This window comes from Alosa alosa, chromosome 10 (assembly GCF_017589495.1).
Source record: "Alosa alosa isolate M-15738 ecotype Scorff River chromosome 10, AALO_Geno_1.1, whole genome shotgun sequence".
In the NCBI taxonomy this organism is placed as follows: Eukaryota; Metazoa; Chordata; class Actinopteri; order Clupeiformes; family Clupeidae; genus Alosa; species Alosa alosa.
The window spans coordinates 1,189,406-1,477,763 of record NC_063198.1 but is presented as its reverse complement, the minus strand read 5'-3'; the positions used below and the strand labels follow the sequence as shown (position 1 = coordinate 1,477,763).

The 288,358-nt window shown below is 40.2% G+C and overlaps 4 protein-coding genes across 10 annotated transcripts; 2 read left to right on the top strand and 2 right to left on the bottom strand.

Moving 5' to 3' along the window:
- Positions 1-14,812: 14,812 nt before the first annotated feature.
- dag1 (dystroglycan 1) lies at positions 14,813-54,513 on the top strand. 3 transcript variants are annotated; one of them, XM_048254667.1, is made up of 4 exons: positions 14,904-14,920; positions 15,021-15,123; positions 28,331-28,905; positions 50,180-54,513. In XM_048254667.1, exons 3-4 carry the CDS (start codon positions 28,597-28,599, stop codon positions 52,451-52,453), a joined length of 2,583 nt encoding a protein of 860 aa, XP_048110624.1. In that variant the 5' UTR covers positions 14,904-14,920; positions 15,021-15,123; positions 28,331-28,596; the 3' UTR covers positions 52,454-54,513. The 3 variants fall into 3 exon arrangements, with proteins under 3 accessions (XP_048110623.1, XP_048110624.1, XP_048110622.1); XM_048254666.1 differs by having other exon boundaries at positions 14,813-15,123; XM_048254665.1 differs by lacking the exons at positions 14,904-14,920; positions 15,021-15,123 and adding an exon at positions 15,169-15,539.
- Positions 54,514-61,816: 7,303 nt separating this feature from the next.
- Positions 61,817-68,508, bottom strand: LOC125302185. Of its 2 annotated transcripts, XM_048255249.1 has the most exons (5): positions 68,422-68,508; positions 67,684-67,755; positions 67,380-67,598; positions 65,976-66,122; positions 61,817-62,075 (listed from the first exon to the last, which is right to left on the bottom strand). In XM_048255249.1, the coding sequence occupies exons 3-5, from the start codon at positions 67,434-67,436 to the stop codon at positions 61,824-61,826; spliced, it is 456 nt and encodes a 151-aa protein (XP_048111206.1). In that variant the 5' UTR covers positions 67,437-67,598; positions 67,684-67,755; positions 68,422-68,508; the 3' UTR covers positions 61,817-61,823. The 2 variants fall into 2 exon arrangements, with proteins under 2 accessions (XP_048111206.1, XP_048111205.1); XM_048255248.1 differs by lacking the exon at positions 61,817-62,075 and having other exon boundaries at positions 63,186-66,122.
- Positions 68,509-117,946: 49,438 nt separating this feature from the next.
- pcbp4 (poly(rC) binding protein 4) lies at positions 117,947-248,202 on the top strand. 4 transcript variants are annotated; one of them, XM_048254536.1, is made up of 15 exons: positions 117,947-118,173; positions 118,292-118,391; positions 150,234-150,408; positions 163,774-163,797; positions 174,600-174,632; positions 181,471-181,587; positions 192,081-192,212; positions 192,480-192,608; positions 212,934-213,023; positions 215,085-215,156; positions 225,480-225,521; positions 238,393-238,468; positions 240,811-240,863; positions 244,384-244,553; positions 245,930-248,202. In XM_048254536.1, the coding sequence occupies exons 3-15, from the start codon at positions 150,301-150,303 to the stop codon at positions 246,267-246,269; spliced, it is 1,386 nt and encodes a 461-aa protein (XP_048110493.1). In that variant the 5' UTR covers positions 117,947-118,173; positions 118,292-118,391; positions 150,234-150,300; the 3' UTR covers positions 246,270-248,202. The 4 variants fall into 4 exon arrangements, with proteins under 4 accessions (XP_048110493.1, XP_048110494.1, XP_048110492.1 ...); XM_048254537.1 differs by having other exon boundaries at positions 117,947-118,391; positions 212,934-213,005; XM_048254535.1 differs by having other exon boundaries at positions 117,947-118,391.
- A 15,735-nt stretch (positions 248,203-263,937) lies between these two features.
- On the bottom strand, positions 263,938-268,175 carry rbm15b (RNA binding motif protein 15B). The gene has a single exon (XM_048255881.1). It carries the CDS (start codon positions 267,659-267,661, stop codon positions 265,178-265,180), a length of 2,484 nt encoding a protein of 827 aa, XP_048111838.1. The 5' UTR covers positions 267,662-268,175; the 3' UTR covers positions 263,938-265,177.
- Between the last annotated feature and the right edge of the window lie 20,183 nt (positions 268,176-288,358).

Genomic DNA, 288,358 nt, shown 5'->3' with positions numbered 1-288,358 from the left:
GGACCTTTAAGCATACAAACTGGCTCTATTAAGACTACACACCCTGTTCAACTGCTTCCTCTGCCAAAAACTGTTTCAAAATAAAAGTCCTCACTACAATATTTCACTGTTAAACAATTTAACCCTTTAAACTACTGAACTTTTTAACTGTTCAGCCATTGTAACTGTTACTTATCATCAACTATGACTCCTACCCACTGTAGCTAGTTAGCATGGTTAGCATTGCTAACATTGTTAGCATTTTTAGCAAAACTGCTAAAAATGATTAGCTAAGTTAGCTAAGTAACATGGTTAACATTGTTAGCATGTTAGTTAGCATAACTACTAAAAATGATTAGCTAAGTTAGCTAAGTAACATGGTTAGCATAGTTAGCATGTTAGTTAGCATAGTTAAAATGATAACTAAGTAACATGGTTAACATTGTTAAAAGCATAACTACTAAAAATGATTAGCTAGGTTAAATATGGTTAGCATAGTTAGCATGTTAGTTAGCATAGTTAGCATAACTGCTAAAAATGATTAGCTAGGTTAGCTAAGTCACATGGTTAACATATTTAACATGTTAGTTAGCATAACTACTAAAAATGAAAACATTAGCTAAGTTAACTAAGTTAAGTAACTTGGTTAACATTATTATCTTTGATAACATAGTTAGCATAACTGCTAGCAAACATTAGAGCCATTCCAACTGTCAGTTATCGTCAATTATCTACCTAAATAATTTAACCATTTAAATTATCAACCTATTTAACTGTTCAGTCATTCCAACTATATTAAACATTATCTACCAAGCAAATAATTTAACCAAATAAACTCATCATATTTTAGCATTTTCATGCACTGTATTTCCTTCAGGAAATGCTTTTCTAGTTATACTTTTTCTTCTAACGTGTTTAATGCAGCTTCAACCGTTAAACGTAGAAACTTTATTCAAACTTTGTTACGTAGGTCTTACTTGTGACATAGGGGCTATGTATTTTTTATCTTTGTAACTTTTATACTTTTTAAAGTATTAATTAATAACTTTTAAAAAAATCCCCATTGACTTAACATTGCCCTTTATGACATCATAGCAATTAGAATCTTCTGCCAGGTGGCCAGTCAGTCAGTTTCTCGGGCTTTAAGCATACAGTCTCATTCTATTAAGACTACACATCATGTTCAACTGTTTCCTCTGTCCACAACTGTTTCAAAATAAAAGTCCTCACTACAATAATTTCCTATTAAATAACCATTTAAATTATCCACCTATTTAACTGTTCAGTCAATTCAACTATATTAAACCTCATCTACCTAGCAGATAATTTAACCATTTAAATTATCCACCTATTTAACTGTTCAGTCATTCCAACTATATTAAACCTCATCTACCTTTCAAATAATTTAACCATTTAAACTATCCACCTATTTAACTGTTCAGGCATTCCAACTACATTAAACCTCATCTACCTCGCAAATAATTTAACCATTTAAACCAGTGTTTTTCAACCTTTTCACTTTTGACACTTAAAATGTCCCACGGCACACTAACATCCTGTGTGAAGAAAAAAATAAACATACCATAGCCTAAAATTTCAAACAATACAGATACGGGCTTATTATGGCTTCTATGCAAGACCTGCTCAATAAAACAAGCGCCCTCTGTTTCATTTGTAGGTGACTATATCTATAATTTAATTGTTATGAACTGGATATGTGATGATTCTGTGAATACTGGATATGGGGGCCCCGTTGTACAATGCATGCATACCACAAATAGTGCAATCATACAATCAATGAGAGCATGTGGTTATAAATTCTTTGTTGCAACAGTTGCTTTTCTGGACCAGTGAGTGACATTTGGGTAATTTTGGGCAATTTTCTGCGGCACACCTGATGATCTCTCACGGCACACTAGTGTGCCCCGGCACAGTGGTTGAAAAACACTGATTTAAACTAGCCACCTATTTAACTGTTTAGTCATTCCAACTATTAAACCTCATCTACCTAGCAACCAATATAGCAACCATGTCAAATACCCTAGTAACAGCCTAGCAACCACTTCCACAGTTACAACCTAGCAACCAACAATGTTGGTCAAGTTACTTGGAAAAAGTAATTAGTTACTGATTACTTATCCAAGAAAGTAATCTAGTTACTTTACTGATTACTTATTTTCAAAAGTAATTAGTTACTTTACTAATTACTTTACTTAGTTACTTTACAAAATCACACTAGCTATACACAACCTGAATACGCTTTTTTAAAACTTGGTTTTATTAGTTTCAATCTTAACTTTTTGGTATAGATGTAAATAAAATACAGCAAAAAATATTAAAACCAAAGTCTCTATTAACATTTACATCTTTTAACAGTTGCAGTGCAGAGAGGAGTAATGCATTTACCAAAACAGAAAATGCTGTTGCATGCCACATTTAGGCTGTTCTAATGTCAAGAAGAGTATGTGTTTGAACTGTGTGTGTGCAGTGCCGCTGCTGGCTATTTTGGTGCCCAAAGCAGAACTGTAAAATATTTCTTAAGAAATACTACTAATTTGATGCAGTTTAACTCATTTATAAATGGTGCGCTGTCACTTTAAGAGCATCTACACAACTCTCATAATGATCAGCTCCATTCAAATATAAGCATGGCTAGTCCACAAACTCCACATTTGGCACTATATTAGCAATAGTCATGATATTAAGTTGGTATAAACAGCTAGCTAGACATTTTCTGTTTGCAATTAAAAGTGATAGCCTATATGAGCCTGGTAGCACCTACCTGAGTGGAATGTGTTTCAATCGGCATAGGCTACTGTGCTTCATGTAAATGCTTAGTTTAAGGCAGTGGTTCTCAAACTTTTTCTTTCATTCCCCAATTTGATCAAGGGGGCCTTTTCGAGCCCCACCTGCCCCTCATCACTCTAAGAAAGAGGTAGGTCAAGCTTAAAATTGTCAAATGTATTGAAATAATGGCAAGTTCTAAATATATCCTCTTCAGCAGAGTTAAAATCAGCTGGTGCTGCAGATATAATAATAAATAAATACATAATGTGCCATTGTAAATTAAACACATATATTTCTGTTTTCCAGCAACATATTAGGTAGCATAGGCCAATATTTTACAGCATTGTACAATATATTCAATGAAATACCAACATGTTTCAGCGTTTCAGCGATTTCACTCAGATTCTCAAAGGCATACTGTTGCGATCGAGGCGCCTGTCCCATACCTCAGGTTTTTTGGTGAATGCAGTAATCTTATCTGCTAGGTGAGGTAGGTGCTTGTCTTTGCCTTGTAACTGGAGATTTAACTCATTAGGGCAGCCGTGGCCCACTGGTTAGCACTCTGGACTTGTAACCGGAGGGTTGCCGGTTCGAGCCCCGACCAGTGGGCCTCGGCTGAAGTGCCCTTGAGCAAGGCACCTAACCCCTCACTGCTCCCTCGAAATACCCGTTGAAGCAGGCAGCTCACTGCGCCGGATTAGTGTGTGCTTCACCTCACTGTGTGTTCACTGTGTGCTGTTTGTGTTTCACTAATTCACCGATTGGGTTAAATGCAGAGACCAAATTTCCCTCACGGGATCAAAAAAGTATATATACTTACTTACTTGAGCTTTCCAAATATATCGCAAAGATAGGCCAGCTTCAAGAAATGTTCATTAGAACTTGCTTGCAGATTCAAACATGCGCTCACGCTGCCTTGACACGAGCGCTTCCCCTATGAATAACACAGTCCCATTGCGCATCGGTGCTACCTGGGAATAGGCTACAGATAAAACAATAAATAAAAAAACTCCTGTTTTTCGCGCCTACCTGGCATGTCTCCGCACTCCAGTAGAGAAACGCTGGTTTAAGGGAAACGAATTATTGAAGACTTCAACACTCACCAGCCCCATTACAAAAAAGGCAAAGACCACATTATATTTTTGCCCATTTTCCAAATCACAGTGAATGCAGCCAGAATATTATAATGCCCTGGCTCCTGTTATAACGGGCCAGTAGTCTACAGGGAACCCGCCCTGACGCCCTCTATTTTTTCACCTGTTGCTGCAGCTGTCATGTCGGGATCTGGGGGTGTCTCAATGAGTTTCACATTCCTGTGCTGGCTTGCTAGGGTGCTTGCTCAGATTTGAGGTGGAATTTTTCGCTGTAGACAACATTTTTCTTCCCAGAAGAGTGTACAGTGTTAATGTTTTTTCTTAATGTCTGAACTGCAATGAATTAAATGCTCCATGTTCAAGGCCTCTCCTGCACTCCATGTCTTGCACACGCAGGTCTGTTGTTTACATCTATATCGCGCAGCTATAGCCTACATCATTGTCAGGGGAGTTAGTCTCACAAAATCCATATGGCAAAATCCCAAATTCTTTTACTGTTTATGGCAAAAATCACGCTTTTAGTAAGCAGTAACGAGGCTGCTTGCAGGAAAGTAAAAGTAATCTAATTACTGTTTTGCAATTGTAATCCCCTTACTTGAAAAAAGTAATTGGATTACAGTAACGAAGTTACTTCTAACGCTGCTACTGCCCATCACTTGCAACCAATGAGTTTAACCTAGCAACCAGCATAGCAACCATCACAACTAATCTAGCAACAGCCTAGAAACCACCTCAAGCAATTCCTAGCAAAAGACTAGCAACCATGTAAAAATACCCCTAGCAACAGCCTAGCAACCACTTATACAGTCACAACCTAGCAACCAACATAGCAACGAATGAGTTTAACCTAGCAACCAGCATAGCAACCACCACCTAACCTAGCAACAGCCTAGCAACCACCTCATGTACCCTAGCAACAACATAGCAACCATGTCAAATACCTAGCAACAGCCTAGCAACCACTTCTACAGTTACAACCTAGCAACCAATATAACAACCATGTCAAATACCTAGTAACAGCATAGCAACCACTTCACAGTTACAACCTAGCAACCAACAATGTTGGTCAAGTTATTGGAAAAAGTAATTAGTTACTGATTACTTATCCAAGAAAGTAATCTAGTTACTTTACTGATTACTTATTTTCAAAAGTAATTAGTTACTTTACTAATTACTTTACTTAGTTACTTTACAAAATCACACTAGCTATACACAACCTGAATACGCTTTTTTAAAACTTGGTTTTATTAGTTTCAATCTTAACTTTTTGGTATAGATGTAAATAAAATACAGCAAAAAATATTAAAACCAAAGTCTCTATTAACATTTACATCTTTTAACAGTTGCAGTGCAGAGAGGAGTAATGCATTTACCAAAACAGAAAATGCTGTTGCATGCCACATTTAGGCTGTTCTAATGTCAAGAAGAGTATGTGTTTGAACTGTGTGTGTGCAGTGCCGCTGCTGGCTATTTTGGTGCCCAAAGCAGAACTGTAAAATATTTCTTAAGAAATACTACTAATTTGATGCAGTTTAACTCATTTATAAATGGTGCGCTTGTCACTTTAAGAGCATCTACACAACTCTCATAATGATCAGCTCCATTCAAATATAAGCATGGCTAGTCCACAAACTCCACATTTGGCACTATATTAGCAATAGTCATGATATTAAGTTGGTATAAACAGCTAGCTAGACATTTTCTGTTTGCAATTAAAAGTGATAGCCTATATGAGCCTGGTAGCACCTACCTGAGTGGAATGTGTTTCAATCGCATAGGCTACTGTGCTTCATGTAAATGCTTAGTTTAAGGCAGTGGTTCTCAAACTTTTTTTTCATTCCCAATTTGATCAAGGGGGCCTTTTCGAGCCCCACCTGCCCCCTCATCACTCTAAGAAAGAGGTAGGTCAAGCTTAAAATTGTCAAATGTATTGAAATAATGGCAAGTTCTAAATATATCCTCTTCAGCAGAGTTAAAATCAGCTGGTGCTGCAGATATAATAATAAATAAATACATAATGTGCCATTGTAAATTAAACACATATATTTCTGTTTTCCAGCAACATATTAGGTAGCATAGGCCAATATTTTACAGCATTGTACAATATATTCAATGAAATACCAACATGTTTCAGCCATGTTTCAGCGATTTCACTCAGATTCTCAAAGGCATACTGTTGCGTCGAGGCTGTCCCATACCTCAGGTTTTTGGTGAATGCAGTAATCTTATCTGCTAGGGTGAGGTAGGTGCTTGTCTTTGCCTTGTAACTGGAGATTTAACTCATTAGGGCAGCCGTGGCCCACTGGTTAGCACTCTGGACTTGTAACCGGAGGGTTGCCGGTTCGAGCCCCGACCAGTGGGCCTCGGCTGAAGTGCCATTTGAGCAAGGCACCTAACCCCTCACTGCTCCCCCGAGCCGGCCGCCGTTGAAGCAGGCAGCTCACTGCGCCCGGATTAGTGTGTGCTTCACCTCACTGTGTGTTCACTGTGTGCTGTTTGTGTTTCACTAATTCACCGATTGGGTTAAATGCAGAGACCAAATTTCCCTCACGGGATCAAAAAGTATATATACTTACTTACTTGAGCTTTCCAAATATATCGCAAAGATAGGCCAGCTTCAAGAAATGTTCATTAGAACTTGCTTGCAGATTCAAACATGCGCCACGCTGCCTTGACACGAGCGCTTCCCTATGAATAACACAGTCGTCCATTGGCGCATCGGTGCTACCTGGGAATAGGCTACAGATAAAACAATAAATAAAAAAACTCCTGTTTTTCGCCCTTCTACCTGGCATGTCTCCGCAACCCAGTAGAGAAACGCTGGTTTAAGGGAAACGAATTATTGAAGACTTCAACACTCACCAGCCCCATTACAAAAAGGCAAAGACCACATTATATTTTTGCCCATTTTCCAAATCACAGTGAATGCAGCCAGAATATTATAATGCCCTGGCTCCTGTTATAACGGGCCAGTAGTCTACAGGGAACCCGCGACGTCCTCTATTTTCACCTGTTGCTGCAGCTGTCATGTCGGGATCTGGGGGTGTCTCAATGAGTTTCACATTCCTGTGCTGGCTTGCTAGGTGCTTGCTCAGATTTGAGGTGGAATTTTTCGCTGTAGACAACATTTTTCTTCCCAGAAGAGTGTACAGTGTTAATGTTTTTTTCTTAATGTCTGAACTGCAATGAATTAAATGCTCCATGTTCGCGCTCTCTCCTGCACTCCATGTCTTGCACACGTGTGTCTGTTGTTTACATCTATATCGCGCAGCTATAGCCTACATCATTGTCAGGAGTTAGTCTCACAAAATCCATATGGCAAAATCCCAAATTCTTTTACTGTTTATGGCAAAATCACGCTTTAGTAAGCAGTAACGCAGGCTGCTTGCAGGAAAGTAAAAGTAATCTAATTACTGTTTTTGCAATTGTAATCCCTTACTTGAAAAAAGTAATTGGATTACAGTAACGAGTTACTTCTAACGCGTTACTGCCCATCACTTGCAACCAATGAGTTTAACCTAGCAACCAGCATAGCAACCATCACAACTAATCTAGCAACAGCCTAGAAACCACCTCAAGTACCCTAGCAAAAGACTAGCAACCATGTAAAATACCCTAGCAACAGCCTAGCAACCACTTATACAGTCACAACCTAGCAACCAACATAGCAACGAATGAGTTTAACCTAGCAACCAGCATAGCAACCACCACAACTAACCTAGCAACAGCCTAGCAACCACCTCATGTACCCTAGCAACAACATAGCAACCATGTCAAATACCCTAGCAACAGCCTAGCAACCACTTCTACAGTTACAACCTAGCAACCAATATAACAACCAATGGGTTTAACCTAGCAACCAGCATAGCAACCACCACAGCAACCACCACAACCAACCTAGCAACAGCCTAGCAACCACCTCAATTACCATAGCAACAGCCTAGCAACCATGTCAAATACCCTAGCAACAGCCTAGCAACCATCATAGCAACCAACAGGATTACCTAAACAACCAGCATAGCAACCACTGAATTTGGCATAACAACCAACATATGTACCATAGCAACACTATTGCAACTATATCTGCATTATTTGTTTTTACTCTGTATGATATTTTACATTTTCATGCACTGTATTTCCTTCAGGAAATGCTTTTCTAGTTATAGTTTGCTATTTTTTCTTTTAGAATGGCACGGTGAACTTATAGCTTAGTTTTCCTATACATGTTCTCTCAGCTTTCCTACAGGATCTTTTTAGGTCATGGATATTTTCGTTCATCCAAGGCGTCAGTTTGCTACAGGGCCTTTTTTAGTCTTTAAAGGAGCCACTCTGTCGAGCAGGACAACTATCACTATTGAAAGCTTCTACCATTTGGTCAATAGAATGATTGAACATTTCTGAAATTATGGAGTCTGCTAGAGCTATGAACTCCTGCTCTGCTCTAGTGCAGGAAACATGATTTAATTGAAGTTTCGGGATGAATTCTGAAGGCATTTTAGTATGACATTAAAAGATACACAATAATGATCAGACATATTGATATCATTTACCGATAATCAGTTACCTCTATCCCTCTAGAGATGACTAGATCAAGGGTGTTGCGAAGGTTGTGGGTGGACCCTGTAACATGCTGCTTTAGCTCTAAACTATCCAAAGTATTAAGGAACCTACTGGCTTTAGCATCAGTCGTTTTATTGACATGGATATTGATGATGAGTGACATAAGTGAAATGAGTGACATAACTGAAAACTGGTCGAGGAAGCCAGTCCATAGTTTAGGAGGGCAGTATAAGGTCAATAGAAGTACAGCTGGGTCAGCCTTCAGAGTGAGGGTGATATACTCGAAGGAGCCAAAATTGACTCTAGAGCAACTATAGAGAAAATGGTGGCAATCCCCCCTTTACCCTGCCTAATTGAGTGGAAGAAATTATGAAGTTGTAATGTCTGTGTGTGGAACTCAAGCAGCATTCATTCATTCATTTTGTTCTGTGTTATTTACAAGTATGGATCAAAGAGGCCAAAGGCACATTTAGAAAAAGTACGGTGTCATCTATTTGCTGAAGAAGGCCCTACAAAGTCCAGATGCTAGGTCTATTTCAATGAAAATTGACCAGTGGTAGTTCAATGTCAGCTCTCGTTAGGCCAGTTAATCTAGCCCATAAAGACAAAAATATTTTTTACAGAAATGTCTCATAGTTTTTATTGGTCCTAATACACTCCTGAATCATATACTAAAAGTCTACCGCCAAAGATGGAGTGGAACATATATTATTTCGAGATTAAAGGCCAAAGTTGTGCCCAACACTCAAGTAAATTGAGTAGAATAGGGGAACATTTGTTAAATGTGTGCTAATTGTTTTGAAGGTGTGAGGTCAGAATTGACAGAAGCTGAATTAAGCATTAGTTTGTGCTGGATAATATTATTAACACAGTGCATGGTGTGTGTCATATATATTACATCCCATTGTGTTGAAATACTAATCTGGTTGTCCATTCCCCTGACTTTACCTAGTACTTTAATCTCACCCACATTCCTACAGCTCCATCCCCCCGTCTCTGTGTTATTGATGAGATAAACAAAACTATCTACAATGTGTACTGTAAGCTGAAATGCTGTCCCACTTATGTCAGATGCATGCTCTTTGGCCCCTTTGAATGACTCTTCAAGTATGTTGGAATGTCTCTCTCCAAGGCAGGATAGCCAGCAACTGCTGCCTAAAATGAGGTATAGGAGTGCAGCACATCAACAGCACAAAGGAACAATGACATGTCTTTACATGTGCCCCTTGAGCATGACTTTAGAGACCCACCTGGACGCCCTTAGGGAAAGAATATTGTAAAGACAGCGTTGGGGCCTAACTTTCTTGTAGCCTTAGGTGAGAGGTAAAACAGTGTCTCGCATTTCTGACATGTGTTGTCATCTGTGTTTGGAATTCACAAAGGGTCTGTAGGAGGGGTCCCCACTGTCAGGAGTTCATTGTATTATCTGTTCACCTTTGACCAGTATCAGTGCCAAGATCCAGTTGTTGCCCTCAGCTATAAAGTCTTTGGAAAACTCCAACAGCCAGTTTGGAGTTTTGCATATCTGTGGCTATACACAAAGGTCCTAGCAACTTGATCAATTTACCCTGGCCATGCTTCCAATTCGCACAACGTTTCTCAAGAACTCTTCTGTGAATATCATATTTCTCTCAGTATTCAGAGACAGCTAATTGGGTGACTTCTCACAACAGTGTCTGCACTGCAAGTTTTAAAGGTCCTATATTATACTTCTTTTTCAACAAGTCAAAATAGACATATGGGTTGCACAAAACATGTCCCTGAAGCTGTTTGCACAAAATTCCCCTCATTACACATTATCAGCAGCTCCATTCTTGGCAGTTTCAGTCTCATTTAGAATAGACTGTTTCTGGGGCCTGTTGCCTTAAATGTAAATGAGCTGTTGTTGGCCACACCCCACTCCAGAACTGATTCCATGTTTACGCCGCCGGACGCGTATCGGACAGCATGGTCGAAAGCCAGGGAATACGAGTCGGTTGGTGACACAACCAGAGAGCATAAGATGCAATTTGTTATGCAGGAATAATAAAGAATGTGTGACTAGTCAATCTATTGTAGTTTAGCCGAAATGTCTGCTAAATAATAACAATAACCATAGCAGAATCAATTCAAACACCTGCATGTATGACGTAACATAGCCTATCAATGTTGAATGATAATGGGTAAAACTTTATTTGGATCGGTATTTAAGCCCAGTAGAGGTGATGTACTATTCCATTTGTGAAATTGGTTGCCAGGTGACCTGGGTCGCTTCCAGCATAGGCTAGGTTACGTTATATGGCCTTCGGCCTCGTACCTCGAGACGTGTCCTGGGGAGTTTCTGTTTGTATACTTAAAATATGGGTGTGTAAAAGCTGACCACTAAACCCTAAAAAAAAAGCCACTCAACTCTTTCACCAGCCACTATAGATACAGCATAAATGTTGGACAGAATTCATAATTGGCCTGTCCTCCATGCACAGTAGCAACAAAACTAAAGGTCAATATAACAGCATTCATATGCCATAGTGTCAATAGTGGCTAGCTAGCACCGTTTAAAACCTGAGAAAAGGCTCTTTCATGTGACACATGTGTGATAAGTAGCCTAAAGTAGGCTACTCATCACACATGTGTCACATGAAAGAGCCTTTTCTCAGGTTTTAAATAGAGAAGAATGGGTGAATTTGGACGCACTTCATAGTGTGCTGTGCCATGCTGCGCAGGATATTGCGGCTCACTGGTAGTAATTATAGGTAACTTCAAATCAGCGTGATTTGAAGCCCCCCCATTCAACCTGAATATTGGTCGGGACATTTCAGTCGTAATTTGACATTGGTGTAGACACGTCCTTCGGTATATTTAATATTAAAATTTATCCTATTGTAACCAATGATACTATTACAAGTTTTTAAATAGTATCATTGGTTAGGTAAGAGGCACAATCAAAAAATCTTCTGACGAGATCAATTTTTTTGGCTTTTTTTAGGGATTCATTTTTTGATTAGAAGACACTTTTCTGTTTCCTGGCAGGACTTTGGCTGAAGGACTTCATAAAATATTTAATTTGCATAGTCTCCTATTACTCCTGTTGTTTCATGTGCTATATAAAGTGACTTGACTTGACAATTAGTTTACATTTTAGGAACTTAAACAGAGGGTTTAAACGTAGGCTACACTTTGCTGAATTTTCACCTTTATGAGGCCAATTTGATGATAAACAAACTTGTAATGTTTGAAACGTTCACCTAGTATAGCTATACAGCAGAGACATAGCAAGTCGCTATTGAGAAAACCATCATTCACCTCCAAAACTAGAGCATTTTCATTATGTACAGGGTGGATAAGTCACAAGTTTGCTATTTACAACAGCAGAGTAAAATATAAATATATTGCTACTCTAGAGGGAGTTCTACCAAGGCCGTAGTCATGATGTCCACATTGGGTCAACATTTCCTACCATGCAAAAATATTATCACAAACAAGTCGGTAGTTAAGTCAGTCAATTAGGGTATTCCAAACTTTTGACGGACATAGGCATGGCATAGATTAAGCAATAAGCCCCGAGAGGCCGTATATTTACGCTGATTCTGCAACAGCTAAGGGGCATTGTTAAGAAGGACGTGCTAGCGGAGTGCATAACGGTACCGATCCACTTGCACGACACTTCATTTTATCGTGTCACATTCCACTCTAGTCCTATGGGTGACGCCGTTTACTTTAACGCACCTGCAAAGCATTCCAGGAAGGCAGCTGCATTTGAAAATATGTCGCTAAGGAAAAAAAGCTGGGCGAAGCCCATCTTTATGCAAATAAATCCGTTGAACGCGAGGCGACTCTCTAATGAAAGGACGAGGTTGTAGGTCCTTGTTCTACCACAACGGTGCCTGTGAAACTTTGGTTCCGCTTACAAGACAAATAATGTTTTAACGATCTCTTCAACGACCACCTAGTAGTCCATAAAACAAACGAAACTAGGATTTGGATGGATATATTGATTGTTGGTGTTTCTGGTAAGGATTTGAGATTGCATTTAGTAGTTTAAATAAAACAAGATTTCCAAATGGCTTGCATAGTTTGTTTAGGCTATTAATGTGTTGTATACTGTTAAGTACATGCCTAAAATTGTGGTCCATTTGTGGAAAAACACTTAAGATACGTTAAAACAAACTGAGTATGAGCTGGTAACTGATATTTTAAACAAAACGCCCACACACGACTGAACGTTGGGAGGCAGCGCGACATCTATGCGACACAACAAAATGAAGTGTTGTGCAAATGGATCGGTACCGTAAAACTCGTAAACCCTTAGCTGTTGTAGAATCAGCGTAACTACGGACTCAAGTGGCTTATTGCTTTTCTAAGGCCTAGTCCACACATACCAAACCGATCTTTTTTTCCTCCGTCTTCCCTGGAACCGTATCAAGAATATTTGCGTCCAAACGGATCCATCTCAACACGACTCAACACGTTACTTCATACCCCAGGCCTATAGGTGCCACTGTTTCTTTACAGAAATTGACCAAAACTTGGCGCTTTACAAACAGACAGTATAGGCTACTTAATTTAAATGGCTAGTGCAAGGAAACCAGAATTGTTTGTGTGGACTGATGGTGAACTGTCAACTGTAGTCAACTGTAAAACTAATTACCTTTATTTTTACGGTTTGTGAAGGGTGCAGTCCCGTCCTTTATTTGGCTAACGAGGTAGGCCTACTAATCACCTTTTACTTTCTTTGGTTGTAGGATAGTCCGTGATTCACATTAGTTTTGGCTATCACCGCAATTAGGCTACTAAACGCAAGGCTTACCCAAGTTCTAGGCTATTCTGTCGCCACATTTATAATATTGCTATAAAACCTTCGTTAGTAACAGTCAATACTTTTGCCTGCATCAAATCGTGCATTCGCATTAAGTGTGCTACCATCGGCTTAACGTGAGTTCTAAGCGTCTTTGTAGGCCTATGCTTATATCTGATTTCAGTCGACTGTGAATGCATGTATGTTGTAAGACATGTAAAATAAATGAATGACACTGGCACTACGCACAAATTAATGTAGCCTAAACTTACACCGCACTTTCCTAATAAGTTCTCTCGCGTCACTGACAGTGGCTAGAATGCATAAAAAAACACTGGGAAAAACAGTGTTCACAGTCCACCAAGTCATAAGCTATCGGTAGCTATCCGACAGATATTTATCTTCACGGAGGTAATCGTGAGGTAACGTCATGTATGAAAACTAGTATTGTTAGGCAATACTATAAGTGCAAGTCCAGGGCAGCTGAGGTGTGGCGATGACATCATCGATACACGAGCAGGATGTGCGGTTTCGCTGTCTAAACGAATTCAAATGGGCTACGGTTTCAGATTTTTCCACTCTGGGACCAGGTTTCAGAAAAGTGCGGTTTCGGGCAGTGCGTTTACAGGATTCGTTTGGACGCTCGGCCAAGACGAAGCAAAACCTCTGCGTTTAACCTAAAAAGCGTCTCCGTGTGGACAGTCCCTAAAACTGTTACTGTAAATACCTGGCAACGTTTCATAAAGTAAAGGTACAGCAACTAGAAATATAATTGACGCAGTTGCATAGGCCTATTTTCATTCAATGGAAGTCATGAAATGTGGTCACGGTATTTGCTTGCTGGGTGTCAAATAAACTGATGTTACCCACTACGAAACAAAACCCCTTAATTTCCCCCCTTTATAAATGCCTTACTTATGACCTTAAAACCCTTCTATAATTAAATAGTTTTTTTAAGTAGAAATATGTGCATAAATTAAGGTTGATTAAGGAGAAAAACCTACTGAATGTATCCCTTACTTTTTTGATTTGCTGGGTGTCAAATAAACTGATGTTGCCCACTACGAAACAAAACCCCTTAATTTCCCCCCTTTATAAATGCCTTACTTATGACCTTAAAACCCTTCTATAATTAAATAGTTTTTTTAAGTAGAAATATGTGCATAAATTAAGGTCGATTAAGGAGAAAAACCTACTGAATGTATCCCTTACTTTTTCGATTTCCCCTTAATTGCCCCCCCCCCCTCCCTTAATGAAAGAATTCCTGAATTGACACCTTGAAATAAAATTAAGATATAGGCTAGCCTACTGTCCTTTATTAACCCTTAACAAATAAAGGGATCCCCTAACTTGACACCTTAAATGTAGTTTAAGGGGTCACCTTATGGCATTTTAAGGTAAAAAAAAAAGGGCTGTGAAATCAAGGACCACTATAGCCTAAATGAAGTGGTTTTGATATGTTTTCAGGGGTAATTTAGGGTACATTTGAGTAGATCAGGTTTCGTAGGGAAGGTACGAAGGGGGTGGAGTAGTTCTTGGGCAGATAGCTGGTTAACAACCTCTCCTTCTTTGGAAAGGCTCTAAGGGGAACATTCCATGGGAGCATTCCTCATCCGCTACCTAGCAATCTCATTCGCCTACCGAATGGAGACAAAACAGATTGTCAGCCAAATGAATATCGGGCATAATGACTTCATAAACATCTCCTAGCGGTTTATTGTTATGAGTGAGCAACGCAACGCCATATGATTGTCTGTATGTCCAGGGTTGAACAGCCTAGTTCTTGTTTTATATTTAGTTTGTTTATCCCCCCTCCTTGTTTCCAGATCATAAACAAAACAGGACTTGTAATCGAACCTCGTATTCGTGGCGCATACGACCTTTGATGGATTCAAACACATCAAAGCAAGAGCTGCGGGCAAAAATCAAGTAACTACTACACGTTTTCTTTTTCTGTATTCTTGTTTGGGCTGTGTGTGTATGTGTCTGTTTGCGTGCAACATAACGGTTACCTGTGAAAACGAGAATCCTCAAAAATGATGTAGCCTAATGCCCCTGGTGCCTTCAGTAGAGACGAATCTAGTGGATGTTAATTAAATTTAGTCATGACTGGATGTATTACAGTAAAATAGCCAATGTCTTAGTGAGTTATTTGAAGAGATTTGAAAGTAGCGTTTCGGCGATCGACTAATCGAGTCTGCTGCTATTTGTGGATGGGGAGAAAATTCAAGGAGAGGGCGAGAGTCTTCGCCTCCTCTTGATGGATACAAATCTGTCTGAAAACAATACACCATTGACGTCTGAGATGAAAATACTGGCTTTGTGAAAGCGGTGTTTTGAAAAAGGTAAGACTAACAGCGTTGGTTGTTGATCGTATAGCGCGTTGCATTTTTGTATGTGCCGACGTTAAAGTGGATTTGATTAACGATAGACGCCTCTTGCTAAGTCTGCTTGCTAGCTTACTCGATAGCAAGATGACGCCAGCTACAACTATCATTTTCTTCCCTCCAAACAGGTGCACTTCAAGACTTTTTGGACGTATAGTTGGTTTGTGGCGACTAGAGGCGGTTGAGGGTTATGTCTGAAATGTTGGTGGTGTGAAAAAATAAACCCCTTCAGCTTGCGGATGGAATAATACCGACAATGCTAGCTAGAGTTCGGTAGGATTGTATTCCACATTCATCTATGTTCGCTACATGTAACGTTAACGATGTAGAATCCGTTGCGCCCTGACGATGCTGACATCGCCTACGTTGATAATAATAAGCTGCTTTGACCTATCCTAATTAATCCTTAACTTCAGTGATATGAGATTGGTGTTGCAAATTATCTTTATTTTATAATGTTAGACGCAGTCGTTGAACAAATAAGCCAAGGCCTAAACCAGGTAGCCTAGGCCTGGAAGTTAGCTATCTAGTTAGCCGAGTTAAACATGAAGTGGGCTCCGATTGAGTGTTATCGGTGTCTAATGGAAAGCTTCAGGAAGAATGTTATGACGTTAACCATTAAAGATGTTAACCATAAGTTCGCAGATCATGTGTAACTTAGTTTCACAGGGTTACCACTCTTAAGCCAGATGTAAAATTCCATGACTTTCCCCTGACGAAAAATCTGAATATCCATGAGCTACTATAGAATGAATCGTACAATACCGACCAAAGATTTCAGAGTAGCCGCATAGCGTTCAAGAATCTTTTACCTTTTTTTTTAGAGTGGGAGAGGAATAAATGGGCCTTGGATAAACAAAGTTGGGCTAACCACTCAAGCAAGCAGTAAAGCTAATTACCAGATATACACCAATTCTGCGTGGACACATGTATTTGCATTGATGTATTTTGGCGAGTATTTTAAACTGCTATAACAAAATTCCCTGATATTCCATGACATTCCCCACAAATGATAGAATTTCCTGACTTTCCATGTCTGAAATAGACTTTATCAAATTTCCATGATAATCCATGACCCGTGGGAATCCTGGTATCAGTGCTCGCAAAACCATGTGAAAACAACAGCGAAACGTGGGCTAACTTACGTTAACATTACATCGACTAATTAATGTGATGTTAGAATTAATGCGATAGCAAGACTAGACATATACCTAGTTATTTTAAAGTCCGGTTGTATGTAAACCTTATTGTCAACATTACTGTAATGTTAACGTGTAATGAGTTCTTGTTGTGTGGTAGCGTTTCATGATTCACCAGCATTTTAGCCTAATGTAACGTAACCTAGCCCGGTTTCCCAGGCTAAACGTAAACAGCATTTTCGCCTAATGTAACGTACCACGTTTCTGTTCCACCTGTTAAACTAGAGGTACATGGTGAAGGTCTGATTTGTTTTGTCAGGTGTTGAGACTGTGTGTTTACATGATTGATTGAATTAGGTCGATATTGGACTTGTGGCATGATCGAACGTTGTAGTCATTAAACGTCACACTAATAATATATACCGTGAAAAAGTAAAAGTTATTTTAGGGTAACAACTAATATTATTACTTGTTACCGTGAAACAACGTTTACGTTTATCTTCTGTGTTACCAGTAAATGTAAATGATATTGGATGACACTGTTATGTCTGGTTAGAAATCTAAATAATGTGTCACAGTTGGAACGTCATCCAGGCAGTGGGTCCCTCAAACTTTGTGTCTGATCTGGTTACATTGTTGTTAGAATGTTCAAAACTCCCCCTTTGAAGGGGCTAACATGAAGCGGGTTTACCTAAATCCTGTATTGCTATATTGGATGTTCAAGAAGTAGGTTACATACTTTGTGAAGACTTATGCTGTAGATTAAAGGTTATGGTGTGTGTGTGTGTGTGGTTAAACTTCCAAAGCTGTGACATTGGAGGGCTAGGGAATCCTATAAAGCTTAGTTAGTATGGTTTGCCACGTTATAGGCTACTTCTAGCCTTAACATAGCTTATTTTGTGAATACAGGCCCAGATGATTAGATGCAAGGAATAATGGCACAATGGATCAATTAATTTAATCAGTTCATATAGCCTAGTTATGAGAGGAAGTAAAATATGACCTGGTTAATGAATGAGTATGCAAACATGTACAAATTGAAAGCTAAGGTTTCAGACCTTGAAAAACATTTATTGTAAGTTTTAGTGTGGTGTCCTGTCTGAATGCTACCTACTCAGAAAGTGAGTCTCTCTTCCACTTTAGTAATATCTACTTAGATCATGGCGAAATGGTCTACAAACACCATTTTTTCAGAGTTGGCTTTGAATGAGGCAACTACAGCGCTACACTCTGTGGGCATGTACATGGAGGCTCACAGACATGCCCCCAGAGTGTAGCACTGTAGTTGCCTGGTTGCGTTGGCTGCTGGCTGTAGCAACTCGAGCTAGCTAGAACCGATTGTTTTTATGTTTTTTCGTACTGACAGTACTCAGTAACCTCGAGAAACGGAGATCTATGTGAAAAGCTGTCGGATTTCTCCTTTAACTAACTACATGTATTTTATATAGTGAATTGCTATTTGGTGATGTTGTAAGGGTCTTAACATGATGAAAGCAATCAAATGTTTCAAGTAAGGTGAAATGTCAGTTTTGATAGTAACCAATGGTGCTGAATTAGTACTCATGGTCCACATGTAGGTCACAACTCTGCTGTCAAAATTTCAACGTAATGGCTTGATTGCTTCAATTATTATTATTTTGGTTTTCAAAAATGCAAAGATCAAACTGAAATAGTAGGTTATGCTAGATATGTTCCCTTTCAATAGAAACAAAACCATCTCGTTCCCCTGAAGTAAGAACTTAGATCTAGAGGTAAATAGTCCTGAAGGCCTATGCCACATTCCTGTACATCATGATGAGACATGCAAGCTCATGACTTGATTGGATTGAAGATAAGCCCTAACATGAGGTGGGCAGGCAAGCAAGAAAACTCCCATCCCTTACATTCCAGCACAAGCTAAGACTTCTTTGTCTGTATCTGTCTATCATTATTTTCCTCTCATTCTTTTCCTCATAGATTGAGAAGAAAAACAGAGAATTGAGATCTTGTACTTGAGCTCAGACAAGAGGAGGGGTATTTGTCAGCTGGCAAATAGTCTAGCCCTCCTCTTGTCTAAGTCCATTTTAAGCGTTGGTGTGACACTTTTGTCCAAAATAACTTACAGAAAATGAACATTACAATAATAATAACAAAATGGGTAAATCTATGTTAAACAAAATAGTATTAATGACAATGATATCAATAACAAAATCAAGTATCAATAATGAAAATAAACAAAACCATAAATATGCAAACGATAACTCTGAGAATGAAGTAATGAAATGTAAGCTTCAAGGTTTAGCATCCCTGTGTCATAGTAAGCTTGGAACCCTAACATGCTGTCTTAACCAAGAGTGGATGAGCATAATATTTTGCTAATTTAGTTCTCAATTTGTCAGTGCAAGGTGGTGGTGTACCTATAACCTTATACCTGCTAAGAAGCATTGTTCCATTCCATCGGGTATGTTTCATCCACTGAGCCACCTGAGCTCTCCACCACTGAGAAGGAATTTTGTGTTTTTCTGAGGGGGGGGAGATTCTTGTAGAACACTTAAGTGGGGGTTGTACTAGTGAGGGTGTAGGCCTAAACAGACTCCAGTGCTCTGTTTGGTGCAAGCAAATGTTGTTAATCTTCCACCACATGCACTGAAGCCCCTGATGTGGTAAATTTACATAAACATCATAAAATGGAAAGCAGAGGAACAGGGTTGTGCCATTTCTCACAGTCAAACATTACAAACGTAGAGTCTCTTTGGTTAAATTGACAATGTTGTACTTGATGTCTTGAGTCCTAAACAGATTTGTCCACTGATCTGCTCTATAATTTCACACGCACACACAAACCATTCAGTATATTCCACATGTTTTCAGCTTTGAATCCCACAAACATTATTCTGAATCAACTTTTCCAATCACAGAGCATGGGCTACTTAATGGTGAGCTGCTCACTCACCCTCTACTGCTTGGCTTGTGCTACGCCTGAGCATGGAGTGAATTTGAAATATTGCTTAGCTTGTGAAAATATGTGTGCTGATTGATCCTGAAGTTGTAGCAGAGGTGGTTTTATTTTGATATATTTGAGGGGGTGGGTAAGTGGGTGGATTGGTTGTGCTTAAGCCTTGGTTGCTAGATCTGACCACGGTGTACTACACCTGGGAACAGAGCTCACCAAATGACACTGTTAAGAAAAACTGCACAATCTAGGAATAGGACTAATTCTCTAACTTTCCACAGACCAGTAGGCCTAGAATGGAACACAGGCAAAAGAATAGGGCTACAGCTATGTGGGGACATGCAGTCTGATTACCAGCATTCTGGGTCCCTGTTTCTTGTGGGTTTCACATGGAGAAACAGCTTCATGCCTTAAAACTGACATTTTAGAATTTCTCATGTTTGTGTTTTGGGATAGTTGAAGTTGCAATCCACCATTTATCACCAACCAAAGTGTTGACACGGTCTGAAAAACTGTCTGCTGAAGAGTCTTGGGTTAAAGGGACACCAGGCCTCTCATCTTTACGAAACTCCCCCTCCCTCGGTCTGAAGCTCTTTTCCTTTTCTTTGCATCTTCCGTCAAGGGTTTTTCACTGCTTCTTCGCTGGCTCTGCCATTATACACACGTTTGCAACAATCGCTAGCGTTTTTTCATTTAACCATATACCGACTTACGAAGATGATTAATTAACACAAAAACGTTGCCTGGTGTCCCTTTAAAGCTATGTGTTGAGCCATCCTGTCTGTCAGCTTAGTGCAGTTTCAGTAGGTATTTTGTATAAAAATTGTATAAAAGTGACACAAAATGAAGGTGACCCTGTTTATCTGTATTACGCTGCCGTATTTTACCAAAGGTGTTGAGGGGGTGAGAATGATAATGAATTGTATATTTCTTTGTAGGTGTAGCTGTGCCTTGCTGTTGGAAAGTTTAAGTTTCCAGTTGAGAGTAGCCGTTTGGGCAGTCAGCCATGACCTCGCTCTTCAGCTAGGCTACCTCCTACTTCCCCCTCCCTCTTACTCTCACTGTAGATTCATTCACATTGAAGGTCTACACTCACAATCAGTTTGGTGTCTGAGCCTAGCTTTTGTTTGCTCAGGGACTCCTTGAGAATTTCTTTGGCTTGCACTTCCACACACACACACACACACACACACACACACACACACATTGACAGTGTTGAATGCATTTTCATCCCCTTGTCCTAATGAACTGTTGCATTTCTGTTTTTCACAGTGCCTCTGTAAGGTAGTCCTCTTTTTGTGTTATATATTTATTTATTTATTTATTTATTTATGTTCCTCAACAATATTTCACTGTTTCCCACAGAATTGGATTGAATTTGTGGCGGTAGCTGACTTGGACAACGGGGTGTATTACCTGTCACTTTAAGACGTTCAACACAGTTAAAAGGCTGCTGATGTGTGGATGCAATTCATAACGTTTTCTACATAGTTAAAATAAAGGTTCGTACTTCTCTTTGGGACAAGCACTTTTGAATTTTGGAAAACACTTTTCCATTTGCTTTGGGATTTTGCAAATATTCAGTGTCAGAGTCGATAAAATGAGCCCTTCAACGAAATTGACAAGCAGCTGTAAGTAGGCTAAGCATGCTGAATTCGACATCCAAACAGTATTCTAACGTTAGCTTTGAGATACTGCTTGATTGCACAACTTAGTTTAGTCTCTTCAATGTAGCCTACAATGTTGTGATAAGACCTTAGCAGAGTTAACTTCAATGCAGCAGTTTTGAACAAATTTGCGCAGCATGGTCACGATGCTAAGCGGATTTAATAGCAATTTAGCCAGACGTCTTCTATGCCATGGGTTCCCAAAGTGGGGGTCGCAGGACGCCGAGGGGTGGGTCGCGAAATGATTTCCATAAATCAAATAAATTTGGGAAAAATAAAAGAGCTGTCACTTGACCACACTTTAAAGACAGATTTTAATTCCAAGACGCTTGCTGAGTTCTGGATTTCAGTCGAGAGGGAATATCCACAGATATTCAAGGTCGCGATGGACGTACTGACGCCGTTTGGCTCCACATACCTATGCGAAAAGAGTTTCTCTGCACTGACATATATTAAAAACAAATACAGATCGCGTCTAAATGTGGAGGATGATCTCCATGTGGCCGTCTCCACAATTAAACCAAGAATGGACTTGCTGTGTTCTGCGAGAGCGCGCATCCATCTCATTAGATGAGATTAACGCTGAAACATAGTTGGCAAAATGTAAATTTGCGCAGCAACAATGCATATGTTTACAATAGTTTGTGGATATTACCCTGACTGAGATTCTTCTGTTAAAATGGAAATTAAAGTAATGTTTCAAAGTTAAGTTTGCACAACAGCAATAATGTGCACTCATTTTACATTGATATTATTTTTTGACTAAGGTATTCTGCTTTTATCATATAGTAAATATCTATATGTAAAATCATAACAGGCTGCTCTGTTCTTTTGTGTTGTCGATAAGCCCGTGTTTGGAGAGACAGAGAGACAGTCATCTAAACATAATAAAATAATATCAGAGCAGTATGTCTTTAGTGTCAATTTTATTTTCACTAATGAATCATAATCATAATCAAAATGTCTTTTTGGCTTTGACCTCTGAGGAAGTGAGACTATTTCTATCTAGTTATGTCCAGGGGTAGGGAGTACTTATGGAGGAGAGAGGATAGGCTAGTTATTAATAGAGCAGCTAGAGATGAGGAACGTAAGAGGAGAATGAAGTAACAGTAGCCTGCAAAATGTGTTTCTGTCTGCTCTGTCTGTCTGTCTCACTCTCCATATATTGTTTGTTTTTGAATGTCAATGGAGTGGGAAATGATTGAAATGGTTTTATTGTGTATGACCAAAACATTCTGTTGATTTTTTTTTTTTTTTTTTTTTTTTTTTTTTTTTTTTTTTTTTTTTAAGTGTTATGGAGTAAATCCATGGTTGTCAGATGGACTCTGGATCATGATGCCTTGAGAAGTGTGGTTGAGCAGTGCTGTAATGATGGTCTCAGGCAAAGAGGATATGAGGTTGCTGTCTGGGTGTGGTTATGTCTGTTGAGTTTTTGTTTGGTTGTGAGCGCCTGCAGTTGTCATTCACATCATCTCCCAACTGCTCCCAGCTGTCAACCTGACCAAACATGGAGGACTTTGCTGGTGGTCTGCTTCAGAGACTAGATCTGCCATGTGATGTCAGGCTTACAAGAATAGCTGAGCTCGGCAGGGGACTATTTTTTTCTGGTTCCCTTTGGAGAAAAGGGATCAGATGCCCAATAATGGGGCACACTAGTTCTTTTTAATGCATTTTGTCAACCAATGTGTGGTATTGTTGTGGAAAGAGATGGGGTGGGAAGCCAACATACTCTGTGTACTCAGGTTAGTGATTCCCCCACCCTACTTTGGAGAGACATCATTTTACATTGACTCAGAAGAAGGCTATGCAACAAGGTTTGTTGTTGTCATGTTCTGAGTTATAATCAGGGAAGGAAGTGCTGTGCTATGTTGTAGGCCTAATGATGCCCCTTTAAGAAATACCAAGAACAGACTTGTCACAGAGATGGCATAAATCATTTTTATTTTAGTCTGACTGTGATCATGCCAGCTACCTAATTCTTGGTGGATGAAAACATTTCCAATGTTTTACCTTCCTCTGCAGTGGATCTATGGAATTTGTAAAGATATAGGCCTCTTGTGGAAGAGTGCAACAATAACGTATAACTAATTAGCAATACTGGAAAAAGACATTTGAACCCAACAGCTAAACAAATACACCCCTCTCTTCAGTACACTTGACAATGCAATAGTTTTACCCTCCCTCACCCCTTCCCACTGCTCTGTGCACCAGCATTAACTGTTGTTTGCCTGGGATTTGGTGCTTTTTTCCAATGTAGGTATCCAGGACTTTGAACACCCTTTTTTCAGCAGACGCACAAAACTGACACCTAGTGGATTGTAAGAATATATTTGCTAAATGTGACAAAAAGTGTTGGTTATTGGTTTAGAATCATTAAATCCTCCTTAAGCTTTTACAACTCCTCATGCTTAGCTGTGAGGTCAGTCTGAGCATTTAGCTGTCTCATCAATGTTTATGCTTAAGGTCTGGTTTTAAATCAGCTGATTGATTTTGCCAAGTTATTCAATCAGCTAAACCTTAAACTTAAGGCTTTGCACTCTGCCCATCGTTCAAAATGGGGTACTTTGTATCAAAACCAAACTTGGCACATGGACTCGGGAGTCGGACCCCAAGTTTCCAGGTCACAGAAAATTGCTTGCCCCCTTCATCGCTAAACTGTATTTTCATCCTACATATCCATTTATCAAACATTCATAGTATCACTCACTGCTTATGAGGTTCCAATGTAGAGGCTGTTGAAATGCTTCTCCCAAGACACACAAATAACTAAACAATTGTATAATATTCCAGCAGCAAATACCCTGTCTGCTGAATAACTGAAGCTAAGCAGGTGTGGGCTTGGTTAGTACTTGGATGGGAAAAACCGAAGTTTTCAACTGCTGCTTGAAGTGCAGTGTTTCCCATACATTGACTAATCTGTGGTGGGGCGCCACAAAATAAAAATCGGCCGCCACAGATGAATATTCTATGTTTAATTTAATTTAAATTAAATATAAGTTCAAATCCTTGCATTGGCATTGAGTTGCGCTTTTTACGCACACAGCCTTTCCTTGCCCCGCCCCGCTCTCTCTCGTAGCCCGCTTCACGATTGTTGTTGCCACATAGAAGCATTGCATAGAAGACGACTGGCTAAATTGCTATTAAATCCTCTTAGCATCGTGACCATGCTGCGCAAATTTGTTCAAAACTGCTGCATTGAAGTGAACTCTGCTAAGGTCTTATCACAACATAGTAGGCTACATTGAAGAGACTAAACTAAGTGAAGTTATAAAATCAAGCAGTATCTCAAAGCTAACGTTACAATACTGTTTGGATGTCGAATTTACGCATGCTTAGCCTACTTACAGCTGCTTGTCAATTTCGTTGAAGGGCTCATTTTATTGACTCTGATACTGAATGTTTGGAAAATCCCGATGTAAATGGAAAAGTGTTTTCCAAAATTCAAAAGTGCTTAAGTCCCAAGGAGAAGTACGAACCTTTATTTTAACTATGTAGAAAATGTTATGAATTGCATCCACACATCAGCAGCCTTTCAGCTGTGTTACAATTGCAAGGGTTCCCTCAAACGTCTTAAAGCCCCGTTGTCAAAGTCAGCTACCGCCACAAATTGAATCCAATTCTGTGCGAAACACTGAAGTGGTATTGATGGGTGGCTTGTAGATGGCACCCCTCTAGGGCTGCACGATTATGGCCAAAATGATAATCACGATTATTTTGATCAATTTTGCGATCACGATTAGTTATCACGATTATTAATTAATTTTAGTGAGAAAAATATTTTTTCCCTAAACATATTGGACTTGCTATCTGGCTCACCCAAATTCTTCCCCTCACATTTACTCAAATATTACTTCAAATATACATTACTTCAAATATAGATTTGACTGCGACTTCCAAACTTCCAAACAACTTCCAAACAAATGTTTTGTGCGTGCTACTTTGTTAATATTTGGGAAAACGTTAACAGCCCACCGGGAATCCTCCCAACGCTCCCCATTAGCCACTTAAGCTCTGCTTCTTGTTCATGAGTTTACTGTAATCGTTTAGTCCAGGGCTGTCCAAACTTTTTGACTGAAGGGCCACATTGGGTTTTGAAAATTGGCCAGCGGGCCACACACAAATAATAATAATAATAATAATAATAATGTTTTGTATTATTTAAATGACAAAATAATTTTGTTGTAGAAAAATTATTTCTTAAGAAATACTGTTAATTTGATGCTGTTTAATTCATTTATAAATGGTGCACTGTCACTTTAAGACTCTTTGCCAGCTCTACTTGCACGTGAATCAGAACAAACTAGATTGGCTGCTGTGTAGCCTAAACAGTTAAGAAGTTTTAATAGTCAGCTGTAGGGTTGGGCACCGAAACACGGTTCTAATATGGCACCGGTGCCGACACAAACGGTAGTAACTACATCGAATAACAACGTGGATTTCGGTGCCTCATTTCGGTGCTTAAATAGTTTTTTTAATTTATTTTTTTTATACGAGGCATCACTGCATGTCATGTGCCATCTCTAACGTCTTGCTCTGATAGTAACACATCCAGATACAGTTAGCTAACATATGATAAACACTGGATGTATAAACCAGAGGGGTGCACCACATAGGCGAGTGGAAAGTGTTTGACAGCTTCCGTGAGCCCAAGTATCGCGAGCTCCTGTCAAAATCTAGCAGTGGGCCTAACTACACACAAGCAAAAGGCTATGAAACAACATCAACAGTAGGCTAGCCTATACGTTACACAATATCCTTGCTAATGCGCTAACTGACATTTATTTGAAATGTTATCAGCAAAGTTGTAAGGTGAAAACTTTATTTCACGGTGTGTTAAACAACATAATGGCATGATATTAATATTTCATGTTCATGAGGCCCATAGCATCACAATGAATATGAAGATCATGTTAACTCATTGAGTGCCAAAAACGTAATATTACGTTTTTAGCTTTTTTTTTTTTTAATTACGAAACTAGACACTCTAACACACCTTATATGTGATTTTGGGAACTCTTGATGAATGGAAATTAAATATATGACGATCGAAAACTCATGAAAACGCACAATCTGGACATTTTATCTGGACATTTTATCCTTTCATTCTCCTTTGCATGAAGTTGAGGATTTGTAAACTCTGTTTTCGCTTGCCTCAGTAAATTTGCCTTTCATCCCCGTACAAGCTGAATGAAGGTAGTGTACTTGAAGGTAGGAGCATTTTTGGTTATGTTGTGGTCACGGTGTGAATCTTTCCATTTATTGGAAAAACATGATGATTTACAGCTCCTTCTTGATGGACAATTTTGCTGGTTGAATTGGCTTAGTCTGCCAAGCACTTTGCACATGTCCTGACATACACTGGACATGACGGTGAATAATTCCAATGTAATTCTATTTTAACACACCAAATCTCAGAATACCTTAGTGTGTTGTGTGATATGTACATCCGCTGTACAGTTGCAGACGAAGTTAGTAACACTTAGCATTTGGAGGTGTCATCTTGCTTTCTGTCCTGCCTATACTTAGGCACACCTGAAATATGTTCACTCCATATTCCATAGGATTTTTAGCTGGCTGTGGCCATTTGCAATATCAGAGAATAGCCAAGAGGTGTGTATGTTTAAAGTAGGTTTAATGGTTTAGGGTCTATTTGGCTTATTTTCTTGGATTGGGAAGTTTAATATTGAATTGTTGTCTTCCCTTGATCCTTGTCGCTTTCTATTCCTAAGGCTGTTTAATGTAGCCTATTTGATGATGTATTTTCTTTGTCTCAAGAAATAAATCTGCTTTTGTTGAGGGAAGTCTCCATTGTTTCTCTTAAACCCCCCTTTGGAGAAATAAGAAGAGATAATAATAGATTGTGAAACAGTTTAGGCATCATTTAGAATTTTGCTTTCCTATGCAGCAGTGGTCCCAACTCACTGCAAAAGATCATTGAAACTTTTGCTACTAGATGGCATAGTATTTAAACATCTGTCTGTTATGGGGTCAGTGCGAAATAATCTGTTCAAGTTCTTCTCCTATTGTAAAATGTGTTATGTTTGAATTGATCAGGAGTTCACTGTACTATTTCATCAGTTGTTGCTGAATGAATTTTCAGGTTGTTTTCTGGGCCATTAGCACCATTTTACAAATGTGTTCTAATCTGTTTTGCACCCTTCTTTTGAGAATGGTTTTGTCTTTCTTTTAGGGCTTTTAAGGGAAAGTAAGAGCATAGTATTAAGCCAACCTTCTTTTTTTGAACATACATCCCTCCTACACCTACACCCTAGTCTGTATAACAATCCACATCCAGTTCAACTTGCCAACCCACCCCCACCCCTGACAATAGAAAGGCATGTAGGCTACTCATTCCCTGCCTTCTAGAAGATGCCAGTCAGCAAGGACTGGTTGTCTGTTCAGACATATTTTAGCTGCAATACTGCATCATCTGCTGTCTTTCTAAACTTAAATGTAGAGCACAACATTGCCTATAATATTTTTTTCTCAGTTTAATTTGGGGGGAAATGAATGCATGGGCTTTGATAAAAACACCAAGTTACTTTTACTAAGTAAAAGGTAGAATTCCTACAGGTACAAGGCTGACATCAAGCTTTGTGCATGAGCTTTCATGACGTATGCCGAAAAGTAGCCTAGATGATATGAAGTCGGCTACCCACAGAGTATGCTCGCATAGGTTTCATATCTTATATTATATACAAATTCATTGTGCCCTAATTTAAATGCTGTGTAAAGTCAAACTAAAGCTTAATAACTGTGCAAAATGTAATACCATGAATAAGCACAAATATCGGTGGGTCAGCTAAAAGCGGTCTCACGCCACATAATGTCTTTAGTTCATGCACGAGAACTTTGCTCATAGACTGACTTTGCACTTTGCTCAGCATTCAAATTAGAGCCCATTGGCTTATGATGGAGACACAATTTTTCAAAAAATCCTAGACATTTCACCTTGTCCTCTTTTGTTCAGCTTAGCCTTTTAACTAATGAATTGTTTTGTTTTTTACTCAGGTCTCAGATCCAGTCTTGACAATGGAAATTAAGAGTTGCTGAAGACATTTGACAACAAAAGACGGGGGAGGTTGAAAAAAACAGAAGAAGGAAAGAGAAGTAAAAGGTTGGAAAACAAAAGAAGAGAATTGTAAAGGAGATTGAGCTTTCAAAAGAGGATCCCCTCACCCTCCTTCTTTTCTTTGTTGGGGACTTTGCCAGTGTGCATGCTGTCTTTCTTCACTGGACATCATTTCCCCATCTGAGTGAAAGAAACAAAGGGAAGAATGCGCAATAAACAGAGAAAGCTGGGGCAGGGGGTCTGCCCCTTGCTGTGCACTGGCAGGACTACTTTGGTGGTGGTGGTGGGGCTGCTGCTGCTGGGAGGTGTGCAGGCCAGCTGGCCTCAGGGACAGGTGGAGTTACATGGCCAGCTCGAGGCCTCCATGCACTCCGCTGTCATCTCCGAGCTCCAGGAAGCTGAGGCAATGGCTATATCCACACAAGCTGCTAGCTTCCCAGACTCGTCTGCAGTGGTGGGAAGGGTATTCCAGATGCATGTGCCAATTAAGATGGATGCAGGCTCCACAGTAAAGGTGAGCAGAGATATTAGCCCTGCAAGTTCCAAAGAATTACTTCATTGCCAGTCTTTGCAAATAGGACCCATTTTGTAACACTTTGGTATCACACATTGGCTCTCATTTCAATTTGTTAAAGCATTTAAAAATGTGAATATTTACAACACAATTTGCCATGAAGGTGTCCACAGTCCACTAGAGTATGGTATAACACAAAATGGATCCACACTTATTCCCTTACTGGTTTAAGTATAATGTTAAGCCTTTTTATGACATAGATAGAATAGATAGATATAACATAGATATAATAGAATCTTCCAAAAAATGTGCTACTTTCAAAACATTGTGAACATGACTTGAGGGAAAAAGGTGTTAACATAAGCAGTAGCCTTCAGAGACAATAGGGGAAGATCATGCGGTAATGAACCAAAAATAAGATTAAGAACAATATGTCAGTTTATATCTGCCTACATGTACTTAAATAGTAGTACAAAATGGTCTTGTGAAATTAAATCTTCATATGATTTTAAAGCCAGAAAGTGCTTGGTAACGTAGTTAGAGAAAATTAACATAACTTTCTTACCATAAAAGTCAACATCATCAAACATGCGGTTCTCAAAATATAACATTAAAAAAACTCCTATAGAAGTGTTTCTAAACTTTTTTCCTATAATATGACCAAAGGTTTTGTGACTGACTAGTTTTCATGTACTTCTAAGACATAAGCTTATATGTTTCATAAGTCATGGTAACAGAGTTACAAATTGTTAAAACAAGATTTAATTGTGTAAATTGTTCCCAAAATTATCATGTATTCATTAGTTCTAGTATGATTTATCATAATGAAAGGGGGAAAAGAACGCAAAGTAGATGTACGGTCGTACAAAATACGACCGGCGCTCAGTCCAGCACATTCTCTCCTTAGAAATAGATCACACCTGTCAATTTGTCTCTATCCTCTACTTTTGCAACTCGTACTATGTCAGTGTTTCTCAAACTTTTTCAGATGAAGGACCACATAACCAATAAAAAAAAAAACGCACGGACCACCTAGCTTAAAAAAAAAAAAAATAGACCTATTCAACAGTATATTAGCCTACCCAATAGGCCTACTCACTGAACCATCTTGCTTATTGTCTTTGCACTTTGCTTATTGTGTCAGAGGATTCATATGATTTAAATTGGCATATCTTACACAGTGTTGCAGAACTGTTTGGATGTACACAAGTTGGTTCAATATTGCAAACAACTCATCTATATTATATTTTACCACGTCTGCTCCCTGGACCACACTTTGAGAAACACTGTACTATGTGTATGTAAGTGTGTGTCTGTGTGTGTGTGTGTGGGGGGGGTTATGAGGTGTGTTTGGGGTAATTTGTGTGCTAGTTTATGAATTGGGGTGTTTGTGTGGGAGGTATGGTGCAACCAAATTATGACATGTGGTAACCACTTCCTCACTCTGCAACCACAACATTTCCCCACATATTTTCCTGTAGTCTGATTATTTTTTTCTTTTTTGATTTAATCGATACTTTTAAGAATGACCGCGTTCTTTTGAAGTAACATGCGTGTGCGCAAGGCATGCTTCTAGAGCCTCCCCCAGCCTGTGGCTGTGCGTCTTTTCTCCTTACACTCACATGCGCACTTGCGCAGCTGTCGTGCCATAAACAGCGAGACATGGCTGCTAGTTTAAGTGATGCTATTGTAGCACATAATAATAGGCTAATATCAAGTTGATTTGCTCACTTGCATCACTCAAGTTTGTGTTGCTAACCTACCTAAGCTATAGGATTTAGGTAATTTAGGCCTACTAGGTTTAACATTATTTAGAAATAGGCTACGCAACCGTGGCAAACTTTTACATCTGGAGAGAGCTCCTTGTTAACGATCCCGCTAGCTCAGGTAGTCTTTCATTTGTGTAGTGGTCACTAAAATCATTAATGATATTGCAAGACACTTATCTCTGATCCCAGAAAGATTTTCTCAGACTTGTTAGTTTAGAACATTTATTTTATCTAATGACATAGAAAACATAATGAATTGCATCCACATATCCTTACGCACTATGCACTACTATTATTCACTAGCCTCAAACCGTGAGACTGAAGGTTTACTCTCACATATTTCTTAAAGTGACAGGCACTCAATTACGCCTACACACAACCAATGTGCACTCAATTAGCCGTACACACCACATTAAACATAAATATATACTATCAGTATCTATGACATTAAAGATATGCCTAAGTGTAATAGTTTAAAAATCAATATGAAGTATTGAAATTAGTACATATGTTTAGCTACTAGTAATTAGCTGGCAACCACTTTTAAAAGCTAATGTTGAGCCCTGGTGGGGGGGTGTAATGGTGTGTGTGTGTGTATGGGGGGGTATAGAGCATCACAGTTCCGCCCCTCCTCCGAGAGAGCTTAGTTTCCGGAAGTAAATTTCCCATTCATTTCTCCCATTGACGTTTTGGAAAAATCTGTATCTAAAGAGTTTTAGAGCATGTCTTAGGCTAATCAGCTACGGAGTAACTCGTAAGCATACAACATATCATTTCGAGTGAAAAAACTAAGAGAAAGTCCAAAAAAAGTCAAAGGTACAAGACTGTGTACATATTTTAATTTCCGAGCGAAGGAACTACTCATCCCATAAACCACCGCGCCTCACTGAATAATATATAAGCAGTGCACGAACCAGTGCGAAATCATTTCCAACCGGCGACAGCACGCGAACCCTTTCCTCCAAACAGTGATTTTTATATAGTGAATGTGCAGTTAATAGCAGTTATTTCAGGAGTAATCGTGCAAATAATCGTGTTTTGGTATTGAATGTTACATTTACCATTGTGTTTTATATTGTGTGTGTGTGTGTGTGTGTGTGTGTGAAAGCGGTTAACGTTAGCAACATTGTGCAGTGCTTCGTATCTGACTGCCATCCTGATGCATGGACCGGTGCATGGTCTGCTCTTGGACCACCATGTTCAGTTTGCTGTGAATTATTACGCAAAATGTTCATTAAATGTACGAAGAAGTACTTCTAGGTTAATGATTGATATGACTCGTACAGTATGAAGGCTACAGTAGCCTAGCTAATGTTAACTAGTATTACCAACCTCCCTGCAAAACTCGCCACACAACTTTGTAGGTCTTCCCTCATACTGGCCCTTACAAAACCCACAAGCTAACCCTCGGACACACAACAGTCAATAATGTGACCCGATTTAAAGTGGTTTTCACCCCTTTGGACACTCTTGATTTCGTCCTTGAAACAGTGAAATATTCACGGGAGCATGGACGGTTTGCTAACCATTTTACTGCAGTGACTCGAGCTGCTAGCCGGTGGTAGCATCCAGCTTGCATGTGCTATCAGCCAGCTAGCTAGTTCAAAAGTTGAAGTACTTAATGAGATACAGGGCTTTTTATGCCTCGACTAAGTTGATGTTTCCTATAAACAACAATTAATGTTCATAGAAACAACAAGGTCACTAAAACATTATATTAATGTTAGCAGCATTATGACATTCTAATGTCTGAAGGGCTAATTAGCCTACCTGAAAAGTTAAGTGTTTAAACTAGCATTTACAGTGTTCTATTTGATGGTGTATTGGTCCTGACTAAGTTCGTGTGATATATAAACCACAATCCTTGTTGATACAAGTACCAATGTTTGTCTAGAAAGTTTTTATTCACATTAAGATTTTCGCCATAGGCAGTAAAAGACTCCGCCATCTTTGTCAATAATTTTCGCTGATAAAGTTTAAAACTATGATCATAACGGCCTTTCCACCAATCAGAGGCGTCACTGTGGGATTGTGGGATTGTTCAGGATTGTGGGTAATGAAGTACTTATCCAAGACATCGCGATTAAAAGACATTTATTTCAAAACAAGGTTAGTGCCCCTATATGACCATATACAATCGCTTAGTACAGCCGTAGCTGGTTTTGAGTCTACCATGTGCAGTTAAGTTTTTATGGCTTATACCCGAATTGTCAATGGAGAAATTGCATTGAATTCTTACTTCCGGAAACTCCTGTGGGCGGGACTGTGATGCTCTATAATGGTGTTTGGGGGGGGGGGCCCTATGGTGTAATGCAGTGGTTCTCAAACGTTTTCTGTCATTCCCCATTTTGGAGGTGGGGAATTTACAAACTCCACATGACCCCATCAACCAGGCAAAATGCTAACTTAAAATATTTTTTTTTTCGCATTTTGGCTCCATGTTATATTTCCGGTCTCGTTCCGCTGGTTCAAAATGTTATTTTAATTCATATGTTGGTCTGTTTATGACTCCTATGTGTGTGTGTGTGTGTGTGTGTGTGATTATTTTTGGTTTTGAATCGATGATCTTCCTTGTCAAAAAAAAAAAGGCCTTTGTAACGATGGGCACAAACAAAAAAAAAAAATCCTCCTTCATCGCACCCCACCTGCCATGTCTCTGTTCCCCACTAGTGGGGCCCGCCCCGCACTTTGAGAACCACTGGTGTAATGGGTGTGTGTGTGTGGGGTAGGGGTCGACCAATTATCGGCCGGGCCGATATTTAGCATTTTTATAATAATCAGTATCGGTCATTTTTTCCACCGATAAGCTGATATTGAAATGGATCAAGAATGAAATGCGCTACTTTGTCTGTGAAGCGTCTCTCACTCCCTGCATTTGCTACTCTGTGGTCGAGAGCATTGTCCCGCCCACTACACCGTCTGATTTGTTAGTTAGCACGAATGCAGCCAATCAGGATCGAAGACTGAACACAGAGAAAGTTTAGGATTCTCACTGAGGCAGATTGTAAACTGGGCTTCAGCTTTACAGAGCTATTTTTCGAAGGTAAGGAAGGTACCTTACATTGCTGAAGTTGCAATGAATCACAGTCATCTACACTGAAGTTACAAACACCACTTTGTAAGCTTTTGTCTCTTTGATCCGGATCAATAAGTAAAGCGCCCACTTCCTGTCTCTAATAGCAGTTGCAATAGAGTCATTAAACCAAGGATTATCTCTGCCCCTCACTCTATATCTTCTATCATGTTTGTCAACTATGGCTAAAAAGTTCTTTTTAAAATAAGACCAGGCCAGCTCAACATCATCCATAACACAAACTAAGTGTAAATCACTCCGATAGATTTCATGAAGAAAAGCTTGTTCATTAAAACGTTATGTCCATTCGTTTTGAATTGAGGCTTGTAGGTGACTGTACTCGTCAGATGTAGCGGATCACATAGGTCTCTTAACGCTGATGAAGTTGATAGCCAGTCCCAGTTCAGGTCTCCTAGGACAATATACTCGTTGGGCAGATTATGCAAAAAGTAAGACCGCAGGGCAGTTGCTCCAGCTGCAGCCGAAGGTGGGCGGTAGCATCCGACCACAGTCAGGGAAGCGCCATTGGGGAGATTTAATTTGATGGCACATAATTCGAGGAATTTTGGCTTTGTTGTTTTTTCGACGGAGCAACAGTCCAACGACGCCTTATATGGATACTCCCCCTGCTTTACTCACACGATCAGTCCTAAAGAGATTGTACCCTTCGAATCATATTGTTTGTGATTGATGGTTTGAGCCATGTCTCTGACAATACGATTATGTCACTTTAGCGTCAGTTTTATTAATCAGGCTGTGCACGTTGACATGAATAAAACGCAAGCCACTGCTATTTTTTAATTCGCCAGGGTTCAAAAGCTCAATCAGTTCTGGGGTGGGATGGATGTTACCTGATAGGAACAAGAGTAGAGTAATCCAAAGGCCTGCTGATCTTGTCAGGCGGGTATTGCCGACTCCATAGTCACGCCTGTAGGAGATGGATTGAAACTGCCGTATTTCTCCCCAACCGAGAAGTTCGTACTTGTGCAAGGTCTCAGTAGAACAGTCAGGGAAGACCGATGAAGCCATGAGGGTTGACGTAAAGCCGTCGGTATCAGAGAGCAGCATAGTTGACGAGTGTGAGAGAATAATCCGGGAAGATTCAAATGATCCATCACCAGATCCCAGAGCGTCCACAGCCGGTGAGCTCAGCACATAAGCTAGCAGCAGGTAAACAGGTAGAGCCTGTAGAGCGGTGTATCCCCTCCCCCTTCACCCCTGACTCGAGGTTGCCAAACCGGATGCCGAAACACTACTGACTTTGTGATTAGTAGATAGGTGGAGGGTGGCGCATCAGGCCAAAACACAACACAACATGACATGACAAAACACAACATCAACTCAGTTGAGGGCTGAAACTTCACTTTTTAAATGACAATATCCTGGCCGGACTATTGTCGTCAGTGATATAAGTATTTGAAATGAACATGACTTCTTAATGTCTAGTGACATATCATGGCCATTTTATGATTAATTGAAATACATTTCTTACATACGGTTCCTTTAAATGCTTTTGAATGAAATTTATGCAGCATATCGCCTTTACTATCTTCCCCCCCTTTTTGACAACTGACATATCGGTTTTGCCTATCGGTTATCGGCCTCCTGTTTTGGTAATAATTGATATCGGTATCGGTAAACATATTTTAACAGTCCAATTCAAATAATTTTTATTTAATATGCTTTAATATTATTTGACACACTTTTGTAGGCTATCTTGTCATAGCCAGAATAAGCATTAAGTGGCAAAGGATTGAAAAGCAGTCACTTCCAATCCATTGCCAGCTGATTCTTCTGCTTTGCATTGCTAGAAGTCTGGTTATAACTTCACCATACAGACAATGTACAGTGGGTCCCAGTTAAGTTTGGACGGGTTCCTTCAGGAATCACGCACCCCATTTTCTCAGCAGAAATGGCACAAACTGCAGTTGACACAAGCAACCACAAGGTGTCACTTTGGAGTTCTGCCACTACTATTTTTGATGCGATCTAACTTACTGCTTCTATGATGCAGTTTCCAAGTCAGTAGAACAATCAGAGAAAGCTGAGCCATTACCAAACATATATGATAATACAATAAGCGTGAGTTTATATATCTTATACCCTATTTGTCCGCGGTTACTTGATTTGATAGTGTAACGATAAAGCATGAGACTTTCAGCGGGGGCACGGGAACTTAAATTGATCCGCGGTAGTTTAAGCTTACACTTGACAAAACATTCTAATATGAAAATGTAGATGCAATTGTTGTAAAATGGTGCAGCTTAAAAGAAGCACCGTCTCTTGGGGATGGAGAGAGAGAAGAGGGATATGTGTGTTAGAACTTAGATGCGTGTGGAAAAAGTAGCTGTGCTGTTGAGACTGGAGCGAGTCATATTCAAAATAATGCAAAAAATAAATCCGCAGATAAAACCAATTATCCTCATTCATTGCAACCGCAGCATGCCTGCTTGCCAACGTTCAAACGAATAAGATATCAAAGCTCCTTTTGCGTTTGAATGTAGCATGATTTTTTTTTTAAACAGCTAGACAAATGATTTAGCTAATTGATTATAGCCTGTACCAGCAATTGTTGAACATTTACCTGTACAAGTACATTGACAGTAGCCCAGCCTAACAAGCATGTTGCATGTTGTAGGCCTACTGTAGAAATTTCACTTAAATTGCAACCGCAACATGCCTGCTTGCCGACGTTCAAACGACAACGAAAAAAATATCAAAGCAACAAGTGTTTTTTCTTTTCTTTTTGAGCACGTCCGAATCCCAGGACATAACGCACTGGACCTTATAATAGGCTCTAGATATAATTCCAAAGGGGGCAGATAGGGGCCTACTGCACTTAACACTTAAAAAGATGACTGAAAAACGAAGCTTTCCCGAAATTTGAAATTGCGATCAGTGACTGGCATCGGGTGAACGAAGCTTTTCGAAGTTGAACAGGCTATTAAAAACTTTTTGCGCACCTCAATGTCACACGAAAGACTGGGCTCTCCCTTCTATGAATTGAAAAAGACGTTATGCTACCTGCAAACTGGCCAAAAGGAAGGAGTCGTAGCATGCAAGCTCCCTAATTGACCCAGTAGCCTACAGAAGGCATCAATAGCCTAAATTGTTGGGACTGGGGAGGGTCATGCGTTTTTTCTCAATCACTTTGGAGGGTCATAGAAAAATTTCTTGCTGGTGAGGGAGGGTCACGTCTTTTTTGACTAACGCTCCCAAAACTCCTCCGGTAGCCCCTTAAATAAATAATGAACAGTCCCTAATTGGTTATAGCCTGTAGGCCTACACCAGCAATTGTTGAACATTTACCTGTACAGGACAGTAGCCCAGCCTAACAAGCAGATGTTGCAAAAGACATCAAAAGACGCAATTAATCAGAAATAAATAATGTAATCTGCATCTCTTTATTGAACAAACTGCAAGCAACAAGAGGGTTGAGTTCGCTGTGAGGCCAAACCCAAGAGCAGAGCCTACCTGTTAAGGCACTCGATAGGCTATAAAGAGCTGTGTGCGCCTGGAAAGACAATAGAAGATGCTTTCTGAATAGCACAGCGAAGACGGCTCTGGTCATCCCATACCCTCCCCCCACTTCCTGTAGCCTACCATTATGACTTTTGGGACAGTAAGCTTTTTCAGGTTAAGCCCCCCTCCCCCACCCCTTCTTTCACAAGCAGTGGGGAGCGCGGGGCACAAAGTAACACTTTTTGGTAGACAAAGGAGGGTTCTCCGCGCTTCTGTCGTTTGGCCACAATCCGTTGCAACCAGCCAGGACAGATATTTTAGAGCAGGGGTGTCAAAATCATTTTCATAGAGGGCCACATCATTGAATTTATAGGTTACTGAGGGCCACATAATCGGCGAACATGTGCATGGTGCAACCATGAAATCGGTATTGCAGTATGGCTTATTCAAAATTGCTGTGAAATAATGGTCCTAACCACTTTAACTTCTATGCCTACAGTATTAGTTAACAACTGATCAATATGCATTCATGGACTGACATTGATGAGAATAAACTGCAGTCAATAATGTGCATAACAATGTCCATAACACATCACCACTAAAATTAACTGTGGCTAAGAAAGGTACTGTGTGTGTGTGTGTGTGAGAGAGAGAGAGAGCTATGGTACGTACACCCACCCACCCCCACCCCCGCAAAAACAAATTCACGCGTGTAGGCCCTACAATATTTGTCCGTTTCCCGGTTTTAGGTCCGTGCATTGCAAAAAAAGTAGCCTACATAGCATAACAATATCCACATGCAATAATACAACAACAACGTCTACGATGACCTATTCATTTGGACAAATTGATACAGCCCTATAGCTAAAGTTACCTTTAGTTTTGTTCTAGCGTACGGTGACGTCTGGCTTTAAACAGCTGTAATCTAACGTTCTGACAAGCACACCAATTGCCTACTCTTGTCCATCTGGAATAACTCCTCTAGCTTTGCTGCCTCCATCCTTTCTGTTTTCGTTGTTTAAACTTGTGATATCCATAACTAGTGAATTAGCCCAACATTGTGTGCTGATAACCATATATAGATAGCCGAGTAAAAGAAAACAACAAGTAGCCTAGTTGTGCCTGCGTGCGTATTCTGTCTCCTGCTCAAACAAAACGTGTGCGCGTTAATTTTGATAACTTTACTAATAGAAAATTGTAAATAGCCTGATGGCATGCAGCTAATGGGATACTGTGCATAGTTGGGAAGGTATGGTGAGCCAATTTGGTGTGATACACATTACACACACACAAGGGAAGTTTTCTCTCGTTGTTGAGGGACTGCTGTGCGGGCCGTATGTTTGACATCCCTGTTTTAGAGAGGAGAGACGCCGGTGCAGCTCAGATGTCTTAATTTTCTTTATTCTTCAGTAAAAGGTGCAGAACATTATTAAACTTTGACTAACGTTTCAATGTGTCGATGTTTTTGACTAACGAACATCGAAACGTTAGTCAAAGTTTAATAATGTTCTGCACCTTTTACTAAAGAGCTGCACCGGCGTCTCTCCTTCTCTCTAACATTTTTTGGCTTTTGGCTAAAATCATTTGAGTTTCACTAGTCACATGTTTTAACAAGCAATACTTGTTATTGAACTAATAACAGACGTTTGTCGAAAATTGACTTTATTTTCCATACGGAGAAATAACAAATAATATGCAGAGTCTAACCAAGGTCAATCTTGCCAAAAAAGCCCTCAAACCTGAAAACACATGAGGCAAAAGTGCAAAACATCACAAAACTAACTAAACTAACACGCGCATATTTTTGTATTGCAATCATTGTAGCCTACAGTTGTAACAGCGCGTAACAGTCGTTTTACTCCCCGTATGCGATCATTATCAATAAGGTTTAACGTGTCCCAAAAACAGCTATCAATTAATCACCAAACGTCTTATAAACAAGTATTGCCAGAAGCAACACCTTGCAAAAAATGATAACAATAGGCCTAGGCCTTTATATGGCTCTGCTCCTGCCTAGATTCGAACTCAGAACTGCCTGAAAGTTGCAGACCTGTTCTGGAAATACGTGCATTAACCCACTCGACCGTCAGACAACGCTATCTGCTTCGAGTAGGCCTATTGGGTAGGACTGTAGCCTACACTGGTTGCTGTGGCACAGTCTTGAGTGACCGAATTCGTTTTTCTTTGTCATATGAATGCTGTCATTTTGTTAACATTACTGTTAAGGAGATGCTGTAGGCAAAGTCTATATTTCAACCTCGTTAGTGTAGTAAAAAAAATCAGAACTATTCACAAGGTTTCTGGGCAGCATATTTATGTTCTGTTAGAAAGTGAACTTCTCATGACTACAAAGTAGCCTACTGCCAGCTGACGAAGCTCTCATTTTAAAACTTTACTGAGAGACAGGCACTGTACAATCAAGAAATCTTGCCACTGAATCCAAAACTATGTTTAACATTATGTACAAAGCTTAGGCTACAGTGGACTAGCATGTTGCAGGGGCTGCTAAAAACACAGAGAAACGCACTGAAAACTCGGCCAATCACAGCCCTTGCTGTCGAATGCGCCGTCTGGTTCGACCGTGGAACGCCACAGCGGACTATGCTGCCCCCAAGCGGCTGCAGTTGTACTTACATTTCACCCAGCTGCGTGAATCACCATGATCGTGAATGAAGTGTCAATTTTTAACTGGGACCCACTGTAACCTAAAAAAATGGCTATATTATGGGTATATACAGCCTAGGCATATCCACTCAGACAGAGCGACAGAGCAGGTCTGTTTTCACAGCCGACCGTCTCATGTCATGTCTTGCAACATTGAGGCTACATAAACGAATGCTAGGTTTTTTTCTAACTTGTGTGCTCGATTTCCAGTGTATTTGCTTTGCTTGTAAATTAAGTTGTCTTTCCTTGTCCAATGTGATTGTTGAACGATGCTGGCCAGAAATTAATATAGGCGAAAGTTTCCGTGTCATGTCATACATCTCGTCTCGTTGCTACTCTGGCAGTCTCACCAAAAGATGCAGCAGCTGGCAGGACGTCATTGCGGTAACTGAGCTGTTAGATAGAACATCTACTTGCGTGTAGTAGGCTACATAGGCCAGTCATTACTTTTATAATAGGGTTGTGCACCAAGGGAGAGGTGCACTTTTCTCCCTCAAGATATTTTCTCCTCCAATAACAAACTTGTACTCTGTAACGAAAGGCAATTGAAAATGTAGCGGAGTAAAGAGTAGATTACTGGCTCAAAAATGTACTTGAGTAAGAGTAGAAGTACCGTTTTGTGCTTTACTTGTAACGCGTTACTACCCACCCCTGGTCACCATCACCTACCAGCAACCCTTCACTCAACACCACTATCTACAAGCTGATGGGTGGACAGTCACTAGATGTGCATGTACAAATTAATTTATTTCATGGACCCCCGTGGACAGAATTTCAAGAAACTTGGCATGCCCCCAGAGGGTTTTAGCGTGACCATACACATCATAGATAGATAAAAATATAGAAAGACATAGAAAGAATTCTGTGACTTTGCTGTAGCTCCGTTACCATATCATATATTAAGAGTTACACATTTAAACCTGAGAATATTTCCTATACTTGCATGAAACATTTCAAATTAAATATTCTAAATCAAGTGTCCTACCATGGCATTTTTGGGATTAATGCCATTGAGGGAGGGGGAAAAACAGCATTTTATGTTAACAGAGTTACGGTAACAGAGTTATTTTAAAAGTCTCCTAAAACCCCTTTAGATATATTGTTTCTTCATTTTTATGTCAACTATATCAAGGGAAATGTGTGCAACATAAAACAAGAATAGGATAAGAAAACAGTTGGCAATTACTTTCAGATAAATGTTTTCAAGAGCACAAATCTATACTGCCTGACACTCTACTTATCCTTATGTTCAGAATGCTGTAACCTTTGATCTAGGGCACATAGAAACACACTTTAACCTGCTTTGAATGAACACATTATCCAAAGTTACAAAGTAGCCCGTAATTGATTCTGGTGGAGAAACGTAGTAATTTTGTTTATTTTTTATTAACCCCTATTTAAATAATATAAATCAAGTGCTTACCCCACGTGCTTAATTATTATCAAATTGGTGTTTTGTCTCTCCAAATTTAGCATTGGTGTACAATAGCACAGATTGATGTTTTTCATGAAGTTGTATAAAATTAACAAAAAGTGTGAAAGCAAGATATGCTTGACCACCCCCTCCCCCCACCATCACCCCACTCCCGATTACAAAGCTTTCCCATTCCATCATTGTGTTCTCCTGGCCCATGTCAATTACATGCTTCTCTCTCAGCCGCATGAGGTAATCCGATATTCACTGCATCCCTTCTGCTCTGTCAAGAGCATTTTTGAAGTTGAAACCAGAGGCCCTTTGTGCATACTTCTGACAGCTGTAGCAGAATACGAACACCCAGCACTTTTATGAGGTCATAGTGATATCACCCCACTCCAAACTGATCACCCCTACTCTCCACAATTAATTTAAAAACAGAATTTTGTTCCAAGATGTTTACAAACCAAACAAACTAGTCACACGTCTGTCCTGTAATTGTGGTAACTTTTGGAATTTGTGGTAACAAATTCTGTATGTTCTTTCGTATTTCTGTTGTTGGATGGTTAAGGAGGAATAGGGTATAACAATTGAATAGTGACCACTCTACAACACTGACCCGATGTTGTAGTAATGACTACAGTGTTAAAGCTGCAGTTGGCAAGTCTGACAGATTGAGGGGAATTTTGAATGTTTACAACTCTCATGCCCCTCCCCCACTACCACCGAACACCCTCTCATCGAGTTTGTGCTCGGGAGCTGTGGATTTTTGCAAAACAAATAACAGGCTCTAGGTGGAGGTTGACATGCGTGTGTTTTTCTAAAACCGGCTGATTTATGTTGTTCTGTCGGAGCTTAGTATTTGTTTCAGTGAATATGATCAAAAAAATCTTGCCAACTGCAGCTTTAAGCTGAATTTGACTTTATTGTTATTTCTTTGAAAAAGAGGAAGATGACTTCCATAACCTCCTAATTCCAAAACAAACTTGTCCAAATCAGTCACAATAAGATGAGGGAATCAGGCTAGGCCCAGTAAAAGACAAAACGAAGTTGACTGTTAAATGTATGTCTACCTTTTTTTTTTTTTTTTTACCAGTTTGTGTTTTGGACAATCTCCAGGTAATTCTTACAATGATTCATTTGATTGTTGAATGTTCATAGTTGAATAACGGCAGCTCGGTGGGTAAAATGGACATACAGAGAACTTCAAAATCACATTGTCACCTCCTTCATATGCAAATCTCACAACTTGATACTGCCGCCGTAAAACGGGCGAATCTCAATGCAGCTCTGAACTGATTCTGGTGGTGTCTCTAATTTAACTCTGATCTGTACCTTTTTGTAAAGTCCTGAAATGTACATACACACCAGCCCATTTCCAGCTTCATGCAGACTTTACTTCACCGGAAGTATGGTGCCCAAACTTTACAGATGTTACAAGACGGTTGTATTTGAAGATAATTAATCTTTTAATGCTTGGATTTTGTGAAAGTTAGTGAGAGACAGTATTTTATGACACACCTTGCTCAGTCTGCTGTTTCCTCTTTCCCTGTTCCTCCGACAACGGTTTAAACTTTGTCAGACTACTTTTAAAATGATATTCAGGGCTATATACATTTTAAACATTCGGGGCTGAAGACCCGACAAAGCCTTGCGTTAATTCTTCAGGTGGGAAGTGCGATACGAGAGACGCTCTCATTGGTGGTTAGTATATGAAGTAGGGAATTGACAGCAACATATCCAATCACATTATGAGAGATGCTGAATTTAACATAAACTGCTATGTTTGATTTTAAATGAATGTAAATTTAGCCGGGACTGTAAGCTGGCACACGTGGGTGCTCAATGTTTTCAGTGGGTGCCTGAGAGACGGAGCACCCATGGTATCGGCGCCTATGACAAGTGTATCTCGTGGTTGCATCCATTACAAACAAACAAACATGCAATGTGAACGTCTGGGATTGGGGAGAGCACTAAATGCTCTTCTGAATAAGCACGAAGTCAAGCCTTTAAATCAAAAACACTCTTTAATAATCAAAAAAATAAACGCTAATGAAGTAAACTTGTGACCATCAAAAATCGTTTATCGCCTGTAACTCTGTGATAACAGGACGTAACAGGAAGGCATTTGGCTGAGCAACGGAGGTTAATATGCTCTATATTTTGTCCAAATGATGTCTGTTTATCATCATTGCACTCGGAGAAAACCAGAATGTTTAATACCAAATATTTCTTTATTAGGGCAGGGCAGGCATATTTCTGGCTATTAAATTATTTCTAAACCAGTCTGCTAAAGTCTGTAGTGAAGTCTGTGTAGGGTTTTCCAGCTCCATTTCTTTTTACGAGACACCCTGCTCACTTGAGACCTCTGCCGGTTGTTGCAGCGTCACTGGAAAAATACAAATTTACAAATTAAAGTCGCGTGATCCCGCGCACGGACCGCGAGGGAAGCTGGCCAAGTCGAAGCACTGCCCACTGTATCAGTCAACTTGAATGCAAGAGTTTTAAACAAATATGTGCAGTATGCTAATTATGCTAAGCGGATGTAATAGTAATTTAGCTAGTTGTCTATGCGTCATTGCTTTCACGATTTGTATTTTTGAATTGTGTTGAGGGAGAGGGAGAGAGAGAGAGAGAGAGAGAGAGAGATTACTTCTATACTGTTTGGTAAAGTTGAACACACAGTCTACAATGAAAGCAAGGAGAGAGGTATGAAATTACTATTATTTATTTATTTTTGGACAACGTAGGCTACCGGTAGGCCTAAGTAAAGCGGGAGATGTGTGTTGCTTATGCGGTGGCGTAAGCTGCAAAGCACTGCATGAAACACTAGAAAGGGTGTGTCGCGGTTCTGCCTTTTCACACCGCTACACAGGTTCGTGGATATGAGTGTCGCGATCGTATCGAATCGCATATCGTTACAGCCCTAGTTTTTACCATTTCTTTGGTCTTTACCATTTCTTTGGTATTTACCATGTGTTCTGGTAACATTACATCAATAAATGGTATCTAGTGAAGAGTGCATGTTGATTTGGTAATTTGATTGACAACTTTATGCCAAACAATTTAAGTAGGCCTGACCATTTGATCATGTTTGTTTGGATCACAGGCATATGATGACCTGTATAAACTCATGTTCATTCATGGCCCGAGCGGTGTGAAATAACTCAAAAGTAGAACTGCATGAGTGTAAAAAGCGGAGACCTCCCAAATAGCAAGAAGCTCATCTGAGGGCAGATCTGGCATTCTGCCCATCCTCCATTTCTGACAATTTTGATCAAAACATATTTTGAAAACAATCAATGTTATTATCTTAATATTCTGGCAAGTTTAAAATATTATGATGGTCGACAGTGGGTCAGAAGTGGTAGTCCGATATCTGGAAGCTGGATTTCACTATCTGGGATTTTGCTCACAATTTGGTCCCCCTCTTGAAAATGTCTCCTGCGCCCCTGTTTGTACACATTGTAGCTATACACGTTACAAGATGTAAATAGGAAAATGCTGATTCTTTTGTCATTTTTGGGATCTATAGACTAGTTGGCTCCAACTCAATGAGCTATGCTAAGCTAGGCTAAGCTAAGCTAGGTTACTGCACACACAGAGAAAGTTATGCATCATCTTATGTAACAACAGCACAAAGAAAATAAGACACCTTAAGGCGAGACACTACAGGTGAATAGGGTATTTTTTTTAACAAGCAGATATCACTATGAAACTTCCCCAGTTGATTACTTACATTAATATGAGAAAAAAATGTATTACAAGTTTGCTGTAATTTAATGTTTACATATGCAAATTAGGCATTATCTAATTAAATATGCGCTAATTTGCGCATTAAGGCACGAATTTTAAGGCACGAAACCTGAGCATTGGATACAGCCAGGTTCAAAATTATGTTTTCATTGTGTTCAGAAATTAGATTGGGAAACATTTACAGAGGGATTTATGAATATCTACTTTTGTCACTAGCCCTAAAAAATCGATTTTTTCCATGTTTTTAGGCATAAAATGCCATGTAAGTCAGGCTAGGAATAATATATCAACAAACCCCTCTGTAGAAATCTTCGACATATAGTTAGGTATCCTGGGTGCCATTCCAAACTTAGTCCCGCCCCACTGGAAGTTCGGTCTGGCATTGCTCCATTGTAGTGGAAGTATGCTCGCCCTAAATCTGGCGGACCAATCAAATCAGGCTTTACAATGATGGACAGGTGAGCAACAGCGCCTGGTCCATCACGTCATCTGAGCACGCTTAGATTAGGCTTATGTTTGAAACAAAAACGCTGTGTCTAGAACGATATGGCTTTTAAGACCCCAGATGGAAAATTCATATTATTTAATGAGGTTGTATCACTGAAAATTATTATTCCTAAAAAATTTGGCCAAAGTTGAGATGTGGGAAAACTGGTGGTTTCACGTTCATCAAGGGAAAACAGCGCTGTTGCATTGCGACCCTCGTTCGTTTGAAATCTCTGATTGACCACCTGTTCGAGGGATTTGCGACAGCCTTTCCCAGCTGTTTAACATGTTTGTAGCATATGTTCAACAGAATTATTTTTAAAAACGGAGGGGATATAGGAGCAGAAGGATGGTTTGTGTGTTTTCTTCCTACACCTCACGGTAAGCTATTTTGTTGCCCTGATTGGTTAGGTCTATCCAATTGAGTGCAGAGGCATTCCCCCTGTATCGGTTGAAACACGGCCCATAATTACGTCCCAATGGAGCAGTATCAGACTCATATTCTGACTAGAATTTGAGTATGACAACGTCAGGCTAATAGTTAGGCATAAGTCTAGAAAGTTTGGTGTATGTACGTGCTTTTGAAGTGGAGTTTTTGAGCTCAGAGTGTGAGAGGAAACTCATTTTGAGAAAACAGCCTTGAAAGACAGCCAATGAGATTCCGTTCTCAGCCTAGACTCGCCTTTGAACTTTCGCGATTGGTTGCTGATACAAAGGAAGTGTTCATATATGGATCACATAGCGTGATACAGGAAAAACAGAGCTTTCCAACGGTAGTACACATGATATGTTTTGGACCACGGTCGCGGGAGTGCATGCAAGGTTAGAATGCTAACTTTTGCTGAATTTAGGAGAAATATACAGGCGCGAGTAGACACAATATAATGAAATAAACACCTAAATGTGTAAATCGGACTTTTTTGTTGTAGTAGTGTGATGGAATACATGCTACGGTCACATACTAGCTCAAAATCTTGAAAATTGACCAGTGCATGAAAAAAACGATGTTTTCACCTGCCGTGTCTCGCCTTAAGGAGACAACAACACAAGACAAGACATCAACCACGTAGGCAAAAACACACACAAAGAAGCAAACAAACAAAAAGAGGACATTCATACATCCCCTACAAATACAACATTAAACCAAAACATCAAGCGTCAATAGACACTCGGGCAACGGGCAGAAGACATATCAGTAAAGTTGTGAGACACTGAAGTGGCACCGAAATCCGTCTTGTTATTCAGTTATCCATTATCCTCATCCAAGTTCAACCTGTTGCTAGGCTAACCTGTACATACACTTTGCTTATCTATTTTGATGTAATCACAGAGTTTTGGCACTGAGCCAGACTGGGATGGGTGGGCCCTAATAAGAGTTTGTTATTGGTTGATCGTTGGGTCTTTTTTTATTTATTTGTTTGTTTTTTTATTTATTTAAAGGGACACCAGGCAAGCCTGATGCTTTTTCTCTACGAAGCTCCCCCTACCGTCTTTACGTGTCGATACGTATGCGAGCCCTCGCTCGGTCTGAAGCTCTTTTCCTTTTCTTTGCATCTTCCGTCAAGGATTTTCGCTGCTTCTTCGCCGGCTCTGCCATTATACACACGTTTGCAACAATTGCTAGCGTTTCGTAGCCTGCCTCTGTGCTGGGGATGCTGGATGTAAACTGATCCTGCTTCTCGCGATGTCTTTGTGAGACTGAAGGTCGGCTGGTCGGATACACTGAACATGCCAGCGGGATATTCTTCCTAGTAGGTGCAGACGAGAGTCTTCATTCGCTCTGTAGTAAGTCATTTAACCATATACTGACTTACGAAGATGATTAATTAACACAAAAACGTTGCCTGGTGTCCCTTTTAAAATTGAATTGATACAAATTAATTAAATTGCATTGAATTCCATTAGCCCACAGGGAAAATACCCAATATGCCAGATGGCCTGTCCAGCCCTGATTGTGGTCCATTTGGGACTTTTGGACTTATATTTTTACCCTTCTTTACATAGATTTGGAGCATCTTAGCTTACCATATCACAGCAAAGAAAGTTTCAAAACTTCTGTTTGGCTTACCAAAAAGACCTTCCCATCCTCCACTTATCTAGTAGAACTGATCCTTAACTTTGAGTTTATCCCTCCCCATCTCCTTGCCTTCATATTTGTCCTCACATTAGACATGCCTGAACATATTCCGTCAAATCTATGAATCTTATCTTTCCAGCTGTCCTCTCAACGCAACAATGGGCTCTTTCTTCTCTTGTACCCTCATCAAGTTCACTATAACAATGCACTTCTTTATAGGCTAGCCTATGTCCTCGACTGTAGGTTTGGTGAAATTCTTTTGTGTCAAAGGAACATTCCTCTCCCCCCTTCTGTCTGTCTTTGGCTGATGGCGGCTTGTGCTCTCTCACAGCCTCTCATAACATTTTTACCTGTGGTTTGTGTAACGGATAGAGTGAATCATGACTACGAAAAGTAGGTTTGTTTTGGATATGCCAGTTGGGAGGATTTTGTCAGTGGTTTTATTGATGTACTGGTTTACTGAGCTGTTGTAGGAAAGCCTTTGTCTTCCTGTACTTTGTAGAATTGCTTATATCTGACGACTAATCATGTAGTTTTTGCAGCACTGTTCTTGCATCAGTGATCAAGCTATACCAGTGATTTGAGGGTGTAGGGCCAGCTCACAGGGCTGTACAGTGCGACATATTATGCTACAAAAAAATCCATCTGTGCAATGGATGATTTACCATTGTAGCACTGGTGTGGTACAGTTTTACGTATGATACAATGCAAGACTGACAGGGAGCCTAGCTTCCACTGTGATCAGTGCACCTGGCTACACCAGATGTGATAACGGTGCATACATTGGGGAAAAAAAAATAGACCAGTCTTGTACTATTTCTGCGCGTCGCGAACAGAGCGCTTCAGGTACGGTGTACCCTTCCTGTAAAACGCTTGGGGCCGCAAACGCAGGCCACATTTGGCCTGTGGGCTGTAGTTTGGACACCCCTGCCATATAGGATATTGGACTTGACAGAATGCATTAAGATACTGTATAGTTCAGTATAATATAGTTTTCTATATTACTTCATATGGTTATGGTTTCATCCAAAATACAAGTAGTAAGATATTAATTATTTTTACTTAACGCTCTGTTACTCTAGGCCTACTTCTCCCTTTCATTCCAAACCATGACCAACGCCAGTATCCCTTCTCTGCAGAACGCATAAAAAATAATAACAAGCAACGTGCCATGAATTGGACGTTTTTACAATATTATAGCCGGGTTTTATTATTTACTTAGGCTGCACAAAGCACAGGGCTTTGTTTGGGGCAGGCTTGTAATCGAGACAGGCCTTTATTTCTGCGTTTTATTGTGAGGCATCCGTTTCATTTGGAGCGGCATACCGCCGGCAGGCTATCAAAAGCATACGATTTTCAGTTTGGTTTGGGATTTATTTTACTTTTGGACTGTTTGATTTATATTGCTAAATGTTGGGACTGATGGGCACTGAAATCTGGTTTGATGGTTCATTATTAAGTTTCATGTAGTTGAAAGAGGGTCGGGATTTCCACCCGCTGTGTTTATTGTGAGACAGGCAGTCGCTGATAAATGTGCGCTGCTGTAATGGAAACCTTATTGCATAGCCAAGTAGGCCTACGGTAGCCTAAATTGAGTTATTTATTAATTATGCATGATTTACTTACTTTGTTTATTAAATTCGGAATTCCTCGCGCAACAATTGTGTTTAAATGTAGTAGCCCAAGCGACTGGTAGCTTGAGAGCGACGTGTTGAGACCCATTAGGGCAATGACTTTTCATTGGCAACAGTAGGCTATTAAACCAACCAACAATATGAACTATTAAGAAGAGCTCTTTAATTTCATTTAGTTAAATCGAAACAATGTTTTTTAGTGCTCATGGACTGATAGTCATAGGCTACTTGTAGGCAATTATTATTTAGGCCATAATTTGAGGATTTACGGGTAGGCCTATATAATCGTGTGATGTGTCCAATCAGCGGCATCTGATCGCGCTATCTATCATCGTTCACCAAACATTCTGATTCAAAATTGTAAATTTTACACAAAAGTATAAAATAATCTAAACTTCATTCACTCTCTGTGTATAGATCAAGACTTGCAGAACAGGCTGCAGTGCAAAAGTCTGACAGCCTGTATGAAGGCATAAATGATCTGCACTTGTTAAAGAGTGCAATTATCAAAGGGCCTTTGAATTGTTCACACATTAATTCACTGTTCTTATTTGTAAATATTTGTATAGTGTTATGTATAGTTTGTATGGTGGAGTTCCCCCCTCCCCCCCCCCGCAAACCCCACCCTACCACCTTGACTAACCAATTTTCTGTGGGAAACCCTGCATACCTAGTGGGAGGTCTGACCCTGGTGAGTGGCACAGATTCTGGGTTGCAACCTTTTGGCATGTGGCAGTGTCATTTTCAGTCAGAACAAAAATATTGATAAAGAGAAAATAACATTAAATAAAGAGAAAAAAACATTAAATCAATATTTGCCTGGGATATAAATAATGTTGTTCTTAACTGTATATTCTATTTTAATATGCAATACGCCTTTGTTAACACTGGTTCAGATGCAATTGCCTAACTCCTATTCCCTTCCTTTTTCCCCCTAAGATTGTTGAGGCTGGCAAGGATGACTTACCTGCGTGGTTACACTGGGATGTCAAGAGCAGCACCCTTCATGGCCTTCCTCTAGAGGCAGACAAAGGTGTCCATTACATATCTCTTCTCATCTCTAATGGAAGCCAGGTTTCACCCCATCCTGATGTTTTCTCCATTGAAGTGCATCCAGAGGAGCATGCAGACAGTGACCCTATTCAACTGGCAATTCAAGCAGCAAGCAACAATGTGCAGTCCTTTGTCTGTGTTAATGAGGAGCCTGTAACAGTGCTTACAGTTATCCTTGATGCTGACCTTACAAAGATGACTTCAAGGCAGAGAGTGGAATTGCTTGCCAAGATGAAGAAATTTTCAGGAGTTGGGCTCCAGCACATGAAGATCTTGCCTGTGGTGAACAACCGCTTGTTTGACATGTCTGCTTTTATGGCAGGGCCTGGAAATGCCAAAAAGGTGGTAGAAAATGGTGCTCTTTTATCTTGGAAACTAGGCTGTGCTCTGGACCAAGGTTCTGTACCCAACATCAGCAGTGTCCAGGTACCAGCGAAGGAAGGAACCATGTCGGCACAATTAGGATACCCTGTTGTTGGATGGCACATTGCTAACAAAAAACCTCATGTTCCTAAGCGAGTACGTAGGCATATCAACAACACCCCTACTCCTGTACCTTCATTACTTCCTCCAACCACCTACTCTGAACCTCCAACCCGTATTATTCCCACTCCCACATCCCCTTCTATTGCCCCCACAACAGACACCTCCTCCTTCCCTGTGAGGGGACCTGTGCCCTTGCCTGTGAAGCCTACAATCCACACAAGAGATCCAATAGCCCATACACCAACAATTGGTCCAGTTCTGCCAACAACAATTATGGAGACAACCAGCACTATTGCAATCCAGCCCACCATGACCCGACCCATGCCTGTTGGGCCTTCTGTTACTCCACCAACACCAACGACGAGAAAACCAACCAAGAAACCCAGGAGACCCAAGACCACTCCTATGTCTAAAATGACCCCAACCAAACCACCCAGGCGCACTACTCCCTCTCCTGTCTTTCCTGGCATGGATAATCAGAAGCCGGAACTTCACAATCCTATTGACCAAGTAAATGCATGGGTAGGCACATATTTTGAAGTGAAAATACAAGGAGACACTTTCTTTGACAAAGAGGATGGCACTACTGATCAGTTGAAATTGACTCTGAGAAAGAACCACAATGAGGTGGTAGGAGAGGACTCATGGATCCAGTTCAACAGCACAAGCCAACTTCTGTATGGATTGCCAGACTGGCAGCATATTGGTAAACATGAGTACTTCATGCAGGCAACTGACAAGGGCAGTCTATATGCAATAGATGCCTTTGAGGTTCATGTAAATCGCTGGGCTACTAGTGACAAGCCACCTGTTCTGTTTGCTGCTCGTTTCGAAGGGGAACCACATAGTGTAACCAGCAACATCCAGAAGAAAATTCTTCTTGTCAAAAAGCTGGCCATCTCATTCGGAGATCGTAATAGCAGCACCGTAACTTTGAAGAACATCACCAAGGGCTCCATTGTGGTGGAGTGGACCAACAACAGCCTTCAGCAGAACCCTTGTCCTAAGGAACAAATTCAGGCTATGAGCAGCAAGATTTCTAATATCAAAGGCGTACCATCCAAACAATTTGCTATGATAATGGGTCCTGAATTTAAACCCTTAAACATCACCATCACGGGTACTGGAAGCTGCCGTAACTACATGTTTGTTCCTCCTGGTGAAATCCCTGTACCTATTCCCCCTACTGTCACACCACCATTAGGCGGGAGTCGCCAGAGCACTGATGATGTTTACCTGCACACTGTCATTCCAGCAGTAGTGGTGGCAGCCATCTTGTTAATTGCAGGCATTATAGCTATGATCTGCTATCGTAAGAAACGTAAGGGCAAACTTACTATTGAGGATCAGGCAACATTTATCAAGAAGGGAGTGCCAATCATATTTGCTGATGAACTGGATGACTCTAAGCCACCTCCATCATCTAGCATGCCCCTCATTCTGCAGGAAGAGAAGCCACCTCTTCCCCCACCAGAGTACCCCAACATGGCCAGTCCAGAGACCACTCCTCTTAATCAGGACCTACTTGGAGAGTATACTGCTTTGCGGGATGAGGATCCTAATGCCCCTCCCTACCAGCCGCCTCCTCCCTTCACGGCACCCATGGAAGGCAAGGGGTCCCGCCCAAAGAACATGACCCCCTACAGATCACCACCACCCTATGTCCCCCCCTAATATTTGACAATGGCATCACATAAAGCCAAGAGGGGACTTTCTGCAGTTCCATGCCAGTGTTTTCTGTTTGGAATTAAAAGGGGGAAACAGAGGCTCACTACAATGTGGGATTTTGGGCTGGGGTGGGCTGGGGTGGGCAGGGCATGGGCTGATTTGTCAAAAAATGGAGAGAAGGAATGGTCTAGGACGTAGCCTGCAAGAGTTGCCAACAACCACTTGCTCAAGTGAGTTCACTCGAGCTACTGCTGAACCGCAAGTTGGGACACATGCCCTTCTGTCCCAATGCTTTTTTCCCCCACTATGGGCTTGTAAAATCTCTTTTCCATGTTGGGTTTGTTTGTTTTTTTTAATCATTATTTTAGTTTGGTTTTCCTTTTGGGTGATTTGAAACTATTTGCCTAACAGCACTCTTTTTAACTTCTGAACATTTACTTTTAAATAATACAAGAATGAAATAGGTACTGAGTAAAGGGGCAAGGATTTCATAGAGAAACTACAAATCAAGAAGAATGGTAATCATGGAGAATTCTGACAGCCCGACAGGCAACGTCTGGTTGGGTTTCATTTCATATGGTTTGCCTTGACACTAATTGTATTGTTTCATACATATTCTTGTAATGAGCATAACAAGAGGTAGCCAAAAAGTCTAAAACTAGAGATTTTCTTTTCTGTTTAATCCAATGTATATTTGAAAGATGTCTTGATAGACTAAAATAGTGTTTATTTTTTATTATTATTATTTTTATTTCAAGGGTTGGGAGCACATGACTGAAATAACCTAGTTATATATACACATATATGCATTCATACATACATGCATGCATGCATAACGCGTGTGCGTGTGTCTGTGTGTGTGTGTGTGTGTGTGTGTGTGTGCCTAGCAGTAGTATTAGTAGTAGTAATAGTAGTAGTAGCAGCAGCAGTAGTGGTAGGTTTTTTGTTTGTTTTGTTTTTATTTCATTTTGACACCCAATTCAGAAATAAAAGATGGTACTGTATGCTGAAATAATGGACTGTATCTGTTTCATGTTCCTATTATTAAAGGCCTCTTGTAGTCATCTCCTAGGATTTAGTAGCTTTTTATACCTATGATAGATGTTATAGATGGAACATGCTTGAAATTCATTCAAAACGACAACTAATAATAATAATGATGATGATGATAATAATAGTAATAATAACAATAATAATACATTCAGGTGAAATGTGGTCAAGAAACAAGAAATTGATTATATTTGGGACAAAGGATAATTGATTATGCAGTGATGCTCCCTTTGACACTTTAATGGACAAACGTATTCAGTGATATGAAAATTCTAGTTGGAAATCCTCAATTGCATGAATACAGCTGGCTAAAAGTCCAGGATAAAGTGAAACGTTCATCAGTCATCTCAAATCTTTTAAAGGAATATGTGAATTCTCAGTCTATTTTTTTACAGAGTTTTTGATACAAGAAATATAATGTAGGTGTAATTGCAATTTCTAAATGTAATTTTAAATGGTCAAATTCACATAGGTAATGGATCAGTTTCAATGTTGTTGTTGTTATTATTATTATTATTATTATTATTATTATTATCATTATTATTATTGCTGGAGGTGGTGATGGTCATTTTTATTTTGCCATATTAACAGTTACCCCAGAACATCAGCATTCTCCAGAGAAATGAGCCCTTGCAATAATGGGAGGTATACTGATATGATGGCTATAACCATTCTGTAACGAGATCATGGTGCTGAGCTGTTTTTTTTTTTTTTTTTTATCTTCTTAAATTACCCTCCCTGTGCCCACATACTACAGATGCTATACTTTGTGGACCAATGCACAGTATAAGCCAATAGATTCACTGTACTTTAAATTTTATCAATAAATGAGTAAAATGCTCCTCCATAAATATAATTGGATCATTTTCAGACCTCAGAAAGTTCTGATTCTGTGTCTGGGATATCATATGTGCAGTTAATTTATATTTCACATCAGGTTTTGTGTGAGTCAGTTTTAATTTGAATAAGGCGCTGAAAAGAGAAAACAACAAAATAAAGTATTCATGACATTTTGATACAATTGTAGTGTTTGACATACTCCTCAGCTCTCTTTCCCTGATGTTGAGTGTCTTTAAAGTTGAGAATGGAGACAGTACTTCAATTTAATTGTGATAAGTCTGCTAGATTAATGCAGTGAATATTTTTGTGGCCTTTTATTATATGTTTAGAATTTTCATCTATTTGTATCATTGACCATGAAGTTCATATCACAAAGCAATGAATTTAGATGTTATCAACACTCCACAATCATAGTCTCAAGCAAGTCACATGTTGGGTGGAAAACCAAAGATGCAAAGTGTTAATCACGTAGAATATGGCTCAGTTTTTTGGATGTAAGTTAGACAAACAGTATATGATATGTCTTTAAAGTACTAATTCAAGTGATTATCATAACATCATATAAATATATATATATATATATATATATATATATATATATATATATATATATATATATATATATATATATATATTTTTTTGCATTTTTTTTTTTTTTTGTTTTTTTAAAAGTGGGAAATAGCACAACACACAAAATGTGTTAAGGCACTTCACTCTACTTCATGTGTGACTACTGTGGCGCATATTGTATAACAAAGGCAGTTTTTCTTTACTAAAGCAATTCTTTGAGATTTAAAGTTAACCAGAACCTTGGAACAGATACAGATCGATATCCCTGTCAGTTTTCATCTCAAATCTCTTAATGTTGTACCTTTTGTTGCCTTTTTGAAATATATAGTTTGTCATTGGTGTGTTAAATCCCATGGGCCTTACGCATGACATTAGTGCCCAAGCTTCAACCAAGATATATATATTTTTTGTGTGTGAGTGTGCGTGTGTTTCTGGTCGAACAAATGAATCATTACAACTGGAAAATTAAGGCTGACAATAACTTTCTGCTAAGTTTTAATGACTGGAATCACTTTTTCTGTTGTTTTCACACATATATATTCCTTGTGCTGCAACTGTTATCAAGCGGCAGCAGACAGCCATTTCAGTGGGCAAGACCTATCCTGCGCTAAACCACATTAGCAGCCAGCTGAAATGTGAGGGCTTCACAATGCAGAGACTGTTAGAAACGGTTAGAGGAGAAAGGAAAGAAGTAACTGGACATATGATTGAATGAAAGGGAGCCTCATGAATCTTTTGAAGCCTGACCTATTCTGTTTCCACGTTGAATAAAATCAGTGATGAAGAGAATGCATAGAAGAATCTATTATTTTGTCTGTGTTTTACATTATTTGATTTCTGCCACTAGACACTGTATGTTCAAATCTTGTATTAAAAAAGTGTTTTCACCAAGATGTTAGAGTTGTATTTGCGGTCTTTTCAGTACATCATTGTCATCTCTACATTGTATTAATACTTCCTTTTACACTTCGGTTGTTACACAATATTTCTCCACCTTTAGCAAATTTCTGTACGAGATATTGGACTATTTCCCATCATAAATATGCATAATTGAACTGAATCTCAGCATAGGATTGATGATGGATGACTGATGATGTGGTCTATGATTACTAATATGATTTTACTAAAGGTTTGGTCATATTAACTGTAAACTTGATCTACTAATGGTGCACATGTAGTATTGCTTCTCTGAAATGTGCTTTTAGTATGTTTGCCTTAATGACAATGCAATTATGCCATTTATACCTGAAATAGGTTTATTTAGCACACACATTGCCATTTACCAAGTCCAAAAGTCATTTCAGGTTATTGTAAATGTATCTGTGTTTAATTTGTTAATTTTTTTGAAAGGGAGGTGCTAAGCGTTACACATAGTTGGCTACTGTTATTGTTGTGAGAAGGAAGCTGAACACAGAATGTCTTTTTTTCCACTGTTATTTCACAACAAAAGACACAATTCAGACATATTGCCTCCAGCAAAGCCATTTTGGAGCTGTTAAATGAACTAACGTCTGATTTGGAGCCAGTTACAAGAGTCACGCAATACTGGTCATACCTTCACTTTTCTTCTGTTAATAAAACACTAAGTTATTTAATTTAATGTTACTGTTATCATGGTATTGTTGATGGTTGTATGGAGAGGTACACAGAGAAAGGGAGACTTTGAGGTGGCGCAGGGGTCCAAATACAGGTGCAAGCCATCTTGATTGGCCACCTATGATGTCACTATGCTCATGCTGGTTGCCAGGCTAGTCATGTTTGGTTGCTAATAGTTGCTACGATACATCTTCTGTGGTAGTGTTACTGCCAAATCTAGCTGTGGTAGCGTCACTGAGTTAAAGTCAAGTCACATTTATTTATATAGCACACTTAAACGCAATGCAAAAGACCCAAGGTGCTCTCAGAAATGAAATAAAATGAAACCGGTAATAAAACAAAATACAAATGACAAAAAATAAATAAAAATACAAAAAATAATAGAAATGATATTGCTAAAACTGAATAAGATTGTAGATAAAAGAAGATATGGTTCACTGATTCTTGAGATAAGGGACAAAAGTACTTTTGAAAAGTGACAAACAAAAAATCAATACTACATTAATTTGAATTGGATATCATCATAAACATAGATCTCATATATCATGCCTGAAAAGGAACAGGTTTTTTATTAACCACTTTTTATAAAAATTGACATTTACTGACGTAACTTGTCACTGACAAAATTGACATTTACTGACGTCATTTGTCAACTCCGTCAGACACATGAAAATATGTTTTTTTGTCTGTTTGATCAATTCAACAACACTCTAAAGTCTTTAAGTGTGTAGAAATGGTGTGCCTTAGCAATAAATTGCATTATACACTTTTAATATAATTTTACATTGCTTTGAAATAAGCCATTTTAAATTACCTTAATTTAGTTTACTATTTTTTTATTTTTAATATTTAGTGGTTTTGTGCACACAAGACACTGATGCATGTAGATAAGTTGGTGTTTTAATGTATGAACACACTCAATTGAACAAAATAAATATATTTATAATATATTTTATAAAAACGAAAAACCTCCATCTTACAGTGTTGACACACAACTGACGGTGTTGACAAACTAATCGAGAATCAAATTGATTAAAGATATTTGACTAGTTTTGACATGGCAGTATCAAGGGAAAGAGTATCAAACTTCAAAGAGTTTCTACAGGACCTCAGGCAAGTAAGTTCTATGATTTGCTCCAATTTCTCAAGTACATATAGTGTTTTATCTGTCATTACTGCCTTCGGCGTAGAGCCAAGTATTAGATATTTATATATAATAGTTTGTCTAACCTGCGGGACTTGGACATTGGACAAGAGATGTTGAACAGGGAACAAGCTGTCCCTCCCTGCTGAAAAAACCAGCTAGAAACCAGCTTATGCTGGTAGCTGGTTTTAGCTGGTTTTAGCTAGTCTTTGCTGGTTTTCTTCCAGCTCTTGCTGGTCTTTGCTGGTGTAGCTGGTTGGGCCGCTGGTGGACATGCTGGCGTAACCATCTGAGGAAGCTGGTCATGCTGGTGTGACCAGCCTGTCATGTGGGATACAGCTGGTGTAAGATGGTCATGCTGGTGACCAGCATGCCAAGCTTGATATTGGTGGTGTAAGATGGTCATGCTGGTTTGACCTGCCCATCTGATCATGCTGGTGTGACCAGCATGTCGTGTGGAATACAGCTGGTGTAAGATGGTCATGCTGGTTTGACCTGCCCATCTGGGCATTGCTGGTGGGGCCAGCTTGCCAAGCTGGCCAGGTCTTTGTTTGCTTATGGAGAGAGGTTGAAATTATATTATCTGCCCCCAAAATTATTTTACGCATGCCTTTTTTCCAGGCCAGTTGGCCAGTGCAGTCCACATGTCCATATGGTTTCATACATGACAAAACAATACCAAATAGATACAACAGATCCTGACATTCACACAATGTCCACCCCAGTCCAGTCCACATGTCCATATGGTTTCTTTTTTCCAGTTACAATGAGTCTCTCTCTCATTCCGTTCAAGTTATTGGTCTTTTCTATATATTTTGTACTCATTGCCCCCCCATCCCCCTTTCCAACTTTATCATTGGGCTTCTTATCAGCTTTTTAACAGCTTTTTTCAGTCAATGGACAGTCTTTGAGGGGCAGCCGTGGCCTACTGGTTAGTGCTTCGGACTTGTAACCGGAGGGTTGCCGGTTCGAACCCCGACCAATAGGCACAGCTGAAGTGCCCTTGAGCAGTGCCGAGCGCCACTGTTGTTGCAGGCAGGTCACTGCGCCGGGATTAGTGTGTGCTTCACCTCATTGTGTGCTGAGTGTGTTTCATTAATTCACAAATTGGGATAAATGCAGAGACCAAATTTCCCTCACGGGATCAAAAGAGTATATATACTTAGTCAGGCTCACTATGCATTTTTGTGGGAATTTGTTGGGGATTTGCTAAACTATATATATTATATACTATATATATATTTTTGTAAAGGTTATTGTATAAGGAGTCAGATAATCAATGTTTGCATTTGCCCAGATGTCTATGTGGTGGCCATATTGGATTTTTTCAAAATTTTAATTTGTAATATCTCGGCTTCTGAATAAGCTGGAATGTTGATTGTAACTGATAAACCCACATTTTCAGTGTCAGGGAATCCAATGGTGCTATTTACAAAGCTACAAGACTTTACCACATTAACCCATAGATGCATAAGTGGGTCAAAAATGACCCGGTGTGGTTGTTTTCTTGTAATATCATTGTAATGAAAAGTTGTTCGCATTTAAAATCCCATGTCCCTAAAAAAACATGTTTTTTATCATCCGATTGAAATACACCCACAATATGGGTTAAAAAACTTCACACCAAACATACTAGAAGGTCCACAAAGTTAATTTGGTATGGGTGATTCTGGCATGTTTCCATACTACTGATGGCGAAATAAAATAAAATAAAATAAAAAGATTTTCCAGTCATTTGTCAAGATTGCATGTGCACAATAGCTGTCTGCCAAGCTTTAACACTTCAACTTTCAGAGCTATGTATCATGCATAAAATAACCTTCAAATATGCATGCATTGTCAAGGTGACAAGTTTTTCATAACAGTTGTCGACTAGTCATAATGGACCAGTACAGTGCTGATGATCACTGATAGTGCTAGCTGTTGGCAGCGAATATTTCATTTCTTTAGATGGTTATCGACAGCATACGTGTTCTTGTTATACTTAAGTACAGCTGCACACAACTTACATGCCACTGTGGAACAGATCGAATTTTTCCATACATAGGAATGGTATCACCAGACTCACTCACTTCGTGACAAGAGTCTGGGTACTCTCAATGGACCTTTCTGGTCTGTCAATTATGTATAGACTAAAAAACAATCAGATTGTCAGAAGTTTCACCTTTTGTCCCACAAACAAGTAGTGGCTCTGGTGGTGTGTACATAGATATCAGTTGCAGGTGGACAGTAATTATAGCTAACAACCTACAGCAGAATAAGTTAAGAAAAGGATTAATGGAAACTGAAGTGGCCGTTTTCTTAGGTAATGTTATAACCCCAAAATAGCTACTACAGAAGATGAAGTATTGTGGGCAAAGTGGAGCAGTGTTAATGACACTGCCTGAGAATCAATCAGCCTGCTGGAAGCCCATGTTGCTTTGAATAAAAGCATCTGCAAAATACCATTCAACTTAACTTATATGTGTCCTCACCATAGTATATGATATATAATTGTGGTATGATGCAATGATGAATACATTGCAAGACATACCGGAATATTTTGAGTAAAGACAAAACATAGAAAGTATATTGAAGCACATGCACACACAGACACACCCTAAATCAATGTTTTTTTTTTTTTAAATTAAGAGACCACTGCACATTTTTCTGATGTCATCCTACAGTTGCTGAGGGACATTGGAATGAGTTGACGGCCGTATTCAAAAGTGCAGTGGTCTCTTCTTTGTTTCCAGAGCTTCCCCTATTCCAAAGAGCAGCAACCGCCACTGGTGTGTGAATAAATACATATTCAAAAATGGTCAATTATTAAATTAATATTATTAAGGTGCTATATTGTTCTTTAAGGGCAAAAGTTATCCCAAAACCCACATTAGACCAAACATTATAGAGTTCTGAGACATGGCAACTGGCTTGGCTAAATTCAACCAGTTCACTTTGGGGGTAGTTTAATAGGCTATTTGGTAGCCTACTAGAGTTATTTCTATGTGACTATTCTCTACGTACTATTCTGTACGTTCATCTGGCTTGCTGTTTTATTTTGAATCTCCCCTGGTAGGGAAGACTATCAAATGGCTTTTAAAATTCAAGTAAACATTGCCAGGCTACTTTGTGTGTGGCTCACTCTCAGCACCCTTTCTAGTAGGTTTGCAATGTGCATGTCTTTGTAATCATTCCCACAATAAATATTAAGTATTTTGATGAGTGATATAAAAAATCTTAATTTTTTGAAGAACAGCTGGAATATGAAATGATAACTTTTCATGACAAAGATATTGCAAGAAAACAACCACACAGGGTCATTTTTTACCAACTCATGCATCGAAGGGTTAATATGGTGAAGTGTAACAGTATAGGGGTAGAAGTAAAAATCAACATTCCAGTTTACTCAGAAATCAAGACATTACAATTTAAAATTTTACGGCGGCCATTTTTTAAACATCAATATGGCTGCCATATAGACAAACATTGATTTTCTGACTCCCTATACAAAAACCTTTCCAAAAATGTATAGTTTAGCAAATCCCCCAAAAATTCCCACAAAAGTTAAAATCTGAATATAATGAACCTGACTAGTGATAGTAATCTACTGATAATGGAATTCATGCCAAAATATTTGTCATTCCAACATGGACAAACACACACACACACACACAAACCACATACTCAAACTTGTAATGCTGATTGTCTTTATTACAAATTGTTGTGCTTTGCTCCAACAGTAATATTCAGCAAGAACTATAGTGATGCATTTTTTCCAGATCAAGACAACTCTTACAATATAACGTCTTAACAGAGTGGACATATCTCAATAGAGATTAACAGATGAAGAAAAGTGATTGAAACATTTAGCTGAATCTGTACTCACAGATGTATGCATCCAAAAGCAATACAAACAGAAATGTCAAATTACATATATATAATTTTTAAAAACATTACAAAGTAATTTATTCAATTGTGTATTTTAGGTAATATCAATGAAATTGCAGCTGCCTTGTTTTGATTGAGTACAGATAAATCATCTAAAAATACCCAATTACAGTTCTACTGAAATTACTACTACTTTTTATAAAATGTAAAAAAATATTTTAATGAAAATTGGTTAAAAAGGAGGATATAGTATTTTAGACTCTCCGTGTCAGGGACAGAAGACGACCCAAGAGCGCAAGTTCAAATTCAGAGTCTTTTTATTGAAGGGTTCAGGGGGGAAGAGGAGTGAGAGAAACGTGAGGTCTTGGAGGTTCCGGTTCCAGGGGTGCTAGGAGTGCCAGGGGTGTCAGGGGTTCCAGGGGTTCCAGGGGTTCTCGGGTTTTCCAAGTCTCCGGGGGGGTTCCAGTCCAAGGAGTGTGTGTGTCCCCCAGTGATCGAGCGGCGTCTCGGGCTGAGGGTGGTGACGCGTCGGGGCTCGCTCGTCTGGTGGTCGGAGACCTGGGGAATCACACACACAACAGCAAGGTGAACAGCAGGCAGTAGTACAGACCAGGGCTAGGCACTAAACGTGGTGAGAGACAGAAGGCAGATTCGAATTACCGGGGGGGCTGAAGATCGGAGAGTAATCGAGAAGGTCCGGAAGGCGGGTCGGGATAACCGGGGCAGTAGAACAGGGAGGCAGTCAAGAAAGGATCCGAATCACAGGTAGGAGTCAGAGGGCGGGCGGGCGGGCAGGCGGGCGGGCGGGCGGGCGGGCGGGCAGGCGGGCGGGCGGGCGGGCGGGCGGGCAGGCAGGCAGGTTACTGGTCCAGGTTTGAAGACGATCTGACAGGGCTTGGCTGAAAAACAGGGCTTTATATACTGGGAGAGGTTAGTGGAGAAATGCAGTGCAGCTGGCAGAGTAATTAGAGCAGAGTGGGGCAAGGTGAGGATGGTGAGTGGGAAATGCAGCGCAGCTGGCCAGGTAACAAGAGCAGAGCAGGGCGGAGCCAGGTGGAGCTCGTTAGGCAGAGTAGAGAGAGAGTGAGCAGAGTGGCAGAGAATTGAATCAATTAAGGTTGTTACCAGGGAGAGAGAATGCTCATGACACTCTGTGTATACCGGTATGTGTATGTATGTGTGTATATAGGCAGACATTTTACCCTTCAACAGCCTCCCGGACAATTGCACTACCCTGTCAGCCCCATAGTGTTCTAGTTATATTTATAAATACACATACTGTAATTACACTTATACATAGTCATATTCTACTGCTTTTACACTGTTCATACTGCACATACACTTTTTTTACTACTGTTTTAATGTTACTGTTACTATACTGCACATATCTGTACATACTGTATATCTGTCCATACTCAAATACACTGCATACATTTATACATTTTTGTTTACTACTCTTGTAATGTTACTGCTACTACTCTGCACATATCTGTATATCTGTTCATACTGCATATTCCGTATCTATTCTGCTCTTATAATGTTACTGCTACTACACTGCATATATCTGTGCATATTGTTCATACATTGTTGTACTTCTGGTTAGACACAAACTGCATTTCGTTGTCCCTGTACTTGTACTCTGCACAAGAACAATAAAGTTGAATCTTATCTAATCTAATCTGATACAACCAACAAACTATTTATAAATGTACACTATATACATGCCAATCAGGACAAAGCCCCGCAAGACGCAAAGACCAAGCCTGAAAGGCAGAAGGGCTGCCCAGGCTGGTCTGCCAGGCGCAAGATCCAACCATGAAGCACAAGCCAGGCCCCGCCAGACGCAAAGGCAGATACTATGTAGCCAGGCAGTCCAGGTCAGTCCGTAATTCGCATGGCCAACTAAGAGGGGCTCTGAATTTGGCTAAACTGATGCAAACATTTCCCTCATAATCGTGAGTCCATATGACGTTCCTTTAAGAATCACCACTTTACACCTGTTTTCTCTCATACCCTCCTTTGATGCAACCAACAAACTATTTACAAATGTACACTATATACTTGCCAATCAGGACAAAGCCCCGCAAGACGCAAAGACCAAGCTTGAAAGGCAGAAGGGCTGCCCAGGCTGGTCTGCCAGGCGCTAGCAAGACTAGGCAGTCCAGGTCAGCCCACAATTTGCATGGCCAACTAAGAGGGGCATGAGACAACTGGTAACATGGTAACCTCAACTTTGGGTCACAGAATTCGCTTTCAGTCTCTTTCATGAGTGTTTGGAAAGGAACACATGTATTGGTTGTCACTCACTGAAAAGCACATGCGTTTACCTTTGAGGTGTTCCACTGGCACAAGTGTGGAAGGCTCAAAATGATCAACCAGTTTGATATGTGGAACAAAGCCATATGGATGCAACAATGGGAAAGCATGGACCACATAAAATGGCTTAAAAATCAGCACCACATCATCATTGGGTAGATATATAATCTTTTCAATTTCTCCACACCTACCACTGGTTAGTTCGACGTAACATTCCTTCCGTCTTCGAGACAGTGTATATTCCTTACTTGTGAATATCAAGCCATGTCTTAGCATCCTTTTATGAACAACAACTTCATTCAGAGGACACAACCCGTAGCCAGCTAACAAAATCTGCTCTTCTGGACTAAGTATGTGGACCATGCCATTATCAAGAAGTACACAGTCATCACATCTGACAGCTTTCTTAACGGTTGGAAAATTGTTCATTTTTGCACAGAACTCAGACACTTGATCTTTTATTGAGTACTTCAAAGCAAAGCTTGGAATTGAGCTGTATGCCAGGTACTTATTGGCTATCTGCTGGGCAACTGCTTTTGTTCCTGAGACTAATTTCAGCAGAGAGCCATTTGCACTCTCAAAAGGAAAGGCTGAATGAGCCCACAACGGACCCCACAATCTCACAGACTTTCCGAGATGACTGAGCAAATGAACATTGAATGTCATTTCTGACTCACCATACAACATTTGAAACCTGTATGTAAATTCCAGGAGTAAAGTTTCGGCTTTGCCGATGTCATCTGAAGAAATCTCATCTTGCAAAAGAAGAAAGAGAGCAGACACTAACAGACACAAGTTTCCCAAGTACTGTTTTGGCAAAAACCCACTCAAACATGGAACACAATAAAACAAGAGCCAATTCCGCCATTCTGTCGCTTTCCAGTGAATTCGGTCAGACAATTTCCTAGGAAGTCTAGTGATCAAATGCGGTGGTTTGATTGACACAATTCTGGCATCAATCACCCTCAACTTGGCAGGACTACCGACATAGTACGGTTCTCGGCAGGACGTACTGTCAACTAAAAGTTTTGTAATTTGCCTTGAAACTCCCAGTAATGTGGCATGCATATAGTCAGGTACAAAGCCCCAAACAACATCAAAGTAAGGCAAATTTATCAGTGGTGTTGGACCTTTAACACCTCTGACAGTTCTGCCAGTTCTGCCAGCCAACTCCATGTCCTGTAGCATCATCTCATTTGTGCAGTCTTCGTAAGAATCAGCAGAGACCGGGTACTTGATGACTCTCCCCACTATTTCTCCCGGGTGCAAACAAAAGCTGCAGCCATAGTAGCCATTGAACTGGGTCGTATTCAGCATCTGTGGCCTTGCTTTGGAATCGACACTACAACAAAGGCCAACTAATTTGCTTTTGACAAGCTCACCTTGATTTCTCCAAGTTACACCAACATTTGCCAGTTTCTTTGCTTGTTCTACGAAAGGCTTGAGAAAAATTTCCATCAACGGCTCACGGGGTCCACACCACAGGCCTGCTAAAATCAAGTGTTTTGACCTCATTGCAGGCGGAAGTTCATTGATCATAATATGAATTGGCCACATAGAAAATTTGGCAGACTTAAACAAAGGTGATCCATCTGAATTAAATGTATAGGACAAGTTATTTGGGTTAGAGAGGATTTCACCCGGCCCTGCAAGTGCCTTGTATTTCACACCATCATATATGTCGCTGATTGCATTATGATTACTCTTTGTTCTAATGAAACGATAATTCAAATGACTGGACACATCACTGTTTTCAAGAAAGGCCTGGATCTGCGAGTCTAAAGGTAAGCTGAGGAAGAAGCTACCACCGTTCAGTCTATCTGTTTCAAAGGCAGTCCCACAAGTTACACAATGTTTTCTGTTAGTGATTTCATGACTTGTGCCAATGAGATGTTTACATTGTTGACAATATATCTGGAAAGAGATGTCTTTGGATTGTTCATTGAAAACTTTGTTGAAGAGATACTTAGACCTAGGCAGGACCTCATGACCAAATAATTGGTTGATCAGTGAGAGGAGATCAGTGAGCTGGACACCTGTGATGTTATGCTTTGCAATGTAACTCATTAGCATGAGGAGAGCTTCAGCTTTCGAGACATTACTACGGGCAGTCAACAAGGCATCCAAGCCCCCGTTTGTCACCTGTTCAGTTTCATCATGGGGAGGGGCTGCTGGAGAGCCGAGAGGAGAGTCAAAAAGAGAGCTGAGAGAAGAGCCGTCAAAGCTGAAAGTAGAGCCGAGAGATCCGTCATCAGCGAGTACACGAGGAGAGTCCCTGCCTCGGGGGACCTGAAAAAGAGAATGGAGAGAGTGGGCACATACAGCTGCTTGCACACCACCAGTGTAACTCAAAAAAAGGAATATATTACACATTACTCGCTTCTGGAAAAAATGTAACCCCTTACATTACTTCTTTACTCTCTAACGTGTTACATTACTTTTTACATTACTGCGTTGAATTGTTTCTATGTATGCCGTTATTGATATTGCCCCCTTCTATTTATTATTTAATTAATGACGTTGTATGAAACATTAGGTAGCATAATCTAGTATATTACACTACTCCAATCCAGGTTGCGCTGTAGGCCTACCAGGCATTTCTTACAGATAGCTGATTGCTTTGTCTTACTGAAAGCTGCCTTCAAGTACAAATACGGTACCTCAGTGCTGCTTTTAAAAATTGTGCAAATTCGAATTGCTTTATGGAGGCGCTGCTGCCCTGCTTGCGCACCCTCCCTCACAATGTTGATTGGTGACACGCACACAACTTGCAAAAAATTTAACTGCTTTGAGTGAAGTGCGCTCGCAACTTGTGCATCTTCTGTCATTAATACTAGATGCTCTTGTTCACATTGAAAACAGTGGCAATCCTAGTTTGTATAACACCCTGAAATCTTTTTGCAGGCAATTTGTGGTGTGAATGACTTCAGACCAGTCATTAGTTAGTTGTGCACTGTTTCCCACTCTCCCGCTCAGTATTAAGCTTACACATACTCCAATGGGTTTGATTTTTTGCGAATGTTCTTGTCGCCCTCCCAGAAGATGCACACACACACACACACTAATACCGGCAATGCAGTTTAACTTAATTAAGAACGCACTCACTACCGTGACATTTTGAACGGCAGATTTTTTTTTATACAGGTGAATATTTAGAGTTTTATTTTTAGCTCTTATGAACGACCTGATTGTAAATAGGAAAGCAAAAAAGTATCATCTAAAGCCAAGAAGACCGTCTCAGAGGCAGTGCCAAGAGGCGGCCTGATTCCACACACCCTGCTCATGATAGGGTAAAGCACACCACGGCAACATTTCAACGGCTTGAGGAGGATTCCTATTTCCTAGTAGGCTACGGTATCTCAAATAGGAGAATAAAGTCATCTTTGCTCACACACTCTTAGTAACTGTAGTGTGATTATTGAATTTAGAAAAGTAAAGCATTACACTACTAGTTACAGACAAATGTAATGTGATTACAGTAACGCGTTACACCCAACTCTGTACACCACCCACCTGAGCGGTAACACAGGCTGGATGTGCACTTACATAGTGGACTGGAGAGCTGAGTGTAGAGCCAAGAGGAGATCCATCGTCGGCTTCCATTTCCCTGTTTGTCACCTGTTCAGTTTCATCATGGAGAGGGGCTGCTGGAGAGCCGAGAGGAGAGTCGAAAAGAGAGCTGAGAGAAGAGCCGTCAAAGCTGAAAGTAGAGCCGAGAGATCCGTCATCAGTGAGTACACGAGGAGAGTCCCTGCCTCGAGGAACCTGAAAAAGAATGGAGAGAGTGGGCACATACAGCTGCTTGCACACCACCCACCTGAGAGGTAACACAGGCTGGATGTACACTTACTGAGTGGACTGGAGAGCCAATGGGATGTCCGTCAGTGGTGAGTGCAGCAGGAGAGTCCCTGCCAGGAGGAACCTTATAGAGAACAGAGACAGTGCACAGTCAATACAATGCAAACATTTTACATCTTAATACAGAAAATTAAATCATGTTTAATTTAATCAATGTTAAATCAAGAAAATATATGATTTTTGTGCCTCATAAACTCTTATTTTGCCACAAGAAATGTTGCACTGGTTTTAAGCTGCTTTGAAGCATGCACTGCTAAACATGTTATAAACTTAAACAGGCTCAAGTCTGCAAACTAAACATTACATCTCGCCGACTCCTGACTCTTAAGGGTACGTTGGATTCATCATCCGGCTCTAGGTAATATTTATAGCGCTTCCGAGACATCTTTCAAATAGGAAAAATAGGCAAAAGGATTTCAATACAGGCCTAGGTGTTGATTACAACTTCGCGCCATTCTAACAGCCTAAATGGTTAGAATTTGTGGACGCGCGAGGTAAGTGCTTGCATGCGAGACAACCTTTACATACAGTAGGCAGCCCATCTCTGGAAACCACCAGAAAACTACCGCCGATCGCAAGACAACATGTTTAAACGGCCTAAGAAGAGGTTGAGGGTGCCCAAACTAACGGAGGAAGAAGACGAAACACACACAACAAACGCACCATTCAAGGTAATTGTTCACGTTAATCATTCTAGATAAATGTAGATAAAACATATTCTTAGGCCTACCTGTTACGTTGCCATCCAAGTTAGCCTACTGTCGTCGACAAGCGAGGTGCTTCTCTTCAGACAGACCGAGGTGAAGTTTGATTTCAGCCAGGCAGCGAGTGACACCAGAGTGAAAATGACACATTGGCTTGTAACCAAAGTAGGCCAAGGCTACTGGTTCAAAAGTGACCAATGTAGGCCTACAACTGTTCCAGATGGTAAAAAAAAAAAAAAGTAGGCTCCTCAGTCTAATCCGACGGTCGCGTGGCTTTGACTTTGTTCATAAAGGCCATTTGAACATACAAAGTGGACGTAGGGCTCAGGCTAAATATTTGTTAAATGTTATCAACTAGGTCAAGGGGGGAACTGGGACGAATGAAACTTTTTAATTAAACGTCATTTAGGCTACAAAGACATCGTAAAACACTGAAAGCTAATATTTTGTCACTGTAAACCCTAACAAGTTTAGTGTAGCCTATACTCAAAACTTTTGTGGCTACAATTTAAAAGTTTACTTCCAGTTTACTACTTTTTTTGTTATTAATTTAATAGCCTACATTTTAAGTTGTCCTGTCTAATATGTTATATTATATTCCTACTTTTCTCTTTTTTAACCTCTACATGGTAAACCCTAATAAATTCAGTGTAGGCTAGGCTATTTTTGTGATAGCCTAACCTATTTAAAAAATGTAAGTAGGCCTAGGCTACTTGTAATAATATTCCTAAGTAGCCCAGACTTTCATTTAAAAGTATATATTAAATGTATATTATATTTATACAGCAAATTTATACAGTCCAAGAACCTTCACCTTATAAAGTGAAGATCAACTCCATCACAGGAGAAAGTACACAGACACATAGGCTAATACAAGCAAGCATTAAGTGCCAAACTTTGTGACACCTCCAAGTGGGCAGGTCAGTGTTAATTGAGAAATAAGTCAATTTCACATTAAACTCAGAAGAGAATATCTTGTGTCTAAAATGTCCTATATATGTCAATAATGGTCTTCTCTTTAAAGGAACCGTTGGCCTATGTAAGAAATGTATTTCAATTAATCATAAAATGGCCATGATATGTCACAGACATTAATAAATCATGCACATTTCAAATACTTATATCAATGACAACAGTAGTCCGGCCAGGATATTGTCATTTAAAAAGTGAAGTTGCAGCCCCAACTGATGTTCATGTTGTCATGTTGTGTTTTGGCCTAATGCGCCACCCTCCACCGATCTACTAATCACAGTCAGTAGTGTTTCGGCATCCGGGTTTCCAGCTCTGCCAGTCAGGGGGGATGGGGAGGGGATACACCGCTCTACAGTATTTTGAAAGTGATTGCCGTACCAGTTTTGGCCACAATATTACATACGGTTCCTTTAATGGTAATCCTGATAATAACCTGAAAATCTCTTAGACATTCATTTTTCTCATCAGTTCTTCTATGTCATACACATCTCAAAAAGCCAGAAAGTAGAATTTACCCATTTACCCAACAAGAAAGTAGAATTTACCCATAATCCCTAACTGCGGTAGTTAGGACCTTAGCTGACCATTTTAAGTACAGCCCACATATAGGCTGTTTCTCAAAGTTAAGGACAGATCCTTCAAGGCTGCTTTTTCAAGTATATTACGTCATTGAATCTCGCCAAGCACTGTTCCAATGTCAAAGGTGCTTTAAAATACAGTACTGAGTCCTCGTTCTGAGAATTTCTGAGGATGTATGCAGATCCTCTACGTGCTTGGAACACCCACAATCCTGTGTGCACATTTATAGAAGATTCCAAATCTGTACTAAAGGGAGCGTACCTATGTTCAGGGCCCTTTGTCACATACAGCAAACATCACCTCACCATCAGCTAGCTGCCTGAGCCCTGATTAAACTAAAAATACACAATCTCTGTGGACAGCCCAGGCTCCAAAAACGGCAAAAAAACAACCTGGTTCAGCCTGGGGGGTATTCCAAATACCTGGTTTAGTGACAAACCTGGGTAAATTAACTCAGAGTAAGGGGTAAACCTCCTAATAGAAGAGCTGTATGGCTTCACTATTTTATGGCTACAATATTGTCACTAAACCACGTACTTGGAATACTCCTTGGACCATAAAATCATTATAAACTGTCCCAGCAAATCATCGACGAGTTGCGGGTTTAGGAGAGTTTCAATTGCATGGGAGAGATGGCGAGGGAGTAGCGAGTTGGCTCTGTTTTGTTTGAACGTCAACAGAAGTGACGTTACCCAGCATCGCTTAGAGCATCTTTAAGAAATAGAAGAAGTACAAAATCACTCTGAATGTGGACTGAACACTCCCCTAAATATCTTTAAGCTTTGCGCCTTTGACCAACCGTTTCAGATCACCAAGACAGGGCCCTCAAAGTTCAAAAATCTTAGCAAAAATAATTGGTAACACTTTATTTTAATGTGTCGCTATTACAGTGTACCTACCTAATTAGGTACAGTGGTACAACCTGTGTAACAACATGTACTATCAGGTACTGTCATTGTACTTGCATTATGTATTTGTGGGTACCTACATATAGTTGTTGCATTGTAATACTGAGTGCTTTTACAAATCTTTGCCAATTTGCCTAAATTTTCATCAGAGGCAAAGAGCTGACCTGAGACCTGCTGGATGGGGTAAATCTGGCCATGATAGATTTGATATACAAACCATTCTTAGCTCCAGTCAAGGCCTCATTATTTTCAGTGTACATGTAACAGCTGTGCTGCTACAACCTTGTTACTATTTGATACAGTGGAATAAACCTATTAAGTGTACCAGTTAATTACTTACATGTACATATGACATGTATGTTATGTCTTCGACGTCTTGGAACAGGTCTACTAATTCACATGTGCTGTGTGGTGTAACAGCAGACACGTTTCAACACATCAATTACAGGATGCATGACATCATTGACAGGGATGTATATAATATGTACATGTAACTACTTAACTGGTACACTTTATTTTAATGGGTTTATTCCACTGTATCAAAAGAGTAATAAATGTGTACCAACACAGTTGATACATGTACTACAGTATGTAGGGTAATGGCAGACATGTTCCAAGACACCAATGACACAACATACATGTAATATGTAATTGTAAGTACTTAATTTTAATGGGTTTTATACCACTGTATCAAAGAGCAATAAGTGTGTACCAACACAGACATATGTACTATGTAGTGAATTAGTAGACCTGTTCAAGACATCATATGTCACATGTAAGTAATTAACTGGTACACTTAATAGGTTTATTCCACTGTATCAAAGAGTAACAAGAATGGTTTGTATATATAATCCATCATGGGCAGATTTACCCTATCCAGCAGGTCTCAGGTCAGCTCTTTGCCTCTGATGAAAATGTAGGCAAATTGGCAAAGTTTTGTAAAAGCACTCAGTATTACAATGTAACAACTATATGTAGGTACCCACAAATACATAATGCAAGTACAATGATAGTACCTGATAGTACATGTTGTTACACAGGTTGTACCACTGTACCTAATTAGGTAGGTACACTGTAACAGCGACACATTAAAATAAAGTGTTACCAAATAATTTCTAACCTAGCCTAAATAATTTCCCTTAGGCATAGCCTTTTGGACACTAGTCATAGGCTAGCGTTTCAATGTGTGCTACTTCTGATGATTTGCCATTTATTTTCAGAAAGTGATAGAAAACAAGAAGAAAGGGTTACTTGAGATATTGAAAGAAAAAAAAAGGAAAAAATAGCACAGCAAAAGCACGAGGAGTTAATTGAAGATGACGAAGATGAATTTGAAGATGAAGATGTAGATGATGATACAGGAGATCCTGGAGTGGTGCCTGAACAGGTGTACAATGACCTATTTAAAAAATACAAAACTGAAAAAAAAAAAAACACAGAGTCACAACTGAAGAACTGAACACATTAAAAAGAAAGTAAGATCTTAATTTATTTTCCTTATTGGCTTGGCCTGATTGTCATGTTAGAATGTCACTCGAAAAAGCTTGATCATCAGGCAAAGGGTCAAATGTTTATTGTCTAATAGGTCTTCTTCAACTTTGTTCTAGATATGATGATTTGGAAAAAGAAGTAGTAGAGCTGCGGGACTTGAGGGCTGTGACTTATGATCTTAGGGAAAGTGTTGCAGCAATTAAACAATGCATGTCACCTGGTGAGTTTAGCAAACAAATCACTGGCAATCTGTAAGGGATAATGTATAGAACGCCGGTCATTATTGTCATTATCCTGAATTTCAATAAAGTATCTATCTATCTATCTATCTATTGGGAAAATAATGTAAGTCCTGTCAGGGCGAACCAGACCCCGACGCACAGCGGAAAGGTCTTGTTCCGCCCTGAAGGGTCTTATTTTCCCAATAATGACCGGCGTTCTATGCATTATCCCACTTATTATTACACGGCTCTTCACAATGCAAGTAGAACGCTCCATTGACTTGATCAGCCTATCAGCACTATCATAAACCATATTACACGGCTACTTGCCAAAACGAAACAATAAACTCCCCACGATATGACTATTTAGCCTACATAGCCTAGGCTATAGCCTATTTGTTACCGTTCATCGTGGCTTTTGCTGAGTAACAAATAGTTTGCTACAACACACGCTGAACTTGAATCAAACATTCTTTAGAACACAATTGATCAACCGTCTGCTTTTCACTTCTGAATGAAGTTCCAGTAGTTGCGGAGTGATATGAAAGACCTGAATTCGAAGTTGGTAACGCTTTAGAATAACATGTGCTTATTAGGTATTAACAGTGCATTATAAGCAGTTAACAATTCATTACTAACAGTTAGTTAACTGTTTTTATCATTTAATAACATTAACTAACTGTTAACATGCAGCTTGTAAGTGTTAACAAGCAGCCTTTTAAGTTACTTACACGCATATTTGTTAACAGTTGTAAGTGTTAACAAGCAGCTTGTTAATGGTGTATTTAGACAAAGAGGTGGATAACTAATACGCTTATAAGACCTTTCTTACCTATTTGTAATAAATTTTGCAGCCCCCCCAATCTAAAGCCATGTTGCCTATAGCTCCACAACCCTGACCTTCTATCTCTACAGTATATATCTTGATTTAGCTGTGAGAAAAGGCACCTTCAAAATTGCTGCAGTGAGCAGGAATCGAACCCTGGTCTACTGTGCCATAGAGTGACCTGTTACTGACTGAGTTACATTCCAATCTGTGTTTTTGGAAGAAAATGTTCATATTGATTCTATATTCCGATAATGTTCTATATCATACCAGCTATGCTTTTTACAAATATGTTTCTGATGGAAAAGTGGTGTTTAATTAATGCAGCAACAGACCACGAATGTTCGCCTCTGTTCAAAGCAAACTGAAACATGTTTCAAATTGATTGTGAACGTTTGCCTATGTTTGCGACTTTGAACGCACCCACTTGTCGTCTTTAAGCCTCGGTTGCTAGGTAACCAAACTATATACAAAGCTGGCATAATATCTTTAGACTGCTGACAAACTGACAAACTGTTTTATGCGTTCACTGAACAAAGATTATGGAAATTAAACACCACTAGGCTACATAGTCCTCACTTTAGATTTGGGGGGCTGCAAAATTTACTACAAGTAGGTAAGAAAGGTCTTATAAGCGTATTAGTTATCCACCTCTTTGTCTTATACACCATTAACAAGCATTAACAAGCTGCTTGTTAACACTTACAACTGTTAACAAATGTGCTTGTAAGTAACGGAAAAGGCTGCTTGTTAACAGTTGGTTAATGTTATCAAAGGATAACAACAGTTAACTAACTGTTAGTAATGAATTGTTAACTGCTTATTATGCAGTGTTAATACCTAATAAGCACATGTTATTCTAAAGCGTTACCGAAGCACAAACTCCGTTGCCATTGACAGCGGTCATTATTTTTTTCAGAAGTTCTCTAGTCGAAAATAATGACCGCTAGAACTTTAGGAAATCCCATTCAAGTCAATGGAGCGTTCTACTTGAATTGTGAAGAGCCGTGTAATAACATGGGTTATGATAGTGCTGATAGGCTGATGACACTGCTGACCATCTGACTTGACCTATTTGTCTGTAGAATCAACTGCTACAGAAAATGTTGCACTGGATGTTGCACCAAATGCTGTTTCAGCCCCAGGTGATGAGTTGGCTCAGTTCTTTGAGGAGGATGGAAAGGTAGGTCTTGTCCAAACCTTGTCTGTATCAGTGGTTCCCAAAACCAAGTCTTGTAAAATGTTTTCAGTGCACATCCTACTTCTTTCTCTCAGCCCTTGATAATTTTGCATGCTGAAAGCTACATTACTGAGGAAGGAGCATCAATATTTGAAGAGTAATTCCTAGACAAAACAATGTATAGGACGGAAGAAAATGTTATCTCTTGGCCCATGAAAAGATTGTACAGAATATTCAATTAATTCCTACAAAGCCTCATTTGTAAAAGAAGGCAAAGGGCATTATAAACTGCTTCCCCCCTTCATATGTACAATCCAAATTCCCAAAAGGTTGGGATGCTTTGTAAAATGTGAATAAAAAAGAATGCTATGATTTACACAGGGTTCCCACGGGTCATGGAATTTCTGGAATATCAGGGAATATTGGAAAGTCAGGGAATTTTATCATTTTCAATTTTATCATTTTTGCGCAGCATGGTCACGTTGCTAAGCGGATTTAATAGCAATTCAGCCCGCCTGCTTCTATGTGACAACAACAATCCTTCAGCAATCTTTAATGTTTTGTTAAATGCACATGGAAAAGAGGGGCAGCGCCGCAGCGGGTTCGTTACGAGAGAGAGCGGGGCGGGGCAAGGAAAGGCTGCGTGCGTAAAAAGCGCAGCTCAATGAAAGGATTTTATCTTGTCCTTAAATTAATGGGGCAGCCGTGGCCTACTGGTTAGCACTCCAGACTTGTAACCGGAGGGTTGCTGGTTCAAACCCCAACCAGTAGGAGCGGCTGAAGTGCCTTTGAGCAAGGCACCTAACCCCTCACTGCTCCCCGAGCAGCGCTGTTGTAGCAGGCAGCTCACTGCGATTCACTGCGACTGATTACTGTGTGCTGAGTGTTTTTCACTAATTCACAGATTAAGTCATGGAAATTCAGGTATTTTTGTCAGGGAAAAGTCATGGGATTTTACATTTGACTTTAGTGGGAACCCTGTTTACAAATCATGTCAACCCTATATGTAATTGAGACAAAGACAACATATTAACTGTTGAAGGAGATAAATTTGACTATTGACTGTTGCAGCTAGTGAATTAGCATGTTACAATGTAGAAGGAGATACAAGATATTCAGTGTTGGAGCCAACCTATAAAGAGCAGAATATCACAGAATATGCTATTACAAGACACCTAAATGAATGAGCTGCATGAATAGCCTTTCATGCATACACTGTAAGGTCCATATAAGCACATTTTGAATTTGATGCCAGCAACACGTCTCAAAAAAAATCGGGATGGGGGCAACAAAAGGCTGGAAAAGTTATGTTATGATAAGGACAACTAAAGGAGGAACATTTCACAACAGCTGGAACCATGAACAATTTACAAAGCGTCCTTTTTACGGAATTCGGGTTGCATGATATATCAATATTTTTTTCTGTAATACTTTTTAGATCTCAGAACTTTAACTAGACAATGTAATTTTGAGGAAATTACCAGTGCATGAAAATGCAAAACGTATATTGACATAAAATGCAAAAAATGCTTTTATTTGGAAACAGTTGTGGGCAGAGGAAACAGTTGGTGGGAGTCAAAGTTAATGACAACTGGCAGTTGAAATGGCTGAACAGTTAAATAGTTGAGTAGTTTAAATAGTTAAATTATCTATCTTTTTATCTTTTAAACTATATACTTTCAGGCTTTAACCATACAATAATCTATTGTATGGTTAAAGCCTGAGAGTATATAGTTTAAAAGTTGAATGTAGATAATGTAATGGATGTTGATAGCCAGAAAGTTGAATGGATGTTGATAGGCAGATTGTTTAATGGATGTTGATAGATAGTTTAATGGGTGGATGAGTGAATGGTTTGAAGAAGATGTATGGATAGACAGTTTGATGGAATGTGCCTTATATCCTTGTAGAATGGAGAGGCAGAGACAGTTGGCCTAGTTTAGCACCGGGTTTTGACAACTTAAAAAAAAAAGCTTAACTCCAGTCGTGATTCAAAGACCGCTGTTTTCCAGCAACAGCATCCATCTTTTTTGTTTTCAAGTAGCAGGGATTTCACGTGGAACCGTCGCAACTCTGTCATCATTATGTTAAGCCCGCCCACTGACTCTACACACAATATGATTGGCCTGATCAAAGTTTGATTTTTCCAGCTCACAAGCCAACAGAGAGTTGCTAGAATACCCTGGCTGCAAATTACGTTTGCTGCTGCTAGGGTACGTCTAGATTTCTATGTTACCCTCCTCCCATATTTTCAGGGTGAAAATTGGCAGTAGGACCACGACGATGCAAAAATTCAACTTTCACATCTTGGTGTTCTATATCTACATCAATGGACTTTCCTAACCACCAGTGATCATCATACACCACTGCCAGCCAATCCCCTGTCTCAATACTGTTGATAATTATATCAACAGTAGCACCCCCAGTAGCACAGCAGGATCTTTCAATGGCTCCTCTTCCATTTCATCCACCAAATCTTACATTTCATCGACCGAATCCCCTTTCATTCTCCCAACTCGTCTTCCATTTCCTATATCAACATGGACGGCTCTTCCTGGCCCTTGCATCAGTCTGCTGCTCCTCTGAGCAGTCTCTTATACAAAGAGTAGCCTCTTTGTAGTCTACAAAAAGACTTACCTCTTGAAAGGTCATTTTGACTTAATTTAAGAAGACTTTGACTTATTTTAAGGAGTCTTAAATTTACTTAACGCACTGGCAGACAAATTGGCTTGTTTTTAGGACAAATTTTGCTCAATGCACTGGCAAATCTGCTTGTTTTCATGATGAGATGTCTTAAAATAAGTCAAACTTTTCTTAAATTAAGTCAAATGATTTCATGACAAAAGCGCTGGTAAGTCTCTTTATACTGAAAATAATACAAACTAGTTTTTTATCTTGATATAAGATTAATAATCTTGGTTAGATTTTATTAGATAAGCTGTTTTTGCAGTGTAATGCAGTGTAATCCTACTTGTCTGTGACCTGATTTTTCAACGGCTCGTTTCTGTGCCACATGAGTTGTATAATTCCTTCTCAGCTCTTGTGGAAAAGAAGATATTTCCTAATGTTGGGGTTCCGATGTTGCCTTCCCGTTATCATCCTCTCTGTTTCTATTCATGGAGAATCTACAATCATTTTATCTTTTAGTTTGACTTTTCTATTTGAGCCTTCTTTTTCCGCCATTCCTGCTTTCTTAGTTTGTGTTGCTCTTTTGTTAATTTCTTAACCTTTTCTTTCAATGCTTTTATCTCCCTTGCGTGTCTTTTCCTGGTTTTTCTCCTCTCTCTCTCAGCTGCAAGGGCACTTTCTTCTTTCAAGGGCACTACTTCACTTTTTTGAAGTAGGCTCCTCAACAGCCTGGTCCAGAGGACATTCTGGTGGGGTGTCTATTTCATTTAGGCATCTATTCTGCATAGCTCTGGACCTTTTCTTTGCTTTCCTCCAATACTTATTGCGGTGCCTTTTTGCTCTGGGTCCGAATTCTCCTACTTGTTTTATTTTTTTGTTTTGGACCCTGTCCTTGTCTCTCCTTTTCTAACTGCTGTTTACTGTCTAACTGTCCCTTCTGTTTTCTGGGTCACTGTTAATTCTTTCTCTCTCTTTTCTCTGGTACTGTTTCTTTGTTTTTGCTCCTGTCTGCCTAGATTACAGATAAAAACAATACTTTTTATGAGTTATTATTATAAGTTATTTGGCATTTGGGTATATTAAGATGTTTTAAGTCAATCAACATGCATACTTAGATCATATTATCATGTTATGTAGTTGTTATACATTACTTAATGAGTATTTGGGAGCACTTTTCCACTCTGTCAGCTTACATGTCAACACCGTCAGACAAAATATCTGACAGAGTTGACGTCTGACGGAGTTGACAAAACAACATGTTTTTATAACTTAATCAAGAGCAGTAGATGGTAGCCATTTTGATTTTCCTCAGTTGCCAGCTGCCACTAAACTAAACCAAAATACCAACTTTTATTTCAAACTTCTTGATTGAATTCAGCTCTACTTTGAAGACAGTGTTGACACATAAAAGCTGTGACCACAGGGATTTCAACTTTCAACACTGAATATTTATTTTTTAAAAAACACTTATGAGACCATGTGTTGGACTGCTGCATCCATCAACAGAAAGAAGTCAAAGGGGGTCCTCAGGGTTAAAGCTGACCAAAATATGCCTGATTTATTTTGAATTTGAAAAATATCTGACGGAGTTGATATGAATTGAGGACAGATTTTGAAAGGCTGTTGTTAATGTATAAAATAATGCATTTATTAAGCCATCCAATTAACCTCATAATCATATTTGTGCATTTTGGGCATTTTAAAACACTTTATTTTTGCAGTTTGATACTGTAACCTCTGCGGAGGACGAGTTCATTTGCATGGGCTTTCATAGTACAGTGCTGGTATTTTATGAAATGACTATGAAATAATATAAATATAGCCAAAACTAAAAGTCTAAACATACACAATTCTTTCATATCCAACTTCTAAAGCCTTTTTAAATGAAATAATTTATTGTTTTTTAAAGGAAATTAAAGGAACATGTTTTGTCCCTTATCTCAAGAATCAGTGGGTTACTAAAACTAGAGCAAAATGTACAGTAAAGTTAAAGATGGCAGTTAATATAATTCTGAAAATAAATAGAAATACAATAAATAAACAAACAAGGGGAGAATTAATGGACATTAAAGGCCAAAGAAAATAGATGGGTCTTTAAATTTTCTTTACATTTATTCCAGAGGCAGCAACAGCAAAAGCCCTATCACCTTTCATTTTTAGGATTGCATTGGAGACTGAAAGACGATGTTGCAAAGAAGACCTTAGACTTGAGGTCACAGATAAACAGAGCCTATAAAAAGTCTTCAGCCCCATGCTAAAGTTGACTAAAAAGAGGAATACAAAAAAATCATCTTTTGGAAATGGATCTTAATGCCTTAATTAAAAATATTAAGAAAAATCCAACCTTAAGGGTTTGTGATGATGTGGGCTTATTTTAATTCCAAAGGCCAAGGGAACTTTATCAGGATGTATAGTACCCTGGATCCATGAAATAGCTGGCCTTTAAAAATAAAAATCTGCCTGCTTCTATGGGAATTTAACATAGGGGTATGAATAGTACTTATGCACCCTGTACTTTAATGAAGAACATTTATTTATTTACGTTTTTTTTAATTTAAAGCAACACCAAAGAATTTTTTGTACCTTAAAATAATGTTTCCAAAATCGTTTCAGTGGTTCATCAACTTATAACAGGGTGAGCGGCACTTTCTGCATTTGCTTTGCGGCCCTCTATCGGCTATAACCACACTATGTAAGTTTGCCGGATCGGGTAGCGGATCTGTAGTTCTATGGAATGAGACATGAGAAACTACAAATTTGACTTGCATCTGATGTCGCAATACATCGTACTTTCATAAAAGCATGCAACATATTCTACCTTGTCTGTGGACATTGTTATTTGCAAAGCTGGTGCTGGATAAACAAATAGTGCGTGCGACAGAGGAAAAGTTCTTTGGTGTTGCTTTAAGGTATTAAGATCCATTTCCAAAAGATGATTTTTTTATTCCTCTTTTTAGTCAACTTTAGCATGGGGCTGAATACTCTTTATAGGCACTGTACTGTGGAGCCATCCCATTTAGGGCTTTGAAAACAAAAAGCAAAACTTTAAAATGAATTCTGTATTTGACAGGTAACCAGTGGAGTTGGGCCAGCACAGGACTTAAGTGCATATGTTTCTTAGTTCCAATAAGAAGCCTAGCTGCTGCATTTTGGACTAATTGAAGTCTAGCAAGGGTAGAGAGTTACAATAGTCTGGCCTAGATGTAACAAATGCATTATAGTTTCTTAGTCTTTATATGAAAGTCAGGGCTTTAATTTATCATCAACCATCAACCGTTTTTTATTCAGGGAGAAATTGACTGAGCATCAAGCTCTTTTACAGCAATGCCCTGAGTTACAAAACAACAACAATAATCAAAACAACAAAACAAGAACAATGCAAGATACAAAAGGCAAATAATAATAATAACAAAAATCAAATATAAAAAATAATAATAAATACAAAGAAAAGAAGGGGAATGTGAAATATTAATAATGATATAAAAGGTCTAAAATATCAGTCAAAGCAAGAACATTGTGCAACAGCCATATCATCAATCATACCCTTGAATTGGTCTAGTGACACAAACCTATCTAATTTCAATAACTCTTGCAATTTGTTCCATTTATTAGATGCAAAAAATGTAAAAGCTAATTTACCAAATTCAGCTTTAATTTGAAGAGATATAAAACCCTGTGAGTGTGTATTGTGGCAGATTGATTTTATGTTCAGAAGAGAAGTTAGGTGTAAAGGTAACTTTTCCAGTAATGCTTTCCAGAAAAACTTTCGGTTGTTAATGAGTTGACAGTATTTAAGTCACAGGTTCCAGATACGTTAACGATATAGAAATACGCTGTTGATATTCAGCCGCATTTCGTGCCCTACAAAGGCTAAGAGCAGTATCTGCACTTTTTCAAAAAACATTTTTTTGCACAAATAAGAAGATTTAGATCTTCATGATCTGCTCTTCAATCTGTTTAAATTTCATATGGCTACCTAATACATTTCTTAGCTAAATTTAAATTTTTAGTTTGCAGTTTGTATAGAAAAGTAGCGTGAAACCAAGGCAGAGTGCAGTATCTGCCCTTACTGCCTTGATTCCACTTGCCATTAATGCATTCTGCCTTGGTTTCACTTGGCCTTACTCTAATAGGCTGTGTGTGTGTGTGTGTGTGTGTGTGTGTGTGTGCACAGGGACAGACTGGGACTAAAAAAGTCCTGGACTTTCTTCTAAAAAGGCACACTACCATTCGCACTCATACACACATTAGGTGTCTATCATGATACAGTCTCACAATATTAAATGCCAGTGAAAGTATCATATTCAAAATAGTCAGTCAGATTTTACAAAAAGTAATTAACATATACTTTGACAAATATAAGCAGCAGAGTGCAAAGGTGTCAAAGTTTAAGTTTTGGTGTGCAGCAATGCAATATTGCTTGACATGAAAGCCTCCAAGAATACCAGATTGATTTTGTTCCATTTCTACATAAATGTTTATAAATGACAGAGTTGTGCCATTGTTAAGGCATCAAGCAGCATATCCTCACTAAAAATGTAGTAAGTACCTCCTCAATTAATATAAAAACTGAGTGATTATGATCACTCGCTACACTTACTGCAACATGTTATTGTGTGGCCATGTAAGTATAAGCAGTAATACAAAGGGCAGTATAGCCTATAAAACTACCAAATTTTGCCTAAATGTCAAAAAACAATATGTTAAATATTCACCTCACTTTTATCTATCTAATTATATCCCTTGTTGTTGAATAGAATTTGATGCTTATACTTTGTGTAAGAAAAACACAAAAAGCTGTTTTTCTCAGTTTGGCATTTTTGCAGATACTGCTCTTTGGCTTTGTAGGATTATGCTCTTATTTTTTAATTTTCCAATTTTTATGTTTTGGATACTTGAAGATGAATCTTGAAAAAAAAAATTCACTTCAGTCGGTGCATTTGACGTGGACAGCCGGATGCCACCTGCACTTAGTTGGAGTTTACCTCGACTGGAAACCACACAGCTGGATAAACTGAGGTAATATTGTTTTTACATCGGTTCTAGTTATGGTTTATCTTAAAGGGACACCAGGCAAGCCTGATGCTTTTTCTCTATGAAGCTCCCCCTACCGTCTTGTGTCGATACGTATGCGAGCCCTCGCTCGGTCTGAAGCTCTTTTCCTTTTCTTTGCATCTTCCGTCAAGGGTTTTCGCTGCTTCTTCGCCGGCTCTGCCATTATATGCACGTTTGCAACAATTGCTAACATTTCGTAGCCTGCCTCTGTGCTGGGGATGCAGTATGTAAACTGATCCTGCTTCTCGCGATGTCTGAGCCTTTGTGAGACTGAAGGTCGGCGGGTCAGATACACTGAACTTGCAAGCGGGATATTCTTCCTAGTAGGGTCGGATGAGAGTCTTCATTCGCCCTGTAATGAGTCATTTAACCATATACCGACTTACGAAGCTGATTAATTAACACAAAGACGTTGCCTGGTGTCCCTTTAATTTGAAGTCCTTAAATCATGTTATTTGACAGTAATATGCTTTCTCATCAGTGTCAACATTATGGCATAGCGGGGGCTAGTGAATCATCACATAACTTTAGCTAGCTGCATTACTCTGAACTGCTTGCAACATTCTCATTTGCTTTTGATGTCAGTTATTTTCATTTGACAATTTCATTTAAAAACCTGTTAGTATATAACTTGTTTTCTAGTACCAATTTTCTTGTTAGGTAAGCATTATATTGGCAAGACAAAGCATACCAAAGCTGAATAAATCAATGGGCGCCACGTTTCTAAGTTGCGTTACGTTCTGATAAGAAATAAGTTGAGCGATATTTTTTCTCCTCTCAATATGTAGTTGTAGAAAACAAGATGTGAAATCATAGATTCTGTGAGAAATGTAATTAACTTATTGCCTTTCCTCGGGTTGTTACCTGTAGTGCAGTCTGCAGTGAACTATTTTAACTTGCTAACTTCTAAATGATAAACATAAGACATGCTTGTCTCAACATTTCCTAAAATGCGGCAGATTAGTGAAACAATCGTTCACTTTGTGATACAAGCATCAAACTTGGCATACATATTCTTTGGGACCTTCTTTATCCACCATTTTCCAAGAAATTTTGCCACCATTGAAAGCCATTAAACTTGGTTTTTGTCTATATATTATCTAAATATAGGTAAAAGGGTCTGGACTTTCCAATTCTACGAAAAAATGTCAAAGAATGTGTTAAATTGTGAAGATAGATGCAATTAACCCTTTGCAGACTGTGCCGAACATTCCATTTTTTCATACTCGATGGCCTTATGGCACAAAAAGGCTTATGCTACATGACAGAGATACAATATACCCACCACTGTAATCAGGAGAAATAGCCCTTTCAAATGGTATAAAATATATAAGTTTGAGGAGAACATACATCATTTTTTAAAAATATCTTTAAAATTCAACCCCAAAAAACACGAAAATATCAGTTTGTCAAGATTAATCTCAATTTTCTCCCAATTTCTATTGTAGATAGAAAAAAACATAGAGTGTATGGGAGATTCACAATTTTGTCCTCTACAAAATAAATATGGGATAAAAACAGAATCAATGTGTCACCTTTTGTTCAAAAGTTATGATAAATTTATTAGACCTTTGCAGACGGCACGAAACATACAGTTTGTTCATACTTCATGCCCTTGTGAGACAAAAAGGCTTATTGTGTGGCCATGCTACATGACAGAGATAAGATATACCCACCATTGTAATCAGGAAAACTAGCCCTTTAAAATGGTACACATCATAGTTAATACATTTGAGTGTACCACACATTGTTTTTAAACAAAACCTTCAAAATTCAACATCAAAAAAACGTGAAAATATCAATGTCAAGATGAATCTTTCTTTTCACCTAATGTCTGTTGTAGATATAGTGTGCAAAGGATAGCCAGTGTTGTGTTTTCCTCAGTGAAAAAAAAACAGAATCAATTTATCACCTTTGGTTCAGAAGTTATGATTAATTTACTCATAACAGTAACAAGTAGAATTTTTAAAGAGTAGAATGTTTGGCATCTGACCTAAAAATACAGATATAATGGTCATGTAAAAAAATAAGATGTTTTACCATCAAAACAAGCTCAATATATGGGATGTCTTACTGTACTCTGAAGAGGCTAAATCAATTGTGGGGAGGACAGATAAAGGCTGAAAGACAGACTAGCTGGTTGTAACTGCTTCTCTGAGTGCTTTATTCTACTATGAAAACAAGAATATAGAGACACTGGCACATGTGTTAGGTTTACGAAAGGGGAAATAAATCATTTTATTTAGAAAAGTCTTAAACAATGTGATTAAATAACCAGGAACAACAACTTCAGGTAAATAACATAAACATATGTTTACAAACATGCAGTAACTACTAGAACTACAAGAATGACAAGACAACAGTATAACAAAGATCAACAAATCTTACATGGGTAACAAAACATCAATTCATACTAACATTCACACACATATATATATAAACAATTAAAACGTTAGAAGAAATTCAATACATTTAACAACCATACAGCATATAATTCGATACAATATATAATTATCGATATCATTTGCCCTACACATAAGGTGATACACTAAAGCCACATTCACACCACACCACACCAGTATGTGCATTGTCACAGCTGTGGCATGGTTGTGTGGTTGTGTGTGTGTGTGTGTGTGTGTGTGCATGCGTGTGTGTGTCCATCTAAGCCTAGCAGACGATGGGGTGTAAATGCTATTGGAGTTGGTGTCTCTGTCTGTGTTGGAAGGATAGGCAACGTGGTCTACACTTCTGACTCAGTGAGGAGAAAGTAATTACTTGTGTCTGTTTTAGGGTGCTGTGTGAGTGTGTGTGTGTGTCTGTCTGTCTGTGTGTGTGTGTGTGTGTGTGTGTTTCTGTGTTAGTTTTGGGGTGATATGTGGGTGTCTTTTTTTCACACTGCATCTTGTTGGGGCCCATGGCTTTCTCCTAGGTGTGAGAGTATGGTTCATTTAGTGATTCTTCCTAGTGTGCCCAGCTTTGTGTGTGTGTATGTGTGTGTGTCTGTCTGTCTAAGTTGAAGTGCACAATTTAAGAAGCAAACACTATGTGACAGAATTCTGAAAAGAATCACATCTGGGACTTAATTACTGTCATGACTAGGCCCTACACTGTTCTACAAGTTTAGTTTGGTAATCAGACTGTTCCTCTGGTCATGGTTAAAAAAAACTGCAATACTTCATGTCATATCAGTTCATGTCAAAATGAGGTCAAATTGTTTTGAATTAGTTTTTTTATTATTATTATTATTTATTTACATATTGTACGTTTTGTATTAACATTGTTAATAAACTGTAGATTTTATACACAAATCTTCTCCTGTGTGCTTAAGATGTACTTCATGAAAACATTTCAACATATACAGATTTTGATTGCAATTGATTGTGTTTCTTGAACATTCATTGTCGTAGTCTGTGGACCCCCTGAAATAGCTTTGGCCACCCTCTGGCCACCCCAAGGATAAAAGTTTAGCTCCGCCACTGCAGATGACAAGCAAGCAACATCGTTCAAAATAGAACAAATCGTTAAAGTGTCAGTCTTAGTAGGTCTGTAATCTTGGTTGACATATAGTAACCCCCCAAAAATGACTGAAAATGATGAGTTTACTAAAGATTACGGTGTGCTAAAATACCAGCTGTCATCAGCTGAAGTGAACACACACACGCATTATGTTACGGCCATGCATACAAGGTGTAATTACCAGCAAAAATAACTTTTAAAAACGATTTTGAAGTAATAACATGGATAACAAGTAAGTTTTTACCTCAGATGATCCAGTAGTTTCTCCTTTAGACGACGTCAAGATCAACGATGCATAGTGCTTCCTGCTGTCTTTCCTCTAGTGGAGGGAGACGTCAACTCTTGATTTTTCCTTCACTTAGTAAAAGAAATTCGCGCCACAAATCCTTTAACCAATCATATCGCCAGAAAGCCTATGATGTGACGTTTTTGAGGAAGTTTTGATTGATAAAATTGGTTGAGGTATGGCGGAGTTATTAGACTGAACGTCATCGGTACTGGGGTACCGAAATTAGAATGGGCCGTCTGCAAAGGGTTAAAAAGGGAAAAATAGCACATTTTAGGACTAATTTTGGCATAATTAAATTGTTTTTTGTTAATAAAACATATGTTGGTTAGGTTACTTCAGCAGGGGCAGGGGGGGCTGAGTAGGTGCATGTTCTTTTTTCATGGTAAACTGGGATATGTCCATGCCATGCTATCCATGGCATACTATGCATGCCATTTACACTTATGTAAAGCTACTGGCAGCAACTGTAAGCTCTTTCTAACCTGTACCATTTTATGTCACATTTAGCAAATCTGACACAATCTCTATTCCGTGAGTACACTGTTAAGAAAATGGTCTTCCTACACAGCCCTGACTCAGTGACATGGAAACAAACAAAGTTGAGCAAGCTTGTCCCCTAACCATAACAGAACTGTACCAGCCAGTCACCGAAAGGGGGGATGGGAGTTTGTGGAGTTAGAAGGGCAGTTTGCTCTCCCAGAATCACTGACAGTGAAGGGCAGTTTGCTCTCCCAGAATCACTGACAGTGCCTTTCATTTAAAAAAATATAATCTGAAAAACTTCCATGATGGTACAGCATGTTTGGAAATTCCAGCATGTCAAGGAATATTTACTTAGATTTTTTCCCTCAATTGGTGTACATAAAAAAATACTTCTCCGTAATCATGTGTTCCATTGTCACTGTCAATTTCCTTTAGAATTTCCCATAGCTTACATTTTATTTGGAAATTGGGAAAATGATGGCGATACTGCATGACAGGTATATTTTGTGTAAAAAATAATGTTGACAGCTAACATTGCTTGATGACAAAATTATTATTTTACTCTGACAAACCCATTTGCAAACAAGTTGGAATACTGTATAATGTAAATAACATCATAATGTCATGATCTGCAAATTACATAAACCCATACTAAAATGAACTGAAAAGAAAATAGACATGTCAAATGATGAAACAGGATTTTTACAATTATGGGAAATAACAGCTAATTTTGGATGTGATGCCAGCAACACATCTCAAAAAAGTTGTGACGGAAGCAGCAAGAAGCTGGGAAAGAGCATTCCAGAGAGGCAGAGTTTCTCAGAATTAAAGATTGAGGAGTTGAAAAACTGGAAACATTTTAGAATAATGTCATCCATGGTACAATTTTCAAAGAATTTAGGGTTGTCATAATACATAAATAAGACAATTACAATATTCAAAGAATCTAGAGAAATCTCTGTATGCAAGGGGCAGGGGCCTGTAAAACACTGCACTGGCACTACATTAAAAACAGACCCGATTCTGTAATGAAAATCATTGCTTGGGCTCAGGAAAATGTCCAATAACCATTGTTTATATCCAGTTTGACACTCCATCCACAAATGCTGGTTCACACCCTACCATGCAAAGAATAAATCATATTTAAATGCCACTATCTGATGTACTGAGGTAAAGTGGAAAACGGTCCTGCGGTCAGACCAATCATGTTGAAATTATTTTTGAAAAGTTTGCATCCTCTGGAATAAAGCAGACGGGGACCTTGCGACTTATCAGTGCACAGTTCAAAAGCTAGCAACCATGATGATATAGGGTGCCTTAATGCCAATGGGATGGGCCATTTGCACATCTGGAAAGTAATATATTATACTGAATGATACAGGTTGTGGAAGAACACCTAGATATCTTTTTTTTTGGTATGCCTAGAATATTTCAGGAAAACAATGCCAAACGTATGTTCATATTACATCAGCATGATTCTTATAGTAAGAGTCCAGGTGCTGAAATGGCCTGCTTGCATTCATGCATAGTTTCCACTGTGCAAGCCTCTGGAAGCAGTATTGTGATCTGGGGCCAGTTTCACAAAACTATTTTAGACTAGTCTATAATGTTAGGCCAGTCTTATGTTTGCCCATATACTAACTAGTGTAATGCAAGTTAGACCATTTCACAAAGATAAAGACTGACTTATTTTAGACCAAAATAATTAGACACCTTACACTCAGGCTAACTTGGGTCTTAGATACTATGTTACCTTGGTAACAATCAGTAATCAGTTACTACCTACAGTTGACAGTTAGAAAATGCTAGTCACATGTGTAGCACAATGTGTAGCCTAGCCTAGTCTATTCTTTCTTATCTAAAACAAAAACATTAGCATTCTGGATGTCATCCTTTAGAGATGGTGTTGGGCCTGACTGGTGCCACATGGAGTGGACCAGTTAATCCTGCCTCACCCACCCAAACAACCCTTGTATTAGCAACTCCCATTGTATTTGGACACAGTTCAGAATTCCTTTGGGCTACAAGCACACAATCTAATTGATCCCTATAACCCGTAACCCTGTTTTCAAACCTGCCCTCCTGGACTCCGCCTTCCATGTGTGGTCCCGGAAGGGCCTGAAAGGCATTGCGGACCTTTACCATGATTCAGTTTTTATGTCTTGATTTCCTGGTCAAAGAATATGATGTTCCGAGATCACATTGTTTTAGATACTTACAAATTCAAGACTTTGCACATAAACATTTCTCATCCTTCCCATCAGCCCCAGCTACCAGCACCATACACCGTTGCTTGTCCCTTGATCCATTTCTGCCAGGGTGTGTCTCCAAGCTTTACAATTTGATTAAAGCGATGGTTCGGAGTAATTTCACCCTAGGGTCCTTTGCACCATGACCCCGAGCCAAACACCCTCCCAGAACCTGTTTTCCTTTGGTCGAACCCTGGTCGAGTAGCGCTGTCAGAAACTAATGACTTTCTGCAGGCGTAATAGAACCAACTTAGTATCTCGTAAATTACCCCACTAATAATGCCCTGAATGGTACGAAACTTCTACAGTAGTACAACTATGTTCTTTATTCATCTGGTCAATTACGTGGTTTTCTTGGCCTGGGTCAGCGATGGTGTTGTGCCCTCTGTTGTTGGGTTTGTTAATTGTGTGTTAATTGGTGGTCTGGCGAGACCACAGCCTTGATGGCCACCTCCTTGTTGTCCCTGTCAAAGTGGCCATGGTTGTGGTCAGCTCATCAAGGCATTGGTGGTTGGGGGGATGGTGTTAGTAGGTGGGAGGGTGGGGAGCTCAGTTAGTTGGTTATCACTGAGGTGCAGAGTTAGAGTTCAGTAGCGTGACAGCTGCAGGGAAGAAGCTTCCTCTGAACCTGCTGGTCCGGGTGCGGAGAAACCTGTAACCCCTCCCGGAGGGGAGTGGGCTGAACAGTCTGTGGTTGGGGTGAGAACAGTCTCAATGGAAGAGAGTGAAGAACCGTTGGACAGTTTTTACCACCCTCTGCAGTGCTTTCCGGTAACAGGCAGAGCAGTTGCCATACCATACTGTGACACAGTTGGTGAGGATGCTGTCAATGGTGCAGTGGTAGAAGTTCACCAGGATCTGAGGAGACAGGTGGACCTTCTTTAGTCTCTTCAGTAAGAAGAGACGCTTGTGAGCCTTCTTGATCAGGGTAGAGGTGTTGCGGGTCCAAGAGAGGTCCTCGGAGATGTGGACACCCAGAAACTTGAAGCTGGTGACATGCTCCACCTCAATCCCTTTGATGAGGGTGTATTTTTTCTATCTAAAAAAAATAATAAAATAAAAATAAAAATACAACGACTCTCCTTTGAGTAGAGAGAGACAACTCATCTTTTAATCTTTTATATCTAATATGGAGGCAATTGTCTTGATTTATGTCTTATTAGGCAGTTACACTTTGGTACTTGGATGTGTATGGTACCTTGACAGCTATCATATGCTATGTCTTGTGGGTGAAAGTAATTTCTTGTTTATGTATGTGGACTATATATGTGTGTGTGTGTGTGTGTGTGTGTGTGTGTGTGTGTGTGTGTGTGTGTGTGTGTGTGTGTGTGTGCTTGCTGTATGTTCTTAAGGCTGCTGAAACAACTGCATTTCCCTGTGGGATAATTAAAGTATATCTATCTATCTATCTATCTATCTATCTATCTATCTATGTACCAGCTTTTGACTTCCTGTAGTCCACAATGAGCTCTTTGGTCTTCTTGGTGTTGAGAGCCAGGTTGTTGTCGGTGCACCACGTTGTTGGACCCCCTCCCTGCAGGCCATCTCATTGTTGTTGCTGATGAGACCAATCACCGCTGTGTTGTCTGTAAACTTGACAATGGTGTTAGAGCCGGGTACAGGTGTGCAGTTGTAGATGAAGAGGGAGTAAAGGAGAGGGCTCAGCACTCAACCCTGTGGTACACTGGTGTTCAGGGTGAGGGTTGAGGGGGTGTGGTTATCTGACCTAACAGACTGCGGTCTGTTGGATTAGGAAGTCCAGAATCCGGTTACAGAGGGAGGTATTGATGCCCAGTTCCGTGAGTTTGTTGATCAGTTTGGAGGGGATGATGGTGTTGAATTCTGAACTGAAGTGAAGTGCCGTTGAGATGGCATCCTCTGTACTCCTGTTCTGACGGTGGATCATGATGCAAAAGGTATGAGATGTAGTCTCTGCTTTTATTTACTTTAGTGCGTTATTTCAGTTCTTTCAGGTTTCCCTTATCTATAGCGTAATTTATCCTTTTATGTTGCCCGTACTGGGGTTTTCGAATGGGGTTTAGTCTGTACTGTTAGCTTTTTGTAGAATTATCTCTAGACCCTTTCAACAAGGTAAACAAAAACAATGCTTGAACGTTCTATTTGGGCCCCAATCTACTTCCTCTGCATTAAGATAACATATGGAATGTTAAAAAGGAAGTCTTGTGGGGCCAACTATGATGCTGATAATGGAACTCTCTTGAAAGGGTCCATATCATTCATTTCTCAGTGTAAAGGAGCCGCTTAACTGTCTCAGCCACACCCTGATTATTAGGGTTGGGCACCGAAACACGGTTCTAATATGGCACCGGTGCTGACGCAAACGGTAGTAACTGCATCGAATAACAACATGGATTTCGGTGCCTCATTTCGGTGCTTAAATCTCGTTTTTTTTTTTTTTTTTTTTTGTACGAGGCATCACTGCATGTCATGCACCATCTCTAACTCTTGCTCTGATAGCAACACATCCAGATACAGTTAGCTAACATAAACACTGGATGTATAAACCAGAGGGGTCACCACTATAGGCGAGTGGACAGTGTTTGACAGCTTGCAGGAGCCCAAGTAGCTTTAAAGCGATATCACGAGCTCCTGTCAAAATCTAGCAGTGGGCCTAACTACACACAAGCAAAAGGCTATCACAACTATAACAACATCAACAGTATACGTTACACAATATCTTTGCTAATGCGCTAGCTGGCATTTATTTGAAATGTTATCAGCAAAGTTGTAAGATGAAAATTTTATTTCACGGTGTGTTCTAAACAACATAATGGCATGATATTAATCGTTCATATGCATGAGGTCCATATAGCATCACAATGAATATGAAGATCATGTTAAAAGTTAGCTGGCTTAAAACATAAATATGTAGGTTACATACCCGATGTCACTGAGCTGTCAAAGAGGCTACGGAACCCTCCGTACTTTATCGCTAATTAAACTCAGCTGACTGGTATAGCGCATAGCCATAGTTGCTGTTAAAATGCCTAGCACTGGGAATCTAAACATTTCAACACCGACATGTAGCCTAACATGTTCAAAACTTTTGCGTGTTATGGGGGAAGACATGAAATTTCTTGAACCATTTGTGAACACACTAAATTAATTGGAAAATAATTCAGAAAGAGTCGCTGTCAGATTAGCTTGCTTGCAAATGCCGTTGTCCATGACCTGGCAGTTCTATATGGCAAGCGGGTTTAACATACCTTATGGCAAACCGCCTACACTGGGTAAACTTGAAAGCAGAGCTTACCATTGTGTGTGCATCCATGGCAAGCTGTTTTAACCTTTAAATGTAGGCTATTATGCGTAGGAGCAATGAGATATTGATAGTAAATTGAATAACAGTTCAATTTCCTCTTCAAATGTGTCTTATCAATAAAAAAAGCAATTCCTGCTTTAGACCATTTTAATTTAAATACAAAGTACCGGTTCAGGCACCGTTACGGCACCGGCACCGTTTTAAAAGTATTGATTTAGCACCGGTATCGGATAAAACCCAAACGATACCCAACCCTACTGATTATTCACCTTCCGGTATACTTACCATGCAATCAAGAAAACAATGCAAGACTCAACACTGCAAATGCAGGAAATCAGGATTACAATTCGCATCAATGTATGCCAGCAACAGATTGATGAACAAACTCCTTGCATGAATGCAGTGTGATTTGCCTGAAAAATATTAGACAATCGAAAAATGTTATTGAAGACAGAAATTAGATTAGATTAGATTCAATTTTATTGTCATTTAGCAGAGTTACAGAGCCAATGAAATGCAGTTGACATCCAACCAGAAGTGCAAAGAAGCATTAAATACCAAGTGCAGGTAGAGTATGGTTGTGTATACAATAGAGATTAATAATGTACAGTGTACACAGTAAAATTGACAGTGTTATTAAGTGCTAATTTTTCAGAGACATATTTTTCAGTGTTCATTAGTGTTAATTAGTGTAACTATGGGAGTTGTTTGAACAAACATGTACACCCACGGTGTAATTAAAACTCACAACCTAGTGTTTTAAGTGGGTGTGAATGTACGAACTCTGGGGTGGAGTCATTTACACTTCCGGTCCTTCAGTTGAGATTTTTGAAAAGAAGATGGACGCCATTGAAGTACAGCGTGGGATAGTAAAAGGTAAATTCATGTGTTCCCTCTACTTCTGTAAGCTAGCATGAAAACTATGACAAATACACAATTAAGTAATGTCACATCACAGGTATATGTTTTCATACCAACTTGTTTTTACCTACTATGAAATATTGGTGACGTTAGCTTGGTCGCTAGCTAGTAGCAAGGTCGCTAGCTAGCTCAGAAAATTATTGGTAAAACATCCAGCAGGCTAACATAACTTCGGTGGGTTATAACCTTATCAAATTGAAATGGTTAAGTTTATGTTAATTTGTAATACTTAAACTGTAAACTGACATAATATTGGAGTCGACAACGTCTTAAAGTCCTTTCTGAAATTCGAAAAGGCGGTTGGAATTTGAATACCCACTGTGGGAATAGCTTTAACATGCTAACGTAGCCTAGCTGATTAACATTAGTTACAGCCAGAACTCCACTGTTCATAGCGATCTAACGTTAGTGTGCTGCCAAATGCTCACCTGGCACAAATTAATCTGTTGACTGACTAATTATAACAGTCTGTCGACTCATTGACGTTTGGTTGAACTGAACACTATTGCTTGGTTATTAAAAATTGCTGCTAGCTAACATTAGCTGAGACCACGAGGGCATTCGTTTAACTGTTAGGCATTTGTAGCAAACAGAGGTGTAAGGTAACCGTTAGCCTGGTTGGTTCGGTGCAGTCTCCATTCTCTGTATGGCACTGGTATTAGTTTCTGTTGGAGTCTGTTGGCTTTATTTGGGTTAGATCAATTTCTTTGTTTCCTAACTTATAAAGGGTGCAGGTAAGCCAAAGAGTATAGAAGTTAGCTAGCTGATACTAATTTTAGATATTTGTAGAAATTGTGGTTCAATACTAGCTTGCAAGCACGTGCATAAGGATATTCAGTCCATCAGGCATAACGTTACAGCTGAGCAGAGTAAGAAATGTTAATTATCTGAAATTATATGCAGATTTTTTTATGGATATGGTAAAATGTAGACGAGTTTACTGCCTAATGAAATTATTTAAGTTATTACCAGTCGTGTTGCTTAAAAAGTAGGGATTAAATGAACATATTTTAAGACAAAATAATGTCAGAATAAAGTTTAGAAGTCCTTTGCTGGTTAGGTGATATATTGCTGATAGTCAAATCATTGTTGTTCTTGTATTGATGTAATCATTTTCTTTGTTTTAACAGGGTCAGCAAAATGCTCATCAATGTCCAGTACCATGGAGAAAAAAGTACCTCAAACTGCAGCCTGGTTTTTCTTTTCAAAGTTTAATTTGAGAAGGTGAGGTTTTATGTGAGTTTAGCCAAAGTCCTTTTAGGCAAGTCCCTCCACTCGGCGGCCATATTGCAACGCTTGTTTTTTTTCTTTTTTCTAGCTTGTTTAGACTACGAATCGAGGTTATTGCAAAGAGTATCGTTAAGATAACCGCATCCAAAGTTGGCATGGTTCTCCTGTCACGATACGCCAGAAGAGCCAGAATGACGCAAAGATATTTCTAAAAGTTTGTGCTTTTGACCGTTCGTGCCCTGAAAGGCAAGTCTTTCATATTCATATTCGGTTACATCTGCCAAGAACGATAGAGAGCTTACACATTGAGTAACGAGTAGCCTAATGAGTAGGCTACATTTTAGCTCCACTGTAAAACCTTACAGCGGCGTGGACAAATGGAATGACTGCTAATGTGTTTAATCTTCACCTAAATAAAGTCAGGGTTCAACAGTCAAAACAGATGTTTATCCGTGAAATTTGTTTACAATATGAAAGTGTAGACTGTATACTGTCGAATTATGCAAAAACGTGAAATTCAACATTTTAACCCGTACTTTGTTTATCGTGGATTTTCTCAAAATAGCACTGTGCGCAAGACGACTGGTTTCGCCTTGCAGGGTCACATTTGAGAAAAAAAAACTAAAAACTAAAAAATAGCGCAGAGTAATCGATTCCATATAAACTTTGCCCCCGAGCCATTCTAGTCAGTAACCATTAGACTGTAAAATGAAGGAGAGAGAAGAAAATGTGCTGCCTAGATCATTGATTGGAACATTTATTTTTTAAAAATGGCCTGATGATGTTGATAAAAATAAAGTGTTGATTAAAATTAAGTCCTCTGCAATGTCTGCAGCAAGGAATTTGCATATCACCGGAGTTCGTCAACTCTAAAGTTGCACATCAATGCAAAGAAATAGTGTTTACATTGAGGGGAGTGTTAATTTATTTTCATTGTTTCCCCTAGGTTATATCTGTGGCCTGAAGCGCCTTGTATGTGAAAAAAAACTTCTTCCCGAAGCACTTTTGCATTTATTTCCTCAGCATATTAGGTCACATCATAGATTATTATGGCCATTATTTGAACAGTGAAAATAATAATAAAAGAGTTTTTGATCTCACTAATGCTGATTATTCGATGATTCATTTGAATTTTTAATATTTAAAATACTTTCACAGCAAAAATTATATATGCGATTAATTTAGATTAATTAATCACAGAGTATGTAATTAATTCGATTAAATGTTTTAATCGATTGACAGTCCTAAAATATATATATACATATAATAATAATGTAGTATGGGCAGTGCAAGGTCATAGGTGAAACAGTGTAGGCGTAAATGTACAGTAAACAAGTAAGCAGTGCAATACAGTCAATGTAAACAGGTAAACAGTGCAGTAGTAAAAAGTAAACAGGTAAACTAGTAACAGTGCAAATTAGACAGGAGGTGAGGTTTTGTTCAGCAGTGTTACAGCCTCTGGAAAGTTCAGACCAGATGGATTGGTGTGTACAATTTAGGGTTATAAACTAACTATATTTCATCACTAGACATCTTTCTTTCCCCCTCAAAAAATAAGTCTCATTCATCAAATATGTCTGCTCAGTCATAAAGTTTGCAATGATTTTTTTTTTTCATAAGGTATGTAATTAGCATAGGCATAATAGATTTTTTCACAGCCTGTACCTTTCATCTATTGCCCAAGTGAGATTTCTGAGATGCACACATGTGAACAATATGAATTTATTTACATGTTATAATGATGCCCACCCAAAGAAAGTGCTCAAAATTGCCATTTTGGCAACCATTTTGTTTATGCTAATTAGATGGTCAAAAATTTAACACCTTAATTATGATAAAAAAAAGTCCTGTTCCCAACTTTTACTAAAAAATGCCTGTAGGATGCACATATCTCAAAAATAGCACTTGTCTATTTGACAGACTCCGTCCCTTCAAGGCTGCTCACCTCTAATTATATATGATACGGCTCTGGGTTTGCTTGTCCTCCGAGTTCTTCCTGAACAACGGTTGTTAGGAACCTGAAACTGGTCTATGCTTCAGTCACAGACAGAAGAGCAGTTTCAGTAGAATGACCACTGCGTTGGGTCTAGTAGATTATTCTGATAAAGAAAGTCACATACTTGCTTGAAGACGACTTTCTCCAAAACCTTTGACAAGAAAGGAAGAAGTGAGGCAGGTCTGTAGTTCTTCACATCAGTTGGATAAAGGTTGTATCAGCGATTTTAGGCCCACAGGGGAGGGAGTAGCAAGCTAGCTCTCTGTTTTGTTTGAACATCAACAGAAGTGACGTATCCCCGCTGTCGCTGATACAACCTTTAAGTAAACTTTTCTTTAGCAAAGGTGCAACCCTAGCCTATTTAAAAGAATAAGGAACTATTCTAGAACTGAGTGAAGCATTAAACACATGTGTGACTGCCGGTCAGAACAGCAGGTGCAATAGACTGTAGAAAAGTGGACGGGACAGGATCCAATGGGCATGTTGTTGGACGACCGCTGAAGCAATTGAGAGACTGCTTCCTCTTCAAGAGGAGAAAAAGAGTCCAACGATGCTGTCATGCTAACACAAGGCAAAGCCCTCCTTATAGGTTCATCAAACTGAGCACTTATTGTTCTGGCCTCTGCCAGTAGTTCACATGTTAGGGTATGTAGGGACTTTTATTTTGTCTATTGTTTACACTCTGCACTGTAGCTGCAGGAAGTCTGAGAAAGAAGAAGAAAGTTAGACAGCATGGTTAAAAGCAGCATGGAAGTTTGTTGTTGTGCTCCTCCTTCTGTGTAGCTGTTTGAAGGCATTCTCTGTAAGTAAATGTTCTCAAAGTAAATGAGATTAAGTTATGATGTTTGTGCCCAAGACAAATTAGATTAAGAATAGCATTATGATGTCCAGCTAGAGTTATAGCTAACCATTTTGTTGTCCTGCTAGTTTCCGATAGCTTTTATATTGATTGCACCTGTGCCAAAGCTTTTATTTGTAAGATCCATATTGCCATGTATTTACTGGTGTATGTATCTGTATTTCAGTTTTACAATTTTCCATATAAAGAGTCATCTTCACCCTCGGTGTCCGAGACTTATTGTGTGGAGTTGTTTAGCTTGCTGGATAGCTGAATTAGGACATTCTGTGATGCCAGTACAGTGAAAAGAGAGACTTTTGAAGAGCTACTGATGACCAGACAGCATTGTCGTGCCGGAAGCCCGAACCAGTACCACAACTGCAACGTCACAAGTAAAGATTGAGGTGAAAAACATCCATAGTAACCATGGACAGAACAAATGCATCAATCAAATCCGCAGACTCCCATATGAGTAGAGCTTCATGTAAAGTAGCATTTGCAGCAGCCACAGCACGTGCTAAAGCCCAAGCCGCACACGCAAGAGCTACCTATTCACAAACAGATTGAATAAAAGATGGAAAAAGCCCGTCTTGATGCAACACTCTTCGCCTTAGAAAGGGAGATAGAGGCAGAAGCCGCCATGGCTGAAGCAGCAGTAATGGAGGCTGCAGCCGTAGACTTTGAAGATTAGTGCCGCAGTCGTGGACCAGAGTTATCACCCAGGCAAAGTGCAGGACAGCGCACTGAGGAATATGTAGAGAGACACAGCCATCTCAGTGGCAGCTCGCGTTCACTTGAAGATTTATATGACGAGCAAATGCCCCATAATCACAGCACATATGTATCCGTATGTGGAGATAAGGAAAGTCAACCCCCAACTCCTGATCACCATCAGCAATGTGACCACCTCACAGATGGTGACCCCAGTGCAGGCGATGTTCTTGCGGATACACATATTTGCCCAGAGCCGCTGAGTAGCCAGCTATAAACAGCCTTACCTGCTCACACATCCAGACACACCGAACAGAGCCCACTCAGGTCAGGCTTACCTGCTCACACATCCAGGCATGCCGACCATGGTTCGTATGGGAGAGGTTAGAGGAGATGTATGGCTCGCCCGAAACGATAGAGGGTGCTCTTTTCACGAAACTCGAACAATTCCCAAAAATATCACACAAGGAGCATCATAAACTTAGAGAGCTGTCTGATTTGCTGTTGGTGTCATGAGCTCTCTCTCTGCCTGGTAACACAGGCTGATTGAATCCCATTCTGTGCCACTTGGCTGCCTGCTCTCTCTCTACTGTCTGATTACCTCCACCTGTTCCTACTTTGCTCCACTCTGCTCTGCTCTGCCTCACCCTCGTTAACCTACCAGCTGCACTGCATTCACCACTCATAAAGCCTTGTTTTTCAGTCCACACTTGTCAGACCGTCTGCAAACCAGCACCAGTTACCTGCCTGTCTTGGAAAACGACTCTGACTCTTTGCCTGTGAACCCAGACCCGCTCGACTACTTCTTTGATCTCCAGCCCCGGTAATCTTGACCTGCCTTCCGTCTCTTCTTCTCGAATACAGCCTAGCCCTTGACTGTACTGCTGCTTCGTTTCAATTGCTGTTGTGTGTGTGTTTCCCCAGGACTTCCCGGATCATCCAGCTCCTGCCATTGCTGCTTTCGGCTATTGGGGGACACACACACGCAGACTCTGGAACTCCCCGGAACCCCTGAAACCCCTGTAACCCCCAACCCTTAAATAAACTTTCTAACGTGACGCTTTTGTGGTCCTCGTCCTGTTTGGTGTCTGACAGTACGGTCTGACCAAACATGGACCCAGCGCACGGCCAAACCCGCATGGAAACCGACGAACCACCCACCGCCATGCAACGCCTGGAAGACACAGAGAGAGAGGTAAACCGCAACACTGGTGACATTGCCTCCCTACTTCAAGCCGGCTACCAACAGCGTCAGCAGTTCCAGCAGCAACAGCAACAACAACTTGCAATGATCATTCAACTTCTCACCAACCTTTCTCCTCTGTCTGCTCCCACTGGCCCAGCCCCAGCCAGCCTGCTCACCGGCCCAGCCCCAGCCAGCCTGCTCACCGGCTCAACCCCAGCCAGCCTGCTCACCGGCCCAGCTCCAGCCAGTCTGCCCACCAGCCCAGCTCCCGAGTCTTCTGCCCAGGCGATGGTCATCGAGTCGCCACCTGTCCGGCAAAAGCCGGAGCTCACCAGATGTAGGAGGAATCCGGATGAGCTCAATGAACATTCAGCCCTCCATCAGCCGTAAACCCCTCATCCAAGTCTGTCTCCACCTGTCTGATACCACCCACACTCTGGCAGCCCTGGTGGACTCTGGCGCAGAAGCAAACATTATTGACACAAAACTTGCTCGTCAGCTGGGCTTGGAAAGCCACCGCTTGTCCACTCCTGTTCCAGCCCGGGCCCTGGACGGTCACGTACTTGGCACAGTTACCAGCATCACAGCCCCCATCTCAATGATGGTGTCAGGAAACCACCAAGAGACCATCCGCTTCCACCTGCTCAGCTCTCCAGGCCAACCCCTAATCCTGGGCTACCCTTGGCTCCGTCTCCACAATCCTCACCTCGATTGGGCCTCCGGAACTGTGAAAGAGTGGGGAAATGCCTGCCACCTGACCTGTTTGCGTGCTGCCTCGCTGCCCCCCAGCTCAGAACTGCCCCCGACATTTCTAATGTCCCTGAATGTTACCATGGCCTCAGAGGTGTTCAACAAGGCCAAAGCCACATCTCTGCCCCCACACCGTCCATACGACTGTGCCATTGATCTCCTCCCTGGGACTGCTCCACCCAAAGGTCACCTCTACTCACGATCTCCTCCTGAAAGAAAAGCTATGAAGGATTACATCAGGGACTCCCTGGCAGCTGGACTCATCCGCCCGTCTTCTTCCACTGCTGGTGCCGGGTTCTTCTTTGTGGGAAAGAAAGACGGCTCTCTTCGCCCCTGCATTGATTATCGAGGTCTGAATGATGTCACAGTGAAGAACCGGTACCCTCTGCCTTTACTCACCTCTGCTTTTGAGTTGCTCCAGGGATCCACAATTTTCACCAAATGGACCTTAGAAATGCTTACCACCTAGTGCGAGTAAGGGAGGGTGACGAGTGGAAAACTGCATTCAACACCCACACCGGCCATTACGAGTACCTGGTAATGCCCCAGCGGTATTCCAGGCTCTGGTGAATGATGTGTTGCGGGACATGCTGAATAAATTTGTCTTCGTGTACCTGGACGACATCTTGATCTTCTCCAGAACTCTGTCCGAACACAACCATAATGTCCAGCTGGTTCTTTGACGGCTCCTGGAGAACTCTCTCTATGTCAAAGCGGAGAAATGCGAGTTCCATGCTCAGACTGTGTCATTCCTGGGATACATCGTCGCTGAAGGCAATATTCAGATGGACCCCGCAAAGGTCTCGGCAGTTACCTCCTGGCCAGTTCCGGAGAATAGGAAGAAGTTGCAGCAATTCCTCGATTTTGCCAATTTCTACAGGAGATTCATCCGGAACTACAGCTCCGTCGCCGCTCCCCTCACAGCTCTGACCAGCATCAAACACCTCTTTTTCTGGACCCCAGAGGCCAACACAGCCTTTCATACCCTCAAGGCCCGGTTCACCACTACCCCCATCCTCCAGATGCCGGATGCAGACCGGCAGTTCGTCGTCGAGGTGGATGCCTCAGACGTGGGAGTCGGGGCCATTCTCTCTCAACGGGCAGAGGACAACAAGTTGCACCCCTGTGCATTTTTCTCTCGCCGGCTTTCACCTGCAGAGCGCAATTATGATGTTGGAAACCGTGAGCTGTTGGCTGTCAAGCTTGCCCTGGAAGAGTGGCGTCACTGGCTGGAGGGGTCCACAATTCCGTTCCTGGTCTGGACCGATCACAAAAACCTCGAATACATCCGCAATGCCAAATGCTGTCTTAACCCCAGACAGTCCCGCTGGGCCTTGTTTTTCACCAGATTCAACTTCACCCTGTCATACCGCCCAGGTTCTCGGAACACCAAGCCAGACGCTCTCTCCCGTCAGTATCAGAAAGATGACGCCCCTTCCCAGGAACCTGCATCAATTCTGCCCGATCCCTGCATCGTAGCTGCCCTGACCTGGGATATTGAGGAAAAGGTTCAAGAGGCCCTCCGTGACCATCCCAGTCCCAGTGCATGCCCAGGCGGTCGTCTCTTCGTCCCAGAGAATTTGAGGTCCCGGGTCATACAGTGGGGACACAACTCCCGCCTTGCCTGCCACCCGGGCTCCGCCCTCACCTGCCATCTTCTTGCCCAGTACGCCAGAAGGTGTGGCTGTCAGCCAAGGATCTACCTCTGCGGGTGGAATCGCGTAAGCTGGCACCTCGATTCCTCGGCCCGTTCCCAATCCAGAGGGTCATCAGCCCAACCGCAGTCCGGCTCCAGTTGCCAACATCCATGAGGGTGCACCCTACTTTCCATGTTTCGAAAGTCAAGCCGGCACATGAAAGCCCGCTGGTCCCCGTGGCGCCTCCTCCTCCTCCTCGCCTCGTTGACTGTGGGCTGGTGTACACCATTCGATGCCTGCTTCGGTCCAGACGGCGAGGTAGGGGCCTCCAGTATCTCGTCGACTGGGAGGGCTATGGACCTGAGGAGAGAACCTGGGTGCCGGCCAGTCGGATTGTGGACTCTAACCCTAACGGTCCCTAACCGTCCTGCCCGCCCGGCTTCCTGTCCTGTGCCTGACCCTGACCCTGTCTCGGTACCTGTCCCGTCTTCTGTCCACGACCCTCCAGCTCCCTCCGAGGATGAGGATGTTCACTCGGACCGCTCGAAGGAGTTCTTGACCTGCCTTCCGTCTCTCTTCTACGAATACCGCCTAGCCCTCGACTGTACTGCTGCTTCGTTTCAATTTCAATGCTGTTGTGTGTGTGTTTCCCCCAGGACTTCCCGGATCATCCAGCTCCTGCCATTGCTGCTCGGCTATTGGGGGAACACACACACGCAGACTCTTGGAACCCCTGAAACCCCCGTAACCCCCAACCCTTAAATAAACTTTCTAACGACGTTTGGTCTCTGACAGTTGGAGATTGAGTCTGCAAAGCATGAAGGATACTTACCTGGCCTATCCTATCCTATCCTATCTCGACACAGCAAGGGGTATAAACCCGATAGTGGAGAAACTGCCGTATGGGCTCCAGGACAAGTGGGTAATGGAAGGCTCACGATACAAACAAGAATTCAGTTTGTGCGCAGGCAAGCAAAGGCACGCAACGACCCAAGCTTTAGTCTTCCTCTCTCCAGTGCAGCAAACAGGAAAGATAAGTTTAGTGAAAGTCACAACAGCAGCCGCAGAACAGTCTCTGTGCATAGAACTGACATTGCCTACTCTAACTCCACGCCCACTGCTGAAGACCCAGAGAAACAATGCCCTGTGCATCAATAACCACACTCCCTGCAAATGTGCCGCGGCTTCAGAGAAAAGCTAATGGATGAACGAAAGAAAATATTAAAGGAGAATAACATATGTTTTAAGTGCTGTGCGTCAAACAAGCATGTAGCCCTAGACTGTGAGGCCACAATCAAATGCACTGAGTGTAATAGCCATAGACACCCAACAGCACTGCACCCAGGCCCTGCTCCATGGTTCTCCAAGACCTCTCCACCCCCATCAGAGAATGGCGGGGAGAGTGACGAAGCGTCAGAAACCGCTGTGGTTTCCAAATGCACTGAGGTATGTGGGGAAGGCTTCAATGGCAAATCATGTTCCAAGATATGCCTAGTAACAGTCTACCCAGCAGACAGCCGCAACAAAGGCAAGAGGATGTACGTCATGCTGGACGACCAAAGCAACAGGTCGCTGGCACGCTCAGAGTTTTTTGATATCTTCGGTGTAGGTGGGCCCACATACCCTTACACTCTGAAAACCTGCTCTGGTGTAGGTGACACGTCCGGCCGCCGAGCTACAGGGTTCATCATTGAACCTGCAGATGGTGACATCAGCTTAACTCTACCCACGCTCCTGGAGTGGAACATGATTCCCAACAACAGAGACGAAATCCCCACCCCAGCTGCCGCGCACGGCCACTGTCACCTCAGAGCTATAGCCAATGAAATACCACAAGTTGACATGAATGCTGCTTCTGGGCAGGGACATGCTGAGAGTGCACAAGGTGCATAAACAGATCAATGGACCACATGATGCACCTTATGCACAGAGGCTGGACTTACAGTGGGCAGTACTTCGACTTGGCCAGCTTCCCTCGTGGTCCGCGCGCGGGATCACGTGACTTTAATTTGTATTTTTCCAGTGACGCTGCAACAACCGGCAGAGGTCTCAAGTGAGCAGGGTGTCTTGTAAAAAGAAATGGAGCTGGAAAACCCTACACAGACTTCACTGCAGACTTTAGCAGACTGGTTTAGAAATAATTTAATAGCCAGAAATATGCCTGAGTGAATCCCGTTTGCAGCCGTAGAAGAAACGCAGGACAAATTAAACATTCTGGTTTTCTCCGAGTGCAACGATGATAGACAGACATCATTTGGACAAAATATAGAGCATATTAACCTCCGTTGCTCAGCCAAATGCCTTCCTGTTACGTCCTGTTATCACGGAGTTACAGGCGATAAACGATTTTTGATGGTCACAAGTTTACTTCATTAGCGTTTATTTTTTTGATTATTAAAGAGTGTTTTTCATTTAAAGGCTTGATTCGTGCTTATTCAGAAGAGCATTTAGTGCTTTCCCCAATCCCAGACGTTCACATTGCATGTTTGTTTGTAATGGATGCAACCGCGAGATACGCTTGTCATAGGCGCCGATACCGTGGGTGCTCCGTCTCTCGGGCACCCACTGAAAACATCGAGCACACGTGTGCCAGCTTACAGTCCCGGCTAAATTTACATTAATTTAAAATCAAACATCGCAGTTTATGTTAAATTCAGCATCTCATAATGTGATTGGATATGTTGCTCTCAATTCCCTACTCCATATACTAACCACCAATGAGAGCGTCTCTCGTATGAAAATTCCTGACACTTCCCACCTGAAGAATTAACGCAAGGCTTTGTCGGGTCTTCAGCCCCGAATGTTTAAAATGTATATAGCCCTGAATATCATTTTAAAAATAGTCTGACAAAGCTTATTGTTTTGTGACACAGCTAAACACTGGTACCTCATAGAACGTTTATAACATAGCCTAGGTGGTCGCAACTCACAAAAGTAAAGCAGATAGAAAGAACTCACGCAAATCTAGCCTACAACACGCAGACAGCTTCATGTGCAGGGAGAGAGTCGCTGCCGCTGGAGGTGCTTTATGATTGTTGGCTTCTGATGGTATCTTGCTAATTTACTGAACTGCATTAGGTGACACAAATGGTATTGCCTTTATCTTATAACTCCTTGTCTGAGCGACTACCAGGCCTATGGTTTTTAAAAGTCAGATGTTCCCTGACAAAGACATTCGAAAATTAAGAATGTTTATTGACTTGAAAAATACACTAATTTTTGCAAACTCCCTTCATTCAACCCTTGAAGACATCGCGGTCTGGTGCGCTATGTAGATCGTTTCTCGCACCATTTAATTTCTCCGAATTTAGGTCTACTAGGCCTACAATAACGTCATCACCAAATACATCTTTTATTTTTAGTTGATCAACCACAAAGAGTAGCATAGGCCTACTGTGCACAGTGCACTGATGACTGTAGCAGCCCAAGGTAACCAGTTGTTGTAGATAACAGGCAACCCCTTGTTTCAGATAGCCTGGACAACATGTTACCTGGGTGTTGCCTACGTTATTAATTAATGGTAGCCTACAATAGTTAATTGATTCACGTAACATATTAGTTGGCTCAAAGAGTAGGGAATCAGGATGGAGAGAGTCACGCGTGTGTTGCTTTTGCGGGATCGAATCCAGTTTAATGCTAGTTTTCAAAACATATATATTTTTACATGTCTTTTGTCCGAGTGGCTGTAATGTAGCCGAGCACTCATGGCATATGAAAAGCGACTTCAAACCGCCTAAAACAACTTGTTTGTTAATGTCTGACAACTGCTGCAAAAGATGCACGCAGCAAAGGAAACCAGTAGGTGGAGAAACCAGAAGGCACACAACACCGGAACGATTTTAAGGCTATGTCGCTTAGGCTACTCAACGGTGCTATTTCACACGCATTATAGCGACCCCCACTCACCGGGGTTAGGTGGAAGGTGTTAATAGACGATTGGCGTAGCCTACAGTGGACTAGGGCTGTCAAAATTGCTCAAAAATGACGTTCGAATATCCCCTCTAAAATAAACACATGTATTCGAATATATTGGAATATCTAGGCTATATTATTTGCGCATAATGTCAGTGACGCGCATCATGTCATCTGTTTTTAACTTTTTGTATGGTTATTGCTTGACAGGGGGGATCCCAAGCAGCTTTCAGCCATTAGGCATTTCCTAATTCACCCGACACTGATATTCAAAATGTTGAAACTATTTTGGCATAGCCTATAAGCAGTTTAATTAAATGTAATGTTAGTTGTAAACAAATGGGCTACTTGGTGAGGCTTGGCCTCACAGATGCGCTCGTGCCTTAAATGGCAATACAAATCTATAGGCCTATTAACTGACCGCCCGATTCACGTTGGCTGGGGGGCAGGGGGGGCCATCAGACATTTGTTCCCAAGGGTCTATGAATTGTTAATCCGGCCCTGCCCCCAACGAATGCAACTTTCCACCTCTAAAACAGCTTAAAAGAAGTCTAGAGGACTCCTAACTCACTAAGACCTACTTACTGTAGGCTGCGCAAACCACAGGCCTTTTTTTTTGGGCAAGCCTGCATTCGAGGCAGGCCTTCTGTTGAAGAATTGTATATAAATCCTGCGCTAACAGTAATCCTCCTACCCCCCGCTACCACAGCTGTGGATAGTGTGGCATGCTCACGCACGGGGGGCAGAAAGGCTAGGCAATCAAGGACATGGGTAGATGGAGGAGAAATCAAAAATAATAAATAAAAAGTTCTATGGAGATGTGCAAAAGTTGGAGAAAGTCAGATATGTGTGTGTGTGTGTGTGTGTGTGTGTGTGTTTTGACGTGTGATGAAATAAGAAAATAAATAAAAGGTCTATAGCATAGGGTGAGGGATGTAAAAGTGCTAAAAGTCTTGTAGGTGTGGGGTCATGAGTGCTGAGGAGGAATGAGTGCAAAGTCAGTATAGTGTGAGTTCAGAGTTGGGAAATGTTTGAGAGTGCTGAGGAGGAATGTGTGCAAAGTCAGTATAATGTGAGTTCAGAGTTCGGATGGCCTGGGGATAAAAACTTCTCCTGAGTCTCTCAGTTCTGGCTTTGTGACTACATAGGCGTCTTCTTGATTTCAGCGGTAGGAATAATCCATTGTTAGGATGAGAAGAGTCCTTCAGAATCTTTTGGGCTCTTAGGAGTACTCTTCTGGAATAGATATCTTGTAGAGCAGGGAGTTGAGTTCTTATAGTACGCTCAGCTGAGCCGCACTACTCTCTGCAGAGTACTACAATCTCTAACTGTGGAGTTCCCATACCAGGTGATGATGCTACCAGTTAGAACACTCTCAACCGCTGAAGTGTAGAAGGCCTTCATGATGAATGTAGAAACTTTGAATTTCCTTAGCTGACGAAGGAAGTAGAGTCGTTGTCTGGACTTCTTCAGAACATATTGAGTGTTAACAGTTCATGTTAGGTCTTCAGTAATGTGGACACCAAGGTATTTAAAACTTGTGACTCTCTCTACAGGTTGCCCGCTGATCATTAGTGGGGTGTAACTGTAGTTCTGCTGCTGCCTTCTGTAATCCACTACCATTTCCTTGGTTTTATTGATATTCAGTGTCAAGCTGTTAGATTGACACCACTGTGCCACCTCATCAACCTGATCCAAGTAGAGCTGTTCATTGTTGTTACTAATCAGGCCCAAGATCACTGTGTCATCTGCAAACTTGATGATGGAGGTATGACTACTGTTGGCTTTGCAGTCATGTGTGTAGATGTTGTACAGCAGTGGACTCAAAACACAGCCTTGGGGAGCACCAGTGCTGATGGTTAATGAGTCAGATGTCAGACCCCCCACTCTAACCACTTGTGAACGGTTGGTGAGGAAGTCAAATATTCAGTGACACAGGGTGGTGTTTAGTCCTAAGGCCTTCATCTTTGTGACCAAGGTGAGAGGTACTATCGTGTTGAATGCTGAACTAAAGTCAATGAACAGCATCCTTACATAATTCCCATTCCCCTCCTCCAGGTGAGTTAAGGTGGTGTGCATGAGGTTTGAGATGGCATCCTCTGTAGACCTGTTGGCTCTGTAAGCAAATTGGAGGGGGTCGAAAGAGGCAGGGAGGGATGAGAAGATAATGTTTTTCACAAGCTTCTCAAAACACTTCATCACTGTAGACGCTACTGGGCGGTAGTCATTCAGACATGATGGACTTTTGTTTTTCGGTACTGGAACAATAACAGACTGCTTGAGGCAAGTAGGAATTGTCTCTTGAGCCAATGATGTGTTAAAGATATAAGTGAACACAGGAGCTAACTGAGCAGCGCAGGATTTCAAAACCCTGTTAGAAATTCCATCCGGTCCAGCAGCTTTTCTACAATTAACCTTCCTAAAGGCATTGCTCACATCGACCTCAGAGACACAGAAAGGTGCATCCTCATTTGCTTCACATGCTGCAGCTAGCAGCTAGTGCAAGATAGTCAAAGCGAGCATAAAAAGCATTAAATTCATCAGGGAGGGCTTTACTCACATTCATCATAGGAGGGGACTTTCTTTCAAAGCCAGTGATGGTTCGGAGTCCTTTCCACACTTGTGCTGGATCACCCTCCAAGAAATCAGCTTCAACTCTGTCTCTATAGCTTTAGCATCTTTAATAGCTCTACGTAAACTATAAGATGCTGCTTTGTAATCAGTCATATCCCCTGAAATAAGCCCAGCATTATAAGTCATGGTGCGTGTCTTTAATGCCGTTTCACTTCTCTATCCACCCATGGATTCTGGTTAGGGAAGCTTCGATCTTTACAGTTGGGATGATGGAATCAGTTAGCATATTGATGTAACTCAATGATACTTCCGTAAACTCATTGATGTCAGCAGAGTTTGTCTTGAACATCTCCCAGTCAACGCTGTTAAGGGCGCCCTGTAGCCTGGCTTCCGATTGGTCAGTCCAGCTTGACCTCCTTCGTCACTGGGGTCCGTCCGACTTCTCTGATTGTACATAGGCAGTAGGAAAACAGCGGCATGATCTGATTTTCCGGCTGGTAGAGACTTCGCTTTGTAACTGTTCTTGAACTGTGTGTAGCAGTGATCCAGTGTGTTGTCACCACGCGTAGGGAAGTGAATGTGTTGAATAAATTCAGGCATGGACCGGTTCAGATGTACTTGATTGAAATCACCGCCACAATAAGACATACATTGCAGTCAATTGCTGTGAGGCCAAACCCATGAACAAAGACGCATTGATATCTGCAATAGAGTTTTTTTTTTGGCTTAAACAAGCTCACAGCCTAACGAGTCATAGCACTGAAGGGAGAGGCAACTGGCATGTGATCTCCCACGGGCCAATGGATGTACAAGTTTTCTCCCAGCCTACGATATCCAGTGTTTTGTCAAGTTGCAAAATGCTATTCGCTTTAACAAATTTTTATGATAGTATGAAGTACTTTTTGTATAGGGTACTATCTTAATTGCTTTATACTCAATACTTGACCAATGGCTATTGCATCTGTCTATTGAAAGTGAGAATGTGGCGTGTGATCTACTGTGTAGGCTTCATAAAATAAAATAAACAGATTGCTAATGGCCTACAAGCTGATCTGGGGTGCTTTCCCATAACCACGGAGGTTAGCCTTTACTAACAGGATGCATCGTTCAACCAACCAACATGTAAGTTACGACTGTTTCCCAAAACTGTCGTACTTACATAGTACTGTAAGTTGGGACCATGATAGTTTCCAAACTTCAGTAGTCTGGACTAAGGTGGTTAATGATGTTTAGTAGCACGCCAACGGGCACCTGCACAAAGGCCTACTTCTGTGGCGATTATGCTAAGGCCGCAGATGACAGCCGCCGTTACAGCAGTTACCAGTCCCCTGTCCAAGAGTTTGAATCTGGGTTAAGATTTTGACAACAATATTGACATCGTTGTTTACCTAGGTTTATCTTTTGTGCAGATCATATTATCAAAATCAGAATCAGCCTTCTTGGCTTGGTTTGCTTAAACTAACAAGGACCCCCCTCCATGAAAATCAAAGGCTACATATTCTCAGCTGACTCGTCAAAAAGTGCGCACCACCTTATTATTATCTGCAGGTGTGTGACTTTTACTTACGTGCACATGGCTGCAAATTGACTTTTAATTTACGTATTTTCTGCCTTGGGCATTTTAAAATATGGATGTATGGTGGTTAGAAGTGTAAATATCAATTAGAAACCTACATATATTCATAATTATTAATTTGCAAACAAATAACTGTCGTCAGTGACGTCTTTGACAAGAAGATCCCTGGAACTATGCTTCTACTAGCATTCTACCACAGGTCGAGAGGTGTAGTTGTAACTACACAACTTTAAGATAGTGGTTGCGAACGTTCGTTGCTACTATGGTTTTAGGAAACACTAACGCAGTGTAACGATGCATTGGAATATGTAAGTTCCAAATATGAATCTGTCTGTCTGAGCAGGATAAGGTCCAAAATTGAACGCGGATGAGCCAATGGCAGTCCAGTAGCTCCGCACATGTAGATAAAGTCTGACAGCTTCACCTTACGGCTCCATGCATTGGAAGCTGTGATTTTCCGGTTTTATGGGATTGTATAGTGATGAATAGTGATGTAAATGGAAAAGGGATGGCCAAACGACATGTGTGGGATTAACGCAACACCGATATACAGAATAATGGCTTTCAATCTTGATTATGCTTTTTTGTTATTATGTTAAATTGGATTAAATTATCTCCTCCCAGCTCTCCCCTATTTTAAGCAAAGGGTTAAGCTTACTCCTTAGCAAACCACAATGAAACAGTGCTCCACCACATCTATGGATTAAGCCAAACAGTTAACTCAATGTAAGTAAGATAAACAAGATTGTTTGCACTGCCAGCATTATGTATAAAATGATTGTCACTTAGACTCGAGGAGACTGGTAGACAACTAAGGTTTGCATAGTTAGCTAACCGCTGCTAACGCATAGCATCACCAGAAAAAGCATGGGTCTGTGCACAGTATGTAACATTTATTCACCATAAATTAATAAAGTTGAAGTCGCTCTGCAATGTAGACTATGTTTCCGTTTATTTGCATGTTCCTTACATGACATGACCTGGTGCGGTGCCCTAGCAATATGCATGCCAGTCTATCTAGCACAGCTAGCTATTAATATAAGTGAGTCCCACTGGCCCCCATCTAAGTTTGTCACCCAACAAACCTAGATATTAATTTGTATACATGTGTCTCCATGGCATACTGGAGTTGTTCAACGGATTCTAAATGAAATCAGGTCCGTGGCTCTGTAAAAGAGCCTCTTAGGTTGTAACTTTTACAGACAGGCTTACAGCTACCATTGAAGTTCTAGTCAACTCCGGTCTTAGCTGTCGGACTTAGCAACAGAAACTAAGGGGGGCAGAACTTCGCAAAAGGTCAATTACCTGCAAGAACAAAGATGTTAATAGATATTTAACCCGCCCCATTCATCCCACATGGGTGGAGTGTGGGAACGCATGAAGGCCATAACCTTTCCCTTTGCCATACAGTTTCAATGGTAATTGTTTTGTTTTTTTATTTGTTTCTTTTAATTTAAAGTTTTTAGGTTTAACTTATTATTTCCCCCTTTCCATTGAAAGACATTGAGACACTGAGACATTGACATTCTGTAGAAAATATTACAGATTCACGCCCCCCAGGTATTGATTTGAATGGCATTATACATGTGGATGAGTCTGAGAATGTTTTCTGCAGGGTAACATACAATACTACTACCATAGATCAAGCTGTGTCATGCAATAGCAGGACTTATGCTTATAGTTCTATTCCAACGTTGATTTCTACCCAACGTATAGTAAAAAGAAAAGACAAATTTAAAACTAGAAACCTAACAAATATTCTTTCCATACCTCAGCATATTCCTCAAAAGCCAGAGGCATTTTCAGCTAACATGGGTTTACTAAATATAGGTGCACTTACTACCAAAACCTTTTGCAATCAATGATTTTATTAGTGAAAAAAATTGGATTTTCTGTTTCTTGTTGAAACCTGGTTGGCTTCAGACAGCTTAAGCTGTTCTTGTTGAGACTTGTCCCCAAATTATAATTTCTTCCACTCAATTAGACAAGGTAAACGAGGTGGTGGAATTGCCTCCATTCTCTCAAACAAATATAGTTGCACACGAGTCAACTTTGGCGAATTCGCTTCCATTGAGTATATTGCCCTCACTCTGAAGGCTGACCCAGCTGTACTTCTATTAACCTTATACTGCCCTCCTAAACTATGGACTGGCTTTCTCGACCAGTTTTCTGAACTTATGTCGCTCATCATCACTAGCTATGATCGGATAATTGTAAATGGCGACTTCAATATTCATGTCAATAAGACAACTGATGCTAAAGCCAGTAAGTTCCTTAATGTGTTGGACAGTTTAGAGCTAAAGCAGCATGTTACAGGACCCACCCACAACCTTGGCAACACCCTCGATCTAGTCATTTCCAGAGGGATAGAAGTCACAGACTTATCAGTAAATGATATAAATATGTCTGATCATCATTGTGTATCTTTTAATATAGTACTACATACTCCAAAAAATTCATCCCGAAATTGCAATCAAATCGCTGGGCTCTTGGACATTAGAGCAGAACAGCAGTTCATAGCTCTTATAGACTCCATAAATTTAGATATTTTACATCATCCCATTGATCAAATGGTAGAGGCTCTCAATCGTGAATTAGGCGCTCTGCTTGACAGAGTGGCACCCTTAAAGACTAAAAAAAGGCCCTGTAGCAAACTGACACCTTGGATGAATGAAAATATCCATGATCTAAAAAGATCATGTAGGAAAGCTGAGAGAACATGGAGAAAAACTAAGTTACAGGTTCACCGTGCCATTCTAAAAGAAAAAATTGCAAATTATAATAGAGCTATTCGGAATGAGAGGAGGAACCACTTCTCTAAGGTAATTGCTGAAAACAGTGGAAACTCTAGGGTGTTGTTCTCTACCATTGATAGGCTATTGCATCAAACACCTTTTGATACACTCAGTCAGGCATCCTCTCTAAGATGCGAAGAATTTGCAGACTTCTTCAAAAACAAAGTCATTTCTATAAGGGAGGCTATTGGTAACACAAGTAATATGTTTGATAGTACACCCAAAAACAGCCCCCCAAAATTAAGGTCCTTTAGCACTATTACTCAATCTGAGCTTGGTAAAATTATAACTCAAACCAGCTCCTCAACATGTGTTTTAGATCCAATCCCTACTACATTCCTCAAAAAAGTATATGATGGCTTAGCTCCCTTTTTTCTCAAGGTAATAAATACCTCATTAGAAACAGGTATATTTCCAGCTGCTTTTAAAACCGCTGTTGTGAAACCTTTACTTAAAAAAGTCAAATCTTGACCATACCAATCTGAGCAACTACAGGCCTATATCAAATCTATCGCTTTTGAGCAAAGTACTTGAAAAAGTTGTTTGTAATCAGTTAAATACCTTCCTCAACGAAAACAGTATCCTTGAAAAATTCCAATCAGGTTTTAGATCAAATCACAGCACAGAAACGGCTCTAGTAAAAATAGTCAATGATCTCAGACTAGCTACCGACTCAAACAAAGTCTCAATCCTTATTCTTCTGGATTTGAGTGCGCCATTTGACACCATTGATCATAGCATCCTAATTCACCGCTTTGGCGTAAGGGGTGGGTCTCTCTGATAATGCTCTAAACTGGTTTCAAACCTACATTACTGGCAGAGATTTTTTATATCAGTCTAGGAGATCATGTATCTGAAAAACATGACTTGCCTTTTGGTGTGGCCCAGGGGAGCTGCCTTGGTCCCCTGCTATTTTCTATATATGCTTCCATTGGGAAACGCCATAAGTCAGCATAATGTAAACTTCCACAGCTACGCAGATGATACCCAATTGTATCTTTCTGTGGAGCCAACTAACCCAGATGGCCTTTGCTCCCTCACTGCATGCCTAACCTCCATTAATCAGTGGATGAGCAAAAACTTTTTGAAACTAAATGATGACAAAACAGAGGTACTTCTGGTTGGACCAAAACTAAAGCGAGATATTATTCTTAGTAATCTGGGGAACTTGGCACACCAGGTTAAACCAAAAGTAACAAGCCTCGGTGTCATCTTAGATGCAGAGTTAAGTTTTAAGCCCCATATCCGTAAAGTTACTCAGACAGCCTATTTCCACTTGAGAAACATTGCCAAAGTGCGCCCTTTTAACTCAACAAGATGCAGAAAAACTAATTCACGCCTTTATCACTAGCAGGTTAGACTATTGCAATGCACTTTTCACTTTTCTAAAGAAATTGGCACTCATACAGAACTCTGCGGCTAGACTTTTAACTAAGACTAAGAAGAGAGAACACATCACCCCTGTGTTGGCTGAACTGCACTGGCTCCCTATTTCCTATAGAATTGATTTTAAGGTTATGTTAATTACTTACAAAGCTCTGAATGGCATAGCACCTTCATATATCTCTGAGCTTTTAATATCTTATCAACCACAAAGGAAACTTAGATCATCCAATTCTAATCTTTTAATCGTACCCAAAGTGCTCCACAAACAAAGTGGAGAAGCTGCGTTTATCCATTATGCCCCCAAACTATGGAACACCCTGCCTCTGTACATCAAGCAGGCGAAGTTCAGTAAATATTTTTAAAAATATCTGAAAACATACCTGTACAGGAAAGCTTTTAGTTAACTCATCTTATCCTGTAGACTACATTTTCAGATTATTCTACATCTGCTACTATTGGAGGGCTTAGCCAGCCAGAAGCAGATGGGCTCCCCTATTAAGTCAGGTTCTGCTCAAGGTTTCTTCCTGGAATATGGGAGTTTTTCCTTGCCACAGTTGCCATATGGCGTGCTTGTGGGGGTAAGAGGGTTAAGGCTGCCAGTCTTATGGCGCCATTTTCTATATTTTTGATATGTTGCTGAGTATATCATAAACAGCAAAGAAAAGTGATTGATAATGACTGACTGACTATTATTGTGTTACATGCTTCAAATGTAAAGCACTTTGAGCTGCATTCTGTGTATGAAAGGTGCTATACAAATAAAGCTTTATTATTATTATTATTATTATTATTATTATTATTATATTATGATCGGTGTTGCACGGCGCATACTGGACAGCATGATGCTGCGTGCTGGACAAACACATCTTACACATGAGACACTTACTACCTTCCTGGCTGAGGTCACAGCCATAATTAATGCTCGTCCTTTGATTTAAGTCTCGTCGGACCCTGAGCATCCTCACATTCTGTCACCCTCCATCTTGCTGACCCAGAAATCGTGCACATCCTTCCCACCTTTGGGCAGCTGCAGTCCAAGGGAGATCTTAAGGAATCAGTGGAAACGTGTTCAGCTGCTGGCCGACGAGTTCTGGAACAGGTGTCGCAAGGAGTATCTTGGCACTTTGCAGTCGAGGCAGAAGTGGCAACACAAGAGACCAGATCTCAAGCCAGGAGACATAGTCCTTCTCAAGGAGAAACAGGCCAGAAGGAATGAGTGGCCTGTGGGGGTCGTTGTTAAGACAGTCCCAAGCCAAGATGGACTGATAAGAAAGGCTGAAGTCAAAGTTGTTCAGCAAGGGTCAACGAAGAACTATTACAGACCTATTTCAGAACTAGCAGTGTTTCCCACAGAATTGAATTATATTTGTGGTGGTAGGTTTGCAGAATTAACTTGAATGCAACAGTTTTTAACAAATTAGCACGGCGTGGTTATGATGCTAACCAGCTTTAAGCACAATTTAGTACAACCTGGAAAATCATTGTGTGGTGGTCAGTGTTGATATTGTGGTGGGCCGCCACAAATAATGTATGGGAAACACTGACTAGTGTCTAGTATCCCCAGAGTAAGGTGTAATTTTAATGTGTTATCGGATCTCTAAAGATAGCAGACGGGGAGTGTTCTGGCCTCTGCCAGCAGTTCACATGTTCAGGTATGTAGGGACTTTCATTTTGTCTATTGTTTACACTCTGCACTGTAGCTGCAGGAAGTCTGAGAAAGAAGAAGAAAGTTAGACAGCATGGTTAAAAGCAGCATGGAAGTTTGTTGTTGTGCTCCTCCTTCTGTGTAGCTGTTTGAAGGCATTCTCTGTAAGTAAATGTTCTCAAAGTAAATGAGATTAAGTTATGATGTTTGTGCCCAAAACAAATTAGATTAAGAATAGCATTATGATGTCCAGCTAGAGTTATAGCTAACCAGTTTGTTGTCCTGCTAGTTTCTGATAGCTTTTATATTGATTGCACCTGTGCCAAAGCTTTTATTTGTAAGATCCATATTGCCATGTATTTACTGGTGTATGTATCTGTATTTCAGTTTTCCATATAAAGAGTCATCTTCACCCTCGGTGTCTGGGACTTATTGTGTGGAGTTGTTTAGCTTGCTGGATAGCTGAATTAGTTATGAAGTCATCTGCTGACAGTGAAGTAGCTGATGGTGGTGGTGAAGGATTGAGAAGAGACTTGAAAGTGGAAAAAAGTTTTCCACTGTCAGTGGCGCTCTCAATCTTGCTCTGATAGAATGCCTTTTTTTGCAAGTGTAACAGTGGATGAAAAAGATGATAGCAAAGATTGGTAAAGATAGGTAAAATAATTTCCATAATGGCCATTGATTTACTCCATTTCCATCTCTTGATTTACGCCGAAAGTTCCTTTCATACTGTGTCTACACTATTACTTCCTGTTGACTAGAAAAAACATACTTATAATCTTATTTCCTTCTGGATATTTCTATTTAATTATTTATTATATTTATTCATATGTATGTACCTATTTATTATATTTATTTAACATTAGCAACTCATTTTGGGCTTAGTAACTAATGCTTAGGTGGGTTACCCCTGGGTTACCTATGTAGGCCTACATGAAGTCCATAAAGGGCCCATCATCAGCCACATCTTGGCTAACCCCATAGGGCCACCATGGCAACTGAGGACAAAATTAGCTGGGCCCCAGCTGGCTAGCCCAGATGGGCCCCACTCGTCAGCCCACAACCAACCCTCACAGGCCCCTTATGAGTGTTACCTGGGATGCCCAGTTTCTAAACCTTTTACAATACGGATATAGCGATGGCCATAGAATCCTGTGGCAGAGGAAGTAAGAAGATGAGTAAGGACATTCATAATAACAATGACAATGACAGACAGTAATGATGACAATAGGCTGAAAATAGTGGGTAGTTGCCTACACAGCTTCACAACTTGGCCCCCAATAAATGGTGGCTTTGTTACTACAGCATTGGCCAAAGTTATTAGTTTCTACAAAAATATGATTATGTTCTACAAAAGGTTAACCTGATAATGTAGTAGCCTCTCGTTCATGTAATAATTTGTTACATTATCAGTACAGAGATTATTACATTATTGGAAAACGCACTTTATTACATTATCAGGGATTGATACATTATCACATTTTATTACATGTTTTTTTTGGAATTATGAGGGGATTTTTATTACATTATTGGGAGTTAACATTATTTGAAAATTATTACATTATCAGTCTCTACAAACCTTTATATTGTCTTGAGAAATTGAAATTTGTCACTTCCAATGCCCCCATGTGTCCAAAGAATCTGGTAGCAATGCAGCCTTCACATCACAATATATCCAGTGAAGCACTAGACATAATTTCCTACCTTTGGCCTATAGCTAGAAAACAGTTACTTCATAAAGTTACATATAGCCATATGTTTTTTTGTTTTGTTTTTAAATCAGGTTGGGCAGGTCTGATGTCAATAGGAAGCTGATTCCACCATATTGGCTAAATACTATTCCGCTTTCCTTGGTTTTAACTCTGGGCACCACTAACTGACCTGATCTAGTAGCCTAGTTCTAGCAAACCTTTCAGCAATATTTAGGGTCCACACTATAGCGTCTCAGTAAGAGATGCTCAGTAACAATCAGTAAGACCTTGGTCATTTTATAAACATGTTCATGCAATAAGGCCAGAAATCCCCTTGGGGATCAATAAAGTATCTATTTATCTATCTATCTATCTATCTATCTATCTATCTATCTATCTATCTATTTATCTATCTATCTAAATCACATTTTTGTTTCAGTGACTACAGGTTTTCTAACTTTAGTGATCACAGGTGTATTCACTTTTAGACCTACTTTGAGGCCTATATTTTCAATAGTCAAAATATGAATTTTGAATCATTATTGCACAGGCATGGACTCACTTCAGTTTAATAATAGGTCATATAGCCTATGTCCTTTTATGTGCGCTGAGATACCACTAGAGGGTGACAAATCTGTATTTAAATGCACCCGCTCAGTCTGCATGTTGCATTTTCATTGTCCTGTAAATATCGATAGGCTAACCTTTTTCAACCAGCAAACTTACCAATGTGGCATATTGATATATCTAACTGCATATGACTTGTTACCATAGTTATGCACAATCAGTGTGCCTATTTTTTATTTCAGTTCTCTCTCTTTTCTGTAGGATGTTGGATATACTGCAAAACATTAATATATCACAATGCAATTTGTCACAATGTAGCCTATGACCACGCAGGCTTACTAGTGGGTGGTGTTAGGTTGACTATCCAAAATCTACTTTTAGTGAGCCATAGGCTAATTTTAGAAAATGACTTGTCAAGATTGGCTAGGCAACAGGAACACATAGCGGTGACGACATTTGCAATAGGCTAACCATACAAACCAAACTGGTTTGATGTGCATGTAGTTGAGGTGGTGAGACTAAAGCGCTAAAAGACGCGCAACCTTGGCAATATCAGGATACATTTGACCACATCTGCTAACCATGGCCAGGTCGCAGTGAGCTGTCAAAATGCCCTTACCCACAGTGCATTGTTTTTCCTTAGCCTCTTGCAATCGGATGGAGCTCATAGACAGTGAAAAGAGGTAGTCCTACGTCTGCATCCCTTTCTACCTCCTCTGCCTCCCTCCCCCTCCTCGCTCAGGCGCTGCCTTATCCACTCGGCTTGTTATTACACTGAAATCGTTTTTTTTTTTGCTACAGTACAAGGTTTGCATGGACAATGATGCAATCAGCTGAGGATATGTTATTATAATACGGACGTGTATGTTAAGAGTGTGCCATTCAAGACAGCGATAATAAGGTAGGCCTAAGAGTTTATTATTAATCCATAATTCAATGACTTATTTCTCCTCTCTTTAATCTTAGGCTATAGCCGTCTCGAGAGTGGCGAGTGATGTAGTCATAGGCTTCAATGCCTGTCATGCTACTGATCATCTGGGTTTACAGAGAGGCTATAGGCAATGTCCAGTGAAATAGGCTAATGACATGGAGGATGCTCAGCAAAGCCACACAAGCCAGAACTTAATTACCATGATTCAAATAATCGTAGCCTACAGAAACGGAACAAGCACGAATAAGTAATAGGCTATTCTCATAATATTTTAAACACCCAGTATCCATTTATGGGTAACGAATGAAAACGCCTATACGGCTGTGAAGGACCACGGGTAGGGTTAAACAAGTCCTAGGAAATCCGTGTCAATTAGCCTAAGCAAATTTCTTCACAAATTCGGTAAACTGCTATAAAGACCGCGACAGTGTCCATATCAATTGCCGTAAAGAGATAGAATTTCAGTCACAGGACATTTTTCAACAGTCAATTTGTCGATTCCTTATGTAGTATATAGGCCTAATCGTGCTTATGTGCGCCCCTTTACCCGTGATTTTGAACAAATGTGCATGAATAAGACTCATTGGTAAAGGCATGTTTGTTGTTATCATAATAAAGCTGATAGCCTACAGGAAAGTTAGTAGGCCTAACAGTTAGGCTACGTCCCATTGTAATTTGAAGATGTCTGGAGATGCCACTATCAGCAAAAGACTCAATGTGTTCTGTCTCTATCACAGAAATCCTATCTTTAATAGCCATTTGACCTAGGCTTTGTTAGCTCTTATGTATTGATTACACATCTTTAGAATCTTGTGGCACTTTACCTGGGTTTTCTCCTTGATTGGCTGTGACATGATCAACATCTGATGTGCATTTTTTTAGTTCATTGCATAGTTCTCTCCAGTGTGGAGTGTGATCCAATATTTTAAGTGTGGAGTGTGAGGCCATATTAAAAGTCATGCCATACACTTCTCAGTTATTTTAATTAATGAGTTAATGAGTTAATTGTCTTGTTGATTCAGAAAAACAGAAAAATCAGAAAAAGACAGATAATTAACCCGTTAGGTCAGAAAACAGAGGGCATGTTTTTTTCTGAATTAATTACTTAATTGTAATTACTAATTGTAAGCATCAATGTTGTGCTTTGCCTGATGGCTATTGCTCATGAACATAATGCAGGCTATGGCTATATCTGCTTTTACATTTTATTTGAGAAGGGCCCGACTGCAGAACCATAGACCATAAGGCAACCGATCTACCACCACTGATCTATGGAGTGAGGATTGTCTCAAAATGATTTAACCCTTAGAACCCTAAGCTGTTTTAAGGGCATTTTCACTACCTTTATTCATAAGGATTTATTCTGGTCATTGTAAGTGCCACACACACATATTATATATTGTTTTGTTTTTTTTCAGCAGAGTCTAGGCTATCCAGATCTGCCATCATTCCATGCATTAGTACTAACATTGATTTTATTTAGATTTTTAAAGAATTAAAATATAAAAAGCGTATTATAAAAAATCTTATATTTCGACATGTATCTCACCACAGCAAGCTTCATAGCTCTACATGCATTTCATGTGTGTGTAGGGCAGACTGTCCTGAATCTGGCAATTTAATTGCCATGTTGGAGGGATACTCTGGGGCTGAGCAATGTACAGAAATATGTGGTGTGTGATTTACGGAAATAAATGCCATTTTTTATTTAATGATGAAAAATTACCTTTCTGCACTCCATATCTGTGACTCGAACTGATCTGACCTGACTTAACCCGAGGTTGCATGTTAGCCTGCGTGACTATGCACTCATAATGATTCTCAACTTTTTACTGGATTGCCATGAACAAAGTAAAGGCAAAAAAGGTGTTTCTTTGTTGAACAAATTGGGATGCAATGTGAGCCTTGAATTGGATGCCATGCAGGAATTTACTAGGATCTCAAAACCGGATTATGAACATGCTTTGTTATAGAGAAACACACAATAGCGTTGGATTATAAACATGCTTTGCCACAAGAACAGACAAAAACGTGGGGTAAGTCCAGCTATATGAAGTTTTTATTTTGCTGTCACTTCGTCTGTTTTATAACCCAGAATGATGTACTTGGTATCAAATGATAGCTCTGTGTCTCCTCTTTCGCGAGTAATTCAAACGAGAGTAATGGGTGCGCAGGTGAACACGGAGAAGCATAGACTGTAAATATGATGCAATTTGATTTAATTTCATGATTTTTTTTTTTATTTTCATACTTGATCGTACAGACAAGTGTGTAGTCTCTTTGGAAAGCCCCACTTCTGCTCTGTCATGCAATAAAGGTTTCATCTCGCTGCAATGAACAGTTCCGGAGCAATGTAACAGAGAAGAAAGGGTGTGTTTTTTGACGCACTTTGCGTCAATCGGGGTCAAAAGGGTTAAATATATATAAAAGGATATATATACATACATTTATAAATATCCAAATACAAAATACAAATATAAAATGTGACATACAAATAAACAAATTTATATAAATAAACGTGTCTTTGTAAATATATTTTCGAGATTTGAAAATAAATATGCTTGACTTTATGCTTGACATTGCACAGTGCCTGCTTCAAAGGCTAGTTCCCACCTAGTTTGCCTATAATCAAATGATTGACCTCTTTGGAAAGCTAAGACACTGTTTATTGGGAAACAATCAGAATAACTGTTATGTACTGACATCGAGTTTCTGCTGGATTACAAGCATCTCTGAACTGACATAATTAAAACACACAAATAGCCTAACATAAAAGAAAACACCCCTCAAAGGTAAAGAAGTTGGTTACATACAAGTGCATGTGTGGGTGCACAATGTCCTTTAGTATGTATGTCAGTGGAAGTCTGAAGAGTTCTATGGTTCACCTTTTTTCACAAGTTCTTCTGTGTTAAATTCTCTAACATTTTATCGTATTTATTCACAGCGCACCTTAGTAGAAAACCTTTGCATACAACTGAACAGTATGCATTTCTTTGCATTTTCCCTCTGTCTTTTATTACATAGAATGAACATTAATAGTAGTCCCACTAAGTAGATTTCATCTGGCATTTTGGGGCAAAGCACAGTTTGGCTTCTGGGACAACAAAATAAAAGGCCATAGTTGTACATACAAAGAATGTTAGGCAGACAGGATTAGGGGTTTGCGTGGGGGCATACACATTCATCCATGCATTTGGATTCATGTGTTGACAGAGCTGCTACTGTGCAAAGTCCTCTGCTCTCATTCTCACTCCTCACAAGGGCTAGCTTTGTATCACCAGCACTGCATCCTTGGCATAAAGATCAGCAAAAGCTGAAGCCAACACGGCATGCTGGGAAATGGACAGAGAGAAACGTATCCTCTGTTTTCACGCCACCTATCAGCAAAACAGCACATGGAAAACTGAGCGAAGAGAGAGCAAGTGAAAGAATCAGGAGAGAATTCAATATCTTGATATGACCCCACAGATATAACAAGAAAGTGAGGGAGTTGCTTTTCAGGAACGAGAATCAGCCAGCAAGAAAAAAACTGGGAAGGGCCTTGAAGATGCCTATAACACGGCATCGTACTTGAAAAATATGCCAGGGTGGCCCAGTAGTCCTTTAGTAGGAAAATAAGCTCTATCCTGATGTAAAATCAATATTGTTTATTTTCTCTTACTTCCCCTCACAATACCCTCTTTTTGGCTTACTGACTGATAATGGTGTCGCTTCTCTTGCAAGACCACCTCTTGCCCATTCCCCATCTCAGTTTGTGTCACTTGTCCTCTTTATCTCTTTATGCATGTGAGTGAGTGACACCTTTTCTCAAAGCTCATGTCAAGATGCATTAATGATGCAGTAATTATTTACTGGTATTTGTTCACAAATATGGTAAAGAATTAGTGGGAACTTCACCTGTATTCTGTCCAGGACACCACTATGGTGATTATCCCTGAAATCGGCAAGCCAGTTTCATGCTCCCTCAAAACTGGTGACATCAGTGGCATTGTGTTTTGTGATAAATCTGCACATTTTAGATGCTTTTTAATCAGCATCTTTTGATATGTCACACGTGTCAGGTGAACGGATTATCTTGGTGAAGGCAATGCTCACAGATTTGGTGCGAAAAAAACTTTGTTTAGTATACTTCACAACTAAGGGGCCATGCACACGACGCCGGTTTTTGTGAAACCGGTGAGGTTTTGTTAACGGTTACGCCTTGCATGTACACGACGCCGGCAGTTTAGGAGACTGAAACCGATAGCTTTTGAAACCGCCGGCTAACTTTCGCCGTGTAGACGCCTGTAGGTGCGAAGCCGGCAACTTTATGACGACATCATAGCCCCACCTCTCAACTCAGCCACGGCACTCGACCTGACATGTTGCTTGTCAAAACAAAGGAAACCATTTATTTATCATATTAAAATGTTTTTCTTTCCCCTGTCATGATTTATGTCCACAATGTAGCCTATCAGCCTTTAGTGGCTAAGTTAGAAGCACACGTTAGCTTAACTTAGTTAAACATTAGCTTACTGCATGTTAGTGTTTTCTCCAGTGGTGCTCAGACCTAATGCAATGCGTAGGCTAAGTATTATAGTAGTATATAAATTTCACATAGCAGTCACATACCTTGAAAATGAACTTTATTAGTTTAACAGTTGAATTGAAAACCGAATTGTCTGTAGTCTCCTTATTTCATGCGACGGCTTAACCAGAGCACTTATTAGACATTCTCTGGCTTAACAAACTGTTTCAACAATGTTTTCTTCTACGCGATTCACACGAAATTGTCGTGAAGCTTCTGCACAGCGGCGCCATCGACTAGTCTGGCATATGTACTACAGCACATTTAGCCGGTTACACCTCTGTGTGTACACGCAAGGTTTTTTCTTGCCGGAGTCGTTAAAGGTGTGAAAGCGGTAAGAGAAAATCCACCCGGCGGTGTCGTGTAAACGGCCTCTAAGTTCTCTGTATGCCACACCAGACTATTCTTTACTCTTGGGGATTCAGCTGTACTGTTACAGCTCCTGCTACTCTTTCAGACATAGACATCCCCTATACATCAAGACAGGGGGATTTTGTCAGTGTTGATAGTATCTTTGCAGCTTGCAATGCACCTAAGCCGCATCACTCTCTCCTCTCCAAGATGATTTTGCTGTGCCGTCTTAATTCTAATCTGCAAGAAGAACCCGTTCTCTGCTGGTACGCAGGACATGGGCAAAGCACAGGTAATTTTAGCCAATGTAGGGTACAAATTTGACAAATTCATAAATGAGCATTATATCTGCCTCCACATCAGAGGTTTTCCAAAAATGTAATGAACATTTTAAGAGAGGCTAGGCCTACATTTGCAATATTGACTTTTTAAACCATGCCAAACATAGCAAGGTATGCCAACCAAACTAAAATTATGATATATGATATATCCTAAATTAATGTTTTGAGAGGCTACATTGCAACACCGCCCACAGTATAGCCTACCCATAACCCTGCCAGTTAAAGCAAATCATTAATAACTATCTATATTTGAGTCACTAATAAAACAATTAAGGGCACTCTTTATTTCAATGTCTGATCCACTGTATACTGTTGGTGATCCCCTGCTACTGCTAATAAAGCGGTCTGAACATAATTTGATACCAAAGGTGTGAGTTCATGTTGCTTTGAATACAAGCATCTGATAAAGCCTATACTCACATACACAACACTGTCAAATGTATTTTTCACAAAGGGGTCAAATTCTGCTGAATTCCACATATAACTATGATTTTGGTTTAAATTAGTGAACTCTATGTTTTCATCTATGAGACCCACAATACATATAATATAATATTTGTGTGTGTGTGTATATTTGGTACTTTGGTAAATTTGAAGACTGTATATTTATGATGCTAATTCAGGTTGTGCCTGATGGTTTGCTGTCGGCATCTTCTTTTTGTTTGTGGCATTAGAGTTTTTTCCCTTCTGCTGCTTGCTGAGTGCCTGAAATATTTAACAAGGCTTTTGCTATTTTTGGAATGAAGTGCTCTCTCCCTGTCTCTCTCTTTCCCTCCCCTCTTTATTTTTCTTGCTCTCTCTCCCTTCCGTTTTTATCTCACAATGGCTGCGTCTTACATATTGTCTAAGAAATGTATGTTTTTGTTTGCACAAAGGAGCAGGCCATTTCTGTCTGTCATATTGACTCCAACCAGGGTAAGCTGAGGCTCTCATGAACATTTGTCTGATTTGTGGTTGAGGAGCCTACTTCTTTAGTGGCACCAACATGGTGCTATCATTCAGTCCAAAAAACATAATTTTCAAATCATCTTAGATCTTAGAAGCCTGAAGTGTTATTTATCAGTTGTTAACAATGATCTAACAATATTGTCATGAAGTTGGCTGAAAACTATAGTCTTTCAGGGGAAGATGTACGTATATTAGAAAGGGCAGCCCTAGAAACCGTTTTTGAATTTGAAATTAAATTATTTTGATGTATTTCAATAATATTAAATATGATGATTCAATTGATTAAATCAGATAGATGAATGCATACTTATTATAATACTAATTCTTGAATTTCCCCTGGGGATCAATAAAGTATCTATCTATCTATCTATAATATAACAAGTAAGCAAGTCAAGCTAAGTCAAGTCATTTTATTTATATAGCACAATTTAAAACAACAGCAGTTGACTCAAAGTGCTTTACAATTGAGGCAGTTAGGAGTTGACAATATAAAAAATGGTCCAGGTAGGGACAAAGTAGACTCGGTAAACCCAGCCCGATCTGCCAGCGATTTGATTTCGCCCTGCAGCTCAGGCTGGTAACCTGTACATCTTTCTCTCCTGCTTCCGTTAATTCCGTTCCATTCCGTTAATTTTGCGGGGACCAATCACAAACTGGCTTATCCACCTGGCATGCTATTGGCGGGTTTAACACAATGACGATAGAGAAGCGACGGCAAAGTCTCTCTCACGACTGTTCTTTAGGTTAGCAAACAAATCGATCGAGGGGGTGTAAATACCACTCACTTTCATGTTTTTTTTTTTGCACAACCTGCAAAAATCGCTCGATGCCATTGCTGCTTCTGTAGACTGCTGGTCAATGCAACAAACCACCAACATGTTTGTTGACATGTTTCCTGACAGGAGTTTTTGCGCTACTCTGCAAACGTACGTCACCCGGATCGATGGTCTGATTGTTGAATGTCTAACCAATTGCGTACATCATTTGAACTATGCTGGTTGACCATGCTTGTTGTGCAGTAGAAAATACATAGCAGACTCCCCAGACCTATGTTCAATCTGAAAAGACTGAGCTTGGTCTGGTGATAGCCAGACTAAGGACAAAGATCAAAAGAGATTAAAAAAAAAACATATAATTCATAAAATATTAGATAAAAGAAAAGTTAAATAGGAATTAAAATAGTAAATAAAAAGAATACTACATACTAAAACATGAAGTAAAGATGGAATAAAAAAATTTAGCTGCAAGCAGCAATTAGGGGGCCAAGCAGATAGGCCGGAGTAACCATGGCAACGAAATGCTGTTAGCTCAATGCTGCAATCAGACGAATGGCCATAAGCTGTCAAAGCAAGTTTCACGTCTAGCACATCAAAAGTTATAGGCAAAATGCATTTTTGCTAATTGCAGTGACCCTAGAGGTCAAAGGTCTAGGTTAATTTTACTATGGTTCTGAGTTGATAAAAAAATAACAACAGAACTAGAAGAGGGGCGGGGTCTTAAGATTGTCTTGGTATTGTATAGGTCTAATTGAGTGCCTGTCACTTTAAGACGTTTGTGAGGGTAACACCGTTAAAAGGCTGCTGATGTGTTGCAATTGTGATGCAATTCATAACGTTTTCTATGTAGTTATTTAAAATAAAGGTTGGTACTTCTCCTTGGGACTTTTGAGTCTTGGAAAACACTTTTCCATTTACATCGGGATTTTGCAAATATTCAGTGTCAGAGTCAATAAAATGAGCCCTGCATGAGTAACGAAATTGACAAGCAGTTGTAAGTAAGCATGCTAAACTTGCATCCAAACAGTATTCTAACGTTAGCTTTGAGATACTGCTTGATTGCATAACTTAACTTAGTACATTGAGGAGACTAAACTATGTTGTGATAAGACTTAGCAGTTAACTTTAATGCAGCAGTTTTGAACAAATTTGCGCTGCATTGTCACGATGCTAAGCGGATTTAGTAACAATTTAGCCCGTCATCTTCTATGCAAAGCTCATGGCAACAACAATTGTTCAACAATCATTACTGTTTTGTTAGATAGATAGATAGATAGATAGATAGATAGATACTTTATTGATCCCCAGGGGAAATTCAAGGTCTCAGCAGCATACAGACAACACAAACACATTCTTTAACAGCAGAAAGAGTAATTAAAGTATATAATATAAAAACACAACTAAGCAATAAGGACAGTAGAAGATAAAGAATATGCTAAATATACTAAAATACAAATTATACTAACACTTAATCTAAATCAATTCTAAAAACAGTATCCACATAGTGGTGATTAATCAATCAGAGGCGCTTGCAATGACTGAGGCAGGGACTGAGCCTGTGATTCTCTGTGCATAGTAAGGTAAGGTAAGGTGCTCTGTGTGAATGAGTGTCATGGTGATAGTGCAATGGTGATAGTGGTCATGGTGATAGTGCAAATGAGTAAGTCCAACAGTGCAACAATGCAGAAATAAAGTAAAGTAAAGTCTATATATCTATATATTTAACTATTTTAAGAAAGTGTGGCCACAGTTCGGCTGTGGCATGGAGGGAGGGGTTATGCTTATGTGCTAATGTCCTAATATAGCACGCAAACAGTGAGGCAGAAAGACAGTGGTAAAAGTGGCTAGTGGACAGACAGTATCCAAACATGGAGAGGGTGAAGAGGCAGACAGACAATGCAGAAAAGTCTATCTCTTCCCTTAAATGCACATGCAGAGTAGGGGCAGCGGGCTCGTTACGAGAGAGGGCGGGGCGGGGCAAGGAAAGGCTGTGTGCGTAAAAAGCACAGCTCAATGAAAGTATTTTATCTTATCTTTAATTTAAATAGTAGCCTACAACATAGAAGATTAATGTGTGGCGGCCGGTTTTGATTTCATGGCGCCCCGCCACAGATTAGTCAACTTATGGGAAACACTGGGTTTGTAAGTGAGCAGGTATTATCTGACGTAGCTGGTAGGTATAACTGTGCATCATCCGCATAGCAATGATTTTGAATGTGATATTTTTCAAGGATTGAATCAAGGGGTAGCATGTATAGAGAGAATAAAAGATCAAACCATGTGAAACGCCACATTTGATGCAGTTCCCTAATTCAACAGAGAAAGTTTGGTCTTTAAGATAGGAGGTAAACAATTTTATAATTGCGCCCTGTAGGCCAACTCTGTTCTCCAGGCGTTTTAAAAGGAGGCGGTCAATTGTATCAAAGGAAGCACTAAGATCAAGTAAGACTAAAATGGCACACGAACCAGAGTCAGTGCACAGCAAAATGTTGTTATGTACTTTTAGCAAGGAAGATTCAGTGCTGTACTAAGATCTAAAACCAGACTGAAATGTGTCAAAAATATTAAAATTGTTCAGGTATGATGAGAGCTGTGAGAAAACAACTTTTTCCAGGATCTTAGACATGAATGGTAACTTGGAGATATGTCTGTAATTCTTATGGTCACTGGATCATGGATGGTAGCACGTCTAAAACTGGGAGGGACAACGCCATTTGCTAAAGAGCTATTTAGAATGGCTAAGATAAGGGGACAGATTACAGACAAAAGGCGTGATGGAACAGCATTTGAGGGGCAATAGGTGGGATATATGTATATATAATATGTGAGATGACCTCAGACAGCTGGGAGGATGTCACTTTTTTGACACCTCTTTGACACATCATTGTTTATTACTTTTGCAAAGTAATCTGCCCTAGCCACCTTTACAGAAAATTGGTAGATCTTTGACAGATGACAATACTAGATCCAGTGTGTGACCCTTCTGATGTATTGAGCCTGATACTGATTGGGATAAGTAAAAAAAAGTCTATAAAGCTTAAAACGTTGTTGACCATGGTCAGTTGTCCAGTTGACGAGTAGTTATAATGTCATTTGAAATGAAGCTCTTATTAGCTAGGGATCTAGCATTTATTAGAGCAGCTTTGAAGGGTGATGGTTGTGCCATGGCATCGTCAGTGTGTTCCCACAGGGAGACATGGGATGGAGGTTCGCCGCATTTACTCTGCCACCAGAGTGTGTAGGGTGGAAACGAGGAGTCCAGTGCACCAGGATATGGTCCGAGCGTATTTGCAGCAGAGAGTTTGGAGCCAGGAGTTGCTAATTGCGAGAATCAATGCCCCCATCTCTGTATTTCCTAGCCATATACATGGCATTCTAGACTAAATAACCTTATTTCCTGAGGGTTTTCTGAAAAAATACTAAAAATTGTCAACATCTACCAAAATGTAATATCTAAGCCTCTGTAGCACCTAGAAACATGAAATAAAAAGCATTCTGCGCTACACAGCAACCAGTGGGAGATTCAATGTTGCGCTATGCAGCAACCAGTGGGAGATAGAATGTTGCGTCGTGCAGCATCCAGCGTGAATGGGTTAAACAGTGCCAAAGGGCTAATATTTGCAGGTCAGGCAAATATAGGGTATGATTTTAGGATAATTGGTTTCTTTTAGTGCTGAATTATGAAATTATTTCATAGGTATGTTTCCTTTCAGTATTTTGTTTTACTTTTTGCCTCAGATAGGACAGTGAAGAGTGATGGGAAGTGAGTGGGGGAGATGGGCTAGGAACGGGAATTGACTGGGGGTCTGCGTGGGCACTTGGACCCAAATGTAGTATGGACGCTGCAGCCGCTTGCACCATAGCTCCCCCAGTATGGATACAAATATCAGACAAATATACAGGTCACATTATACGTGATTACAGAAGAATTGTATGAATAGCACAATAGTCTGAATAGCTGAGATTCTCAAATATTTACTTTTCAAAACAGAACATGTGTTAAATAGGTGGTATACCTTTTTGCTGTTCAGGACTGACAAAGATTTCCTGGAAGATGCAACTGCAACCAGTAACCATAACCCTCCTGATTGTTAAAAGCTATTGATCCCTGCCCCTCCTCTGCTCAGGCTGTCTGCTCCAGCTGCCTCTCTACACCATCTGTCCCTTCTCTATTACAATTCTCACATTCTCCACCCAATCGTTTAGAAAGAGGAGATGAAGGAGTGGAGTGAGTTGAGACAATATAAAGATTCACACAACCTATATCCAGACAGGGAGGTCACCAAATGGGGTAAAGGGAAAGGTTAACTGATCAACCTTACAGATGGGACTCTTACTCTGCAACCACACCCAGTCAACAAGGATCTGTGTTTTAACAACACAGAAATCTACAATCAGGTTTCTCTCCCCCTCCTCAGAGGCACAAACAGAACAGGCTCCATAATAGCACATCAGGCCATTGTGAGAATATACACCTTTTAACTCATTGAATGCCAAGCTGTTTTCGGAAGCTTTGTCCTAGAGTGCCAGCAATCTAGACCATTGTTGATGATTTTTGTACAGCCACAGCATATTCTGTGTTATAGCTATGAACACATACAATGGCTCATTTAAAAGGTGAGACTTTAAGCTCTCAATGGGTGCAAACCGTGTATTTCTACACGCCTCTGTTCCTGAGAAATCCCAAGCCAAACAGTGGCTAGTTTTCATCAAAATCGCTGTTTTTTTCTAGAAATGGAGATATAACGTCTTTCATGAAATATGAAGTGTTGCCTGTAAACTTTCCGAAAGTGATCAGCTTAGACCTGGCGAGACTGCCACCTAGTGATAGACCCACGAAAATGGCCTGGTTTTGAGCTGACGTGCATGAGTCACTGATTCGACCCAAAGCGGCAACCGAGTTAGGATAAAATGTCCAGATTGTGCGTTTTCGATCGTCATATATTTCATTTCCATTCATCACAGAGTTCCCAAAATCACATATAAGGTGTGTTGCAGTGTCTAGTTTCGTAATTTAAAAAAAAGCTAAAAACGTAATATTATGTTTTTGGCACTCAACGCATGGGAAGGAAAAACGTAATATTACATTTTTGGCACTCAATGAGTTAAGTAATCACCAATACAACATCAAGTACTTTTCACAGTCATACGATTACTAATAGTCATACTTTTCATAGCCTGTCAGGAACTGTGGTAAACCCCATCAACTTACAGCTCTGGAAAAAAAATTGAGAGACCACTGCACATTTTGTCATCCTATGGTTGCTGAGTGTCATTTGAATGAGTTGACGGTCATATTCAAATTTGCAGTGGTCTCTTATTGGATGAATATGACCTGTATTTGAATTATATAAAATATGAACTTAAATTAATGCTATTTTAAGAAGATAATATGCCTAATTTTTGTGAACATTCTGTCATACAATATTCAGAACATCAGACCCTCTCTCACACAATGTGCTACACAACTTCTTGTACAGGCCACAAGGTTCTTTTGAAACTGGACTATGGCAATGAAATATTCCTTCAAATGTAGTAAAACTATTACAGATGATTCCAAAAGCAGTAGTATTTAGTACTCCTCTATTACGTTCCCTACTTTGTCTTCGCATAGCAACTTGAATTAAATCCTTCAATCAGGCCTACAGGACACTTAATGGATCTGCTCTTTCTATCATTCAGTGATAATCACTGTGCAAATCATATAGTTCTATGATTCAGTTTATTCCCCTTTTCACCACTGCAGTCCTCTGATAAGTGTTTGCTGTGTTGGCTTTCCATCCAAACTACTACCAACTATCCAAACTAAGTTGTTTGTGGTTCCTTGCTGGTGGAATGATTTACCTAGTGTTCTCCATTCTAGCGATTGTTGTGGGATTTTCAGGAGGCCATGAATCCAGTCATTGTTTGTAAATGTTCATGATTATTGTTGTTATGAAGACTTGGTATTATGTATTATTGTTTTTAGTATTAGAATTAGTCTATTGATTTTAAATGTGTTTGACTTAAACTGTTCATTTGAATGCTAATGTAATGTTTATTGTTAAAATATAAAATAAATATAGTATATAACATCAATGTTGCTATTGCACACACAGAAACACTCTCAAATACACAGCGCAGACTAGACAGTCACATGTTCTTTGTGAAGCCAGGGCACATCATGTGGTCGCTGTGCTGGTGACACAACTCATCTCTTTGTCATGCAAGAGGACGGAGAGGTATTTTTACTCACAAGGCTATGCCTGCTTCATAGGGGAATGTTATCTGGCCTGAGTAGACCTATTCATCTACAACCAGGGCATGAACCTCAGGCTGAATCACAGCCCAACAGTCTTTGGCACATAACAGAATATTACAGATGCATTCTATCAGGGTACCCAGACTTACTTAAGTGTTAGATAGTTTTAATGTTTGAATATATACAGTATAATGTACAGTTGCAATCTAAACATCAAAGTCATTCTAGAGTGGCAAGTACAATTTATTATGTCAACTAGTGTAGTAAATTGTATAGTAAACACTGTAATGAATTTCAGAATATAAATAAGATTATACAAAAAGTTAATACATCCAACATCCACGTGCAACAAGTATTCAATCCCTTAAAGTCAGTAAGAATCTACTTTCTTTTGACAGCATTTCATTTTAATCTTGACTCTGATCTCTTGTGCAAAGACTTCCGGTTCAGTAATGTCCTGCACTGTGCATACCATCAGGCTACTCAGCTACAAGTAGAGAGAGAATTTCCCCTGTGGATATTCACTCCAAGTTGGCCTACCATAACTTGTCAACTCTTCACTGCTGTAGACCATTAACTGCATTTATCTTCCTGTAAAAACAAATTAAGTTCAACTTTATGCAGCAGAATTACTCACTACTTGAAAGCACACATTTTGTTCACGCAGGATGCATGCAGTAATTACAGAATTTGTACTTGTTGCTGGTTACTAGCAAACAATGATTAGCTAATTTACCAACTGAAGACTTCAAGCCCATCATGGATATAAAACGTTTTGTTTTTTTGTAAACAAGAAAAACAAAGAATGGAGGCAGCAAAGCTAGAGGAGTTATTTCAGATGGGCAAGAACAAGGTTAATTGTTAATAAGGTTAATAAACACATTATTTGGGTGCACCCGATTTTTTTGAGATGTTTACATTAAGTATGCTATACGCATCCAAAACGACTGCTGTTCGGGGTGTGCATCTGCAATATGTTGGGTAGCCTACTCTTGCTGCTCTTTCCTCTCTCCTTTTTTAGATATCCCGGGGGAGAAACCCTCGATTAATAGACCTATGACTTGACACTTCTGGCCTAAAAAAAATGGATTGAAATGCGGATTGAAATGCGTGTCTCTCACGCATTGGGCGCCCTGTTTATGCCTATCGATATCTTCATATAGCCAATCTATACAAAATATCAGAAAATGGTTTTGCATTAGGCTTATAGCCTAGCTGATAATAAGACTACCAAATTAATTAAACAAGAAAACTGCATGTGTCTTTCCTTCCTCCAATTGGAATTAATGAAATTACTGCGCAAAGTGGAAAGGGAAAAAAGTGTGAGATTTCGTCAAATTTGGTTTTACAAATTTTGAGTGGGCCTAAACTGTTCGCCAGAGGCCATCATCTCTGGCCCCAGCTTGATAAAAAAAAGTAGGTTCTGATTTAGCCTAGTCTACTGTTTAGGCTAAATCTTCAACGAGGTGATCTTTAGTATCTGTGGGGTTCCCAACCTTTTTCATTACCAGAACCGGTCATATTTTAAACCGAGTATTTTGTGAGAGGTGGTGCTGATCATATTACCAGGGGTTCAGGGGTGTCTCCCCTGGGAAAATTTTGAAATTCTGGCTGGTAAATACACCATTTTAACGCAGTTTGGAAGGGGCAGAAATACTTTAACAGAGCAAGCAGGGTCCGTCTTCTGTCTGACTCAGGTGACGTAAGGTTATCACACGTCATGTCATCGCCATAGGCTATTTGCTACGATGTAAGCTACTGTTAGGCCTACAACAAGTCACGATTTATAGGCTATCCAATCACTATGCTGTTTTCATGATTCAACATTACAGGAATCCACTTCATTCATTGTTTTAAATATCGTTGCTTACAGTAGTTCCTACGAATTTGTCAGTTTCACTTGCGCAGACGGCCTACACATTGAATGAGCACTCACAGCCTACCACTACCACCTAATGTTATGCCTATATTTTATGTATTAAGAAGTATGTATTGATCAGGGAAACATTTAGTTTCTTTTTCTTTTGGTCCGGGGTTCCATAACACCATTCAGTTGTGCCGCAAATTAAAGGGACACCAGGCAAGTCTGATGCTTTTTCTCTACAAAACTCCCCCTTCGCTTGGTCTGAAGCTCTTTTCCTTTTCTTTGCATCTTCCGTCAAGGGTTTTCGCTGCTTTTTCGCCGGCTCTGCCATTATACACACGTTTGCAACAATCGCTAGTGTTTAGTAGCCTGCCTCTGAGAATGTAATTGATCCTGCTTCGGTCGGCAGGTAGGATACACTGAACTTGCAAGCGGGATATTCTTCCTACAGGCAGTAGGGGCGGGCGAGAGAGTCTTCAGTCGCCCTGTAATGAGTCATTTAACCATATACCGATTTACAAAGATGAGTAATTAACACGAAAACTTTGCCTGGTGTCCCTTTAACAGACAGAAGCACTGGGCATAATCTAGCCTAAATTCGTGGCTCAGTGGACCAGCAATCTACTCGTCGAGGAGGCTCGTAGTTTGAAGATCATAAACCATAGATCATAGACAGAGAAAGCCTATGCAGTTGCTTCGTATAGCACATGTTTTTTTTGGGTTTTCTTTCGTGGACCGGCTAGGTCCAGCCAAGGGGGGAGGCGAATTCCCGGAAGTTGAATGGAGCTGTGGTTATCAACTCTCTTAGCCTGGGTGCCATTCCGGGTGCCATGTTTGAAATAAAAACGCGGTGGCTAGAAGGATACCTGGCTTTTAAGACCCCATATGGAAAATGCATATTATTTAATAAGATTTTATCACTGAAAATTATTATTTCTGAAAACTTTGGCCAAAGTTGAGATGTGGGAAAACTCGTGGTTTCACTTTCATCAAGGAAAAACAGCACTGTTGCATTGCGACATGTTCCCTCGTTCGTTTGAAATCTCTGATTGACCACCTGTACGAGGGATTTGCGACAGCCTTTCCCAGCTGTTTATGTTTGTAGCATATCAGTGTTCAACAGAATTATTTTTAAAAATGGAGGGGATATAGGTGATCAGTTTTTTTCTAATAGCCTACCCTACTACGTATCTCTTAGATTTCGCTAATGAGTGTTGTAGGCTAGGAATTATTGACGGCGCTAACTTTTACAAAAGACCAGAAAACAATGTTAAGGCATTTGTGGAGAAGAAGGATGGTTCGTGTGTTTTCTTCCTACACCTCACGGTAAGCTATTTCGTTGCTTTGATTGGTTAGGTCTATCCAATTGAGTGCAGAGGCATCCCCCCCCTGTATCGGTTGAAACACGCCCCATAATTATGTCCCAATGGAGCAGTATCATAGCCTATAAATCTAGGCGCGCCTCTAGCGGCTAGGGCTAGTCTAGCAACTCTCCGTTGGCTTGTGAGCTCCAGAAATCGAAACTTAATCAGGCCAATGAAATCGTGTATAGAGTCGTTAGGTGGGCTTAACATAATGATTGATGGCAGAGTTGCAACGGTTTGGCTCGAATTCCCTGCTACTTGAAAACAAATAAGATGGATGTTGCTGCTGGCGAACAGTGTGACACAAGTTAAGCTTTTATTAAGTTGGCAAACGTTTGAACTAGCCAACTAGCTCCGCTGGTTGGAAACGCATGGGACTCATAGCGCTGCCGCTGTCCTATTGCGTGCATTTGCAAATATTGCGGGAATTTGAAAGACAACTGATTATCCCGCCCCTCGGACTGAGCACTGCGAACGGTGAGTGCCCAGACCCTACATTTTATTGTGGGTCTGGCTCGTCAGGCTAGCAGTATCAGACTCATATTCTGATTAGAATTGAGTATGACTACGTCAGGCTACAACTCTCTGCTAACCCCATAGAACACCCATTCATTTAGAATTTTTTTCAAATCCTATAACTTCATATAACATATATCCTGTGCCGACATTGTAGCTTCTGTATTATCTACATTAACAATAGAAGGCAAAACAGGCTCAACTACCTCGTTCATAACGTTGGGTTCCCGTAAGAAGTATAGTTAGCATGTCCGGTTGTAGGGAAGCTAACTTTTGACGTAATTTGATGCAATTATGCCTGCGTCTTTCTGTCGCACAGTAGGGAAATAACCGTATTGTTTGGATAAGAAGCTAAGTCCAGCCAGCACGGAAACTCATGAACAAAGCTATGTAGCCTACAATATATGGTAAAGCATTACATAGAGGCAAGTAAACCTAATAAAAAAAACGGCATTAACGTTAATCATTTCAGAGGTTTTCGATGGATTGACAGTAGGTCGCAAAAAATTGGAAAGAAGATTAGGCTATAACTTCTTTGTTTTGTTTTACCATGACTGTGTTTGAAGATGATCATGTCTGGTAGTTTCAACATTAACACGACTTGATATCACTTGTGAGGATGGTATTAATAATAATACACAAGCAAATGTTTAACTTTGATGACTTTGAAGGTGAAAGAAATGTGAGAAGAATTTCTGTGTGAACCATCTGTAATAGAGTGTCCCAGTGACTTCCGTTTCTCTTCCGCTACAAGGGACCTATCTTTCAAAAAAATATGAACGGGAGTTAATGGAGAGATAGCAATTATTTTTTGGTCCAGTTTGAATTGTGCCACAAATTTCACATATGATGTGTGTGAATTTAAAAGATTATTTTTCACGTCAAGAAAGTACTGTTGTTCGATAGACTTCAAAAGTTATGTTGGTTTTGTGCGAATCCGCTCAGTGGACTACATCTCTCGTCTCGAACGATGTAGGCTACGTCACCAACGTAATGAAACGATAAGATTAGCTGTTATGCTAGTTAACAGTTGCATCTTGCTGCCTGCTATGTCACTTAACAGTATCTAATATACAGTCTATGGACGAATACAACTTACCTGATGTTTTTAATCCTCTGACTCATGGTATTTTCAAGGAAAGCCCAATTAAGACCTGTTGTTGGTATGCTTGTACAATCTAGTGTGGCTGTGAATGAGCTAACGTCACTAGCGCGACTGATGGGTTTGTGTAGTCATTGGAATTACGATCTTTCACAATGTTGTAATTCCATAGTTACGAAACAAACTGCAAATGTCTTTACATGAAAAATTGTCTTTAAAATTGACAAACCTCAGATGGGTAATTCAAGGCACAAGCCAACCGGGACCAGAAAATTATTTCTTTTTCGCCATAGACTGGCGTTCAAATTTTTTTTAAAGATAGGTCCCATGGAGGCAAATGGAAGTGGCGTCACTGGGACACTCTATACGAATTACAAGATTCAGTTCGATGGGTAATGTCATGGAGTTAAGTGTGAGTCTGCGCAGTACGATGGGAAGCCAACTGAAAAAACTTTCAATTTGCGTCAGTGCCCTCCCATTGAAAACAACGGAGTCTGTTCGTCCATTTCTTTTACTGACTATGGGTCCAGCTCATGACCCGGCACCGGTCCGCGGATTGCCAATTACACTGCCGTTACAACGCCTCTGAATGCAGTCTGCTGCCCTGTTTACCGGCAATGCTAAGCTACCACCTCGTGGCGAAAAGCAGCTGCGTAAATCACAGGAAGGACGAATGAAGTGGCCACTTCTAAATGGGACCCACTGTAGGTCCTGCATATGGAATCCAAATGTATGTGCTTTATATTTGTTCTGTTATTTCTATTATTTGTTCTATTATTTCTATATTTAAGCAGGCTAATAACAACAACAGCACCTCCCCTCCCCCCCAAAAAATAGCACCTACATTTCAGCGACCCGTGACATTCTGTAATGTCTCATAAAAAGAATAATGCCCCCGATAGTTGATTAACTGCTCTTGAGTTCCCACGTTTGTTTCCTTTCAACAAAATCAACGTGTATGTTGTCTCCATGTAGACTTTATATCCGCTATATCTCCAAAATATGACTGTTGCTACCAGCGTAAAACATTAAAACTACAAACTGTCTCTCGCGCTCTCTCCTAAATGTGTCACAAGGTGAGCAGGAGCTTACCATAGTTAGCTTTACCAAGCAAGGATAACAAGTTTTCTCACAACAATCACGCAGTTAAATAAAGTTAACTGTCGATTCCAGAAGAGTTTGGCAGCCACAATCAGTTGGATAGTATAAATCAGATGTTTTAGGCACTATAGCTGTAATGTAAGGTTACATGAGAAGTCAAGGGAAGTGAGCAAAGAGTTATCTGTAATCATCAATACCTCTCAACCACCCTGCTTGCTGTACCAGGCAAGTGACTCACTATATAGTCCACTTCATTTTTGTATCTTCATTTTGGTATCTTCATTTTTACCAGACAACAGTTTGTGACAGAATAGTAAATATCTTTTAACTCACCAAACTGAACGCCTAGGTTTTCAACGACCGTTGTTTCGCTCAGACTGAGCCGTATATGCAAAGGTCCATTCATTTTCCCATACAGATTTTCTCTTATAAACCATGAAGCATTAAAATGCTAATGCTAAAAACAACAAGCTTCCAGGTGGCTACCACTCTAAAAAAAGTTAAAGTTAGGCCTACAGATTAACATGCCTATGCAAGTTTGTTAAAGTTACCAGCCATGCTAAAAAAATTGCTAAAGCTGGTTTCCTATTAAATTAGACTGAAATAGCTACAGAAATGTCCTCATTCAGCTGTTCATTTATTTATTGGGTACAAGGCAACATGGTCTTGTCATGGTATTTTATTACTCTCTCCTTTGTTTTTCATTAGACAATGATGCACTTACCCTACATTATCACTGGGGGTTGTTCTCCTGATTTTCTTACCTTGTTTGTTAGTCCACAGAGTGACACAAAGTTGGATCCTTAGTATATGAAGCTATTCGTCAATGTTTACAAAATTCTAGAAGTGATGAATTCATGCAATGATTAGTAAGTTGCTGGAGTCATGTTTGAGGTGAAAAGGGAAGGACCAAGTCTGTTTTCCCCTGACTCATTATTGAGTTGTTGCATGTACACTCCATAACAGCTGAAGAGCTTCTCAGAGATCAGAGAGACATACTGTGCCAGTGTTGCTTATGCAGCTGACACCTTCCTATCCACAGTCTTCATCACTTGTCTTTCTTTCTTTCCTCTCCTGTTCTCCCACCTATCTAACATTTTCCTGGATGGTTGCAGCTCTGACACAGGGAATGGGTGCTATGATATGTTGTAGTACTATTCTTGGGCAGACCAAGATTAATTAAAGCAATGAATTTGGGCCTACATTATATCTGTCAGTGAGTCATTTTTGTACTTCTCTGTGGGCACTAGTTTAAATCTGCAGTGCACACTCCATGCTGTGGAAGCCACATAATGAGAACAGGTGATGATACCAATATTTGCTCATTTATTGACACATCGCAGGTTGAAGTGTTTGTTAACATCAAGGGAAACATGATGGAGGTTAAAGGGATTTTCCAAGGGATATTAGGTAATATTTTACCAAGTTTAGAGTACAATGCATTTAGTTACAATGCATTTTAACCCGAAATTAAGTGGTGTTTTGTTTTTATACAAAGACAACAACACCGCGAAAGCAGCAGAGGAGAAAAAATCTGCGCAAATAGTAGAACCATGACTGTGTCTGCAGCAAACTCGAAGTCGGACTCTACATTTGCGAGATGGACATAGGCCTGCGCTCATTATTTTCAGTTTATCAGAGGCAAGGATATGGAGAACATAAGTTAAGTGCACTTTGTGTGCGAAACTGAAAGATCTCTCCACCTCACAAAGTAATTTAGATAGATAGATAGATAGATACTTTACTGATCCCCAAGGGGAAATTCAAAAATGTTATGAAGATTTAACGAAACATCTAGAGCAGTGCCACGGCAATCTTTTTGATTCTTCATGAAGCATAAAGCATCCTCTTCTGATGCATGCCATCTTTGCGCTGTGAACTTAAAATAAAGAGAATAAGGGGATAGAAATCCAAAAACAAGATTGTGTAGCTTATCTTGCCATGTCTTTAGGCTTTGGGTTGCAATATAGTGGACTCTATTGCTTTTAATGTGTAGGCCAAAATTTACAGTATTTCTATCACAATTTACCAGACTTTGACTTTTTGTCTATTTTTAATACAATTCTGGCTATGATTGTTGACTTGTATTGAGTCATGAGCCATCACTGCACCTATTACATTTCACTCTTGTTAGCCTTAAGCCTAGTTCAGTCATTCATTATGCTATACCACATCGCCCTCCACTGGGTGTGTAATGGGCTGCATTGAACGTAACAAACCACATTTAGAATGCATTTATGGCAGACGTTTTTGTTCAAAGCGACATACAAATAAAAACATACAATAGTTAAATTTAACAGTGAACAATTTAAAATGTTGGTAAGACTACATTAAGGAGAATAGCAATAATAAACAATAATGTGAATTTAATCAATAGCCTAATAAAAATAAACAATGAAAATGAAAGAGAATAGCAATAATAAACAATAATGTAAATTCAATCAATAGCATAATGACAAAACAAATACTATAATATACAAACCATAACTCATAAGAGACTCAAAACTATCACAGGAACGGAGAGCACTGGGCAAGATAAATGTAACGAAATATTAGGAGAACACCTAGGTTTGAAAATAGATAAAATTTTCAGTTGGAGAAAATAACGCTACCACAGATCAAACTCCTGAATAATCATAATTTCTAACATTTCTAACAATAACTATCCTAATTTCTAAAATAAATAAAATCCACTATAACCTGCTCATGTTGGTGAACTACAGCTGAGCAAAGGTCACATGAGGTCATATCTCAGCAACACTTGACAATGCACACAAAATGTAGTGCCCTTCGACCCTCTAGGGGACACTGCAACTATCAAAAATGGGTTTTGCCGTTTCAGACGTGCGTTAATGCACGTAACTTACCCGTAAGCCCGATGTTGAAAAATGAGTACTGTTAGAAGCAAACCAAGTTCAACCAGCCTATTCCACTACCTGCTCCCATAGGTGAACCACACCTGAGTAAGCACACTTTGCAGTTTCTCGAAATGAATTCTAGTTATTGTTATTATTATTCCCGTCAGTCCATTTTGTTGGCCAGCGCCTGCTCCTAGACCTTTTGAGATATTGCCACCAGTCCATCTGTGGAACGTCCGGCCAAAACCGGTGTAAGTTGCTTAAGAAGAAGGCATGACTGACCCTTGTCGTTCTTCCGCTATATTGGATTTTATCGAAAGCGAAACTAACCTGAGCAAGCACACTTTGCAGTTCATCAGAAATGAATTCTAGTTGAAATTGTAAGCAATGACAAAACAGTCTTACACATAGTTATTTACTTTCACAATACTGACTGACAAGGGGTTACAATCAAAAACATAGCCTCAAAAACACTTACCCAAATAACATTTGATTGACTGGTTAAAAATCCTAAGGACATTCATCCAAGTACATCAACAATTGTGTTGCCAGGGACTTGTTGCTTAAGTTTCGCGACTAGGCAGATCAGAAACTAGACTTCTTAGCTTTGGCTGATGCTTTTATCCAAAGCAAATTACATGCATCAAATATTACAATGGCTAGTCTCCCTGGAGCAACTCAGGGTAATTCAATTAAATGTGCCTTGCTCAAGGGCACAATGGTGGCAGCCAGGAGTCGAGTCCACAACTTTTTCTAACTGCTGCATTCCCAGCTCTGTATCCACTTTGCTACCACTGCACATTTCACTTTAGACCAGTTTTCTTGGTCATTAGTGTTCTAATTTTCAGTGGTGTCAAAATAGCAATGTGTGATCAATGAACCACCATTTGATCGAGATTTGACTCTTTTTGGATAATTTTACATGTTTTTCTACAGTGACAGTGGACTTTTGAATGGGAACTGTCAGATACTCAGAAGGTCATTTTTTCAAATTCCTCTTCTTGAAGTTTGGTGGTGATGGGCAACATTCACAATGCAATCCTGGAAATTGGGAAGCTTGAATCAAATTACTACGTTTTCAGTTTTGGATTCTGTGTTTCCATTCCAAATAGTAGTCAAAATAGTTCAGTGCTATTGAATTATATTTTTCATCATGTTTACATAATAGCAGAAACACTGGAGTTACATTGTCTGTTATAGGTGGAGTTGTCTTTACACATTGTACCATGATTGTCAGGGCATGTGGATAAACAGGTACATAAACAATGGGAGCAAACTGACCGACAGAACAAGGAATGTAACCGCATATTAATTCTGCCATTATGTCTGGTGTAATTACAGCAAACGAAAGTATCACAAAATGAAAGGTAAAGGGAATGATCGACAGAAAAGAGGGGGGAGAGAAGAGAATTAAGTACTGCTCACTGGCGCCATCCTGCCTTTCAAATGACCAGCTAGATCAATAGATCTGTGTATGTGTGTGTGTGTGTGGGGGGGCAACCTGTTCTCTACTGCAGAAGCAAGAATTACTCCAAATGATGCATGTTACATTTAGTCTGCATCATTTGGATTCATTTTTGCTTCTGCAGTTATGCAGATGCATGATATGCAGTTTGCATGTTATGACAAAATTATTATGTTATGCCAATGTATTAATACAATTTAATTAAATTCATATGATGAATTGATTGATTATTGATCCCCAGGGGAAATTCAAGATATATATGTCAGAAAATATATGTCAGTTGCATATATGTTAATATATGATATGGACATATATTTGCACTCATATAAGGTAAATATATTTCAAAATATATGTAATGTTATTTAAATAAAAATTAAAAATAATTTTATAAATAAATAATTTTATAAATAAATATTTAATAAATAATTAAAAATTTAAATATTTTTTATGCATGTATGGACATATAGCTTTGAATATATGTTTGACACAAATATTTGAATCACATATATGTCCATATAAGTACAATTATTAATTAAAAAAATATTAAGTCCCTGATATTTTTTATTTTTGAATATTAAGTCCCTGTTATTTGACATATATGTTCATATATTGCCATATATCACATTTTTGTATGGGTAAAAAGGAACCTGGTCGAATATATGTAGATGATTCACAATGAATAATGGTATGATACATTCAGAGTTCAGAGTAGAGTATACATTCAGAGTAGGGCCAGCATTGAAAAAGGGTATGTGGTATGATATTATTATTACAGGAATGAGTAGAGCAATAAAGCAGAGAGTATATCATTGATGACAAATATGATGACTCATAAAGGGGCATAGAGCATGTGAAGGCAGCCTAAGCAGAACAATTTATTGTCGCTAATAAATCCCTACAAATTTGTAGTAAACCGAAAGTTGATAGACGTGGGAGGGACCTTTTTACCTTGACAGCTTGGACCAATAGACCTCTGAAGTTCGCCTTCAAAAAAGCTGCCATCTTTGAGATCTGGTATCTGGTGTTTTTTCCTAGGGGAAAATAACATGGGGATTTTGAATTATCGCACATGTTAAACTCTCGTGGGGACAAAGAAGTCTGAAATGCAGACATTTTGCTCAACACACTTTTGTCCTCTGCCTTCAAGTGGGTACTGTGATCTTCGATACGTTAAGACGGCAAACTGCTACCCCAGAGCTAAATTGCAATGTAACTTGCCATAGGTAGTTAGCTTCAATTAACATTCGGATCTCCTTATATGGGCATAGATGGCCGTTGTTCTTTTTTGTAGGCGAACTTCAGAGGTCTATGATCGCACAATTCTGACTGAAAATGTTTATGCATAGGATGCTCAGTCCTCCAGCTCATGCCCATCGAGTATGCTTAATTTATCTAATTGCAACCAGAGGAGGTGAAAACAAGGAGAGAGAAGAAAGGGCCGATATGCGAGGAAACACAAGAGGTCCTAGGAGAGAGGCCGCATGTAAATAGAGGGATGGGATGCACCTTATGGGAACAGCACTTAGCATTGCAAGCCTAGCCCCTGGCAGTATCAATGAGCTTGTTAGCTACGGTTGCATTCCGATCACAAGGGTCCTTATGCTGTATTCCCTACTCCTTACCGACTGCACTGGATGTAAAATTCACAGGGAACTTGATTGCTAACAGTTTTATTTGGAATGCACTGCTAGTCTTGGTCTTATAAAGATGTCTGGATTTACAGTACGATATGTGTCCACTCAAAACAGTGGAGTGTAGTTAGCTTGTTAGCTTGCAAGCTTGGTGTTTTGCCGATCAAAGGTAGCACAAATGAATAGCACAAATGAATAAAAATGAATATTTTTAGTATGACATGTGGGGCCAGCTTCATGGAGGTTAGGCTCGCATATCTCAAAATGTTCATCCAATTGATTTTAAACTTGGCAGGTGTCTTGCTATGGGCACGAGTAAGTGCAGTGCCAAGTTTGTTTGGATACGTAATTCAAAAGATATTGTTAACTAGAAATGTTATGCCAGAGGAATTACAATAGTGGATGGAAAGCTGCTGGCTTAATGTTGGTGGGGAGATTCCTGGAAAAAAAACATTGAATCTTCTACCAAAAAACCTTGAGATATAACACTCAAGGTGATTTTGACCTTGACATTTGACCTCCAACATCAATTCACTTCATCTTTGAGTCCATACAAACACTCATACCAAATTTCAGGCATGCATGTCAAGGCATTTTTGAGATATCACGCTCAGAGTATTCATGGACTTGACCTTTGACCTCCAACATCAACTCACTTCATCTTTTGAGTCCATACAAACACTTGTACCAAATTTGAAGCATATGCGTCAAGCTGTTCTGGAGATATAATGCGCAAAGAATGAGATATGGCTGTGACTTTTATTTTGACACACGGGAAACACTTAAACAGGATGTGTAGTTTTTATGTGTAATTGAATTTCCCCTTGGGGATCAATAAAGTATCTGTCTATCTATCTATCTATCTAGTTTTAGGGAGCGCCAGATTGTATGCATTAGAAGCTGAGACAGTTGGATTTACAGGTGACACCTGTGCCAGTGTTCTGATTAGCCCGGGAACTACTCTGGGAGCTTAACGACCGCAGCTGGCTTTAGGCCATTATGACATCACAGACATTCAAGTCAATGGGGGGAAAATTAGCTTTTTAACATTTTTAATCCCCTATTTCTCAAAAAGTATAAACTTTTAAGAAAATCTTAAACAACGGTTATTTCAACATGTCTGTACATTAAGCGGTTAGAGTCGCATTCATTCTTGAAAAGGTAAAAAGAAAAGGTTATAAGAAGAAGAAGAAGCCAGGAGATTTCAAGATAGTGGATTCCATCCACTATAAATATATCAGTAAAAGAAGCACACATTGGCTATTTCCGCTCGCCCACTCCCCCTCTCGCACAGCGCAGGACCAGAGACAGAGTGGGTAACCCTAGATGCACACAGTTGCGTTGCGTTACTGCATGCTGGTAGGTTTTCCCAACAGTCGGGGTGTGTACTATGGTGTATATCTTGAAGCATAACCATAATTTGATTGGCTGGTGCCTTGCATTGTTCTCCGTTGGTGTAGCAAAAGTTGAACACTTCAACTTTTTGACAGAGGCAATGGGAGAAAAGACAGAACCACAATTTACTTGCACAACAGATGACGTAAGCCCATATAAAGTGAAGGTGGTGCGTCTCCAGCACTGCATTCAATGCAAGCATCTGTGAGACAAGTTTTGGCAGCACTGAATCAGGGCACAGCATGGGTCAAGATGCAAGATGTTTTGATGATTATCATGTCTGACATCAACAGTAAAGACATGTATGCAGTTTGCTTGCATAAAATGATTCGGCAGATTTTGAAAAACACGCTAACAAACACAGGTATGCAGTGGTTATTCAAAATGACATAAAAAGGATGTGCAATAAACTGACACTTTGCATAGCCCAGTCTACTTTGGATTAGAGACTTTGAATAAACGACAATTCTGACTGCAAGGTCCCAAATTGAAACAAGCTATAGGCTAATGGTTCCGAATTTAAGGAAGTTTCAGAATGCCACGCAGAGACAACGAGTGGCAGACAGAGAGAAATATCACTTATGCTGCCAAAGACTGTTTTTGAGTCACATCATTGCAAATCTCATATGATGATGCATCTTTCTACAAAATAGTTTGTCTTCTATACCATTATATTCATATATCAAGTTATTCAATAGGCTAAACAAACAGCCTACATCAAAGCAGTCAGCTACAGACAACGAATGGCAGACAGAGCAGGATGTCACTTATAGACTGCCAGAGATTGTTGAATCACATCTTTTCAAATGTCATATGATGATGCATCATTCCACAAAATGGTTTGTCTTCTCTATCAGGAAGTTATTCAATAAGCTTAACAATACACATAGCCTTAACTCAAAACAGCAGCAGCCGTGCCTAAATTCCGCTTACTGCACATTTATTATAGGCTAATATATTATAATATAATATTCAGTATTCATTATTGAATGCTTAGCTGGAATGATGTTTTTCCCTATCATCCTATTTTTAAAGCAGGCATACCTGCGGACGTGTAATTGGGCTACGGGTTTTCTACAGGATTGTCATGTTTGAACGGGCACTGCACTGAGATAAATGAGTGACAAAGAAAATACAATTAAACTGTAATAAGCAGTTGTGGCAAGAAAACTCCCAAGAACAAACACTGAGCAGTATTTAACATTGAGATTCACCAGTTATCTGTGTTTTTATTAAATGGTGCCACATGCTCTCTAAGACTAGTGGCTAGAATGTCACTAAAAATTGATATTTTGCTATTTCATATTCTGTGCCGCATGCTTCATGCTAACATCAGTTTGTGACCTACTTTTGGAATGTGGGATGGGGACAGCCATAAGGCCTTTCTGAAATATCTGTCAGTATACGTTGTCTTACTGAGTTTCTCTTTTGATTTACCCATTCATTCTGTATCACATTTATTTCTCTCTGAACAAAGTTTTTTTATGATCTATGTCTGACAAACAACACAAGCAGTTCCAGATATACTTCTGTTTATTGTTCATGAACTGAAATAAGACATTTAGAAAAATAGCCTTTTGGGAAATCTGCACATGCATATGTATCCATTGTAATGTATACATGATCTCAGGATTTTACAGCTAAGAGTACATGTAAGGAAATCATTTTTTCACATTATCCTGAGATCATCATGTTGCATGTATATTTTTGTTCCCTCTCTTTAATATGTCACATAATTCCCACTGACCCACAGAAAATGCATTTTCTCAAACTCATCCTAGGCTGCAGTTTGAATATGCATCTCTGTGTCATCTCCAGAGCTTTCTTTCAAAAACGTTGGTCAAGGGATTTTGAAAGTTCTGCAAACATAAAAATCATCACAGTATGGGTTGGTGGGAAATGAGTTATTGGAACTATTACCGTCGGTCCCGTATTTCCGCCGTCTTGCGTGTATGTGTCACTTAATATCCATTTATATACAAACCAAGACGGCGGTTTCCTAAAGAAACGCAAGCACCCACACCATAGGTGTATCTAAATTAGCTATGTACCAAAAATGACTTTTTACCGTGACTCAAAAAGCTGTAAACAGTGTTGTAAGGCAAGAAATTTTAATTTCATGACGAGAATTCTTGGTTTAACCGTTCATGTGCCGTTGAAACGGCGTAAATAGGCGACCCATCAGGCCAGCACTATAACTCTGAGCGTGGTCAACAAAATCGGATATTTCAGGCAGTAAATGCTTCCGTTAAGAACCAAACCAGATTTTGTTCAAATCTACACACCTATGGCTACTGAAAAATGTAAGGTTAATTTAATAAAATTTTAAAGTGTTAAAAAACATCGTTGTTTTAGAATTTCCGAACAAAAGTGGTGATAATTGGGGGTGTAACGATGTAACATTTGTGGTAGGCAACTATTGTTATGTTTTTGGGAATGTATTATATTTGTGGGCATAAAACACAAGCCATGCATCAGCATGGTCAATGTGAAAATAGGGTTAAAAGAAAAACAAACTATGTGAAGATTCTAATCTAGATGAATTCCTCAAATTCTAGTAGCACATTTCATGTGTGCCAAGTCCAAAAGCTGAATATTTTTCAAATATATTAGTGTTCCTTATTTCAGTCATTAATTAAGCTTACACTTATTGAATTAATGTTATACAATCCCAATGGCAATCCTATAATGGTATACAATCCTAACACTTTAAATAGAGCTGCAAGCGGCAATGGAGGGCCCGAGCACCTGCAGTCCGCGACACATGATATTCCGGAATCCAAAAATGCACTCACTCAATGTGGTGCATGCGTCAAATGTATCTGATGTGTGTGCTATTTGCCGGGTTCCCACTCTAAGTCAAATGTAAAATTCCATGACTTTTCCCTGACTTTCCCTGACAAAAAATTATAATTCCATGACCTACAATATAATGAATTAAATGGTACAATATACTGACCAAAGATTTCAGAGCAGCCGCATAGCATTCAATAATCTTTTACTTTTTTGCGCACGAGATGAATGGGCATTGAACAAAGTTGGACTAACCACAACTACTCAAGCAAGCAGTAAAGCTAATAACCAGATATAACCAATCTTGCATGGAAATATATATTGTATTTTGGCAAGTAGATTTACAACAAAATTCCCTGATATTCCATGACTTTTCCCCAACAATGATGAAATTCCCTGACTTTCCATGTCTGGAATAGACTTTCCAGAAATTCCATGACCAGTGGGAACCCTGTATTTGTTTTTGCAAGTGCTATACATTGGAAACACTTACTCACTGTCTGTTGGATGTGACATTTTACACCAATGATATTCACTATTCACAGGTGGCGCTACACCACAAATATGGGTACAATGAAATTCTTCCAAGTAAACAATTTATGACATATGTGATATGCAGTGCAACAATTGATATCCTACAAACTTCCAGCCTTACCCACTTGAGGGGGGGGGGGGTGCTTATATTCTTCTTAGGGAGGTCCATATCCCTTGCACCTTTGGTGCTCTGGCCCTAATAATAATCTTTCTAAAAACTATAGTTACTAATAATTACTAATAATAGTTACTAATAATAATAATCATTTAACCTCTGTCACACTTTATTTTCATACCTTAGTTATGAACTACTGCTTAAAGTTCACAGACACCTAGTCAACTTTACCAGGGGTGCCAATAATTCTGTAGGGCACTCTAGCCTAATGTAAATACTTGTACTTGGTTTGAAAATTTTCAAAATGCACCTGGATTGTTTTGCATTCTGTGACTTTCAGTCAATAAAAGGCATTTTTTTCCAGTCACATATTTCATCATTGAAGATTTCTTAAAAATAGTGTTAAAATATTGTCTTGTTTCGTTCTCATGAACCCAATATTGTGTATCATCTCGTGGGCTGAGTGTATCGTCACACCCCTATTAGATTGATGAATCAGGAAAACATATCCTAGATGACTGCCTATGTATCATGCATCCCAGTAAACACCAGTGGTGGAATGTAACGAAGTACAAATACTTTGTTACTGTACTTAAGTAAATTTTCCACGTATTTGTACTTTACTTAAGTAGAATTTATAGTGCATACTTTTGACTTTTACTTCGTTACATTTTACAGCAATTATCTGTACTTTTACTCCGCTACATTTCTACAACACCATCGTTCCTTTTTACGATACATTTTATGATCAGTTTTTTTTCTCTATGTCAAACACGTTTGTTTTACCAGGGGGCGGGGTTGCTACCAAAGATTCTGGAGCTCTACGTGCCCAGCTTCTAAACCTTTGAAACATAAGCTTCTAGTCTAGACCAGGCAAAGCGTGAGCTTGTAGCCATCTGCACTCGGTAGGCTATATTCACTAGACCCATGGCTACTGGACATGCAACTGTGTTCTGTGCCTTCTGTCTGTTATCTGCAGCGTTAGGGCCTCCTCTCCGATGAGATTGCTACCCACGGATCAGCGAAGTTACAGGCTATGCCCCTGCTTCTGTCACACGTCTGATCATTTGCGGCACAAATGAATGGTAGACTACTGTATTATAGAACCACTGGCCGAAAAAAAACATAACAATTTCCAGATTAGGAAATCTTTATTAATTGTGTGTGATCAAATAAAGAGGCATAGCCTACACTTGGGGGTAGTAATGTGAGCGCTCATTCAATGTCTCTGTGCGTCTGCGCAAGTGAAACTGAACCTAATCATAAAGACACCTTTCTCAGCAACTTTTCTGTTCAATCAGCAGAATTGGCATTACGATCCACCCGACGTTTCCCTTGTCTACCCCGTTAAACTTCAGGCTCTCGTGTTTTGCTGGATGATCTTTTACTCAGCAGATCACCCTAGTAGATAACCAGAATTACAGGCTCTAGAATTGTAGGTCAGAATGTAAAATGGGCCACAGATGGTAAGCACAATTGCATTAGCTTAAAACTATCTAGTCGAGTATAACCTAAAACTAGCTTAATTAAAATGCCACAGCCCATACTGATTTTTCTTTTAGAATATAGATAAGAGAATAAATCATAATGCAAATACTTTTACTTTTAATACTTAAAGTACATTTAAAAGCAGGTACTTTTTACTTTTACTTAAGTAGGGTTGTCATTGTGGTACTTTTACTTTTACTAAAGTAAGTATTTCTCTGTGTATTTGTACTTTTACTTAAGTACTGAGTTTCAGTACTTCCTCCACCACTGGTAAACACGAATGATAATGTTCCTTGATATGGTCTGTCAAAAAGTACATCTCACAGCTCACTCAATGATGTATCTGTGTTGTGTGTCAACAGAGTGGTAACGGGAAGTCAAAGGTCCCCACATTGTACCGCCAGCCCACCTGCTGACCAGGCCACTTACATGCGTCTCCCTGTGTCAGACTCAAACACCAGAATGAACTGTGAGCAGGACTTCGGAGAAGGGGGCATGAATGTGACCCTCACTCTCAGGCTGCTCATGCATGGGAAGGTAAGAGTAATCAGTTTTGGAACTGACCACTGGGTCCCATTGTAATGGCTATTTTTTTTCTTAACGCATAATCTAAAGCATGTCGTCCCTTTAGAATTGTAAGGTTCTATCTGATCACTCTAAAATTGAGTTATTGACATATTCTTATTCTGTGACAAGTTCATAAGGTGAGGTGAGGTGTTTCTTGAAGTTGTATGCATTTTTTTCTAAAGACTTGCATCATGCTTGGCACCATGATGCGCTGGGTGTAAGATAGGGCCCTATGTGTGGACGAGGTCATTCATATTACCTAGGGCAGTGGTCAGCAACCTGTGGCCCGAGGCCACATCTTTATGGACTCCTTGCCTTTGTTTAAAAATAGAAATATGTTTGCAAATTAATTTGATCATTGTTAAAGCTGCAGTAGGCAATTTTTTGATCATATTCACTGAAACCGACACAATGCTCCGACAGAACAACATAAATCAGTCGGTTTTAGAAAAAACCTGCACTTCTACCTCCACCTAGAGCCTGTTATTTGTTTTACAAAATTCCACAGCTCCCGGTTCTTCTGGTCCAATCAGAGCAGGGCTGTGTGAGATCTGACTGTCAATCACAGTCTGGCGCAGTCTGGTGCGTACTGACGACCACAAACTCGATGAGGGGATGCTCGATGGTAGTGGGGGAGGGGCATGAGAGTTGTAAACATTTAAAATTTTGGCTAAGTCCCCTCAATCTGTCAGACTTGCCTACTGCAGCTTTAAGACATCCTCCTGTCCCGTGATGCCCCTTTAAAAAATCAAAGGCCTTGGTGCCCCAATACAACACTGTGGCCTTGGTGCCCCAATACAACTTTGATAATTTTTATAGCCTACTGTATAGTTAACTTTGGCCTTGGTGCCCTGACATGTGGCCTTTGTGCCCCCCACCAAATCTGCCCAACTGAAGGCCAAGTGGCCTTGTCCCTAAAATGATGAAATTCCAAGCCTGTCGTGGAGTAAAACAGATCAATTTAATGATCAATTAAATGCTAGGATCAAATTTGTTTGCCTTCACCACCACTGCGACTGAATTACTGGCAAAATGTCTGATCTGCAGCAAGAGGACACACAAAATGTAATGTTGAAGACATCTCGGAAGTAGATCATTCTGAGAATGCAGATATCCATGCAGGCTAAGTGCCATGTCATGCAACACTGGGAAAGTTGCCTGGCGATTCTTTCTTTGCCCTTGCTACATTCCGCCAACTTTCATCAAAATTGGGCTTGTAGTTTTGTGTGATCCTCAGGGAAACAAAGAAATCTTGAATTTCCCCTTGGGGATCAATAAAGTATCTATCTATCTATCTATCTATCTATCTATCTATCTATCTATCTATCTAAATCGCCATGTAACATTGCATTTGGGCACTGAGCAAAAATGTGTAGGTCATTACACGCTTACATAGCCAGCAGGAAGATCCTTATTAATTATATTGTTACAATTATTAGTACTATTTTGAACCACTCATCAACTCGTTTGATTACAATTATTTCGAAGGAAGAAAACGTATTACATTCAGGTGATGTTGAAAAGTGAATTAAGACGTGCGCCACTCAGCTGTCACAAGTCTACACTGACATCTTTAACTTTTCTAATTTACGATTCTAATTTAACTTCCCCTTCCCCTTCCCCCTTGTTACAAAATGTAGGCTACAATTACTGGTCAAATAGGCTATCCCTTATTTTCAAAGCCCAATATTGACAGATAATCTGATTTCCCACACGATGAGTTTAGGCAATGCCAGAGCTGAGATGTAGCGGTTTACGTCATAAACCTGGCAGGAAAGTTCAGAGTGGCACAGTCAGTTTAAACAGCAAGCTGGTAAGAAAAACTATTGTCAAGACATTAGGCAATTAGGCTATTGTACCCCGGAATACAAAAATAAACTTCAGAAAGACAGAAAGTTTGTTGTAGGCTACTGTATTCATAGTCTCAATGACCGAATCAGTAGATTTACCTGTTGTCAGTTGAGTTTGTTCAATTCATTTATTGTTGGCTGGTAGCCTAGGCAAATATGAAACGGAGATGTAACGTGGCTACCGGAGGGATTTTGAACTTGCATGTTTCATGCATTTTAGGGCAAACAATACCATGGGATTGATGTGTTCTCCATTTGAGGAACGTAATCAATTGCGGACGTGCACAGAGAGCTCAGACACAGAGCGCATGTAGGCCTTGGTTAGGCTACTTTCACTTTCTAGAGTGCGCATTAATTACATAAAAGATGCTTCATACCAAAACAACGATCAAACATTATCAAATGTATCATGACGTGTTGTCACAAAGACTTAACCTGACTCTCGCCAGATGAATTTCGTTCCGCTTAGCTCCGCCTAGCTTCACTCACATCCATCTGGGACCTCTTCCATTGAGAGTGATTTCAGCACGAGATTGTATGGTAGAGCCAATCAGGACGCAGGGCGGGATTTTCATAGATGTGACATAGCGTAGAAGCGTGAGACTGTGAGACTGTTATCAGCGTCACGGGTTGGCTTCGATGTGAGTGGTTGAAGTAGCACGTCAATAGATGACGGACAAGTGGCTTATTCAATCATATGCAAGCATTTTTTGATTAGGCCCAGCCTTCTGAAACACCATTCCAATGGATCGGTTCCAGATGGATGAGTGGAGCTAGGCGGAACGAAATTCATCTGGCGAGAGTCAGGTTAACAAAGACTTACTCCAATTAGAAAATCGAAACCAAAATCATGTAAGTGTAAGTGTTCTCTCATTGACGCCTGTAGGCCTGTAAAGGAAAATGCGATTTCAGTTTGTAAAATGTATCCCCTAACTAGCTTCATGTGTTCCACTGAACATTATAATAAGTGGGTTCACAATGTGTGGGACTGTGCTAAACCTGACCATAAGGCTACTTTGTAAAAATTTATTGAGGTAGCAACCCATCAGGGTTGTCTCAGCATAGTATACTAGCCTATCTATCTATAAAGCAAGAAGCGTCTGTATATCTGTCTGTCTGTCTGTCTGTCTGTCTGTGGCACGCATATCTCGCTGACCGTTTGTCAGACTGATTTCAAATGTTTGAATAAGAAATGCAAAAGATATCATCAAATATATCGGTAAAAGAAGCACATTGGCTTTCGCCGCTAGCCACGCCCCCTCCCACACAGCACTGTACTGTAAGCTACCAGTGAGGATAGATGCAGGGCTTTGGCAAAGCTGGATCAGTGTAGGTTACGCGGGTAAAAACTTAACATGTTTGACCTCAACAATAAAGTGAAAGCAACAACACGCCAAGACACACAGGTATGCAGTGGCTCTTCAAAATGACGTAAAAAAATATTTTTCGAATAGCCCAGGCTACTTTGGACTGTCTTTAAACTTTGAGTAAGCAAATGACATTTCCAACTGCAAGGTCTTAAATTGAAACGAGCGATAATGATCCCGAATTAAAGAACGTCTCAGAATGCCACACATACAAAGCATAACCAGCGACAAGCAACGAGTGGCAGACAGAGTGTGATGCTATATGAATAGCCCAGGCTACTTTGGACTGTCTTTAGACTTTGAATAAGCAAACGACAGTTCCAACTGCAAGGTCCTAAATTGAAACGAGCGATGATAGTCCCGAATTAAAGAATGTCTCAGATTGCCACACATGCAAAGCATAACCAGCGACAAGCAACGAGTGGCAGACAGAGTGTGATGTCACTTGTTGCAAATTTCATATGATGCATCATTTCACAAAATGGTTTGTTTTCTCTATCATCAAGTTATTCAATAGGCTAAGCATATAGCCTTGACTCAAAACAGCTGTTAGGATTATGTAATTTTGATTTGTAAAAAATGTCACATGTAGCCATGCTTAAATTCTGCTCACTTCACATTTATTATATTATTATATTATCTGTAGGCCTATTCATTATTGAATGCTTACCTGGAATTATGTTTTTCCCTATTCTATTTTTAAAGCAGGCCTACCTGCAGGCATGTAATTGGGCTACAGGAATAGCATGTTTGAACGGGCACTGCACTAGTAATATACAAACCATAACTCATAAAAAACGCTTAATTAACTAAGTGCCTGCTGATCAGATAGGTTATGCCTATAGACCCCTCTTGAAAGACCCAAAGTGCCAGTCAGATATACCTTGAGTCTCACATTTTTAAAGTCTCAATGTGTCTATTAGTTTACACAGAGAATTCACTAGAAGTCATTATTTAAGGGTTTATTTTTCAAAATGTTCTGCCCTGGGGCGCATGCCCTGCCTGGACCCTCCAAGCCTTCCTGTGTGTGACACTGGGCTAAGCCCCCAATGTTTCAAATGTCTGGCTCCGCCCCTGATCCGTGGTGATGAAGTGCCTGGAGAGACTGGTTGCAGTTTACATCAACACACACCTCCCTGCTTTCCTGGATCAACTCCAGTTTGCATACAAGCACAACAGGTCCGTGGATGATGCCATCTCCATCGCCTTGCATACTGCCCTGCTCACCTGGACAAAAATAACACCTATGTTAGGATGCTGTTCATTGACTACAGCTCTGCCTTTAACACTGTTGTACCATCAAAACTGGTGTTAAAGCTCAGAGACCTGGGTCTGACACTGCGTGAAAAGGATGATTTTCGTCCCCGTAAACGCCTGGAGATCTCCCTCATTTTCAACAATTTGCAACCCGCGAATGTCGCATTTGTCTGTGCCATAGATATATATACTGACTAGATGTCGCCTTGACGACTGCTGTTCATTGGAACGAATGCGTCAATCGAGACTCCATCTTGCCGCGGTGGCCCACTCCTCTATAAGGCATTAACGTCAATCTGAGCAAAGATCTAGCGAAAATAAAATCACCATAAATTGTCAAAATCTCAAGCAATTTCAGATCCCCGCTACAAGATGGCGGCGGTGTTGACGCATGCTAAGAAGCCGAAGGCGACATCTAGTCAGTATATATATGCAGTTCTGCATATATTTTTGTTGAATGAAGATAGTGATAAAGACAATCATTTATATATTTGCTTCTGAAATTCTCATTGTGTTGGTGTGAAGGGAAAATCCGAATCTAAACTTGAGTCTATCGACTGTTTTAAGTCAGGTTTATTGGAGCTTGCAGGGAACAGACATGTCATACCCAGCATAATTTCTGCCTGTTGAGCGTATTGCTGGGAGTTGTGTGGTTAACACGTCCACTGTTTAAGCAAGACCAAAGGCCACAGTCATGCCACCATGCACAGTGCACTCCAGTGATGGGCAGTAACGTGTTAGAAGTAATGCGTTACTGTAATCCAATTACTTTTTTCAAGTAACGAGTAAAGTAAGGGATTACAATTGCAAAAACTCCTGACAATGATGTAGGCTATAGCTGCGCGCGATATAGATGTAAACAACAGACACACGTGTGCAAGACATGGAGTGCAGGAGAGAGCGCGAACATGGAGCATTTAATTCATTGCAGTTCAGACATTAAGAAAAAAACATTAACGCTGTACACTCTTCTGGGAAGAAAAATGTTGTCTACAGCGAAAAATTCCACCTCAAATCTGAGCAAGCACCTAGCAAGCCGGCACAGGAATGTGAAACTCATTGAGACACCCAGATCCCGACATGACAGCTGCAGCAACAGGTGAAAATTGAGGACGTCGCGGGTTCCCTGTAGCCTACTGGCCCGTTAGAACAGGAGCCAGGGCATTATAATATTCTGGCTGCATTCACTGTGATTTGGAAAATGGGCAAAAATATAATGTGGTCTTTGCCTTTTTGTAATGGGGCTGGTGAGTGTTGAAGTCTTCAATAATTCGTTTCCCTTAAACCAGCGTTTCTCTACTGGGTCGCGGAGACATGCCATAGGGCGCGAAAAACAGGATTTAAAAAAAAAAAAAGTTTTATCTGTAGCCTATTCCCAGGTAGCACCCGATGCGCAATGGATGCACTGTGTTATTCATAGGGAAGCGCTCGTGTCAAGGCAGCGTGAGCGCATGTTTGAATCTGCAAGCACGTTCACTAATGAACATTTCTTGAAGCTGGCCTATCTTTGCGATATATTTGGAAAGCTCAATGAGTTAAATCTCCAGTTACAAAGCAAAGACAAGCACCTACCTCACCTAGCAGATAAGATTACTGCATTCACCAAAAAACTTGAGGTATGGGACAGGCGCCTCGATCGCAACAGTATGCCTTTGAGAATCTGAGTGAAATCGCTGAAACGTCTGCTTCGGGAGCCACTCTTGTGATCCCATGTATTAAACAGTAGGCCTACATCACATCCCTGCAAAGTTTATTTCAAAAATATTTCCCAACCAGTAGTGCTCAGTATGACTGGATAATGGATCCATTTAATGCAGCATGTTGGTATTTCATTGAATATATTGTACAATGCTGTAAAATATTGGCCTATGCTTCCTAATATGTTGCTGGAAAGCAGAAATATGTGTGTTTAATTTACAATGGCACATCATGTATTTATTTATTATTATATCTGCAGCACCAGCTGATTTTAACTCTGCTGAAGAGGATATATTTAGAACTTGTCATTATTTCAATACATTTGCCAATTTTAAGCTTGACCTACCAAGAGCGATGAGGGGCAGGTGGGGCTCGAAAAGGCCCCCTTGATCAAAGTGGGGAATGAAAGAAAGTTTGAGAACCACTGCCTTAAACTAAGCATTTACATGAAGCACAGTAGCCTATGCCGATTGAAACACATTCCGATCAGGTAGGTGCTACCAGACTCATATAGGCTATCACTTTTAATTGCAAACAGCAAATGTCTAGCTAGCTGTTTATACCAACTTAATATCATGACTATTGCTAATATACAGTAGTGCCAAATGTGGAGTTTGTGGACTAGCCATAGGCTTATATTTGAATGGAGCTGATCATTATGAGAGTTGTGTAGATGCTTTTAAAGTGACAGCGCACCATTTATAAATGAGTTAAACTGCATCAAATTAGTAGTATTTCTTAAGAAATATTTTAAACTAACAGTTCTGCTTTGGGCACCAAAATAGCCAGCAGCGTCACTGCAAACACACAGTTCAAACACATACTGAACACATACTCTTCTTGACAATAGAACAGCCTAAATGTGGCATGCAACAGCATTTTCTGTTTTGGTAAATGCATTACTCCTCTCTGCACTGCAACTGTTAAAAGATGTAAATGTTAATAGAGACTTTGGTTTTAATATATTTTTTTGCTGTATTTTATTTACATCTATTCGAATGAAAGAGTATACACACCAAAAAGTTAAGATTGAAAGTAATAAAACCAAGTTTTAAAAAAGCGTATTCAGGTTGTGTATAGCTAGTGTGTTTTTGTAAAGTAACTAAGTAAAGTAATTAGTAAAGTAACTAATTACTTTTGAAAATAAGTAATCAGTAAAGTAACTAGATTACTTTCTTGGATAAGTAATCAGTAATCAGTAACTAATTACTTTTTCCAAGTAACTTGACCAACACTGGTGCACTCCCCCTGCTACCCTGATTTGCATTTGTATATCTCACAGCATTTTCATTTACATGTTAAAACCTCCCCTAGAATTAGGAGGAGGGGGTCATGGGGGGACGACTGCCAAGCAAGGCCCACGTCAATTTCTGACAATTCATGGCAGTTTTCGGCGTTGCCTGCAAACTGCCGCGAACAGCCATTAACCTGAACTTCCACGACAATCTACAGTGCCGCATACTGACGACAATCACACTTTTCATGCAGTGTGAGCAGCTGATATGCAGTTGGGTGCTAGACTTTCTGACCAACAGGCCCCAGTTAGTTAAAATAGGCAACAGGAAATCATCCACGATCCTCAACACCGGCGTCCCACAAGGCTTCAACATACTTGCCACTCCCGACCGGTAGCGCAACAATGTGACGTCACGGGAGCGCCGTAACCATTTATACTCGCATGTGGTGATCGCGACACTATAGCTAGATAGATAGATAGATAGATAGATAGATACTTTATTCATCCCGAGGGAAATTTGAGCAAGTAAGTTAGCTGGCTGGTGCTGAGAAATGAGTTTGTGTAATTTCCTGAGGTGGAAAGAGATTTTTTCAGGTCTTAGATATTCTTTGGTTGAAAAAAAAACATCTTTGTTACCTTTTGCTGGATTATTGGCATGTCCATGGGTCCCAGGTCTTTCATCTTAATTCCCTCTCTCTGGTAGCTTCATTAACTTATCCAGCAGACTATTTAAAAATCACGAACTCTCGCTGGTAACCTAGCCAGGTTAATTTCCCTCTCTTCTCAAACATTTAAGATGTGGGCTAGGCTAAATGAATGAGAGCATGCTCCCTGATCTTGGCTTCAAGCTCATCCTGCTTGTTGCGCGCATCTGAAAAAAAATCTCCTGTGCACAACCTGCCTGCGCGAGGCTTTTCTCGTGCGACAGAGGAAATGACGCAAATTTGACGTCACATTGTCGCGCTACCGGTCTGGTGCGTATGTTGGACGCTTCAGTCCTCTACTATACAGTCTGTTCACTCACGACTGTGTGGCAAGACATGAAAACAACAGCATCATCAAGTTTGCAGATGATACTACACTGATTGGCCTCATTAGCAACAACAATGAGGCCTCCTACAGAAAAGGAGAGACCTGACTGTATGGTGCCATAACAACAACCTCTCCCTGAATATCAGCAAAACTAAGGAGATAGTAATCGACTTCAGGAAGAAATGTGGCAAATGAGGTCCCTCTCTACATTAATGATTCACCTGTGGACATGGTCAGCAGTTTTCGGTTCCTGGGCATACAGATCACCAACTACCTCTCATGGTCTCTGCACTCCTCACCTCCACACCTGTATCCTCAAGAAGGCACAGCAGAGACTGTTCTTTCTGAGGAGGCTAAAGAGCTTTGATGAACCCTGGTGAACTTTTATCGCTGCATTATTGAGAGTGCGCTGACCGGATGCATCACAGTGTGGCTGGGGAGCCTGTCTGCTCATGATCTCAAAGTGTTGTCAAGTACTGTCAGGACTGCATCCAAAATCGTTGGGGCTGACCTCCCTCAGCTTCAAATGATCTACTCCACATGCTGTCAAAGGAGGGCTGAGTCCATCACCAAGGATGCCAGCCATCCAGCTCACTCCCTCTTCTCTCTGCTTCCCTCTTGCAAGCGCTACCGGAGCATTAGCACCCACACCACACGATTCAGAGACAGTTTTTTTTCAGAATCCTAAATGTACATGTCCCATGTCCATGAGGTTTTATTTATGCTTTGCATGCAAGTATAGTGGTTGTGTGTGTGCATATGTGTGTGGGTGTGTGTGTGTGTGTGTGTATGTAAATGGCTGTGTAATGTGTGCATGTATGGATAGTTTGGCTATGTGTGGTACTGTAAAGTCCTACTTCAACTCCCCTGTGTTTATTTACCCCTCCTTGCACTACTGCAACTGTGGCACAAAAATGTCATTTATAATGCAAAGTATATGTGACAATAAAACGTGAAACTTGAATTCAGTAATGTTGAAAAGCTAATTCAGACCAATAGGCTGATGACTACATGCATTTAAAGGACTTAAATATTGGTGCAGATACTTCCTGTCCTATTGCACAGTGCCGTTGTTTTAACAGCCCTTTACTGGCCGCTTTTGCTTTTTTTTTAAATCTTTTGCAAATTTGTTTTGTTTGTCAATTTTTGTGTCTGACAACTCGAGAACAGTAGGGACTCAACTCAAGTTGGATTTGCCTCAGACTCCAACACTTGGGACTCAAGACTCTGTTTGGACTCGAGTTTTAGTGACTCAAATACAACACTGATGTATAGCTAAAACACCAATAAATGTATCAAAATGCATACATCCATCAGAAGGTAAATACTACAACAATGCAAAACTGTAATACACCAATACATGTATCACTACTCACCAGGGGCCAGCTACCCTTTTTGAGGGGTATGCAACAACAATATTGACCCCCCACACACACACACACACACACACACACACACACAAAAACACAAACAACTAAAGTAAAACAAAAGGCCAATAATTTACACTATTAGTGTGTATTAGTGTGTATGAAATGTTTTTTTTTTTTAAGAAATGCTGCCAATTTCAATTTCTTTAACGTGATGAAGTATTGATAAACATCCTTTTGCCAGCTGTTGCTCACAAAGGATAAGGCTGATCCAACTCTAGCCTTGTTTGTTTGCGCCACATTGACAACACAATATTAAGTTATTACAAGGAGCCTTCATTGTTAGGATATGGAAACATGTAATGAGTTGTTGCTAGCGTGACATATCTGTTTGCAGTTTGCCATTGAAAGTGCAGTATGAGCAACCTAGCAATCTGAATGGAACAGGCTATGTTTCAATCGGCATATGCTTAGCAAACGCTCATATTAGTCTGATAACATGAATATTTGCAAGCCTCCACGCACAGACGTCACATTTTAAATCCTACCTGTTGCCTTTCACATCCACTTATTTAACTGCTGTCGCATCCCTTGACATGCCATATCCTTTTCCCTCTTTCTTTTTCTATTTTTAGCCGCCGACAGCTTTTTTTGCTCTATCCATCTTTTTCCATAGACGGCAACTCACTACTCTAAGCCTACCTGCTCGCTCAACGCTCACGGCGCCCCCACTCTCTCTTCTATGTCAAAATTATATGATGAATATTATATAAAGGGCAGCCTTGGCCTACTGGTTAGCGCTTCGGACTTGTAACCAGAGGGTTGCCGGTTCGAACCCCGACCAGTAGGCACGGCTGAAGTGCCCTTGAGCAAGGCACCTACAGTAACCCCTCACTGCTCCCCGAGCGCCGCTGTTGTTGCAGGCAGCTCACTGTGCCGGGATTAGTGTGTGCTTCACCTCACTGTGTGTTCACTGTGTGCTGAGTGTGTTTCACTAATTCACGGATTGGGATAAATGCAGATACAAAATTTCCCTCATGGGATCAAAAGAGTATACTTACTTACTTATATATTATAGATAGATACTTTATTGATCCCCAGGGGAAATTCAAGTTCAAATTCAAATATTATATATACGTTATATAACATTGAGAAAATGTTGAAATGATTTAGAAACGCACAACAGTAGCTACATATAGAAAATACCAAACACATTGAATGAGAAGGTGTGTCCAAACTTTTGACCTGTACTGTACAGTATATATATATATTATTATTTTTTTTTTTACCATCGCTTTGGCACCCCCATGTGCTGCATATAGCGCATACCCACTTTTTGCGCCACTGCTACTCACACATACAATATATCAATAGACAGCCAGTAGACATAGGCAATGTGTGGTCTGTCATTACCACAAAATTACCTCTAAACAGACGTTACAACAGGTCCAATAATTCCCATATGCTTTTTACATTATTTCGATAGCTGGTAGGTGTGTGCAGCTTATTCCTTCCTTACACTGAAAGATTTGGAAAAGATTTTTGAATGACTACAGTCTCAGACCCTCTCACATCAAAAGACAAGTCATTGAGTTTTTAAGTCACAGACTAGTCAAATACTAATACCACTCCTAAGACTAATACCACTCCACCATGGAGAGCAGACATCATTAATTAGTCTATCATAGTAAAGTACTAGCCTACTGATATCCTGATGTCCATGTTAACTGGTGATAGCCATGACATGAGCAAACACAGCGAATACAAGCCTTGAAAATGCAGATTCATTTTGCCTCTGATAGGCCTACCAAAACAGTTTCAACAAACTGACATGACCCTACGTTTTTGGGGGCAGAAACACACACACACACACACGTGATTATAATGCACAAAAATGATGATCACTTGTAGGCCTCGAACTGCTCACTAAAACTACAAGCTAGCAGCAATACATACCCAGGCTTAGTTGCACCACCAATTATGCTTATTATTTAGTAAGTCATTTTTGTATGTCTACATTAGCCTAGTCTTCCCATTAAATGAATGCGTATGTTGTCTTGTGACAGCTTTTTGTCAACCGATCAAGATGATATTCATTATAGCAATACATCTAAGTGAATATTTTGCAACAGACTGCTGAACGAGCAGTATTTAAAAAAAATCTAATTTAGGCTATGTGGGAATGCATTTGCCCATGTTAACTTGTGATATTACCAGTTAACATGGGCGTATATATATAATATATATGTTAACCTTCGTTAACTTAGACTACAAGTCCAATATATAGATAGAAATCACAAAAGCATTTCAGCAGTATGTAGTGTAGTGGCGTAGGCTACGTAGTAGCTAATCCGTCAACTTTTCTGTCCAATACACCCAAGATTCGAATCCCAGCTAGATCTCTAATGCGTTGTTTTGTTTTTTTTTTGTTTTTTTGTGTTTTGTTATTTATTTTCGTTCATACAGTGTGTCGTGTTTGTGTGGATAATGCTTAAACGGACATGTATTAGACATAAATGATGTTTTCAGCCATATCCATTATTTTGTCTCACTTGCAAACACTTTGTGAAAATGTGAACTGCTGGCACTCCAGGGGCGGAGGCAGAGCAGGGTGCTCTTAAGTATATGCAGGGCCTTCTTGAATATTCACTGATTTTATGCAAATATCATCAGATAACATGATCACCAGCCAAACTGGCATACCGGTGTTACGGATCTTTATGCAATGCATGTTAACTGGGAATAAACAATTAGCATGTCATCAGGAACAGGTACTTTTACCTTATTTACTGCAGATGTGACTACAATTCGAGAAATGGTAACTTTAACCACACTAACTTTGCGTTGAGCCAATTGAAAAAACAACAGACAACATGAGCCTTTGCAAAAATATACCCCTGATATTCCTAGATTTGAACCTGCGCATCAGTGGCATACAAGGCTGAGAGACTAACATGCTAACAACCACGCTATCAAACAGTTACCATGCCTTGACACAACAAGATTACTTGCATATTTTAGGCATAAACTACCTTGCCATGTCAACTTGGGATAGAAGCCTATTCACAGAGATAGATAATGTTTTCCACAAACGCAACAATGCTGCATTGCATTATCTTGATGGCTGTTAGAGGGATGGCCTAATCTCTTCTAAAGATAAAATCAAGTGCTGAAAAAATTGCCTCGCAGTAGGCTATGGACTACTACTAAATTGCCCACATTTAAATGCCGTAGCCAACAGCCAGCGTGCGTTGTTCTGCTGCAATCAATTCTGAAGTCTGAATTCCGAATTCCGAAACCACATATGTTGATATCTGTATGACCTTTTTCATAGATTACCTACAATTTAAGGTAGATCCATGTTTGCTAGGTAAACTAAATAATATATACAGTATGTTACTTTATAAGGTAACAGACTGCATGTCTGTGATGTGCTTAGACTGATATATGTTACTTTATTGCTGAGCCGAGAGGTTGTTGAGCATACAGATCAATATGGTGACATTTGTCTTGTTTACCTTTCACAGGAGGTTGGAAGCATCATAGGGAAGGTGAGTATATCAATTTCCTTTTTGAGAATTTCATTACAAAATATGTGTTTGTGTCAAATGCATCTCCAGTTCACTGTGGTGTTAATCACTTTTTTATTGGCCCTTTGTAAAGCTGTTTTTTTTTTATCTTTCTGTTGTATTGCCAAATCCGGACCTAAAGAAAACTCCCTATGAGAGAATAAATGGGGCTTTGGAAAATCGTTAAAGCAATGACCATGGTAGTTTAAAAAACAGCTCTAGAGATCCTGCATTTGATTATTTTAAAATGCACGTACTGTCTTCTCTGGATAGACTTTGACCCATTATTCTTCTGAAATATGCAATTGTAGCTATCCCTGTGCTAACCGCAAAAAACAATGGACTATCCACCTTATTCGTGAAACCCTACTTCCATCTGGTTTTCATCTTCCGTGCTGTTTACATGATTAAAATCCTTATAGGCAAGTCTCTGACATAATAACAGTGCAGTCTCAAGCGTCCTCAAAATATTTTAAATGACATACGGCTTAATACAGATGCAGACAAAACATCATTCCTAGTGCTATTGGACCTTTGTGCAGACACTGTTGATTACAACATATTACCATACAACCGGGCATTGTGTTGGTTTTAAAGATTCTGCTCTTGCCTGATAGAAGGTTTTTGGTCAGCCTTGGTGACTTTGTTTCTTCTTCAGCACCTCTACCTTGTGGAGTCCCACAGGGATCTATCCTCGCGCCGATCGCATTCGCTCTATACATTTATATTTATTCATTAAGCAGAGGCTTTTATTCATAACGACTTACATATGTCAATTACAAAGTCCCTAGAGCAACTTAGGGTTAAGTGCCTTGCTCAAGGGCACAACAGTGGAAGCCGGGAATTGAACCCACAACTTTTTTGGCTACTGCAGGCTATCCCAGCTCCTTAGCCACTATGCTACCACTGTCCTGGTATGGTGCTCCCCTTAGGTTCCATCCTGTGAAACTATGGTATTTCTTTCCATTGCTATGCAGATAACACCCACATTTACTTACCTTTGAAACAACAAAATACAAACACACTGAGATCATTCTTTCACTGCCTAAAGGATATCAAAACTTGTATAGATTTAGATTTTCAAATTTAAATGGTTGTAAAAACGTAGTCCTATTATTAGGACCTAGTAGTAACTATCATATTATTATGACCTAGTGGTCCTCCTGTCAAGCCCTCTGTAGTTTGGGTGTGATCCTGGACAGGGATCTAACATTTGACAAACAGATAAACTCAGCGGCGCTGTTTGGGCCCTATGAAAGAAAATCATTTTGGGCCTCCACCCTATATGCTATTTTGAAAGATAATCCCTTAAATAATGACTTCTGGTGAATTTTCTGGAAACTAAATTGAGATTGAGATATATTAACCCTTTGCAGACCGCGCGGAACATACCATTTTTTCATCCTCAATGGCCTCCAATACCCACCATTGTAATCAGGAGAAATGGCCCTTTCAAATAGCCCTTTTAAATGGTATAAAATATAATTAATAAGTTTGAGGAGAACACACATTATTTTAAAAAAAATATCTTTCAAATTCAACCCCAAAAAACACAAAAATATCAGTTTGTCAAAATTAATCTAATTCCCCCCCCCCTCAATTTTGTCCTCTACTCAGTGATTAAAAACAGAATCAATGTGGCACCTTTTGTTCAAAAGTTGTGAAAAATGTATTAGACCTTTGCAGACGGCACAAAACATTCAGTTTTTTCATACTTGATGCCCTTGTGAGACAAAAAGGCTTATTGTGTGGCCATGCTACATGGCAGAGATAGCACTTTAAAATGGTACACATCATAGTCAGGGTTCTAAATTAACAGCCAATGTGGTTACTAGCCAATTTGAATTTCTACTAGCCAATTTTTTTCTGGTGAAAATAAGAGAATTATGAGTTTATGAGATGAGTGTCACTGAATGCATTTGATTATTTTATTAACAGTGTTGGCATGAATACATACCACAAAATAAACAAAGAAAATGCAAACACTTCATTTCATGTTTGGGATCTCTATCTATCTATCTATTTCTCTGTCATATCCTCACCCCCTGCTTCATTCCTCTTCTCGCCCCCATAAGTCTGTCCCAACCACTGCCGCATTTAGTTTCATCTTAACTTAATAAAAAGGAGATATCAATTATCATCAACAATGTCAAGCCAGCTGGAACCTGCCACTCGTTTTCTCTCCCTCTTGTGTGCGCTCAGACACGTTCTCAATTAAATGGAGTAGCATAGGGCCTACGTTCAAGTTGGATCTTTATAGAGAGGACCCGAAAATTATCATCTTTATGTAACATGCTGTTGGTGCATGTTGACATGGTATACTTTCTCTATCAAGAGTGAAAAACAGTCTGCAGTACAGCTACTATTTATTGTCTAAATGTTGGTCCCTCCTCTGTCTCTTGGTGCCCTATGCACAGTGCGTGATGCGTGTGGTGGTGGTGGTGATCACTGATCAGGCAACTTTTAAAAATTTACAATTTTCGCCTACAAGCTCCTCACGTTCCATCTTACTCCATAGACAATAAAATAAACAATCTTGCCGCTTCAGGTTTTGCGGCCTCCGTTACATGACATCAGCCCCCCACATAGGAAATAGGTAAACACAATGCGTTAATATTTCGAAACGCGTTATGTATTTGTGTTATGTACATGTGTTATGTACTTTTTACTTTACTGGCTAACTCCCTCCTCTTTCAGTCTATGCTCCCTGCTCTGGCTCTGTTCGTTCTTCCTTAATTCCTCGTGTTTTCTGGTAGACGCTCCGTTCATTTCCATGGTCTCTCGCGCTGGTTTCACTGCAAACTGCGCGCAGTCAATGGGCGTATTAAACATCATCACGTAGCATTACGGCACAGTGGTCATGTAGGAAGTACTGCCAGGGGGATATATGACCGAGAACAGAGCCTTATGTATCATGCATGTAATGCCTAATGCATCACCGGCCAAACTGGCTAGTAAATTAACACCCGCCAAAATGAATTTTAACCCGCATTTGGCAGGGTGGCGGGTGTTAATTTAGAACCCTGATCATAGTTAATAAGTTTGAGTGTAACACACATTGTTTTTAAACAATACCTTCAAAATTCAATATCAAAAAACATGAAAATATCAATTTGTCAAGATGAATCTTACACTATACAATAGACATTAGGTGAAAAGTATGAAAGATAGACAGTGTTGTGTTCTCTTTTTACAGTTACAAATCCTGATACACACACACACACAATACATATGAGACGCTATCCCTAAGGTGGTGCAAAAGTCTGTGCACCTGCAGAAAAGATTTGTAACTGTAGGACAACTTTTTGTACATAGAATATTGATTTGTAATTGTAGAATATATTTGTAATGGTAAAATATTTTTAACTGTAGAATGATTTGTAGCTGTAAAACCGATCCGTACGGAGCCCCGGATATGTCATGGGGAAAAAAAATAATAAGTTGTGGCCACGAAATAGCAATTTGTTCCCACAAAATAATAAGTTGTGGCCACAAAATAGCAATTCGTTCCCACAAAGTACTAATTCGTGGCCACGAAATATTAATTTGTTCCCACGAAATAGTAATTTGTGGCCACGAAATAGGTAGGCCTATAGGCTGTGCACTGGACAGCTGGATGAGCAAATCAAGCGCAACTCCTCAAACAGGAACAGTCGCTGTCACACAAAGGACAGGGATATGGTAGAGTGCTATTTTAGGCTGGGAATGAAATACAAAGACATTTTGAAAAGCCTGGCATTGGAGGGATTCATTATTAGCGAGAGGCATCTCCACAGACTATTAAGAGCCAGGTCGCTGCACCGGGCGTGGGTACGACTTGAACGTGTCTCGCTTGTGTTTTTTTTTAAAGGCGTCGTGAACATTTCCATTAAAACATGCATCAGATAGCTGGAGGTGAATCTTCATTCTCCCCCCCCTCCTCACTCTCACTTTTTCCCCATCCTCATCTCATCTCACGCCTTCTACCCACACACCCATCACTGTTCCATTTCTTAGTTATTATTTGCATACGCCGCACGCTGATGAAATCATATATCGGGCACTTCTATCTTTTGTAAAACGTCGCGTCGCAGAGGTGCGCTGACCCGAAGACCTGTGCCGAGATAGATGGACGGTCAGGAGCAACGCCGTGCAAATGAAACACTTGAATGAAATGAATGAATTGAATGAAACGTAATTTACAAAGACATTGTAAAACACTGAAAGTTAATATTTTGTCACTAGCAACAGTTGCATTTACAGCTCTGAACAAAACCGTTCAAGAGTTATTTAAGGAGAAGTCGAACGTGCGTTATGTTTCATTCGTCCCTCCTGGCTGGGACAAATGAAATAGTATGGGGGACGAATGAAACATACAGCTTAAATTATGTAAACTTCCCACAACTTCAATATTTGACAACATACCATGAATGGTACTTCAAGTATGTGCTATTTTAGATAGATTGCTGCTGGGCTATATGTCTTGGTTCATGTCTGTTAACAACTCATTGCCGTCATGGTGATGCGCGTATTTCGAGGTTATGGAAATAGCATGCACTATGCCATTAATAAAGCTAGTATAATGCATGTTTCGAATTATATAATGTTTCTATAGTACAAAATGTTATTTCACTCTGTTTTTATGTGGTTAAAGCCACCACACATCCAAATAAGTGCCCTTCATGACCCACAGGCCGTCAGTCTCCATAGGTTAACATGGCAAAACTCGACCCCCTACCTGATAGCCCCAAATATATTTGCATCTTTCTAAAACTGCTTTTCCATGTCTCACCTGCATAAAATATAGTATAAACACAGATATGTGTGCATTGACTTAGAATAAATGGGGTTTACTGTCTGGTCGGGACAAATAGGTGTTTCAATCGTCCCCCCATAGAAATTTAGCATTATAGGCTGTTTTGCATCCAATACAAACAAACATGCAATGTGAACGTCTGGGATTGGGGAGAGCACTAAATGCTCTACTGAATAAGCATGAAGTCAAACCTTTAAATGAAAAACACTCTTTAATAATAAAAAATAAAAAAAAACGCTAATGAAGTAAACTTGTGACCATCAGAAATCGTTTATTGCCTGTAACTCCGTGATAACAGGACGTAACAGGAAGGCATTTGGCTGAGCAACGGAGGTTAATATGCTCTATGTTTTGTCCAAATGATGTCTGTCTATCATCGTTGCACTCGGAGAAAACCAGAATGTTTCATTCGTCCACCGTTTCAATCGTCCCGGTTGTACCCTACTGCAAACCAGAGAATTGAGAGCTGGTGGGGAGTGATGAGAAAAGACACGACAGGCTTCTACTGGCGCTCGATTTGCTCACCCAGCTGTCCAGTGCACGTTAGATAATACATATTTCGTGGCCACAAATTACTATTTCGTGGGAACAAATTAATATTTCGTGGCCACAAATTACCTATTTCGTGGGAACGAATTACTATTTTGTGGGAACGAATTGCTATTTCGTGGCCACAACTTATTATTTTTTTTTCCCAAAGACATATCCGGGGCTCCGTAGATCCGTACCCGTAGAATAGATTTGTAATTGTAGTGCATATTTGTGATATTGACAATTACTTGTACAGATCATTTTTACAGTTACAAATCATTTCTACAGTTTCAAAACGTGATACACACGTATAAAACATTTGAGTCTAATATTCTTCCATAATTTATCACCTTTGGTTCAGAACTCATAACTGCAAGTCGCAGTAACAAGTAGAATTTTTAAAGAGTAGGATGCTTTCATTTCCCGGTTTGACATCTGACCCAAAAATACACAGATATAATGGTCATGTAACAAAAATAAGATGTTTTACCATCAAAACAAGATGCATAGCTCAATATGGGATGTCTTACTGTACTCTGAAGAGGCTAAATCAATTGTGGGGAGGAAAGATAAAGGCTGAAATACAGACTAGCTGATGGTAACTGCTTCTATGTGTGCTTCATTCTACTATGAAAACAAGAATATGAGACACTGGCACATGTGTTAGGTTTACGAAAGGGGAAATAAATAATTACAGTGCATGAAAATGCACTGTACTGTTCTTCCTAGGCAACAACTTCTTCTTATTATTATTCCGCTTACCACTTTTTCCGTACGCTATTTCTCTTGAACAGTTTAACTTAGAAACTTCAATCAAACTTTGTAACGTAGGTATTCAAACGGACGAAGCTGCTATGTCTTTTCAACTTTGAAACTTTTATACTTTTTAAACTATTAAAGAAAAACTTTTAAAAATCCCCATAGACTTAACATTGCCGACAGACATCATAATACGGCCGTTAAGCAATTAGAATCCTATGGCAGGTGTTCAGGCCACCTGGATCAACTGCCAGTCTCAGGCTTTAAGCATACAAACTGGCCCTATTAAGACTACACATCCTGTTCAACTGCTTCCTCTGCCAAAAACTGTTTCAAAATAAAAGTCCTCACTACAACATTTCACTGTTAAACAATTTAACCCTTTAAACTACTGAACTTTTTAACTGTTCAGTCATTTTAACTGTTACTTGTCATCAACTATGACTCCTACCCACTGTAGCTAGTTAGCATAGTTAGTTAGCATGTTAAGATTTTTTAAGAAAAACTGCTAAAAATGATTAGCTAAGTTAGCTAAGTAACATGGTTAGCATAGTTAGCATGTTAGCATGCTAGTTAGCATAGTTATCATAACTACTAAAAATGATTAGCTAGGCTAGCTAAATCACATGGTTAGCATAGTTAGCATTGTTAGCATGTTAGTTAGCATAGTTAGCATAACTACTAAAATGATTAGCTAGGTTAGCTAAGTCATATGGTTAGTATAGTTAGCATGTTAACATTGTTAGCGTGCTAGTTAGCATAACTACTAAAAATGATTAGCTAGGTTAGCTAAATCACATGGTTAGCATAGTTAGCATGTTAGCATTGTTAGCATGCTAGTTAGCATAACTACTAAAATGATTAGCTAGGTTAGCTAAGTCACATGGTTAACATAGTTAGCATTGCTAGCATAGTTAGCATGTTTAGCAAAACTGCTTGAACATTTTAGCTAAGTTAGCTAAGTAGCATGGTTAGCATAGTTAGCATTGCTAGCACTGCTATATAACATTAGCTAAGTAAAGATGGTTAAAGATAGTTAAAAATCTTAGCATAACTGCTAGCAAACATTAGAGCCATTCCAACTTTCAGTTATCACAAATATCTACTCATACACAGCCATTAAACTATTTGAATATCAACATTCATTAAACTGCTAGAAAACATTAGCTAGGTTAGCTAAGTAGTATGGTTAGCATGTTAGCATTGCTAGCACTGCTATAAAACATTAGCTAAGTAGCATGGTTAGCATAGTTAAAAAAATCTTAGCATAACTGCTAGCAAACTATAGAGCCATTCCAACTTTCACAAATTATCGCCAAATATCTACCTATACACATTCATTAAACTTCCAGTCTGTCAACAACTTTTAAACTATTTACCTTCAACTTTTAAACAGTCTACTTTTAAACTATCTATTAAACTAGCTGTCTATCAACAACTTTTAAACTATCTACTGGCTATCAACAACTTTTAAACTATCTACATTCAGCTTTTAAACAGTCTACTTTTAAACTATCAACTTTTATTAACCCTCTAGGCGCCACAGTCGACTTTAGTCGACAAGATGCGGTACTGAATAAAACGGCCGATTTAGTCAAATAGGGTGTCACATTTCGTTTGACCTCCACTCCACTAGATGGCAGACATGTCATACGTCATCCCTGAGTCGAAAAAAAGTCATGCTTTAAACAAAACTTTCGCGCTACAGCTGCAGTGAATCAGTGCGCAATAATACGGAGCTAGTGTGCGTGTGAACTACTTTATCAGAGCGATATTGTCAACGTCAGCGAGTATTTGCATTAGATTATCGTCTAATGCCATCACAAAAGTGTACCTGAAATGAAGTGTTGGGTCTTCTATTCGCGGACCCTGATTCTGAAGGGGAATATCTGCCTTCAGAAAATGACGGTGATTCGTAAGGCTTCAGATGTTTACTCCATACTTTAGCTTACACCATGCACAAACGTTGAATCGTTTGCCCAATGTCACTGGTGGGAATAATGTTTCACGGGTTCGAGTGTTCATCGGGAAGTTAGCAGGGTGTTAGTGGTGTGGCTTAACGAGGCTGGAGGTAGCCTAATATCCATAGCGCCAGCTTCTGTCTTCTGAACGTGTGCCTCTCCACAATCAAGCAAGACGGTAACATGGTGGAGCCTTTGTCTAATGCCACTGGGTATGTTAGGACGAGGTCGAAGTGCTCATAGGACAGTTAGGGGGAACGTAGTGGCAGTGTGGGGAATCGCAATGAGAATGACAGTAGGCCTAGTCCGAGCTGCTGCCAAATTCTCTCCACTGGCCTGGCTGAGGCAGATCTGGCCATGCTGCTCGCATGGTGGAGGTGGTGACACGCTCTCTCCCTCTCTCTCTCCCTCTCCCTCTCCCTCTCCCACACACACACACACACACATTAGGTCATGCATAGTCTATCACAAGATGATGGGAATGCTGGCCCTGTATGGATAGGGATAGGGAGTCATTATCTCTACAGCAAAAGGCCTGCTACATAATAAAAAAAATGTCAGCCATTTATTAGTAATGATTTACACTGTTGATTTGCTATCTATTTCCCTGATCATTTAGGACATACACTATGTGTTTTTGTGTGTTCATGTCCTTGTGATGTGTGTGTCTTTGTCAGCTAAGAAAATAAATAAACAAATAAACATCAACAAAAACAACAAAAAGAAAAAAAATTCTAACATTGTCTCGTCTTGTCTCGTCATCTCACTCCTGATCTGTGCCTTGCCGTGGCAAATGAGCTTTTGAACTAAACAGGTCTTGTCTACTTGTGTGTCATCTGAATTATATATATGTGCCCCATACATGGAATCAGAGTGCCTACTGTATGTAGTAAATGGAAAATCTCTACAGCAAAAGGCCAGTCTACCGCTACATGCATTTGGTTTGTTTCTGCCATTTATTAGTAATGATTTACACAGTTTGTTCACTACTTACTATTTACCTGAGCATTCAGTATTGTGCAATATAGCATACAGAAGGTGAGGGACATTTTGGGGGGGGAAGAAGTGGTGCATTTTATCATTCAAACATGCGACTTTTCATGAAAATTCTATAATCCAAGATGGACGCCACCATATGACGTCATAATATACAAATTAGATATAAACATTTAATCTCTACATAAACTTTGGGTCATCCTTAATATTTCTCTAATTTACAGAAAGTCTCTATCTCTTATCACTTTTAAGATATAGCCTTTTGAAATGAAGATGTCAAAATTGATCGTTTCGGAAAAAAACCTCTGGCGCCTAAAGGGTTAAGCTATGCAGCCACTATGTCTATCCTAGCATCACCGTAGTAACCATCTCTGTATTATCTATTTTAACTATGATACATGATATTTTACATCACAACTTTAGCATTTTCATGCACTGGTAATTCCTTGGAATTGCATTTCTAGTTTTATTTTCAAATCTCTTAAACAATTTCATTACATAACCAGGAACAACAACTTCAGGTAAATAACATAAACATATGTTTACAAACAAGCATCAACAACATACTCTAACATGGTGAACAAAACATCAATTCATATCAACATTCACACACATATATATAAACAATTAAAATGTTAGAAGAAATTCAATACATCATATGATTCGATACAATATATAATTATCAATATAATTTGTCCTACACATAAGGTGATATATACACTAACGCCACATTCACACCAGATCCGTGGTGTGTGCGTTGTCATAGCTGTGGCATGGTTGTGTGTGTGTGTGTGTGTGTGTGTGTGTGTGTCCATCTACTTGTAAGCCTAGCAGACGATGGGGTGTAAATGCTATTGGAGTTGGTGTCTCTGCCTGTGCCTGTGTTAGAAGGATAGCCAAAGTGTATATGCTTTCTACCCAACATGGGACTTGACCAAACTCAAAATAAAGAAATTGTCAGATAAGAAAAGTAGAAATTGAATTACAAATCTAACCAAACTACTGTATTATCACTATTATCCCTGTCATTATTGTTATTAGCAACACTCTTATCACAACCAGAAATTTGCATGCGCTCAGTTGGGAGCACACACACACACAAATGCTTACCCAGCTGAGCACATCATTGTCTTCCTCTTCATCCAGAAGCTACCCATCCTTGTTCCATGTCCATGCCATCGTGGTCCTTGGGGTCATGTTTGCCATCAGCAGTTGGCTGCTTTCACCCCAGTTGCACGTACTTCTCTCCCTCCATCTAAAATAACAAATAACACAGGTCTGATAGTGAATAGGTTGTTTAGTTTTATTTTGCATTACTTCCACATAATCTTTAGAAATCCAAAGTAGCTTATACACCAGACTGAACCATATGGGGCGGTGAAATGTAAAGGCTATCATGATCTTTTTACCAACAACAACATAAAACCATGTGTTTGTTTAGTTTATGACTTAAAAGTTATAATTTGTATGACATTATTAAGCCTACTTGATGATGATATGTAAGTGTTCTCTGGGGAGCCCCGTCAGTGCTGGGCCCTAAGAATGGTCCTAGCTGCTATGTGGTTCAGCTCCGGAACATATCTGTTCACCAAAGTACATTTTTTAGCAGTCTGGTAGATCAGTAAAGAGCAATAAGTAATACACTAAGACAATATTATCAAATCGAGAAGTTTTTTTCCTAAGCTATGGAAAGCTAAAATTGTTCAAATGTTGCCTAAGATGTATTTAATTTTCCTCCACAGAAAGGAGAGACTGTCAAGCGAATACGGGAAGAGGTAAGCCTAGATAAATCCTTTCAGTATCTAGTGAATGCAAACAAATTCACTCTGTGTCTGAATGAAGTTTATAAGTTAAACAGTTCAATTTAGTTGTGATCAAAAGAATAATTAAAAGAATAATAAGAACTAGAGATTAATTTCCTAAGGGAAATACCAGTGCATGCAAAGTGGTAAATGAATAGTTGCTAATGTGTTGCGAGTGCCTACGATCAATATTCCTAGTTCAAGTTCCAAGTTTATATGTTAAACGGTTCTTTAGCAATTGTATACAGAAAAATCCTTGAAGAGAGTGAGGAGAGATGAGGACATTAAAGGAATGTTCCGGAGCAAAAATAACCTAGGCTCTATTTTCAGGTTCAAACAGTTGTTTGAGAGCATAATTATGTTAATTGGTGCAGTTTTGAGCAATACAGTTGTTTGCATTAACACCAAATTGTCTTACAATGCAAGTAGTTTTGATACGGGACAATGACAAAACCAACTACTGGGCTTGGGTAGAAACTGCCGTCAGATCAGGCTGCGTTCACCCAGCCTAGATTATTAGCAAATTTCAATCGGACAATTTGACCGGAGATTTAATTTTGTGAGACAGTTCATTTTTTTGACAAAGAAAACCCTGTTAACATGGCCAAGTTAACATGGCCAGCAACATTGCTGGACATCAGTTAAATTATCTGACCACAATCTGCAAATCCAGAGTGGTGAAGAAAGGACAAGCAATTTGCGGTGACATGTTACATCCCCTATTCTAGGCGTATGAGGTGCTGCCATCAGGCACAAGATATAGTAGGGTGTCGTCCTTACAAACCAACCGGGCTCGTAAATAATTTATCCACCATTACAATACTGAACAAGTTAGGGAAAATAACTTGATCCACTTTTTTGTGTGATAATACTGCACTTTGGTATAATATTAAAATGTCACTGATGATGTTGCACCTTACTATTGACAGCACACTGGTGCTAATGATACTGCACTTTTATATTTTAGAACGTAGAGATACTTGGTGTTGTGTATTGTTGTTAGGTGGGGGTGAGGGAGGGTTTAGTGGTCCTGTTGTTGTCTGTTGTCGGTCTATCTATCTGATAGAGCTGTATGGTGCAAGAAGAATTTCTGAAAAAATCCAAGAATGTCTATCTATCTAAGTGCAAAGGGCAAAGACACACATCAAAAACAAACTCTATTTTTAACCACTGACAATGTTCAAAATAGAATGACACTTCTGTTGTAGTGTGGTGAGGTATTCTCCCTAAAGGTTCCCTAATAGTTGCACAAAATTACCTTAAGGGAGCGTTCCTTAATGGATAAAAAAAATATGCATCCTTAATATGACCATCAGGGAATGTCCCCTATAATAGACAAGAAGAATGATCTATTAATAATTTGAGATAGTACATTTGTTCATAGTCTAAGGGGACATTCAATCACAGAACAACACGGTCCTCGTTTTAATGTTTGATCACTAGACACTTCCATGCATACATAATAGACGTAAATGAGGTATTTTCCCTAAAGGTTCCCTAATAGTTTAACAAAATTACGTTTTGCGTTCCTTAATGGATAAAAAAAATATGTATCCTTAATATGACCATCAGGGAACGTCCCCTAAAGGTATAGTTTTGTGCAACTATTAGGGATTTTTGCTTCTTTGCTCACATAGGCTACCACTGCCTGGATCCCATATACAAAATCACTCACACCAGATTTGCAGTTTTTACCTGGTACTCATAAAATTGTGACTTAGATCGCACATAGAGCTTTCTTATAGATTCTGTTGTGTTGGAACAGTTTGCAGTTTTTCGATTTGGCTGAATGTAATGACTCATCGTTTAATGTTCAATGTTTAATTCACTGGCCCACAAAACTGGAAGTACAGAACAACCATTCAATTCTGTGAGGTGCATCATAGACTCTAATGGCTTGTCATTTTAAGGACAAACATAATAGTGATCATTCGATCCTAAGGGCAATTGGCATTGATCACATACCACAAACCATAAGGGGAGGGAATAGGCTAAAGCAATTGAATCAGCAAGAGTTTTGGATTTTAAATTAAAAGCAGCCCTTTACCCAGGTCTCAATGAAGATTTAGAATACTGCCATTTTCTGTAAAGACTTATGCTTATTTTCCTATGTATGTGTGATGTACATTTGTATGTTTGTCTATATCTGATGGACTCTTACTTTGCTGTGTGGATTCGAGGCCAACTGTTGGCCACCTATGTTTTGTCTGGTTGTGGCTACCTTTGTCTGCCATTAGTTACTTGATGATCCAATGTTCACACCCACCCATATTGATGTTTTAACCAGACTTGTCTCAGAGTCAGATTGTTCACTTCCTGACGAAGGCTTTTGAGCCGAAATACGTCAAAGTGTTTTTTAATCATGATCTGCCGTAACATAAAGGCATTTTAACTTTTTCACCTGATGAGTGCCTATGTATCTTCTAAGTCTTCTAAGTTGCGATTGTTGGACTTTTATTTTGACAAGTTGTCATCGTTCTGTCTTCCACATTCATGAAAGGTTTGGTATGAATGTTGAGTCATGTCTCATGAAACAGTCATGAATGCTTTATGTGCAGTTGATGACAGCTGCTATGAATGTATTATGAATTCACCCATCAAGTAAAGTGTTACCAACATTTTTATAACCTTTCGAAACACTTACAACGTTTACAATACTTCGATTTGTCTGTAGAGAACCTCACCACACTACCACAGAAGTGTCATTCTATTTTGAGCATTGTCAGTGGTGAAAAATAGAGTTTGTTTTTGACATGCGTCTTTGCCCTTTACATTTGCATTGTTAGACAATTTGGTGTTAATCCAAAAATCAATGCTCAAAACTGCACCAATTAACGTTATTATGCTCTCAAACAACTGTTTAAACCTGTTAACTTTTGGAAAAAGACCCTAGGTTGTTACAACAAATTGCACAACTAATCCGCTATCGAGCGCTGTAAATATTTGTAGATGTCATACAGGCTACAGATGCTCAGAGGCTCAAGGTTTCTTCCTGGAATATGGGAGTTTTTCCTTGCCACAGTTGCCATATGGCGTGCTTATGGGGGGTATAGGGTTAAGGCTGCCAGTCTTATGATATGTTATTTTCTATATTTTTGATATGTTGCTGAGTGGATCATAAACGGCCCCAGCAATGAAGAAAAGTGATTGATAATGACTAACTGACTATTATTGTGTTACATGCTTCAAATGTAAAGCACTTTGAGCTGCATTCTGTGTATGAAAGGTGCTATACAAATAAAGCTTATTATTATTATTATTATTATTATTATCATACAGGTTAGAAAATATAATCTGAACTATTTTCTGTGATGTGGCCTCCATTTACTTAACTGCGTAATAAAGCTAGAAGAAAGATTCCAAAATTATGCATTAATTTATTTCAATTTCACCTTTAAATTTCACCATTACCCTTGAGGATGCCGGACAGCACCCCAGAGAAACTCTGCCACCTTTAAACTGTGCCTTTGTGACTCAAAATGTCATTACAAGTGCTGTACAACATGAGCATGGTCCTTACATGACACCATCATCAGTGTATCAGTTCAACTCAGTAATTGTGAAGAAACAGAATAAAAAGTGTTGTTTTCACAGGCATGGACATGTACATGCTTCTACAACTTGTTTGGAGTCCACCTGTGCCTAAATGAAATCATGGGACATTATTAGGAGAGGCACACATCTGTATATAAGGTCTCACAGTTGATGGTGTATGTCAGAGTGAAAATCAAGCCACGAGATTGACAGAAATTCAAGAGATTGTCCATAGACCTGCAAGACAGGATTGTATCAAGACACAGATCTGGGAAAGGATACAAGAAAATGTCTGCAGCATTGAAAGTGCCCAAAAGCACGGTAGCCTCTATCATTCTTAATTGGAAAAGATTTGGATTTATTAATAACCAGAGGTCACTATTAACTAGGGCTGTCAAAATAACTGATTAATTTCGATTAATTAATTTGAGAAAAAAATAACTGAAATTTGTGCAGATTAATTGATTCCGTATGACCTTTGTCCCCGAGCCGTTCTAGGCAGTAAAAATTAGACTGTAAAATGAAGGAGAGAGAAGAAAACGTGCTGCCTAGATCATTGATTGGAACATTTACTTTTAAAAAACGGCCTGATGGTGTTGATAAAAATAAAGTGTTGAAAATAAAGTCCTTTGCAATGTCTGCAAGTGTTGACATTGAGGGGAGTGTTAATTTATTTTCATTGTGTCCCCTAGGTTATATCTGTGGCCTGAAATGCCTTGTATGTGAACAAAAAAACTTCTTCCCGAAGCACTTCTGAATTTATTTCCTCAGCATATTAGATCATATCATAGATTATTATGGCCATTATTTGAACAGTGAAAATAATAATACAAGTTTTTGAACTTTAATGTCACTAATGCTGAGTATTCAATTATTCATTTGAATTTAAATATTTAAAATACTTTCACAGCAAAAATTATATATGCGATTAATTTAGATTAATTAATCACAGAGTATGTAATTAATTAGATTCATTTTTTTAATCGATTGACAGCCCTACTATTAACCTATTATTAGTTGCTACTAAACTATTATGAACTTTTATGCTGGACAACTTGCTTGGACCAGTCAAAATTATTTGTTTCTGGTGGATAATCCTGGATAACATCTTCTGTGATAATAATACAGTGCATTGCTTTGCATCAGCTCCTGCATCAGATATTCGCAATGCGCCTCCAAAACTCCTCCAGTGAGGCGGCGGAAGTAGTCCAATTATTTGTCGGATTATATATATAATTATTATATATAAGTCGCAAACCTATATGAGAGATGTCGTTACAGAGCTCAGGGACAACATGTGCTGTTTGTGGTTGTACACAACTGGAATAAACTAATCCAGTGGCTTTAACGTCAGTATTTTGAACATCAGCCTAAAACTAAATCGGAGCGTTCCTGTCAACGATGGATGGTATCATTGTCTCCCAAAAGACGACTAATCAAAAGGAAAATGTCTGAAGAACTTAAACTTCCCCTAAGCCCCTTAAAGGAATTATCCGGAGTAAAATGCACTTTAGATCAATTTACGGATGATTGGGAGTACATACGTTGAGTTGACATCCAAATCATGTCATTTGGATGTGTTTTGAGAAAGTTCGATGTTACCGTTTTAGTCAAAACTTCGTTAAGCGTGGAAGTGAGAAGGGCATATTATTTTCGCCGCTACAAAACGCTATTTTTATACCTCTTCTACAGTTCCAAACAACATTGCACTTACGTGGTAGTGAGTAGAGGGTCCCTAAAGCCAAACCGGTATCCCGAGGTCTTTATGTGGTCGGATAGAGAGTCCAGAATGAATTTCATCAAGCCAGTACCTTTCCGGAAATGTTGCCATCTTTGCTGCCATCTTGCCAAGTGTGCTCTGGAAATTCACAATGCCGTTTAAAAAAAAAAAAACATAGTCCAGTATTTCTTTTGAAATTGAAATGAAGTTGTATGGACTGGATTATGTTTTTTTTTTTTTTTTTTAAAACGATGAAATTGGCTTTAGGGACCCTCTACTCACTACCACGTAAGTGCAATGTTGTTTGGAACTGTAGAAGAGGTATAAAAATAGCGTTTTGTAGTGGTGAAATAATATGCCCTTCTCACTTCCACGCTAATGAGTTTTGACTAAAAACGGTAACATCGAACCTTCTCAAAACACATCCGAATGACATGATTTGGATATCAACTCAACGTATGTACTCCCAATCATCCGTAAATTGATCTAAAGTGCATTTTACTCCGGATAATTCCTTTAAGAAGCAGAAGTCACTCCCACTTTTGATGCAAGGCCTCATGGGACGTACAGTAAGAAACTTGTGGAGACCGTTGAATGTGTCAGAAGCAACTGGAGGTTTTGGCCCAAACGTACAATAGTTATATTATATTTTTAATTAACTGTCTTTCTATTGTCCTAGCAAAGGCAGTAAAGGAAATCAGGTAACCCTTTAGTTGACAGTATCGACATAAGAGTGACATGACAATGTCATGAATACATGACACTGTCATGACACATGAATCTTAACCCTAACCCTAATCCTAACCGTAACCTTAACCCTAACTCTATACCTAACCCTAACCTTAAACCTAACCCTAATCCTAACCCTAAATTGTTATGACAAAAACCGAATGTCACTTCATAACAGAAGTGTTATGTCATAAACGTTTATGACTTGTTCATGACATGTTCATTACAATGTCATGTCACTCTTATGTCGATACTGTCAAGTAAAGTATAACCGGAAATCATGTAAGAAAATGACATGACAAAAATCATTATTTATTTTACACGATATTGGGCATGTGGACCACTACGGATCATACATGTCCCTTTTCTATGACTTCTGTTTGAAACTTGAACGATTAAAACCTAGGGCCAGATGTACTAACGCTTTTGCGCCCACTTCAGTCGTATTTGTTTCACCATTACTAGACTATTTGCTTTGTCTGTATTTACTCATTTATTTGTTTGTCTCTCATCCTTCAAAGTAATTATGTGTTCATGTGTCCTGGGAACCATCAATGAAAATCAATGAGAAAGAAAAAAAAATGTTTGATAAAACCTAAAGCACTAGTTCCGTTTATAATATCACTGGGCTACACGGGGAGAGAAAAGAGAATATAACGGCACTTCTTTCTCACCCCTGTCCCCACTTTTTATATTTTGTCATCATAGACTACATGTCTGAAAGACAATAGACAAAAATACAAGGATGTTTCAGCTGAGTATGTGACATTTTGAGCTAGAAGAGACACACATGTACTCACAAATTAATTTTTTGTTATGTCTGTACAGAGCAGTGCCCGCATCAACATCTCAGAGGGTTCTTGTCCAGAACGGATTATAACCATCACAGGCCCCACTGAATGTGTGTTCCGAGCCTTCACCATGATCACAGTCAAACTGGAGGAGGTACCTGATGGACACTTACACACAAACATGCCTGGGGATCTCTGACAGGGAATTTGGGATATTGTAAATAATCATAGAAAATGACAAATGGGAAAGTACACCCAAACGCAAGGCCACCAAGGTATCCTAGAGCAAAACACACTGCCCAGTGTCAGAGAGCTTGGTCTCAGTGGCAGGTAATGGATCCTCCAAAAGGACAATGACCCAAAACTCACACCTAAAAGCAACCAAAAATAGCTAAGTAAAACAAAAAACAATGGCCTATTCTGAAGTAGCCCTATATGAGCCTTGATCTGAATCTTACATCTGTGGAGAGAGCAGACACGTGCAGTCTGTAGAGGGCACGCTTCAAACAGTTTGTTTAGGTAGAGGGGGCCAACTACCTGTTGACCGATGCAGAAGTCTCATAAAGAGCTACAGAAAATGCTATTGTCTCTAAAGGTTGTGCAACACACTATTAGGTAAAGGGCACTATACATTTTGTCCATTTAATTTTAATTTGTTATTGAGTCAAAAGTAAAGTCAGGTTTGCATTAAACATAGAATAAACAATAATGTATGTCAAGGCCGTAGTCACCATAGACATTGAGGGGGACGTGTCCCCCCCAATATTCAAATATGACCAAAGTGTCCCCCCCCCCAATATTCGGACACAGAAAAATAAAGAAAGAATAAAGCGCTATACTAGGCCTACAGGAAACCAACACATATCTGAAATGTAATCAAACATAAATAACGCACAAATTAGTGACCTATGGTTCCAGAGTAGCCTACACTTCTGAGTGGTTTGTCCTGGTGATTTTCCGTTTTTTCGTTAGTGGCGTGCACTATCAAAAGCTTCTATTTACAGCACCCTACTGCGGTGAGGTAGGGCTGTCAACAATATCGCAAAAGCTACCGGAACAATTTTCACAAAACTTCTTGGAAAGGTGTAGCACAGGCTAAAGAAAATCCCATACATGTTTGGAGCCGATCAGACTGAAAGGGAACATTTTCCATATTGTAGCCTATTCTTGCAATGATAGCGAAAGTGAAACGTTTCATTTTAAATGATGAATTTGTGCAAGCCTGTGTCATTTCTTCACGTCTTTAATGCATTCATATGCTAGTAGTAATGCCAGAAATTACCGTGTATAGCCCTCTTAGAAATGATTGTTGCATCTTGCATATTATTTAGATGCGCACTCAATCGCGCATCCATGCAAGCAAAACGTCATCAAATGTGGCGACGTTTACAATACGTGATAGCCTAGTTAATGGGAATCGCGGACAATAACCAAAGAAAGGAATTTGCACCTCCATTCACCAATTAAAGGCTGTAGTTTCTAGGCCTAGTGTTTCTACATGTTGGCACAAAACATAATTTCTGTCAGAAGCCAGTCATACATACAAGGGTAACATGAGGTGAGTCAGACAGAAGAGGGGCCTGTCTTAGTAGCCTATTCCTGAATCTGTCCCTTTCAAACTACGTTAAAATTGTGTGATTATGCTCCAGAATAATAAAATCTAAATTAAAAGACAAAATCTTATTAGGCTCCAAACCTATGAGTCTAAGCCTTAGTTTAAAAAAATCTTCAGGTGTAAGTAATAAGTCAAAGAACCACATTCTGTGTAAAATAGAGGTTATCAAAAGATACTCTAGTTTGTAATTTCTTTTAAAGTATACATTTGACTGATTGCGTGCGCAGGAAGCGTAAAGAGCGCCCGATTATGAAAATGCACGTCTATTCTGCGCCTAAATTTTTCTGCCTTGTAAAAGCAGGTGTTAATCAAATTGCAGTTTAATGCATCAATAAGAGAACCTTTCAAAGACAACAGAATCGCTATTTAGAGCACCAGTTTTGCGTCTTTGTACTATATCAAAAGCAACCTTAACTTTCGTTGCCTTTCAAATGTCTTACTTTCACTTTCACATCATCCACTTAAACTTTCCTACTTGCTAGATTTGACCAATCTTCCATCACCTACATGCACAAGTAATTTGAGTAGGACTACTGATTTTCATTATCTCCTTGCTTGTTTACATCTTATCATGTATTGTATTATTTCATGATCGAAAAACGTTTGATTCTTTTTAATGTCATCAGTTAACTTCATTCAACTGCGCTTGTACTGTATGTAGGCTATGCCGTTCAGTTGTGGACGTTCGTAAATTGGGGTAGGGGGGCGGATAAAGGCGCAGATTACCGTGAAAGTTTGATAAATACCACGCATCACAGCGCTCGCCATCATCGGTTTGTCCATGGCGCTAATAACGCTATGTTCGCAAATGTACCTACATCTGGCCCTCAGTGTCTTCGTTTGATGTCTGTCACATGTTGAGATAGTTTAGTTCTGCCTTCTCATTATTGATGCATTAGAAGAAGAGAGGGAAGGAATAGTGCAGTATCAGTATAGTCTAAGATTTAACCCTGGATCTAACCCTTCTCCTTAAGTCCACTGTCATCTCCACGGTCTTCTTGGGGTTTCACTCCAGGTGGTTCTGACTGCACCATTGGACCAGCTGTTCCACCTCCTGTCTGTAAGCAGACTCGTCACCGTCTTGGATCAAACCAATTTTGGTGGCGTCATCTGCAAACTTCAGGAGTTTTACAGACGGGTTCTTTGAGGTGCAGTCATTAATGTAAAGGGAGAAGAGCAGCGGGAAGAGGACACCCCTGTGGGGTACCAGTACTGATGGACCGGGTTTTGGATGAGATGCTCTCCAGTCTGACATGCTGCTGCCTGTCAATGAGGAAGCTGATGATTCACTGACTGGTGGTGGCAGGCACGAGAACTGGGTGAGCTTCTGATGTAGGAGTTCAGGGATGCTGGTGTTGACTGCCGAGCTGAAGTCCACAAACAGGATCCTGGCATACGTACCTGGGGAGTTGAGGTGGTGCTGTATTGCAGTCCCATATTGACAACATCATCTGCCGACCTGTTTGCCCAGTAGGCAAACTGCCGGGAGTCCAGTAGGGGTCCTGTATCCTTCAGGTGGCCAAGGCCAAGGCTTCAGTCTTTCAAGGATTTCATGGGTTTTTTGGGGACTGGGATGATGGTGGAGCATTTGAAGCAGGAGGGCACTTCACACAGCTCCAGGGACCGGTTAAAGATCTGAGTGAAGATTGGCGCCAGCTGTTCAGAACAGACTCACAGACAGGAGGGGGACACTTGATCTTCTGCTTCTGAAAGAGCCGGCACACATCCTTCTTGCAGATTGTTAGCACAGGTGGGGGGAGGTATCCAGGACTGAGATACCAACTATTCAGGACTTTTACAGCCAGCACTGGAGGAGAAAGACCAAACGGATCCTTGCTGACCCCAGTCATCCCAGCCACAGTCATTTCACCCTCCTACCATCTGGTAGAAAGTACAAGAGCATGTGAACCTGTACCAACAGATACAGAGACAGTTTATATCCACAAGCCATCAGGATGCTGAACTATCATACTCACACCTCAGGGTTTTCATTTTTTCTCTCTTTTTTGCAGCACTTGTCACTTTTTTGGCCTATTTGCCATGGTATTATCTTGGTTAAATATGGAAAATATAGGCTACACTCACTCAGTAACTAACAAGAATCAGGTAAGGGGCGGAGACACAGGCACATGGAACAGAGACACATGGCAAACAAACAAAGGAGCACATGGCACAAGACACAGGAAGTAAATAAAGCAAACAGGAAGACAAGAGGAGCAGACATGATGGAAAAACATTAGACGGGGAGAACAAGACAAGACAGAACAGGAACTGATCCTGACATTACCCCCCCTTTAAGGGCCGGATTCCAGACGGCCCGAAAAAACAGGGCGGAGGGGGCCAAGGCAGGAGGGTCAGGCAGGCGGCAGGGTGGGTGGCCGGACAAGTCTGGCTGGTCAGGTGGGCGGCCGGTCAGGGACAGCGGTTCCAGTGACTGGGCTGCAGGCACCGGAGTAGGGACTGGAGCCGGAGCCTGGGCTAGAGCCGGAGCCAGAGTCAAACTCAGGACTGGAGCGGTGCTGGAGCCGGAGCCTGGGCTGGAGTCGGAGCCAGAGTCAAACTCAGGACTGGAGCGGTGCTGGAGCCGGAGCCTGGGCTGGAGTCGGAGCTAGAGCAGGGACTGGAGCCGGAGGGGGTATTGGAGCAGGAGCCGGAGCAGGGACTCGAGTCATGGGAGCAGGGAGGTCAGGAATAGGAAGTGCCCAGGAGTCGCAGGGAGCTGGCACAGGAGCGAGACGAGGAGCCGGCACTGGAGCGAGGGAAGGAGCCGGGACTGGTGCGAGGCAAGGAGCCGGGACTGGAGCGAGGAGGCGAGGAGCCGGGACTGGAGCGGGGAGTGCTGGGCATCGGGAGCTGGGATTGGAGCCGGAACGGGAGAGGGACCCAGCCATTCCTCCCCAGAGGACCAGTCGTCCTCTTCAGAGGACCAGTCTTCCTCTTCAGAGGACCAGTCTTCCTCCGTCGACCCTTCGTCCTCCAAGGCACTGAGGAACCTTCTAATGGCGAGCCGGGGTCCCCAGAAGGCTGACTGAAGTGCCCTTGAGCAAGGCACCTAACCCCTCACTGCTCCCCGAGCGCCGCCGTTGTAGCAGGCAGCTCACTGCGCCGGGATTAGTGTGTGCTTCACCTCACTGTGTGTTCACTATGTGCTGTTTGTGTTTCACTAATTCACCGATTGGGTTAAATGCAGAGACCAAATTTCCCTCACGGGATCAAAAAAGTATATATACATACTTATACTGTAATGGTTGGCTTAGGAGAGCTGGACCAGAGTGCAAGGCAAGTAGTGGCGAGGCAAACTTAGCGCAAACAGGAATCTTTAATATGAATAAACACTACAGCAAACCACAAAACAACATCAATGACCGACAGGGGACTGAGGGGAGACAGAGGGTTTAAATACACAAGGGTTAACAGGGCACAGGTGAACAAGGAACAAGACTCAGGTGGAAACCATAATTAAACTAACAAGGATCAGGTGAGGGCCGGAGACACAGGCACATGGAACAGAGTAACATGGAAAACAAACAAAGGAGCACATGGCACAAGACACAGGAAGTAAACAAAGCAAACAGGAAGACAAGAGGAGCAAACATGATGGAAAAACATTAGACAGGGAGAACAGGGGCCTGTACTACGAAGCGGGGTTACTGGCTTATCTGGGTAACTTCGAGAGGAACTTGATCACGTGTGGCATAACTTCTCGTTTAACCCGTACTACGAAAGGTGGATATATTTTAACCTAGGTATGCTGCCATGGCAATTTACGCTGCATCTCAAACCTGCTCCGAGCAGGTTATGTTCTTGGTTAACCCGAGATTTCCGTTAACCACACCCTTTATAAGTACCACCCCTCCACTAACATTTCGAGACAATGACGGCGTACCTGATGATCCATACGACATTGGAGTGCAAATCGTGAGGGGCTCTCTTCGCAGGGCGAGGGGTTTTAGAGACTGCCATATATAGACTATAGCCTATATACTGTATATATATATATATATATATATATATATATATATATATATATATATATATAGATATACCCGGACGATATTCTCTATGAAGATATAGATTGTCAGCCGAAGGAATTCGTTATCTTTGTCAGATGATCTAGGCAGAAGTCTCTAATGTCACCCATCATAGCAATGCCCTTACATGGACATTCATGTATTCCATCTAATCGGTGATGCTGAACATCTGAGCAAGAATACTGTATGTCCGAAAATAAATCAGACATAGGCCTAGCCTACAGTATGCTGAACATCTGAGCAAGAATAGCCTAAAATAAATCGGACATAGCCTAGCCTACAGTAGGCCTAATAAATTAAAATCACAATTTTAACAAACTTGTTGAATTGAATGTCATATTACTGTACCCTGCACATAAAGGCTACACATTTCCACAGCACCAGAATCCGACCGAATGCCTCCCTCAACCCCTTCCATCCATAATCGGCCTTCCACTATTATTTGCGATGGCCAACTCCTCTGCTACTGTAAAACACTCTGGTGCCTTACAGTAGTGTTCAAAGACACCTTTTTCTTGTTAGCTGTAAAACAGAGGCCAAGTGAAGGCGATAAGCATACTAGGCCTACATGTTTTCATAATTAAGAAACATTAATGCAAGTTATGACTATATAAACCACTATTCTGAATAATGTGTTTGTGTTTTATTTTCACCTGCTGCCATGTACGTTTGGCAATGGTTAGGCATACACTAAATCAGTCAATGGGGGCTACTTAAACATTCAATTATCCTATTACTGTAATCTATATGCCCACTTCTAAATTGTGTTGCATCTGTAGGCATTTCTATTAACTCAAAATAGGCAATTTAATTATTTCAACTCATTTCATACATTCCGCAAGCTATTAATCCTCCGTAACACATATTTGAAGAACATGTGGAAATAAAACTTTACTTTTAGGCATTTAGGCTACCCGATCTGCAATACGTTGCCAACATCCTTGCCTTGCTTTGTTCACTGCCGACGTATTTGATTTTTCTCGTAGAGTGGGTTTTAATTCCTCATAACTTGTCATAATAATTGTGCATTCCTTATCCGTAAAATAAGGTGATCGCGTCATCACTGAAAGTGGTGACTTGCGCTGCAACCCGCCCCTTTTATGTGAACGCGCACAAACTCCAATTAGGTAAACCCCGGTTCAACAAATCAACTTCATAATCAGCGTCGTTGTACCGATTAACACCACTTAAGATAACCAGGTTTTGTCAACCCCGGTTTAACAAAGTAACCGTGGGTTACATCTGGGTAGGTTAAGCTCCCTTCGTAGTACAGGCAAGACAGAACAGGAACTGATCCTGACACTACTTCAGCTGGAAGTTTTAACACACAACTGTGGACTTCAATAGCTTTCGTTCAGCTGGCGCTGCCATCTGACTGTGATAATTCATACAATAATAAGATTATTCTACCGATTAGCCTATCGCAAGGCCTAACAAAGTTTCGATCTGCATGAATATCAGTAGTGTTACGGTTCGGGTTTTACATTGTGTTTCTGCTGTCTTGGTTTTAGTTTGTAGAGGGTTTTGTTCACTTCCTGGTTTCCTAGTGCTTTGTTTTACTTCCTGTCCCTGTGTTTTAGTTCCTGTCAGCCATGTGCTCCTTTGTTTGTTTTGCCATGTGTCTCTGTTCCCTGTGTCTCATCTCACCCTCACCTGTTCCTCATTATTAGTCTGCTAGTTTAATTATGGTTTCCAGGGGCCTGTACTACGAAGCGGGGTTACTGGCTTATCTGGGTAACTTCAAGAGTAACTTGATCAAGTGTGGCGTAACTTCTCGATTAACACGTACTACGAAAGGTGGATAGGTTTTAAACGAGGTATGCTGCCATGGCAATTTACACTGCATCTCAAACCTGCTCCGAGCAGGTTATGTTCTTGGTTAACCCGAGATTTCCGTTAACCACACCCTTTATAAGTACCACCCCTCCACTAACATTTCGAGACAATGACGGCGTACCTGATGATCCATACGACATTGGAGCGCAAATCGTGAGGGGCTCTCTTCGCAGGGCGAGGGTTTTTAGAGACCGCCAGAATCCGCTGATATACCTGGACGATACTCTCTATGAAAGATATAGATTGTCAGCCGAGGGAATTCATTATTTTTGTCAGCTGATTGAGGCTGACATCTCTAATGTCACCCGCTGTAGCAATGCCCTTATGTGGACAATTCATGTATTCCATCGGTGATGCTGAACCCGAATGCGGGTTAAAATTCATTTTGGCGGGTGTTAATAAAAACTTACTAGCCAGTTTGGCCGGTGATGCATAAGGCATTACATGCATGATACATAAGGCTCCGGTCATATATCCCCCGGCAGTACTACGACGCTGATTAAGAAGTTGATTTGTTGAACCGGGGTTAACCTAATAGGAGTTTGTGCACGTTCACATAAAAGAGGCGGGTTTCAGCGCAAGTCACCACTTGCAATGATGACGCGATCACCTTATTTTACGGACGAGGAATGCACAATTATTGTGACAAGTTAGGAGGAATTAAAACTCACTCTACGACAAAAATCAAATACGTCGGCAGCAAACAAGGCAAGGCTGTTGGCAACGTATTGCAGATCGGGTAGGCTAAATGACTAAAAGTAAAGTTTTTTTTCCACATGTTCTTCAAATATGTTTTACGGAGGATTAATAGCTTTCGGAATGTCTGAAATGAGTTGAAATAATTAAATTGCCCATTTTGAGTTCATAATAAGGCCTAGAGATGCAACACAATTCAGAAGTGGTCATATAGATTAATAAGGATAATTGAATGTTTAAGTAGCCCCCATTGACTGATTAAGTGTATGCCTAATCCTTTGAACATTTCAGATGCAACACCATTGCCAAATGCACATGGCAGCAGGTGAAAATGAAACACAAAAACATTATTCAGAATAGTAGGTTTATATAGTTATATAATTATGAAAACATGTAGTAGGCCGATGCTTATAGCCTTCACTTGGCCTCTGTTTTAGGCTACAGCTAACAAGAAAAAGGTGTCTTAACACTACTGTAGGAGAAAAGGCACCAGAGTGTTGGTGATTTTGGTGATTTTAATTTGTTAGGCCTGTATGTCTGATTTATTTTCGGACAAACAGTAGCCTAGGTTATTCTTGCTCAGATGTTCAGCATAGGGCCTACTGTATGTCCGATTTATTTTCGGACATACAGTATTCTTGCTCAGATGTTCAGCATCACCGATGGAATACATGAATTGTCCACGTAAGGGCATTGCGATGACGGGTGACATTAGAGACGTCTGCCTAGATCATCTGACAAAGATAACGAATTCCCTCGGCTGACAATCTATATCTTCATAGAGAATATCGTCCGGGTATATATATATCTGGCGGTCTCTAAAACCCGTTGCCCTGCGAAGAGAGCCTCTTACGATTTGCGCTCCAATGTCGTATGGATCATCCAGGTACGCCAACATTGTCTCGGGAGAAATTGTTAGTGGAGGTGTGGTACTTATAAAGGGTGTGGTTAACGGAAACCTCGGGTTAACCAAGAACATAACCTGCTCGGAGCAGGTTTGAGATGCAGCGTAAATTGCCATGGCAGCATACCTCGGTTAAAACCTATCCACCTTTAAATGATGCGGGTTAATCGGGAAGTTACGCCACACGTGATCAAGTTACTCTCGAAGTTACCCAGATAAACCAGTAACCCCGCTTCGTAGCACAGGCCCCAGGTCCCAGCCCTGTGATCACCTGTCTCTTGGACCCCGTTTCATTTCCCTTTGTTTGTGCCCTTCGTTTACATGCAAACAGAGAATTCGCCTCTGAAAACGATTTTGAAAAAAAAAAATTGCAGAAACTGAGAAAAATTGAGTGTGCCAGAACTTGCACCTGGGCAAAAAAAGCGACCTATGTTTACATTTTGTTCAAAAGAAGAAGTAATTCGTTGCTGTTGCTATTTTTGGGATTCTGATTGGCCAATGTGGGCTTGACAACGTTAGACAACGTTGTGATTAACTTTAGGCTACTGCAAACTGCTTTACACTCTTCTTAGAGAGCGTTTACCATGTCAATGTCAAAACAGCTTGTTACATCGAGATACATAGTCTCTCCATTGCAGCAGATCTAACTACGTTATGCTACTCCATTTAATTGGGAACGCATTTGAGCGTGCACAAGAGGGAGAGAGTGCGACAGGTTCCAGCTGGCTTGTTATTGTTGATAATTGGTATCTTTTTATAAGAAACTTATATATATATATACACACATTATTTTTTTGTTGTGTGGCCCGCCGGCCAATTTTCAAAACCCAATGTGGCCCTTGAGTCAAAAAGTTTGGACACCCCTGCTTTAAGGCTAACATTAAGAACAAAGCAGCTGTTAAGTATTTTTTTGGTGAATCCAGGTTTGTGAATCCGGCCTCTGGTGTTGTTTTCAGTTCTTATAGTGTGGGAGCAGAATAGACTTCTGAAGTTCGTCTACAAAAAGAACCAAAACGGCCGTCTTTGCCTATATAAGGAGATCCGGTTGTTAATTGTAGCTAACTACCTATGGCAAGTTGCATTGCAAGTTAGCTCTGGGGTAGCAAAAATCTAAGTGTGCCGCCTTCACGTACCGGAGATCACAGTGTCCACTCGAAGGCAGAGGACAACAGTGTGTTCAGGAAAACGTCTGCATTTCAGACTTTTTCATCCCAGCAAGAGTTTAACAGGTGCGATAATTCAAAAACCCCATGTTATTTTCAAATAGGAAAAATCGGCAGAGACCGGATGACAAAGATGGCTGCTTTTTTGTAGGCGAACTTCAGAGGTCTATGAGTACTAGTCATCATGCTTAAAACCTGGGTGTGAACTTGGTTCAACTTTGAAGCACAAGATAAGTTAAAATGTTGATTTTGTGGCTTTGTATTTGTATACAGAAGGTATAGCTGTGATTCTCAATATCACATTCTCCCAGTTTGTGTACATTAGACACATATTCAATGGCATACTGTTGGAAGCATCTTCCTTTTCATATTTACTCCTCTCTTCTTATAAATGTCACTCAGGACCTTACTGCTCTTGTGGCCAATGGGACAGTCTCCAGCAAACCTCCAGTCACCTTACGACTGGTTATTCCTGCCAGCCAGTGTGGCTCACTCATTGGAAAGGGTGGTTCAAAAATCAAGGAGATCAGAGAGGTGAGTTGTGAAGAAAATAAATATATTCTTCTGCTTCCTTCTTTCTCCTCAAGAAGACCTCTAACTCTTTCTGTCTCCTTGTCTTTGCTGTGCTGAATAATTTATGCATTATGATGCCAGTAAGGCCTCATTTATTTTAAATGTATTGTGATATTTCTGACAGTAGGAATGAGGTAATGTGTAATGTAGTGTCAAGCCAACAGTTAAAAAAACAGTTTTTCCCGTGGAAAGCTCACCAGACCATATATCTCTTCTTCTTTCTGGCAGAGCACAGGAGCTCAGGTACAGGTAGCTGGAGACCTCCTTCCAAACTCCACTGAGAGAGGTGTCACAATATCTGGCACACAGGACGCCATCATCCAATGTGTCAAACTTATCTGCACTGTAATATTGGAGGTAGGATTTACACAGCTTCCAGACCAATCATTTGATCAAGAACACACAGTTATTGAACTATTACAGTCGCCAAGTGTATTTAAAGGATATGATTTGCCAAAGCTCTTCATGATATGATTTCATTTTTGTATTTGACAGTGTTCCGAGATAGGGAGAACATTTGCATGGAAAATTAAGAATTAAGAGGGATGAAGCAGAAAACTATGTCAATGACTTATACTAAAGCTAAATAGGCTGGCACACAATAAGAAATAATGCACAAAATTTGGTGAGAATGAGTAGCTGTAAGCAGAGGGTTTCTACAAGTGTATCAGGTTGGAGTCAAGGACTTCAGTAGCTTCTCTGCTGCTTGTCTGAATGACCTTAGGAATTTGTATTCACTCGAATTGGTGAGTGTTGCTGCCCCCCCAATCATCAACATTCTGAATTTTTGGTCAACGATTCCTGGGACACCGAAACACCGGGTCACTTGGTGGGCATGTAGCCCCACTAGACTTTTTAGGAAAAAATTGTTTGGTCCCCTGGGGCCACTCAACCCCACTCAAACTTTAATTCAAATGGTTTCTTCACAGCTAATGAGTATAAAATACATTGTTTTGTCACATAAGCAAGTCATTATTTAGGGCTGCTATTAGAATTTCAGCCCAAAGTTGGATAATTAAAAAACTGTACAACCTAAATTTCACCAAAATGTCTCATGCTTCCCAAGAGACAATAAAACCTTGGACCATGTCTACACGAATGTGCCTGGTGCCTACAAAGTCACACCCCTCCCCCACCTTGGTCAGTCCAACCACCTCTCTTTGTTTCTCCTGCCTAAGTACACCCCAGTCATCAAACGTGTGAAACTAATAACAAAAGCCATTAAGGTCTGGATGGAAGACGCAGACTCCACTCTACTCAACACTCAACAGTTCCAGCACACTGACTGGAATGTGTTTGCTGCTGACGCCACCATGGACTCCCATACAAACATTCACACATACACACACAACTCTGTCCTGGATTATATCAACAAGTGTGTAGAGGGAGTGACTACACATAAAACAGTGAAACTATTCCCTAACCAGAAACCCTGGATGAACAAAGAAGTTTGCCTCCTCCTCAATGCTAGGGATGCAGCCTTCAGGTCGGGAGACCAGGAGGCCTACAACTCAGCCAGATCCAACCTGAGGAAAGGAATATCCAGGGCCAAACAAACCTACAAGAAAAGGATTGAAGAGCACTTCAACTCCTCCGACCCCCGGTATATGTGGCAAGGTCTACATACAATCACCAACAAATCCCCTTGCAACTCTTCCCTACCCTCTACTTCCCTCCCAGACGAGCTGAACGACTTCTATGCTCGATTTGACCAAGAAAACAAGGAGGCAGCCTTTAAGTCAGCTGTTTCACCGGACGAGGACATACTCCAATTTTCCACCTCAGAGGTCTGCAACATCCTGGGCAGAGTGAATGCTCAGAAAGCTGCTGGCCCTGATGGAGTTCCCGGACGTTTGTTGCGAGCCTGCTCAGAGCAGTTGGCTGGTGTCTTCACCAACATCTTTAGCATGTCTCTAGCCCACTCAACAGTCCCCCACAATTTTAAATCTGCCACTATTGTTCCGGTGCCTAAACAGTCCACAGCCAAAGAGCTGAACGACTTCCGCCCGGTTGCACTGACACCCATTATTGCGAAATGCTTTGAGAAGTTGGTCCTCTCACAGCTGAAATCATGTCTGCCTGCTACACTGGACCCGTGTCAATTTGCCTACCGACGCAACAGATCAACAGAGGATGCCATCTCCACAGCGCTCCATCTGGCACTCACCCATCTGGACAGTCCCAATACATATGTTAGAATGCTGTTCATTGACTTCAGTTCAGCATTCAACACTGTGATCCCTTCCTAGCTGATCTCCAAGCTAGGCCAGCTTGGAATCAGCAACTCACTCTGCAACTGTATTATTGACTTCCTTACTAACAGACCCCAGACTGTTAAATTAGTCTCTTGTTAGAAGTCTCTCCTCCTCCACCATCACCCTGAACATTGGCGTGCCGCAGGGCTGTGTGTTGAGCCCTCTGCTCTACTCCCTCTTCACCCACGACTGCGCCCCTGTTTATGACTCCAATGCCATAAGCAAGTTCGCAGATGACACCACAGTGGTGGGCCTGATCAGAGAGGAGGATGAAACAGCATATAGAGAGGAGGTTCAGCACCTAGCTATGTGGTGCAAAAACAATAACCTGGCACTCAATACCCAGAAGACCAAGGAGATCATTGTGGATTTCAGGAGAGCCAAGAGCAGGGCACACATCCCCCTCCACATCAGCGATGCTGAGGTGGAATGTGTGTCTAGTTTTAAAGGCAAACTATGCAGGTTTTTTAGCTTAATTTACCTTCATTTACAGCTTCGGAGTCATTGGAATGGTTATATGACTTTTTTCGGGTTGAATGGTAGCCATCTCGCTTCCCCCTAGCGCCTGTGAGCGGAAAAACTACCCTTGCAATTTTGTGCCTGGCACCGGCTAGAACAAGGTAGCAATTGAGTTTCTCAGACATTCGTCATGACAGAGCCAGCGAAAAAGAAAACAGTGAGGAGATTGCCAATACTGCATAGTTTCTCTTTAAGTTCCTTGGGGTACACATCACTGAAAATCTTTCTTGGTCTGTCAGTTTGGTGAAGAAGTCGCATCAGCGCCTTCACTTTCTAAGAACCCTGAAGAAAGCACACCTATGTCCGAGGATTCCTAGGAACAGACTTCTACCGTTGTACCATTGAGAGCATACTCACTAACTGTATCTCTGTATGGTACGGCAACTGCAACGCTGCTGATCTCAAGGCACTACAAAGAGTAGTGAAATCTGCCCAAAGGACTATTGGCACCCAAATCCTCTCCATCCACAACACATATCATAAACATTGTAAAAACAAAGCCAAATCCATTTTCAAGGATGCCACCCACCCAAACTATGGTCTTTTCAGTCTCCTCCCGTATGGCAGGCGATACAGGAGCCTGCGCTCCCGCACCAGCAGGCTCAGGTACAGCTTCTTTCCAGAGGCTGTAACACTGCTGAACAAAACTACACCTCCTGTCTAGCATTTGCACTTTAGCTGTTTACCTGTTTACTTTTTACTACTGCACTGTTTACCTGTGTACATTGACTGTATTGCATTGCTCCTGTTTACATTTACTCCTACACTGTTTCACCTATGACCTTGCACTGCTAACACCCCATACTATGCATTATATTTATATATATATATATAGTTAAAAATCCAAAGTTGGGCTTTCTCTCCCTCCATCTAAGGAAAGAACACAAGCCTGATAGTGAATAGGTTGTTTGGTTGTACATCACATCCACATAATCTAAAACACCACCAACCATGACCCTTTTCACTATAATTATTGTCACGGGAGGATTTACAGATTGTTTGGAGAGGTAACATTAGTCTAAGAGTTCACTACTGTGTGTTATGCCCTTGGCTAAACCATGCATAGCTACCAACTTGCAAGCTAACATTGATTCATGAAGATTATGAGAAAGGAGATATGACAGAAAACATCCATAGAGTCAGTATGCACAATTAACCTGCATTGTGTTGAACCTGCACGATTCAGCCCTGCACACGCCCGGACTCGAACCCGCGAAACAGCAGCACCTTGGATCAGTGTTGGGGGTAACAAGTTACAAAGTAACGTTCAGATATGTTTAAGTGGTGCATGCATGTGTGCTTGCACCGTTTCCATAGCGACAGAGATCAATTTTAATGACGTAACTGCTGATGCGAAGGAGAGAGGGAAATAGAGATGGAGACGGAGACAGAGTTTCGGCCAGTGGCGATAATCACATTACTTTCAGTTTATTGGTCGAAATGAAAAAAATATTTGTGTGAAATGTACTCTATGCCCAGGCGACAGGTATCTTTCTACTGCTGCCAACTCAGCATGGCAATACAAAACTTGTGGCGAAAGATCCTGCTCGCCGGTCATTTTAAGAAGTCACTCAGCAGCCAACCCCGCCTAAACAAGCTAAGCTTTTCTCAAGTCTTGTAGCGCAGCAGGTAGCACAAAAAGAAATGAACAGGCTAGTTGCAGGGTTCATTATAGATGACATGCTTCCCCTGTCAACTATTGGGCAGCCGTGGCCCACTGGTTAGCACTCTGGACTTGTAACTGGAGGGTTGCTGGTTCGAGCCCCGACCAGTGGGCCGCGGCTGAAGTGCCCTTGAGCAAGGCACCTAACCACTCCCTGCTCCCCAAGCGCCGCCGTTGTAGCAGGCAGCTCACTGCGCCGGGATTAGTGTGTGCTTCACCTGTTTGTGTTTCACTAATTCACCGATTGGGTTAAATGCAGAGACCAAATTTCCCTCACGGGATCAAAAAAGTATATATACTTATATATATATATATATATATACATACACTTATTGAATTGCCCAGGTTTAGAAAAATACTACATAAAATACCCGCGACTCACAAGCCAATGTCCGACAGGAAAACATTTTCCCAATACCTGGACATGTGTTATCCAGACATGGAATCGAAGCTCAAAATAACTTTCAAGTCCCTGGTTCATGTGTCTACCACCGCGGACATTTGGTCCGCCAACAACAAAAGTTACTTAGGAATGCCGGTGCACTGGATAGACAGCATGAGTTGTGAACACGAGAAGGCAAGAGGGGGAGAGGAGAACACACTGACGATGTCATAGCCAAATAGTTTTGGTTCACTCCAAATGATTGTCTAGGTGTAGGTGGTCATAAAATAAATTAGTATCAACGTAATATAGCCTATTGTCTCCCATAAGTCCCAAAGTGTTTGAAATATATTTATCTGAAATGCAATAGCTTTCTCATTAGGCCTAATATTTAATCTGTCAAGCACACAGTTGATTTACAAGGATACAAGGATACAAGGAAGTTTATTGTCACATGCATATAGTGACTGGAAGTAAGAAATGCAGTGAAATTATGTCTGGTGTCAGCCTATTTGTGCATTTATGGGGGGGCGGGGGGGGTTGGTAGATTAAGTGGCAAGGGCTGCATAAGAAAGGTGGGGGAGGATTGGGATTGGGGGGGGGGCACCAACAAGGAGCACCCAAGAGCAACAGGGGCAAGGAAAAACTCCCTTACCAAGGAAGGACAGTGTGCAATATGTGTGTTGGAGAAGCTTCCTCATGAGACAATGTGCTGTGTATTGGGGGGGGGCAGTGTGCTGTAAGTATGTTGGGGATGGGGATGGGGATGGGGGTGGGGCGGGGGGGGGGGGGGCAGAAAGGCTAGGCAATCAAGGACATGGGTAGATGGAGGAGAAATCAAAAATAATAAATAAAAAGTTCTATGGAGATGTGCAAAAGTTGGAGAAAGTCAGGTGTGTGTGTGTGTGTGTGTGGGGGGGTCATGAGTGCTGAGGAGTGAATGAGTGCAAAGTCAGTATAGAGTGAGTTCAGAACTATTTACATTCATGAACAATCGTCGACACATGAAGCAGTTTTAATTATTAGCTGCCTATAGTAATACAGAATTATCCTTTGGCTTGCATCAGCCTACCAAATGTGCATGACCCTTTATCAACAGTAGGACATGTCTTTCATTAAAGAACGCCTGTTCTTCAATCAGCCAAAGAGGACACATGTAACTCCTCCCCTAGTTACTCTCCATTGGCTCCCTATAGTAGCCAGAATTAAATTTAAATCTCTCACTTTGGCCTATAGGACACTAACTGGATCTGCTCCTAGTTGTAGTAATTTTGTGGTAATTTTGGGTCGTTTAAGAGGGGTCTAAAGACATTCCTATTCAACATATACTTAGTTGTTTAAGCGCTTATGTGTCATGGTTTGTATAATGTTGTTTTATTTTAATTGGGCTGTTAATTCATTTGACATTATTGTTTATTATTGATATTCTCCTTAATGTAGTCTTAGCATGTCATTGTTTTTATATTATTGATTGAATGGACATTAATGTTTTATTATTGCCTTTCCCCCTTTTTCCATTGCTTTTTTATTAGGCTATTGATTGGATTGATATTATTGTGTATTATAACTATTCTCCTTATTATATTTGACCTACATTCTAATCTGTTCCCTGTTCAATTTTAAATATTATTATGTTGTTTTGTATTTATGTGTCGCTTTGGACAAAGGCGTCTGCTAAATCCATAACCATAACCATAAAGAGTATAATCTAAAAATGCCATTTTCAAGGTGATAAGCTATGTAGCCTTGTGAGGGACCGAGGCGACCACCCCACGTTTAGGGAGGTGCGCCACTGGATTAGGTGGTGTTGAGGGAAGGCAGGAGACAGCAGTTCCATACAAAAATATAATTTATTTTGTCCACAAACCAGGAGGAAGCATAGCAGGAATCCAGACATAAAAATCCAGGGAACTTCAGTATGTATCTTCAAGTGAACATTTGAACTCGCCATTAAACTAGGCCACAATTTCACAGACTTTCTAGGCCCCCGATCCAAACAAGGCGTCCTTGCATAACTTTATTCTTTATTCTTTATTAGGATCCCCATTAGCTTCCCCAAAAAAGGGTCGCTAATCTCCCTGGGGTCCTGTAGTAAAAATAATAATACTAAAACATTTAGTCATCAACATTACAAGTGTCGAAATACATTGGAATTGCACCTTATTTGTATTAAAACAAAATCAAATTTAAAAACACAATAATGACAAAAAAAAAAAAAAAAAAACAAAGTGAAGTGACTTATATGCCTGACTCTAACTTAAGAAAATGTTGCCTTAAACAGCGGTTAAACCCTCAAATCAAGGGGAATTGAGCACTTTTTGAAAGAAACATCTTCTACCATAGTTAGGTTATACCATAAGGTTTATTTTCAGATTGGGAGGGAAGTCAAATTTGACCTCTGAGGCCTAATCCAAGATGGCCGCCAACAATATTCAAAAGTTCCTCACGTTGGAACCAAACACAGTAGAAAAACACTTAAGGTGTCATTTCCCACTAACTTTTGGGTGCCCATTCTGTATCTGATAACTTTGAAACCACCAGAGTTCAAGAAAATGCATTTAAGTAATGGTCAAGGTAAACAAAACATCAAAATATTATTTTTTTATGTACCCTATGTACCCCAATTAATTTATTTGTTGTCCCTGTATTATTCAGTTATTAGTTGTTATTTCATGAGATGTGTGGCTAATTTCATTTCTTCACAGCACAGAATTATCCACAGGTGACCCCCCTAGACCATTTTCACAGACCACCTGCCATACCACCGCTGGTTAAAAAAACCCTGCTTTAGAGAGTTGTTGCTACAGGCCACAGTACGCACAATGTAGAGAGCACTTCAATCGACATATTCTAACAGGCAAACATATTGACTATGAACAAACAATAGTATTACATAATTACATAATATTATTCATGTTGCAAATGAATTTAACCATAGCCAGGAAGGAGTTTTCCTTGGTAGTTAGCTTTTGAGGTAAACATCATGGACATTGATCAAAATAATTATCCTAGCTAAACTAGAAGACAGTCTGGAACATTTATGTGAGCTGAAGCTAGTTTAATGATTGAACAGAGTATATTGTAGATATGTCAGCTTGGTAATGTGAAATTTGTTATGGCTGAAATAGGTAATGTTAACAGAGAAGCCTAGTTAAAAAGCCGGTCAACCGGGCTTGAACACATTTGTAGCTAGCATGTTAATATAAGGCTGTGTCTTTAATTACTACTAATAAATTACTTCTTACTGTTAAAGACTATCAATTGGGAGATTGTGTTAGGGCAGGTTTTGTGGTGGATTGATGCTCAATGTTTTGTACCATCAAGTACCATGTTGATGAAGGCCAAGAGAGATGGTGGCACAGTCCTCTGCTGGCAGTTTTCTTTGAATGACCCGTCAAAAGAGAAAGATGAATTAAGGATCTCTTTGCGCACTACTTGTGCTGCTTGCATTAAGTGCATGACATCACTGTCAGTTTGACAGGCTATCATGAGAGCTGGTCCAATGTCCTTCTCAAAACTCAGGAGTCTGTCTCTTCTGTGTAAATGTGCCCTCAGATGTGAAAGCTCAGAAAGCAGTCGTTCTTTCAGTCTGGTGGTGTGAATCCGTTCACCTACAGTAAGACCAAGTTGTTCCTCACATTTCTGTCAGTGTTGTGGGTGCATGCATTATGGAAACCTGAATAACCTGCAGCAGGCTCATTGCAAAAGCAGCAAGTAGGTTCTGTGGACGGTGAATGGCTGTGGGCAGATCGCGTGTGTATAGACACAAAGAGCCACAAGGCTAAGTGGCACAAGAGATGTCGGCTAAAACTCAACAAAAAAGCATTTGATGAGCTTGTCGGGGGAAAGTAACTACAGCACAACAACAAAAAACCTCGACTGTACACACAAGATCTGCCCCCAGCCACTCACCGTCCACAGAACCTACTTGCTTCCTTTGCAATGAGCCTGCTGCAAGTTCTTCAGATTTCCATAATGCATCAAGCTACAACATTGACAGTGAGGAAGTGTGCCTTTCCATTGAGGCCAAGTACCATCACCACTGTCTGTCTTCATTGTACAACAGAGCCAGGCAGGCTGCATCTAAATGAAATGATGGAGATGATTCTTGTCTACATGGCAGATGAGAACAGATGAGAACAGTGCCCCTTTCTTCACATTGACAGACATCGCTCAGTTGTACAAGACCAGGCTGGAACAACTTGTTCTTATTGTAGGTGAACGGATTCACACCACCAGACTGAAAGAACGACTGCTTTCTTATTAGTGACTTCTTATATCTGACACAGTTCTCAATGTTTTTAATTTCCAAAGAGAGCCTATTCCACATAGCAGAGCCCCTGTAGAGGACAGTTCTTGTCATACAGTTTGTGCATGGTGCTGGGACACCCAAAAACCCATTTGTCACTTGTCGTGTTCCATACTTATGGCAATCACCTGCCAGTATCAGCCAACTGGAAAAAAACTGAGGTGTTTTTTCCCAAATTACATTATGTATAAATCTCAAAAGATGATACTTACATTTTGATTCTACAGTTAGCCATTGTAACCTTTTGTGCATCTCAGATACATTTGTTCGAAATGAGCAGTGTAAGGATAACCTTGATGCTCTATTCTGAGCGACCTGGAGTTTCTTAAGGTGTTTCCCAGCAGCACTTGACCAAACAACTGGGCAGTAATCCAAATGAGACAGCACAATTGACCTAATAACATCAGTCATTGTGGAGGATGAGACATATGTTGAACATTTTCTTTCCATTGCAATACCTTTCCCCATTTTTGTGACAATATCATCAATTTGATCAGACCAAGAGAGTAAATTGTCCAATTTCACTCTCAGCAGTTTAGTTTTAGTAACCTGCTCTATAGGAATGTTGTCAATTGATAAATTCAGTGTATTGGCCTTAGCAAGGGCATTTCTGTTACCAAAAATAATACATTTAGTCTTTGATATGTTCAGCTATAATTTGTTCATTCTCACCCATCTCGCTATGTTTTGTAGCTCAGTATTAAGATGTTCTTCCAGCTCCACTCAGTGTGTGAGGTAGTAAATAAGGTAGAGTCATCAGCATACATCACCACATTAGCATTTCCAACAGCTGATGGTAAGTCATTAATGAAAATTGAGAATAGAAAAGCAGCTACCCAAGCAGCTACCCTGCGGAACGCCACAAGATACTGTTTTTCTATCTGAAAAACTTCCATTGAAAAATACCCGCTGTCTCCTACTGAAGAGACTTTTCAGCCAAGCAATCGCTAAGGGTGAGAAACCATACTTTTCAAGCTTTGAAAATCAAAATACTATGGTCAATAACATCAAAAGCTGCTGTGAAATCTAAGAGCACAGCTCCGACTAGTTTTCCAGCATCCATGTGTGTTAACCACAAATCTGTCATATGTATTAATGCTGTGTTTTTGGAATGACCTGGTCTATAAGCATGCTGAGCAATTGTAAGTAAACCATTTTGACTGAAATAATTAAAAAAATGATTAAAAATTATTCTCTCAAATATTTTAGATAGTGCAGGGAGTAGACTGATGGGCCTGCAGTTAGAGCCAGTGAAATCAGCCCTTGTGTCTTTTGGCAAGGGCATGATTTTAGACTCTTTCCATAGCTCTGGGGCCTCATTTATAAAGCGTTCTTACGCACAGATTTGATCTTAGACCGTGCGTACGCTCAAATCCATGCCAACGCTCAGATTTATAAAAACCGTCTTTGACGTGGAAAAGTGCTTATCTCCACGTCAGGTTCAAACATGACGTACGACCATTTCCTTGTGGTAATGCCGGGGTACTGCAAGTAATCTGAGGTCCAAGTGCGATGCATTTTCAAAATTCCAAGACCAATGATCTCATGTCTTTCTTTGCCATGTGCATGATCAATATCAGAAGATTTTTAAAGATGTTTTTGGACGCAGCTTAATGTTTCATGGTTTGGCATAAAACTGCTAATGAGAACTTTAGCCCACTTAAGAAAGTGAAAAGACGTATAGCTTACTTATTTCACAATATCTAAAAAAAAACCCCACCAAGTCCTACTATAGAATAATTGAAACATTCTTACAGGTGATATAGTATATTTAGTATTCTCACCAATCTAATATTGACCATCAAATGTCCAATTGCCCTCGTTTAGGAGAGGAAGGCATTCAAAAAGGCATTCGAACAGTTTGATAATGTTGGAGGTTATTGTGCAGTATTGGGAATATAGGATAGTAGGCCTATTTGATCATACCGTTTTGAATGTTAAAAGTGAATAAACTTTTTTGAGAGGTGGATAAACTCTAATAAGAGGTGGGTAGGCCTAAACTCTATTCCTGAAATTTCAGAGGTGCATAAACTGCGTTTACTCGCGTTTAGCCTCCACTACATCCTAATTTGCGCTCATAGGCCTATTCCCAGCTTCGTAACAGAAAGGTAATATTTGACTGTAAGCTATACAATGTAGGTAGGCTATAGATATTTTATATCATACATAGCGTACACAACCAAGGGACGGAAGTTATCCTCTGAAAGCAGGGCATCTTCATATTTAGTGTTGCGTCGGAGTTGCGTAAAGAGGTGCAGAGCGCGCACCTGTTTGCTTTTTTTGACTGGCAGTGCCCAAGATCAGATGACAATACGTGAGTTGAATAATGTAGGATAAAAATATAAAGGTAAGCCTAAAGCAAACAATAAAGGACAATGTTTAAGGCATTAGACATTATTGAAAGAAAATGATAGCAAAGATATGCAGAATGAATGAAAAATGACCGGCGAACTAGGCTACTTTTTCAGCAAAAACATAGCCTACCCTAAAAGAAACGTTAAGCCTACATGACATATCACCCTTATAATTTAGTCCTCTGTTTTGTTGGCTAAATCAGCATATTACCCTGGGTCATATTGGAAACGTACAGTAGCCTACTGTACCATAACGTACAGGATTATATAGGCCTAGAGGTCTTTCCTTCATAAGCTAGGCCTACCCATTTTTTCTACAAAGTAGGCCTAAACATACGAAATGTTGATTATTCACATCACTGCAAGCAAAAGGAATGAAAGCGAGCAGAGGACAATGGACATGGATGCATACGATCTCTTTCCAGAAAGCTTTGCTGGAAAAAACATAATTAGTTAAGCTATTCGAACTGACGCATATAGGCTAGTTAACATCAGATGGCATAGGCTAGACCTATACAATGTTTTCAATATATAATTGTACATAAGCTACAGCTTTTAGGGCATTGATTTCATTTAAACATATGCTAATGATATTTATGAGGGGGTGTTTACAAGGCGGAGACCTAAAACCATCCTGCTGCGCACAAGTTGACGTTCATTTGTGATTTATAATGGGCACATCTGGAAGGGTGGCGTCACGACGTTTTTTGTGCGTGCGTTACGTTCGCTTTCTCTCTGAATCACACGTACGATCATTTCAGAAATGATCTAAGATCAAATGAAGGATGGTTTCTACGCAACCCTTTTATAAATGAGGCCCCTGGACAGGTACCACTAAGTATACATCTGTTAAAAATATGACATATTGGTTCACAGAGTAGTCTCGCCGCCATCTTTAAGAACTTTCCATCAAGATCATCACTTCCTGGAGATGCATCATAAGAGATTGAAATAAGTATTTTTTTAACTGTTTCTAGATTCACTGTGTCAAATGTAAAACCACAAGATTTCCCCTCATAATGCCATTAGAAATACTGTGTGTTGGATCACCATCAAGTAATGGCATTTTAGATCTTAGGTCATCTACTTTTTTGGTGAAAAAGTCATTAAAATAATTGGCTATCTCAGACGGCTTGGTGATAAAGTGGCCATTAGATTCCACATGCTTTTGAGATTGCCTTGCCTTCCTGCACATTATGTCATTTAAGGTCATCCGTAGTTTTTAGTTTCATTTGAAGAAGTACGGATCCTCTCTTTAAAATAAATATTTTTCTTAATATGATTTAGCTTCCCTGGATCTCCAGCTCTTCCCTCTGTCTTCTGTTGTCTCCAGTCTATTGTGTATCTTCCTGTGTGAAATAAGCCTGCCATTAAATAGGCTAGGCAATTACCCAATTAGGTCTGGGCTAAACCATTATAGGAAATGTGGTGGTGGTGGTGGTCTGTACCCAGTCACAGTTCAAATCAACACCTTAATACAGACACATACATACAACATAAACCCATACACAGCCATAAACCTGTAACCGAGTGCAGGTGAGTGTGTTTGGCTGCAGTCCATGCAGGTGTGGCACAAGGCAGTTTTTCAAAAGTTTGTCGTAAGGGAAAAGGTGAGGACTCCTTTTTCACAAGCCTAAATACTTTGTATGGGAAGCGAACCTGTGAACACACAAGAATATAATATAGAATATAATTCATTTCCCATGCTGTCTCGCTACGCATTACACCTAAATTCTTTGGAGCTAGTGAATGTGTAAATCCATGCTTGGTGACACTGTCGGAAAGAAACATTTCTACTTCTATTTTTGAAGTTGTAGGCTACAGGTGACGAAAGCACAGGTTGACGGAACCATCTTTTTGGACTCGTTTTCCGACTGATTGGGGTTTTTTGCAACACATCTTAATTTAGCTTGAAAGTTAACCTGCTACGGACCAGGTTAGTTCTGTGGCATAAATTCCCATAGTTACCAAGCTGGGATTCACGTTAAGCTCACTAATGGAACGGAACTCTCACTAAAATTTGCGAGACTTATTAAAATAAGCCAGGTTTGGCCTTTAGCGAGGTTGATGGAATACCCTCCTGGAATCGGCAGGAACATACGCCAGGATCCTGTTTGTTGATTTCAGCTCCTTCAACACCATCATCCCAGCTCTGCTGCAGGACAAGCTCTCTCAGCTGCATGTACCTGACTCCACCTGCAGTATGTGAAGCTGGGGAAACATGTCTCTGACTCCAGGACCATCAGCACCGGTTCCCCTTAAGGCTGCGTCCTTTCCTTTACTCTTCTCCATGAATACAAACAGTTGCACCTCCATTCATCAGTCAGTCAAGCTCCTAAAGTTTGCGGATGACACCACTCATTGGGCTCGTCTCTGGTGGTGATGAGTCCGCCTACAGGTGAGATTGACCATGTGGTGTCCTGGTGCAGACAAAACAGTTTGGAGCTAAATGCTCTGAAGACAGTGGAGATGGTTTTGGACTTAACCCTTTAGGCGCCAGAGTTTTTTTTTCCGAAACGTTCGATTTTGACATCTTCATTTCAAAAGGCTATATCTTAAAAGTGATAAGAGATAGAGACTTTCTGTAAATTAGAGAAACATTAAGGATGACCCAAAGTTTATGTAGAGATTAAATGTTTATATCTAATTTGCATTTTATGACGTCATAGGGTGGCGGCCATCTTGGATTATAGAATTTTCATGAAAAGTCGCTTGTTTGAATGATAAAATGCACCACTTCTTTGCCCCCAAAATGTCGCTCACCTTCTGTATGCTATATTGCACAATACTTAATGCTAAGGTAAATAGTAAGTAGTAAACAAACTGTAAATCATTACTAATAAATGGCAGAAACAAACCAAATGCATGTAGCGGTAGGCTGGCCTTTTGCTGTAGAGATTTTCCATTTACTACATACAGTAGGCACTCTGATTCCATGTATGGGGCACATATATATTATTCAGATGACACACAAACACAAGTAGACAAGACCTGTTTAGTTCAAAAGCTCACTTGCCACGGCAAGGCACAGATCAGGAGTGAGACGACGAGACAAGACAAGAGACAATGTTTTCTTTTTGTTGTTTTTGTTGATGTTTTTTTGTTGTTGTTTTTTTCTTAGCTGACAAAGACACACACATCACAAGGACATGAACACACATACATAGTGTATGTCCTAAATGATCAGGGAAATAGATAGCAAATCAACCGTGTAAATCATTACTAATATTTTTTTTATGTAGCAGGCCTTTTGCTGTAGAGATAATGACTCCCTATCCCTATCCGTACAGGGCCGGCATTCCCATCATCTTGTGATACATTATGCATGGCCTAATGGCTCCCCTGCCCCGTGTCACCACCTCTGCTCCTGCTGCGAGCAGCATGGCCAGATCTGCCTTGCGCGCGCCGAGTGGAGAGAATTTGCATAGCTTGGACTAGGCCTACTGTCATTCTCATTGTGACTCCCCACACTGCCTCTACGTTCCCCCCTAACTGTCCTATGAGCACTTCGACCTCGTCTAACATACCCAGAGGCATTAGACAAAGGCTCCATCACGTTATTGTCGCCGATTGGAAGGAGAGGCACACGGTCAGAAGACAGAAGCTAGCTACATGGACATTACCTCCAGCCTCGTTCGCCACACCACTAACACCCTGCTAACTTCCCAATGAACACTCTGACCCCGTGAAACATTATTCCCACCACTGACATTGGGCAAACGATTCAACGTTTGTGCTTGGTGTAAGCTAAACTCTCACTTTGTCCAGCTACATCATTGCAAGGCAGGGACGCATCTGAAGCCTCACTAAACGAATCACTGTCATTTTCTGAAGGCAGATATTCTCCTTCAGAATCAGGGTCCGCGATTAGAAGACCCAACACTTCATTTCGGGTAAACTTTTTTGATGCCATTAGACGATAATCTAATGCAAATACTCGCTGATGTTGACAATATCGCTCTGATAAAGTGGCTCACACGCACACTAGCTCCGGTATTGCACGCACTGATTCAATGCGCTGTAGTGAAAAAGTTTTGTTTAAAGTATGCCCTTTTTTGGACTCGGGGATGACGTATGACATGTCTGCCATCTAGTGGAGTGGAGGTCGAACGAAATATGACACCCTATTGGACTAAATCGGTACCGCATCAGTACCGCATCTTGTCGAGTAAACTCGACCGTGGCGCCTAGAGGGTTAAAGAGAAATCCAGCCACACCCGCCCCCTGAGTGTCTCCCCTGTAGACTCTGTGGAGTCCTTCCGTTTCCTGGGCATCATCATCACCCAGGACCTCAAGTGGGAGCTGGACACCAGTGTCCTCACCAAAAAGGCAGAGCAGAGGATGTACTTCTTGTGACAGCTGAAGAAATACAACCTGCCAAAGCCAATGAAGGTGCTCCTCTACTCCTCCATCATTGAGTCCATCCTCACCTCCTCCATCACCATCTCTGCCAAGGACAAGCGCAGACTGCAGCGTATCATTCACTCTGCTGAGAGGGTGATTGGCTGCTGTCTGCCATCCCTCCATGACCTGCATGCCTCCAGGGCCTGTGGCTGTCCCCTCCCACCCCAGACACTCCCCTCCATTTTGTAGGAATATACATACTTGGAACTATATTTTCATTCAGGGAAATCAATGCTCCTTGGGGCTTTCATGGCAATTTAAGCTGTGACACCATAAGCTACTGTACTGTTGCGTTGTGATTCTAGGAAGTGAAGTGGAACCAAGTCAAGTAATGCATGTGTGTCTTGCATCTGGTGGACAAACTACGTAATGCCAATACTGGAAATGCAGCCTAAATGAAGGATCAATATTCGGTTTTCCTTTACTGAATTTAAAATTATTTATTGGCCGTTATAATTGCCAATACCGATAGTTTGGAAAATGCCTATTATCGGCCCACCAAACGGGCTCTAATCTCCTACTCCAACCCCTACTCTTGCAACTTTTGTGTATGCTTGTATGTGCGTGCGTGTGTGTGTGTGTGTGTGTGTGTGTGTACATGTGAGTGTGTGTGTGAGTGTGTGCATGCCTGTGTTTGTGTTTATGTGTCCGTGCGTGTGGATGTGTGTGTGTGTGCTTGTGTGTGTTTATACGTGTGTGTGTGTGTTTGTGAAAGAAGGAGAGTGTGAGACAGTCCTGCCTTGTAGCTCCTCTCATCATCCTCTACAAGCAACCCCTCGCACAACACCACCATAAACAGGCTGATGGGTGTACAGTCCCTAAATGTACACATAAATTAATTTATTTTATGCCTCCCCATGGATGAAATTCCACAAAACTTGGCATACCCCTAGAGGATGTCATACACATGAAATTTGGTGCAGTTCTAAACATAGAGATTAAAGCAGTGATTTTGCATTTTTATTTTTTACCGGGGGGGGTGTGGGGGTTAAGATAGGGGTGTGTAGGGGGGCAAATCACAATTATTTATTTAGTTATTTAGGAAAAACTGCATTTTTCGCTAACAGTCTAGTGCGGCTACATGCCCACCAAATTTCATGTGCCCCGGTGTTTCGGTGTCCCGGGAATCGTTGACCAAAAATTTGTTTGTATTATTAATATTTCTCTATCATTGTGTTAAATGCTCCAAATGTAAAGCACTTTGAGCTGCATTCTGTGTTTGAAAGGTGCTAAACAAATAAAGCTTATTATTATAACCTTTTTTTCTATAAGTGAAGCGACTAATTCTCCTCATATTTAACACAATAATAAAGAAAATAATAATAATAATAACAATAATAATAATAAATAACTGCAAGTGGTGATTTAACGGGGTCCGAGCAAAATGAACATGAGGTAGCATAGCTTTTTAGTTTACATATGCTTTGATTGTTTGGGCCCAATTGTTCAAAAAAACGTGATTGGATTTCGGTTATCGGATTTCAGTTACCGGATTTCGGCTATCGGATTTCAAATCTTGAAAATGGGTTGTTCAAAGGGAAACAAGGATCCTGGAATTGGATTAGATCACTATTATTAGATCATCTATTCTTGGTTTTGATCTGGATAAAACCTTTGTGTTGTTCAAAACTTTTGAGTTGGATTGGAATAAATTTGATCCATAAAATTAGGATTACCCTGTGCTGTAACATTATAGTGTGCTAACCTCCACAACCCAACAGTATTCTACAGTACTCTTATTCTAGTGTGCTAATCTCCACAACCCAATAGTTTTCTAACAATACTCTATTCTAGTGTGCTTACCTCCACAACCCAACAGTATTCTAACAGTACTCTACTCTAGTGTGCTAATCTCCACAACCCAATAGTATTCTAACAATACTCTATTCTAGTGTGCTAATCTGTACAACCCAATATTATTCTAACAATATTCTACAGGACTATGCATTTGTCGTGGATAAGATGAAGGGTCTGATAATGGAAGGCAGTGTTTCCCACAGAATTGAATTGTATTTGTGGTGGTAGGTGAAGGGGGGTGGGGGTGGGTTCTGTGTTGGAGTCAATAAGATGAACAGCTTATAATTATACAGTTATACTTTCCTTGCACGACAAGTCCTGACTAGTAGCTGTAACATTATAGTGGGCTAACCTCCACAACCCAACAGTATTCTATTCTAGTATGCTAACCTCCACAACCCAACTGAAGGAACTGTAGGGGGCGATGTGGGTTGAGGTAGAGTGAGTGTGTGGCGAGCAGGCAGAGCCTCGGTCAGAAGGCTCAATGGTACGGAGTGATGACACAGAGATGGCAGGTTTCGGTGCAACACAAGTGAACTTTATTTGAGTTTCAATTCATCTGTTCTTTTGTTCTTTACTTGTATGTGTGCTGCATCAAAGAGGAAACAAACAGAAAATGGAGTAATCAGTGAAATGGGGTAAATCAGTACAGATCCCAACTCACAACAATAAACTGAAATCATATGGCTATATAAGGTACAACTAAACAATACTTGACAGCCCAAGTCAACCAACATCATCTAATCATCTCTTTTATGGGACTCCAACACACCAAACCAACAAACAAAGACCTTAACTTTACACATGATAGCAGAGCTACTCTACAAACTGATAAACATCACAAAAGTCATAGTGAGGGTCATTAAAGTGATGACTTACGTTAACTCAAAGACGCACACAAAGCAGGACACACTGGAGTGCTGGGTTGAGATGAACAAAAGAGAGAACTGAGGGCAAGCAAACAATTTATCCTGGTCTGAGCCCCTGCTCCGGAGCTACAGGGTTTTCCAGCCGGTAAACTGGGCGTGGTTAGGTGGCAGAGCCAAACAATCTGTCCTAATATATATATATAAACTTAGGGAGTCTTTTCACCAACGGGGGTGGGTTCTGTGTTGGAGTCAATGAGATAAACAGCCTATAATTATACAGTTATACTTGCCTTGCACTACAGTACAAGTCCATATTGACAAGTAGCTGTAATGTTATAGTGTGCTAACCTCCACAACCCAACAGCATTCTATTCTAGTATGCTAACCTCCACAACCCAACAGCATTCGAACACTCAACCTAAGGATCACCAGTACAAGGCATTATCCCACTGACCCACTGTCAATCCTACATGTTGGCCAGTCACATTCACATGGTGAAAATGTGTATTGGTAAACACACAAGAAAAACTCCAAGCATACATTTGACAATAAAATGAAGGGCTTTCCTAAAAGAGTACACCTGAAAACTTCAGAAATTCTGGGGCAATTAGACATTTGTAGAGAAGAACACTAATGGATGAAATATAAATATGATAGAGTTAATGATGAAGAAAAAATAGTAAACAAAGAAGTTCCCCTAAATGCCATAGAGTGTCTCCGCATTCTGATTTTTGGCGACTAATGAGTGTGAATGTTGATTGCCTGATGTCATTCAGGTGCTGTTCAAAGGTGTGAATCTTCAATAACCAATAGCATGTGCAGCTTGAGCCTAAAGCTTTAACGGGGATTCAAACTCTCAACCTAACAAACACCAGTACAAGGCATTATCCCACTGAGCCACTGACAATCCTACATGGGTTATGGGTAGTGGGGGGTACTGGTAACAATACTTGAAAATGTGAAGTTTGTAGGACTTACGGTTTATAGGAATATAAGTGATCTAGGAAAAAAGGCCTAAGTGGTCTAACTTTATTGGCCTATATCTCTGAAATGGAACAAAATATCAAAAAAATTCTGAGCAGTAACTTTTGTGAGGCTTGGTCTAAACATTGTCTGTGAGAATTTTGGTGAAGATTTGATAATTTTGAGTCTAGCGCCACCTTTGGGTGCAGTACCACAAATTTTGGGTTATGGGTAGAGGGGGGTACTGGTAACCATACCTGAAAATCTCAAGAGTTTTGGAGTTACTGTTTAGGCTGCAGTATGACTTTTACAGAATTTTGTTGAAAAATGAACGGAATAGGCTCTGCTGGCAAATGGTTAGGCCCCGTTGTATAGGCTCTAAAGCCCAATTCACAGCAAAGTGGTGAGACGAAACCATTGCAGAAAGGAGTTGCAGCGGTGTGAATTAAATGTTGCACGTCGTTGCCAGTTGTTGCAAGCCATCGCAAAACATTCACCATGTCTAGTCGCAGTTGCAAGGTTTTAGAATGTTGCAGCAAGTTGCTTGTTTATAGAATGTTGCAGCTCATCTCGTTGCGAATCTTTGGTGTGAATTGAGCGGTTAGCCTTAGTATGTTCTTAGTATTTGTTGTGATTATATGAATTTATATACAGACGTTTAAGGAACACAACGTAACTGAACAATCTTGATATAAGGTTATTATTATGTAGTATGGATCAAAATAGAGAGTTTATAGACTCCTAATTCACTGTGTTGAATATATGACTTATAGTGACAGAACAATAACATATTATACAAGACAATGTATTAGAAATCTGTTCTATTTTGATCCATACTACGTATTAATAACTTTAGATTAAGACCAACTAGTTGCTTATTCAGGATTTACGAAGAATAATTCACCTATTGAGTAAGAATAAGAAGTTGTTGAATAAAGACCTAATAAATGTGTAATGACACTTACTGTAATACAGACCTTATAGCACTAATACGTACACATATTAGTTATGTATTAATGGCCATCATGTGTTTGCTAAAATGAAGTGTTACCAAAATGATTTCTATTAAAGGAGAAATCTGGGACCAATTAAGAGATACACTAGAACATTGCATATACACTACTTTTTTTCTTTATGCTCATCTCTCGATTTGTGTTTGTCTTCCAGTCCCCCCCAAAAGGAGCTACTATTCCATATAGACCAAGCCCAACACCTGGAGTGCTTCTTGCTGGAAATCAGGTACACGGATTTACCCAGGTTTGTCCATGTTAGTGATCGTAATGTATCTATGCTCTACATACATTGCATTCACTATCACATTCCCACACTCTCAATTCCCACACTCTCAAGCAATGAACAGAGTAATGTTAGGGGTCCTATTCTTGTATTCATAAAAATCAAAGAGATGATACAAGAGAACTGTTTGGGGACAGGGGTACGATTTACAGGATGTTATTGTATTATATATAATGTTACTGGATATACAGTATATTGTATTTTTAATGTCTTTATTCATTATGCATACCTACCTACCTTCCAAGGTACAACTAAATGTGCTCTTATGATCCAATAAACACTAAACTAAAAAAAAAAAAAAAAAAAAAAAAAAAAAAAATATTAATGCAAATGAATCACCTCCTCCATTTTCTCTGAGCTAGCATGTGAGTTCTGTGAAACTTAAATCATGTTTTTAACTGTACCAGATTTACCAGGCTCCCACCTACATGTACCGGTACACAGTGATAAAGCACACATATACAGGTGCATCTCAAAAATATAAATATTTTTGAAAAGTTATTTTTTAATGTGAAAAATGTGAATTTCATCCTAGATGCATTACAAATAAAGTGAAATATTTTAAGCGCTTTTCATTTTAATCTTCATGATTACGCTTACAACTCATGTAAATCAAAAGAAATTAACTAATCTGACTAACTAGTTAATTTATGCACTCAGTACTTTTTGGGCTCCTTTTACAAATAGATTCTCTATGGGGCTCAGGTCAGGCAAGTTGGCTGGTCAATCAAGCACAGTAATACCAGGGTGAGCAAACCAGTTACTAGTAGTTTGGACACTGTGGGCAGGTGCCGAGTCCTGCTGGAAAAGGAAATCAGCATCTCCATAAAGCTTGCCAGCAGATGGAAGCATGAAGTGCTCTAACATTCCCCGGTAGACGGCTGCATTGACTCTGAACTTGATATAACACAGTTGACCAACACCAGCAGATAACTTGGTACCCCAAATCATAACTGACTGCGGAAACTTCACACTGGACTTCAAGCAATTTAGAGTATGTGCCTCTCCACTCTTCCTCCAGACTCTTGGGACCTTGATTGGCCTTGATTTCCAAATGAAATGCAAAATTTATTTTCATCTGAAAAGAGGACATGGGACCACTGAGCGATGGTCCACTGTCTCTGGTTCAGGAGTAGCTTGATACTAGGAATGTAACACTTGTATCTCATTTCCTGGACATGTCTGTGTGTAGTAGCTCTTGGTGCACTGACTCCAGCCTCAGTTCCCCCAAGTTCTTGTATCTGCTTTGCTTGGTGAAAGTAATTGTGGTGAATAATTACTTAATATTAATCTTGGGTGTCTTTGTTTTAAACCAAGAAGGGCCACATGGCAATTCAATTATTAATAATTTTAACCGTAAAATGATTGCCATCATTGGCAATCCTCTCAAAGCTGCAGTCATCCCTGTTGCTTGTGCACCTTTTCCTACTACAACTTACCCTTCCTGTCAACATTCCATGAACATACTTTGATACAACACTACAACAGCCTGCCCTTTCAGCAATGACCTTCTGTGGCTTACCCTCCTTGTGGAGGGTGTCAATGAGTGTCTTTTGGACAACTGTCAAGTCTTTCCCATGCTTGTGGTAGTGTTTACTGAACCAAAGAGATTAAAGGCTCAGGAAACCGACAATTCTGTATTATAGCCTCTTCATTCTAATATTTTGAGATTCTGATTACTGATCATCATGTCTGTAAGCCATGATAAATCAAGATTAAAAATAAAGATGGCTTGAAATAATTCACTTTTTAAAATTGATTACAGAAAAAAAAATTTTCCCAAAATATTCAGATTTTTTGATATGCACCTGTAAATCTTCTGTGTGTGAAAGTCCGGTCCCTATGCATATGAATATTGTTGCATAAAGCTGTTCTATCAAGTGGCTTGTCCATGTAGTATTTCAGAATCAGTAAAGTTGCGTATTTGAAAGGCCATGTATGCATATTTGGTATGATGCAATAGTTATAATATTATAACAGCAGTCTGCTGACAGTAATTCCTGTCTCTTCTCTCCTTTCAAGGTGTTTGAAAGCTCTGAATTTGGGTCACATCCTCTTTTATCAGTCACGCAAGGGGGTCTGGATCTACAACAAGTGAGTATATAGTTAGTTATTTGAAGAAAAACATTTGTCACTGTAAGGCATCTCGCAGGCATCACTCTATTCGGTTGTTAAATCTGATGTCACGGGCCCAACAAAAAACAAACAAAAACAAAAATCTGAGAGAGTCTCTCATATCTGAAGGTGTCGGTCATATGTGGCATTGTGATTTAATCTTAAACAATGCTCATTTTCCATCCCTGTGCGGTCTTACCATTAAAGACGTCAAATTAAAATATAGGCTAGGCCTAGGCCTACTACGGGGTGTAGACCTGAACCTACCCTACACTCATGGAAGCAGCATGACTGCACTTCACCACCACACGACTAGGCTATGTGAGCAAACCGCAAACGATCGATAGCACTCGCAAGTCTGAAGAAGTCACCTTACTTTGATGTGAGTGTTTTGTCCATAGATATACATATGGTTTTGTCTCTCAGGGTTCCCACGTATCCTTAAAAAGTCTTAAGTACACCTTTCAGTTTTTAAGGCCTAAAAAAGTTAAATTGTCTGGGATGTTTTGAATTTTTGAAAGGGAGGTATTACATTTGCGTATGGGACCGCCAGCGAGTGCAAGAGAGTGAGTGAAATGTCTCCATTCGGTTTTTCGTGTATTGAAAACGCATTGTATAAGTGACTATAAGGTTACTGGAGGAAGTGTAGTGGTTGCAGAGTGAAGATGTTTGTCACGGGTGTGGTTAAAGGTGTGAAAACGGTAATATGTACAAATATGCCTGACGTTTTCGTGGTGTAGCTGAACCCTGAGAGATACGCAGGTAGCCTACGTGAGTGGTAGAATGAGCGGGAGAAAGAGTTGGTAAGCCAGTTAAGGGTGGCCATACGTTGGAATTTAATTTTTCAGCAGCTTGCTTGCCAGCCTTTCCCAGTAGGCCTACTTCGCAAAAGTTGTGAAATATAGCTGCATTTTTTTTGGTGTGGCTACTGGCTACATAAAAAAAAAAAAAAAAAAAAAAAGTGCGTTCATACAGTGGGCAGTGCTTCGACTTGGCCAGCTTCACTCGCGGTCCGCGCGTGGGATCACGCGGTATCACGCGACTTTAATTTGTATTTTTCCAGTGAGACGCTGCAACAACCCAAACAACCGGGAGATGGCTCAAGTGAGCAGGGCGTCTTGTAAAAAGAAATGGAGCCTGGAAAACCCTACACAGACTTCACTACAGACTTTAGCAGACTGGTTTAGAAATAATGTAATAGCCAGAAATATGCCTGCCCTAATAAAGAAATATTTGGTTAACTGAGTGAATCCCGTTTGCAGCCGTAGAGACGCAGGACAAATTAAACATTCTGTTTTTCTCCGAGTGCAACGATGATAGACAGACATCATTTGGACAAAATATAGAGTATTAACCTCCGTTGCTCAGCCAAATGCCTTCCTGTTACGTCCTGTTATCACGGAGTTACAGGCGATAAACGATTTTTGATGGTCACAAGTTTACTTCATTAGGGACTGTTCGTTTTTTATTTATTTAAGGAGCTACCGGAGGAGTTTTGGGAGCATTAGTCCAAAAAGACGTGACCCTCCCTCGCCAGCAATAAATTTTTCTATGACCCTCCAAAGTGATTATGAAAAAAATCACTGGTCAACTTTTTCCGGGTTTATCGCCTACTGTATTTTAACGTTTTCACATATTTGGCCATAAGCCGTTTATCATAGGCTATCACAAAACCAAACGACAAAGGCGAACACTTTAACAGGGGAATTAATTGGGCATGAATCATGCTGAACGCTATTTCGCTACCTTAGAATAATAAGGTTTTATCTGCGCTTTGAGTAGGCTAGGTAACCGGACGATTGAAACGGGGGGCGAATGAAACATTCGGTTTTCTCCGAAAGTGCAACGATGATCATTTGGACAAAACATGGAGCATATTAACCTCCGTTGCTCAGCCAAATGCCTTCCTGTTACGTCCTGGTATCACGGAGTTACAAGCGATAAACAATTTTTGATGGTCACAAGTTTACTTCATTAGCGGTTTATTTTTTTGGATTATTAAAGAATGTTTTTCATTTAAAGGTTTGACTTAGTGCTTATTCAGTAGAGCATTTAGTGCTCTCCCCAATCCCAGACGCTCACATTGCATGTTTGTTTGTAATGGATGCAACCCTGAGATAGGCTATCGTTTGACAATAAGTTGTTAACAGAACCAAGACATATAGCCCAGCAGCAATCTAGGGACTGATCGTTATTTATTGAAGGGGCCACCGGAGGAATTTTGAGTGCTTCAGTTGGAAGTTGCATGACCCTCTCTTGCCTGCTAGAAATTGTTCAATGACCCTCCGACAGAATTGTTAAAAAGACATGACCCTCCTGCCAATTGTCTTCCGCCACAGCCACACACACTTTGTGATAACATTCTTAAATCAATCTTTCCCGTGAGCTTGCATGCTACCAGTCCTTCCTTTTCAAATGTGTTGCGCCTGTTTGCACAATTTCACAAATAATCATGTGATTAATAGTATGACAAATAATCCCTGTGCACGGGGACCGAAACAATGCATGCCAACTTTTTCTGTGTTTATCACGTATTTTAACTTTCCCCACTGTCTTGCCGTTTTAATGTTTTCCTGTAGAATATCCCATATTTTAATACTCATAACAGCCCTGCCATCGGGCCTGTCTCTGTGTTGCCCTGTTGCTACCCCTTGCCCTTCCAACGAAACAGATGTCTTCAAATCATCGTTTTCCTTGCTTGAAGGCAAATTTAGTGATGTTAACCTATTTAAGTTTAACGGCGCGATTGTCGTGAGAGTAGCCTACGATTCATTGGCGCTTGCATGTTCGGCCTTATGTCTACGTGCGCACCTGAGGCTACTCAGCTGCAAGAGAAATAATTTCCCCTGTTTGTATGTTCACGGCAAGTTGGCCTACCATAACTTACCAACTCTGCACTGTAGACTGGCTATTTATATTTTTCTGTGAAATAAGCAAATGTATTTGTTCAACTTTATGAAGCAGAATTACGCATAGGGTACTTCTATGGGAACATAGGGAACATAATAAATTTAACAAAGGACAGATGAATGTTGCTAGTGACAAAATATTAACTTTCAGTGTTTTACGATGTCTTTGTCATGGGGAAGTGTTTTCCCCCATGCATTTATTCTAGGTTACTGTCAGTGACTGCCGTGAGAGAAGCGGGTTCTGTGTTTCGTTCATGTCAGCGACTGACGCGAGAGAAGCGGGGTCTGTGTTGTGTTTTGTTGCGTTAATTTATTTTCATTGGGCATACTGTGCCGTGCACAGCTCTTCAGTTCTGACAAAGCCAAAATTACTCCTTTTTGAAACAATGAGTGCAGGAAGGGGGTGTCCCAAGCAGCTTTCAGCCATAAGGCTACTTTGAGAACATTACAATTCACCCGACACTAATATTCAAAATGTTGAAAACTATTTCGACATAGCCTATAAAGCAGTTTAATTAAATGGAATGTTAGTTGTAAACAAACGAAGCTACTTGGTGAGGCTTGGCCTCACAGATCGCCATGCCTTAGATGGCAGGAAAAATCTTCAATGATAGGCCTATTAACTAACCACCCGATTCCGTTGGCTGGGGAAGGGGGCCATCAGACAATTGTGCCCAGTTAATCCGGCCCTTCCCCAAAAAAAATCACACCTTCCCACCTCTGACAGCTTAAAAGAAGTCAAGAGGACTCCTAACTTCGCAGACCTATTCACAAACCTGCGGTTTTGAAATCCTATGCAGCTACAGGAGCTTCCAATCTCGAAGCAATTTTGCATTGTGAGGCATAACTAACATGCAATAACGCCGCAACAACAACCAAAACTAGGCTAATCATTGTCAACATGTAAATTAAATGTAACATTATTGTGAATCAAATTAAAATGTTCTCTTTTGCAAACGTAGGCATAGTAACAGAATAATTTAATAATGTTACAAAGATACTACATCAATCCGTTATGTTTCATTGGGCTACTAGGCTATTTGTTTTGCCTTGATTCATTTAGGCTAGGCCTTTTTTATTCAGGGCAGTATTCACAAAGAATTTTAAGGCTAAAAGTAGCTCCTAACTGGCTAATTTAGGAGCAACTCCTAAAAATAATGGGCGGTCACTCCTAACTTTAGGACTCCTAATTTTTCACAAAAGTAATTCCCTAAGCATTTGACCTAAAAGTAGCACCTAAGTCTGGAACAGCTTAAGTCGAGAGGACTCCTAACTCACTAAGACCTATTCATAAACAGCTTTTTTGTGGCATTTTAAGTTGGTGACAGATTAATTTAATAATGTTGCAAAGGTAGGCTACTGCATCAATCCATAGGCCTATGTTTCATTAGGCTACTAAGCTATTTGTTTTGCCTTACTCTTTATTCATTTAGGCTAGGCCTTTTTATTCAGTTATTAATCATCTTCCGTCCTTCGCACTACTTGTGTAGCGCACGCATTCTCCGACCTGTCACCTGTCAGTCATCATCGGAAGAGAGGTGTTTGGAATTCCCGCGTTACAATCGTCAGCCAATCAAGGTGGTCACTTCAGTCAAGCTCATGCATGAGTAATGACGTCATCCATAGCCACGAAGACTCACTCCTAGTTTAGGAGTTGTCTGAAAGGCTTTGTGAATAAGTGCGATTTAGGAGTAGCCTACTCCTAGTAGTAAGATAAAAGCCTTTGTGAATAGCCTACGGCCCCAGTTATTCATCATCTTCCGTCCTTGTGTAGCGCGCCGCATTCTGAGACCTGTCAATCATCGTAAAGGGAGGTGTTTGGAATCATGCCCGCGTTACAATCATCAGCCAATCAAGGTGGTCACGCTTGCCCATTTACCCAAATTAATGGTCGAATATTACTGATGATCATTGTTATTTAAGAACATGCAGTGTCGCGTGAGGGTACCAAAAACATCTTGCTCGTAAAAAAAATCATCATAACGCATTATTCTGGCGGGTCTGTTATTTACTGTAGGCTGCGCAAACCACATGCCTTTATTTTGGGCAAGCCTGCATTAATTCTTTCATTCAACCTTTATTTATTCTCAGAGGGTCATTGAGGGAAGCCCTCATTTTCAATGAAGCCGAAATGACAGAAGCGAAGCAAAGCGCTCCACAAACAAGACAACATTCGAGGCCTTCTGTTGAAGAATTTTATATAAAGCCTGCGCTGACAGTAATCCTCCTGCCCCTGATAGGCCTACCACAGCTGTGGATAGTGTATGTTCAAGTAATAACACAATCCAATGTGTGTCTCAATTGTCCCCCGCTGACCACCTCACACATTTCTCTAGATTTTGCAACGAACTTACATGACACAATGCCATAAAATATGCCAGTTTTAGGACACAGAAATAATGTTTGTAATGATACCAGGTAGGCCAGGTATTGTCGAAGGTGCATGGTGAAGTGAAATTCTTACTTTGGAAAACAAACATTTGCCGATATCATCGCCGATCATCAGAATATTGCAACAGATTCTGTGTTCTGGACTGTAGGTAACTTGTTAAACCAGTGGTTCTCAAACTTTTATTTCATTCCCCACTTTGATCAAGGGGCATGACTGATGATAGTGGAGATAACGTGTTATCCCGAGGCTTTTGCAAGTCAGCATCTTCGACGGTAGTCTATTAAAAATATAAGTTTTCGATGTCCCAAACGGAGAGCCATACTTTGTTTTTAACGATCTCTATGCTACTCACAAAAATGTAGGCATGGGGACATGATGAAGTAGGTTATCCAACTGTCGTGTGTTAAATTATTGTGATTACGAGCCAGTGGTTTTCAAACATTATGCGGACTCGGACATCTAACTAAATGCAACAGGCTCATATCGTCCTCGCATTCAAGAAAATGAGGACCAGTGTTTTGTCAAATTGCAAATAGCTATTCGTTTTAACTATTTTTTTTATGATAGTAGCCTATACAAAAAGCACTTCATACTATCTTAATCTTGGAATATGGGGAGGGAAGTGGCGCGTCTGCAGTCAGCCAAATATGAATGTAATTCTGCAGCATAAAGCAGATATAATTGTTTATTGTAGGCCTACAGAAAAATAAAAATGACATGTCAAGCAGTCAATTGACTACATTGCAGTCAAGTAGGGCAAATTAATTTACGAAACCAAAACGTGGGTCATAAGCCTCTATTGCGTAGCCTGTTAAAAACGTCGCCAGATAGTATTAAATCGGCAACATTGTTTTCTGCAGAAGCCTACCCAAGGCTACAGATTAATTCTGAACAGTTATTTCTCTACTGGCTCAATTATCACACCACTGTTTTGATTTGCGTAGTTGCGTTAACCCCAACACTGACAATAATGTAGACAGCTAATTTCGATTTCGATTTTCGTGTAGTCAAGCCTTAAGCCATACCCAAGTAGCCTAAATCGAGGTAATGTTTAATTATGCATGATTTATTTTGTTATTGAATTCGTAGGCTGGGATTACTCTCGGCAACAATTATGTAAGGGACGGCAGGCAGAGCGATGTACAGTGGCAGAGCGACGCACAGTGGCTGAAAGTGGTAGTAAAGCTTCACGCAGCTTCACGCCGCGTAATGCGCGAATGAAGTGGTCATTTGAAAGCGATGCCCACTGTAATACGTGCGTGTTTGAGATGAAACCAGCAGTTTTCAGCAGGATCCGAGGAAGAGCTGTCTCTTAATTTAAAACAAGTCAATGGTTTTACAATGTTTCAGTCAAGCTTTGGTTGGTTTAGATACAACTGGTATGCAAAATCGTGGATTAATTTTATTTGTGTTGCGCATATGGGACAATAGATGCACATAGTAAATTATATAAAGTAGGCCTATTCAAATAGCTTAGTCTAACTTTGAATAAAATATTGAAGGGAATCCAGTCCAGTGCACATGTCTTTAACAAGTAGCCTAGGCTACTACAGACACAGGTGAAGAACAGTCAGCCTCAGCCAGTAAGCGCAACCAGATATGTAGCCAGCTTCAAAAGTAATCAGCCCAGACCCCAAAATTGCATTTATAGCTGTGAAGGTAATTCACACAAATTATTTTTCTTTCGCCAAAATATATGTGGTAACTTCTGTAGACATCCAAAATGGGGTGGGGGTTAAAATTAGTGGGAAAGAGGTCTTGAAAAGGTCTTAAGTCCTTAAAATTTGCACTTGGAAAATGTGCAGATACCCTGTTATCTACATAGGCGTTCACTGGGCTACATGGTTTGACAAGTACTGAAAAAGTCCTGTTTGTTGTTGAACTTGCGCTTTGTCTCCTATGTTAATTGACAAAGTCATAATGCAGCCTAGGCTACTTCAATGATTGTATGAACTGATCTGTAGCCATCCTCTGCCATTCAGAGCTCCAGAAAGTTCCCAGATATGTTGAAACACCCGTCAGCAATCTCTGGCGGAATATTCAGTGAATAGGCTACCCAACAAATTGTTCGTCTATTTATTTCCACGGTTCAATACACGAGACGACTGAACACCCAGGTGTTATTATATGTAGGCCCAGAGGCGCCTGCAGGAGTTAATGCTATGGTACGCACACCCATCACAAAAATCACACGTGGATATTTTTTTTTTCTCCGTTTCCCCAGTTTTAGCCCCGTCCATCCACATGCAATAATACAACAGCAACGTCTACAATGACCTATTCATTTGGACAACTTGATACAGCCCTATACAGGCTAAAGTTACCTTGTTTTGTTTTAGCTTACCGTGACGTCTGGCTTTAAACAATGCAGTCTAACGTTCTGACAAGCACACCAATTGCCTACCTTGTTCTTGCCCATGGAATAACTCCTTTAGCTTTGCTGACTCCATACTTTCTGTTTTCGTTGTTTAAATTTGTGATATGCATGATAAGTATCAAGTTAGTGAATTAGCTCAACATTGTGTGCTGATAACCATTTATAGATAGCCGAGTAAAAGAAAATAAAGTGTGCGTCACACCAGAAAGTTTATTGAACTTCAGGGAAAAGGGAAGTAGGGAGTGAGTGAAGGCTCCAGGGGTTACCGGGATTACAGGGGTTCCGTCCAATGTGCTGTGTCTGTGTCCCCCCCTGTGGCAGCGATGAGTCCTATGACGCCGGTGGTGGGTGGTCCGGAAGTCCTGGGGGAAACACGGACACAACAGGGCGGAACAATGAAACAAGGCAGAAGTACAGTTCAAGGGAAATCCGAAATCGTAGTTGCAAGGCAGAAGGCTGGTCAGAGTTACCGGGGTCGAAGAGTAGCCAGGAGTCATTAAGGCAGAAAGCAGGTCTGGTTCTCTGGGGCAGAAAAGTTGTCAAGATTCAGGCAGGTCCGGGGTCACAAAACAGGAGTCAGCCAGAAGCGCGAGCAAACAGGTTCCGGGTGTGAGCTTAGCAGACAATCTGACAAAAGAGGGCTGAAAGACAGGGCTTTAAATACTGGGAGAGGTTAGTGGGTAATGCAGCGCAGCTGGCAGAGTAATTAGAGCAGAGCAGAGACAGGTGGAGCTAATTAGGCTGAGTAGAGAGAGTGGTGAGCAGAGTGGAAGATAATGGAAACCAATTAAGGTGGTAACCCGGTGGAGTGAGAGGGCTCATGACATACAGTAAAGACAAAAAGATAATTTGAGCACTGCTTAGTGGTAAGATGAAATGCTTTGTGAATACGGGCTCAGGTCTCCGTGAAAAATATAATTTTGTGAGGTTGAGGGAGCAAGTGAGTAGTAGAATTATAATTTTCTCATCACAAACCAAGGCGGCGGATTCCTAAAGAAACGCAAACACCCACCCACACCATAAGTTTATATAAATTAGATGTACCAAAAAATACATTTTACCGTGAATCGAAGAGCTGAATTACATAATCATTGAAAAAAACATAGATAGTTCTAACATGAAATAAACGTTTTTCCTTCTTTTTTGAATCAACCTTCCGCGCCTCCCCTCAAATTATTTGGTGCCCCTGCAGGGGAGGCGCGCCTCACAGTTTGGGAACCTCTGGGCTAATCTGAATAATTTAAAAATAGAAAAATAGTTTCTGGGACCAGTTGGACCTGGAGAAAGAAATATTGGCACATTATTGCCTCATTCACATTCTCCATTCACTCTACACACTGCTCTCGGGATCTGAAGCTAACAATTTATTGGTTTGCATACTATTCCTAGATCCTGGATCAACTAAATATTCCTAGGTCTTGACTTATTCTCACATTTCTCTAGGCTGCCCTAGGGCCCTAGTCTGACTAAATACTAAATATACTATATAAATTAAATGTAAAAAGGGGTGATCAAGCATGAGACGCTTGTAGTGACAGGGCCTGTAGTTTTGTGTGCATGGTGAGGTGCTCAAGAGAGTGTCATGGTGAAGGTGCAAAAGTAGTCCAACAGTAGTCCTGTAGTTCTGTGTGTATGGTAAGGTGCTCAAGAGAGTGAGTGTCATGGTGAAGGTGCAAAAAGTAGTCCAACAGTAGTCCTTTAGTTATGTGTGCATGGTAAGGTGCTCAAGAGAGTGAGTGTCATGGAGAAGGTGCAAAAAGTAGTCCAACATTAGTCCAACAGTGCAATAATAAGGTCTAGAGACCAGCATAAATAATATGGACAAATAGGAGAGTAAAGTATAATGTAGACAAGGTAATATAAAAAACTATGTCAGTGCAAGAACAGATTGAGGTAATAGGGTTACAGCCATTCAGTATTGTAGCAGAAGCCATTGATCATGTGTGCTAATATAGCATGAAAAACAGTGTAGCAGGAAAACAGTAGTAAAAATATTAGGCTGTGGACATTAGTAAAACAGTAGTAAAACAGTAGTAAAGCAGTAGTGGGCAGTAAGTACTCAAATATGGAGAGGGTGGAGAGGCAGACATTTTTCTGCCCAGTGACGGGTAATTTAATTTTTTACCGAGACACTGATTTTGTAAATTCTCTGTAAGCGGTAAACAAATGTCATCCAGGACTTCAGTAATGACATTTGTTGTCATCTCTATTCATACTTTAACTACCCTATAGCAGGAGAAGAAATGTCATGCAACAGCGCATTTTTCATAAAATATCATGGCCTATAAAATGTTTTCAATATATATTTTTAGAAACAGCTTAGTTAGGCCATTGATTTCATTAAAGCATATGCTAATGATATTGATGACGAGGTGTTTACAAGGCGAAGACCTAAAACCAGTTGCTGCGCACAAGTTGACGTTTACTTGTGATTTATAATGGTCATATCTGGATGAGTGGCGTACGCACATTTGTGCGTACGTTCGTTTTCTCTGAATCACACTTACGATCATTTCAGAAATGATCTAAGATCAAATCAAGCATGGTTTCTACGCAACATTTTTATAAATGAGGTCCCTGGTTGCTTCTGTTCACTAATATGACTTGTCTTTTGTTTTTTATAGGCATACACATTACAAAACCAATATGGCATTCCACACTCAGAGGTAAGACATGCTGATGAGAAACATCCAGAATGTTTTTGACATACAGAGTACGTATTTTAATAAGTATTTCATGTGTTTCATTCAGACCCATTGCCATAGGTGTATAAAGTCAGTCTACATCCAGTCATGCAGTCTACATCCACAAACATTTGTAAAAATCTTGTTCTTAAAGGAGAACTCCGGCCATTGTTAACACAGGGCTCAGTTAATCATGTTCTTGGAATACTGGAAAAACGTGAAAAAAATCGGTGCTGTCTGACGCGAGTTAGCCGGCTAGTAAAGTGCCTACAAGCTATGCCATGGGGGCAAGAACTAAACTATGTCCTTACGTGACACCACTGTGCAACCCAATAATTGTGAAGGAACAGTATAAATCCCATGTTTGTAGCCTACTGTCACATAGCCTACCTAGAATTTGTAGCCTACATTTCTAATTTATTCTGCATTCATTTATTTATTTATCTTTTATATTTACCGGAAGCAATGGAGGGAAACAGGTAGGCTGACAGCCTAGGCTACAAACCAGTACTGTTTCTAGTATACTGTTTCTTCCCAATAACTGGGTTAAACACGCACAGTGGTATCATGTAAGGGCCCTGTTCATGTGTCATAGCACTTGTCATGACATTTTGAGTCTGTTAGGAGGCACAAAGGTACAGTTTAGTACATGCCTAAAAGTACATGCCTAAAAGCATAGCTTGTAGGCAATTTGGCTGCTTTAGTCGCTAGCCGAATAACTTGTGTAAGACAGTAGCGATTTTTTTTCCACATTTTTTCCAACCAAACTTTTTTCGTGAACATGAGCTGAGCTGAACTAATCTCCATGTTAAAATTGGCCAGAGTTCTCTGTCATAGGGAGCACAAAACAAAGACTTGGTTGGTTGAGTTTGGTGTGGAAGAACTCGACAGGGCGGCACAGACCCCTGACATCAACCCCATCAAACACTATTGGGTACTAACAAAGACTGCGAGCGAGGCCTTTTCATCAGTGTCATCAGTGGTAAAAATCCTACAGACACATCCAAAGTTTTGTGGAAAGCCTTCCCAAATTGATTGGAAGTTGTTATAAAAGTTCCTGTTCCTGACAATACTTTTGTCCATATGGTGTATCCATCTCCCTTCTTTCATTTTGGGTTGTGGTAATTGTTGTTGGGGTGAACTTTAATTTGATGCCAAGTAGAATCATTTTAACTACACAAATGCCATATGGATACAGTCATGGATTGTCATAATGGCTGTTCCACACAGTACGAAACAAACCCCCTTAATTTCCCCCATTATAAATGCCTTACTTTTGACTTTAAAACCTTTCTATAATTAGGTAAAAATGTGCATAGATTAAGGTCAATTAACTCCCATTTGTGCCAAAAACGTAATATTACGTTTTTCCTTCCCATGCATTGAGTGCCAAAAACGTAATATTACGTTTTTAGCTCTTTTTTTAATTACGAAACTAGACACTCTAACACACCTTATATGTGATTTTGGGAACTCTGTGATTAATGGAAATGAAATATATGACGATCGAAAACTCATGAAAACGTACAATCTGGACATTTTATCTGGACATTTTATCATAACTCACGCATGCACGTCAGGTCAAAACCAGGCCATTTTCGTGGGTCTATCACTAGGTGGCAGTCTCGCCAGGTCTCGCTGATCACTTCCCGGAAAGTTTACACAAGTAAGTAACAGGCAACACTTCATATTTCATGAAAGACGTTATATCTCCATTTCTAGAAAAAAACAGCGATTTTGATGAAAACTAGCCACTGTTTAGCTTGGGGTTTCTCAGGAACAGAGGCGTGTAGAAATACACGGTTTGCACCCACCGAGAGCTTAAAGTCTCACCTTTTAAATGAGCCATTGTATGTGTTCATAGCTATAACACAGAATATGCTGTGGCTGTACAAAAATCATCAACAATGGTCTAGATTGCTGGCACTCTAGGACAAAGCTCCCGAAAACAGCTTGGCATTCAATGAGTTAAAGAGAAACGCCTGAATGTACCCCTTACTTTTTCGATTTCCCCTTATTTTCCCCCATAAATGGGGGAATCCGGTGTTAAATGAGTTTTAGATATGTTCCAGTGGGTCCCAGTTAAGTTTGGACGGGTTCCTTCATGAATCACGCACCCCATTTTCTCAGCAGAAATGGCACAAACTGCAGTTGACACAAACAACCACAAGGTGTCACTTGGGAGTTCTGCCACTACTCTTTTTGATGCGACTTGACTTACTGCTTCCATGACGAGCGGGGCACGGGAACTTAAATTGATCCGCGGTAGTTTAAGCTTACACTTGACAAAACATTCTAATATGAAAATGTAGATGCAATTGTTGTAAAATGGTGCAGCTCCTTTAAGAAAGCACCGTGCGAAGGGATGGAGAGAGAGAAAGCGAGAGGCATGCCTGCTTGCTGACGTTCAAACGACAACGAAAAAGATATCAAAGCAACAAGAGGGTTGAGTCTGAATGACGCTGAGTTTTAGACACAGAGTTTTTGAAGTTAAGAATTATTTTTGTATAAAAAAATGCCATTCTTCAATCTCCTTCACTGACGCCTATGGAAAAGGCTTAACGTCCCAAAACAACGATCAATGATCATCAAATTTCTCTCTCATATTGCTCCTCATAACCATCTATAAAAAAGTGTTTTTTCTTTTCTTTTCGAGCACATCCAAATCCCAGGACATAACGCACTGGACCTTATAATAGGCTCGAGATATAATTCCAAAGGGGCAGATATGGGCCTACTGCACTTAAAACTTAAAAAGATTGAACGAAGCTTCCCGAACTTTGAAATTACCATCAGTGACTGGCATCGGGTGAACGAAGCTTTTGGGTTGAACAGGCTATTAAAACTATTTGCGCACCTCATGTCACAGGAGAGACTGGGCTCTCCCTTCTATGAATTGAAAAAGACGTTATAGGCTACCTGCAAACTGGCCTATGATTTTTTTCCTGAGTCAGGATATGCGAGTCAGTGTCATTTATTTGTCCAATGTTAGCCTACAGACCAGGGCCCACTTCCCCGATAACGAGACACGCTCTTAAGAGGGTTTTCTACGATTCATCTTCACGATCGTTTGTTTGGTTTTTCCGGACTGTTTCCCGAACATGCTTTCGTGGCGTGAACGCCGCATGCACTGCTCTTAAGATGCTCTTAAGGAGCTGTCCACGTTAATAGTTCTGAAATATCCTCTGATTTGACGGTGATGTCAGGTGACTGCACGTCACAGCTATAGGCCTACCATTTAAACTTCGGATCTACACATTAATTCACATCAATACGAAAATAGAAACACTTTGACATCTGCATGTAAGCATCCCAAGTAGGTTATATACCACACAGAGACATAAATAATTGTAATTATTTTAAGATTAGATTGTTGCACCATGCAATAATTTTTTGCGGTGCCACTTAAGAACACGTTTGAAGAGAAAGAAGTCGAGTAAGAAAGTGAGGAAATGTGTAGGCTTAGATTTTGATGCAGTAGGCCTACAGACTAAACCACATGTTCCTTTCTCTGCTTTTACCTCATAGGCCTCATACAATATATCCCTCACTTAGCAAAGATAATGGCAAACTATTCTGGCAACGTCTCGTTTCATAAGTTGATCGCTGGGCGGAGGCCATGTTCGAAAGTCGCTTCTGACACCAATGTAACAATTTGATAGCGACACACACAGTTGTCCAATCAAAAGGTTTATTAGCTGAGAACGAGAGCAATCAGACCAAGACCAAGACAAGACACAGAACACAATACACACGGGGCAGGTCAAACAGACACACACAGTACACATACAGGGGAGGACGCAGCCCCCCACACAAAAAGGATCACACACGAGGGAGAACTAAAAGGGAAACTTGTCACAATAAAGACGCTAACTTTACACTTATAACTTAGGAGATATAAAGACATAAACCCCAAATGTTCACCCCCGTATCCCAGCATGCCTTTCGCGGGAGAACGCTAACACTGTCTTTTTGCCCCTACGCTACAATAATAATAATAACAATCCTTACAAAAACAATAGGGCCTTGCACCCTTCGGTGCTCGGGCCCTAATAATAATAATAATAATAATAATAATAATAATAATGATAATAATAATAATAATAATAATAATAATAATAATAATAATAATCCTTTAAAAAACAATAGGGCTTCGCACCTCTCGGTGCGCGAGGCCGGCCGTCGGTGTTCGGGCCCTAAAAATATGCATGTTATCTTCTGGCGATAGTCATATGTGACAATGGAGTTCCCAAAATCTGACAAGTTTTGACAGTTGTCTTCAATTGCATCTACCAAAATCCGTGATACTGTAAATCCTCAAATTATGGCCGGGATTCTATTTATAGCCGGGCCTCGGATAATAGCCGGGGGCGTGGTTGATTCAGACAAATAAAGGCCGGCCGGGGTAATAATTGCCTACCTGTAGGGCTATCAGTCCATGAGCACTAGAAGACATTGTTTTGATTTAACTCAATGAAATAAAAGAACCCTTAATATTTTATGTTGTTGGTAGGTTTAAAGGAGAATTCCGGTGTGATATTGACCTAAAGTGTATTGAAACATGATACAGAGTGTGAACGTATGTCTCATAGCCCATCTCGGCTTGTCCCCTGCACTCCAAAATCTGGCGCTAGTTAGCCGATGCTACCAACAGCTTTTTCAATAGTGGTGCTTCGGCATCGGGCTAGCCATGCAAATAAATCACTGTTTTACACCCATTTACGAGGCTCAATGTATCTCCACACTTCATTGGTAGACTTCTGAGGGCCCTGACATTTAAAACGAGACATTGAGAACTTTGAAAAAGCACTGGTAGTTTACTTACAAGACGATTTATACAGACAGTATCTTCATGAAGTTTAGCATTTGCAGCCATCTTGAATTTAGTCACGATAAGTCGAGCGACAAGTAAGAATGAACAGGAATGATAAGGGATCAGATTCCAAAAATAATTCAGTGGAAATGCATGGATTCCAGTTTCTTCCAGTAGCAGCTATTGAAACTATTGAAAAAGCTGTTGGTAGCATCGGCTAACTAGCGCCAGATTTTGGAGTGCAGGGGACAAGCCGAGATGGGCTATGAGACATACGTTCACACTCGGTATCATGTTTCAATACACTTTAGGTCAATATCACACCGGAATTCTCCTTTAAATACAAGCTGATGTAGCTTATTAGACTAGGCTACTATTAAAATACACCGACGGTAGCCTTGGCTATGTGTAAAGTAAGCTATCGCATGATTTCATGCACGTAAGTGAAAAGGGCCTTGCATCTGTCAAGTTCGCACAGGGCCTCGCACCCCCTTGCAACGGCCATGCAGCTCCTAAGACAGCGAGGGAAAAAGTTAAAATACGCGATAAACCCGGGAAATCACTTTGGAGGGTCATAGAAAAAAAAATGCTGGCAAGGGAGGGTCACGTCTTTTTTGACTAACGCTCCCAAAACTCCTCCGGTAGCCCCTTAAATAAATAATGCACAGTCCCTAATTGATTAATAGCCTGTAGGCCTACACCAGCAATAGTTGAACATTGACCTGTAGCCTGCAGGACATTGACAGTAGCCCAGCCTAACAAGCAAATGTTGCAAAAGACATCAAAAGATTAATCAGAAATAAATAATGTAATTTGCATTGCTTTATTTAACAAACTGCAAGCAACAAGAGGATTGAGTTCGCTGTGAGGCCAAACCCAAGAGCAGAGCCTATCTGTTAAGGCAGTCGATAGGCTATATGGTAACGAGCTGTGTGTGCCTGGAAAGACGATAGATCAAAGATTGTTAAGGCGGAGCAAGATATTTCATCAGGAGCCACTTCCGGGAACCAGGATCGCACGAGGGGGGGTCAAAATCCCCCTTTATGCAGAGCAGAGGCAGCGACTGCTCCATTGAAGTCTATGGGCATAGCTCAGAATTTCACCACATATGCTAAGGTCTTGGTTCTATAGAGTTAGGAATGTGAATTTCGGGCACATTTTCATGATCCTCAAACCCTTCTGAACATTTCAGGTACATTTTTAGTATTTTTGAGCATTCCAGTCTGGAGAAAATCGACCTTATATCAGGTGTGCGCCCGGTTATTTATGCAGCTGCTGTTGGCGGTTTGCAACGCATTTCGTCAATACGTCATCGACACGCCTCTTTATGCAGACAGGATTCGATCCCCATTTCGCACCCATAGACATGAACTACGACGAAGTATCTTGCTCCGCCTTAACAATCTTTGGATAGATGACGGCTCTGGTCATCCAATACCCTCCCCCTACTTCCTGTAGCCTACCATTATGAATGCCTGCGGGGAGTAGCCTAAAACGACTCGTTGCCGTTTTGGGACATTAAGCTTTTTCACGTTAAGCCCCCCTCCCCCATCCCCTTCTTTCACAAGCAGTGGGGGAGCGCGGGGCACAAAGTAGCCTAACACTTTTTGGCTTTGGCTAAATATTTCTAAAATCATTTGAGTTTTACTAGTCACATGTTTTAACAAGAAACACTTGTTATTGAACTAGATAACAGACGTTGAAAATTGACTTTATTTTCCATACGGAGAAATAACATATGCAGAGTCTAACCAAGGTCAATCTTGGCAAAAAAAGCCCTCAAACCTGAAAACACATGAGGCAAAAGTGCAAAACATCACAAAACTAACTAAACTAACACGCGCATATTTTTGTATTGCAATCATTGCAGCCTACAGTTGTAACAGCGCGTTACAACTAACTCTGCTGGGTCACGTTTCTTTTAAGATAAGATGTGTTCATTTTTAGCCTACAAGACGATTATTAGTCAGTGAGTTGCACCCACAACTCAGTAATCGAAAGACAAGTTGCCTACCACCTATTTACTTTGATGCCTTCAAAAGACGTTTTGCTGTAGATCTACGTGAAAACACGTCCATACGGACTGAAAATTTGTGGAACACCGTCTCATAGTAATGTGGTTAACTGACCAATATGTCCCGATCAACCATCTGCAACTAGGAAAAAAGTCCATGTTACATTTAACCCCGAGTTACTTTGTGCCCCGCGTTCCCCTGCAGCTTTCTGAAGCGGTGTTTCTGAAGCTGTAGGCCTAACAACACATACCACCCTGACGTGAAAAAGCTTAATGTAGCTTTATGTCCCAAAACGGCAACAAGTCGTTTTACTCCCCGTATGCGCTCATTATAAAGAACGTTTAACGTGTCACAAAAACAGCTATCAATTAATCACCAAACGTCTTATAAACAAGTCTTGCCAGGAGCAACACCTTGCAAAAAATGATAACAAATAGGCCTAGGCCTTTATACGGCTCTGCTCCTGCCTAGATTCGAACTCAGAACTGCCTGAAAGTTGCAGACCTGTTCTGGAAATGCGTACAGTAACCCAGTCGACCGTCAGACAACGCTATCTGCTTCGAGTAGGCCTATTGGGTAGGACTGTAGCCTACACTGGTTGCTGTGGCACAGTCTTGAGTGACCGAATTCGTTTTCCTTTGTCATATGAATGCTGTCATTTTGTTAACATTACTGTTAAGGAGATGCTGTAGGCAAAGGCTATTTCAACCTCGTTAGTGTAGTAAAAGGCTGCTAAAAACACAGAGAAACAAACTGAAAACTCGGTCAATCACAGCCCTTGCTCGGCCAATCACAGCCTCTTGCTGTCCGGTTCGACCGCAGAACGCCACAGCGGACTATGCTGCCCCCAAGCGGCTGCAGTTGTACTTACATTTCACCCAGCTGCGTGAATCAACTTGATCGTGAATGAAGTGTCAATTTTTAACTGGGACCGACTGTAAGTATGACCATAAGCTAGAGTCATGGACGAGGGGTGACCCTATCCAGACCCGAAGCATTACGAACTTAGCCGGTTTTTACCGATTCTTCTATAGCACTATTAGTGCTAGTAACTGGGCATGTGTCATACGGCACATAAATTGCTTCTTTTAACCCATCTACAAGGCAAGAGCTCCACACTTCGTCGACAGTGTAATTAGGTTCTTAACATTTAAAACGAGGCATTGGCAACATTGTATGTGTGCTGAAAGTTTATTTAGAAGACAGTTTATACACACCGTACTTGGAGTAACTTTCCGGGCGACGCCATTTTGAATTTAGGACTCGATAAGTCTATCGACAAACGTGAATTTCGTGTTGTTGACGAAATGAGGACTGTGCACGTGAGCATAAAAAAAAAATCTACTATTACCCCCTTTTTGAATGCTCACGCGTAAAGTTCTCCTTCCGTTTTTTTTTTTATCCTATAATTATTCCGAAGGAGTTCAGTGTCCATCAGTCCTAACATTTAGAAACATGAAAAGTCCAAGCATGAATTGGGTCAGTGGGGATTTTGGGAGAGACTGGAGGGGCCTTATGTCTTGGGGCAAAGATCTACAGCGAATGAGGGTCAGCGACTATCCCTAATGATGAATGTCAGTGTAGGACACTAAAGCGCATAAAACTAAGAAATAATCATATTAATTAAGTACAATGATAATAGTAATGAGATGTACATTAATGACCTCATGTCAGAATGGCAGGACGAAAAAAAGTAAAGTACCACCACTCTGACAATAGAAACAGAAATTGTCGGAGTGGTGGGACGTTGGAAAACAATGGATGGCGGTCCCCGACAAAGTGTGGAGGTCTTGTTAGACTTGTAGATGGGTTAAAAGAAGTGATTTATGTGCAGTATGAGACATGCCCGGTTGCTAGCGTTAATAGTGCTATGGAAAAATCGGTAAAAACTGGCTAAGTTCGGAATGCTTCGGGTCATACAGGATTTCCCCTTTAACTCATTGAATGCCAAGCTGTTTTCGGAAGCTTTGTCCTAGAGTGCCAGCAATCTAGACCATTGTTGATGATTTTTGTACAGCCACAGCATATTCTGTGTTATAGCTATGAACACATACAATGGCTGGTTTAAAATTTGAGACTTTAAGCTCTCAGTGGGTGCAAACCGTGTATTTCTACACGCCTCTGTTCCTGAGAAATCCCAAGCTAAACAGTGGCTAGTTTTCATCAAAATCGCTGTTTTTTTCTAGAAATGGAGATATAACGTCTTTAATGAAATATTAAGTGTTGCCTATAAATTTTCCGGGAAGTGATCAGCGAGACCTGGCGAGACTGCCACCTAGTGATAGACCCACGAAAATGGCCTGGTTTTGAGATGACGTGCATGCGTCACTTATTCGACCCAAAGCGGCAACTGAGTTATGATAAAATGTCCAGATTGTGCGTTTTCATGAGTTTTCGATCGTCATATATTTCATTTCCATTCATCACAGAATTCCCAAAATCACATATAAGGTGTGTTAGAGTGTCTAGTTTCGTAATTAAAAAAAAAGCTAAAAACGTACTATTACGTTTTTGGCACTCAACACATGGGATGGAAAAACGTAATATTAAGTTTTTGGCACTCAATGAGTTAAAGCGTAACTCTTGCCAAAATGCAATCTAGGTCTTTTTGTAAATGTACCCGAGTCAAACTTTCGTCACTTTTAAGCTTGACCATATTGTCGTTTTCGGGTCAAATAACCTTTTGAATGGGAGAGCTAGGGGCACTAATATTTTGAGGCATGATCGCATCAAATTTGCTATTTTAACACTAATAAGGCTCGACACAACATGAAACATTGATCGAAGTATCAACAGGGTCTCTACACATGAACTTTAGCATTGAGAACATTGTTTGTGTACACAGAGTTTACTAAAAAAAAAGGTTTTGGACAACTCACTTCTTGACTGGCAAGATGGTGGTGAGCGGAAAAACCAAGTGAGAAAACCTTTCTTTTAGTAACCTCTGTGTCGAGCCTTCTTAGTGTTTTAAAAATAGTAGTTTTGATGAGATCATGCAACAAAATAGTAGTGCCCCTAGCAATCACATTCAAAAGGCCATTTGACCCGAAAACCACAATAAAATCAATCTTAAAAGTGGCACTTCCGACGTAATTATGCTTTTAAACTAAAGTTTGACTCGGGTACATTCACAAAAAGACCCTAGGTTGCATTTTGGCGAGAGTTGCGCTTTAATCAAGGAATCCCTGAATTAACACCTTTATTTAGACTGTCCTTAATTAAACCCTTAATCACAACAAATAAAGGGAACCCCTGACTTTGTTTTACAAATTAAGGGGTGTCAAACTCACACCTTAAAATGGCATTTTAACTCATTGGCTGCCAAAGACGTCTACAGACGTCAATTTAAATACAATCGTTGACTGCCAAAGACATCTATAGAAGTAAATTACGTTTTTCAACGGGGCGGGCTGGGAAACGATCTGGCGGAGCTTGTCTCTAAAAATCAGGCTTGTAAATACAGAATTTGCTAGCGAACTGACCCGCTCAATGGCCGCAGTGTCACGCTGGATGGGAGATGAGTAAAGACCATAGACAGTAGAAGAAGACTGAAGCTGCTGAAGCCCTATGGCGAGTCCCTTTACACACACCTGTACAGTAAATGGCAGTATGCACACAGAATGCTGTAATCTGCCAATAAAATGAAGAATGGCTGAAGCCAGAGTGATAGAGAAAACAGCTAATCAAGCTATATGATGTCTATGGCTGAAGCCTATTAGAAGAAAGAGAACATGGCGCTGGCGAGACGTAAGAAAAGTTCAAAGAAAAAAGTTAATGAACTGCAGGCACACTCGAACAGAGTATGTGTCGCACACACGCACACACACACACACACTCACACGAGTAATGTCGCAATTGTTGCAAACAAGCGAGACCAGGGAGAGGCGAAATGTAAAGCCAAAAACCCGGGCCAAGCGGAGAGAGTTGTTGTCAATTTCAATTTCAAATTCAATTTTTTAGTGCTTATAGCGCCAAAACATTACACATGTATCATGGCGCTTTACAGTATGTAGGCAATCAGAGAAAAAGAAAAGAGGGAGAAAAGAAAAGGAAGAAAGAAAGAAGGCCCATGGGTAACAAGGGGCGAGGAAAAACTCCCTAGAATTGGAGATACATATAGGAAGAAACCTCGAGCAGATCCACGACCCAAGGGCCATCTGCCTAGGGTCAATACGGACAGTAAGGTCTGTAAACAATGACAAATGCATATGACAGTCAGATGTGGAGATTAGGACATGGTGTTTAAAGCACCTGAGGTGAAAGTTACAAGAGGTGGGATGATAACGGATCCGGTATGATAAAGCATTAATCATGATTTAGTGAGAGAAAGTTCAATAGTCCGGCGTCGGAATTGTCCAGGAAAGAAAGTTGTCAGGGGGCAAGTGGTGGGTCAGCAGACAGGCCAGAATCCAGGCAGAGTTGTCATAGGCAGGTGATGGGGCTTTACGGGCCAGGAATCCATGTAGGGGGACAGTAATACAGCAGTCAAGGATGGGACTTCAGGTGGGATGGGTAAGAGGAGGGCCAGGCACACGGATGGTTGATGACTGGTGATGATATACCTCACAAGTGAGGTACAGTAAGGGGGAAGAAAGAGAAATGTAGAATGGGTTAGTATTACTTGAAATCAATGTGGTTAATGTCAAGAAGTGATCAGTATCATAGTGAGAATGGGCAAGAGAGGGAGAGTTGAGAGAAAGAGAGAAGGGGAGAGAGGAGAGGGGAGGGGGGGGTTGTACGGCGTGGCACATGAGAAGTCCATGACAGCACTATGCTATAGCAGCATAACTAAGGCATGGTGAGGGGTAGTCGACACCAGCGCAGGTATGGTCAGTGACCACCATCGCACGCGCGACGGAGTGCCAGTCACACAAGGACTCAGCAGGGTGGTCCATTCCAAAATCCCCGAGATGGTTGAAGTTCCACACCGCACCATACCTAACTATGGGAGGCAGTAAAGAGGCAGTTAAGTCTAGACTTAAAAATAGGGAGGGTGTCTGCTAATCGAATTGAGGAAGGGAGATTATTCCAGAGGAGGGGTGCGCGATAGCTGAAAGCTCTGCTACCTACTGTAGTTTCTGAGATTCTTGGAATTACAAGAAGGCCAGTATTCTGTGATCGTAGCAGTCTGGGCGGGTTATATGGGACTAGGAGATCTTTAATATATTCTGGTGCCTGGCCATTAATGGCTTTGTATGTTAGAAGTAATATTTTGAAGTCAATGCGACTTTTAACAGGCAGCCAATGTAGAGATGCCAGGGTAGGGGAAATATGTTCATATTTTTTAGTTCTAGTGAGTGTGCGAGCAGCTGCATTTTGTATAAGCTGTAAGCTCTTTAGACAGGTGTTATTGCAGCCAGCATATAGAGCATTGCAATAATCAATCCTTGAGGTTACAAAAGCATGGATTAATTTCTCAGCGTCTGGTAAGGATAAGGACTTCCTTATCTTTGAAATGTTCCTTAAGTGATAGAATGAAGTTTTGGTAATCTGTTTTATGTGATTACTTAGTGATAGGTCTTGGTCAATTGTAACTCCTAGATTTTTAACACTTGTGGATGAGGATAGTCGAAGATCAGTAAATGTAGCCTGTTGTGAGGTGTTTTTGATGAAACCAACTTATGTTCTACTGCCAATTACTAAAGAACGGAAAAAGGTAGAAACAAACATTTTTTCCCTGATGAAAGAAGAGTCTACTCTTTATTTTGGTAGTTTCGGTGTTTAAATAGTCATATAACTCACTGTTCTGTGGGTCTTGGAAAATCAGTCAAAATGCTGTAAAATGCTTGACAGTAGGGGCTCTCTGCACTGAAAATGACTGGTAGCCAATGGGTTAAGATACAATTAAGGGCCTGTTTTACAAATTAAGGACCACTTCATAAAAATGAAGTGGTTTTGGTATGTTTTTAGGGGTCATTTTTACAAGGTAAAAAAAGGTAAAACAAGGTATCACGTTTCGAAATGATTTCCAGTGATAACATTTAACTTTATGATATTGACTTAATCGGCTATTCTGTTTCCATAGGTGGCTAAACTGCACCAGTTGTCCATTCAACAGGGTATTACCTCCATGGGCCAGCCTGTCCCTCCAATTCTGCCTGGTAGATTTAATACATACACCATTCCTCTTACATGGATTTAAACTTAGAACCAGTACTTTTTTAAAGCAATGGGACTTCACTTAAATTGGCTAATGTAAAGTACAATGGACCAAACATGGACCAAAAATCTTGGGACAGAATCATTCCTAGTGCTGTTTAAATTATTTATTCATAGTAGTTTGCTTACAGTGTTCATTTTGGGTCTGTTTATACATGTTAACCAATGGAAAATGTAAAACTACAGTCATTAGGAAAACTAAAAAAAAGTTAGCCCATTTAACCATTAGGCGAACCTGTGTCATGGTCATGACGGGGAAAAAGAAAGGCATTTTCTATGAATGACAAATAAAGAGATTGGTTCCAGAACGCTATATCTCCATTTTTGAAAACATTATTATTACACGGTTCTTCAGAGTGCTGCAGAAAGTTCCATTCACATGAATGGGCCTTCCCAACGTTCGGTGGTCTGTTAAATCTATATAATCACCGGCAAAGTATATAATCACCGCTATCAATGGCAACAGGTTTTGTGCTTCTAATTAACGTCTTTCATATCACTCCGCAAGAAGTCTGTTTGCTTATTGCAATGGAATTTCATTGAAAGTGAAAGTCAGCTATTAAGATGTTGCCACGCAAAACCTGAAACTGCCAAGTTCTATCTGTGTGGTGAACTATTTGTTTTGTCAGCGGAAGCCACAAAACGGTAGCAAAATCATTTTTAAAGACCCAAAGTTTCTTTTCTCATTTTGGCAAGTAGCCGGGATAATGACATTGTCCGCCGGTATTATTGGATAAGCGGAATAATGTATTGATAATGATAATGTATTGTCCGCCGGTAATTATCAGAAAATAAGTCCCGACAGGGAGAACAGAACTGAAAGGACTTATTTTCTGATAATTACCGGCGGACAATACATTATCCCTTACATAAGTCATGGTGTTTTATTGTGTATTTTAGGTAATATCGGTAAAATTGCAGTTGTGTTATTTTGATGGAGTGAAGATAAATCAAATAACAATAACCCAATTACAGTTCCACTGAAATTACTTGGAAAACAACATTTAAAAAAAAAAAATTATGAAAATAATATAGCAGGATATAGCATTTTGGAACCAAACCCTTCAAATAGAGACTGTAGACTGTAAACTGCTTAAAACCAGTCACAGAGATGCAGTAGTGAAAGTTGGTTTTCCTTAGACTAGCCGGTTACACTTTACTTGAAGGTATCTGCATAAGTGTGACATGACACTGTCATGAACGTGTCATAAACATTATAAACAAGTCATAAACGTTTATGACATAACGCTTCTGTCGTTAAGTGTCATTCGGTTTTTGTCATGACAATTTAGGGTTAGGGGTTAGGGTTCATGTGTCATGACAGCCTTCAAGTAAAGTGTTACCGACTAGCCTACTTTGTGCAAAAGTCTGGCCTCTGAAAGTAAAAGTCCTACCACATATTGGTTAATACATTTGATTTCACTAATTAGTTATACTTGGCTGAGGAGTTGTGCCAATTAGAATCACATGGTTTAGTGAATGGTTTGACCAAATAATATTATGTGGCAGGATTTTTACTTTCTGAAGCCGGACTTTTATAACCTGACTCTCGCCAGATGAATTTCGTTCCGCCTAGCTCCATTCACATCCATCTGGGATCGGTTCCATTGAGAGTGATTTCTGCACCAGATTGTATGGTAGAGCCAATCAGGACGCAGGGTGGGAGTTTCATAGATGTGACGTAGCGTAGAAGCGTCTGTGAGACTTCTCAGCGTCACAGGTTGGCTTCGATGTGAGTGGTTGAAGTAGCACGTCAATAGATGATGGATAAGTGGCTTATCCAATCATATGCAAGGATTTTTGATAAGGCCCAGCCTTCTGAAACACCACTCCAATGGATCGATCCCAGATGGATGAGTGGAGCTAGGCGGAACGAAATTCATCTGGCGAGAGTCAGGTTAGGACTTTTACACCCCTGACAAAATGTAGCAGTTTCAAAGATTATATATCTTATTAAAGAAATATGCTGTGTGTTTGTATTAAGGGGCCCGAGTTCGGCGGCGATATAGGTAGCGGGAAGCTACATCAAGGCAAAATGGGCGAGACCTCTCCAGTGAAGTGAAATTGAATAAACCAATCACATGCAACCAGTATTCAATTCTGATCTATCCATCTATTTTTTATTAAGTAACTTCGGCCTGACTCTGCCCACTTCTTGCTTCTAACTTCGCTCTGGCCACAGTGTGCATGCACTGTTGGCAAAATATGCTGTCAAACTCGCACCCTATGTGTTCCTTTTATGATTTCTTCACTGGATTACCTTAGCTCTTCTTCTTTCCTACAGCAGTAGAGTCCAACTCCCAGTCCACGTCCCAGGAGCTCCTCATTCCAAATGACGTAGGTAGAAAGCAGACAGAATGGTCCTTTTCATATATTCATCATAATCCAGTTTGTTTTCTTCTGTGACAACCCAAATCCACCTGTACTGTCTTATTAAACATCATTTTTTTCTTGATTGTTTTTTTCTTGAAACTATTATTTCTGTCTAAGATCTGTAAACCCTACTACAATGAACTGATGGCTTTTCATAAATATCATTGAGCTCAATTTAACATCATTAGCTTTTTGCCATTTTTTGTATTTCTTAATTTGATCTCCTGAGAAGTAGCTCTCAAGTCTGATTTAAGTTCAACTTAAAGGGAAACTTTTAATAACAATGCACAATGACGTGCGCTGGCTAAGCAAGGGCAAAGCATTGGACCGCTTCTGTGCACTATTGGGTGAGGTGAAGGTCGTTCCTTATATCTAGTAAGAGTAAGGCAGCAGCAGATCACCTTGTCTTTCTGGAGGACGATAAATTAATGTCCAATGTTGCATTTTTAGCTGACATATTTGGCCATTTAAACAATCTTAACATGCAGCTACAGGGAAAAGGCAAAACCATCGTGGACATGGTTGAAAAGCTCCAAGCATTCACCATCAAGCTGGGGTTGTTAGAGTCCGACATCACTCCGCAGGCTCCTGGCAACTGGCAGGCTCCTACATTTCAGTACTCTAAAAACACAGGCAAGACAAGTGACGGGACTGATGGTAGACTTCATCAAGCAACTCCGAATTAAGTAATTGCTTTTGTGCATGACCCTCTCACAACCCGACTTAGCGGAGAACTCTCCTCCCTGGTCAAAACAATCGTCCTCTCCTTGGATGAGGCTAAATTTGAGATGGAGTTAATTGATTTCCAAACAACCTCTCTGATCAAAGATGCGTTCAGATCTGCAGAGTCCCTGAGTGCCTTTTGGGTGGCATGCTCAGAGGAGTACGAATGCTCAAAGACGTACGAGAGGAATAGACTGACGCACAAAAACCTTGAGAACTGCCTGCGGATTTCAGTGACACACAGACATCCGAAGCATTGTGGTGAATGAAAGATGCCAGTTTTCACATTAAGTGAGTAACCCTATCAATAGCAAATTATATTTAATTGTCAGATTGCATTTTGCAAGAGGCAGCAGTAGCGGAAGACAAGGTAGAGGGCTGCACGCGGGCTGCAATAACTTGCTGAGTTGAAAAACATGTTGCATGAACAGAGGGGGAGACGCCGGAGGAACGGAGCCCTGCGGCGCTGGTGCTCGGCTGATCTGCTAGAGTAGGAGTGGAAAGATAAAAGATTGTTGGAGAAGGCGAAGCAGGTCTGCTTTCCCTGCGGAACGAGGGCAATTGATCCCACACGCATCCACCTCTGCTCTAATCAAAGATATGGTCCGCGGAGTAGCTCTCCTTCTTCGGGTCGTGCAGTGGCTATCGCTGTTATTAGAAACAGGCGAGTGATTGGATGCCTGTGAAGGCACAGAGGAAGCCAATCTGCGCGACCGGCGACTTGGCTCCTGGCTGACCAAACGTGTCTTGTGAGCGGAGTGACGAATTAGACTGCGAATAAATAACCTGTCTGATTGAAGGAGGTGTGGCAAATTCCGTCACCTCCTCCCGAACTTTCGTTTGTAAACGCCATATCAAATTAAACTAGAAGTTCTTATATACATGTTAGTGTCTTCCCTGACATCCTAGAATGAAGTTAAGAAGGCGAAAAAAATTGTACTTCTCCAAAGCTCAACTCTACTCTTTTCCATCTGCTTTCTGCCTCCCACCCTTTATGGAGCCATATGGTGGGCTCCATAAAGATTAGATTGTTGCACCATACAATAATTTTTCGCTGTGTCACTTAAGAACACGTTTGAAGATAAGAAAGTAGTCGAGTAAGAAAGTGAGGAAATGTGTAGGCTTAGATTTTGATACAGTAGGCCTACAGACTAAACCACATGTTCCTTTCTCTGCTTTTACCTCATAGGCCTAATAAAATATATCCCTCACTTAGCAAAGATAATGGCAAACTATTCTGGCAACGTCTCGTTTCATAACTTGATTGCATTTTTGTCCGCTTTTCATCACATTATTATGACCATTAAATGTAGGCTATGCTATTTTGCATGCTAAAATCTGATTCATCACAGGTAAACACAATAAAGAATGGGAGGGTGAGTTGGATTATGTATTCTCTAAGTTGTAATTCCTCTGTATGTCCTGTTGGTGACCTCAGTGAGAAGTACTGTTAAGATGCTCTTAGCCGGTAACGAGAACTCTGGAGCACTCATAGATCTACGAGTGTTTTCACGACGCTCTTAAGCTACGATGGTTTCGGGAAACAGTCAGCAAATCTTAAGACGTTCGTGAGAGGGACGTTACGACGCTCTTAGGCTTAAGATGCTTTTGGGGAACTGGGCCCTGAACTCCTGGTCGGCTGAATAGAACTTTAAAGGCGCTATAAGCGATGTTACGCAGTTTCTAAGCTAAAACATTTTTTGTCACATACAGCTAACATTACCTCACCATCCACTAGCTGCCTGTGCCCCGAATACACTGTAAAAAAAATGCTCCAAAAACGGCCACAAAACAACTTGGGCAAACCTTGCCCATAAAAACATAACAAACAGTTCCAGCAAATCACCGACGAGGTGCATATTTGGGAGAGCTTCAATTGCACGGGAGGGAGTAGCGAGCTAGCTCTCTGTTTTGTTTGAACATCAACAGAAGTGACGTTACCCTGCATTGCTTATAGCACCTTTAAGTGCTGCGGACACAGGCTATGTGGCAAGTGACAGTGCACTAGTGTCGGCTCAGTCGACATGGAATTAAAATATCACAGAAGCACTTCAAGTTTAGGTTATAATCTACGAGCTAACCATTGTTTACACTTTTACACTGTTACAAGTGAACTGAACATAGTTAGCCCATTAATGGACATATGGCCTAGGGTATTTATGCTTCTTATGCACTTAATTGAAATGTGCTATAGGCCTAGGCTACATTTTGCACATGCACTTTTGCATATTTCTCATTATGAAAAGTTCCTTATTTTCAACTGTACTCAAAGATAATGAATATAGGCTATATTGAGTATTTTTTTGTTTGTGTTATGTGTGTAGGCTACATTTTGTGCATGCACTTCTGCTGTAGCATTTATTTCAGTTTATCAGTTTATATCAGCTATATTTCTGAAGAATACACTGTGTTGCCTCAGGCCAGCTGCACATCTTTTGAAACTTTATTTGAAATAATCAAATAAGTTAGGTTCATAAAGTAACTTTCCTTGCTTTCACTTGATTCCCAATACACAAGAGACACTGGTAAAAATTGCTTTAGATTGTTAATATGGACTTAAAATATAGATTTTTAATGATGTGATAAACTATGTGATTAATAGCGATTAACTACTACTAATGTAGTGATTAATCGCAATTTTAAAAAGAAATAATCATTTGACAGCTCTAAACATTTTACTTTAGCCCTCAAGTGTTCAGGCCCTCAGCTGTCTACTCTGCTCACACCCTTCCCTGGCCTTTTTCCATTCTCTCCCATGCAGCTTATTGGGTCCATCATTGGCAGACAAGGAACCAAAATCAATGAAATCCGGCAAGTTTCAGGGGCACAGATCAAGATTGGTAGCCAGCTGGACAGTACCAGTGATCGGCACGTCACCATTACAGGCTCCCCCATCAGCATCAACCTGGCCCAATATCTCATCACCTCCTGGTAAGACTTGACAGTCAGCCTTGTATGAAAGGCTCAGCACAGACAGCCAGACAGAACACCCACCATACATATGTGTTAAACAATATTTGTCATTTTATGGAAGTATAAAAAGCATCTGGTGATGAAAACGGCATTTTTATACTTTATAATTCTAGTTATTGTTGTAATACAATTACATTGGAATCCTCCACACTCAGCTCCTATGCTGAAGTTCGCTCACCCAGAAGCAAAGTTAATTACATTAATTACGGTAATTAAGATTGATATCACATACTGTATCTATTCACATTGGTGGTGGTTAGTGAGGTTCCCACTTCACTGTGAAGCGCTTTGAATGTCAAGAAAAGCGCTATATAAATGTAACGTGTTGGTTGTTGGTTATTCAACAATTGTAGGAGAAATTATTTTGTTATATATTTGACAATTTTGCATAAATACCACCCAGCTGTAGCTTGTCTCAGATGTATTTTCTTTCTCCCTGCACTAAATATATAAAATTGCAGTTGGCTCTTGGTTGCACTGACTTGGGAAGTTCATAAGTGTAAATAACTTTCAGCAAATGTATAATCATTGGAGGGGTGTTCTAGAAGCAGACTGGAAAATAAAAGCAGTGGTTTTGCATATTTGGCTATTTCAGGGAATAATACAGAAAATATGAAATTAATACAGAATTCATAAAGATGTGACACTCACCTGTCCTGGGTGAAGACTGGAGTTTACTGAAAGTTGAGTTTTTATGATGACTCCTGGCATCAGAACCCACCAATATTGGTCCATTAACTCTGAATTAAATCCCAGCACAACCATATGAGAGCCTCACCTAGAACCAACATTAATGCCTGATCACGGCTATCACTTTGCTTATTCTTTCAAAGAGTTGCATCAAGAAGGTCTGCATATTGAACACACCCTTTACAAACTCATATCAATGTGAATGATTAGTGACATATTTCACATTTGGCTGAATTGCTTACTTCAGATGTGTTATGCTCACATGCTCAAGTCAGTCTACCATGCTGGCAAATGCATTTATATTCACTGATCATTCTTGGGATGTAGTCATTTTGAGAGAGCGAGGAAAATCCTAATGAGTTGAAAACCATTCTGTCTCCTCTCCCTCCAAGCCCCTACCCAAGCCATTACCCTGAATTAAACAGCACCTCCCTCATGAGTGCCAAGGTCCCCCCTCAAATAATATGTTGCAACCTTCAGCAAAACACACCTCTCTTATGATTTATCTATTTTTTTAGTTTAATTTATTTTTTATTTTCAATTTCTTTAACATGTCTTTTATTTAACCTTCTAATCCTTCTCCATCCAAATCCCTCTCCTTCTCCCTCCACCCTTCAACCCCCCCCCCCCGCTGCTAAATGCAGTTTAGAGACCGCCAAATCCACCGCCCAGTCCTCTTCCATGTCGTCCCCTGTTGACCTGAACATGAGCTTCACCCAGCCCACCTCCCCTGCTTCGTCCTCTACTGCAGCACTGGCAGCGATGGGTGGTCTGCCCCATGCTCCAATCCTGGGTACCCCCTATGCCTTTCCCCTCTCCAGCCTCCTAGGAATGAAATCCGTCCCCCTCCTGGCACTTTCCACCCCCACTGCCACAGCAGCCGCTGCAGCCCCCACGCATGGGACCCTGGCATCCTACACCGCTAAAATATCCTCAGCCAATGGGATCAAGAAGCCAGAAAGACAGAAGTTTGCACCTTACTGATGTCTACACCTACTCTTACCTTCCTGGTCTTATCACATCCACGTTCCTCCTCTTCTCCTGACCCCAGCAGGTGAAGTGTTGGAACCAGGGTGCTTTTCTGTGGCGCTTCCTTACTCTTCATCTACTGCAGCCATTGTAGTCAACCTGAGACAATGCTATCAGTCCTTATCTTTACTCTTATTTCCAAAGGACTGTAAAACAACAGTGGCTAACATAGACAGAAATAATGTTTTCTGGCTAAAAAGCCTCTAAAGCCATAAATTGATCCTTCTAACTTCCCTCGCAACACCTCAGTTTTCCCCAAATCTACTGTCTCTATTGATCTTATTTATTGATATTAATGTATTATCCCCTTACTATTTATGACACTAGTGACTGATGTGCAACTCTCTATATCAGCTTTTTATGATTACAGCGCCATTCCCATTTATTGGCACCCCTGGTAAAAATGTGCAAAAAGAGGTAGTAAAAATAATGTTTTGCCGTTTTTATCTTAGTTTGAACAATGAGGAAAAATTCAACCTTGAATGGAAGCAAATTCAGTGTGAGAAAAAATTCTAGTCCTAACGAAAAAATCCATAGCAAAATAAATATTTTTAACAAAATCACACAGGCCACAATTATTGGCGCCCCTGTGTTTAATTCTTTTTAGCCTCCATTCAAAATGAAAGTCTTCTCCTATAACATTTCATAGTTGTCAATTACAAAGCAGGGGATTTGAGAGCATTCCTCTTTCCAGAACATCTCTGGACCATCCTCTGGTTTTTTTATGGAGTTCGGGAAACTGAGATACCTATGGCAGACACTTGATTTTGTGTTCATTTAACCATTTTTGCATAGATCTGAATATATGTTTTGGATCATTGGCCTGCTGGATGATGCAATCATGATCTATTCTGTTTGCATGGAGGTCACTTCTGATGGGGTTTTTTGCCAGACATAGTGACCCCTAGATGCTTATCTGAATGTATAATACCCATTTCCTGAGTTACCGACGTCAATACACTTTTCCCTTATTTGAATTGAGTATCCTCTTGTCTTTCCCATGTTGAAGAGTGACTATTCGCCTTATTCGACGCTACAGGGTACACTTTCCATCACACCTCAGTCCAGCAGATGGTGGTAATGCACTCTATTTGCAACGTATACGAAAAAAGAAAAAAGCTCACAGTAAAAGAAGAAGGGTTCACTGGCCTGTCAGAGTAACCTTCTTCTTCAGTGAGTTTGCAAACAGAGTGTATTACCACCATCTGCTGGACTGAAGTGTGATGGGATGGTGAAGCGTACCCTGTAGTGTCGTTCTGGCCGCCGGGTGAATAAGGCGAATGGGGTGTTTAATCTCTTTGTGACTTAATTGTTATACCATAAAGACTTAATAGAATGGATGAATGGAGTATTTTATCTTGTTCTGTGAGGTTACTAGAGAAGTAACGTCAACTATGGTCTATCAAAAAATGCTCAGATGTTATTTTACAAGCCCATTTACAACCCTATACTGTAATTAGGTTGTAATTGTAAAAAGGCGACATCTAATTTTTACTTGCTCTAATCTAATAATTACTTGCCTTGCAGCCAATGACTACTAACCATAGCTTTTCTGAATCTCAACTGAAGTGAAACGTTATGCTTCAAAACCAGTTTACCATCGCGATAGACCCATACACATGGAGCTGTGCATCATTGAGCCAGAATCGGAGAAGAAATGTCCCTCAAACATTGGAATTAAATGTTTCTGTGTGCCTTTGGTACATTTTCTCTACTGTCACCCAGCCAAGACACAAAGCATAACCATACCCCAGACACCAGTGGCGATTGCTGCTCTTTGGAACAGGGGAAGCTCTGATAAAACTGGTCAATTATTAAATTAATATTATTAAGGTGCTATGTTGTTCTTTGAGGGCAAAAATTATCCCAAAACCCAGAATAGGCCAAATAGTAGGCTATAGAGTTGGCATGGCATCATGTAGCCTACACCTTTATATAGCGCGCTACCTAACTTAGCCTAAATACACAACTGAAACAAAAGCAAGTCACAAACTCTGTAACTCCACATTACGGTTTTATTTACAGTATGCTACAAAGACAAATAGAAACCGACTGTATTACTCCCAAATTTTGAGAATTTGAGCTGCAACTTGCCTTGCCTCTTGACTTCACCTGTCAACACTAACGTTAATGCATCCCTTGAACTTGAACCACTTCCTGTCAGATCGCGACATATGCTGTCAATCACAAAGAGTCCAGCCTCTATGACGGTTCCTCCAATCATCATACAGAAGCTCGGCGTCCAGGCCATCCCAGTGTCCCATTCACTCCCAGAGACGCAGGGCTTCCCTGGAAATGACGATTTTGTGGCTCTTGTCCAATAAACGTGTAGCTTTTCTGCACTGAGATCAGCCCACTCTGTAAGTGCCATGGAAAGTCCAGTGAAGCCGAGCGTCTATGGGTTTTTTGCATGGTTTTTTGATGGATCGTGTCGTCACAGCAATGTATTACGGGTGCGAAATCACGATAAATGACCGACAAAACCTTATTGCTGAACAAACTAGCCATGAAGATGAACATGTTTTCAGCATGTTCTAGTTGTAATAGTAGGCTAGAAGCTAATGTAATAGTGTTATTTGATGCGATTTTCTGTGATATTTTAGAGGAGGCTGAGCTTCCCCTGTAGTCTTAGAGTAATCGCCTCTGCCAGACACTCACTACCAGTATAACTCTCATGGAAAAACCCATATAATCCACAAAAAAACAAAATCTACAAATTATTTTGCTGTCCAACAACCTGAGCTTCCCATATATTAGGTTGTAATGACTTGGGTGCTGCTTCAAACTTCAGTGTCAATTAAACTGACCAAAGTGACGCAAGCTTTACACTCTCTTTCAGCATCAGTTTAGTTTGCTGTTACACTGCACCTTTGGTTGAATAATGTATAACAGGCGGTTGCGTATGACGGGTCAGATCAAACTCCATGTCGGACTCTATCCACATCTGCGCATAAAGCAGCACATCCGCCATGGGTGCGTCTTGAAGACAGTTTGTCCAACGACCCCACATGCACTGAATTCAAGCCACAGTACACTGAAGAGTAAAGCATGGTGGTGTACAATTCATGTTATGGGGATGTTTCTCATACTGTGGTGTTGGACCTATATATCGCACACCATCATGGATCAGTTTCAATACATCAAAATATTTGAAGAGGTCATGTTGTCTTATGCTGAAGAGGATATGCCTTTGAAATAGGTGTTCAAATCAAGCTTAGTTTTAGTTTTGATTAAAAAGTTAATAAAGTTGGACAGGATTTAGCCCTGTCTAAGGTGGGCTAAATTAGCTTGCGCAAGCTAGAAGCTAGCTGGTGTTTAATGTGAGCTACCATCAGCTGGCCATTATAGCAAATTTTCGGATTATATCAGCAAACAAAGCTAGATAAGTAGGTAACTTGTGTTGTGAAAGTACATTTTCACTGAAAAGATATACCGGCATTTTGTCTTTCACTCTGTATATTACTCAATCAGCGAGAAAACTAAGGAAATAACCGTTAGCGACTTGAAAGGGCGCGTTCAATGTCGGGCATTCGCATGGGGTCTGCTGCAGGCCCGCCGTTTGAAGAGACTGATCGTGTTCTGTAGCCTACCCATAGCTAAAATGGAGGTAAACCAGTGGATCTGCTGGTTTGAGTGTGGGTCGCCACGGACTCTGTTTTTCTTGTTTTTCAAGAATCAGAATTATAAGTTTTAATGCTTAGGCTACTACATCTACAGTCAAACCTAGCAACAGTTATGCAGACAGACTTTCTGTAGCTAAGCTTCATGAAGTGGGATGGTGTGTATGTAAATATTGGGGCGTTACAAAGATACAGACCAGACCCAAATATGGGGCAGCTTCAAGTATTTCGTCACATATGGACTTTGTTGAGATTTGCCTGGCAGTAGTACAGCAGTAGTTTCAAGTTGTGAGAGGTGACAATGGGATTTGGAGGTTCCCTGTATGTCCATTTTACATACCAAACTGCCGTTATTCAACTTTATACAACAGTATACAGTATAGTAAATGTTTAGTAGTAAACAGTATAGTCAACAGTATAGTAATCACTCTGCATATTGCATTGAATTATCCAACATGAACATTCCATTTATTCAAAGCGACAGAGCAGTGATTTCATAGGTGAAAAGTGGCTGGCAGATAGATTGTACAGCAGCTCATTTTTTGGTTACAAAACCTGAGTTTTTCATTTCAATAGTGCTTATTTCTCGCTAACTTTTACAAAATATAAGGACAGCAACGCTGAACTTATTTGTTAATACAGAAATACTGCTGTTTATGAGTTAGCTGCATCATCTTTAATTATTTTTTTTGAATTTGCCTCTCAATGAACTTCTCTTGAATGGTGTTATATTGCTTGGCAACGTGAAACAGCAAGGCTAAAATTATAACTATTTTTGTGGGCGGAGGATGAACGAACAAAAATCAAAATAAACAATAGAAAACACAATTTTGTATTTTAAAGATACATTAGTTGGTAATGGAACTGTTGTATAAAAGCAATATGACACTCGTGGTTGTGGGGTTGATAAAGGACGTCGCCACGGCTGTAATTGCCTGCTGCGCTCGGCCTTACAGCCAGGGTGACCCCACTCCCACTCGTGTCATATTGTTTTAATGCCAAGGTAAACTCGGTTTTAAGTTCAGAAGATCTCTGATTGCCCTGAAGAAGTTAGAAACATTTCAGGTTCATTTTACTTGTAAGATTTTGGGGTTGCAATAATTGTGGCATGTGTGTGTTTGTTAAAAATATTTATTTCTTTAATAGGATTTATTAGGATGTTCTCAGAATGAATTTGCTTCCCTTTACATTTGGATTTTTTCTCAAGAAAAAATGCAAATAGATTATTTTTAATGCATCTTTTAACTTATCTTTACCAGGGGTGCCTATAAATGTAGAGGGCGCTGTATTGATGTTTTCCTCTGTACACGACATCCTGAGTTTTGTTGATGATATTTGAATAATGTAAAAACAAGATGACAAGAAATTTTAACTTTTATATTTGTAATGTGTTCACATTAATTTAAAAAGGTTTAATTTATTTTATTTATGACATTTTGTTTTATTTTCAGTTCTACTTCATGTTTATGGGTGTATGCTGCAGGAGTGTCCCCAGTTCATTAATTATTATGATTTATGCTTTGCTTATAAATGACCACAGAAAAGATTAATTGTAGTAAATCATTTGTAAACTTAACTCATATTAAGACTAGGTCTTTTCAAACAGACCAGACAACAGAAATTAAATTCTTTGTAGAGTTGTGTAGTTTTCTCACCTGAAATATTGGCATACATATGGTTACTGTGCATGGTACCAACCCCTCTGAGAAACTATTGCTGCATGTTGACTGACCCACTCACACAAGCTTAAGTATACAAGAAGACAGAGTCTCTGGCAGTCTATTATTGGCAGAGTGATAGAAAAGCAATACTTGGACTGAGAGAGTCAGGAAAACTCTTCTCTCAGAAGAACAATTTTCAAAAGATGAGTGGAATAACAAATTGTAGATGAACATGACTGTTTCAATCACATGAGTATGTAACTTTATCTGTTTTTTTTCTTTTTATAAAAACTATAAATACAAATTCACTTATTTTTGTAAGCCCAGTATCCTGTTGATCAGACGTAGTCACTATGACTTACATATTCATACATCTCAATTCAAATATAACGCACTATACCCTTGTGTTGTCTCCTAATCTCTCACTTTTTTGTTTTCTAATTATTTGCATGATTTGAATTTAGCATCTATGCAAAACATGTGTATGGTTCTGAAAAGTTACTGTGTCTAGTGCATTATTGCTAGTAAGACTGAAAAATTGGCAAAATGATGGATCTTTTAACTTTCAAACCATACCGTATAGCATTACATATACAATGAAATACTGTATAATATAATACGTAATATTGTATTTATTCCATACTGTCATACCATTTAACAAAACACACTATCACACAAAAGACATAGAACATTGCACTTGAACATGATAATTCCATGTTGGCCAACAAAACTGTGTGTGTTTAACTGCTTTATGTTTACAAATACGATTTAGGTTTTCACTCAGGCTCAACATTTATACTGACCTGATGTCTACTATCTCTCATTCCTTCCATTCAGCCAGGCCATTGTAATAAATAAAAAAACAATACTGTATTAACTTCAAAGTTGTGTGAGGTTTCTCTTTCTAGTGTTTCAGTAACAGCATAATCTCAGCTCACTAGCTAAAAGGTTGCTAGTGAAAAGACACATGGCCTCCATCACAGGGGCTATGTGTGTTCATCTGAGGCAAAATAAATGTCTTTGTGTGCCTAAATCTCAAATGTGCTATTATTACTTATGATCAATCTACAGAGTCGGCTATGTTGGACGACAAGCCTATAGAGAACCAAACATTTAAAGTTGAGTGGGTAGACAACTGTGACACTGATTTGACAACGTAAACATAGGCCAGGCAGTTGAAGGTGTGGTGTGTTATAAAGAAATGATACACTATTGTTATATAATTGCTATTCATGAACATGATAAGGGAAAAGACAGATTGAGTAATATTGCCTGTCTCAGCAAAAAGGCCTGCTTTGACACAGTGGAGGAAATCAAAAGCACATTGCCGATGGTGCTGGATATGGTTGAAGAATGGGACTTCTAGGTAAGTGTGGAAGAAGTATTTTACCTTTGCAAGTTAAAAATATTTGTCTAGTAAACTAACTGGTGTAGCCCATCATTGTGATGTATAGGGTGATGCAGAGAATTGTAGCAAAAGTTGCCACACAGCATAATGAGGACCTTCGCCAGTCTGCAGAAACCACACGCTTCTTCATTTTACACAGTACTTACCTACCTGAACATACCTGAAGCCCATCACATAATCAGTGCCTTTCTCACCCTCTAGCGTAATTTGCGGTGCCCATAACTGTATAACGGTATAATTCAATCACAAGCGCAGTCACAACACTAAACGGAATCAAAAGTGGCCTGAAATATTACAATGCATGGTAAGAAGATGTCAACAAGTAGAGCTCATACAAAGCAGTATAGTCCATGCAGTCCCGTAGTTCTCCATTTAAAAATAAATACTCTATTTGTGCATGTAAGCTATGACAGATTTAATAGCCTACCCAACAAACATGTAACGGTAAGGTAAGGTTTCCTAAAGGTTTCAGTTTGTGCAACATTCAGCGGACCTTTAGGAAACATTCCATGAAGGTTATACTAAGGTTACATTCAGTAACCTTTAACAAACATCAAAATCGAGCGGTGGTTCTCAAAGTGTTAACTTTTTGTTAATCTTTAATAATGCCTTTCTTTTTTTGACAAGATCATAGATTCAAAACAAAATAGCCACACACAAACATAGGAGTCATAAACAGACCGACATATGAATTAAAATAGCACCAGTTCATGGGGTCAGGTGGGGCTTGAAAGTTCCCCACTTCCAAAGAGAAACATTGCCCTAGAGGTAGTTAAGGTTATTTTTGTTGAACCATAAAATAACCTTTAGGGAATGTTCTCTGAAAGTTCCATTAAGGTTGTATTTTTGTTTTTTTATTATTATTATCAGTGGAGTCTAAGGAGTAGGCCTGTCCTGCTTATTTAGCTTTATTTTCTTCTGATGGTAATTTTTCCTAGTACCACAGTTATCTGGAAATTCAGTCAGGATGAAGGTCAGGATACAAGCTTTATTCTTTTCAATGATGTACATCAAGTTTCACCAGGAGGATTCACCCATATCTCTAACTGTACATGAGAAATCCTAAACTTTAAGTAAGTTACAACGAAGGGGGCGTGATCTGTTGCAGAGTCCTGCACGGGTCAATTTTCGGAGACCCGCCCCCGCACCCACAAAGTTCAGCATCTGACCCATCACCTGTGATATCAAAATTAAATCTGCACCCGCCCAGACCCGTTAATATTTGGCCCGTTACCCGACCCGTGCCCGCGATAAATCACAAGCTAAAATCATTCCAATTAAAGTGCTTTATTTTTATCTTGCACCTCTCAACATCACAATAGGCTCTCTATGGGTTAATGAAACAGCCTAATGGGCGCTTTCTTTCACGCTACTGTAGTACATAGGGCCTAATACGGACATTTAACTGGCCCTGTATAAATAGCCTAATACAAACATTTAACTGGCCCCTGTCAACTTTCGCATTTGATTTGAGTATTTTGCATTCAATCTAACCCTTAAACTAATGAACAATATAGCCTAAAAAGTGTGCTTTCTTTTGTGCCAATGAACAATATAGCCTAAAAAGTGTGCTTTCTTTTGCGCTAATGAACAATATAGGCTAAAAAGTGTGCTTTCTTTTGCACAAATAGACCTATTAATGTTACAAGACAACAACTATAACAAGAAAAAATACAACCAGAGCCTGTTGATCACAAACAATAAGTAGCCTATATGTAGGCTATGCCTATGCTGGCAACAGTCCAACTACGAGATGCATCGAAGAACTCAAAGTCGCAGTGGTGACGTGATGGCCAAAGGTCGTAGCATATTGTTGACTAAAACACATATTTGCGATGTGGTAATGGTAATTTAGACATACAAATATTGCACATATTTTTAATTTATGTTTTATTTCAGCAAACTAAAATTCTGTTTTGGTTCGCGTTCACACTATGAGCATGTTTGGGAAACAGTCGGAAAAACCAAACGAACGATCGTAAAAACGAATCGTAGAAAACCTTATGCACTCTTAAAAAATGATGTGTCAAAATGACACATTACTGTGTGTGCTCAGGGACAACACATTTTGTGTCAATTTCACCGCAATTATGTGGAGATAGACGAATTGTGTGGCTGGCTGGGTGGGTTAAAAAGTTAAAATTATAGCTGAAATAGCTGAAATTTGTCTTTAACCTTTCACCCAGCCACACAATTGCTGTGTTGAAATTGACACAAAAATGTGTTGTCCCTGAGCACACACAGCAATGTGTCATTTTAACACATCATTTCTGAAACTGGGCCCTGGGCTCATAGCGTGAACGCGTGTGCACTGCTCTTAAGATGCTCTTAAGGGGAGCTGTCCACGTTAATAGTTCTGAAATATCCTCTGATTTGATGGTGATGTCAGGTGACTGCACGTCACAGCTATAGGCCTACCGTTTAAACTTTGATCTACACGTTAATTCACATCAATACGAAAATAGAAACACTTTGACATCTGCATGTAAACATCCCAAGTAGGTTATATAACACACACAGACATAAATAATTGTAATTATTTAAGATTAGATTGTTGCACCATGCAATAATTTTTCGCTGTGTCACTTAAGAACACGTTTGAAGATACGTAGTCGAGTAAGAAAGTGAGGAAATGTGTAGGCTTAGATTTTGATACAGTAGGCCTACAGACTAAACCACATGTTAATTTCTCTGCTTTTACCTCATAGGCCTAATACAATATATCCCTCACTTAGCAAAGATAATGGCAAACTATTCTGGCAACGTCTCGTTTCATAAGTTGATTGCATTTTTGTCCGCTTTTCATCACATTATTATGACCATTAAATGTAGGCTATGCTATTTTGCATGCTAAAATCTGATTCATCACAGGTAAACACAATAAAGAATGGGAACGTAAATTGGATTATGTATTCTAAGTTGTAATTCCTCTGTATGTCCTGTTGGTGACCTCAGTGAGAAGTACTGTTAAGGCGCTCTTAGCCGGTAACGAGAACTCTGGAGCACTTTCGTTAGATCTGAGTGTTTTCACGACGCTCTTAAGCTACGATGGTTTCGGGAAACAGTCAGCAAATCTTAAGACGTTCGTAAGAGGGACGTTACGACGCTCTTAGGCTTAAGATGCTTTTGGGGAACTGGGCCCTGAACTCCCGGTCGGCTGAATGGAACTTTAAAGGCGCTATAAGCGATGTTACGCAGTTTCTAAGCTAAAACATTTTTTGTCACATACAGCTAACATTACCTCACCATCCACTAGCTGCCTGTGCCCCGAATACACTGTAAAAAAAACGCTCCAAAAACGGCCACAAAACAACGCTCTTTACGACGCTCTTAGGCTTAAGATGCTTTCGGGGAACTGGGCCCAGATCTGTTGTTCTAACTCGGGGCTCATCCTCATTAATTAGGAGCACCCCAACTTGCACATGGCCGAATGGTAGCAGCCATATGTGACAATAGTCCCTTTCACCGTAGGGATTGTTGTAGTGAACATAACATTCAAGCCTTTTTTTCTTGTGTTCCGACCAGCTTCTACTTCAGGGCATGGTCTTTTCCCTTTTCCGCATAGGAACCCTTAGTGACCTAGGTCTACGTTGATTGAAACAGTTAACTCATTGATGACGTTTTGAACAATAAAATGATGGGATAGGCCCTATGCCTATTAAAACTTTTTTATTAGCTTATTGTGAAGTAGACACACCATAAACATGAAACGGACAGGGTCTAACCTGGTATAAGAATCCGGCCCATTAATAATGAATTTAGGTAGCCGTGGAGACTGTGAAATGTCATTATCCTGATATTATGTGCAAATTACGTGCACTGTAAGATACAGTATAGGACAAGTAGCCTATCGCGGGCATAGGTCGGGCAACATTATCACCGGGAGAGAAGCCGATTGGTTGGTGGGGTGGTAACAATAATCTCTATGACAATAGCCTGCATAAATGCCCGAAGAGAGTATACAGAAATTTGTCATATTCCATGCAGAGTAAGAAGTTGATTGAAGGGAGAAATCGTCTATAAAATACTTTATAAAAACCTTTTATACTGGCTCCTCTGCTTGAGTTTTGAACATAGTTCAAAGACATACGGACGTCCCTGAACCAAAGATTTGACCACAAAGGAAAGTTAAGAAAACTTTTCTGAATGACTGTGAGGGAACGTGGATGACATGAAAGTGAAAGAAAGACACTAGAAAAGCAAACAAATCTTAAGGTTGCTTTTGAAATAGTACAAAGAATGAAAACTTGAAAGTTTCTCATTATCGCATTAAACCACAATTTGGATTACACCTGCTTTTCAAAGGCGAACATTATTCACTGCAAAATAGAGGCATGCTTTCATAGGCAGTTTTCATACAAACTGGGGAATACAGAAAGTTTGGTCACCGTGAAAGCAACCTTTTGGCCACATCCTTGCGGCGTCGCAACAACGTTGTACAGAGAATTTTGTCATTTGGTACCACAAGTAATGTGGCAGTGACATAGTAAGCTGGTCAACTGATAACTGATGCCGTGGATAATGTTTACGCAACGTCGTGCCATGCAAGGGCGTAGGTTTGGTCTCAGCTTTGGTGGGGACACATCCCCAACTTCTGTTGTCACAATAGAACATTACTGTTTCAATACTAAGTGAAGAATCTCGATTTCGATACTTTTTTTAAAATTGGATTTGGTTTGTGTGATTTGTGATTGTGAGATAATTCACATCAGTGGCAATCATAGAATTTGATTGACCCTCCACACACACACACACACACAGAAAGTGATGGTTGTCATAGGTTTCTATTTCATATTTTGGAACTCCTATATACTTTATATTGTTAATTATTTATAGTATTTTATGATCTGCATAATTACTAATAGCTAAACATATTTAGTAATTTGAATACATCACATTGATATTTAAACTATTAGGCTACCCTTGTCTTTAATATCATCACATTTGTGGTGTGTAGGCTAAAACGAATTGAGTGTCTGTCACTTTAAGTAGAACGTGAACACAATTAGCATTCAGTCTCACGGTTTTAGGCTAGTGAAAAATAGTTTTCGCAAGTGCAAGGATTCAATTCATCATGTTTGCTATGTCATTAGATAAAATTAATAAACAGAATATAGGAACAGGAAAATGTCTAGGATCCATAGTTTATTGCGACTGCAAGATTGGCAGCCCAATTAACAGTCAGTGATGGTGACTTATATTCTGTGCTATAGCCTATGCTACTGTCCGTGCGGCACACCCTTATTCAACTTGACTAAGTAAGTCCCTTCACCATACTTGCAGTACACTGCTCCCCCCCCCCATACACAGCACATTGTCTCATGAGGAAGCTTCTCCAGCACACATATTGCACACTGCCCTCTCCCCACATACACAGCACACTATCCCATCTCCCCTGTCATCCCCCCAACACACACACCAAGACCCCTGGCAGTTGGGTTAACCCCTTGAGCCGTGGATCTGCCCAAGGTTTCTTCCTTGGTAAGGGAGTTTTTCCTTGCCCCTGTTGCTCTTGGGTGCTCCTTGTTGGTGCCCAATCCCAATCCTCCCCCACCTTTCTTATGCAGCCCTTGCCACTTAATCTACTAAACCCCTCTTCTACTGCACTTTTTACCCCCCCCCCCTTCCATAAATGCACAAATAGGCTGACACCAGACATAATTTCACTGCATTTCTTACTTCCAGTAACTATATGCATGTGACAATAAACTTTTCTTTGGTCTTGCTTAAATGCACAGTGGATGTGGACAACAACCCAGCAATGCGCTCAACAGGCAGAAATTATGCTGGGTATGACATGTCTGTTCTAGTGTTAATTTCGTCAGACGAGACTAGAGGAAATATGTTCGTCAACGACCTTTTTTTTCATGACTAAGACGAGACGATGACTAGACGGCAGTAATGTCCTGAAACACTGACTAAGACTATCTTAAGATGCATTATTGTTGACGAAAAAAGACGAGACTAAAATGTTTTGCATGAAATAAAAACTAAGATAAATCTCTCTTCATTTTCGTCTACAAAATGATAAGACAGAATATCTAGCTGTTATGTTTTCAAAATATTCCGAATGAGTTCATACGTTCAGCTTTCCTGTAGGCTAGTCTACGTGCTGTTGCTGTAACCCTGTGGCTGCAACACGAAACTACATGGAACAAGAACACTGCAATTTCTGCCAGAGCAAGCTAACTACCTAAGCTTTATGCCACAATGCTACATACCCAGAAGTTGAAGCTTCTCTCATACAAATTAACATCCCCCAGAATGTCCATACGAAAATGTTCATCATGTAATGTCAACTATTTAACTAGGTAGACTGATGATGCAAAGTTTGCTAGCAAGTAAGCTAATATGGAAAGTTAAGCTGTAAAGTTAGCTATGGCTAAGAAGGAGAGTCTGTTTGGGGAATGTGTTGTGTTTGGGCGCATATCACCATCTAGCGAGGCGGAGTAAAATATACTCCGGGTTTGGCCTATGACAGTGTTTCTCAAACTTTTTCAGTTTCAGGACCACTTAACTAACCCTAGCTAAAAAAAAAAAAAAAGATTAGACCTACTTCAACAATAGCCTATAATTAGTCTACACAATAGGCCTACTCACTGAACCACCTTGCTTATTGTCTTTGCACTTTGCTTATTGTGTGGATTCATACTGTATGATTTAAACTGGCATATCTTACATAGACAGTGTTGCAGAACTGTTTTTACATACAAGTTGGTTCAATATTGCAAACAACTCATCTATATTATATTTTACCACGTCTGCTTTCGGGACTACTTGGGATAACTTATGACCACACTTTGAGAAACACTGGTCTACGAATATGACAGTGGTCCAGTCAAATATTTTACTGTCTATGGTCAAATCCCAGCCGAGCTATAACTGTAGCTCGACTTACCTGTGCATGTAAACATACTGACTGACAAAAAATCTGAATGAGTAATTATAACAGACGAGTAGCCCTGTGGACACACAATATTGTTTGAAAATTGAGATGTGTGAAACACTATTTGACTCAAATGGTAATCAGAAAAAATTTGAAAAAAAAAAAAAGACTAAAATGTGTTGACTAAAACTGACTAAGACTAAGATACCTTTAGTTTTCTTTTGACTAAAACTAGACTAAAATGGCGAGAGACTTTTAGTCGACTAAAACTTGACTAACAAAAATGATATTTGAATGACTAAATATGACAAAGACTAAAAAGGACATTTTGTCACAAGACTAAGACTAAGACTAAATTAAAAATAGGTGACAAAATTAACACTAGTCTGTTCCCTGCGAGCTCCAATAATGTAACCAGACTTTTGAATTTTCCCTTCACACCAACACAAAGAGAATTTTAGAGGCAAATATATAAATGATTATATATCATTTATCAAATATATAAATGATTGTCTTTATCACTACTTTCATTCAATAAAAATATGCAGTTCAATAAATATGTATAAAAATAGCCCCAGGGGCCTCATTTATAAAGCGTTCTTACGCACAGATTTGATCTTAGACCGTGCGTACGCTCAAATCCATGCCAACGCTCAGATTTATAAAAAACATCTTTGACGTGGAAAAGTGCTTATCTCCACGTCAGGTTCAAACTTGACGTCTGACCATTTCCTTGTGGTAATGCCGGGTACTGCAAGTAATCTGAGGTCTAAGTCGCGATGCATTTTCAAAATTCCAAGACCAACGATCTCATGTCTTTTTTGCCATATGCATGATCATTATCAGAAGATTTTTAAAGGCGTTTTTTGGGCCTTGGCTAAATGTTTCATGGTTTGGCATAAAACTGCTAATGAGAACTATAGCCCACTTAAGAAAGTGAAAAAACATATAGCTTACTTATTTCATAATATCTAAAAAACACCAAGACCTACGATAGAATGATTGAAACATTCTTACAGGTGATCTAGGCTAGTATATTTGGTGTTCTCACCAATCTAATATTGACCATAAAATGTCCAATTGCCCTCGTTTAGGAGAGGAAAAGTACATTTGTGCCAGGGATGTAGTGGTAAAATAAGAGGTGGGTGAACTATGAATTCTGCAATCTCGGTGAGGTGGACTGCGCCATGCGGTATCGGATTTTTAAAAAAGGCATTCAGTTTGATAATGGTGGAGGTTAATGTACAGTATATAGGATAGTATTGGATAATACCGTTTTGAATGTTAAAAGTGAGTAAACTCTTTTGAGAGGTGGATAAACTAAGAGGTGGGTAGGCCTAAACTCTATTTCTGAAATTGCAGAGGTGGGCAAACTGCGTTTACTCGCGTTTAGCCTCCACTACATCTAATTTTAGCTCATAGGCCTATTCCCAGCTCCATAACAGAAAGGTAATATTTGAATGTAAGCTATACAATGTAGGCTATAGATATTTTATATCATATATAGCCTACACAACCAAGGGACGGAAGTTATCCTCTGAAAGCAGGGCATCTTCATATTTAGTGGTGCGTCGGAGTTGCGTAAAGAGGTGCAGAGCGCGCACCTGTTTGCTTTTTTTGACTGGCAGCCGCAGTGCCCAAGATTAGATGACAATACGTGAGTTGGATAATGTAGGCTAAAATATAAAGGTAGGCATAAAGCAAACAATAAAGGACAATGTTTAAGCCATTTGACATTATTGAAAGAAAACGATAGCAAAGATATGCAGAATTAATTAATAATGACCGGCGAACTAGGCTACTTTTTCAGCAAAAACATAGCCTATAAGAAACGTTAAGCCTACATGACATATCACGCTTATAATTTAGTCCTCTGTTTTGTAGGCTAAATCAGCATATTACCCTGGATCATATTGGAAACGTACAGTAGCCTACTGTACCATAACGTATAGGATTATGCTGTAGGCCTAGAGGCCTTTCCTTCATAAGGTAGGCCTACCCAATTTTTTTTCCTACAAAGTAGGCCTAAACATACTAAATGTTGATTATTGACATTACTGCAAGCAAAAGGAATGAAAGCGAGCCGAGGACAATGGACATGGATGCATACGATCTCTTTCTAGAAAGCTTTGCTGGAAAAAAAACATAATTAGTTAAGCTATATTCGAACTGACGCATATAGGCTAGTTAACATCAGATGGCATAGGCTAGGCCTATACTAATGTTTTTTAAAAAATATATAAAATTTTACTGTAAAATATAAAATATATAATTTTACATAGGCTACAGCTTTTAGGCCATTGATTTCATTAAAACATATGCTAATGATATTTATGAGGGGGTGTTTACAAGGCGGAGACCTAAAACCATCCTGCTGCGCACAAGTTGACGTTCATTTGTGATTTATAATGGGCTGGAATCTGGAAGGGTGGCGTACGCACGTTTTTTTGTGCGTACGGTCGTTTTCTCTGAATCACACGTACGATCATTTCAGAAATGATCTAAGATCAAATGAAGGATGGTTTCTACGCAACACTTTATTATAAATGAGGCCCCTGTATCTTTAGAAAAACAATGTATGTGTGGCATACTCGCTGAAATTGTTAACACTCACTGATAATAAGCTAATTTTCATTCATTGTTGACATGGTCCATGGAGGCTCAGACGGCGGTCCCGGGACCTGATGAACACGCCGCTAAAAAGCACAAACGAGTGCGAAAGTTGCAGCCGTGACGATAGGGAAAGTGCAGGCAGCCACGAGTGATTGGTCGTATAAAATGAACGTTGCTGATGTCTGGGTTACACAAAGCTACAACGACACAATCATTATGTGTTCTTGACCGACAGTTTTGCCATAAAGTAGGCCTAGGCTAGGCGTTACAGTGTTCGTAGAAAGGCCTGATTTACACACACTGTTAAAGTGCATAAGTAGGCCTAGGCTGGTTTACCAAATGACAGACAGTTGAATTTCTGAAAAAAAAAAAAAAAGAATTTTGGTGCAGTTTTAAAATCTTATTTAATTTAAAAGCCTAGGCCTATCACATATTTTACGAGACAACATAACGCTTTAGAATGATTCTAATTCGCTCACACCTCATTTTCGCCGAATTTGCGATGGTCCCGTCCATTTCCCATCCTTGGGAACCAGGAAATGAAACGCTAACGCTAAACATATAGGCTACAAGCAAATATTAGTTATCATATCAACAGTCCCTGCTACAAGGGGGGGCTGGAGTATTAAGCTCAACATTTCAATATCGCTGCATCAAATTACCACAATGGATACCAATCTACTTAATTACCGTCAAATTGAGATAGGGCGATCAGTTACACTGATTTAGGCTACAAGGACCGATTTAGTCCACGTCAAATTTCTATTTTCTACTTCTAACCTACTTGGTTGGAGGCGTGGACCAGGGTAGCCTACAGGCAAGCAGTGTACCGCAAGAGACAACCAGCGAAATGTGACAATTAAACAATTAGTTCAGCGCAAACCGCAAATAAACCTATGCTTCTGTTATGTATAATAGTGAAGTGGCACACAAGCGTGCCCTGTATTTAACCAAAGACAAATAAAAGTATGTAGCCTACTGCTTTGAGGTAAAAGTGCACATCCGCATTTTGTGAGGTAATGCAATAACTATAGGGGCGTTGTAGGCTATTGCCTTACAATAACTGCATAGTAAAACCAGTATTTTTTGGAGGACTTACCCGTTTATATGCAGGAAATGCAATATTTTGGACAAAAACTACATTGTACTAGTAGTGCAAAAGACCTACATTGTACATGGAAAAACGTCAGTGTATTGCACTGCACTTCAGAAAAGCTGCAGGTTTTTGTTACATGAACTATAGTTCTTTTTTGTAACACCCCAGCATGATACTCGCACTGGCACGGTCTCTGCTGGTGCCTTGAGGGTGAGTTAGCTTGTTCAGGCCTTACTCTGTCAATCCTCTGCAGACTGGCCTCTAGTGGCTGGAAGCTTCAACTCAGGCCGGCCTAACTACATACCATTTTACAAACCAATAAAAATGAAGGCAATTTAACACAATGACATAGTGTTTACTTGACATTTTTTTCATACAGCATAGTTTATAATGACTTAAAATAACAGAATGCTTTGAATTAGAATGGAGTGTTTGTAGAGTTTCCCTTTGTAGAGTTTAACAACAACAAGAACAAGTTTCAATAAGCATTTTGTGCAATTGAAAGAGGAATGTGAGTAATGTCAATTCTACAGCAAAAACCTTTTTCACACTAGAGGAGTATAATTCATCCAGAATAGTTGTCTTATGAATTAAAGTCTTGGGATTGTAGTGTAGTTTCCAACATTTTAAACTTTTAGTTCACATTATATTCCTGAGGAAATAAAAATGGTCAAAAGATAATCATAATTATTAAATCTTGATAATAGATCTGAAAAGCAGAGACACTTCAGGTTAGGTGAACTCAAAGATAGAAAAACAAATGAGTTTGTTTCTTTTTCTGTCTGCTTGACCAGATTAACAGGATACAGTGGAGGCAGTAATGATCAATATTGCCACTGAATATTTGTAAAATTGGACACTAGAAGGCCCAGGAGTAAATGTAACAAAGTAAAAATTCTCATTCCTGCCTTGAAGAATGATTACATCAATAAAACAACTGCAAAATACAACAATATTGCAGAGGTAGATAAGGGCCTTTCAGAGAAAATCCCTTGCCTGTCTACTTTAAGATTACTTCAACAGTTTCTTGTGGCCCAGAAGCAGACAGTTCCATAAGGCCTGACGTTCATTGCTCAGTACATACAAACACATAATCAAAAGAAGTCAGGGAAGTTAAACAGGGTGTGTGGCTGTGATACAGAGCAATATAGCAACATTGATTAGATCCAGAAGAAACACCATTCACAGTCAGTTACTTCCTGACAGACATCCATTAAAACTGGATCAGTTAAACATACCTATCTCAAAAATGCCCTCTTGCATTATAAAATACAATTTTTAATTGATGGACAATTAAGAATACTGGACCACTAATTACAAAAAAAGTAAAAACTAACAACCAGCCATTAGGTTTTGCAGACAACATATTTTTGAAATGCATGTGAGAGGTTAACCAAATCTTCTTCACTACAGTCTGCAAACACCTGTCAGTCAACTGGCAGCTGTAGGACAAGGAGATCCTTATGCCAGGGCTGTATGTTTCTCTGAAGAATAAGGACTCTTCTGTCTGTCTGGGTTTCTCATGGCTGAAGGGTTTTGTCTCCCCCACCTCACCTAAAAAAATACTAAGACAATATTGTTAAATAGTATCTTTCACAATCACAATGACTAAGTGTTCCTCCTCCACTTTGCCTGAAATCCTGATGGCATTTTTCAGGTATTGCTGAGCAAAGTCACATGGTGGGAAAGCATACAACATGCCCCCACCCTCTCCCTCTTTGGACCCTCCCAACGGCAGGCTGATGACGCCTGCTGCCTGTTTGTTTCTGAGGTATGTCACCAGGTTTCTTAGCAGGCGCTTCTGCAGGCCAGGTTCAGTAGGGGGAAGCTCTCTCTCCATGGGGGCTTGCAGGGCCAGCAGAACAGTATAGCCCTCTGGTCCACCCAGATGAATGCGACGCATTACCTCATCCAGCTTGGGCTGGTCCAACCGCAGACGCTGTGCGATCTTCAATTGGCCAGTACTGGTGGGCTTGCTAGCTGCAGGGTCCCGCAGCAAGGTTAGCGCAAAAATAGAGCTACCCTCCAGCAGGTGCATGTAAGTGGGAAAGCAGCTGTTTTTCAACACCAGTGATCCATGCCAAACCTGACTAAGAGACTGTGCAAGTTCAAACAGTGTGCCTGTAGGTTTCTGGTTCTTTTCTGTCTGCGAATCAGCATCAGTCTCAACATCACACAGCTTTCGTTCAAGCAGGGTGGGGTGTTTTTTGTGTGTGGCTGAAGGCTCATAGCTGTCTTTGCGGATTTGCTGGTTTGGAGAATGGAGTCCCCCTTCAGGTGATTCTTCCTTAGGCTCAGAAGTGGAGTCTGGAAGTCGCGTGCATGTTCGTTCTGGGCTGTCCTCTGGTGACACCTGGCTGCCACTGCCAGATGCTCTGGTTTTAGAACGCTCCCGGTCATCAAAGAGCCTCTCACTGGATTGACTACGGCGTTTACGTCTCTCTTCCCAGCTCTTTCCTCCTCGCTCCATATCCCGGTCCTTTACCCAGCGTTCCCTGCTACGGCTTCTGCTGCGTGCACGGGTGCGACCAAACACCTCCAGTGCTGCCGTCCGCCGTTCCAAGCTTTTGGGGGGACTCCAGTCCGTCTCACCCACCAGGGGACGTTCTCGTTCCGAAAATAGTGGATGAGTGGGAGAGTGCCCTCGTACCCTAAGCTCCCGCTCTAGGCTTCGGTGGTGGCTGTAGCCATCTGCGAGGTGCTCGTAATGGGCTGGGAGGCCTGGCTGGTATTGCTGAGGGTATCCACGGGGAGAATCCTCAGCTTTGGCAAAGTCCACACGAAGCCGTCGGCTGGGCCCACCCAGAGGGAAACCTCTCATTTGTGTACAGGCAGCCTGTGCAGCATCTAGGCTCTCATACTGAACATAGGCAAAGTTATCACCTTTCACATAGTCAATGGTGCGGATGCTGCCAAAGCGGTCAAACTCGCGTGCCAATGCAGCAAGAGAAATGTTAGGTCCAAGACCCCCAACCCACAGACGTGTTGTAGGGTTTGCCTTACCATAGCCAATCTTCACAGCATTACCTCCAATGACGCGCCCCTGCATTGCCACTTTAGCTCGATGTGCCATGTCTAGGTTCTGGAACTTGAGGAAGGCATAGGCTCCTCCCTGGCCACGCGCGGGTCGCTTTATCACCACTTCCTCTATTATGCCATATTTATCAAAACCTTGTCTCAACTCAACCTCTGATACACTGTGTTCCAAATTACCAATGAAGAGGTTTCTGGTAGCCCGCTGGTCATCTTCTGGCTTTAAGTCCTCATCTGGTACTTGATAGGTGTAAGGGCGGCCTCGTTCATCCAACACACTGTAGTAATCCAAGACGCGCTCACGCTCCCTACTAAGGCCCAATCCATCAACTGGGTAATGTCGGGGTCTTGTATCTCTAACACCAGCCCCTGGGGAAAGGGACCTTTGTCTGTACTGGTAGACACTATGTAGGGGCACATACCCGACATCAGGCGGCGTGCAGCTGCGTCGCCTCATATACATGGGCTCCACTTTGAGTGGGCGATCATACAGTACTAACCTGGCTTTCATATGCCGTGCCTCTCGTGCGTTCTCTGTGTGCCTGAAGTTCACATAAGCGACACGACCAAGCTCCGGAGTATGCGACAGCTTTACACTGACATCTCCAAACTTTTTAAACTCGTGAAATAAGCCGTCTTCCACATGTTCGTCAGACAACTGAGATCCAAGATTGCTAATCAGTAATGTTTTGTATTCTAGCCCAGCTGCCGTTCGGCCACCTAACAATTCGGCGGATGATTTACCCATCACGGATGCAGTTCGCAGAGGTGGGCGACCGAGTAAACCAATTTCATGATGAGCACGATGCAGCAAATCCCCGACGGCACTCCTCTCCTCACGCAGCCTTGGCTTCTCTCGCTCCCTGCTCCTGCTCCGCGCCTGATGCTTGTGATAACATCTGGTATCCGCAAGCGACACAGCAAGCGACGTGGGTCCATCATCTCTACGACTCTCTTCTCGATCCCTCTCCCTTATTCTCTTTGGTATTCCTCTGGCAGGACTTGAGTCACGCTCGGCTTGTCTTTTCATTTTTAGGCGATGCTCAACTTTCCCGTGCGAATGTAAAACAATGTTTGCAAGCAATCCCTCCAATGTGACGAGTAGTTCACATCAATTTGGTCTTGTGTGCAAATCGGAAAAAAATGTAGCGGTAGTGCCACCATGAAATGGCCAGTAAGGCGATGTAATCGACACAAACACATTGACAACGTATTAGCATCCTCTAGCTCTTACTCAATCCGCCATCTTGAACAATAGCTAATGTGTGCGCGCGCTCTTTGGTTGAGGAAGGAGATGTGAGCAGACGTCGTCGGAGGGATATGACATCACTTCCTCAGAGGGTAAAATACAGATTTTCAATCAAACCCATCACTTTTCCCCTCACATTGTTTCTCCCTTCAAAATCCGAAATTTGAACAATACAGAGTTTATAAATAACCCACGATCTATTTGGAACTTTGTCCCGCAGTGTATGTTCTCAAAAGTAGGTGGTTTTAAATTTTATTTTAATGTTTAGCCTGGTTACAACAAGATCCCGTGTTAGCCAATTTCCATAAACAAGTAGCCTAGCTTCTTAGTATAGGTTTTTCCCACGTACTTAATGTGGTATAACAAAGATATACCACATTAAAAAACAAATATCTCTACAAAATTGGGTGAACCACAATATTCTGCTGATTTCTCAATGAATGAATCTGAATGGCTTTCTCCTTTAAATGCAACCTATCTAAATTTAGATGACATTCCCTGGAAAATGATTTGGACTTTGGGCTATTTAATATCTTTAAATACATTAAGTAGCCCATAGGCCTAACTTATACAGTGTTTCCTCTACGTTGATTTTGAATTTCCCCTTGGGAATCAATAAAGTATCTATCTATCTTGATTTAGCATGGCGGCCCGCCACGGCAAAATGAATGCCGCCATCTTTCCCCGCTGGCTGCTGCTCACATTGCAATTTGACAATAAGTAAAACTACTCAGAGGTTATTATGGCCCATCCTGTTTCACTTCACATATTACCTATTGCATTGATGTAGCCTAAAAAAGTCTAATTAGTCAAAGAGCCATTTTGTTGTGTGTAAATAGTAAATAGTCAGTGGTGATGAAATGTTTTGAGAGACTGGTAAAAGATTTTATATGTTCCTCAACACCTGGCTCATTAGACCCCCTTCAGTTTGCCTATCGACCGAATAGGAGTACTGATGATGCCATATCCCATGTTCTCCACACCACTCTCTCCCACCTGGACAAAGGGAAGGGGAATTACGCACGCCTGCTGTTCATTGACTATAGCTCAGCCTTCAACACCATTGTGCCAAACATTTTAGTCACCAAGCTCAAACATCTAGGACTTAATACTAATGATGGGGACGAGACCACCTATGCCGAGTCCGAGTCAAGACCGAGTCTTTGAAGGGTCGAGACCGAGTCTGTTGGTTTCCAAATACAGTCGAGTCCGAGTCAAGACCGAGTCTTTGAGGAAGCAAGTCCATGTCGAGACCAAGACCATAAAAAAATGTCAGTTTTCATATTCATAATTTAATATCACCCCAGTTAATAATCAACCATTAGGCCTACAGACTAAGCTAGATTGGGAATTGTTTAGAGGAGCAGTCTTAACGTCTTAATATGGACTATGCTGACCTACAGACATTCACCGGCAGCAGAGCCATAGAGATAAATAAACGACTCTGACGGCAGTATCTTTGCATTGCACCATGGGATGTCATTTTTAAATAATGCCGGTCAACATTGCATTTTATTATTATTGTTGTTATGTGTTGTGTGTTTTTTTTTTATATGAACATAAAAAATGCGTTGGTCTCGAGGACTCGGTCTGAAATTACGAGTCCTTCTCCACCCACTGTGGTCCGAGACCGAGTCAAGACCGAGTCTTTGAAGGAACGAGACCAAGAAAGCAGAAATTGGTCTCGAGACCGGTCTCGAGTCCGAGTACTACATCACTACTTAATACATCTCTCTGCTCCTCGGTTCTCAGCTTTTTGATGGACAGGCCACAGGCGGTGAAGATTGGGAGCTGTATGTCAAATACAGTCACCCTCAACATTGATGCCCCCCAAGGATGTGTTTTAAGTCCCCTGCTTTATTCCCTATACACCCATGATTGTACATCCATTTACAGCTCCAACTCCATTGTCAAATTTGCGGATGACAGAGTAGTGATTGGACTCATCTCCAACAATGATGAGACAGCCTACCTTAATGAAATTAAGATGCTGACATCATGGTGCAATGACAACAGCCTTGTACTAAACATTGCCAAAACCAAGGAATTGGTGGTTGACTTCAGAAGGGACAAGCAGAGGCTACATCACACACCACTGAACATCCATGGTGCCTTGGTGGAGACAGTGAGCCACTTTAAATATCTTGGAGTAGTCATCTTTGAGGACCTTTCATGGACATCACACATCTCCAACCAAGTGAAAAAAGCAAGACAGCGTCTATACCATCTTAAAAAGCTGAACAAATTCAAAATATCCAAAGAGCTGCAGAAAACATTCTAATCAGCAACTATAGAGTTTGTTATTTCTGGTAATATCACAACCTGGTACGGAAATAGCAACTCTCAGGATAAGAGGGCCTTGCAAAGAGTTATCAGGTGTGCAGACATAATCACCAACACTGCACTTCAGGACATTTACACTAGTCGCTGCCTGTCAAGGGCAAAAAGGATTTTAAAGGACTGTCATCACCCTGGCCATAACATCTTTCAATGGTTGCTCTCTGGAAAGAGGCTTTGATCTCAAAAGGCCAGAACAGAAAGACTAAGAAGTTTTTGTCCCCCAAACCATACGGACAATGAATGGATAATTCCCCCCTCTTCATAAACTTTTTACATTTTGTTTTATTTATTCCCCACCCCCCTTCTGTTTTCTATCTTCTTACTTTTCTATTATTATTAAACTTTGCACCGCTGGGGGTTGCAGTCACAATCCCCATTTCACTGCTTTTTGTTCCACAAATTATGCATGTGACAAATAAATTCTTGAATCTTGAAGTTAAGAAAGATATTATATTCTAATGAATTCGAAAATATTTAATAGATTAGAAGATATTATATTCTAATGAATTCTTTTTTGGGGGTGGGGGGGGGGTGCAGATGGCCTGCCCCAGTTGCACAGTTTTGAAAACAAATGTTAAGGGTTGTTTTAAGGACATGTTTGTGCATGCCCATAGCCAGCCACTCTGAAGCAGTAAAAGGCGATTCAGAGTCAGAAAGTCGAGACGACCCATCATCAAAATTTCCGTGTCCACCACTCTAGTTCATCCAAAACAAACCAGAAAAGGGACTCAAAGTTCTAAATACCGGAATTATCCTTTAATGACAACTGACAGTTGGAATGGCTGAATAGTTTAATAGTTGGATAGTTTAAATAGTTAAATGATTTAATAGTGAATTACAGTAGTGAGGACTTTTATTTTTAAACAGTTGTGGGCAGAGGAAACAGTTGAAAAGGATCTGTAGTCTTAAGAGAGCCAGATTGCATGCTTAAAGCCTGAGACAGAGTAGATAGTTTAAAAGTTTAATGTAGATAGTGTAATGGATGTTGATAGACAAAGTTTAATGTATGTTGATAGGCAGATTATAAGTATAAGTATATATACTCTTTTGATCCCGTGAGGGAAATTTGGTCTCTGCATTTATCCCAATCCGTGAATTAGTGAAACACACACACACAGTGAACACACAGTGAGGTGAAGCACACACTAACCCGGAGCAATGAGCTGCCTGCTACAGCGGCGCTCAGGGAGCAGTGAGGGATTAGGTGCCTTGCTCAAGGGCACTTCAGCCGTGGATGTGGGCATGGGAGAGCAGTTACCAGCCCGAAGTTTCTACAATAAACGGTTGAAACTAAATTGGACACAGAAATGTTGGTTAGAAGAATAACTAGAAAATCTAATTCCACGAACCAGTGCATGAAAATGTCCATAGTTACTTAAATGAAAATAAGTCATAGTTGATGACAACTGACAGTTTGAATGGCTGACCAGTTAAACAGTTGGATAGTTTAAATGTTAAATTATTTAATAGGGAATTATTGTAGTGAGGACTTTTATTTTGAAACAATTGTGGGCAGAGGAAACAGTTGGCGGGGGTCATAGTTGATGACAACCAGTGGCGCCTCCAGCCATAATCCTGTACGCACTGTGCGTACAATTTTTCAACGCTTCATGAAATCATTCAATATCACAACAATAAAAATAGCTTGTGTACTGTCTTAATTGAAACATGCTTCGCGCACAAATGATAGCCTGAATGTTTAGGGCAAAGAGAACAAATATCTCAACATAAGGATACATTAGAAGATGATGATTGGTGTAAACTTTGTCACGAAATGATAAGCAGTTCTGGCGCTTAAAAACGCAACGTTCCATTCAGTCATAAATCATTCAAGCGTAGTGCTCGTCATGAAAAGAAAACAGCAGCTTAATATTTTGCAGGTGTTTAACAGTAATAGGCGCACAGTTCTTAGCAGTTATGCCGAAGGCAGTGAGATTAGGCATTGCATCCTACAGGTCACTCTGTTTGGAACATCGCAGTTCAGGTTTCAAGATTGATAAGATTCAGTTAATGCATAGAGTATGGATCGTCTCAAAGTTTGGGACAACCAAACAGCAGTGTAAGCAAATCCTTATTGTTAGGTTACCATAGCTGTCTTTTCTATAGGCCTAGGCCTATCGCAAATCACGACATAAGCTCATTGGTTTCTTTTTTCTTTTCTTTCCCTTGTTCGCGTGATGGGTAGTGAAGCGATAATGCCTTTAAAGCAATGTTTACGTCATGTGAGCCAGAGCCGATATGGCCAGAGCTGCTTGCTCTGTAAAAGTATTTCTCCCTGGACTATGGTGCGTACTATGGAATACAACCCTCGCGGCGCCCCTGATGACAACTGACAGTTGGGATGGCTGAACAGTTCAATAGTTGAGTAGTTTATAAATAGATAAATTATTTAATAGTGAATTAATAGATGTGCATAGGTAAGTAGTTTAATGGATGTTGGTAGACAGATAGTTTAATGGATGAAGTGAAGAAAAACAAGTGAAAGAAAGTGGGAAAGAGAAAAGTGAGCTATCCAGTTCAATGGAGAGAGACAAAGAGAAGAGGTTCCATTGAAGTTACTGCAGTCAGTGAGAGAGCACAGGTGCAGTTGATTGCATTCAAAGTCGTTAATAGCTCTTGGAATGTGCCTTATATCATTGTAGAATATAGAGACACAGAGAGACTTGGCCTAGTTGAGCAGAAAGCAGTTGATACAGGTGCAATCAGTTTAATTAGCTCTGTGTGGGGGCCTAGTTGAGCAGCTGTCAGTTGATACAGGTCAAATCAGTTTGATTAGCCCATTGTGATGTCATAGTGCCAATGCAAAGTCTATGGGGAAAATAAGCTTGTTTTTTGTTAATATCTCAAAAAGTATAAAGGTTACAAAAACAAAAAATACATTGCTTAAAGCGATGTATAATTTCACCCTAGGGTCCTTTGCACCATGACCCCGAGCCAAACACCCTCCCAGAACCTTTTTCCCTTGGTCGAACCCTGGTTGAGTAGCGCTGTCAGAAACTAATGACGTTCTGCAGTGGTGATGGAACCAACTTTTATCTCAGTAAATTACCCCACTAATAATGCCCTGAATGGTACGAAACTTCTGCAGTAGTACAACTATGACCTTTAGTCCAATAACGAGGCATTAGAAAGTTTGTAAGTGCACAAGGGGTTTATTTAAATAAGACTTGCCTGATTATATGCTACTATACCGCTGCGTTGAGGTTTCTTCCGTGATTTTGGAAAAGTCCGTAAAAGTCCTTGCAGGAAGCGATTACATCAACGTTTTTTGGTATATCCAGTTTTTAATATTTTTTTTCCGAAGTGTTTACAACTTAGTGTTAACTAATAATTGTTGCAAACTGGACTACGAACAAAATATTAGTGCATTCCTGGATCTACATCCTTATGCATGCTTCCTGCCAGGACTTTTACGGGCTTTTCCCAAATCACGGAAAAAACATCGACACAGCGGTATAGTAGCAGAAAATCAGGCAAGTCTTATTTAAATAAACTCCTGTTGCACTTACAAACTTTCTAATGCCTCGTTATTGGACTAAAGGTCATAGTTGTACTACTGCAGAAGTTTTGTACCATTCAGGGCATTATTAGTGGGGTAATTTAATCGATAAAAGTTGGTTCCATCACGACTGCAGAACGTCATTAGTTTCTGACAGCGCTACTCAACCAGGGTTCGACCAAGGGAAAAAAGGTTCTGGGAGGGTGTTTGGCTCGGGGTCATGGTGCAAAGGACCCTAGGGTGAAATTACTCCGAACCATCGCTTTAAGTGTCCTTATCAAGACCTACATTACAACGTTTGAACATAGATTTTACGTGAAACGGTTGAAGCTGAATTGGATGCAGAAATTTTGGTTAGAAGAATAATTAGAAATGCAATTCCCAAGGAATTACCAGTGCATGAAAATATTTATAAAATAAAAAATATTTAGTGTATAATACTGTAGTAATTTAGTGTATAATAGTAAAATAATACTGTTGCTAGGGTACATGTGATGGTTGTTATGCCAAATGAAGTACTTGCTATGCAGGTTGCTAGGGTAATCATGTTGATGGCTATGGTGGTTGCTAGGTTGACCTTATATTGGTGGTTGCTAGGCTGTTGCTAGGGTAATTAAGATGGTTGCTAGGGTGTTGCTAGGGTAGTTGTGGTGATTGCTATAGTGGTTGCTAGGCTGGTTGCTATGTTAGTTTCTAGGTTGTAGTCGTGGAAGTGGTTGATAGGTTGTTGCTAGGGTATTTAACATGGTTGCTAGGCTGTTGCTAGGGTAGTTATGGTGGTTGCTTTGTTTGTTGCTAGGTTAATCATGTTGGTTGCTATGTTGGTTGCTAGGTTGTCATCATGGAAGTGGTTGTTAGGTTGTTGCTAGGGTACCTGAGGTGGTTGCTAAGCTGTTGCTAGGTTAGTTGTGGTGGTTGCCGATTGCCAGGGTTCCCAACCTTTTTCATTACACAGACAGGGACGTTGATAGTATTTTCTGGCGAAATTCTTGCTGTTAAATACACCCATTTAACGCAGTTTGGAAGGGGCATAAAACTTTAACAGAGCAAGCAGGGCCCGTTTTCTGTCTTACTCAGGTGAGGTTAACATTGGCTATAGCCTACTGCATGATAAGGTTATCACTTCACTGCTGCTTGACACTACCCTGCATGGAGACATACAGCGGGGAAAATAAGTATTGAACACGTCAACATTTTTTTCAGTAAGTATAGGCTACTTCCAGTGAGGCTATTCCCATGAAATTTTCACCAGGCATTAGTATTAACTTAAGGCCCTTTCACACTGGCAAAATTGCCGCGATTTTATGTACCAGAATCGTGGAACGTCCCTTTCACATAGACCGAGGCGGAACGGCGGGACAAAGTGTCTCGCCAAATTTACTACCAAGCCCCCTAGACATTTTGCCGAGTTTTTTCGTTCCGCCACCAGTGTGAATGGTTAAGGCGGAAAGGGGAATCTGGGCGGGCATTTCAATGCTATGTCCAGCTCACCACAGGAGATTGCAAATAAATCTAACTGATCAAAAGCAGCAATAGCAGAGACAGCACATTATGTCAATCTATAGTGGTGCGCTACCGTGTGCTACACGGCCAAAACCCTGGCGCGCCAGAGAGATCTACGTCATTTTGACGTCACATTGTCGCGCTACCGGTCGGGTGCGTCAGGTATGTAGAAGCCATTATTGAACAATTTAAACACATTAGGAACCGCAAAGTTGGAGATATGCATAAAGACATTGCTGCAAATTTAAAACCGGATTACTCTGGAATGGCTAACTGTGCAGGGGAATGCTTTAGGCTACACCTTTATGTTCGGTAAGGTCTGCTGTTTATTACAGTGCATGAAAATGCACTGTACTGTTCTTCCTAGGCAACTTCTTCTTATTATTATAATTCCGCTTACCACTTTTTCTGCACGCAATTTCTCTTGAACAGTTTAACTTAGAAACTTCATTCAAACTTTGTAACGTAGGTCTTCAAACAGATCGGGTTGCTATGTCTTTTCAACTTTGAAACTTTTATACTTTTTAAACTATTAAAGAAAAACTTTTTAAAAATCCCCATAGACTTAACATTGCCGATTGTGACAACAACAAACTGGCCCTATTAAGACTACACATCCTGTTCAACTGCTTCCTCTGCCAAAAACTGTTTCAAAATAAAAGTCCTCACTACAATATTTCACTATTAAACAATTTAACCCTTTAAACTACTGAACTTTTAAACTGTTCAGCCATTGTAACTGTTACTTGTCATCAACTATGGAGGCCGCGACACGATGCCTCCCCTCAGCTGTGCACCAGGCTGCGACTCATGCGTCCTTCTCAGCGAAAAGATAGTGGAACTCGAAGCCAGAATAGCGACCCTCCATCAGATTGAGAAGGATGAACAGTTCCTCGACACCTTTCTCTCCGTAAGTAACGTTACCTCTCTTACACATACAAATGCCAGATGCCCTGATTTCACTCTGTCCTCCAATACTTTAACCATGCCATGCACTAATGCAACTTCTGTCCCTGTTGCCTCTCCCCGGCCTCTGCTGAGAACCAAGCCTGCTCTGCTGGCCAGCTCCACTCCACACCAGCCTGAGCCATGGCGAGAAGCAAGCATCACAAGCACGCAGACGGTCCGGACGGCACTCAGGCCCAGCCCAACCTATACGACTGGAAAATCGCTATGCCATTCTGACCGAGGATGAGGAGCCCCTCCAGCCCCTGAGACAACCATCCTGGTCCCTCCTCAAAGTCGGCGCCCCCCCGACCCCCCCCTCCCCGGACCTCATCAACCTCCACCCTGGTCATCGGCAGTTCCATGGTTAGAGACCTCTGCATTCCCCCATCATGTAGCGGTCCCTCCAAGGTCTACTGCTTCCTGGTGCCAAGGTCCTTGACATCCAGCAGAAACTCCCAAGCATCCTGGCCCGCCACACCAAGGTCAACAACATCATCAGATTACACGTGGGCCTAACGACATCAGAGATAAGCAGTCAGTAGCACTGCAGGAAAACTACAAAACTCTCATCACCACTCTGATGGGCACAGAAAACGCTTTGTCATCTCTGGGCCTCTCCCTACCTACAGAAAAGGTGCTGAGAGATGGTCCAGACTGTTCGATCTCCACACCTGGCTCAAACGCTACTGCGCTTCCTAAGCATCCCTATGTCAACAACTGGGGCTTGTTCTGGGAGAGGCCCAGTATGCTGAAGCGTGATGGTCTCCACCCAAACCAACATGGAGCCAGGCTACTCTCTGACAACATAGCGTCCACACTGAGACATTGACATTCTGTAGAAAATATTACAGATTCACTTCCCAGGTATTGATTCGAATGGCATTATACATGTGGATGGGTCTGAGAATGTTTTCTGCAGGGTAACATACAATACTACTACCATAGATCAAGCTGTGTCATGCAATAGCATGACTTATGCTTATAGTTCTATTCCAACGTTGATTTCTACCCAACGATAGTAAAAAGAAAAGACAAATTTAAAACTAGAAACCTAACAAATATTCTTTCCATACCTCAGCATATTCCTCAAAAAGCCAGAGGCATTTTCAGCTAACATGGGTTTACTAAATATAGGTGCACTTACTACCAAAACCTTTGCAATCAATGATTTTATTAGTGAAAAAAAATTGATTTTCTGTTTCTTGTTGAAACCTGGCTGACTTCAGACAGCTTAAGCTGTTCTTGTTGAGACTTGTCCCCAAATTATAATTTCTTCCACTCAATTAGACAAGGCAAACGAGGTGGTGGAATTGCCTCCATTCTCTCAAACAAATATAGTTGCACACGAAGTCAACTTTGGCGAATTCGCTTCCTTTGAGTATATTGCCCTCACTCTGAAGGCTGACCCAGTTGTACTTCTATTAACCTTATACCGCCCTCCTAAACTATGGACTGGCTTTCTCGACCAGTTTTCTGAACTTATGTCGCTCATCATCACTAGCTATGATCGGATAATTGTAAATGGCGACTTCAATATTCATGTCAATAAGACAACTGATGCTAAAGCCAGTAAGTTCCTTAATGTGTTGGACAGTTTAGAGCTAAAGCAGCATGTTACAGGACCCACCCACAACCTTGGCAACACCCTCGATCTAGTCATTTCCAGAGGGATAGAAGTCACAGACTTATCAGTAAATGATATAAATATGTCTGATCATCATTGTGTATCTTTTAATATTGTACTACATACTCCAAAAATTCATCCCGAAATTGCAATCAAATCGCGACTTTGACATTAGAGCAGAACAGCAGTTCATAGCTCTTATAGACTCCATAAATTTAGATATTTTACATCATCCCATTGATCAAATGGTAGAGGCTCTTAATCGTGAATTAGGCTCTGCTTGACAGAGTGGCACCCTTAAAGACTAAAAAAGGCCCTGTAGCAAACTGACACCTTGGATGAACGAAAATATCCATGATCTAAAAAGATCATGTAGGAAAGCTGAGAGAACATGGAGAAAAACTAAGTTACAGGTTCACCGTGCCATTCTAAAAGAAAAAATTGCAAATTATAATAGAGCTATTCGAATGAGAGGAGGAACCACTTCTCTAAGGTAATTGCTGAAAACAGTAGAAACTCTAGGGTGTTGTTCTCTACCATTGATAGGCTATTGCATCAAACACCTTTTGACACACTCAGTCAGGCATCCTCTCTAAGATGCGAAGAATTTGCAGACTTCTTCAAAAACAAAGTCATTTCTATAAGGGAGGCTATTGGTAACACAAGTAATATGTTTGATAGTACACCCAAAAACAGCCCCCAAAATTAAGGTCCTTTAGCACTATTACTCAATCTGAGCTTGGTAAAATTATAACTCAAACCGCTCTTCAACATGTGTTTTAGATCCAATCCCTACTACATTCCTCAAAAAGTATATGAAGGCTTAGCTCCCTTTTTTTCTCAAGGTAATAAATACCTCATTAGAAACAGGTATATTTCCAACTGCTTTTAAAACCGCTGTTGTGAAACCTTTACTTAAAAAGTCAAAACTTGACCATACCAATCTGAGCAACTACAGGCCTATATCAAATCTATCGCTTTTGAGCAAAGTACTTGAAAAAGTTGTTTGCAATCAGTTAAATACCTTCCTCAACGAAAACAGTATCCTTGAAAAATTCCAATCAGGTTTTAGATCAAATCACAGCACAGAAACGGCTCTAGTAAAGATAGTCAATGATCTCAGACTAGCTACCGACTCAAACAAAGTCTCAATCCTTATTCTTCTGGATTTGAGTGCATTTGACACCATTGATCATAGCATCCTAATTCACCGCCTTTGCAAAGTGGGTGGGTCTCTCTGATAATGCTCTAAACTGGTTTCAAAACCTACATTACTGGCAGAGATTTTATATCAGTCTAGGAGATCATGTATCTGAAAAACATGACTTGCCTTTTGGTGTGGCCCAGGGAGCTGCCTTGGTCCCCTGCTATTTTCTATATATGCTCCCATTGGGAAACGCCATAAGTCAGCATAATGTAAACTTCCACAGCTACGCAGATGATACCCAATTGTATCTTTCTGTGGAGCCAACTAACCCAGATGGCCTTTGCTCCCTCACTGCATGCCTAACCTCCATTAATCAGTGGATGAGCAAAAACTTTTTGAAACTAAATGATGACAAAACAGAGGTACTTCTGGTTGGACCAAAACTAAAGCGAGATATTATTCTTAGTAATCTGGGGAACTTGGCACACCAGGTCAAACCAAAAGTAACAAGCCTCGTGTCATCTTAGATGCAGAGTTAAGTTTTAAGCCCCATATCAGTAAAGTTACTCAGACAGCCTATTTCCACTTGAGAAACATTGCCAAAGTGCGGCCCTTTTAACTCAACAAGATGCAGAAAAGCTAATTCACGCCTTTATCACTAGCAGGTTAGACTACTGCAATGCACTTTTCACTGGTCTTCCCAAAAACATCTAAAGAAATTGGCACTCATACAGAACTCTGCGGGCTAGACTTTTAACTAAGACTAAGAAGAGAGAACACATCACCCCTGTGTTGGCTGAACTGCACTGGCTCCCTATTTCCTATAGAATTGATTTTAAGGTTATGTTAATTACTTACAAAGCTCTGAATGGCATAGCACCTTCATATATCTCTGAGCTTTTAATATCTTATCAACCACAAAGGAAACTTAGATCATCCAATTCTAATCTTTTAATCGCACCCAAAGTGCTCCACAAACAAAGTGGAGAAGCTGCGCTTATCCATTATGCCCCAAACTATGGAACACCCTGCCTCTGTACATCAAGCAGGCGAAGTTCAGTAAATATTTTAAAAAGATCTGAAAACATACCTGTACAGGAAAGCTTTTAGTTAACTCATCTTATCCTGTAGACTACATTTTCAGATTATTCTACATCTGCTACTATTGAGGGCTTAGCCAGCCAGAAGCGGATGGGCTCCCCTATTAAGTCAGGTTCTGCTCAAGGGTTTCTTCCTGAATATGGGAGTTTTTCCTTGCCACAGTTGCCATATGGCGGCTTGTGGGGGTAAGAGGGTTAAGGCTGCCAGTCTTATGACGCCATTTTCTATATTTTGATATGTTGCTGAGTATAACATAAACAGCAAAGAAAAGTGATTGATAATGACTGACTGACTATTATTGTGTTACATGTTTCAAATGTAAAGCACTTTGAGCTGCATTCTGTGTATGAAAGGTGCTATACAAATAAAGCTTTATTATTATTATTATTATTATATTATTATTATAATTAGCTTAGTTAGCTAAAGTAACATGGTTAAGATTGTTAAGATGTTAGTTAGCATAGTTAGCAAAACTGTTAAAATGATTAGCTAGGTTAGCTAAGTCACGTGGTTAGCATAGTTAGCATGCATGCTAGTTAGCATAGTTAGCATAACTACTAAAAATGATTAGCTAGGTTAGCTAAGTCACATAATTAATATTGTTAGCATGTTAGCATTGTTAGCATGCTAGTTAGCATAGTTACCATAACTACAAAAAATGATAAGCTAGGTTAGCTAAGTCACATCGTTAACATAGTTAACATGTTAACATTGCTAGCATAGTTAGCATGTTTATCAAAACCATAGACTGTATATATAGAACTGGACAGTGTGGTTGCATTCAGCAGTGTTCTATGGAATTGAAGCCGCCGGCGGCGCATCATCTTGGAAAATTTTGCAACCAATTTGAAGTGCGGCTACGAGCAGAAGTTGAAGCATGCGCAGTGAAGAGGAGTCGCGGTCAGGCACGCCCACTCAGTTGCCACTCAGCGAGTTAAACACGCCTCTTGTCAAGTGAAATCCGCCCCCTTCTCCTTTCCACAACGCAGGTCAACTCAGCGCCGAAGGCTAGCTGGCTGGATGAATTTTGCGGCTGTGAGTTAAACAGTACAAACAACAATCGGTTTGTTCTTGTCTGGTAAGTGTTATGATCAACTGAAAAAGTTTTTTGTTTGTCTATTGTTGTTCTTAAATACGCCTAAGAGAGCTTATTATGTTGATTATAGACTGTGACAATTTAGTATGGTGAATACTAATGAGCTAACAACAGAAATACGGACAGCGAATTACATGCTAACGCTAGCAGCTACATTAACGCGCGTCGTCAACGGGAGGCTAAGTTAGTCGTTGAAGTGAAGATTAGCACACAGCTCCCGTAACAGTCGATGCATGATATACTTGGTTTTATTAGTTGTTGCTGTTTTCAAATATCTCAATCTTAATGTATGCCATCTCAACATGGAGTAACCATTGACTGTACATGGGGATTAATAACACTAGACAGCCAGTACAGTATATGATGTGATAAAGCAACGGTATGATGTGATAAAGCAACGCAAGTTAACGTTAACGTAATGTGAAGCATGGACCTCATCAACCCATCATGTTAATGTAACTACTAGCCAGTTTGCCAGCGTTTCATTTTTTCTAACGTTAACGACAGACACCTCTGTTAGAGCTACTTCTGTGATGGTAGGTCGGTAGCATAGACTGTAAAAAATAGGTCGGTAGTTGTAGACCGCATAAGTGAATGATCGATAAATGAAACGCCTGCATTAAACACTACGCCAAGAACCAGTCACTTCCCAGGGATATCGGTGAACATTTGAGAAAGACCTTAGTTTGTCATCTAACGTCCATGATCAGTCATACTGATAACGTTATTTTTCAAGCTGACGCAAGTTAATAACATTCCCACCGCATATTTAAATGTGTAGTTAACATTAGGTAGGCTGTGAAGTTTATTGCACACATATATTTAATTAATTGGTATTACTAGTGGTGTTGAGTGCCTGATTAGATGCTTTGTAATGTTGTAAAATTGTCTGACTAACTTTATTGTAACTTTCCTTTTTGCAGGTAAGATGGCTGAATGTACTGGAGGTGGCGGCAAGGTGGTCTCCATGGTCTACATTAGTCTGCAAGCAAGGGGATGCCTACGTGAAGTGGTTTGGCTGGGGTGGTCTGAGGTGGCATGTCCTCCTCCTTTCTCCAAGTCCCCTGACATCCATCTCCCTGACATCACCCACCGTCACTGGATCAACCTGAAGTATACATGGGATACATGGGACATGGGACAGCACCACTACGTTCTGAAAACACATGACTTTCAATAACTTGCGTGGCACCAAGAAAGGTTTGCCGCTGCTCTGAACCTTCTGTTAATGTGACATCATTCATACTTGAGGCTGTACACATCCCTTTGTTTCTATTTTCTTTATTGATGTCACCCAAACTTCAACTTTCTGTATGCCCCTGAACTCACACAAATTGTAAATTGCAATGCGCCGTTTAACCAGTGGTGTAGTCTAGTTAGTTAGTTGCAGTGGTGGGTATACTGTGAGCAACCCCAAATGTTATTGAATACGTATCCTTGCCTTTTTTAAATGGGTATACTGAGATGATGCTTTTTAAATGGGTTTACTGTGTAGTCCTGTGTATCACGTAGACTGTACCATATTAAGGTATTTAAGTATTTATACTTAAATCCTATCCTATCCTATCTATCTATCCTATCCTATCTTAAATCCTATAAGGTATTTAAGTATTTATACTTAAATACCATATTGGTATTTAAGTCAGAGGCCATTGCTTAGTATTTAACTGTAGTCTACACAAAGATGTAGACGTTACAAGAATATTAATATCAGAATAATTATTGGTTGATACTAAATCAATATTGAATGTTTTTTTTTTTTTCTTTTGTGGGATATATCATTCAGAATGTTGCAACATGACTGGTCTTCAATCAGCCAAAGAGGACACATCGTAACTCCTCTCCTAGTTGCTCTCCATTGGCTCCCTACAGTAGCCAGAATTAAATTTAAATCTCTCACTTTGGCCTATAGGACACTGACTGGATCTGCTCCTTGTTATTTTAATTCAATGATCAAGATATACATCCCCAACCGCCCACTGCGGTCTTCTGATGAGCGCCTGTTGTGTCGAATTCAGTCTTAAACGCTAGGTCAAATTCAAGACTCTTTTCCTCAGTGGTTCCATGTTGGTGGAATGAGTTGCCCAGTGCTCTTCGCTCTTGTGATAGTTTTGGTCTTTTAAGCACTTCTTATACATTATGGTTTGTATGCAGTAGTACTGTTTTATTTTCATTATAGGCTGTTGATTAATTTGACATTTGTTTATTATTGATATTCTCCTTAATGTAGTCTTACCATGTTATTGTTATTATATTATTGATTGAATGGGCATTATTATTTATTATTGCTTTCCCCCTCATTTTCATTGTTTATTTCATTAGGCTATTGATTGATCCCTGTTTTAAGTATTATATTGTTTTGTATTTGTTAAGGGTAACCATAACCATCATCATAATGTGGTATTTTCTTATGCACTTGAAACAAAGAATAAAAATGTTTCTTTAAACGTAGTACCACTTTAAAACACATCACACACTGAACAGCAAAGTAGCTTCCTGATTATGTGTAAAATGTTACAGAGTATCCTGATGTAGTAGGTCCATGTTCTCATATTTTTTTACAGCTGACATGAAGGCTGCAATATTACATTTTTGATTTATAATGGAGCACTCTCTCTGGTAATGGAGCACCCTCTCTGACTAGCAAGCCTGTGGTAGAGGCATACAATTACAGACATATTGAGGGAGCCTATCAATGAGTTGTCACAGTTTTCAATTTAGACGATTATTTTGAAATGATGTACGCCTACGGAGGATTACACATCACTGGCAAGACCTGATCAAATCATACCAATGCAAAATGCTTCTCCAGCAGTGCAATCGCAGGTAACAACGATACCTTTAACGCATTTTCAGATACCGCTGTTCTGAGCATACTAAGCATTTGTAACTTTGAATCCCTCCTCACGCTAAGCTATGGTCCAATAATGTGTTCACTAAAACACAAGTAACGCTATTTGTCGGGCTGATTCATAAATGGGCATACCGAGGTTGTCGACCTAGCAGGCTAGGGTGGCGCTTTATTGCCATTCGCAAAACTAAGCAAGAGTTAACGCACGAAACTTAACATCGCCTTCTCCAGTGACTTAAGTGTATTCAAATGAAGTTGCAACGATAATGGCGGCAATCACTGGTTACGTTAAACCATTTGAAACAAGTAGGACTGTAAATGATGGTGACTATGGCTAACGTCACTTCTTTTTACTTTACCTATCAACTGGCTAATGCTAGCATGATGTAGCATGCTATGAGCTAATATACTTAGTATCTACGAAAGAACAGCACATATCTTTTTTCACAAACAATCTGTCACAACTAACAACGATGTCTCTTACAAACAACTACACAATATATGACTATCAATTTTGTATTTAGTCAGACTGTGATAAGATATAGCCTAATGATAATAACAGCAACACTTATTTAGGTTAGATTATGTGTCAAAATCAGGTGTTGTTAAAATAAGTGAGTGATGACGGGTAGTGTCTGCAGCCTAGACGTTAAAACATAATGGACAAAGCGTCGCGGTTCGCAGCCAGCCAGCTGTCAATCATAGGTGTAAACACTCCCTTTTAAATTTGTTAATATAACATTAAAAAATAATTTCAGCGAAAAAGAAAAATTGTGTGTATTGAAGCATCTTGAAAACTATTTTTCTCAATAAAAAGTTGTAGATACAAAAATAGTTTTAGGTGAGAAAAGTGACACGGAAAGTTGGCTACTTGGCCATTGAAATACATGGGGATGGGCGAGTTACACATTGTACTGCAACCAGCCACCAGGGGGCTCTGACTAACGCCGCATCACTCTTAACAGACGGCACACTGTCCAGTTCTATATATACAGTCTATGATCAAAACTGCTAGAAAACGTTAGCTAAGTAGCATGGTTAGCATGTTAGCATTGCTAAGATCTGCAGAAAACATTAGCTAAGTAATATGGTTAGCATAGTTACAAATATTAACAAAACTACTAGCAAACATTAGAGCCATTCCAACTTTCAGTTATCGTCAAATATCTACCTATACACAGCCATTAAACTATTTGAATATCAACATTCATTAAACTGCTATAAAACATTAGCTAAGTTAGCTAAGTAAAGATGGTTAAGATGTTAGCATTGCTAGCACTGTTATAAAACATTAGCTAAGTAGCATGGTTAGCATAGTTAAAAATCTTAGCATAACTGTTAGCAAACATCAGAGCCATTCCAACTTTCAGTTATCGTCAAATATCTACCTATACACAGCCATTAAACTATTTGAATATCAACATTCATTAAACTGCTATAAAAAGTTAGCTAAGTAGCATGGTTAGCATTGCTATAAAACATTAGCTAAGTAGCATGGTTAGCATAGTTAAAAATCTTAGCATAACTGCTAGCAAACATTAGAGCCATTCCAACTTTCAGTTATCATCAAATATCTACCTATACACAGCCATTAAACTATTTGAATATCAACATTCATTAAACTTCCAGTCTGTCAACAACTTTTAAACTATTTACCTACAACTTTTAAACGGTCTACTTTTAAACTATCATTAAACTATCTATTAAACTAGCTGTCTATCAACAACTTTTAAACTATCTACTGTCTATCAACAACTTTTAAACTATCTACATTCAGCTTTTAAACAGTCTACTTTTAAACTACCAACTTTTATTAAGCTATGCAACCACCATGTCTATCCTAGCATCACCGTAGTAACCATCTCTGTATTATCTGTTTTAACTATACATAATATTTTACATCACAACTTTAGTATTTTCATGCACTGGTAATTCCTTGGAATTGCATTTCTAGTTCTGATATATGGTTTGTCATGTGTTGAGGGAAAGTATTCCACCAAGATGAATGGGTAGGGAGACGGGCGCAAAAAATATGATTAAATTAAATTACTTTTCTCGCGAACCGTTTACCACAACAACTTACCACTAACATCGTTTAAAGGCCGAGAAAAAGCTCTTTCGTGTGATACATGTGATGTCTGTGATGAATAGGCTACCCAGTGGGCATTTGATGTCAATTCAACATCAATATGACATCAAACATTGACGTCAAAATTATGTCAAAAAACAGGTCTAGAATGAAAGTTGTATTGACGTCAATTTGATGTCAATATTTTGACCTCCGCGATGTCGTTTTGATGTTATTTTGATGCCATACTTTGTTGCCATTTGATGTCAATTCAACATTTATTTGACGTCAAGATGTCATGATGTTGATGTCGTTTTGACGCTATTCTGATATCATTCAATGTCAAGCTTTGATGTCAATTCAACATTTATTCTACATCAAGATGTCATTTCCATGTCAAGCTTTGTTGGCATTTGATGTCAATTCTACATCTATTTGATGTCAAGATGTTGATGTCGTTTTGATATCATTCAATATCAAGCTTCAATGTCAAATAAACATAAATGCTTAAAACATTGATGTCAAAAATTACATCAGAATTTATTGACATATTTTTGATTATTTGTGCAGAATACAAGTACAAAGACAACAAAATGCAGTTTGTGTCTAACTAGAAGATCAAAAAAGCAGAAAAGTGATATACAAAGTATAGACAGGTGGTGCATAGACAGGACAAGACAGACAGTAGTATACAGTTGGTTTATAGAAGGTGGTTTAGAGTAATATAAATTAAATGTGCAGTGTATTAGTAGTTATCCTATAAGGGCAGAATAAATATGGCTAAATATGAACAATGTATGACAACATGTACAATGTAGTAACAAGTAATGGAATGTTGGAGAACATTGAGAACATTGAGAGATCCAGTTGAATGGAGAGAGACAGAGAAAAGGTTTCTTTAACAGGGTTCCTACACATTTTCTATTTCAAAAATCCCATACTTTTCCCCATCCTTTAATTTACAAACTTCTTGGTAGATTTTTCTGACCATTCTCGACAAATGCTACTCCAAAACCAAACGCTTTTGTCTCAGCATCCAGGAATCGTTGAGCACCTACATTTGTGCTTTAACATTGATGGTGCCACTTTAAATCCTCCAACTTCCAAATGTGTCCCATACTCTGCAACTTTCACAACTTTGCTCCTTTCATTGTGGCCATCTACTGTGGAGTTGCTAAACCAAATTCAGTGGAAGAGTACTTTAAGGACTTTCTCTAGGAGTTGCAGCAGTTACAGCAAGATGGCATTGTTCATGGAGGCAAAGCACTTCAACTGTCTGTGAAAGCATTCATATGTGATGCTCCTGCCAGGGCATTCTTTAAGTGCATTCTTGTTACCATTCTTGTGAGTGATGCACTATCAGAGGCAATCATGACGAAGGTTTGTTCTTGGGGCCAAAGAGCCAGGTGCGGTTCCAAGGACTGAAGACTATTTTGTTTAGGCCAGCTCTGCTGCCACTCTGCCTTCACCGCACTGCTGCCACCTGTGGACAAGGAGGAGTGAGAGTTATACAACAAAATTAGTTGTTAGGGGCAGCACTAGTATAAAACCTCTAAAATCTCTAAAACCAATCACAAATAGGGCAGTTCATCACAGTTCAACAATTGTGGTTTGGAACTAGGCCTACTGCAACTGGATTGATAAAAAGTAATGTAGTTGCAAACATCTCACCTGGCTACTTGTATTTGGGAAGAGCAAAAGTATCAGCCATCAGCATGATTTGGTTGTTGCTATGCAGAACAAGGAAAGGAATATCCAGTGTTTCCTCTACATTTATTTAAGCATGGCGGTCCGCCACGGTTTAAATCCTATCTCTCTCAAGCCCTCTGAAGTCACATTAAATGGGATAGGATTCAGGAACTAATTAATTTAAACCTCACTGACCAGAAAATGTAATGTCTCTGTTTCATAGCAGAGTTATTGCTAATCACACCATTTAACATGACGTTGAGCAATCCAGGGAATTGTTTTAATATCCCGGGGAGTGACACCCCCAAGTTTTTTTTCCCGGGGCGGATGGGTAGGTGGGTGGACTAGGGGGTGGCTCAAGGACTAGAGTGCCTTAGCCTGGAGTTTTCCCATGCTGCCTTTACGCATCCGATTTTATTCACCCATGCTGCTCTCACGCGCGATTTTATCCACGCTGCTAGGCAGCCTGGATTCTATGGACTTCGCTTTCACCTCCGTTCAAGGAACCAATCACAGAACAGAGGGAGGGCAGCAAGACGATGACGCCACCGAAGCCGTTATGAGCTATGTACAGACGCATGTGATAGATATTAAGTGTTCCAATAAATCGGC

Bases quoted from the DNA above. Each gene is read 5' to 3' on its own strand.
- dag1 (XM_048254666.1), top strand. From the start codon at position 28,597: ATGCGCAATAAACAGAGAAAGCTGGGGCAGGGGGTCTGCCCCTTGCTG. The intron at 28,906-50,179 runs GTGAGCAGAGAT...TTTCCCCCTAAG, and splicing joins ATGCAGGCTCCACAGTAAAG to ATTGTTGAGGCTGGCAAGGA.
- LOC125302185 (XM_048255248.1), bottom strand. From the start codon at position 67,436: ATGGAAGCCGACGATGGATCTCCTCTTGGCTCTACACTCAGCTCTCCA. The intron at 66,123-67,379 runs GTAAGTGCACAT...TCTCTTTTTCAG, and splicing joins TCAGCTCTCCAGTCCACTAT to GTCCCCCGAGGCAGGGACTC.
- pcbp4 (XM_048254536.1), top strand. From the start codon at position 150,301: ATGCGTCTCCCTGTGTCAGACTCAAACACCAGAATGAACTGTGAGCAG. The intron at 174,633-181,470 runs GTAAGCCTAGAT...ATGTCTGTACAG, and splicing joins TCAAGCGAATACGGGAAGAG to AGCAGTGCCCGCATCAACAT. The intron at 215,157-225,479 runs GTGAGTATATAG...TGTTTTTTATAG, and splicing joins GGGGTCTGGATCTACAACAA to GCATACACATTACAAAACCA.
- rbm15b (XM_048255881.1), bottom strand. From the start codon at position 267,661: ATGAAAAGACAAGCCGAGCGTGACTCAAGTCCTGCCAGAGGAATACCA.